Source organism: Accipiter gentilis, chromosome 21 (genome assembly GCF_929443795.1).
Source record: "Accipiter gentilis chromosome 21, bAccGen1.1, whole genome shotgun sequence".
NCBI lineage: Eukaryota > Metazoa > Chordata > Aves > Accipitriformes > Accipitridae > Astur > Astur gentilis.
In genome coordinates, this window is record NC_064900.1 from 12,553,433 (window position 1) to 12,838,466 (window position 285,034).

Genomic DNA, 285,034 nt, shown 5'->3' on the forward strand with positions numbered 1-285,034 from the left:
CGGTGTGGTGTCCTCCACGGGCTGCAGCATGGATCTCTGCTCTGGCACCTGGAGGACCTCCTCCTCCTCCATCATTTTATTTTTAGCTTCATTTATTTCATGCAAGCGGCCCATATACACCATCGGTATGTGAAAGGTGTATAATAACATTATTTACCTCGTCAAAGGAATGGAAGTAACTTCCACATCAGCCTTTCTGTGTAATCTAGAGAAAATAGCATATAATTTTCTTACCAGGTTTAAAGCACACATTTAATGCTGTACTTTTTGATTGACTCTTGTTGCTACTTCAATAACAAACACCATGGTTATTTTTACCTTCTCAGGAGAAAAATATGTGAAGTTAAACAGCTGAAGGTAAGTGAAATCTGGAGGTGATAACTGTGCTGCCTCAGAGCATAAAGGACTTATTGAATAAACATGCAAAAGGCTTTGATACAGACAAAGGGAAAGTATTTTTATGTACAGTGCTCTTAAACTATGGGCCAGCTTCTGAAATGCCGTTTGTATCCTAGTACCTCGCTGTCTACAGGATAGAGGAAGGCTTTGGGGAATTACATGGACACTTTAAAAGAACCACAGTAGTCCCCCCAAAATTAAGTATAATTAAAAAAAAAATGTGGGAGTTGGAAGCAATTATAAATAATAATATGAAATAAATGAATAGATTTTCCTATGCTACTAAAGCATTAATAAAGCGCAGAGCTTAAAGTATCACTTCATGTGATTAAAATATGTTGCAGGTTTAGAACAAATAACAATGACGGAGGACATAAATATTGTGCTTCAGGGCATCAGCCAAAGACTAACACACAGATAAGAAATATTTTAGTTTACAAGTTATCTAACTGTAGGATTTTTTGCCTTGTAGCCGAAGTCATCTATTGCTGGTTACTCAGATGGAGGATCAAACCTGGAGCCCACCTTTTATGAGGTCTGACTACCTCTTTTCTCTTCTATACATCTACACCACTATGTTGCTAAAGTTTTTATGAATGTTAGTCTAAGTTTTATATCTTCAAAGATAAATTAATAGAAGGGGTTTATTTTTTTAATAAAAAATTGGCATTTCTCCAGTGCCAGTTCTGAGGTCGACCCAAGAAAGGCACTGAGGTTGCTTATCACTTAAAAGTGAAGACAGGTCTATACTTAGCATCCATTGAGGAAAGTACTGGTTTACATCCTGTATAAATATTTAATTACCAAAGAAAATAGGATGGAACTGTTATGGTACAAGTGACTTCCTGCATCTGATTACAAAAAGGATTCTCGGTTTGAAGCCTGATCTGTTTTAACAATATGAAATATGTTGCCTAGAGCAGCTTATTTTTCCGTTACATTAAAATAATCAAATTTGAGTGTTCAAAAGGTATATTATGAAATTCTGGGAAAAAGTCAAAATACTGTTCTTGGTTTGCAATGGTTATCTGCTATTCTCAGCACTCTTACTCAATGTGCTTAAATTTATTTTCCTTCTTTAGTTGCATGATTTTGCTCTCATATTTACATTTTATTTGCTACTTTTCTTGTTTAGGGCAGCTAATTTTGTGAAGTTTTAATGATATATAGATTTAAGCACTGTGATTTTATTTTAACAAGTTGGAGTCTATTTCAGCTTAAAAAGACTATGAAAAGTCTATTTATTCAGTCCCACTTTGATGTCTAAAGTTACTTGATAGCATCCTTCTAATATTCACCAAAGAGCAACAGGGCAGATGAGATTACAATTGGAAACTCATCAAAGTAAATTGATGCCTCTCTTGGTCCTGGACATTGCTGTTAGCTGTCTTCAGCTTCAGAAGTAGGAGTAGTGCCTGGGAAACGGTGCAAGGCTTTTTCAGCTGGGACAAGCAATAAAATTAATTCTGCTGGAATGGATGAAAAAAACGATCACCCAGCAGCTAAACCTGAAGATGTACTAAGTGTAAGTAGGTGACTTAAGCGTTCTTGATTTCATACACTTCTTGACACTATTAGATCTCTTCTGATCTAATTCTCAAGTATTAAACTTAACATCCCAGTTGATTTGTTATAACTTTCTGGTTTATAACTCAATCTGAAATTGTCAACATATGTTTGCATATCTTCAGATTTGCTCGTAACAAGTATTTTCAGACAACTGAAATGATGGGAGTGTCAGTGTGATAATGCGAAAAGCTTTTATTGGTGTCATGGCAGCACATTTTTCCAAAAAGAAATCAATTTCTAGGCAAGAAAGGCAATGTTAAAGCAGGTAAAGTGTTTTGCTTTTCCCTGAGAAGATACAGAAGGGGATTACTGCATGAGTGTTAACTCTTGACAAAGAAGTAATTAAATAATTTAGTGCATGGTGACAGTCAAATTGCAGCTTTAGCTGGAAACCAATTCTAGAATACAAGAACGAAGTTGCAGTAGAAAGGAAAGCTGAATTAAGAGCTGTGATCCTTACCGAGGGAACGAAACCACTTTCCCCTTGTTTTTCATACTATAACGTGTTTATGGTAAACTAATGTAACCTTGGGAGATATTTAAAATGCAGAGCATAGCATTCAATATTCCTATGAATCCTGTGTAACAGACAGCTTTGCCATGCAAGCCTTGATTCATGAAGAGAGTTTTTTAAAAATAAGTTTAGAATTGCAGTAGATGCAATGAAAACGTTGTTTCAAGTGCATCCTTATAGTCCAGTGATGTCAATCTTGAGCAGCCTTTAACAATCCTTGATGGGAACTTGGTATTTAATTTTTAAGAATAAATCTGTCTGGTTAGATCTACAGCTACAAAAAGGAATGACATGGAAAAACTTAAATATAAAATACTCTTGGGGGAATATTGATGAAAGCGGCAACTGTTCCCATTGATCGATAGTGGCCCAAATCTCAGATGTCAGAACTGAGCATTCATTGGGCTCTCTTAAGCTGTCCTATTGAACGCCTGAGTATATAAGGGAACTTTACATGACAGATCAGAGCTTTAAACAAATAGGCAATTTTGTTTACATTCTTACATAGAATTGTACTCAATACATTTTTTAAAAATACAGAAGAGGGATAAATTGAATCTTTCTTGAGAATGTGCAAAACAAGTGCACTTAATTACCTAAGTAGAACACATGAGTTTGAGACCTTCCGGTTCAGTGTTTTCATGTTTTCTTTGAGGAAATTGTGAAGTGCACTATCGGGTACACAGAGCTCTTTTATTGAAGGCATTGTCCCACTGAGTTTTGAATATCTCCAGGGACGGAGGTTTCCTGACCTCTCTGGACATGGCTCGGGTGTATGGCTCTCATGGTTAAAATCCAATTTTCTTTTTGTTTTTCCTGTACCCCTCCCCTCCTCCAGCTGGAATTTCCCCTGCTGCCATGTGTAACTCTTGTGGCTGTGTGTGTCTCACTGTGCATCAGTGAGACAAGTGGGGGTCTGTCTTCTCCATAACCCACTTTAGGTAGGGAAATCTATAATTAGATTTACTCACTGACTATGCCTTCTTGTCAGCAGCTAAAGAACCATGGGGCTCTCAAGTTTTTGCTGTACATCATATCCTCCAGCCCCTTGCCTCCTGGTGGCCCTCTCCTGGAATTACTCCAGTTTATCAACATCTCTGTTATACTGATAGGCCCCAAACTGGATACAGTACTCCAGATACGGCTCTACTAGTGTTGGGCAGAAGGAAACAACCACTTATTGTAGATTATTTCACAGCACTGCTTTTGCTAATGGCTAGTAATTGAGTTTGGCATTTCCTTGGCATCAAGCTCCATCAGCGCACAGTTTTTGTAGCCTCTGTGTTAAACTTAGCATCCCATGTTGATAACTTGGAGCGCAGTTCTTAGCTGGGTACTTCCTGACTTTCATAGTCTTCTCCCTCCAAGTGAAATATAATTAATAGGGATGAAAACTGTGTCTTGTGTCCACACCTTTTAGTCTACATCAGGCCACAGGCTCTTGCAGTGTACCTTCTGAGAGGCTTCAAAGAATGAAATGATGGTAAATAGCCTGGCAGCTGGTTGCAGCCTTTCTCCTCGCTGCAGCTGTAGCTCTGCAGAGACTAAGGGTCTAGTATAGGGAGACCAGTATAGGGAACAGCCAGACCTGCCCAAGTCAAGGTCTGTGCTGTTGTACGTGCATCTCTTCTGGTTGTGAGCTCTCTGGTGTGTTTCTCTATGGGCACTGAAAGGGATAGGCGATGGGACAAGGGTATGACCCTCAGCAGAGCGAGGCTATGTGCACCTCAAGAAAATCATACACCAGTTATCATTGGTCTTTGTCAGAGATTCCTGACTTGCCTTGCTGAGAGATGACATACCTCTGAGTAGGTCCTAGCCCATAAGTGGCATAAAATCAGCTGGCTGGGGGGAGACCCACTTTGAAAATGCCCTTGAAAGGAGTTAAGCTATTCCAAAGACTAAGACCAAAACAAACAAAAAAGCTTTTTCCTTATGTTTGAGAGGGTGAAGTTCAGATTTATCCTTGTATATATGAGGTCCTGAGCCAGGTCGTTTTGTCTCAAAGTCTGTTTTGTGCTTCATGGAAGACTTTGCTCTAAAACTCTTGCTGCAGCTTGCTGGCTGGTGTTTGTCAACACCTCCAGTCATGGAGAAACCACAACATCCTAAGGCAGCCTCTTGAGAGCTTCCTTCTCACTAGCATCAACATGTTTTTGGAATATTGTTCCTCAGCATTCCATATTGATGTGGCAATATTATGTAACTTATGTTATAGTTGTGATATAAGGAGGAGAGTCAAGGGGTTTTTTTATAGTTCTAGTTCTGTTGCAGCTGGGTATCACAGCTATGCCTGTGTTCATACCCAGTGCACTTGGTCATTAATGCCCTGAGTGGTCCAGGAATTGGCCAGTTAACCTCTGCAGAGATGAAATAATGATTTAACTTGAGAAAAGGTGATTGAACCTTTAGCTGATCTCACAACAAAGTATTTGACTGTCATGGAAGATCTCCAAGAGGGAATTTTATGAAGTCCCAGAGATTTCCCCAGGCACCTCTTGCTGTGCCTGCAGCAACTGATAGATGTTATTTGTATGCTTAAATGCATGGATTATCTCCTGCAGAGGAAAATGCATGGGGGAGTGTCTGGTACAGACTTTCCAGAACAGACCAAAGTGTAGATAGATATGATACTTACAGGAAGGAGAAACTGCTGCTGCAAATACAGAAATGGCCACATAGTAGTCTTTTGTACCTGGTTAAGACGCTCAAGAGATACTTTGAATCTAGCATTAGAAAATCTGGCACTGTAGTTCAAAATAAACTGTCAAAGGGCTGGATAACCAGATGAAGACCTTGTCCTTGTCCCATCCCAGAAAGACTTGTGCTGTGTCCTCCTGTTCAATGGAGGGAACTTCCCCTGGGGAGCTGGACGTGCAGGAGGAGGCTGTCTGTACCCACTGCTCCTTGTCCTGAAAGGAAGTGGAACTTTTTTTTCTGAGAAATGAATGGATTGAACCCACTCATCTTGGGACAGTTCTGGTCTGACAAGAAAGTAGCTTTTTAAAAATTTGGGGCGGTGTGGGGGGGGAACAGCAGTGTCATGTTGAGCATGAGCTAGAAGGTGTACATGTACCTGTCTCCTGGTTCCTTAGCAGGGAAGGCACAAGCTGTGCTATTGGAACAAGGATTGACTATTTGAATATCGTGCTAATCCCTCCCTCCCACTTCACACAAAAGGAGGAATGAATGGGTGAATGTGTGTCTGCTTCTGCACCAAACTTGCATAAGCATAGCAAAAGTTTGGGTCATGAGACACCTTGTTAGGTGATGTTACCCAGCTGCCGTTCTACAGTACTTGTCTGTGTATACATCTTGGCTGCAGACAGTACAAGGTAACTCAACATTATCTACCCTCTGGTCTAAAGAGGGAGAATTTACTTTATACTAATGAGGTATGCACAAGGATATAGGCATTCATTCATATGGTTAATGGTGGGTAGCTGTTGCATGTTGAGCTGTTATCCTAGGGTATGTTGTGTTTTCGCATCCTTCTGCAATAGGGACTGACTCTGTTACATTTGCAAGTGTTTTGAAGAAAAGGACCTTACTTTCTGACTGGAGTTTTAAACAGCTACTAAGTTAATTATAGTTGTGTATATGCAGTAACAGACAGATTTATGTGGGAATCTCTTCTAGCTGTTGCTCAGTCAATTGCTCTTAGAAATGTTCCACATTTTTTGTTGTCTTTCACCTTATTTTAGGTAGTCAACATCTCAGTCCAAATGGTAGCTGCAGAAGATAAGTTGGCAAAGAGGATTCTGGCAAGGAAAAAACATGGCAAATTGAAAATGAAGAAAAAAGATAAGTTGCTGTGGAATTTTCAAAACAAAATAATTCTCTTTACCCTCATCCTATTCATTTTAGGAGTTGTAACCTGGACATTACTGTGGCTCTTCATTGGTGAGTTGCTGAAAGCTCATGCCAATTTCATACATCACTGTCCCCAATAGCACTTTCAGTCGGGTTTAGGATCTCACTTGTCCTGGAGGCTGTTTCTAAAATAAACACGGAACTTATTTAAATGGGGCCTGAAAGACTTTTGCGTGCCTTTGTTAAGACTTAACAAGCAATTATAAAAGCAGGCAGAGCTTCTGGCTTTAGGAAGTGTGACTTTTTTTTTTTAAGTGTTATGCAAAACATTTTTTTTTTATGTGCTAGCTAATTGCACAGACCTGACAGTTCCTATAAACTTGATTGCTCAGAAATTTTGACTTCCACTGTGTTTCTTGGCTTGTTGAAGGTCAGGTAAGTCATTTGTCTCTCATGCAGAATAGATTTAAAGGCATTAAAGGGGAGTAAAATACAGATGTGTCTAATTGGGCAGTAAAAGCTATGTTCTCCTCTTTAGAATCCTGATGCCAATACTGCCTAAGATTCCTTAGGGATGCTCCAGCACCTGGATGTTGATATTGCCTTCATTATGCTGGTTCATTTGTATGGTGATATCTTACCTTGTATGTGGGGAACAGGTGCTCAATTAACCATATTGTGGTACTCATCTAGAATGGTTTGGCTGTGAAAAAGTAGTGTTCTTTTGGTAGTTGTTTCCACTGTAAGGCCGAACAGGTTAATTTGGTTTAGAATTTAATCACAGAAAAATCTCATTGTTATTTTAATAAAAAGTTAAAAAAAAAGGGCTAACTGTCATCTTTGTTTCTTGCAGTTCAGGCAGAAAACAAAGATGCACTGTATTTTGTTGGACTGTTTCGTGTTGCCAACATAGAGTTTCTCCCAGAATATAGGCAGAAGGAGTCGAAAGAATTCCTCTCCATGGCACAGAATGTGCAGCATGTGGTAAGACGAGTGGGCTGCTTGGCTAGCAAAAAGATCAGGGCTGTGAACAAGAGGTGTGACTTCCAGGTGTTATTGAGTCTGCTGTGGTGTTCTGCTCCCCCTCGCCCTCTCTCTCCCCCCCCCCCCCCTTTCTTTTTTTGCCCCTCTGGAAGATTATGTACAAAGGGTGGCTATCTGGAGGTAGGAAGGACCTGACTGCTTACAGTTTGTTAATCACAAACTGAGTTTTGAAAAGGTCTGTTTGACTTTTACATTTACTGAGAATTGTACATATTTCCCCCCACAAATTGGGGTCTATGAATAGAACTCTACAAAAGCCCTTCAAAACTTAATTGCCACTTTTGAGACATTATACCAATGAAGTCTTTTGCATTTAAATTGGTATCTGCTGCCAGTCCTCTGCCTTAAAGCATCTATAATTACCCTAGAGCTCTCAAACGTATTTACATTTACACTTCCTTCTGATTCTAGGTATTCTAAAGACCATTATTATTCCCAAATGCCTTGCACCAGTCAAAGCAGTTAAGGCTGCTCTGCAGTGGGAAGAGAGGGGTGGGAATCTTGGTTAAAAGGGAATTTGACTTTAAAGACATTTGGTGTAAGGAGGAAAAGACATTAATGCCAGGAAATGCAGCGCTGTCCGCATAAGGATTCAAGCAATAGTACAGAAACTGCTAAACGAACAAAAAAATAACAACATCAGATACAACCAAGAGATTTTTGAATAGCCGCAAAGTTTTTGTCATTTTATAATATGAACTCACATTCCTGTTTTCCAGTTCTATCTTTTTCTCTCCCCCCTCTAAAAGCTGAAGCCCTCACAAAAGACCTGAAAGCAGACAGTTTAGTTTTCCTAGTCCTGCACGTTAACAGCTGAAGTGCTTTCAGGCAGGGGGGACAGACAACAAGCACAAGTAGTGCCCTTTTCCCACTCTTCATGGAGCACCTCTAACCTGCCCTGAGCCTTGTGCCTTGCTTTTGTCCCAGAGCATCCTGCCATTGTCACACATAGTGAAGAGAGGTGACAGACAGCAGGTGTGAACTGCTGGTGTCACCACCTCCTACTCGAACATAACTTGGAAATTGCTTTTTTTTGTCTGTAAACTTTGCCTGAAGTCACCAATGGATTTTGCATTGAAACTGAAACTGCACTTCTTGGTGACATGACTGTTGGCTAAAATTGCTAGCAGGGATGTGGGGGACTGGGGGTTTTGTTTGGTTTTCTCCTTGAAACCCTTTTGTTCATGGCTCCTGGCCCGGAGACCCCTTGAGTGGTAGTAGAAGAACCTCTGAAGATAGGCTCCTTTCCCCTTTGATAGTAACATTAATATATAAAATCCCTTGTAGCCTAATCTGGAGAAAGATTGAGCTCCACTCATTCTATTTAAGCCCTTAAAATAACCGTTCAAACTTTGTCAAACACTGAAAGTTAGGGAATAATATTAATGTGATTTTTTACAGCCTTTGCTTCAAAATAATCCATGTTACAGTCCCTTGGGCACTAATTTTAACCATTAAGGAGCAGGAGGAGGTCTGAACAGCTTGAGGTACATGCCACCTTGTGGCTTTAGAAGTGTGCCTCTTTGAACAAGAGGAGTGAAGGTTATTGTCACCATCACACACATACAAAAAACTGGTGGAACTGAGAGCTTGCTTTCCCCAAAGGCATGAAATGAACAGAGTTTTTCCTTTTCCACATACATTACACTGTGTATTGGAAATAAATATGTTAATATGAAGCTGTTAGTGAAGAAAATAGACACAGTCTGAATTGAAATGCAAGAAAATTCCATGTAAGCATTAGAAAAGCCATTTTGACTGTAAAGGTGATCAAACACTGGAGCAGATACTCAACTGGACGTGGCCCTGAGCAACCTGGTATAGTTGATCCTGCTTTGAGCAGAGGGGTTGGACTAGATGCTCTCCAGCAGTCCCTTCCAACCTCAGTCTTTCTGTGATTCTGCGGAAAAAGCTCTGATATGTGCTGTTAACTGCACCTTAGTACCAACACACAGAATGTTATGAGTATGTGCTTATTTCCTGAAGACTGGCCCTAAGTTTCAACATCAGGATAGAGAAGCCCTCTGTGTTTGGGATTTGCTGGGCAAAGAATGTGCACTCTTTTAAAAACTCATTTCTTTGGAAAAAGCATTGCTGTACACGTCAGTGGGCCATGGGCAGAAGATTTGATGTTTCCTGGGAGTACTGGACTTGTTATGTGCCCATTGCAGAGCTGGTCTGTTCTTGTCTGCTGCTCTGCCTATCTTGGCTGCTGTATTTCTGGAAATGTTTGCAGATTGCATATTCTTGGTAGAAAAGTTGATGTTCCTAGGAAGCCTAGGCATATAATATCTCTAGGTACGGCTGATTTTTCAGAAGTGCTAAATCTTCATTGGCTTAATACTTTCTCTTTCAGATGAACTTGGTCTACACGACTTCCTCTTTCTCCAAATTTTATAAGCAGTCTACAGTTTCAGAAGTCAGGTAAAACTGTAGTTAATGTAATTGTGTTTCTGTTGGGTAGTATATAATGTAATGAGCCCACAAGAGAAACCTATTTTTGGTGGTTATTTACTCTCTTTGCTATGCACTTGTACTAATAGCAAAATACATTTATAACCTGTACCAATTCATTTCACAAAAGTAAGGGCAAACTGAAGTCATATAAGCAGTTGCTTGTCTGCCAGGAGCATAATCTAAGGTAAACAGAAATAATGTCCCTAAAGAGGTTTTGTGATGCTTTGGCTGATAGGTCACAGAGAAGTTTAACCACTTAAATATGCAGAGCACAACTCTGTATTATTGACCAAGTTGCATGTATTTTATAAGTAACGTTTTTGGTAGAAAACTGTTTTCTACTGAGAGAAGAAGGGGAAAATCCCTATACTGCAATAAAGTACATTTACTCTAATATTATGTATGCAATTAATGCTAGAGGATTAGTTATTCCAATCCAGTAATCTTTAGAAGATAATCCAGCTCTAATTCAAGTAGATATGATGATTTCCATAAATCTCAAAAGCCAGGAGCCCTCAGGAAGTCAGCCTCGTGAAGGTGCTCAACTGGCTGTGAGGAGTGCATTTTGGGCTTGCTTTGTTTGGGTTTGTTTTTGGTTGGTTGGTGTTTTCTTATTTTTTTAGGAAAGAAAATACATTCAGGGTGTCAAAGCAACAAGGCAAGATGGAAATAAGCCATACTCTTCTAAATTTGTACTTCAGAAGTTTGTGTTGAGAGTCCAGCCTTAAGAAAACTTTCAACATGATGGTAATCCGTAGGACCTTTTTATTTCAGTAACAACAACAACGGAGGCCTCCTTATTCATTTCTGGATCGTATTTGTGGTACCACAGGCGAAAGGCCAAGCGTTGTGTGAGGATTGTGTGGCTGCCATTTTAAAGGATTCCATTCAGACAAGTGTCATTAACCGGACCTCGGTGGGAAGTCTTCAGGGCCTTGCGGTTGACATGGACTCCATTGTACTTAGTGGTTAGTATTAGCACATACCCATATCCTTGAGGAAACACTGTGTTAAGCAAACATTTTTTTCTTGGAGTAGCAAATTCTAAAAATAAACCAAAATCTTTACCCAGCATCTTTAGCTTCTAATACTAAAATCATTGGGGGTGGGGCGGGGAGGGGGATGGGGGGGGATAAAAAAAAAAAAGACAATGAAAACCAGATTTGAGGTCAAATGAAGGTACAACGTATCCCTGTGAACGCCAATTGCAAAACTTCCTTTACGTGGAGTGCTTCTGTTCCAACTCGGGAGCTAAGCCTGATACCTTGTAGCCAGCTCAGATTTGGGTTAGTCTGTGGCTTTATAAAAAAGATGAAGGGTTAAGGTTTCCACATGGACCAAACTTTTTAGCGCCTCCATTGAAAGTGAGATTCTTGTCACCCCTTTATTAAAGATTAAGAAACAGATTATAAAGCTGCCCATTCATTAAACAATTCCCATGCCACTCCTGTCTGGGGAAGAAATTAGTGATGTAGGATTCAAGTATTTTTTTTAATGTAATTAGCTACAAAATGTTATGTGATTTTTTTCAGCTGTGTGAACAAAGGACAGAACAGGCTTCATTTGAACAACTCTGTCCAATTGAAAGCTGAAAAAGACTGTGGTAAAGGATGAGAAAACAATCTCCTGGGTACCTCTGTCTCAGTCCTTCAATTAAACTTGACTGCTTAATTGACATGCAGTTTCTTCTTGCCTCAGGTGCTATGATGTCTGGGAACATGATACTTCCAAAGCTGCTTGCAGAATTTGCAGAAATTAAGGGGGCTTGGGCAGCCTCCCTCGTTGAGATAGCTGTTTTGTCCCGTGTGTTTAGTGTTATGATTAAAGGAGTGTGATTGATTTTACACTGTGAATTCTGGATTTTGGGTAAATGAGAAAACTCACACAACTGTCTTTCTGTGTAGCAGGTCTTCGGTCAGATTATTGGTCGACAACAGGAACAGGTAATTCACCATTTTAGCAGCTTCCTGGCAGAGGAGAGGTGGAGAACAAAGCTTTTAGTTCATGTCTTAGACTCAAAGATACTGTTCGGTGTTAATTTAAGAAGGTTGAATTCAGCCTTGGCATTTATGTCCTGAGTTGCTCTAAGAATGACCAAGAGTCTTGAGTGCGACAAATACAGACAGAAACTCTCTGCCTTTAGTCTGACTGGTAAATTTTTTAGGTGTACCTAGTGGCATGGTAGGAAATAAATATTGACATTAAGGCTTTTTTAGGGCTTTTATGGCATCTTTGACACAAAGGGAGAAGGATGACCTGCCATATTCTAGGTGTCTTTGAGAGACTTAGTGTAGTCAACCACAGGTAGCAGCTAGTATCTGAGAAGCACAGTGCTGGTATGCAGTGATGTTGCAGGGGAACAACAACATGGATTGCCACAGGAGTTGAGAAAGTCTTATATTTGTTGCGGTATCTTGAGTGTATCTGCGCAGGACCACAGAATATGGTGCAGAAGTGAAAGTGTTAATGCAGCAGCGTAGAAGGAAGGCGCATCGCCTGGTTGTATTTTGAGAGCAGTGGAGTTACTTTGGCATGAAGACGCACCTAGTTATTATTTCAGGTACAGCACTGGAGTGCAGATTTAGTGAAGACTGGGTTGGAGAAGGGATTGGTAGAGTTTCAGCTACTGTGAGTGACTGGCATTGCTATGGTATCTGGCTGTGCAGGGTCTGCTTGGGTAAAGACTATCCAGCTTTGGTTTCAAACTCGTATGCTTGCATTACTTCTAGTTCCAGAGCCAGCTCTAAAATCTCTGCACCATGCTCCTCACCAGCAGTGAGCTCGCCACGTTATTAACTACTTGGTAGAAATGATTGCAGTCACATAATTCTGAAGATTATGATCAAAGCCGGCTTTGTTAGAAGCAAGTAAATAAGCACAAATAACTATTATAAAGAAGAATGTTATTGGGAAGAGATAAGAACAAGAAGGAAGAACAATGGCTCAACCAAAGCTTTAAATAGTTATAACTGTAATTCAGTTGAATGGTACGTGACCCTTAGAGATTGTTCATGAACATTCATAACGTTAGTTTCAAGACTGCAAATTAGAAGTGGAAGTCAGACAAAGCCTGCCACTTCCTGCCTTGATTAACTGCTGGTTAAAAGGCCAACATTTACTTTGAGTCAACAATCGACAGTGAACTTTCACAGTGCTCTAATTGGTGTTCCATGATAGTAACTATTTCAGAGACTTGTCTTTTTAATAGGCAGAAATTAATGCAAATATTTACTTTGGATCTTATTACCCTAGTTTGCATTTTCTTCCTCCTCACCTTTCAAAGGGTTATGTTAAGAGTTTTAGATACGACCAAACAAAAAAATCCCTAAGCTCTTTGCTGAATGGGAGCTGCAACCTTGAATTGAAATAAAGACTTCAATACGTTTGACTTGAAAGCAACAATTGTTTCAGCTTAATTGGGAAAAAAAGTGGCTTGTAGATTAGGCTGTATTGCTTACATTTCATGGTACTTCCATTTCTAACAGTGACTTCTAGTGCTGCAAAAGTTTTCAAGACTTGACAGGACAAACTCCTGGCCTGAATTAATTTTGACCCTGCTTTGAGCAGGGCATTGAACAAGAAAGGTCCTAGCATCCCTTCCAACCTGACTGAATTGGTGAATCTGAATTTAGTGGTAGCACTTACAGCTCATTTCACAATAAAACATTGAGAAGCCTGATGACTGAAAAATGATCTAAAACACCCAGAGTGATAAAAAAACGTAGCTTGATTTTTATTTTGTTTTTCTTTTACTTAGTATAAATTTCCTAATCTCTGTAGGCGTGAGCAGTTGATTTCTGCCTTGACGCATGTTTCCCAGTGAACAATTATTTGATTTAAGTATTTTATCGTCTGGGGGCTCTGCAGATCTTTAACTGAGAATACTTGTACAAAATGGTGGTGCTTTTGTGCAGATACCCTACAAAGACTTATTTACAGCACTGTTTGCAATGTTCTGTAGTTATATGAATAGACTTTTCCTTGACCACAGACTTATAACTAAGATGCAAAAAAAGAGTGGCATACACTACTTTGTTTTAAAGTTTAGCTATGCTTTCATATGTTGCTTTAGTTTAAAATTATTTCTAGGTAGAGTTTTGGGGTGGTTTTTTTGGTTTGGGTTTTGGGTTTTTTTTTTTTCTACTCAATAAGGATTTATCAGTTTTGTAGTGAGTATCTAGTGTTGAAAATGTGACATTTCCACAGGAACAAATTGTATGTATGATCTGTATGCTGATCACCTACATGAACACTTTCCTCTGGATATCCACGCTAACTCAGGGGGAACGATCTGCTATTTTAAGCTGATTGCATCAGTGGGCCATCTTATTCGCCTTTCAATAGTATCCCTTCAGATTGAAGCGGACAACTGCATCACTGACTCGCTAACCATTTATGACTCTCTGATGCCAATCAAACATAAGATACTGTACCGGTGAGTATAATTTTTCATTGAGAATTCATTGACGATTATTTGGGTTTTTTTCCTGTAGATTTGTTGACCGTGTTTTTGGTGGGTTTTGGTTTGTTTTGTTAAAAATACTCTGCTTTTCATGAGTTATGCACACAACACCTGGCAAAACACTTTTTTTTTTTTTTAGAAATGGAAAAGTTGATCTTGCTGATAAAATAAACAAATATTCTTTAAATCCTCCTTTCTTCTTCAACTGCAGTTCATCTTCACCTAGCTGCAGAACTATAAGAAGTTCACACATTACTGGATGGAATTTTCTGTTTCTCATCAGGAAACAGGTGCTAACTAAAAGAAAATGTCAAAATTTCCTCCCCTAAGCAAACTCTACTTCCATATGAGGATTAGTGCTCTTCATACGAAGACTGAAGTTCTAAAACTAAGTCTTGTGATTCTTTGGATACTTACCACTACTTACCAGTTCAGTGTTTTTTTTTTTTAGCTGCTCTATTTGAGTAGCTTAAAGGGTTGTTAAAATCTAGAGTTGAAGCTCTGATGGGTTGAGGGATGTGGACTTTCTTTTAAAATTATTTTCTATTTTTTTTTTCCTCTCTTTTTAATGATCTAGTAGGCTTGTTTGGGGATTTTTTGTTTGAAATTCCTGGTAGCTAGTTCCATAGATCTTTGTCATACCAAAAGGTGAAGGCAGCATGTCCATAGAGTAGACGAAGAGCTCAGTGTTTTGACCCTGAAATCCTTTTCTCTGGCCTGTCAGTGTGTGTATAAGCCTCAAAAAAGAGCATTGGCTTTTCAGTCCTTTTCAAGAGCTGTCCTCTAGTAATCTGAATCACTCACTGACTTGTCTATAAAACAGCAGATGGTGTTGACTTACTTGTTAGTATTTGTAGAGGACTGAGGATATCTGCTAGGTAATGCATATGGAAAGTAACATTTTTTTTTTTTATGAGACTAGTTGATTGGTTGAGGTTCTTAATTTCTGACTTGAAGAATAACTTGCTTGTCTTTCCCAGTCTCCAACCTAAATCTATTGGTCTAATAAAATAAATTTTCTCTTTCTACAAGCCTTTCTTTACTATTGGCTTCATTCATTTTCGCTTGGAGTGAAGGCTGAAAGTCAGTATTATCTCCTAGAGCTACCCATCTTCCTTTTCGTGTTTGCAATTTTTCTTTTTTGTAAGAAGTGACTTTCCAATACTGTTTCTAACTGGCCTTGTAACAGGTACTCCTGTGTTTAAGAGCATAGAGCTTTTACTAGGCTTTGAAATAGGTAAGCTCTGCACCAGTGGAAAACTTATGCACAGAATGAGAGCAATGTGTTGGGGTTTTGGTTTTTTGTTTGTTTGTTTTTTTACTGATTGCTTATGTACGTACTCTCCTTTCTCAGAGCTTGTGAACCAGCCAATTCATTGGTGTCACTCGTGTCCACGAATAATCTCATGCTGGTAATGTTTAAGGCAGCACAAATAAAGGAATGGAAGGAATTCCATGGCTATTTTGAGGTCATTACACAAGAAAGTAGGTTTGTTCTGTGTTTGGAAATGTGTTTATTGTATTGTTTCTGTCTAAGACCCCAAAGTGGCTGTCATATTCCTGAGTACAGACAAATGACTCCTGTATCTCAGTTTCTGTTTTTTCTACATGCCTGTCTTTCCTTCATCTCTTCTGCATTACTGATGTCTGCCTTCCTCTTGAGTAATTGAATCTTTGCAAATTATCTGTCCTTAAGTGAAATATGAAGGTAGAAGGCTGAAACCAGCACTGACTGAATCCAGCTGGTCAGGACTGCAATGTGCCAGTAGATGGAGATGTTATTCTAGGTGTAGCACTGCTCTGGCCTCTCTCCTGGTTTGGGACTCACTGATGATGTTAAAGGTGGAAGGAGTTCAGCACTAAAAACTACTTTCAGAAAATAGAACTTCAGTAGCTTTGTCTGCATTTTCTATCGGTCCCTGCCGCCTCATTAAGACAAAGGAGTCAGTTAGTTATGTTTGTCTGTCAAGTCCATTATCTGTTTTTTATTGCTTTAAGAAGTGGTTAGATCATAATCACAAATAGTACAAGGGATATCACGCTAGTAGCACAAGGAGAAAAATCTAACACAATCCAATACAAGGAAATTCAAGCTGCTCTGAAAGATGCTGTATACTTTCCATGTTGAGAGTAATTATACATTAAAATACCATCATAAAAGCATGTGATATTCTTCGTCGTAAGTAGCTTTAAATTCAGGGCTGTTATTTTTGGTTGCTTGGTTTAAATTCAGGGCTGGAGTTTTGTCGTGGTTTAACCCCAGCCAGCAACTAAGCACCATGCAGCTGCTCACTCACTCCCCCCCATCCAGTGGGGTGGGGGAGAGAATTGGAGGGGGAAAAAAAAAAAAAAAAAAGTAAAAATCATGGGTTGAGATAAGAACAATTTAATAGAACAGAAAAGAAGAAACTAATAATGATAATAGTAACACTAATAAAATGACAATAGTAATAATAAAAGGATTGGAATATGCAAGTGATGCACAGTGCAATTGCTCACCACCCACTGACTGACACCCACTTAGTGCCCAAGCAGCAATCCCCCTGCCCCCACTCTTCCCAGTTTCTATACTAGGTGTGACGTCCCATGGTATGGAATACCCTGTTGGCCAGTTTGGATCAGCTGTCCTGGCTGTGTCCCCTTCTAACTCCTCCTGCCCTTCCACCCTTCTCGCTGGCTGGGCATCAGAAGCTGAAAAATTCTTGACTTTAGACTAAACATTACTTAGCAACAACTGAAAACATCAGTGTTATCAACATTCTTAATGCAAACTCAAAAACATACCAGCTACTAAAAAGACAATTAACTCTATCCCAGTTGAAACCAGAACAGTTTTCTTTGTTGGCTTTTGTGTGCGTGTGTTGTTTTTAATGAATTCTCTAAATCCATTGAGCAGTCATAAAAGAAAGTTTTGGCTTCCAGGAGGCTGATTAGATTAGCACATTGTCCATTTCTCTTCTAACTGGCTGCATTTTAGGACTAGAGATCTTGATGTACTACTGCAGCGTGGATGTGTTGATGTGCAACGCTGTTCACTGAGACTTGTTTGCAGAGCTGATTCAGTGAAATAACCAATATAATACTTCACAATGTTTTCTCCTGGTTCTGCACAGCCCAGCAAGCATTCCTAGTTTTTTTACATCCCTTGTCTGTCCGTGTGCATCATTGGGAAGGGTATCTTTTTACAACATGAACCCAGATAAATATAATTCCTAAGCTGCCCTGTTTTGCAGTAGAAGACTTTTGATAATTTGGATGCTTAGCCCACTGAGTAGCTTTGCTGGAAGCATACTAAGGTTTACTAACTTTTGCTTCCTTTTGTTCCCCTAGGGTGTGGAAAAGCAATAGTGACAAAAGAGAAGATTGGCTATGAAGGGAGAATCACAAGTCCCTATTACCCAAGCTATTATCCTCCAAAATGTCTTTGTGTATGGAACTTCCAGGTAACACGAATCTCTTTCTCTCTTAGGCACCCTTGCATGTTTTGGGCACACGGAGCCTGTAAGTATAGCAGACACAACTGTGTAGGGTGTAACCTGGACCCTTACACATGTGGCAGTTTATGGAAATGATATAGCTGAATAGCTGGCTGTGCTCAGGTTTTTTGTATTGGGTTTTTTCTTTTTTTTTCTGTGCTCTTATTTCTAACAAAGAGAACATAGTTCCTAAGCTGGCCTACTATAAAGGTGAAGAGCTGAGGTAAGTTCAGATGTTTAGCCTGCAGAAATACTTCACAGCAAAGAATGTAAGACTTTTCTGGTTTTCATTCCCCTCTTCCCACCCCCAAAAATTTGGAAAAAAATGATGTACAAAAGATTCCTCTAATCTAGTTATTACGGTCACTTCTCTGATATCTCTTTTCAGTCTATTTTGTTATGCTTAATAAACTGACTTTTTCTTCTAAGATGGTCTGTCCTATCAGCACAATCCCACAGACAGGTTTTTCTTGGTATCCTTTTTCTGCATCTGTTGAGGTACTTTCCCGAAAGCAAATGACTGAAAGTTTACATTGGTTTAAAATAGTTTTGTCATGCCTTGTCTGATGACGTTAGTGTTTTCTTATCGATGCTGCTAAAATGTGATCTTTAACTTATGGTTTGCCCTTCAGTGTTTTTCTCTCCAAAGAATATGGTAATGGATACGATGCAGTCCACTGTTTACCCATCTTTCTGCTTATGTCTGGTGAAGCTAGTGGTTGCCCACATTGAATCACACCAATCTGAATGGAGTCCAGCTAGTCATGACCTACAGCCTCTTCCTCTTCTAAAAAGCAAAGGCGATTACTTTTTTGCTAAACTTCAGGTCTTCAATTCACCCTGGACTTCTGAGGCAAAAGTTTCTGGACACTTAATATGGGCAACCCCCAAGACTTATTTCTCAAAACAGTTTAATTTCCCAGTAGTTCAATGCTGAAACTTCCCTTATTTCCCATATCATGTTTTCTGTAAGAGAGGAGGAGAAAAATGTCCATTTCTGGATTCTTGTCCTGAACCAGCCTTTGTTTTCAAAGGAATATTGCCTTGTCTTGCAAAAAGGTTCTGTTCCTTTTGATAAAGGAAACTCTAATTATGAACCCTCATGGTACTGCTGGGTTTAAAAATCTTTTGCAAAATGCTAAAGAAAGCTTGGCTGAGCAGGTGCTAGCAGAAGACTACGATATTGTGGTAGGAGTAACTCCTAACATTACAAAGGTGACACAGGTATTCAGTGCAGTGTCTTAGCTAACAATCCGCTGGGGCCGTGTGTCCCTGCACAAGTAAATTTGGATGCGTTTGAGTCCTTTGATCTTGATACAAAAGCTGCTTTCTATGGCCAGTGGCTTTTTGAAGGCGAAAGGGCTGTTGGCTAGAGGGGGAGAAAGCCTGCAGCTGTGGTGGGGCTTTGCCAACCTTTGCTTTTACTCAAGACTGAATAGTTGGCAGGTGCCTCAAGTGCTGGCTGTCGAGCTGGTGAAGTCAGCGCAGCTCCCAGAGCATGGCATTGCCAAGCACCGTAATTGCCGAGATAAGTTTAAAGACTTTGGTGTACTATGTCCACAAAAGGAAAAAGATGACTGCACTGTCTTTCTTGCTCACAACAGACTCCACAGAAGAGCCTTGGTATAGCTCTGAAGTTTCATAACTATACCATCAGTGAGAAGAATATTAAAGGCTGTGAGCGAGGATGGTGGAAAATTAATGAACACATGTAAGTACTTCTGCATGGGTTATTAAACTAACATTACCAAAATAAACCTTCCCATCACTACTGCAGCTCACTCAGAGTTTCCATGAAGACAGAGATACTTCACTGGTGTCTCTTACTGTTCTTTCGCTTTGATGATGTAACTGAGTCTTTGTTTTTTTATATATATATATATATATACACACACACACATATATAATTTCTATTGAGAAGTACAAGAGAGATGAAAACAAGAGCCTTTGGTACTCTCTGGAGATAAAGAAATGGGAAGGGATGGGTGAAGGCAGATGTCCTGTGAACCCTAAAATAATTCTGGGTTTTCTGGGATCATTGAACAAGGTCTGTTAAAAACCTTTTAAGTGTAACTTAATTCTATGATTGCTCATGAGGACACCGGACCTAATTAACTTCTCAGTGAAAGCTATTATAATGAGATTATTGGGAATAGAAGAGTAACTGCTTCCGCATTCCGGTCACTGGGTCTTGAAAGAGAAACCACACAGATTGGCTGCAAAGGTACCACTGTATTTCTTAAGTGTTTTTTATTAAAATATTGCTGCCTTTTTTTCTTTTTCTATTAAAATACTGCCGCTTTCCCATGCGCATAGTCCACCCACTTTTTCCTCAGTTTTTTAAGTAATCTTTTGATCATGAGATGATGAGGCAAGGTTAGATTTAGGATGTTGGAATTTTTTTTAATTTTTTTTTTTTTTAAAGCTGTTCAAATGGAAACCTCAGTAAGATCAGACTTGAAACTGAATTTCTGAACTTGCTAGTGAAACTGAGAAAAGTCAGTCAGGCCTTTAAGAGTGTAACTGAAATAATTCCAGACTGTAGAAAAAACATTCTGTATTCTTTGATACCATGTTGTACTTAAAGAAAATTCAGTTTTTCTGAAGCTCCTAAAATTGTGCCTTGATGGGAATTCATTGCTGGACTAGATGGGCACGTAAAAATACCAGTCAAAACAGACAGCATTTGGTGTGTTTGTGGGGATTTTTTGTGTTCTTTTTATGACACAGTTGGAAAGATCTGAGATATTAGGGATGGCTGAGGTATGAATCAAATAAAGGCAAAATCTGGAGAAAAAAATGTGGATGGGTTCATATGGTAAAGACTCTCTATATGAAAGAGCAGCTTTTAAACGAGCTTACCAATTATGCATTCCACAGGATCAAATGTCAGAGTATGACCCTTAGAAATGCACTCTGGGTTACTTTTGAAGTGCTGCGCAAGAACACATACTCCTGGTTTCTGTTGCAAGTTGCTGATGATATAAGTAGGCCAAGACAGGTTCTCCTTTTAAAGTGTCTTTTTCACCCAAAATAAGGCTTTTGATCCTCTCTGACTTTCTGTTCTATGTGTACTTTCCATGGAAGAAGTATGATTTAAAGCATGAAGCATTTTTATATTTGATTCCCCCTTCTCCAAATTTTAATGGTTAATGAAATGGGGGCAGAGGGGAAACCCACCTTTTCAGGTTTCTGCAATTGCAGCTTATAGCATGCATATTCTGCTATCTTAGGTAAAAGGGTTAAGAAGCTTCAGGAGACTGTTCTTGATAAATAAAGACTGCTACCGTGAAGATGGTGCAGATAATGTTCCTTCAAACCTCTAGGGAAAACTTTATCTAACCAGAGACACTGAATGAAACCATGCAGTTCTCCCTCGTCTTTCTTCCAGTGGACATGCAAATGCTCCTCTGCCTAGTTACAGGAGTCACAGCTGATGAACTGCTTTTGCTGAAATTCTCATAGGCAGAAATATCAATGGGTCTCTGTGAACAGACTGCTAGAAGTTTATGTGAGCAAAGAGGCTGCCAGTGTTTTATTTTCCTTAAAGCCATTGGTGCAACATCCCATTGTCTCTGCTACAGGATGCATGTATCTACTCATCCCCTGAAAAGGTATCCTACTCCCTGCTTCAACATATGGGACAGGATCCCCTTAATTATTTTCTTTCCGTAGCAATGGCACAGAATTACAGATGGTGCCTTGCAACCTCCATTTGTGGTGGAGAAATAGCTAGTAAAACATCAGTTGAAGGCTCCCAAGGATCTGTAGCTCTGTCTTACAAATCCCACAAGCATATGGTGTTTCTCACTCTGTACAGGAGATAGCTTCCTTGGCATAGCTGTCTCAGCTCTTCCACAGATGGACAGGAGCTTCCTCTACTTCTGGAGAGGTGAGGTTGTTTTATGTGGCTGAGAAGTGGTTAATGCAATTTTTTTTGAAATGGTGCTAAGGTTTGTTGGAGGGAACTTGTCTAAGTCACTGACAGAAGGAGAAATGTAGAAAATGTATGTGGGCTAACTGAAGGCAATCAGATGGTTAGGTGGCATTTTGTTACTCACTTTGGCAGGCTGTTTTAGGTTGGGAACATCGACAGAGACACTAAAATGAGTGAGAAGATGACTTTCTGCAGCAGGAAGTCTTCACTCTTAGCCCTGACAGATTTTTTTTTTTTTTTTTGACAGTTAACTTTACTATAGTAGAAAGCTGTAAACTAACTCTTTTTCTTTTTTTAGCTGTTTCCAGGATGTATAAGAGGAGTTTATTTTTTAAATTGTTTTCTTCATTTATTTTTCACATTGCTGGAACAGAATCTCCTAGGTCTGTTAAAAGGATGTTTCATTTTCATAGGATGAAACAAAGCACATACGGAAATGTATGAATGAGCATGGCCATTCCCTATGGCGTGCTTCAGTGGGGTGCACAGGACATCCAGACATGTCTATCCACAGGGAAATCACTGACCAATTTCCCTGCATTCATTGACATGAAGAGTAGTCCTGGTGCAATGCCTGGTGTTGTCAAAATAAATGAGGGAAACATTTACCTCTTGATAATAGTCCATTTAACAATACAGTAATCTATTTTCATGTTCTTCATTCTATCTGCAGCGTATGACCTTACACTGCTGGTCAAGCAAGGGTGTGTGCCAAGTGTGCTAAGAATCAATACAGCTGCTTCTGCTTTTAAATCTACTTAGACTGATAAGAACTTTTCTTGACAGGAGTCTTAAAGCCAGATGTTTTTCTCATAAGTGCCACATTTTTGGGGCATTTTAGTGGAACTGAGGAGGGGGTCCTTATTTCTACTTCTAGAGCAACCTGTACTGTCAATGTTCAGTGGTTTGCTACATTTAAAACCAACTCTAATTTTCAAAGCGCAATCCAGCAACCTTTCCTTGTTAAAGATTTGTGGTGGTTTGGGGGGGGGGGGGGAGGAGGGAGTGTTTTGGTGGGGTTTTTGGCGGTTTGTTTTGGTTGTGGGGTTCTGTTTTGCTTTGTTGCCCCCGCCCCCGCCCCAGCTAGAGTAACATCTAAATGCCATTTGCAACATCTTTGGCATCTTTGATGAAAGAGGCAATGGAAATGCATTAGCAATGGATGGATTAAATGTTTGCTGGCATCAAGGAGCATTTAGGTTTCTCTGAGTTAAGTGGCACCTAGGCAGAAGTCCAAGCTCTTTGCCAAAATGACAGCTTAAAGTAGAAGCATGGCCAAGGGTGTTTTTTTTTTTTTTTTTTTTTTTTTTTTTTTTTTTTTTTTTTAATCTAGACTAGTTATTTGAAGACATGACTTTCAAAGGTAAAATTCCAGAATGCTAAAGGTGGATGAAGGCTGTGTAACTACTTAGAAATATTTTCAGTTTCCCTAAATGTATTCCCCTCTGCCTCCAAAGTAGTTGGACCAATTTTATCCCAAAGCCTTTGTGCACTCTTCTTTAGGTGCAATCGTCAAAATCGGAGCAGCTAAATTTGCTCTCCACTGTGCTGACGGTTTCCCTTCCACCAAACTTAAGTCTTCCCCAAAATCCAAACCTTTTGAAAACAGATATCAGAAGTGGTGACAAGAGTACCCATGTTTGTCTTGATAAATTTCTTCATTACATCTCTATTCCTCTAGACTTTCTGGCAAAACGTTCTGTTTGCATGTGTGTGGTCACGAAGGATTATGACCAGCATTTTGGGGAATTTGTGTACCATTTCAGATTTTGGTTCTTCAAGTATGGCAGCTGACTGTATTGCTGAATTTCAGTGATGTTGACATTTAAATTGTACATAAGGCAATTTTGATTTGAAGGCTGCTCTAGAACTCCAATGAACACTTTTAGGTACTGCGGTTACTATGTTGATCACCAAACAGTCTTCCACATTGCAAGTTCTGCTGTCAACATCGAGCTTCAGTGCAGTTCGAAGGTCTCGGAGAAGCCACTTCTGGTGGAGTATGGCAGCTATAACATCAGCCAGCGTAAGATGGATTTTATCTTTTTCAACCCATCTTTGTATTTCAGACCTGCGAAGCAGCATTTTTGAGGTCTGGTAGGACTTAATTGGGTTCACGGAGGAAATTCTCTGTTGGGTTTTTGTTTCTTTTCTTTTCTAATCTTACCAAGTCAGGTAACTAGCAAACAAAGAGCCTTTTCTAGTTCCTCAAGGCTATGCAGCTAAAGTTTGTGGGCATGTGCAGCATGCTCTGGTTTCCTGTACGCACACAGCCTGCTCTCTTCTGCACGGTCCCTAAAGCTTCCTGCGTGGCTATGGCCACGGTGCAGTCAATTGAAGTCTGCTGTTCCTGGTTGTTTTCACGCTGAGGTATTGTTTGCAAGGTTTCTATTACTACAAAGGCTTCCACGTAACGAACAGAAGGTACAACTGCTTATTCCAGTATTTCTATCAATTTAAATACTTGGTGTGCAAGTAGAAATCTGAGCTGAAAAACTTCTTAAAAATTGATAAAACAGTCTACTGACTGCAAGTCTTTTCAAGTCCTGAAATAGTTTACAGATACTTTCCCCCCCGTTTTAATCTCATACGTTCATGTCGTTAAAGTAGTAGAGAGGCAATGTTTTCTAGTCATAGTTACTCATCACATTAGAGCAATTTTATGCATTACATATATGTGGAGTATACAAAAAGATGGTAACTTCATGATTTTATTTTAAAAGGCAAACATTTATGTCATTCGTAAGTCACCTCAATACAGGTGACTAACCAAAGTTGCAAAGTGCTGCAGATTTTGGTTATTGAAAGTGAGAGTGCCCTTTAAAAGAAGATGGCTGTCTTATGTGGCACCGTAAACACTGGCTGATTTGGTCCAGTCTTAGTGTAGAGTCTGCAGTACAAATTGCAGTAACAGCTGAATTGGAACATTGGAGATGTTTTTTCTTCTTTTTTTTTTTAAATCTCAGTTTTCAACATCTGAACTCAATTTAAGTGTTGGTAATGCATACAGACTATTAAATTTAGATCAACTTTATCATTCCTTGGAACAGTTTAGTGACTGTAAATTGAAATGAGCTGGCAATATTTGGGAAAAAGAAACTTTTCAGTTGTGTGGGTTGTTTTTTGTTGGGTTTTTTTTGTGGTTTTGTTTGGTGTGTTTTTTTTTTTTTTTTTTTACCTCCAGCATGTCCACCTGGACACTTCAAGTGTTCTACTGGCTTATGCATCCAGCAGATGCAGCGCTGTGATGGGATAAACAACTGCTTTGATGAAAGTGATGAGCTCTTTTGTGGTTTGTATTCACTTACTAGAGATCTTGACTGAAAAACCCAATGAATGTATTCTCTAGTCGTAGAAGGCAGCTGGAACAACATCGATTTCTTTTTTTTTGGGGGTGGGGTGGGGGGAGTGAAGTTTCCAGCTTCCTTTATATGTCAAGGTACAGACCATCAGTCAGTCTCTTGAGTGCTCAATTCAATTTAATTAAATAAATTTAATTACCAAGGGGAAAAACTGAGGATGAAGAAGGTATGTCACTAGAAAGCAGGAGGAAGAAAGTTAGATGTGCAAAAATAGCCATAATAGGCTATATTTTAGTTTTTCCTCATGTGATAAATGCTGGTAATTACAAAGTTTTGTTCTATTTTGAGATGAGTTATTTTATTTTCATGGGGAATGACAAATTGCAGTGAATAGAGTAGGTGAGAATGATAATAAATGTCCATGGTGAAAGAGGATTTGAAGTTGGACCACTTCACTTGGGGCAATTTGTGAACTGGGATAGGTCACTGAACTCCTTTGTGCTTTATTTTCTCCATGCATAATGTGGCACTCTTACTCATCCTTGTATTGTGCAGTGAAGGTATAAAAGTGGTACCTGGGCATAGTCGGAAGGGTAGTGTTAGCATTACAAGCACACTTCGGTAGCTGATTTGACTTATGTTTTTAAAGATGTCCCTGAGTGGAACTGTAACTCCAGCTTCATAACACAGGATAACCTGCTTGCCTGCAATGGAGTAAGTGACTGTGAGAATGGAAAAGATGAGCAGAACTGCACCCACAGTAAGGCTACTCTCTTGATTAATTTTTTTCACTCTTCTATCATCAGTCGAATCCTGACTTGAATACTGGATGCTGTATTCAAAGAGTTAAGAGGCGCTATCAGATCTAACTCAGGCTATACAATTCTGTTCAGTTTTCTGATATGATTATAAAGCAGTCATTACTGATTTTAAACTGTTTCTTTTTAACGAGCTCATGAACATCTGTTTTAGCAAAATACTGGCAGAAGAATTAAGTACTCTGGGTGCAGGATTGGGGATCTAGGGATTTAAAGCCTGAATCCTGGATTTTATCTCTTTAAAGCATATTCTGTGCAAATTATTTCCTGGATCTCTTTTACCATCTGTAAAATAACTATAAAAATGATAGTTTCTCTGGAGCAGTTTTCAGGATTATAAGGTTAATGTGTTTAAAATGCTAATGAAGCTATAAATTTAGTGTTAGGCACATGAAAGTTTTGAGTCAGCCATTTCATTAACTTTTTAGAATAAATGGACATCATGACATATGAAGGGGAGCACAACTAGGAAGTGCTACAAGTAACTTTTAAAAAGAAAAGTTATGGGTTTTGACCTGCTTGACTAAAGAGTCTGTGTAAATGGTTATAGGATACTTCTGTGTGTTGACAAAAAAAAAAAAAAGATTGGGTTTGAGTGGCCTCATTTGTTGTGAGCTACAGGGAAATAGGAAAATGCCAAGGTTGGGGGTTGCAGTTTAACTGAATACAGTTAGTAAGACTTCTTTCAGTATGATCTTTCAGTTCATATTTAATACTGAAATATAAAGGAGTGCTTTTCTCCAGAGTACTGGATGTTTTCTCTTTCTAGACTAGCACTTGCTTTACAGCAAAGTTTTTGCTACTATATTCATGTTCATTAGTGCTATGGGAAAGGATGGGAGGAAATCTTTGTTCAGACTCAGCCAACTTGATGCAAGCCTTAGTACAGGTGCAGTCCTACTTGAACAGTTTATTCTACTTGGAGATTGGTTTAAGCCATTCCAGCCAACATGCTCTTTTGCTATGTTCGCTCCTATCTATTAACACATGTATGAATCTTTCATCTGTGCAGGTATGTCTTCATGTGTTAAGCTGAGCCAAATAGTATTTTTTTTCCCCTCTCCCCTCCACAACTGTTTCAGGTATTCCTTGCACCAACCACACGTTTAAGTGCAGGAATAACATTTGCATTAGGAAACAAAACGCAAAGTGTGATGGGACTGTGGACTGTATTGATGGAAGTGATGAAAGCAGCTGCAGTAAGTCCCTCTCAAATGTTCATCTTTTTGAACTTTGAACTTTTTACACAATAAAGCCCTTTATTTCTTCCTTTTTGGAGTGGGTACAACTCAGGCAGCAGGTATTGAGTTTTTATTGCATACTTTCAGTGATAGTGGGGTAATGATCCACTATCACTTTACTTCAGGTCTGGTTGCAGAATGTCCTAATTTATTGTGGGAGGGCAAGTTTACTGTTATGGGGGGGTCTTAGTCAGCTGTAATGCTTACTGTAGCTATGTTAAAGAGCAGGGAAGCAGGGTTAATTGCAGAGTGAACTTGGCTTGCTGGTAAGGCAGCATTTTTGTTGCCTGTAGCAGTGTCAGGTACTTCTGTTGGAGTCGGACTGTATTTGGACTTCAGGAGTGACACAGCTGCAATGAGATAAAAGACACAAACTACTGACTTCTCTTCTGGGTGGTGAAGACCCCAGTATTTCATAGTACCAAGCTAGGTTCTTATCTCTAATCTTCCTAAAGTAACCTCTGTACAAGCTTTTCAGTTTGTTTTGCTGTAGTGAACAAGTGATGGTTACTGCAGTAGGGTTAGGATTAGTTGCTTAAACTGAATATTCTCAGGTATTTTTGTCTAGCCCTCAGCTGTTTCTGGTATGTTACCTGTATGTCAAACCTGCCAGCACCTGTCTCGGATCCAGTAGGACATCTTAAATGATTACCCATATGCCTACTTGTGTTTGGAAACATTAATGCTGCTTTTGACTCTTTGGCTGAGTGCTGGAAAGTGGCCAGAAGCATGACATCTGTGTGTGGGAGTGTGGGACTAAAACTCCTGAGCAGAGGCTTTATGTGCATGATGGGCACAAGGCCCTACAGAAGGGTCTTTCTTCCTTGCTTTTCAAATTACAGCATGCAGCTTTTTGTGCTGAGACATGAATTCTTCACCTGTGAGTTAGTAATATACAACATTTTCAGACTTTCAGTTGTTTCCATGCAAATTAATAATTGGGCCACCAGGTTTCTGAAATAATAACTGACCAAAGTCCACGTTTGTGGCTGTTACTATAAATGCTTTTCTGGTATCATTCCCATTCTTTTGGCAAGAAATAAGTGTCCTGATGATGCTGATCTTCCTTACTTCCTGATGGATTCCTTTCAGTTCAGGGCTGACAGTATTAAAAAGAGATGAGGGATTGTTTGTTTTTATATATTCATTTTGATGCTTATTAAATCAATGGCTCCTCTGACACTTCTGGCAAGAAATATTTAGAGGCCAATTTCTGCAGCAGAGCTAGAAAAGAAACTTAATGTGTTTCCCAGGCCAGTGCCTTTTCTTATGGAATCACCTCTAGTTTCAGGAATGCAGCAGCCAAATAGAGAAATTTTCTGATTAGAGCAGGGCAAGGAAATAGATTTCAAAACATTTCAAAGTGCAAGATTCTTTCATGCCCTATGTGGGAAGCACTCCCATTAAAGGAAAGCACTGGGGATGGGGATTATAACCTGAAATATCCCTTGCAGGTTGTGGCAGCAGCAAGAGCAGCAATCCCATCTCTCGGATCGTAGGCGGTACAAACACTGAGGAAGGTGAATGGCCCTGGCAGGTCAGCCTCCATTTTGTGGGAGCTGCTTACTGTGGGGCTTCAGTGATATCAAAAGAATGGCTTGTGTCTGCAGCTCACTGCTTTCAAGGGAGCAAGTAAGCAGTCTTCCCCCTAACTCCGTCCCAAACATCGCCAGCGTCCCCAGATGCCTTTAGCTTCCAGAGTTTGAACGGCACTGAGGTGGGACGCGTCCTCCTCTTTCGCCTGCCCTGCTGTTGACAGGCGTTTTGGGGTATGATTTTAAGAGATGTCTTGTCTGTTTGCTCCCAACCAGACTGGCTGACCCCAGAGCGTGGCGCGCTCACCTGGGGATGCAAATGCAAGGCCGTGCGAAGTTTGTGTCTGCGGTGAGACGGATCATAGTCCACGAATACTACAACAGCAGGAACTACGACTACGACATTGCACTGCTGCAGCTGAGCAAGCCGTGGCCGGACACAATGAGCCATGTCATCCAGCCGATCTGCATGCCTCCCTTTTCGCACAAAGTCCGCAGCGGTGACAAGTGCTGGATAACAGGTTGGGGCCAAAAGCAGGAAGCAGGTGAGTTTTACAGCTTCGGCTGAGCTAATTTTGTTCCCAGGCGAACAGCAGCCTTCACAGATGTGGGTGGGTGTGCAGGACACCTGCTCCTCTTGCGTGGCTGAGGTGTGCAGAAAATAATAATGTTTTGAATTTATTGTCCTATGGAAGTAGGTTCCTGCATGCACATACATTCATAGGCTAAGAAAAATTGGCTGCTGGCCCTGTGGGTCTCGAAGTCCTGTGTGCTCGTGTTGTTAGCTAAGACTTGCAGGGGAGCTACGCTCACTCCGAAATAACACGGTATTGTTTTTCCCCTTTGTTACTCTTGGAGGTGTGTTAGCATGCCCAAATGGACCCTCTGCTGCTTGCTGCAGGGAGATGAAACTGCTACATCTCCTTCCTCCTGCTGTCAGCCTCTGCAGGCCCGACCCTGGCTGTGAGGTGCCAGCTCTGTCCTCGGAGTGCAGCTTGACAAAATGGCCGCCCCATTAACAAAATGGTTGCCCCTGCAACGGCGGGCTGCCCCTTTCAGACGGAGAGGACCAAATTTTGAGATATGTCCAAGTTCTTTTTGCTGCCAAAAGAGCAATTTGCATTCCGTAACTCTGACTCATAATCTTAATTTTGGATCGCACGCCTTCAGAGGTACTGCCCTAATTGCAAATCTGTCTTGTCTATTTTACAAATACCTTTGTAAAATCTTGTTTCCTTTTAAAAATAAAAAGAGAACAGATTAAGAAGTCTTGAGACATTTTGCAAAAGGCATTAGAAAAAGCTTTTGGCCAGCCCTAGTGATTATGCCATTTTATTTGGTGTGGCCAAAGGACCAAGACCACATTACACGAATGCCCGATACTTAGAAGAGGCTTCCTGCATTATTGCAGTTATTTGTCTGGAACCTGGAATACCTTGGAGGTTAAAAGTATCTGTGGATGTTTTCTGAAAACTTCTTGTTTTGTATTTCAATAGGTGAGTAACACGCCAAGCTCTGTTGAATTATCCTTCTTTCAATTTGTTTTCCAGATGATGAAGGTTCAGCAATTCTTCAGAAAGCAGAGGTAGAAATTATTGATCAAACATTATGTCATTCCACATACGGGATTATCACAGCTAGGATGTTTTGTGCTGGACTAATGTCTGGGAAAAGAGATGGGTGCAAAGTATGTATCTTGGCACAGTTTGCATAGAGTTTATCTTGTCTTTCATTGTTGCACAATGAGATGTAAGAATTGACTGGCAGACCACTTTGTGGTCCAGACATTTCAGTTGTGAAAAACAGCAATGTAAGAGTTCTCTATCAGCAGGTCAGTCATCTGGGTGTTTACGCAGTTTTGCTGCTTTATGTGCACGAGTAACATCACTAAGTTTCAGTTGCAGGCCAAGGGTCAGTCGGTTTGCAAGTCCCAATAACAAGTTGAAGTCAGGCAATTTTTGGCACAAGAGTGTCTCAGTTCAAAGAAAAAACTGAGAAACTAGCTTGTCTCTTTTCACGATCCCTCCCTGCCATCTTGGAACTACAGGGCTATCTGATGAGATGCAGATAACTAGGCACAATTTTTCAAATATATAATGTTTCTGATTTGGAAATGCTAAAAGATAAACATGAAGTTCTGAATTTACTTCTAGTATGTAGTACTAAAGCTATGTATATACACACTATATACATTTAATATATCATAGTTTATATTATATACGATATATAATATATACTATATTAAATTATATAGAACTTATATAAAACATATATCTTTACTTCTAAAATAGTAGTACATTTACTGCTAAAATAATAGTAAAACTACTAAATTTTTTTTATGATAGAGATGATCTGGAATATCCAAGATGTTCTAGCATTCACTGGTCTACAGAAAAGTGAGAGACACCACAATGGCTCTCAGGGCAAGGAATGTCTGAGGGCTTTCTGAGGAAGTATAATGTACCAGCTGCTTTTTAAAGATTAGCGAGATCATTGACATTAACGACCATTTTCACTAACTGGAGAATTTGTTTCTGCAGTTATCTGTATGGCCACTCAAGATATGGCCAAGGAAAGGCATAATCTACAGGTCTTTTGGCTGCATTTCTGTAAGGGCAAATGACTTGTGACTACGTCTGGCAATTGCTGGAGCTGACCAAAATGTGGGGTTTCTGTTTTTTGAAAAATTTTGGTGTTCCACTTTTCTTTTGTCCCAGGAATTAAAGAAAAACTTGAAAATTTGACTCTCTAAATGCAAAATCTTAATTGTCAAGGAAGGAAAAAATTACCTTCCAAGATAAATCTTTAACAGTTTTGTGAGGCAATTCAGGATAATTCTACTTTGAGCAGCAGGTGGCTTTGCTAGATCATCTCCTGACATCCCTTCCAACCTGCATATCCTAACATCCTATAAAGCTAAAGCAAAATGCTTTGCTATATCTAACAAAATAAATGTGTAGAAGGAAGGAACTTCTCTTGCAAAATATTTAAATTTTACAAACTCACCTTTTGCTTTTGGAAGTTCTTTATTGCATCCAATGTTTTGGTAGATTGACTTGCTACTAGCTGTCCTTTTCAGAGATGTTGTGTGCACAGCAGAGTCTTACAGGAAAGTGTAAGATTTGTCCAAGAAACTTTCCCCAAATGGTGGCACTTTTTTTTTTCCCTGAACCTCTGCCAATGTATTTCTAGAAGAATACCCTATAAAGGAAGAGTACTATTTGCTTTGTCCTGTATTATGGAATTATGCCATCCTGTATAAAACTTTGAAGTCTTAAACAGACTTCATTTTAACTGCTCTAATTACAAAGACATTATGTGCTCCTAAACATTACATCTACTAGATGACAACATCAGGGTTTTTTTCTTCTGTAAAAAAAAACCACCCCCACCCCCCCCAAAAAAAAAAAAAAAAAAAAAAAAAAAACCACAAAAAAAACCACCAGGCAAAACAACACCAAACAAAAAAACCCAAACAAATCAGCAAATCAGTTGAGGGATTAAATCTGTTTCCATTTATCTTTAATTTGAAAGAAGTTATATCACTATTAAATATTGTATTTATTACATTTATTTTATTTTTATTTTTTTTTAAAAAAGCTTACTATTTTTTGGAGTTCTTAGGTTTATAACCTATAAATGAACAAATGTATTAAGCAGCAGATTTGGGGTTTAGCTATAAGTTTGAGGCTAGGAAACAAAATGTGAATTTCAAATCTAGTCCATTAAAAGTAATATCTTTATTAATGTCTTTAAAGCTTGAGAGCTAGCCCTCTTTCCTGTGAAAGAGCAAACTTTGGTACAACTGTGTAATCCCATCTACTCCAAGAAAAAAACGCCTGTTGACTATCTGATGGTTTGAACTATGTGAAAGGGAAAATATAATCACTGTTGGAATTACTCAGGCAAAATATCTCCTGTGGAATTTTGTCCCAGTTTTCATAATCTGTATTGTAAACACATACAACTCATATATTCTTTTTAGGGTGATTCCGGTGGACCGTTGTCATGCCAAAGCAACAGAGGTGGAAAATGGTTTTTGACTGGCATTGTTAGCTGGGGTTATGGATGTGGAAGACCAAATTTCCCAGGTGTCTACACAAGAGTGTCAAATTTTGCACCATGGATTCACAAATATGTGCCTTCAGTCTTGTAACTTGAAAACTGTTTTCCTGAAATGAAACATGTCCTGGATATCTTAATTAAAAATCGTATTTGGTAAAACTCTTCTGTGGTGGAATTTCTTTGCACGTCTTCCTGCTGATTCTGGAGTACACGTATGGAAGTAACAAATACTCTTCTTTCAAACCTTAGTGAAAGAGGAAGACACTGTTCTTTGTGGTGGTTGTTCTGTGCAGACATCTGGAAACACAGGAGGAGGTGCAATAATAAACTTCTGGCACGTTGTGTTCATTTTCCAGGCACCAGCTAAGTGTGTGTGCAATGAGCTGTCAGGAAGCTGAAGATACAGTTGACCACCTACAGACAGAGCTTAAGTCTTACTCGGTCATCTCCTCTGAGACATGTATGGCCCAATACAGTAATAACTGTGAAGTAGCAATTAACTGTTAGTACTCTTGCAAATACTACTCCCTACCTCCTCCACCAAGAAAAGCTGACAGAGAGAGAGGAAGAGGAGGGATTGCAAAAAGTGAAGTCAATCCTCTCAAATCCATAGGGCCCTCATTTTTGGAGATCAGTTCTACAGTTAAGCATGGAACAAAGCATTAGTCTTACTCCCTCTCCAACTTTCATTTTAATTAACTGCATGATTTGGAGCTACTACCTCTTTTATTTCCTCATATTTTAAGTTCATCCACTTGAGAATTTGAATTCTTTATCTTCAGGCAAACTTAACAAGATGAGTAAACACGGTGATGAGTGTTACTGCAATGATGTTGTCCTTGCCTAAGTAAAACTGATGCTTCTACCCTCTGAGAGGTACTGCTATGGAACTGGGTTCTCTTGAATGTATATAATTTTAAAAAATCCTGATACAATTTTTAGAGATGACACAAAAGATGTTTTATTTCCTCTAGGCTTTTTCTGTGGGTTTCTTTTCTATGAAGGAAGGGGCAAAGCATCAGTCAGCAGGTTGTGTGTGTAGCAGCAATAGGCTGTTGAAAAAAAGAGGACTTGAACAAAGCAGTCTGTCTACAGTTGTAGTTTGCGTTCCTGAGCTGTGAGGATTGACTTCCAGTTAATCCCTTTTGTAGTCTCTGTGTGATCTGTGTTGGGGTTGGTTTGTTCCCTTTTTTTTTGTTTTCTGGGGCTGAGGTTTCTTGGGCTTGTTTTGTTTTTTTCCCTAGGTTTTGTTCTTTGTGCGCGCTCTCTCTCTCAACATGTATAAAATACGGTATTTCCCAACATACATCCTTGATTTTCTTCTTTTACAAGCAGAATACCCCAAACTTGGTCTGCTGACCTAAAACTCTCTTTAATTTCAAACAGGAAACGTGAACATGAATTGCTTTGCAATTGCAAAAGCAAACCACGTTTATTCTGTGGTACCGGCCTGAGGCTGGAAAATTCCTGTGGTCTGTAGAATTGCACATTTCTTCTCTCTCATAAATATTTCTGTGGATTCCACCAGGTGTTTGTTAGAAGCTGCCTCATTTACCTTGCTGTGGGACTTTCTATGAGTGAATGGCTTGCATCTCCTTTGCATTGTGTCATAAATTATTTCCTACTCTTGTATTTCTGAAAGAAGCGAGTGATCTGTTTTCAAATGATGGGATCCATATCCTACTTAGAGAGTTAGGAAAACAAAGAGTTACAGTGATGGTAACTTTTCCTCCCCACCTTCTTTGATCACATATCAGCTGGCTCCAGCTTCAAGCAGTATGGCAAAGGTGAAATGAGAGAAGCCTGGTATGCGTGGCGGGGAGAGCACCATGCTGTTCTGGGTTGTGTTTAAGAAATTAGGTTCACTTAGGATTTTGTTATTAGGTTTGTCAAAAGGCATCTGTCAAGGCATCATGATACGGGCTTTCCCCTCCAGCCGGGTTTCTGTGTACAGCATACCAGCTCCATACGACTCTGAGCAGACCGCAGGGCAGGTAAGAGATACCAGCTAAGCTTTACAGTAGGAACACAGTAAATGATCTCTTTGCCCACTCTGGTGTGTATTGACCTCTATTCTTCATGTGCAAATTGTTCCTAACCAAAGGGATAACAATTCCCCCCCCTCCCCCCCAGTTACATAGTTGGAAATGCATGGTGCAAACAAGCAGCCGAGAAATACGTAGGTTTCACGTGTGACATAGTTGATAACATGGAAGATATTTTCTCAATTTAAACCTCTTTAAATCGAAAAGGGTAAATATACTAAAATATGGTACAATAGCTCTTCTTTTGTTGTCTTGCTAATTGATGCCTTCCCATGTCTTTCTCTAGGAAAGTCCGCATATTCGCTACTGCCCATCTTGCCGAGAAGGCTTGTGTCAGAAGTACTGTTTCTTCAAATGGATGAGGTTGTTTTTCTGGAGAAGATGGCTTCTAGGAACATTACCTATAGTTTCTTTAATAGTTACGGTAATCGTGCTAGTCCTGCGCTATTCATTCTGTAAGTGTTACTCCCCAGCACGGTCTGGATGGGATGAGTATTTTGCACTGTGTGAATGATTAGTATGAAAAGCTCTGTACTAAGCAGCTAAGCACGTAATGCTTGTATAAACTACTGACTTTCTCTTCTCCTTAACGTGTTTGCTAAAGCAACAAAATGCACAATAATTAGCAGTTGGTAGCTGCACGAGAATAATGAAGGTATGTATTTTATCTCTAATTTTTTTGTCTCTGCTTGTGAATACCATCATTATTATAACTGTCATCTTTCCCAAGATCCTATAGGAATTAACCATCTATCTTCTATTCACTTCCCCAAAATGGAATGGGTACCTAACTTTTGTATGTTCCTTCCCAGATCTCAACACAGCCATTAAAACTGTATCTCTTCAGGAGGATAGTGCTGCAAAAAATGGAAGTTTAGCAATTAAAGCTTCCTGGTAGAAATGCCTTTCTGAACCTGTACCTCATTCCTCTCTTTTCCTTCTGGGCATTATTCTGTCAATGGGACTGACTCAGCACTCTGGCTATTACTGCATGCTTCTCTTAAGAACTAATACCTCCAGATGCCAAGGACAAATACATGCTTCTGCAAGCCTCTTGTTCTGGAAACTTTTCTATGATGTTATTAGGTGTGCTATTTTTTTTATGGGTGTTTTTTTTTTTTTTTTTTTCCTCAGCTCCAGCTTTCTCCTATATTTATATTGGTGGAAGTGTAGAAATTCCTAATTTGACTTATACAAATGACCTCAATGATCCAAAGTCACAGAAATTCCTCCTGCAAGCAGAAGCAATCCAAAATTATGTAAGTTCCCACAAAAGTGTAGCAATAACTTAAAAAAAATATTTATTACAGAATGAGACTGGGAATGAGGAGAAGACTCCAGTTGGTCACAATTTTTTTTGCTTCAAAATAATAAATTTAAAACTAGTAAATGCCTCAGTGGTGTACAGCTTTAGCAATGTAGCTAAACAGCTGCAGCTGTGTGTCTCACGGTAAGGACAACATTTTCTAGGTAATAAACCTGGGGGCTTCAAGGTTATGGACAAATTATTGTTCTTAAAGGGATTAGGGGTATGTTTTTTGTTTTACTTTACTCAAATATTCTTCCTTGCTACATTTTTCTGTTTGATTTTTTTTTTTAAAAAATTATAGCTCCAATTCAATGCTTAACTTTTTGTTTTGTTTTCCCTTATTCCCCAAAACAATGCTTGCTTTCTTGCACTTCTTATGTGAGTTCCTATTTGTGAGATCAATACTGTTTCCTGGATACATGTGAACAGCAGTCTTAAACACAAAGCACTTCTCTGTTACCCTGTATTTCCCCAAAGAGCTAATCTAGTGTCTCAAAGCTGCTTTGTGCATAGCCAATACAAGTTGCTCATGTCCAGATTATATGCTGGAAATTTAAAGACTGAAATAAAAATATAAAGGTATTCATAAAGGTTTCTTTTTCATAGCTAATTATCAAGAGCTATCTCAGTGGTCTTGAAATGTGATGTGACTTAAAAATAATATAATTTTTTTTAGTGGAAATGAATGCACATTTATGATTCTTATTTGATACATTTTGTGAAAATGATGGATAGTGCTTGTAATACGGGAGGCGTGAAGAAGAGGAAAGGAAGAAAAATTCAAATACTTTATAGCATAAGAGTTTATATTGATACTAAAATCTAAGGCTTTGCATTTTCTTTTACCATTATTTAACTGTCAGTTTGCAGAAATATACGAGTCTTCCTCCCTGGGAAAGTACTACTTGAAGTCTGTAGTGGCCGCTTTCAGGTGCGTACTGTTCCAGCATATGGTATAAATTTGAGATATTCAGTTGTGTTTGTCTTATCTTTTTTTCCTGCATTTTAAATTAGTTATCTGGAAAAAGATGCAGAACTCTAACAAAGAATGAAAAGTGCAGAAATGCACGTAAGTATGTGAGCTAGCTAATAGTGTGACTAATGTCTTGCCCTATAGAATCCGTGAGAAAAATGAAGTCTGATTAATTGTTCCTTGGTTTATGGATTGCTTTGTAATCTATTCATCTACTTTTGAGTTTTGAAATCACAGTTCAGCAGGTTTTCCCTCTAGTGCTTGCAGAATCTTATTTTGGTTTTGTCTGTTTAAATGAGGTTCCTTTTTAACCTCTCAGAACAAAAAATAGAGTTATAATTTTGGGTGGGACGCTCTACTTGAGTTCCTCATGAGAAATGTAAATACATTGAGCAGATAGCTACTACTTTCCTGATAGGCTCTGAAATTTTCTGAAAGGTCAGTCCATAGTACATTTTGAAAGGAGGAGGGTGACGGACTGTCTCTTTGAATTACTTAAGTAATACTTTGTATATGTACACATATAGATTGTTTACTTCAACAAGAATGGCATAAAATTGAATTGTCATATGGTGCTAGCTCCAGACACGTTTTCCTTAATATTTTTTTAACTGAGGCTGTAATGTGATTATTGCAAGAATTTTCTGTGAGGTGTATTTTTCAGTCTCAGTGAGTACCTGTTTAAGCAGCATATTTTCAAAGTATTTCTACTGTATAGAAAAAACAATTGTTAAACAAGAGAGCTTTTTGCCACCATGTTCAGCTGCAACACTTTGCGCAGCAGTTCAACTGCCTATGAAACTGTGCAAGCCAAAAATGCAGACCAGTGGAAAGCATGTCCAAAATACTAAATAAAGAGATGCGGGCTTTTTCCCTCCACAGTGAAGGAGAGTCTGGACTTCGAGCTTACTACTGGAATACACTCTGGGCACCACAAGATATGGTTGCTTCTCTTAAAAAGTTAACCCCAGTGGAACAAAAAGAAATCAGTAGTAAACAAGCATCTCACATGTTCGGCTCTTCTGGGGAGGAAGATTTTGATCTTGTTGCAATGGAGCTTTTTGGTAACAATGTACCTGTCATTTAATACCTATTCTGTCTATTTGTCTTTCTCTGGTTTGTGTCTTTGTCTTGCGTGGCTGATAGTTATTAAATTTCAGTTTCAGATTCCACAGAATATGATGTGATGCTAAAATCAGGTAATTATGCTTCAATCTCAACTGTTACCACTTTGGAGGAAAAAAATCCTGTAACAGAAAAATGGCGGTTTCCCAGTTAATCTTATACCTGTAGGGCCTACAAACCAAACCAGACTAGGGATCTCCCTGGCCTGTGTTCCAAATAAAGCCTGGGATGAAAATACCTTACAGCTTTTATTCTGATGTTCTGACTAGAACGGTTGAAATTTAATAGTTCCTGCTGAATTGCAATGAGCTGTGGCTCCTTTTCTTGGTATCTTTTAAAAACCACTATACAAAATTATATGTAATTTATTTGCCTTGGGACTAGATAATTTGGGTTATTCATAGTTAGTGATCAGTCATATACTGTAGAGCTTTAATTTCCTTTGCCTGGTTTCTCCGTATCAAGCACACCTCAAAATTGACTTCATATACTTGGTGTTCTGGTTGCACAGAGGGGGTGAAGAGAAAACGGCAAAGGAAGCAGAAGGTTTCAGGCAGAGGTGGCAGCAGTTGCAGCCAAGTCCCCTCCTGCTCGCCGAGTGTGCGATGAGCCGGTGGTGATGAGGAGAGGGGTTGGGCTTCCTTGGCCAGAGCAGGAGGTGGTGATGCATCCTGGTAGGGAAAAGGGGATGGAGCTGGAAGGTAAGGGGAAAAAGAGACTAGAGCAGTCAAGAAGCGTGGGTAGGCAATTGTTGCCACCTCTTCTGAAATTTTACCCAATAACTTAATTTATCTTTCAACTTAGCAGTTTTTCAGTCACTGATCTAGCTTCTTTTGTATAGCAGTATCCTTTGACCTGTATGCCAAGCCAGGTAACAACAGGACTCTAACTCTGATGAATCCCAAAAAGTCTTTTTACCAATGGAGGCTGCGAGTTCCTTCTAACTGTGTGGTGAGACTGGTAGTTATCACTTTGCATGGTGTCACTCCAGAGAGCTGTGCATCACACCACTTATCAGCATATGATTTCCTTCTTCCTCTGCAGAACAAGATCATTACAAGGTATGATAGTACAGAACAAAGATGTTTTATTGAGCTGTACAGAAACTCTCTGAAACTGTAGCAATATCAAATTGATATTAAACAGGCTTCCAAAATGTAAGACTCCAAATACAATTTAATTAAAAATCTTGTATAAGGCAACAAAATATCTTCCATGTTATTCCCCCCACCCCCCAAATGAATTAGAATCATATTGTATCTTGAACTGGAAGGGACCAGTAAGGATCATCAAGTGCAATTCCCTGCTCCTCACGCAGGACTGCCTAAAACTAAATCATATGACTTAAGAGTGTCATCCAGACACTCCTTGAACTCTGACAGGCTTGGTGCCATGACCACTTCCCTGGGGAGCCTGTTGTAAATTCTTGTTGGTTTTAGTCTACATTATGACTAGTTTTTAATGGTTTTGATTTCATACAATTACTGTCACAGCTCAAAAAGATAGACTTTAGTATTTTTAGAGTACTGTATTCTATTACATTTAGTAAATACATGTTTTATAGCAGGCAAATCCCTGTTCATAACAGTGATGGTGTGTCTATGGAAGGCTCCATCCTCAGAGTCACTGTGTAGTCCATTTGCATAAGTGAGATCAGATGATATTTAACTTTCAGTGGCCACACTGCTTCCTCTTTCCAGAGTCAAATTTCACATATGGGCACATTATCCACCATGAACATCTCTTCATTAACAAAATAAATAAACAAGTTTTAGAACCTGAGGATGGATGGTTTCAAGGAGGGATTTTTTTTTTTTTTTTTTTTTTAATTAAGAACTTTCAGGAAGAGGCTAGCTGAGCATGCAGATTCAGTTAGCAGTGTCCGAAACACACTTATTTAGTGGTGCTTTAACTTACTTGAGTAGGTGGTCCTCTTCAGCTCTATTAAAAGACTTATTTCTCTCCTTATGCAACAAGATACAAGAACTTGCCATTGTTGGCAGACTGTCAGAAGGCCAGACATGAAGTGAACACAGGGGTTTTGTAAGGATTTAGTCTCAGGTTGTAGCATGGCATGGAGAATCCCGTTCCTGATGCTGGGCTGCGTCTGCTTTCCTGCTGGTTATGGGTTATTGCTGGGACTGTTACTAGATTGCATATTATTAGCAATGGCTCGGCTTTTTAGGAACCAGAAATGTAGAGTGGGCCACATGCATGAAAGCACCGAACAAAACTGACACAGGTGTATGATGTAACATGTCCAGAGAACATTGATGCAGTCAGCTGTAAGACAGAAAGTTCAAGAATGTGCATTGATGTCTGTCTGTCAAAGAACCGGAACAGAATTTGGTGACTGAAATTATGTTAAAGCCTGATGGCAGCTCAAAAAAAAATTGGCTTTTTTTGGGTTACTTTTACTGCCACCCTAGCAAATCTGTGTGCTTGCATATGCATATTAGTTTTCTACTTAAGCATGTCACTAGCAGCTTTTAGCTTAGGACAGATGAAGTAGAACTAATAATAATATCTCCAATAAGCATGACAGTCAGGAATTACTGTATTATAGCAGTTATTCCTTGACATTCAGGTCTAGGATCACAAATGGTGACTAAAACAGTAACACAGCTATTCAATGAAAAATACTAAAGAGTGAGCGAGCCGAGTTTTTGAGACGTACTGTAGAAGTAGGGGTCTCATGTGGACAACTCTTCTCATAAGTGTTTGCCTTGCTATTCTGATGATACTGTGACAAAAGTTACAGCTAGAAGATAAGCCAGGCTGTTAGCTGGGTAGAAGATCAAGATGCTGAAAGATTTCCACCTGTCACTGCAGAGGGGACTCAAACTGTTCATTTTATAAAGAATTTGACTGGAATGATGATAAAAAGAATTTAATAATGTCTGCAAAAGAGAGGTAAATCACAGATCTATTGTCTAGTGTCTCATATGGAATGGGAGCAGGGAATGACCTACTAAAGCAGAAGATGACTACTTTCAGTTTAAGGTTCACAAATTTGATTTTAATACTGCCACTCTGGATCTCAGTGACATCAAAGAACTTAATGCAGGGCTGTGATGGAAATACTCTGTTACTGTGAGATCTGATCTTAATTGCTTTTGTTTGCTGTGCATAGAAACAGAGAAAACTGTTAGAAATTTTTCACACACAGATCCGTCAGTCAATGAAAAGAAATCCAAAACATGCTGTGGATTTCAAAATGGTATAAATATAAGAGTGAATTTACAGATGCAAGAAACAACATCTCACATTACAAGTGGTAGTGAGTTTTCAAGCTTCAGGATATAAATTAACTCATTATTTAAACAAAAAAAGCACAATAAGAAGAAATAGTTGCCATGCATGGGGCTTCACATCTTGTGTGACAGCTTTTGTGACGTGAAACCAAGCTGAATGTTAATAGATTGCGGATGCTTTAGGCTTGTTGCATAGATGCTGCTCAACACTGCTGCGCTGGCACTTGTTGCCTTTTTGATGCTACCCACGACTTCTCAGTGTCACCATCACAACTTAGGTACCATAACCTGGCACTGCCGTTCTGATCCTTCTACAGGTCTGAGAACTCCAGGACACCTGTTAGGCAAGAACATCTGTGATGTTCACCCTGAGTGACTAAGCCTCAATGCTGGGGAAACTCTGGCATCTTGTGTCGTATCGACTGGGTGGAAGAATAAAAGGGAAGTGGTAGCCAGGGAAATACTTCTGAAATGCAGATGACAAGATCAGTGTTACTTCCGTGAAGTTTCTCAGCAAAGATGACTGGAATGTGGGAAATGTTTGGGTTTTTTTTTTTAATGCAATTTTTGTAATATTTCAGATGGTGTGGACCTGGGGCCTGGACTCCTCCTGTTGTACGTTTAACTTCATCAAGTAATGTCATGTTGCTCACCTTCTCACTGGACCGAAGAGAAGAAAGCAACATATTAAAAGCTCACTTTCAAGCTGTTCCTAAAATCAGTAAGTAATTAACAGAAACAAGCATCCGATGTAAGCACACTTACTCCTGCTGTTGCCTCTAAAAAAGTTGATATTGCCTGGACGTATCTGGGGGGAAAGAATGTTGGCATATAAGTCAGGGAATTGTCATTCTGATCCACATTTTTTTTTTTTTTTTTTTTTTTTTTTTAAAAGTCCAAGAACTGAACAAAGAATAGGGGAATATTCTTTGGTCTGGGAGACTTGTCTTCCTGATTACTACCCAAGGCATACTTCCCAGCCATTACTCTTACTACCTGGGTAATACTGAGCAATGGTAGCAGAGCAGTCAGCATAAATGTCTCCAAAGCTTAAACATTTCGCTTTATGTCTCTGAGGATGCTTCTTAGGCAAATACTCATCCCGTGCATGTTACAAATTAGAATTGCTTCATTGCTCTGAAAATGGGCATTCCAAATGACGTATAGCCCAGGTTTTGCTACAAAATAGTGCTGTTTTCAAAATTGTCTTAATTTCTGTTATATTCATGTCTGCATTTACTATGTTATCTAAAGGGAACCAAAAGCCCTAAGGACTGGATATCTAGAAGAATTCTTGGTGGAAAATAAAACCTCAAAGAGACTGTTCAAATGTGGCATGAATTTTCAGACTGAGAACTGACACACTTCCTGGTTTACATGAAATTAATCAGAGGTTTCACTTCATTGGGCTGATTGCTTTTTTAACTTTTGAAAATGTCTACAGGAAGGTCAGAAGTAAATTGGAGGAGGAAAGTCTGTTGTGTCCACATTTAATTGCTTCTTCCACTTACCATGAAAGAATGTTTTTTTTTTTAAAAAACTTTGGTCAGAGGTCTTTTTTACTTTCCCTTAATTGTAATTAGATCCAAAAATAAGAGAAATTCAGCATGCTGGGGAAGTGGAAGTTACGCGATTTCCTATCAATACAGGCAAAACCTGAGTTTAGTGCTGTCACAACACATTCTTCTAACTCTGTATGTAGAGAAGGGACCTAGCAAGTGAAGTAGGCTCTGTACTTTAGCCCGGTTGAGATAACTGTGTTCCTTGCTGATATATTTCTCTCCCAGTGTGTGGTGGTCATTATATTTCCTGGAATGGGACACTGAGTTCCCCCTATTACCCAAGTTACTACCCACCAAACATTGACTGCAGCTGGATCATCAGAGTAAGTGCTGGGAACTCTTCTGAGTCATGATGACTTTGCTTTATGATATAGACATAAAATTGGGAGAAATGACTTTCAATGTGGGTGAAACAGAGGGAAAACCTACTAAGACCACTGCACCTGACTTCTCAGGCAGAGAAGTCCTGTCCTATGTAGAAGTGCTAACTATGGGAGGGAAACATTGCCAGCTTCCAAAAGTTTGAGTATTATTCACAGCACAAATAGTGATGGATAAGATGACAACTCCTAGCAGCCAGAGAAAATTGCTAGTAGTCAGAGTTTTGCTTCAGTGTTAGAAAGAAAAAATGATCATGTAAATCATGCCTCATATGACAGATACCACACTGTGTTTCCCTGAACTCTGCAGAAACAGGACCTTCTCTGGCTCAGAAATTCAGCTCTGGATTTCCAGCAAGCTGTTTGGCAGGACTTTAGAATCTCATGGTTTATTAATCATGCTTATGATTTACACCAACTCCCTGGTGTGTTTATCTGTTGCTCTATTAAGCATTTAACTACTTCTTTTGCCTTTCCCTGCAAAAATACTCTTTTCATATCTATGAGTTAGTAACAGTCTCTACCTTTCACCTGCTCAATGAAAAGTATTAGTAGCTTGTAGCACAAAACACTCATCTATATGCAAGAAAGGGAAGAAAAGATCTTTCTAAACCAGAGAGGTCATAGCTAATGCAATCGAGTGACCAGCTTCCACAGGTATCTTAAATCTCTTGTTTGACCTACTGGAACACGTGGCAGTACAGACGTAGCATGAACCTCAGATACAGTTCTTTGTGCTGGCTGCAGGAAGGCTTACACTCCTTTATCTGACACAGTCTGGCCAAAGTTGGGTCTAAAAAGATTTCCATATATGTTTAAAACAGCAAAGTTTTTTTGGTCCTTCACAGGTGCCAATTTGCATGATAAAAAATGCAGTATTTTCAATCTGATGACAAGCAAAGCGAGATTTACCATCTTAGAAGCACGGGCTTTTTCATTTTGTGGATGTGTGTGTCAGGATATTTATCCTTTGATTTTTAGGCACCAATGCCTGACTACAAGCTCTCATTAAAAATCCTCATAATACAAATTCAAGAGAAGTCTCCAGGGTCCAGTAAATGTGATAAAGACTGGTTAGAAATTGATGGGGTTAGGTGAGTAAATACACCATGTTCTGACATACTAATTTGCACTTCAGTGTTCTGCGCAACATACTGTACTTAAGAAGAAACGTCTCACCACTTCCATGGTAGAAGGATACATTTCAGCAAAAATCGGCATACTTCAACTGACTTTCGGCAGAACAATATTCTTAATCCTGCTCTAGTACCAAATATTTGTCATTATGTTAACTTAAGCATCATGCCTTTTCTACGGTGATAGGCATTTACTTAATTTGTTGTTCCCCTTAAGAGCAATGACATAGAAAACCACAGGATTTTATGCAGCTGCAGTTGAACTGTAAATTCCTGGCAATGGTCTGAACATGGGTGAAGAGCTTGCGTCATCTGAAGCTTCATTTTTCTATACCACTTACTCTTCAGTGATTGTAATTGTTTTCTGTAATTAAGACAAATTGCAATGTGTGTGCTTAAAACAGACACCACCACCACCTCCCCCCAGAAAACCCCCCACCAACCCCAAAAAACAGTTTTCAGAGTAATTTGTCTCTTGGAAGGAGTGCATTGAAACCGGCAACAGCTGTTGGATTTGGCTGTATGATTCCATTACTGGATTTGTAGCCTTTGGGTTTGCAAAACTAAACGGGAAATCTGAACTCAAGCATGCTGAAAAGCGGTTTGTATTTATACAGTAGATTCTGACATTGATCACCTTGCTGTATTTTGTTTCAAAGCCTGCTAGGCCCAGAAAAGTTGTAGAGTGGAAGGCATTTGTAAATAGGCTTTCTAATGCTTCTGTTGGGCTGTTTTAACCCTAAAAAAAACAGCTGATCTTTATTATAAAGCTTTGTGGCATTGGTACCCTTTAGTAAAAGGAGAGGTAGCTGGGTGATAATGGTCGGTTTGGTTAGAAACTAATTATTCTCACTTTTGCCTTGTTAGATACTGTAAAGCTCTTTCAGAAAACAACAGACACAGAGAATATGGCTATTCTGTCACAATCAACTTCCATTCCGATGAACTGGTCACCCACAGAGGGTTTTATATTGAATACAAAGCCTTCAGTCATACAGACCGTAAGTGAATAAGCACGTAATTAAATTTTTAAGGAGAAACCATGCTTGACAGACCAACCATATACAAATCAACCTGCCTTTTTTTCTTAACCTAATTGTAAGAGGCAAATGTTTAAAATGTTGTTATGTATTTAATTCAACAAATAGATGTACAAAATTAGATAAAAGATGCCTTTAGAAGCATCTTTTAGTACTTATTTTCTAACTTTTAACAACACTTCTGTAAAATGGGAAGTAAAAGTAACATTTCTCAATTTCTGTAAATCTAATTATTTGGCATTTTGCTAACATCTTAAAATAGCCAAACTGCAACATGAAAACAGTATGGCAGAGAGCCTCTAAGCATGACTCATCTGCCAACAGAAGTTAACCATCAATAGTTAGTCTTCTCTTTAAAGTCACAAATCAACATGCCATGGATCAGCTTCCAGGTTTATACAAACTAAGGTTTCACTAAGAGTCAATGAGGACTCCCTGCTAGCAGCTGTTGCGCAAATATGGGTTTCTTATAGCCATTTCCTGACTCCCCAGTCTATGTACTTCTGGATCAGTGTTAGATTTTGGGTGGTGCTTCCAGAGGGTGGAACAGAGATTTTCAGGAGATACACTTATTTACTTGTGTTATTTCTTAGAGAAGATAGATCTGCAATATATTCTTTGTAAATATCTTCTCGTTCCTTTACCCAATTAATGTCTAGGTAGCTAAAGTTCCCTGTGATTTCAAGAGATCAGTTCAGTTTATGAAACCTCTTCAGATCCTCAGCTCGCTTGACCGAGTGTGGTTCTGGTCATTGCTGACTTAGCAGTATTTACGTATTAAGATCTCTGGTACAGAATCTTGCTTCATGCCTTTCTTTAGAAATAAGTGGCAGATTTTGTGGTCAGTCATACTATAGGACTCGGATATTTTCAGGGATTTCTTTTTCCACAAATGTATGTCTCTTTCTACTGGAAAAAGTTACAAACTATACTGTGTCCTACGGTGACTCTGGTTACTGCTCAAAAACAGTTCAGAGACGAGTCAAAGCGTAAGAATACCTTCTTTAACAGAGAAAATCCCCAGTCTTTATTGCGTGTGCAAGTCTTTAATTTCTGTGTGCTCTGCTCTCTTTCTAGCACTGAGCCAGCTATGAGCAGATGGCTCAAAGTCATGTAATCAATCCTTGGTCACAATCTTCGGGATCTGTATTAAGACTCACCAGGCGGGGTAGATTAGCTGTGATGTGTCAGTATCAAGTCTATCCAGTAAAGGTATTTGTCGAGGGCTATTGGAGAGCAGAATGTGTGTGCTGGTCTTCTATGACAGCCTTGCCTGTAGCAATAGTAAGGGAGGGGGGAATAATTATTTTCTCCCATGTCTTTAGTACCTGCAGTCACCCACCTCAGACTAACTTCTCCCCACTGTTGGGAGCCTGCCAAAGCACAGTTATTACAGATCGCAGGCACTGCTAGGAGTTGACCTCGAAAGCAAATGCTAGCCATCAGCTGAATAACTTCAGGGAGCGGTGAAGAGAACACAGAGAGACTCCTGCTTTGAGCTAGTGCCGGCTGCGCAGTGGGTGCTTTCCTCCCACCAGAGTCATGTGCAAGGCAGCAAAGAGGACTAAAAGACTCTAGATTGGAACTGATTAAATAAATGTGGGACAAATGTGTTTGATCCTTCAATCTGATTTAGCTGCTGATTTGCCTGTGGTGCTAGTGGGGAAAAAAGAAAGTTAAGTCATCTTGGCCTGGGCAGAAAGAGTTTTTGGCTACTTATTCTTCCACGGATTTTTTTTTTGTTTTTCTCCTTCTGTCTGAAAAAGTAGAAGAGAACAAACATCATTCATATATTGCAAAGAAACACCTTAGCATTGATACTAGTTGTTAGTTTAAGTGAAAGTTAAATAAATTCTTGGTGAAAGGCTGTTTCATAATGAAATTACTAGATTTGAAAAGTGTTTGATAAAGCACTTATTCACATCAGACATGAAATTGGAGTGTAGTAGCGCAGAGATTAATTTCTACAACATTTTAATGTCAGGAAATTTGTATTTCTAATACTACAGAGAATGCCTAGTTTTGCCCTTTTCTTTTCTTCTCCTTAGATGCTTCTGTGTAAAATACATTACTTTAACAATTTGAAGAGGTGTTAGCTATCGGTAGTAATTATGTATCTGTGCTGAATCGCTTTCAACCCTTAGAGTGAGGCAGTGAATGTGAATTTAATTCTCTAAGTCCATTTACGTGAATATTGATTCATTTAATACAGGCTGCTTTATAAAAATCTTTGGCAGATTATGCCAAGTAAGATAGCAATTCTTTTTTTTAACATGCAATTTAGTTTATAAATGACACTAGCTTTGGTTTTTAATAACCATTTTAATATTTCTTCATGGTACACTCCTGCATTAATGCATTTAGACTGTAACAGCATTTTTAGTGCCATTAATTTCTTATTTTTTCTAGCTTGTCCTTAGATGTGCAGATAGAACACACATTCCTTCAAGCAATCAGTCTGAAGGCTGGAAAGGCTGCTCAGAGGGTAGTGATGAAATAGATTGTGGTAGGGCAATTATTTCTTGTTTGTGTTCTCCTGTAAACTGTTTGTTCCAGGAAGTTTAGAGACTGGCTGAAATTATCTCGAAAATATTGGTGGCTATCTTTAAGATCACATGAAGGATGTGGGTGAAAATCTAAAAGTCTGGAGAAGAGGGTGTGTAATTAATCTCTTCAAAGAGTGGGAGAACAGAAAAAAATAAGAAGGGAATTTTACACCAATCTTTACAAGTTAAGCTTCCCCCCAAAAAAAAAAAAAAAAAAAAGGGCAACAAGTAGTCAAAGTGAACTATTTGTAAGCACTGAAAAAGGCAATAAAAATGAGCATGGAGTTTTTTATTTTGTTTTAGCTCTCCTCTGTGAGAGGATAAAGAGAGAAGTAGTTATACTTTGACATAGTCTCGTGTGACAAACTTATCAGTAGTAAGTAAAGAAAACATGGTGAGAAAAAAATACAGAAAACTGTTTCCAGAGAATGATTACCAATGACTCATTACCAAAATAGAAGGTTATTTTTATTGTCATTCTGCCAGTATCTGTTATTGGACATATTATAATTTTTTGTTAGTGATCTGAATGATGGATTAGAGAAGATGCTTATGAAATAGGAAACGTGCCACACAGCAGAAAAAGGGACATATTTAAGAGGGATGTATTTATAAAAGATGCTCACAAGCTGGAGAATGTATATGGAGAAAATGATATTCCATTCAATAAAGACAAGAACTGAACTTAGGTAATCAAATACACATGTGGATTGCCTAAGTTGCTTTTCTGCTGAAAAATGGCTGGGGGCGATAGTGGCTCAAAAGCTGACCTGAGAGTCACAAAGTCATACAATTTCCTCTGTGTGTTTTGCGTTTGTTTGGTGTTCTGCTGTTTGGGGGTTTTGTTTGTTTGTTTGGGGGTGTTTTGTTTTGTTGTTTTGTTTTTGGTTTTGTTGTTTGTTTGTTTGTTAAGTGTTACACTAGGATGTAAGACAGAAGTTTGAAAAGATCTTCCCAGTCACCAGCAGGAAGGTTTCAGCTAGAGTACTGTATCCAAGTTGGGCACTGCACATCAAAGAAGATAGGGAACAATGAAAAGATGTCAGAAAGAGTGACCAGAAGGTAATCCAAGGTCAGAGAGTGCAGCAGAAGTTAGGTAATGCAACAAGTCTCTCTGTCACTAGAGGCTATCAAAAGCAAGGTAGATGAATGTCTGGCAGACGTGACACAGTAACATCAAGGTGACATCTGGTAGGGAGCATAGCACATGGCTGCTAGCCAGCTATTTGGTTTATAAAGCATTTACAGACCTTTTTTCTTCAGGTTGTAATCCAGAACAGTTGAACTGTGGTGATGGGAAGTGTAAGCATCAGTATAAGACTTGTAAAGATGATGACAGCTGTGGGGAGGACAGTGATGAAAACAACTGCTGTAAGTATGTATTTTCAGCTATTTTCCAAAAGATGGTGGAAGACAGAAGCAAGAGTATGCTTATTTTAATGGATAAATGTAGTATTTATACATATTTTTTTATAGCACAAAGCACAAGTTTCATAATAGTGAAAACAAAACCTGCAGAGTATAACTAATTCTTGGGAGAGTCTAGACAAGAAATGAATGAAGCAAAATCCAAGATAACAGTGATTTTAGTTAGATGACCTAACCACAGCTTGCTGGCAATCCTGTTAGAAGAGCACTTCTTTTCCCAGCTGCTGCCAGATCAGTGCCAAATAATGTAAGGGAGAGCTATGTAATAGCTTTGGGACTTTTGCCTTTTGCCACATGCGTGGTCTCTTTACTGTAGATCCACCATGGTTACAGGCATTGCTGGTACTACTGTCTCCCTAGTGACTTGCTGCATTTTGCCTTTATGATTTTTGCCTTGCCTAAATCTTAGGTCCTTGAGGTAGCCAGGAGTATGTCCTTGTTTGTTGAAAAAAAGAAAAAAAAAATCCCTCCCACTGTTTAGAAGTCACTGTAAACAACTCATAATAAGAATAATAGTAATGGAAGCCTATTGCTGAAATCTGTCAAGATTCTCATATAGTAAACTGTGATAGCCCTTAGCCAAAAATTTATTAGAGGGAGGTGTAAAGGTCTTCCACAATTTTCTCAGCTTCCACTTAAAAACAAAAAGGTTGACTTCCAGATGGTATCTACTGTGAAGATTATAACTTGTAATGCCAGTAATGCTGGTGAAGGTAGAACAGATTTGACAAGCCTAGCTTGTTCAGTTTAGAGTGAAGTAAAATGAGAGTGAGGACAGCTGGAGGCTCTTCTATCTTTTTCCTCATGGACAGTGGAAACTGAAATTAACGTGATCATTAATCAGAGTGGAACCTTCCTCCTGTCCCCTCTCCACAGAGGGACCAGTTTACACTGTACAGACTACGACTTCAAGCAGACTGGAACGTGTAGCTTTGAACAATTTTGACCAAGTAAATTGAACGTGCAAGTTTTTTAATCATTTGAAACCATGGCTCCAAACACGTGACGCTATCTTCTCTCTCTTATTTCAGCCTACAAAAATTGCTCCCCTTATGCATACAAATGCCTCAATGGAAAATGCTTGCTGAAACCAAATCCTGAGTGTGATGGGAAAAGAGACTGTGCAGATGGATCTGATGAAATGAACTGTGGTGTGGTAACATTTATTTTAAAATTAGTTAATGACTTGGGAAACTGAGTCAGGAGTTTGTGCTATGGTAAAGCATTATTGGATTAAGAATTCATTAAATCAGATGTAAATTAAAAAAAAAAAAAAATCTCCTGGTAACATCTGTATGAAAATATCTGTCTTGAATTTTGCACAGTTTCATTTTAAATCCACTGATACATTCTGTCTATGATGACTTATGTCAAGCAATGCACACTTCCAGGATAAACTGGTAGGTCTTAGTGCTTGTTTAAGCTGAGTGAAATGCAGCCAAGGAGCTGTGTATGTAAGGAGGGAAAAGATATGAGATTTTATTCAAGTGAACTTTTGGAAACAACCCAGCTTAGAATTGTGCTTAAATGTCTTTTTGAGTTACTAACCTCTTTAGAAAGCTGTGAGGGAGGATAGGCAATGATTGCTTCATTCCTGACCTGCCCATTGAGTGCAAATGGACAAGTACCCTTACTATTTTACCAACTGCACAATAAGAAAGTACTTTTCTTCCAACAGCTTTGAGGTTCATGGATGAAAGTTTATGTATTAAACATAGCAAAGTGCAATGACCTTGTGGGTTTTGTTACTATTTTATTTAATTATTTCTATTAGCTTGTGGAAGACAGCAGCTTAAGAAAAACAGAATTGTTGGAGGTGAAGATGCAAGATCTGGGAAGTGGCCTTGGCAAGCAAGTTTACAGATGGGGGCACATGGCCATGTATGTGGCGCTTCTGTTATTTCCAATAGGTGGCTCATATCTGCTGCCCATTGCTTCCTGGATTCTGATTCTGTGAGGTATGAACAAGTTATACTGTCATAGAGTATTTGCAGTTTAATAACCTTACAGTGTTGCTTTCAAAAGTCTGCAGTAGCTATTCCTTGTCTAGGTAAGCTGATACAGGGTATAACTCTGTGACATGATATCACTACACGAACCCTCAATATTATATTCTGCTGGCTTCAAAAGTGCGAAGTATCTGAAGTAATTATTTTGCCTCCATTGCCAGTGATTCCTGCATGATAAAACACACTGTTTTGTTAGATTTAGGGTAAACACTTTTTTTTTTTTTTTTTTTTAGAAGGCAGGGATTTTATGAGTAGAAGCTATGGCCTCTTCTCCCAAGAAAAGGACTATTTATTGATAAGTGGAGTGTAAAACTCACCAATGTTCAGTTTAGGTAGTGTAAATTGAAAAGACACACCTTCTATGTGTGGCAAAGAGGAAATAGACTTTAATAAGACACTTTTCTGACTTTCAAAGCATGGTTCATTGCAAGGGATTGGTCTTATAGCATGAGGAAATTATTGTTTTCAAAATAGTAAGTAAAAACATTATGCAATGTTTTAGGAGACAGAGACTATAGTCCATCTATCTTCCTAAGTGGTATTCTACTCCATTCACTTTGGTTTTGATGAATCTCATTAAATACTGAAAAGTAGGTAAAATAAGTGAACTGACACTGCATTACTTTCCAATGGGACATTCTAAAAACATTCTCTTTTACAGATACTCCGTTCCTTCGGGATGGAAAGCATATATGGGCTTACATACAATTAATGAAAAGAACAATCGTGTAGCTATGAGATCAATCAAAAGGATTATTGTCCACCCACAGTATGACCAATCAATCTCAGACTATGACATTGCCCTGTTGGAAATGGAGACGTCTGTATTCTTCAGTGAGCTGGTACAGCCCATTTGTTTACCCAGCACCTCTAGAATATTTGTTTATGGAACTGTCTGCTATGTAACTGGCTGGGGAGCCATAAAAGAAAATAGTATGTTCATTTCCTGGATATACTTCTTGCAAGTTTGGATTAGTTTTAAACTCTAACACTGAAATACTTATAGTTGTAGAAAAACAAATACCTACAGTTTGCTTAGTAAGTCTATAAAAAGCTAGAAAATGTTCCCCTAGCTAGTCTGTGAACTCTGAACTTTTGCCTGGGTGGCAGGTGATAAGTGACAATATGCGTGCTCAGGTGTCACAGACCATTGAAAAGCAAATGACCATAGATTTACAAATCTGTGACCATTTTCATGCTCGTGGCTCATTTCAGAATAGGTCATAAGCAATCTTATAGGTGAAGAAAACAGCAACTTACAACTATTGCACAGAAAGTATTTGCCTTTAAGACTGTTTGACAATAGGAGGATGTGAAATTGCAAAAAATATTGTGAAGGATTTTTTTTGTCTGTCTTAACCAAAGGCGATTTAATGTATGCCCCATGAAGAGTTCTGTCCCCGTGCGGCTTGGAGGAGCATGCCGCAGGAGGAGGCAGGGAAAAAGCAAACAGGTGGAGAGGGGTGGTGGGGAAGCCCAAGGGATCTTGGCCCTGTCTCTGCATTAAATGGGAGCCATGTTTGAAACCCAGGCTTAGACAGCTCCTCAGCATTGCCGTGGTCCCCACAACTGCGCTGAGACCTGGTTCCTAGTGCTTGATCAGAAGTCATATGCTATGGTAATTCTCACTTTCTTAATATGCCTTTTTAAAAAAAGATTTAGATCTAAATGATTACATAATAGCCTAATGAAGTGCAAATGGCTTTACAGTTGATGTCTTCGTACAATGTCTTGCTTTTTAACAAAATGATGTAGGTAAAATTTAAAAGTTAATATAATGACATATGAAAAAACCATATTCTTCTATCTGACTTGTTTCATTCCCAACCCACCCTCAGAGTTGAATGAGCAAACAAACCAAAAACCAGTACTTCCTCCTGTCACCCAGGTATTGAAAAAGTTACGTTCGCTGTTGGGCCAAAACATGACTGAGGATATTTAGTTCACAATGACACCTTATGCCAATCCTATAGTACAGAATTAAGCTCTTAGCATCACTTGTGACCTACATGATTGACTTTTTTTTTTTAATTATTTATTTTCCCCCTCTCAGCTTCATTCCTCAGTTCCTTCCCAGATGTGAGAGGATGGAAAAGAACATAGAAATTTCATTTAGTAGGACTTGGACAATGTTTGGATTACAGCCATAGTGTAAATAACAACAAAAAGCTTTGGGTGTAATTTGAAATGGCATTCAAAATTAGTCACACTGTGTGGAATCTTGTATTATAGTCATAATTTGCATGGCTTTTTCACTATTTTCTGGCAGAACAAGTTCATAAGGATAAAGACCAAGGAAATAGAAAGGTGGTACATAGGGACCTCTATGTCTAGAGGGTAGTGTAGACAACAGCTTTCAAAAGCTGAGGGCAGGCAACAATTGAAGGGAGGGGAATTACTCTCCTGTCATCAGCTGGGTAGATTTTGAGTTTGGAGCAATTCTCTTTTGTTTTGACAAGTGGTATCTCTATTAGAAATTTGTACCACCATAACCTCTGTAATACCATTTGTATTTTTTCTAGGTCACCTTGCCAAAACACTGCAGGAAGCTCGAGTGAGAATAATTAACCAAAGTGTTTGCAACAAGCTGTATGACGATCTTATCACATCACGTATGTTGTGTGCTGGGAATCTTAATGGTGGTGTTGATGCGTGCCAGGTAATCTGGAACTTGTAGAAAAACTACAAAGTAATATTTACTTTCGTTGGAAAATGGTTCAGAGTTGTCTGTTGTTTGTGGGTTTTTTCTTTTTTTCTTAGTGAGATGTCTTGAGTGAATGGTTAATTTAACATGGCAATTAAAGGCTTTCCAAAATGAGGAAGGAAATTTGGCATAGATAATCTCTGAATCTCTTGAGAAATGTTGCTTTGCAAAGTCAAGGGGTAAAATGTGTTGAAAAGAATTCTTTTTCCTCTTCAACAGTTACGTTTCCTATAAAAGAACAGAGCAGAGATGTAACGATAAAGGAGTGAAGTTAGGGTCACCTTTGACTTTTGCTATTCAAATTGGGTTGTTTTTTTTTTTCCTTTTTTGATGTCTGGGTGTGGGATTAATAAAATACTGTGACAGCGTGATGAGTAATGTTAAAGGCAAAGGTAAGATAGGTTTGGTAAATGCAGTTGCAATGCTGCCTTTTGGTTTCAAATATTCGTTTATGTTATGTGTATAATTACCAGTCTAGATTACATCATGGTATCATAAGTTATATTACCTGGTTTATTTTCACACACATGGTCAGAAACTGCTCTTTGGATGTACTTCAAGTGTCTTGACTTTGCCGTCGTTCTCCTTCTCAGTTATTAGATTAGTTGTGTACTTTATCAATATTTAAACTTATTATGATGAATAACCACTTTCAAAATTACAAACATGGTTATTACACCAGTTACTGTGTAAAGGGAGAGAAACTTGTTACTAATTTTAGACTGTGGTAATTCGATAGAAATTTTGTGTAATACATAAATTCTACTATTTTAAGGTAATAGAGTAATTTTTGCAAGATCATAGCTCGTAATGGGTCAAACTTATTTATACACAATAAACTATTCACTGGATCTTTCTGCAGTCTCTAAGTTCTAATTCGATTAATTACTGTTTTTCTTAAATTTGTGCAGTTTGTCTGCACCATTCCACCTTAGACTGTGGAACTGTTTTGCTAAAACATGTTGGTTTAGAGGTTTGATGTTCTTCCAGAAAGTGTGTTGCTTAAGCGATGCCCTTGAGTTATTAGATGGACATTTTAACGAATTTGGCTATAGGCCATACCGGTCGTTGCAATGTCCAACATAATATGCAGTGTTTGAGTCCTAGCATGCCGGTCCTCTGGGCTCTTAAGTTCTTAGTCTAGGTAGCATCTTCGCTATTTCTTTCTCTTCTGTCACTAGTATCTTTCCTGTGCAGTGCTAGAGAGAGATGGTGTCGGCAGTTCAGGAAATTCCCCACAGCACCCTGAAACCCTTTTACTACACTTCCAGACTTGTGGGTATCCTGATTTGTTTCATTTTTTCACAGGCACATAAGCTGTGCATGTACTGCACAGGTTCTGCAAAGCTTCCAAACACCTTTCATCTTTAGAGGATGTGATACTTGCAATGAGAAATACAACATTTACTCTTTCAGACTCTGTTTTCTTATCACTCTAGGATGTACTTTGATCTCGGTTCCTCTTTTTAGAATCCTTCCTCTCTCCAGCAGCATACAGCCCCTTCGGTCTTTCAGAAGCGGCCGTGTAATTGGCTGGACTGTGTATCCTCCTTTCTCAAGCCACTCCGAGATCAGCCTCTCGCATTATCAAAACTGCCGGCGTGACAGCAGCCAGCGAGAGAGGAAGAACCGTTCTGGCTCCTTTACTTCTCTCTAGATAATTCTGTTTTGTTGGGTGATGAAGGCTTTCTATTGTTACTCTTTTTTCAGTACATGGCTTTCTTCTGACCTCTTCGATGTTTTACCTCCAACTAGGAGCAGCAAACAAACCCCAGGGTCAACCTGGAGGCTGCTGATTGCCTTGTATGCCTAAGGAACAGCTGCAGAAGATGAGCTGCATTCATAACTGCTTGGAGTTCTGTTCACAGAAGGCATACAACGTTAAAACGTGAAGGGCGCAAAGCATTTGTGAGCCCGAATGCGTTTTGATCCTGTGAACTGAACTAAATGAGAATTTTTACTTTTCCGCATTGCTGTACAGAGCTGCGTGCTCCCTTTGAGAAGCCAGTTCTTACTTGCACGTTCATTACTCTTTGTTCTTTCTTCTCCCTCTGTGAATGTAAACACAGACTTGATTATGAAACTGCTGATAATACTTAATAATGCTGGGTTTGGTTTTGGGTTGTTCTGGTTTTGGGGGTTTGGTTTGTTGTTTGGTTTGGGTTTGTTTTGGTTTGGGGTTTTTATTTTTTGTTGGGTTTGGTTTTTTTTGATTGGGGGTGTCTGGTATCTTTCTGTTCTTTTTTAATACACGGTATAAGAATTCTGCCTTCAACCTGTGAACAACTTACTGTCAAATGGTAGTAGAATTCCTATCCCTGTCTTCTCTTCTCCCCATTCAGCTTGTGATCAGTTGCTTCATGAATCCTCTAATGGGACATTAGCAATGAGTAATTTTTTAAGCTTCTTGCCATTGCTTTATATTGACTAGCGTGCTACTTCCGTAAGTTAAAATAAATTGAAAAACTATGACATCTAGCTGGGTACATTCTATCCAGAAGTAATATTCTAGTATTAAATTGTAATTTGAGAAAGAGAGGGGCAGGTATTTACTGTCCTTAAACAACTGAACTTTTGTTACAGTGCTCTGTGTGTGCGTGCGTGCGCACTAATGGCTGAACTCCCTTCATTTCAGGGAGATTCTGGAGGTCCCTTGGCCTGCACGGGAAAGGGAAATAGGTGGTACCTTGCTGGCATTGTGAGCTGGGGTGAAGGCTGTGCTCGGCGCAATCGTCCTGGTGTATACACTAAGGTGACGGCACTTTATGACTGGATTCGTCAGAATACAAACTGATGTGCCAAGGAGAAAATGCAGATCATCTCCCTTATGAAAGCTGCTTCCTACGGTAGTCTACCACATCCATCTCTGATGATGTAACGTGAAAGTGCCATTGACTGTTTCTTTGTGAAAGAATGCACTTTCTTAATGAAGAAACTATTATTTGTTTTGTTCACCTAGTAGTAACTGTTCAGATTCAGAGCAACTTCAGATTCCTTATGGATTCATCTTCCTTATCCCCAGCAGCAGAAACAGCACTGCCTTAAAAACAAAATAAAATGGGTTAGAACCTGTAACAGAAATCCAGCCAGACCTCTCTTTCGCAAATCTTCTTCCCTCCTTCCATCTCCCTTGCTATCTGTATATCCATATATGTTTCCACATACACATATCTGAATATTCATGGCCACATCCCATATATACACCTATATATTATCTTAGTGATGTTACAGGATTCTGAACACAATTATTTCAAGTTTCTTGAAAATACAAATACTATAATCAGTATAGTGTACAAAGCTGAGATTAATTCATTCTCTAGTTATGCTGCCTCTGCACGACTGTTCCTTTCTGGGCTGTAACTTTTGGGTTGTCTCCTGTGTTTTCCTAAAAACATCAGATATACAGATCACAAATGTTAGGATGCAAGCAATTTTCATTAAAGAACTGGAAGAGCATCATTTAGGCTCTTTGGGATGATGTTTAAATAAGAGGAAAGAAATACTCAGCTTTAGTTAATGAAACAAAAGGAAACTTTAGTGCTTCCTTACATTCTCTTTACAATTTGAACATGGCTGTAGGGTCTGATGTTTGCAATATGTTACAAGTGTATTTCCCCCGCTCTGGCTCCGGCACGCTTTGTGAATTTTTTAGCATGCTCCTGGTAGGTTTGCACTGCTTTTCCTGATGTCCTTGGTCTGCAGCAAGCAGAGTTTCAGGGTCAGGATTTTTGTTTTGTATCTTTTCCCGGGCTGTGCTCACGTGGCCACACGACATTGAAAGGAACACAAAAGGAAAAGGGGTTTATGTTGTTGGATGCATCCTTGGGGTCAAGGGGAATAGAAGAGGAGATGACAGCCACATTCCTTTAACTCTAGCAGTAAATCTAGCTTTGATAATTATAATCTCCTTATGAGCCAATCAGCCCAAATCTAGCTGATTTAAGGTTTCCAAAGCTGTTTATGGTACTTAAGAATGCTGGTATTCAGTTTAATAAAAGATATATCTAGATGGTCTTAAAATTGTGCTCAGTATTTGGAAGTGTTTAGCTTTCACCTTTAACGTATAAAAATAAAATCACGAAGCTAGCAATTTGAATACCAGTCATTGCTGTCCACACAGCACACTTTTATTCTAAAGTACACAAATATGCAATCCTTGTTTAGTTTTAGACCCACGTTGGCAGCATGTGGGGAAAACGTTGGAATGAGCTAGCACCGTAATCTGCATACAGTGAGATTCCTGTGTCTAACGCTGATACTGCTTTTCCTTCCTTTCTTGCACTAGTGTTGGGCATTTCCCTCCCCACAATGCTTGTGTCAAACTTACTACATAAGCTATACTCAAAGCTTATATTTGGGGCGGGGGGGGTGGTGGTAGTATCTTTAATGTCTAGTCATCATTCACACCTTCCTTTTCAATAAACACGTGTTAAAAATGCAAGTGGCTATGTTTTATTTGTTTGATTGTGCCTCTGAAGCTCTAATTCCCAGGTGCAATCAGAACTGCATTTGTACCTTGGAGTTTCCTCTTTTTGTAAAGCTGAGCCTAACTCGCCCATTTTACTAAAGTGCACATTTAAGGGCACAAGTTTCTTTTCCTTATATTGAAACCAGAGATGCCTTTGCTAGGGAAGAAAACGGTTTTCCTGCTGTTCTGTTTTAGATAAAAACCTACGCCAGAAAGTTCAGATCGGTTCTCAACTTCCCTTTTTTTTTTAATAAGAGTTTCTGAGCTCCATGTGTCAGAAGGGTCAGTTACTTCATGTGCAAGAAAGGCACCAAGTGTGGAAGTCGGATCACCAGACGAAAGAAACTTAAGACTTTGTAAGGAGCTCCTTCATACATGTAAATAAAAGGACTTTGGCTTTTGCAGGGCGAGATCCATAATCATTAACTCACTTGACTTAAAAAAAAAAAACAAAACACCTGTTTTTGTTTCAGAAAATTCAGTAGGAAGGTAAGGTCTTTTACTGTGAGTGGAAATGAAATAAATGAAGCTCATCTCAGCAGGAGTACTGAGAAACAGCAGGTAAAGGCTTTTCTCATGAAGATGTCCCAGGTAAAATTTTGTGGATCCAGACACACGTTTTGATCTTGATGACTGTTCAGCTTCATCTTCAGTCCTCCGGAGTTTTAAGGATTCTGCAGAACCAAAAGGTGGGGTATGCAATTTGTATTTCTTTTTATTTGCTGAATGAAACCAAGGCGTGTGCTCGGCTTCATGGAGTGCCTTTGCCTGGATGGCTGTGACGTGCCATGGGGAATCGGAAGCCCCGGGAGTGCTCCAGGCATCGGTAGCCAGATGAGTTGCACAAAGAGAAAATGGGGGGGGAAGCATTCTCAGCATTTGGCAGGAAAAAGGAGCAGTGCTGTGAGTGGATACTCAGCCAGCAGGGGAGGGAGCTGGAGGGAGAGGCTTTGTTTTCCTCTTAATGCATGATCTTCTCTGTGCTGGGACAAGAGAGTGAGCAAGAGTGCAGTTACTGGCTGCCTGCCCGACCCTTTTGATCCAGAGAGGGGAGAGACGCTCTGTGGGGAGGAAGGAGAAACACGAGGATGGAATCAGAACAGGCGAAATGAGAGGAGGTAGGATGAAGGATACTGGGGAGGTGGGGGGAGGAATCAGCCCCCAGCTGCGGTAAGTTGTTATGAGTGACTCTAAGTAGTGTGGGAGAGTTCATGCGGGGAAACTAGTGCAGACCAGACCTCAACTCACACCATGATTTGCTTCATAAAACCATGCCCTGTAGAGCACAGGCTGAAATTGAAGGCCAGCTTCCTCCTCTTTTCAGATCTGTCCTTCTGGGGTTTTTGCATGGAAGGAGCTTCTCAGGTTTAGGTTGGATAGTGTGTGAATAGACATAAGTGGTTCTTTAACACCAGATATGATTGTAGGCTGCATAACAGCTAGAGAGAGGACAATTCATGGCATAAAGGTCAGTAGTGTTTGTTTCTTTATTGGCTATATAGGGAAACTAAAATTAGAAGTGTTGGTGGATAAGTTCCCTTCACAGCCTAACCAAACCACAATCTATGTGATCCTTTACTCAATTTGTGCTGTTCAGAACCACATCTGTTTGTTTAGCTGTGCAGATAGCAGCAACAGTATTTTACAGGTTCTGCTGACAGCAGCGGGGAAAGCAATCCAGTTTCTCTCAAAATTGCCACAGCAAATGACAACATTGCTGAAGGTTTAGTCACCTGCTTGTCAAGGGCTGGTACAGTCAGGTAGACAAACTGGAAAACCTAGTATTGCATAGCTGAGCGCTGTAGTTCTGACAATTAAGCAAATCGATACTTCCTCTGCCTCCCCATTCTCTGTAGCTAGTGCAGATGATGTTATTTGTCCTTCCAAGTAATTCCCCTTATTTATCAGTGTTTTGAGATCACCGCTGTGAAAACTTATCCCGGCTCTCCCTGTTACCATCTCCAGCCTTATACCAGAACTGTTACTCACCATAACTGCAGCTGAAACCAGAAGGAAATGAGTTGCCTCCGTGCTTGCTTCAGAGACAGAGGTCCTCGCGCAGAGACAGAAGCTACGAAAAGGCAAAACTCTGGTCAGGAGCATGAGATTATTGAATTACAGCAAAGCAACATGGAGGAAAGTGAGGCTGAGCAAGACAAGCCTCTAAATGCTCAACCAAGAAAGGTAGGCATCTCACTTGCTCTCTTGATGCTTGCTGTTGGGGAAACTACCACGCAGCAAGAGAAATGACACTTTGCAGGAACATCTTGTAGGGGAGGTTTAATTTGTTGTTTGAGGGAGAGAGAAAGGTTATTGACTTCAAAGTAACAGCTGAAAACCTGTTAAATGTATTTATTTTCTTCTTCTCGGTGAAGTATTCTAATACTGGAGTGGGATTTTAAGCTTTTATTTTTTGTGCTTGGCTGTTTATGAACTTTAACTTAGGAAATAAAGTTGTAATTGGTGCTCCCAGTTTTGCTTTCTCTTCTCATGCGCTGTCAGTGGGATTGGGCTCAAAACCAGAAAGGAGAAAAGTTGAAACCCTTATTAAAAACAGGCTTCCTTTCAGAACAAATGAATCAGAAAACAGCACTGCCACAACAAAAATAGTTTGTCCTGCAACAGACCATGCTGGATTCTCTCTCTTTTTATCTTTAAGTAATCTGAAGTTGCTAACAATTTGAATTTCTATGAATAGAGTACCCCAAACCCTCAGTTAAGACCAGCATCTGAGTCCAGACAGACAGCTCCCAGCGTTCAGCTTAAAGCTGTGGAACAGACTAATGCTGGCAGAGGAGTAATATACGCTTACAGGCAACTGTTGTACAATGATTTTCATTACTTACTCCAGAGCAGAGGGACTATCTGTGGCAGAGCTAAAAAGTTTCCCACTTTTCCTTACGGATGGCCGAGCCCTCCTGAGAGCTCGTCCGTATTAGTCACGCCAGCCCTCCCTTCCCACTCCTGGCACAGCACCAGCTACTGCTTCCTTGGGTGACCCCAGCTGATACCTCCACGGGCCAATTCATTCCACTGGCTGGGCGAAAAAAATGCATTGACTCTGCTATATTGGGGGCCAGTTACTTCTCCTCCGGCCCGGTAAGCTGAATCAGCTTGCTGCAGGGTCAGACAAGTTCTAGGGAGGTGCAAAGAGGAACAGAAGAGGGTGGAGGAGAGGCAGGGGTGAGCTAGATCCACTTGGCTATCTTGAGAAACTTCACCCTTAAGTTTCTGTTTAGCCTTCCCCTTCCCAGGACTGAGCTTTCATTTGGACTGTATTTCTGCTGGTTCTGATAATTGGCTTCTTGTCCTATAGGGACTGCTGGAAAATTATCATGCTCTGCTTACTGCTCAGGTGGCAGGTTAACCAGCAAAACTGCCCTGCCCACTGGGGAGGGATTTTTTCTACTGCTACTCCCTCCCGGCAGTCTTATGATGTATATGGGTAACGGCCAGAGGGCACTGGGGTAGTTGGGGAGCTGAATGTTTACTTGAGATCAAGCCGGTTTGCTATGCGTGATTAAGAATTACACTTTTGTGATGGTCTAAATAATGTGGCTCAATCGAAACTTGGGCTTGAGAGCTGTCTGTCTCAACTGCTGTTACTATGGCTGATGTCATAGTTGTACTCTAGGCAGTAGTTAGTGGCTTTTTTCCTTTTTCAGATACAAAATGATATGTTGGTGTCAAGTATTAAACTAAAGCTTCATTCTTCTAATACATTTTAAAAAATAAATAAAAAATATGCATACGTAAACATGATCACACTTGAAAGCATGCTGTAAGTGAATCCGTATTCAGCCTTTGCCCTTCACTCCCCACCAAAGCAAAGCTCTGCATGCAGGGGTGTCTGCAGAGAGCGCTTCCCCTTTCTCTGCCCCCACTCCTGGAGAAATGACTCTTGCAAGATCTTTCTGTGGGAGTCTGTTTTCTCTCCCTGTTCATCTGCCACCCCCAAAGAAGCTTTAAATGAGCTGGTGGATGTCAGTTAAATTCAGCGAAAGGCTTTCTATTATGCTGGGTTCTTAGAAAGTTCAAAAAGTAAAAGAAGGTAACCTGGGTTAGTGCCTCCAGCCAGCAGCTGATTCCTGCCAACCTGCACGTGTGCGGCCCAGACAACCTACAGCGTGTGCTTTTCCTTGCCTGGTACTGATGTGAAAAAGGAGATGGAGCTTGCTGCTGGGTTTGTGGTGGATGGGGAGGAGGAGGAGGAATTAAAAAGACAGCATGATCTGCTTAGGAATTCATGCCCTTCCTTCAGTCTTCTGGCTGTGGAACAAAACAGTTGGAGGGCTTTTTTTTAATATTAGTATTGCTGGGGTACCTAATTAAGATACTAACTTCTGCCATGGTCTTAAATCTTATTAAAAAATTAAATGAAAGGCAACTATTGTCCTTTCTCTCCTATATGAATGTACATGCATGCACAATTGCTTTGAAGAGTTTCCTTGCGATCTCCTAGAACAGGTGAGATTTGTAATAAACTCTCTGTTAAATGTACTCAACAGCCTTCAAGTTTCCAATCTTCTGAAGAGACAGGGAGTCAGCTGTAAAAGTCCCAATTATTTTATGGTGTTTTTTAATGCAATAGTATCTAATTAATAGTGGTCCAATTCCTTTTGGTGCTGGCACCCAGGAGCTATGCAGATTGATATCATCAATGCAGAGTTGAATGATTCTGGAAATTCCTCCACAGACACCTTTTTGGTTGGGAGAGATGGCAAACGTTAAAAGGACAGTTTGTGGAACATGCAAATCAAATTGATGTAGTTTTAAAAAATTTGGAAGCTGTGAAAGCACCTTTGTAGCACCTTAACTTTATGGGCAATTCAGGAGTCGGAAATTCTGCACAAATGGGAAATGATATGTGTCTCTTTCCAGTAATAGCTTGTCTGTGAATGTCCCTTGCCTTCTGCAGGTCTATGTTCCCACCTGCAGCAGTAGTTAAGGGTGGGAACCCCTGCTGTAGGGCATTGCTTACCAGTGAGACTCTCCCATCTGTGTGGGGTTTTTGTTTCTAAGTGTGACAGGAGAGACATGCTTCAATATCTTTTCCTGCCTTATTTCATTAACCAATATACCCTTTCCTTTTATAACTAGGAGAGAGATCACTGGAAATCATGCAGGAATGTAGTTTTCTGGAAGTGTGAACTATGGATGGTTATAACTACAATTTTTCTAGTATTCTTCCTGGTCATTGTTATCAGCCTATTTCTTTATTCTAGTAAGTATTTCACTCTTGGTTCATCCTCTAATACAAATGTACAGGGTGTACTATCTAATATAGCACAAATTGAACAGTAGCATCCCTCAAACGCCTTCTGTAAACTGCTGAAGGGACTGGGATGCTGACTGCAGAGGGTGGTATGTTGAGCAGTGGATGTGAAGGCTTTTATTTTAGCAGGCAGCAAGCAATTTGTATACTAATCAGACGGCAATTCCAGTTTGTAGCTAAGTGAGAAAATGTTTTGAGAACGGAATCGGGGATGAGGATGGAAATGATGCTCATGACATTACAACAAGTGCAGCGGATCACTTGCATCCCCTTGTGTGGTGTCAGTGGCTGTCAGGCTCCCAAAGCAGCTGACTTTCACTAATGGGGCAGGTGATTGACCTCCACGTGCTGTCACTTTTATTCAGTCAACTTGCACTTTCTTTCTGTCACTTTGAATCAGTCATTACTTAGGAAACTTGTGAGAAAGCCACCCTGGAGAAAGCCAAGAGGGTTTTTTTTTTTCCCCAATACTTCTACTAACTGGAACTTTTTCCTCACCTTTCTATCTCCTGTTGAATATTAGATGTTTACACAGATGAAGATGACTATTGGGATGCTGATGCACTACTAGGTAGTGGAAATCGTTGCAATTTTTCAGGAACATTGGAGTTAATGTGTGGTCTCCCACACCTTTTCTCTGAAGACATTACTAAGAGGGTATGTGTTGATGTGGTTCTTGGCAAAGCTGATTCTGCTTGTGATGGAGATGCAGTGTTTTCCCTTACAAGAAGTTTCTGTTTCTCTGTGTAGCAACTCAGTCATTTGCAAGTCCACAAAAAATTCTGAGTTGTACTTTTTCTAGTATAATTTTAAGTTCTGATCTTGAAAAAAAGAATTGTCTACTTTTAAGCACATAGTTTAAATTGATTTAAAAAAAAAAAAAAAAGGCACCTGATTTTTCCCCCCCCCAAGTTTGAGTAATGGTTGGGACATAGTCTTCACCTTTTTCATGGAATCATTGAATAACTTAGGTTAGGAGGGGTCTGTGAAGGTCATCTAAACCCAATGCTGGCTAAAAATCCTGTGTGTTGCATTCTCCTGTAAGTACAAGATGGCAGCCTGGGTTTATAACTGCCATTTCTATTGAGCCATCACAGCTCTGAGTTATGGCTGAAATAAACTCAGCCAGCATGGCAGTACTGATTTAAGCTTATTGTGGAAAGGGAGTCTCAGCAGAGAGACCCTTTGCTCTATCAACTAAGAGTAGAAAGGCTTTTTGGTACCAATAAAAACCCAAGCCAAACAACATAAATTGGACATGACAACACAAGCACATACTTTTAATTCACCCTGAATGCCTCCATTGTGTTAAGGTAATATAGTAACTACTCAAACACACAGATTAACTTGTCTGTCAAGCTAAAAGGGATTGTGTACCTCTTCCAGGGCAGATACTCGCTGATATTAGACCTTCAGGACCTGTGTTTATGCCCCCTAAAACACCTTGTAAGAATGATTTCTTGTACTTTCTTTTATGGGGAAAAGAGACACTGAATGGAATTTTTTTTTCTTTTTCTCTTTCTTTTCTTTTTTCTCTCCAAGTTAACGGATGTCTACAGTTCATCTCCAGCTCTAGGACGCTACTTTAGGTCAGCTCAGGTGGTTTATTTCAGGTAAGCAATTTCTGTCACCAAAACTACCTGAAAATTCTGGGCTTTTGATAAGACATACATGTGCCTATGTAAATATGCATAACATTTAAATCTGTGAAAAATAGGTTGTTTGGGGGAAAGTTACACATATAGGTAGTGAAAACCTGCCAAAGGATCTTCTGGTGTAAATGGCAAGTGCTGTTAATAATATATAATGATAGTAACATTTTGTTGCTGTTATTATTGTCTCTGTTGTCTTTGGTCCCAAGTGCAGCCCTTAATAAACAAATTCAAGGATATTTATTAAAAGGAAAATGAGCTGCTGGAGCCGCTTGAGATTGACACGCCTTAAAGAAATAAAACAGGGTTCATGGGGAGGGGAGAACTGTTTTGTTTCCAAAAGAGCTAAAGGCAACAGGGACATAGAAGTCATGAGAGCCAAAACAGTAATATTGCATTGCTGGTTTGTTTGGACGGCTTTTCCCCCTTCCTTTATTTTGGATAACAGGAGCAAATCTCAAAGCAGCAGCAGCATGTTGGAGAGACTGGTGGAAGAGCAGTAAGAGGCAGAGCAGGTGGCAGAGTGGAGGCTAGGCTAGTCTGGGTGGGAGATGCTTCCACGTGAAGGAGAAACTCGGTCACCAAAGGCTGGTGGAGCCAGAGGAGTAGCAGTAGTTGGAAGAAGGAGAAAAGCATCCCGGCCTGCCTTGCAGAGGCAAGAGAAAGCCTCAAGCTGGAACAGAGGGAGGATCTTACTCTCAGCAGAAACTGGAGCTGGGGGAAGGCTAAGGAGTTTACTGTGTTTTGAGACTGTAAAGCTTTAATTTATGGAGATACCGCAGATTTACGACAGGAAGGAGGCTGAGCAGCGGAGGGAGAAGTGGGTTTGGAGAGGTCAGCTGCAGCGTGGTCCTGCCATGGAGAGATAGCAGAGAGGCAAGGGAAGGCGGTCAGAGAGCTTCCCCAAGGACTTCTGAAAAAGCACTGCTACAAAAGGGATTAGAAAGGCAGGAGGAAATCAAGGGAAGGAGATCTGCAAAGTCCCAAGGCCCTTGAGCGAGCAAGGACAGAGGGAGACCCCCCTCGGGCTGTGGCAAGGGGCAGTCCTGAGGGAACTTCAGGGAACGTGCTCCCCTGCACCGCCAGCCTTGGGCATGCCGGCTCTGTTCAGTGCGTGGGCTGTAGCTCCTTAGCCTGACGGGTAAAAATTATGATTTAGACCATCGAGTACAAAGCTGTAGTTCTGCATACGTATTGACTAGCTGATCCCTCCCCTGCTTTGTGTGTGTGTTTGCCTCTTTCTCTCTCTGTGTCTCCTTGTCTTTTACCTCATTCAACTACTTTTTTGATGTTTTGCATTCTGTGAGTGCAAAAGGTAACTGTCGAATCGTAGTCAGTGGATTTGGCAGACCACAAACAATGACACGTCCAGAGATGGACTCCAGTTTGGTGGCTTGCGTAACCCACTCCAGAGCTGAGTTAGGAGCACAGCTGGGTGGCCCCACGTACCGCTAGCAGGAAAGCAAATCTTTCTGCAGGTTCTCAGCTAACCTATGCATGAGGTATTGTAGGACCTCTTATCATTACGTACTTGCGAAGCACGAGCGCTGAAAACCTCACCCCATTAGGACACGTGTCCAATTGCCCTTTGTGCGTTTGAAAACGTCTCAGGTTGGCTTCAGGTATGTGCCCAATTTCTGTTAATGTCAAGAGCTGTTCTAAGAAGGGAGGGAGAGAAGGAAACCGGAATCTTTGACGGCAGTTTTCTTTTATAATGCTTTTCTGTAGAACAATCTTAAAAAAAATGCAGGCCAACACTGATATGAAAATTCAGTCTTCTCAAAAAAGAAAATATCCAGTGAGGACATGAAGGCACTCATACTTGACTTTGTTTGTTTTTCAGTAATGAAAGCTCCACTGTATTTTATCAGCTAGAATTTTCTGTACCACCATCAACAGAGGGGTTTATGGAAAACACAATGAACCCAGATTTTATAAGGAACGTTTTACGTCAAAATATTTATGATGAAGATGATACTTTTAATCCTGGGACATCCGAATGTAACAGATTAATGCTTGACCCGACTTCTCTCACATTAACATGTAAGTGCTGTATACTAGAGAGATTGTTTCTTTACAAAGAGCAGAATTATTTACGTGAAAGGAGGGAAACCTTTCTGGAAAGGTGTTGAGATTTGTTAGTAAATATATTTTGCACAACACTATTATGAAAATTGTAAAATATTCAGTCTTCAAGAAAATCTTGCTGTCCTTAGTTTATAATCTAGGATTCACTGTTTGGCCCTCTGTTGAGAAAGGGAGTAGTGGCAAGACTGGTTAGCTACAGACTCCAACCAAACTTTTCAGATCTCCTCTTGCATTTTGTGCATACAAAGAAAATCTCCTCATATGTGTGTGTACCATAATGGGGGGCCAAATAATTAAGAATGTGTCTCCTCATTCTATATTCATGTCTGAATGCTTATAAAACAAATTTTAATCCAAGTAAAACAGGATAAGTAGTCAGGGAGTGAATTTCTGTGGGTTTTGGTTAGTTTGTTTTGGTTTTTTTTTCTCATGGTCAAGGATGAAAAAGCCTCCAGATTTTTGTCTTTTCAGAGTTTTTTGGGAAAATTTATTATGCACAGAGAGACCTTTTAAAGGAACCAAATGTTCATTCTTCCAGGTTTTCTAGGTAGTGATTCCAATGACTACCAGTGACTAGGTAGTGATTCCAATGCATTTAGATTTTCCTTGATTGAAATGTCAGTATAAAAGTCCGATGCGCTTTGCAGTTTTACTGAAAACAATGCATGGAGCTGCTTCCCCCGACCCCCAACTTACTGAGGCACACCTACATGCTTTCAGAATAATTCTAGGCTAACAAATCACCATACAGTGTATATAAGTAAGATTTGTGATTAACTTATATTGACTTTTCTTGGTACTCTTATCAAGGGACAAGAGAGCAACAAGTCATGAGTTCCAATTCTCAGCATCATTTTGTTCCTTATATATTGACAGGATTCATAGAAAATGCATCGTGAAAGGGACAGGAAAAAATATGCTGAAAGTTCTAACTAAAGTTTCATTTTATTGCTAACAAAGTACTGTTTTATCTTTCAGAGAAATGATGGAAATACTCCTCATCTTCCTTACCACCTAGAAGAGATGGCTTCTCCTACCTATTAGTAATACTAGGGTAGGGAGTTATTTGTTCGGTAGAAACACTTCTAAAGATGTTGTCCTGTAAATACTGTCTGTGATGCAATATTGTAAATGGAAAATGTGGTATAACAGTGTTATGCTCCTATAACACCGCTACCTCCTTCTTTATTGTTGTCTTGATATCTCAATAACCCATTTCACTCTTGTGAAAATCACGTATCTTGTCTGATACATGCTTTGTTGACTTTGAAACCTCTGCTTTGTCTTGCCTTACGATTAAATCTGGATTCTCTGCACGAGCTTTAAAAGCAGTCTTGCACATGGGTCCTTTCTTCTTCTCTTGTCTTATCTAACATTATCTGCATAAGCTTCATCCTTAATGCTCACTTTCACCTATGCTCATGTCTGTTACTTTTTTCCCTGGTAACTTCACATGCCATGTTTCCCCGTTGTTCTTTTCTCATAAAACTGCCTGAAAAAAATTAAATATCCTCTCTATTTTCTTTAATTACGTGAAGACCTTTACACTAGCCTCTTAAGTGAGCTTCAACTCTCATCATTCCCTTGTTCATCCTACAGTCTTCCTGGATAAGGTGGTATCTCTTCTGTTTTTCTCTTCTGTAATGTGAAATGGATATGAAGGAAGAAACATCAGGAAGAAACATGTTTTGTTCACTAATGCATCTGAATGCCACAGGAATTCTTTCAAAGGTCAAATTAGCTGTTTGCTTTAAAAAATTAGCTACTGGTACTAGTGAATAGACAGCTATTTGACCCGCATTTGTAAATTCAAAGAGAATCTAGTCTATACCCTTAATTATACTCCCTGTCCCAGCAGTGGGGGTAAAAATGAACAGGTGCAAGATATTTGCCTTAATAAGGCAGCAAATAGTTGTTCTCATTGACAAGAGATCAGTTGAGACAGACCAATGCCAAGAGCAAGGTGCTGCAGCAGACGATGTAGGCCAACACGGCATGAGTTATAGCTATAACTGGCTATAACATGAAAATTAAAAATCAAGCATTAACTTTACGCAGAATGGAATGGGTTCACTACCATGTTAGTAAAGTGTAGCTTCTTGTCATTTGTTTATAGCCAGTGTAAATGTTAGTACTGTTGGATAAACAAATTTATTTGAAGAAAACTTTTGTATTGTGAGAAATATGTTATGGGAAATTGTGTTTTCCTTTTTCTAATATTACTAGTTTATTTAAAGAGTAATCGGACAATTTTACTGTGCATTAAATTATTTATTTTTACTCTTAAAGTGATTGTTTTCATTCTTCAGCAGCTCCAGTCTTTCAGCTGTTTGAGTTGGAAGACAACAGTCGGAGTTCTGAATGCTGAAAGCTGTATGAAGAATCTATCTGACACAGCCGTGCACTCAAACCCATATTTGTTGTTGCCTGAGTTTTAACTGAGCTTGGGAACCAGCCGGGACCAAATTAGTAGTTCACATGGTGCTCATATTTGTGGTTAATTCACGCCCTGTCTTGATTTGTAAGATGTAGCGCTGGCTGTGAGAACCATAATTTCTCTTGATGCAATATTCTATGCAGCACAGAATTCGATGAGATGTTCCTTCTGGTTCTTACATTGGGGAAGGATAAAATTCATGGTTTGTATTGTTTGTCCCAAAAGCAGCAGGCTATGAAACTACCAGCAGCAAAGAAATAATTTGCCATTGAGATGCTGCTTGATCTTACTGCTCTTACTAAGATGGCTGAACCTGCCCTTGGACACTTCTTTATCTTGATTCTGCTTCTAAGAACTGAAAAATAATACCACAATTATGCTTCTTTATAGCGATACCCCGTGTGCATTAAGAGTTGACAGAAAAAAGGAGCCAAGCATTCGGGTTTTTTTTCCAGCCACTCTCCTCTGCCCCAGTACCTTTACCCCAGCAATTCACAGGAAAGAAGGAGGTGGAGCTGTAGCAAGACACTGTGATATTCAACAGAAAATGTCTGACTTCACAGTTTACCTCCAGTCAAGCTTTGAACGCTATTGAAGGAAATGTCAAAAAGTGACCAAAAAGTGGTTTCTGGTTTTATATCTTTGAGGCAAATTGATCACGTAAAAGAAACCAACCAAGTGAATTAATTATGACTTCATCCATTAGGGACAGAGCAGTGTAAAAACACATTATTTCATCTAGTTAGATATTTTGTGTGAATGCTTAATGTTACTTTTTATAGGTGGAGTGTGGGTAATACTTTGATGACTGAGGCAACTGAGACACTGTTAAAAAGGAAGAGAAAAGATAGTTCTGACAATTCAGCTTGCGGAGTATACAACCAGCCCTTTAAAATCCAATGGCAGGTAGTCACCTGCACAAATTTTGGGCAGATTCAGCTGCCTGTCGCTGCAGCGGTGCCTGCGGAGCGCTGCCTGCACCGTGCCGGCAGTGTGTCTGTCCACTGCTGTGTGCAACCATTCCCCCGTGGGACTGCCCCCGGCACCGAAACTGCGGGTGGGAATCGCAGAGGCACTACACCGTAAAGCCAGGGCTGCGGCCAGCGATCACATGCAAAGGAAGATTTCAAATCAGGAAAAGCGTTCAACTGTTTCTTCCTAATTGCTTTATTACAAAAATGGAGGGAGCAAAAAAACATGCTTAAGCAAGAACACAGGCACATAATCACTTTATGAGCACTGGTGGTGAACAGTTGAATAACTGGTTTCAGTCCTACGCGCATGTCCAGAAATGCTGCTTGCAGAGGGATGGCGGGTGATGAGGAGGTTGTGTTCTGGCATAGCAGAGAGGCGATCCTGAGGCTCCAGCAGGAGTGAGCTGGAAGGGTTGTGTCACGGGCAGCACCTGGGAATCTTCTGGTGAGAGGTGTGCAGTTACCGCCTGTGCACCATCGGTTTTCACAGTCTTCTAAGGGGCTGGAATTTTTGGTTTGCATGCAGTTTGTTGCTTTTTTTTATTCAATTCCAACTTTGTTAAGACTTCACTCTAAGATAAGTAGTATTACATTAAAGCCAGGGGGGAGAGGGGGAGCAATTTGAGAAATGAGTTAGTTATCAAAATTATACATTGTATAGTGGTATATATAGGCCAGAGAAACTTTGGAAAAGAGTAAGTGCACCTAATGCAGGCTCTATGCTTTCATTTAAAAAACAAAAACACACGCACACCCCCAGCAAACAAAAAAAACCAACAACGAGAGGTGTTATTATTGCATTTTGGGGATTTCTATCAGTAGTTCTGTAAGACCCCTTTTTAAAAAAAAGAACTGTAAAAGTCCAGAAAAATGCGCACCCTCAGTTTCTTCTAGGAAGGAAGCACCTGAATTTCTAAAGTGAAACATTGTCTTACAATGGCAGTTGCTACTGATGCTGCCTGGTTTAATTGTCAAGTCCTGTACCCTGCCCGTGTCTCTCTCTGATCACCTTTTCACGCACAGATTTGTCTCATTGGAAATGACTGGCAGATGTGTCCTAACGAGTAAGCTTGGTAATGAGAGAGAGATGTTTGTTTGAAGACCTGGCAGCAGGGGTAGGATGGTTAGCAAAGCTGCACACATTCAAGTAAAAGGGTGCCTCGGGAGCAGAAGGTCTCCCTTTCTAAGTTATCAGAACATAATCGTATTCATGGTGCTCTTCAGCGCTGGCGATATTTTCCTTCTTCTTGGGCACTTTGATAGCCGCATATTCCGTCTGATTATCGCTGTTAATCACAGGGGCTTCACGTTTTACATCCTGGCTGACAGTAGAGTACCACAGTTCGCTGGAATTCATAAAATCTTTTTTGGCAAAATGTTCCTGAGGTGGGGGAGGGAGAGAGAGACGCTTCAACATGATTATACCCTGAAGAAGTTTGCAACGTGAAGAAATCTGGGATAGCCTGTGCGCTCATGTGGTCGTGTTGACCACTATACACAGTACCGAGAAGGGTTTGTAAATCCGCAGTCATTTCCCCGCTGTACGGGCGGTGGGTGGACACCAGGAGCACCCAACAACACGCCTGGTACGTGTGGAGGGTGGAGGCCTGACTCTTGTCCGTAGGGTGGCACTGCTTAGTGGTAGGCTACGTGATAAAAAAACTCGTCACCACGCACACGAGGGAGCACAGCAGCACAATTGCAGGTGGGGAGCCCAAATCATCCCCTGCCCTGGCTCCCCCCAGGGCTGTCCCAGGAGAGACAGCATCCGGGTGAGCTCAGGGTGATGTCCACCCAACGAGTGAATGGGATAAGCTGGGGCTGGAGGGGGAGTTACTAAAGGTGTGGGACATATTATCGATACATGTGAGGGAGGAGAATTTGAAGTTTGCACAGGACTTACCATGGGAACTAAAGGGATGGGTCGGGGTGATTTGCAGAGTACAAAGCAAAGGGGGGGAAAAAAAGGAATAAAGGGAGGGCCAGTACAGTCGCGGCCAGCTGCCAGAGAGACCGTAGATTCTGGGAATCAACTAAAACCCCAAGGTGTGTGCGTGCATGTGTGTCTGCGCATCAGACACGCTGTCCTGGACGGGGCCCTGGCCTCCGGGGAGATGCAGCGATGGCTAACCCCCACCCTGGTGGCCCTCATCTAATGCTCTCCTTGAAAACAGAGGGAGGAGAAGTAAGAGCCATTAATGAAGGAGGAGGTAAGACTGTGTGGGTAAATGCCTTCCCAACTCTGTTTAGACTTGTCTCTCCTTTTGCCTCTGAAGGTGTTTGCTAACGGGTTGAGGGTGATCGTGTATTTAAATAGCTAGCAGGATGACTCATTAAATCTAAAGGGGCAATCTGAACCGATTAAGTACTTGGAGCCAGGAGTTAAAAACTTGTTTGCCCTGGTGCTCTTGATTTGAACCCACTGAGTAATAAAGCCAGTAAGTACGGGCTTTATAGTGGTATCTGCTGTTGTCTGCAGCAGAAGCAGTATTTTAATTGGGTGTTACTGAGTTCATGCTGACGCTTGTAGCTACCTTTCATAAGCTCTCTAAGAGAAACAGAGGTCTCTGCTCCATGGCTTAATAAACCTAAAGGGTTCACTTTTTTTTTTTCAAGCCTAGAAGTGAGAAAGAGTTGTTAGAACATAATTCCTGCAGAATCTGTCTCAGATTTTCCCAGCTTATATAAATCACTTTGTCTGTTCAGATTCTGCTTGGTGTGAAAGATTTCCTGAGCTTGAGGACACTTCGCTGAAAATAATTCCTGAGTTTTCATTTGAAGGTATATAAAATTTTGAGATTTAGAAATTCCAGAAGTTTTAAGGAGCAGAGCAGTCAGGGTGGACTTCCTTAAGAAAAGGAATTGCCTACCTATCTGCGGGGGCATGGCACTCTCCTCCCATCATCGCTATTGCAAAGAAGTGGGAGGGCAACAGTATTTCTCCTAATGTGTCCGCGAAATGAGAACAGGTAGGCTCTTAATTTTCATGAGTGACTGGCTCCAAATCCACTGAGTGAAGTCTGGAGCACCTCTTGTCCCTTGCAACATGGCAGGTCTACCCAAGACTTGCTCACAGCCCCATTTTCCAGAATCCTTCCAGTCTACAGGTTTTGAAAGGCTGTTAGTATCAACCTTCTCTTACCAGTGAGGAGACTGAAGTGCACCAGTGGAATGATTAGCCCCACACCCTGATGGTGCACGACAAGCGAGCATGAAGACTCTTGAGCTTTTGTTCGAGTCCTTCATTGCTCACAGGCCAAGTTTAATAGTCCGAAGTGGCGTCTCTCCTATTGCACTAACAACTCTCCCAGGACTGTCTTCAAACCACACTCTGGGGTTTTTACTTGGGACTCCAAAAACTCTCAAAACTAGACAGCTACTTGGCAAGTTCCCCATTACAGTTCCACCCCCTCCCCTTCTCTTCCCCCACAGTCCACCCCACGCTCACATGTACAAATGATGAGCTCATTTAATCACACCCTTTTCTGTCACCTTGCCTACTTTCTTCAAAATTTTCTGCTAAACACCCACATATCTGCCGAGCATCAACTTTTGGTTTACTGATGTCGTCTTTATATATAAAAAAACTGAAAACGACCATGCCGGGCTGCTAACTGGCAGCGCTTTGTTCTGTGGTACACAGCGTTTCTGGTGATAGTTCATCACAGGTGACTCAAGAGGCAACTTAGCTTACTCTCTGTTGAAAGGAACTATTTACAAAGCAGAGGTAGCAAAACACAGGGACTCAGCTGCTGCGTCTCAGAGCTCAGTGTATTAACACAGCCAAAGAAGTACACAAGACTGTGAAGCGTATCACTTGAGAAGTGGCTGCTCCCCCACCCCTGCCTCCAGGACAATGAGTTTGGACAGGAGAGCAGGGCACACACCAAGTCATATAGTTATCTCTTAAATTACCGTGGGGTGCATTGCCAGGGCTCCTGAATCTAACCCCAAACAGGGAAGGAAGATGAACTGGTCAACGTGTTTATCGTGCCAGTTTTTCCTGGGTGTCCTCCCCTGCAGTGCAACTATTTGATCCATTCCGGTTTATAAGAAACTAAATGTTCAACCTGACAGTACATGTTTTTGGGGTTGTTTCCCCTTTTTTTCCTTCTAAAGGCAGTGGGACATTGCAAAGGGAAACCTTGTTCTGTTCCAACAGAGCCTTAGCCATTCATTGAGACATCAGCTATTTGTTCACAAAGGAAAGATTAACCAAAACCTTTTAAGCCTCCAAGTATTAAATCTCCCTTTGTCTTTCAGCTGAAGACTGCTTTTATTACTAGAGCTGGTTGGCAATAGTTCAATTAAATGGCTTTTTATTAGAAGATGTCATGCTGAAACTGAAACGTTTTGTGGGAACACGTCAGTTTTGATGAAACTGTACATAAGAGAGGTTACGCTGGCTACCAGAAAACTGAGGGGACAAGGGAAGCAGAAGGAAGACAGAAAAGTATCACGCAGCCGTAAGTTGCTCAGTGGCTGGGGACACTCATCTAGGATCACGATCACGAGGTTCAACCTCCAGAATTGCCTGATTTGCACCAGGCACCATTACACTCAGCCTCTGAAATGATGAGTGAATGCTGCGGTCCGTTTGGCCGCTAGCTGCCCAAGAGTGGGGCTGTGTATCACGGTTATACTTTTAGGTACACACATTTATTTCATACATAGGCTTAAACTGCTGGTTTTCTGCATCCCAAAGCAAATACCCTGATTACGGGCTTTTGTCCCTCTTGTGAGAATGTGACGGACACCTTGTCTTCCTGACATATGAATGCTTTGGACTCAGTTGCCCCAGAGAGCAGTAAAAAACATTCACTTTTAGCCATTACCTTGACAGTACTTGGTGGATAGGTGTAGGTCTGTGCTGTGGAAAGAGGAAGAAAACACATGGGGTTGTCATTCTTTGGTGCAGCAACAGGACACAAGGACATTCTGCAGCACAGGATTTGCTCAGACTTAGCTACACACTGAGCACAGGCTGTGCAAAAGTGTGAGGTAGTGTGACATTAGTTGGGGAAAGGGGTGAATCTCTGAGGGCTAAATAAATCTGATGGCTTTTTAAGATTTATCTTTTCTCTAGTTTATCACGCACTTCTGTCACGCAGCACTGCTCATTGACCTTAATAAAACCTAGATGCACAACCTTTTGGGTTTGTTTTGTTTGTTTTTTTTTGGTGGGTTGTTTTGTTTGCTTTTTTTTAACTTAACCAAAATCAGTTTTACATGTTTTTTTCTTGGAAATTGCTGTTCTTGCTTGCTTGTTCTCTGACTGTATTTCAGCTTTACGGTCAATGCAGCCTTAATTCTGCCTGGGATTGCTGGCTGGGCGCTGGGGTGCAGAAGCACTACGTGATGTGCTGCGTGCCTGGGTGTGCACTGGGTGCCTGGGCACATGGGTTTGGTGGGCTTGAGCTTTTCTGGAAATGAGTCTCTCTGTCCCATAAGCATCTAAATGGCAGAGGGTGGTTGTTTGTATCACCCTTTCCCACGGCTTTATTTTTATCTGCCTAGCTGGTTCTTGTTATGAGGTTGATTGAACTACTGATTGCTCCTGTAAAATTTCAGAGCTGAGCTTTCAGTTTTGCTTAAGATAACGGGTTTTTTTTAAACATACTTGTTTCTCAATTTGAAGGAAAGACATCAGCCTTTCAATATTGCGTTAAAGCTGCCATTTTAGAGACTTTGCAGTGTTTTCAAACGTTACTGCGCTGCCTTGACACTGCCGTGAAATTGCCGATGTACGCAACTAACGCACTGTTCCTCTCTAAGCAAATACTGCAGCTTGTGAACATGGTAAAAATATTATAACATCCCTACACGAATGGCTTTACCCACTGCTGGAAAAGGTAGCAGTCTGGTTCGAAACGAAGACCTCGCGATTCACGTGAACACATGTGATCCTGGCTGCTGTGCGAGTCTTCCCTTTTTGTGCTTCTAATCCGCAGAAACTACGTTATTAGGAGAATACCTCATACCGACGCCTGTTTAGAAAAAGTCCTAAACCGTGTCTGTCTATGGGGAATGGGGGCTGGCATGTGACCAAAGTCAGGGCGTGCTGTGCTGTCACCCCCTTCCTCCTGCAGCCCCCCCCGCCCCATTTGCAGGGAAGGAAGCAGGGGTGCAGCAGAGGTGCCCGGCTGAGCGGGTGCTCCCCTGCTGCGGTTGAGGGGTTTGCAAAGCCAGCGGGCCCAGCAGTGATGTGCAAAGGCCGAGTTCACCACCGCAGGAGGAAGCTGCCAGGCGGTGGCCGAGGCACGCGGGGTTTAGGAGGCTGGAAGGGACGGCCACCTCCTCGCTCTGCCTTCTCCAGAAACAAAAAACCCAAAGAGGCCCCAAACAATCCAGCGTGGTGGGGCAGCAAGAGAGCAGGTACCCCCCCACTGGATGCAAGGAGGTTTCCCCCGGCTGGGATGCAAAATCCCTTGCTCTGCCTGCTGCCCACGGCTTTTCCCGTGCCTGCTGGCTGCCTCGGCAGTGATGCTGGGTGCTGGCGGAGGGCTCCCCCACACCCCCACGCACGCCACACCACACCCGAGGTGCTCAGGGAGCTTCTTTACTTACTTTCCTTGTGGGAGTATCTTTTTCTCCTGATAGGGATGCGCACTTTCCACCTAGGGCATGGAAATAAGGGTGGGCAGGTCAGGTCCGGCGCTAGTTAGTTAGCCCTCGCTCCCCGCTGCCGACCCCTGCGCGCCTGCGGTCACGGAGGGAGATCCCCTCCACCAGCTTTTCAGACAAGTGGCTTTCTGCAGCTTCTCTGCCTCTGCCCTCTCAGCCTTTCCCCCCCCCGTCCTCCCCAGGGGCAGCCCCAGGCACCGAGCCCTGCCCCGGGAGCTGCGGGAGCAGGGGCTGCCCCAAGGTGAGGAGAGGCACAAATCGCAGGTCTGCGGATGGAGGGATGGCAGGGACAAGCCGGCACCTGATAGCAGGTGTTATGGCATTTAGCTGTTCCTGCAAAATACAGCCTCTGTCCCCCCGGGGAGCCCGGCAGTAGCTCAGCAAAGTTTGTGGTTTTGAGGAGCAATCAGCTTTTCTGGGCTTGTCCAGAGTAAATACTTCCAGCTGGGTGAGTGAGCAGTAAATATGGGGAAGAGATAGGAGAGGACCACTGCCCCACCCCACCCCCAATTATTCACGCCAGCCTGTCCTCCGGTGTGTCTCGGTGAAAAGCAAAAGGAAGAGGAACACGGCAGTTGTGTAACAAACTGTGAACCCGCGGGTGAGCGCAAGGCTAGCGGACAGGCCGGTTCCTGACAGACCTAATCTTCAGCAGTTGAAATAATATTTGCTATTTCAGGCAGAAGACTATACTTCCAGGTTTAAGTCCTGATAATGTCTGGCAAATTTAAGATCCTTTAAATTACGTCCGGGTTGCCGTTATCAAGCTTTTTGGTAATAAGAGCTAGGCTTGCTGGAGCGTGCACTATTGTTTATAGTTTACAGTTTTTGTGCACCTGTAATTTACAGACATTTTACAATGTGGTATTAATATTTATATGTTAGATCTACATATACAATAAAAATGCACTAAGGGAGTGGAAAGCTGCAACGTTGTATGACGTTGGGAAATGAGCCCAGCTTGCTGGTGGAGGTGCAGTATGAGTCAGTCTAATTGCATATGCTTTTTCTTTCCCAGGACTGAAGGTAAAAAGGTAGTGTCACCATTCTTTGTTGCTGTTGATACTTTCCTTGCCAAACATGTGCTCTTAGGTGTTATTTCTTTTATGTACTACCTAAGTTGGGCAACTCGCGTGAAATAATTTCTTTCTGCACATGTCCCTGGTGTTCCTGTGAGAGTAGCAGAAAGTCTTGCAAATACTAGTGAAGCTCCTGACTTCCTGTTTAGTAGGAGAATTTAGAGTGCTTTTACTACAGCCGGGTATAAAGATAAAGCTAATCCTACCTCATTCCTGGTGGCCCACCTGGTTTTCTTGGAATTGTATAAAGCGTTTTGCCTATACTGAGCATAAACTCCTCTGGCTTAGTTGGAGATCCCAGTGTGAATGTTTCATGCGATTTGGTGCTAGAAGTCCTACGAGATACGTTTAAAATGAAATATGTATGTATTTCTTATGTATATTTATAATACACATAATTCACATTAGGAGTATATAGTAACTGTCAGATATCATGAGTTTGATATAAGTATTTTTGTTTTCTGATCATCTATTTATTCCACGCTTCTTGTTTATATTCAGTTGGCTTCTGACTTTTTAGTCCCTCGCTTCGATGGAAAAGCTGTTGGGCTTGGATAGCTCTTCCCCTGGACTGTCAAAAGACAAATAGCATATGTTCCTGTAGCAAATTAGAGCTGTAAACTGCTGCACAACCCTTAGAGAAATTCTTCTTACTTAGTTGATAATGTGTAATCCTGTGGGAAAATATGTCACGTGGTCTGAGAATGGAAAGCATTTCTCAGCATCTGCATTCATATTACAGCCATGCTGGCTCCTTTGAGGCAGATGCGCAGCAGTTAGGGAGCCCCACCTGCCTGCGGTTGGAGGGCTCTTGGGTGGGGGTTGGCTCTTGTTGGGGTTTTTTGGAGGCAATTCTAAGTCCAGCTTTATCAGTGAAAATGCCGGGAAATAGTTCTGGCCAGCAGTCTCAAAAGCAGGGAAATGTGACTCAACTATTAAAATAAAAAAAAGGCAGAATTCATTTTCTTTGTTTCTATAGTTTCACTTTGGTGTTTGCAGAGCAGCTGTATGAGCTGTTGTACAGACTCCAGAGGCTCCGGGAAGTAGTCAAGCAAAATACAGAAGTGCCACTAAAAAGTAAGCTCTCCAAATAGAAGGGATGAAGTGGCAGACTTGGGGATGTACAGCAAGAAGGAAAGAGGGTCAAGAAATTAAATTCAGAGGAGGCAGCGGGGCCTGTGGATAAATGGTGGGGTCTGAAATCGTTCAGCTCCCGGTTGAAACATTTTCTCCCAGCAACTGCAGTATTAAGCCGCCTGCTATTAAGATCTCGAGTTTACGTTGGGTCTGCTTTGCACACCTGAAACTAAGGTTGCCTTCAGTCTGATTTTACTTCTGACCCAGCTGCCAAAGGGCCAAAAGGCAAGGCGGTGGATGCCCTTTCTGTCCCCAGAGGGGGACTTCCGAGGCAGAGGTAGCGGGACACTGCTGTTAAGGTGAAGCACACATCCACCGAGCCACCTTTATAAGGGGTGATGCCAGCCTCGCCTGCTTTCAGAAATATGACGCTCCTCTGGTCCACTGTGGGACACGACAGCACTATCCTTCAGGAGGGAGGACCTTAGTGGGGACCCGCTGCAGCTCTTGTCTCCACCTAACTCTCCACAAGAGATTACCAGTCCAGAAATACCTGGACTTTCCTCCAGAAATAGCTGGACCTCCAGAAACAGTCAGTTCCTACCTGGCTCCTTAAACCCACAACCTCTGACAAAAAACTGCCAAAAAATATCCCCATCCGACCAAGCAAAAGAAATACCATCCTTGCTCTGTGGCTGGCTGCTTGACAAAGCAAGCCCAACGCCCCATCGCTTCAATTCGTTGTAATTCCTGCTACCCCTGTAACTACCCCTGGGCCCTCCTCCCTAGGACCCTGCCAGCCACGGCTGGTCCTCACCTACACATGGGCTGATTCCCCTCAAGTTGATGAACTTTGCCTGCTAGCCTCACTTGAGCGATAATTTGGCGTTATTTCCTCCCCCTGACTGCCAATTTTCCCAAGCCTTGTAGTCACTTTTCCACCTGCAGGTGCCCATCTACTTTGATTTTTTTCCAGATCTGGGTAAAGCCACTCAGGAGAGATGCAGACAGCTGGATGGTGTGACTGCATGAGCCTCATTCCCTTAGGAACTTGGGTTTATAACAACATAAGCTGTGGATGCAGAACAAAACGCTTTGTGGAGGATTTTTGAAGGTGGGTATGTGCCTAGGGTCTAAGTCAAGAAGCAGGGGTGCTTTGGAGAACCTTAGTGCAATTGCTATGGAGTTGATCCCGCAGCAGTTCTAAGCACCTTCAGGAACACAGGATCAGGTTGGTGTGGATGGGTTGACTGCTATGAGATACTTATAGAGTTTTATGTCATAACATGAGCTTTTCCTTTAGCCTGACTGTCAGCCTGCCCTGTGCTGTGGAGCAGAGGAGCCCTTCGTAGCTGACCCTCAGTCTCTGCCTTTCACGCTGCTTGGTGAGCAGCGGTGGCTGGGGCTGGAGTTCCGCAGCACTGGGGCTTTGCAAGGATGCTGAATCACTGCACAGGAATGGCAGTTTTTTCAGAAAAAAAACCCAAAACAAAACAAAAAAACCCAAACCTCATCATTTCTCCATTCCTCAGAACTTCTGCAATGTCTATGATTTTTCAGAAAGTCACTGCTTTATCAGCAATCAGGCGGCTCTGACTGAAGAGTGACGTGCTACACAAAACTGACGGCGAGCTGCTGCTGCTTATCGACAGGAGCTGGAGTGAGATGGGCTGCACTTGCTCTCTGTCCTGCAAGGGCAGGTAGTGCTCTCCCTGTGTTACCTCTCCTGGCAGTGGTTTGTTACAGAAGAATTTTTGAAAGTGGAGGAAAACAGGATGCGGAGCTGCATGAGCACAGGCTGCGACACGGCACTATGCCGGTGATGTCTTTGATGGCAGTGGACCTCCTTCCCCTCCCCTCTGACGGGGGACATGGGCTTCACATCCCCGTCAGCAGCTAGCAGGAAAAAATCTGCTTTATGAAAAACTTGCTCGCAGTGTTCTGATTCCGTCTCCTAAAAAGCAGTCGGGAATGTTTTCAAAAGCAGGGGAAGTCCCAACTGTAAGCGTGACACAGGCGATTAAAGCGATGGGGATTCAGCAAGCGTAAAATGGTCACGCCTTAGATGTCTGCCCACAGACCTGCAGGGAGGCGAGGGATGCATTCGCTTCAGAAACAAGCACGACATTTAATTTTGGCAACAAAGTGCCTCATCTGAGCTCCTTAAGACCCAGTAAACAGTCAGGGTACAGTACTCAGAGGCTGCACGACTTTTTCTTTGATCTACCAAGACGACAATGGGAAAGAGAGGGAATTTTCCTCTCTGTGAGCCTTCAAGGAAATCATCTGTCCGCACAGTGGTTTTCTGGTTGCTCCTATGAGGAGACGTGTTACCGGGGAGCCCTGATGACCATCCCTTGGAAGTACAAAGGCACAGACCAAGAGCTAGGACAGTATTTAGCAAAAGCCAAGCTGTGACACGAATACCCAGCAAAGCAACGGCCAGAGGGGCCGGATGTTACTCCGAAGTGGTGTTGCCTTTTCCAGGTGTCTTTTCCTATGCCTGTGGCTCCCGAGCCCAGGCATAGCTGGAGGGCGAGAGAGCCCGGAGCAGCGGCGGTACGGTGGTGGGGTCCCCCAGCCCGGCTGGGCCAGCCCCGCACACCCCGCGCAGCACTGCCAGCTGCGGTGCCGGCTCTCACCCGCTTGCCTCTGTCTGGGGATCTGCCTCTCACCTTCCCCACTCTCATAGTGTTTAGGCACATGGGGTTAGGCACCCTCCTTGGAAATCCCACGCTGCTGTAAGATAGTACGTGTGTTGCCGTTTTCCCAGAGCAAACACCCTTGTGTTCGTGAGAGAGGTCATTGCTTGAGCCAGCCGGTTTTGGGTTGGGGGGTTCATTACTATTACTTAAAAATTTCCAGCTACGTGCTGTACCATATCCAGCTAACAAGGAAATTCCTAATATAATTCCAGGTAAAAGGGAAATTTCTAATATAATTTGCCCCCTGTCTATGAGTGATGGCAAGGAGTGCTGCACCGAACAGTGGTGAATCCCGCCCCAGGGAGAACAGCGAGGGCAGCCTGTTGGCCACAGCAGAGGGGCAGCCTGGCCGGTGCCCGGCGGTGCTCGGTGTCCCTGCACTGAGCATCTCCGGCACAGACGGTGCCGAAGGCAACCTGCCCGTCCTAGGTGGCTCATGCCGAGCATCCCCTTCCGTCTTCACAGCTCCTTAGGAGGCAATCTATTCCTAACCACTGTTGTACGTACCTAGCATACTTACATATCCCATGTACAGCATTTAAATATATTGTATAATTTAATCTATTTCTATATAGCGTATAAAAGGCTTGTCTTTATGAGACGCAGTGCCAACAGGTAAGAGATGACAAGGTGAACCTCTAAGAGTAGTTCTCCTGCCTCAAAACTCGGAGCAGATGACAAGTACGCTCTGCTTCTTGTGTTTCTCACCTGTAACACCCTTCAGCAGGCTCCCAGTGCTGGGAGCCTACAGATGAAGTCATGTCTCTCAAAATCATCCTGAGGCGATACTCTTTGACTTACTAAGAACCATATTGTTCATCTTAATTTGCTTGCTAAATTATCTTTGTTTAATCAAGAGGCTTCTCATGGTCCCTTAAGGCCGATTCATTATACACATCATTGCTCCTGTTTTTCATAAAATCACTCCCTCAGCCCTCTTGTTTAGTAATTAAGTATAAAATGGTATTGAACCTACCTCATTTTTGGTAGGCAGTTTCCCATCCTTCCACTGGCTCTCTGTACGCTTGGGTAGCCAATTTTGGTGTGGTTTCTCTGCTGGCTGAACTGTTTTCTGTACTGGCTGTGTTACAGAATGTGAAGCTCAGTGACCAAAGAGGCTCATTGTCTCCCACACAGTAAGTGTATGCAGCACCCAGATAATGTGCACCTAAAAAAACCCCAAACCCCAAACCTCCACCGCAGGCAAGCACTGACGAGTGGGGGTGGGAGAGGAAAGGGGGAGGAATGGATAAATGACGTGGCTTCCTGGCGTGCTTGGGCTGCCAATGGTGTGCTGGTGCTGGTGGCTTCCATGAAGAGGCTAATGGGTTGCAGCATGGCCTCCTTCTAGGATCCTTCAACTGAAATAGCAACTTGGAGTGCTCTCAGCGAGAGGAAACCACATGCCTGGTCATCTTGCTCTTCTGAGAAATGGTGCGACGAACAGAATAGTAAAAGCCAAACCTTTCAAACCCCAACAAGGCACAGCCTTTGCAACTGAAGCTTTCCAATGCAATCTGGTTTTGCTTCCTCCTCTCCCTTTTGCCTTTTTTTTTAATCCCTTTTTCTTCCTTCTGAGCAACAAGGAAGAGGAAAAATAGAAGAACCAGAAATACAATTTGCAGGGCTGATGGTTCAGGGCATAAGTATATTTTAATTCACGCATTGAAGTTGTGGTGTCTTGCTGGAAAAGAAAAAAAAAAAAAAAATCTCTGTAAGACTTCAGGTGTCTGCAGAAATTTCATCAAAACACAGAGGTGAAAAGTGACAGGTGGTTAACTGGACAGTGCCACGTGTGCTGTCCACCAGTAACATGTGGTTTTGCAGATAGATGTACATCACCGCAAGCTAGATCTCAGCGAAGCAGCCCAGCTCGCCTCCTTCATTTCTCTTTTGCAGTTTGCTAGGCAGTCCCACACCAGATTTCAGCACTGGCAGCTGTAATTCGCAGTCCTTTACTGCAGCCGACGGCAGTGTGGTAGCGGAGGGAGGGAGCCCAGCTTGGGAAGAGATCACAGATCAAATACCTCCAAGTCAAACACGAACAAGGATAAACAGCTGTGGCTGTGTACAAGCTACCCTTGTGCCATCTGATCTAAAACTTGTTCACAAACATGACACTTAGTCTGTAACCCTGCCCAAATGAGCATCACCTGGTCCTGCAGCAGCCTTTGGCTACTGACTGCAGGTCCTGCCACAGCCGGCCCCGATGCAGCGACGCAGGCTGGACTGTACTTCGGTAGATGCAGCTACTGCCTTTACCCCAGTGTAGTACAGCTCTCCAAATCTAGCCGCGATGCAGAGGGATTTGCTGTATGCCGGCATTATTTACAAACATGTTATAAAGTGCCAGGCTTGTTCAATTGCATTTGACAAGCTGCTTCCCTATAGTGATACCTACTACTAGTACTGATGGACCAACCTCCAAAAGTCATTACAATTCAGCAGCGGATGAAACCGTCTCCGTCTGTTTTGTTCTCTTTACAGGCATTACCTTGAGAGGTGGCGCTGAATCCTGCTGCCGAGGTAGGCAGCTACCTGGTTGTTACCCTGGGTTTGGATGGCTGAAAACCCAATGTTTTAGCTTGATGGTTGACAAGATAATGTTTTAGACTACAATTGTGCCTGAGTGGCTCCCGTCGGCAACGTTTTCCAGAAGTTCAAGTATGTGATTTATCAATATTATTAGTCACTTGGGCTCTGTGGAAATGTTGTCATTTAGTGACTGTGCAATTAATTCTTGTATCTCCTTTTTTTGTTTTACTGGGAACTAGAGAGACCATGCTAGTGCAGCAGAAAGGAAGGGAAGAATGTGAATCACTGGGCTTTTCAAGCAGTGATTGCAGAACTATCTTCTGCCTAATTTGTTCTCCAGCTTATACTGGCTTTGGAAAGTGCCTGAAGCTCAGGCATGGTGTGCAAATCTCAGAAGTGAAGCTGTTGTGCACCTGAAGCAGGCGAGCATGGGAACTGACTGACAAGCAAGGAGGAGGTCTGTAATCCACCAAAAGTCTGTGCAAAGACAAACAGACCAGGAACTGTCTGAATAAATGCACTTAAAGATGAACTCACAGAATAAAAATAAGTAGAGGGGTTAATGAGTGGACCTCACATTCCCGCCTGCCTTATGTTTTAGAGTAATGAATCAGCTGCTGACGTTGACTGGTACCTGGAGGAAGGGGGGAGGTCAGAAAAAGATGCTGCAGCAGTTGGATGTGCATGCAGACGCCCACGCACGTGGGCTGGGAGGGAGATCCCTTCATGCCCAGGGTCCCTGTGGTGTCAGGAGAGCGGCAGAGCCTGGAAGGAGCAGCCAACGTACGTGGCTCTTTTTATCAACAGGAAGGGGATGCTGTAAACAATTTAAAGTCAACGTGGTTTTCCAACTGCAACAGCCACCTCTATCCTTTGCTTGGATGTTGCTAAGGGTGAAGGATTGGTCTTTATTGAAAGGTGTTTGCTGTAGCAGCACCCAGGTTTTCAGGGCTGTTTGGAAGGACTTTTGGAAGATTAGAGCGTTTCTGGCAGAAAATAAAACGGTTACAGCTGACAAGAACATTTCCTATGACAGAAAAATACATCAACTGGGTTTGCAGTTCTTTTTTAAATCAAGTGCAGTTCCGTTTGTGGTCGCTAAGTGGTGAAGTTCAGCTATAAGGACTTCATCAACAGTGTCTGCAAGCTTGTGGGAAGTTCTATTAATCTTCTGTTTCAAAATTGTAGCAGGGCTAAGGTGAGGACACCAGCAAAGCTTGGAGTGAATCTCTGCGTAGGTCTTGTGCCCTGCTAGGAGGCTTTGGTGCAAAAGGACGTAGTTTCAGCAAATCTTCAATGTTTTTTTTCAGGTTTGGAAGTTCTGAGATGCTGACAAGCAGAAATTAAATGTTTGCTGGTGAATCTCCGTTTCAAGGTTGGCAGTTTTCTCTCTGACTTAGTCCAGAGCCTGTTGGAGTTATTTGCGTTGCTTAATAGCTGTAAAATGGTCTGGCAAACCCCACAGGAACTGTTTTTCATTGAGTTCACTTTTTGGTCAGGCCAGAATGCCCTTTGAGAAACCTTGCAGGAAAATGCAACTATGAAAATAACTCAAGGAAAGGAAAATGAGATGTGATACCTCGAAGGAAAAAGACAATAATATGAAGCAATCGCAGTTTGCAGAGTGACGGGAATGAATGATTGAACCTACTCAAAAGCACATCTGAAATGTTTCTTCAGAGGAATACTGACACTTGAGCTGTTTCTATTTTCAGATAATTAATTACCACTTGGTAGAAGAGAAGGAACTGCGTATGTGTAAGCATGTCTGAGAATGTGGGGGGTTTTTGTCACGTTATGATTTCGGCCTGTTGGCTTCCCCCAACCTATTTGCATGATTCAAGGTAAATCTGTGCAGCAATTCAACTAAAAGAAAACATTTTTAGTGCAATTATAGTCATTTGGAGCGGTAAGACTTTGCAAAAACGTAAGCCACCTAATCAGAAAGCTGAAACAAGAAACACAGTTTACCAGTACAAGTTTGATTAGCAAATGAGGTCTCGCTGCCTGGTTACCCCACCGCGCGGCGTGTGAGGGACCTGTGGGCTGAGGGCTTTGTTGGTTTCAGCAACGTGATCACAGCTGGCAGAAAAAGAGAAACACAGACCTAAAAATGAGAAAGCAAGAAGGCACAAAAACAATGACTCAAAATGGCCGCGTGATCTACTTTTATGTCGCTTCAGGTGAGGGCAGAGGGGAAGGGCGCGCTTGCGGGACGGCAGCCCTGTCTTTCCAAGGAGCAGGGCTGAGGAAGGAGCATGGGCCTGTGGAGATGGGGGCAGCTTCAATGGGGGAGAGGGGAGACCAAGGTTCTGCTTTTTCCCTGAGGTGACTTATGACCTAGGTCCTGGGTTGGGTGCTTGGTTTCCTCTGGTCTCCTTACCCGGAAAAAAACTTGTGTTACAGCAGCGTCAACAGCTCCTGGTTTACACATGGGGTGCAGATCCCCAACTGGGTCCTCTGAGTTCCATACTGGGGACATTTGTGCTACTCGTTACAGCGTGACTATTGACCTGGGCTTCTTTCCCTGAGCTCAGGTCAGGGCCCGGGTGGCCTCTCCTCCTGCCCCCCGCAGACGTTGGGTGCTCAGCCAGCTTAGAAATCTGGGCTTGTATTTAGGCACTCGCAAAAACCTAACCTTATGGAAAAGGCGCTTGTGAAAACCCCCGCCTCATAACCCGTTACCCCTGTCCATCTAGCAGCCCAGCTGGGAAATCTTCAGTTTCTGGCTCTGACATTTGTTGTCATGTCCCCTGAAATTTTTGTTATTCAGCTAAGTGCCAGAGGGGCAGGAGGTTTTTACGAGGTGCCTCTTACCGTACGCCTCACTGTAGGGGGAATGTCCCTACAGTAAGAGTGAAGTGTATAAAAAAGGGGAAGCCGCGCTCAATGGATCAGTCGCTCGCTCGTCTCACTGAGGACACAGCTAAGATGATGGTCGCTTGTCTGCTCCTCTTCAGTGTCTGGACCGTTGCGTCAGGTAACTCCCTTGTCTGTCTGTCTGTCTGTGTCGTTATCATAATGGCATGAGGGACCTCGGTGGCCCTGCCAGCCTGGTGCTGTGCTGCTGGGTGCTGGGGCTTCAGACGTGTCGCTGCTGGTTGCGTTGACAGCATCCTCTCCTTAATTTACCACTAGTGTATTTATAAGCTGCAGCCAGGTGTAGGAATTTATTGCAGTTTGCAGATCATAACCCAGGCGAATGTCCAAACGCTTCCAATGACCTGTATGACTGAGGTTTGATTTCATCTCCTGTTGTGGCTGGGATTTGGGTCAGAGTATGGCACTGATTTGCTTTAGCCAGGGCAGAGTTATTTGCAGTGATGGACACGGTGCTTGCAGGTCTCTGCTCAGGCCGCTAAAAGCGCAGGTGTGTTACATTTGGGTTTGTAATTAAAAATCATGTAGAAAAGCCTGAATTTGTTTCAAACTCGCTTCCATGGCCATAGTTTGTATTCTGACTATGGCACTACTGAGCTCTGAAAAGCGAAATGACTGGCACAGCTTCACAGCTGGCTTCTTGGTCTCCGGCAGAGATCTGTCTGGCCATGGCCACAGCCATGGAGGGGGCAGGACCTGGGAGAGCTTTGTCAGGCAGGTTATCCAGGTGTACCTTGGGGAACTGCAGACAGCCTCACTCCTCTTTAAAGCCTGCAAAGATACTTCCATTTCTTGTAAATTGAATTATACGTTTGCAGTGCTATAACTGTTCCTGCCGACATCTCCCTTCCTATGCTGATGTACACAAACTTTAAAAACTATTATCCTAAGAGGACTGTGGAGCTGAGCTGTCAAACCTGGGAGCATCCATTTTGCTTGCCTGTCCCCTTAATAGTTTTTCCACATGTGTCTGTGAATTGGAAGAGGAGACTGATTTTTTTTTTTTTTTTTCTTTTCCCAGGAGATCTTTAATACCAGGGCATTTATGCTATGAAAGTTTTCTGTCTGTGGACCTTCAGCAGGGTCTCAGCTGCTTCCCAGCTGCAAAGCCTCAAGCCTGAGATAGGAGGATGGATGCAGTTTGCCTCTGCTCCTCCCTGCCTTGCTTTTTCCTTCTGGTTTTCTCCTCTCTTGTCGGTCTCTGACAAGTGTGTGTGCATGATGTGTAGTGATACACGTAATAATTTTTAGCAGCTTTACTGATTTGCTTCTCTCTGCACCGGCAGGAGTACTCAGAGAGCCGTCTGGTTATTAGCATGGCTGAGCATTTTGGGAGCTTCTCCACGGGTGCCTATGGGATAACAGTCTTAGCAGACAGAAATCAATTTCTCCCGGCACCATAGCTGCCTTTCTTGGTGCTGCTCTCTGCAGCACAGATACCAGGCATGCAAGGTGCTTTGTGTGAGAGGTGTCGGGTCCAGCAAAAATCTCGGGGCAGTTCTCTGGAGCTGTGTTTTCACTTTTTCCCTGGATGGAGGGGCAGAGAGACCCTCCAGAGCTGCTCTGCTCGGGAGTGAGGGCAAAGGGCTGGGGGGCTTCTGAGGGGGGTGGGTTGCAGGAGGGTGGTGAGAAATGCTGAGTGTGGCACCTGCTTCTCCCCCAGGCTCTGTGCAGGTGATGCACACAACGGTCCCGTCGGTCCGGGTGGGAGGAAACGTTACTTTTTCATGCCGGTTGGTCACAAAAGAAGATGTGCTACAGGTGACCTGGCAGAAGGAGACAGACGGGGCTGAAGACAACATAGCGACTTATAGTATGATGAACGGCCAAAAGATAGCAAAGGGCTATGTCGGTCACGTGAGCTTTGCCCACACCGAGTTACAAGTCTCAGCCATCTCCCTTCATGCTGTCACCCTCCAAGATGAAGGATGCTACAAGTGCATCTTCAACACATTCCCCCTGGGGGCTGTCTCCGGCAGGATGTGTCTCAAGGTTTACGGTAAGGCATCTTAACTGCGTACGGGCTGTCACCTGAGGACCAAGTCATTTTCCCTGGGAAAAACCTTCCCTGACCACTGGTCATTGCTAAATTGCTGCAGGAAAGGTAGCTCAGCTTCCTCTCTAGCTCTCCCTCCCTCTCTGGTTTTACCTCTGATGGGAAACCAGCGTTCAACAGTTCTTCAATTTTCTTCCTCTTTAAATCAACAACAGCAAGATCCAAAAGCTGATGTGTAACCCAGGACTTCCTCCAAGTTTCCCTGGCCGTGTGCTGTGCTGACAGCTGGCCCGCCGCAACCATGAACACCATGCTCCTCTGCTTCCTTTCGCTGCTGCTTTTGCCTCCTAAGCCTAGAAATCAGGCACTTTTTTCTTACTCTGCCTTTGGTCTTAGAAAAATTCGAGGTATTCAAAAGGCAGAGAGGCATATGCATGACCAGAGTATCTGGAAGCTGATTTTGAAGCTATAGTAAAAATGACAATAGGTAGCCTGGGCTCAGGAAAGGGTTGAAAAAAAAAAAAAAAAAAGGCTGAAATACAGCACAGCTTGTGGGCTTTGCCGCATGAATATCTTGTGCAGGCCAGCATCAATTAGCTTCAAGAAGAGAGTTAAAACAAATCATGAGTTGAGGTAGCAATATTTGACACCTCCATACAAAATCATCAGCTAGCAAGTGCAAGCTGAAATATAGACAAATAGATGAACTCAAAAGGAGCAAGAGTGAAAAGCTGTTTATCTTCTGAGAGAGGTTCTTGGTTTTCTGCCAGTGAGAAAGCCGAGACATTAAACATGCCCTAAGGACACCCTGTGGGCTCCTGACTTTCTCATCAGTGACTCTGCTGTGGGGATGTTGGCCAAAGATCATGTCCCATGTGGAAAATATCAGTGTCTGGGACCTGCTGCTGGTGATATGATCCCTGCAGAGTATTTTGTTTATCCTTAGTACCTTCTGCTGACAAAGACACAGACGCATATGCCCACACACATACCCACATGCCAAGAGTCCTCTGCGTGGAAAACAAAATGTCCCTGGCTTATAGGGGAAAGACGACCTAAGCAATAGGGGAAGGAGGGGAGACGGAGGGCAGGAAATACAAGGGAAAACCAAGCCTGGAACAAGAGCTCTTTCTCCTCTTTCTTGGGAAAGCTTCCAGAGCAGAAAAGAGAAATTAGGAGAAATTCACTCAGTAGTTCAGATATGAAGAGGAAGGTAATCCTTCAGCCAGCCAGCCATTCAGAGGGTAAATACTGATTATACATTACAGAAAAACATGGAAGTGCCTTGTAGAGGGATCCCATTCTTGTTTATCATGAAAATCTAAACACGGAGTTAGATTCGTTTTGTTGTTTGGTTTGGTTTGGTTTTTTATTCAAGTGGGGAAAATACTTCCCAAAATCACCAACCTTGTGGCTATGATTCATCCTTTAGCAGAGCAGTACTTTAAAAAACAAATGGTTTTCTGCTGTTACACACATTCCCATTAGCATCTCTTCCTGCATCTCAGATGAAAAATACATCAGCTGAGAAGAGTTTCACTTCTCTCAGGTAGGCACGAGCCCACTGCTCCTGCTGCCCCAGCGTGGGCTTGTAGGCCACTGCCAGGGGCTGGCTCACCGCAGTCATGGTGGCTTCCCTGAAATATGCTTTATCGAACATGTCCTGGAGGGTCACCATGAATAAACTAAGCGTTTGGCACTGTGACAGAAGATTTCGGTTAACATGTGGTGTACTTCATCGAAGCTAATTTATGCAATGCTACTTAAAAGCCACAGTCTTACTCCTTTATTCCCCAACTCATAATGATGGGAACAACTTGTCTGAACAAGCCCAGAGGACTCCTGGGACGGAGTGTGAAGCCAGCAGGAATCTCCCAAGGCTCAGGGATTCAGGGCAAGGTGAGCAAGTCAGAGTCACCAGCTGAAAATGAAACGCTGCCATGTCTTTGCCCTCAAGTGGGGACTGCCAGGGAGTTTACAAGCTGGTAATTGCCCGATTACAACAGCCTTCGGGAGAGGGGCTGTTCCAGGACAGGCACCCTTGCTGCGTAATGAGGGGAAGTGAAACGCTGTAAGAACTGGGTACAACACTGTGAAAAAAGAAACAGGTATGACTGGAGGAATCTCAGTCCTGCCTGGCTGAAAACACCAAACCCAAGAAGCAGCAGAAATTTCCTACCCTGTAGCAAAACGCATTTTGGAACAGAATAGTTTCAAGTGTGCTCGGCAGGTCTCTTTTGAACAGCCTGCTCCCCTTCCCCCTCCATTTTGCTTTGGAAATGTTTTGCCGACCTTCAGCACCAAAGACGATGAGAATGAGACCCAGGAAGAGGATTGACTGAGCAGATACGGAGAAAGGGGATGTGCTACACGAGAATGGGCAAGACTTGCTGGGTCACAAAATTCCCCGGGCATTTGCTGGGCCCTCTTCAGAGACTTTCTGCCTTCATTGCGGATAGCACCATTCACCTGGAAGTCTCAAGCCCAGAGGAAAAATGCCATCACTATTTCTTAGGCAGGGAAACCGAGGCACAATATTGCTAGTGAACTCCCCTATGGCTGGAAAAGGCTTTCCGTCAGCACAAGGCATACTGTAATTCCTAACATTTTTTATCAGTCTCTCTGAGACCACTGTCAAGCCTTTAAATATAAAAAGCACATCATGACCTGACAGTCCCCCTTTAATTACAGAAGGTCATTACAGATAATCAAATCTGATGTACTTCTCCAGAAAGTCCCATTTTCAAATACCTAGGAACACTGCCACAGCTTGAATTCGGGAACATTTGCATTACTGCTCTGCAAGAGCTACTAAAGCAAGTACTTGCGCACAACATCCCTTGTAGGTACTTTTTCACTGGAAACAAATATTTTGACGAAAGGCAAAAGAAGCAGTTAATTTAAGTGTATGCATCAAACATCAACAGTGGGCACATGCTAACAAACAGTGTAGCAGGACTTTACTGCAAAAGCAAGCACTTAGAGGTTTTGACTGCATCTATTGCAGACGCTTGCAGAGGGGAAGCTCAACCCCACAGGGTTTTTTTCACATGATACGCATTCCTTGGGGTCCAATGTGAGAAGAGAGGACTGCTTAGTCAGAAGAAGAGCAGATGTGGAGAGTGTGTGTGTTTCTGCCAAGATACTAAGCAGTTTTTCTCATCCCTTCTGGAAACATCTGTGACAGCTTTCCTTTACTGCTTTTGGATGTTGCAACCTAATATTTGAAGTTAATGCTGGGGGTGGATATGTTATTTTTATGCATCCCGTGAGTGAAAGAAGAAGTTCAGAGATCATTTATTAATCAAAACATAAACTGCTTGTGACACTTGTCTTTTCATATATGGGAGATTTTGAGAAGTTCCAGCTGAAATCCCCCTACATGCTTTTCCTGTTGCTCTCAAAGCAACACTAGCAGCTTTCATCAACTCTGTGGGGTTTGAGTTTCTGCTCATGGGTGACACAAAAAATGAGAAATACCCACTTTTTTTTTTTTCTTCTAGGCAGGCACAACCATAGTAAATAAATAAGGTTCAACCATAAAAAAAAAAAAAAAAAAAAAAAAGAAAGAAAGAAAGAAAAGAAAAACTGATGGTATACAATTTCTTGTTTCCACCCTCTGGCAGTTATGGCTTGGAAGATCCAGACAACCTCGTGAGATGCATCTGGAATTGTACCAGGAGGTTATAGGCATTATGATGCATCTGGCACAAGTCTTTTCCCCCTTTCACAGGATCATTCGGTGTCCGCTATACCACGTTCACGTGCAAATATTCATTTACCTCCCAAAAGGAAAAAGAATCATTTTTTCCTAAGAAGACTAAACAGATTTTTTTTGTTGTTTAAAACTAGGATCAGTAAATGATAGTGATATGTTTGCTATTGTCGGGACAATAATTAATTTCAGCATCAATATTGTGCCCACCATTGTTATTTTTTCTATATAAATAGTAATATACACATGGAGTACCGCTAAATATAGTAATAGATACTTTTTTAATCAGAGGGCATTCATATTAACTCAGACTTGCATGAAACTCGAATTGCTACTGCACTTAAATGGTTTTTAAAAAGTAGTATTCTCAGAAACAAGGACCTAGAAGTAGAGTGTGGTTTGGACCCCTATACCACCAGCACATGTACTGAAGTAGAAGGCAGGCTGGTGAGCTGCTATACAGAAACCTGTGGATCGCACTCTTGGCCTGAGCAAACTGAACTAATTAGACTGGCTTTGAGCAGGTGTTTGGACTAGATGACCTCCAGAGGTCCTTTCTGACCTGAATTATGGTATGATTTTATGGCTGATACCCAGGTTGAAAACAGCTTCCTGCACTCCTCCCCTTTCTTTATTCATTGCAAATACTGTTTGTATAACTAGGAATCAACAAGCAGGCTTCATGCAAGTGAGTAAGCATGAATGAAGCCTGTAATTCATCCTTCTTGCTGACTAAGGCTAAATGTGATAGCATCCACAAATCTTCTAGGGTGAGAAGGAGTTCAGGAGAAATGATCTTTAGTGAAGGTTTTGAGGGATATTGTGAAACCCCCAAAACCCAACAGTAGAGGGAAGAAAGCTGTACAAGCCCAAAACCTCCACAGGTAAAATCCTGCGGCGTAACCACATACAAATTCACTCTTACTGTCTTGCATAAATAGATGCATTTAGTCCTTTGGTCCACAAGCCTACACATCTCAAACAGCAGTAAAGCTAATCCTGCAGATACGTGTAAGGGAAAAAACCAAGAATTTTGACTCATTGAAGCAGTTCAGCCCTTTCAGAGGAAGGAGGACGCGTGGTTTCATGGTTTGACTCCCTGTTGCTTTTTACTCGTTCACAACGACTTCTCAGTTGGGATGCTGCAGCGCTGCTGTTAATAACAGAATTAAAACACGGATGCTTCTACATTCTTGTCCTTTGTTTTTGCCAAGCTCTTCATTTCCAGACTGCTGCCCGATCACTTCCATGTTTATTTGTCACTGCTAGGGCTTTGGGGAGGGGGAGGCAAGATTAGATATCAAGGTCGTTCTCCAACATAACGGTAAATACAGATGCTTTTTGCTCAAATGTGAGCAGAAAGCAACAGATTTTGTCACTTTGTGTTTTACAGCCATCTCGGACCCCAAAGTGGAGGCTAAGCTCATACCCAGTCCAGACAAAGCTGAGGACTCTGAGAAAGTGGTGGGGATGAGCTGCTCAGCAACAGGGAAGCCAGCTCCAAAAATCACCTGGCACCTTCCCAGCATCCTGCAGCAGAAACCGAGGGAGTACCACATCAAGCTCGGCAACGAGACTGTGACCGTCATCAGCAATTTCACCCATGCCAACCCCAAAATCCTCCAGGAGCACCCCATTGCCTGTGTGATCCAACACCCCTCTCTAAACGTGACCCTGGTCCTGCCGACGGACAGCCTGGAGCAGGGTCAGTATGAAACCTTGCTCCTGTCCTGGAGTGGGGAGGACATGGCAAAACACCTCCTCGGGCAGATCAGGAAAATCCTCAGAGGGTTGGGGGCAGGTGGGGAAGGCACCTGGAAAAGCAGCCGGGGCTGGGCTTGGGAAGTGTGGAGGAGGTGCCGGGGAGCATCCAGACACCCGCGGGCAATGGCATACAATGTCTTACAGCTCATCATGTCCCCTTCACGCCGTGACGTGCCCCCACTTCCCCGCCTCTGCCAAGGACTCGCAGGGTTTCTCTGTCGCATAGCCCGACACGCCAACAAGACGTGCCGACTTTGGGTAGCTAGGAGGGACTGGGTGTCGCACGGCCAACCGCGGCATCAGACCCCACGCACCGGTCTGCTGGCAGTGCCGCTTGTGTGCGCCCTGGCACGCGCTCCCAGTGTCCCTGTTCACCCCGTCTCACCTCGGGGGACTGGCCAAGGGATGTCTGAAAGGGGTTAGGGGTTGTTTTATCTTCTTCATGCACAAACTGAGTACCCGCCGCTTTCCCCACAGGTCCAGACAGCAGCGTGGCACCGGCCATTGCCATTGCAGTGGGGGTGCTGGTCACCCTCACTTCCCTCCTCCTTCTCGCCTGCCTCCTCCGTCGCTGCCTCAGGCACCTGCGTGACCCAGAGAGAAACCCAGCCCGGCCGTGCTGGGTAGGTCTGCCTTTCCCCGGGGTGCTGCAGGGTTCTCCCCCACCGGTCACAGGGCTCCATGCTGGGACACGGCTCTGCCCGGCCACCCCAGGGCTGGCTGCGTGCTGCCCAGCCCCAGCTGCACCTGGGTGGGAGAGGGACAAAGACGTTAACCCCCAACCAGACGGCTGGGTAGCAGCACGCTGGGAAGGGGAAACCCGAACACGCTTAGCCAGGCCTCTAATTGCCCGGCAGTGATGACAGAAACCATTCCCAATGGCAAGGCGTGCTGCGGGGGCAGCGTCGCTCTCTTACTATATTTATCCACAAAATAGTTGTGCAAGCAGTGGCCATACCCTTGTGCCATTCTTCTGCATCTCTTAAAATAACCTCGCCCTGGCACAGCCAGTGCAGCTTGTGGAGGAAGCGGCTTCGAGGATGTGTCTCACACAAAACGGGGTGTTAGAGGAAAAGCGTGCCTCTGGGAGGAGAGCCTGGGGTGCCACATGGCAGCAGGGGCTGAGGTGCTGCTGGTTGTCCACTGAGGCCGTCCTGATGCAGGGGGTGAAGGTTGCAAGCTCGAGGCGGGGGTAAACCGAGCGAGGTAGCATCGTCTCAGAAAATCACAGCCCAGTTTTGTGCTGAAGGCACCGCAGCCTCCTTGCGGGATATGCCCAGAGCATGCACCCTGAATTCTGATGAGTGTTCTGGAGAAAAAGAAGCAGTGGAAAAAAATGCGATACATGTCTTCTGTGGGTGCCATGCCTCTAGGTCCAAGCTGGAGCCTGCTGGGGGATTGCGAGGGGAAAACTTTAGTCTCCCCTCACACAGAGAGACGCAAGGACCCATTCAGTAACACAAATAGCCCGTATCTTTACCCCCACACTTAAAACATCCATATATTTTGAAGAAGACAAAAAAATCCAACAACCTCTCTTTTGTTAGGTCCTTCCTGCCTGTACTAAGGCCAAGAAGTGCGGGCAGTATGGTGCTGCGGGCAGGCAGGCTCCCGCAATGCCCCCCAGCCCCGACCCGCTGCTGAACACCTGAGCACCTGCCTGCCCTACCCGTGCAAGAGAGAAACGTCTTACAACGGTACCTTGGGCTTCCAAGCAAACCTGCTGTGACTCACTCCAAGAGAAATACAAAAAAGGACGATTTATAATAGATGTTTATTTATTTTGTTACACTATAATATTCCGTTTTGTAGAAAAAAAGCTGTGAAGTATTTATTTGAGACTCAGGCTGACTGTGTGGGTCTGCATAATGAAACTGATGTTTTGTATTTTCTGGGGGTTTGAATGTTATGTTTATTCCTTTCCGATATTTTAACGTTGCAAGCTTAAAACTGGGTGGGGGATTGTCTGAAAGAGGGCAGCATTATGTAGGGGTGATGGCCTGGGTGGTGTCACTGATGGGCCAAAGGAGACCCTGGCCAGGAGCTGGGGTGCAGACAACCCATGGAGCAGCCTAGCACGCTGCGGTGAGCTTTGGGTGTCGAACCTGTTCCCCAAAGGGCACGAGAGATCAGGCCAAGGCTGCAGCCAGCCTGAACTTGTAACCCAGGAGCCAAGAGCAACAGGCTTCAAGCCAGGAGTCATCAGGCATGAGGAAGTTACCAACTCCAACTTTCACCAACCTTTCCTAGAAAGTAATAAAAAAAGCAACAGGCACGTAGCTGTTTCCTTCTCCTCTTTTCTGCTGTGGTTTCCACTGCTCCCTTCTTAATTTCCCTAATCCATCACAGCTGTCTGTGTGTTTCCAGGTTTCCCACCTGCCTGCTGGAGGCAGTAGGGAAATAAAAGGGCAGTTGGAGGGGCAGTAGGCTGTCTGGTGAATTCTGTGTATATCATGGTGTAGTGGCAGTTCAGTGCAGTCCAGTGCAGTGGGAAGAGGGAGGCTGGTAGGAGCAAGGAGGTGGGTGCTGCATGTGGGCAGATATACGCCAGCGCAGGGCAACAAGTGTTACCTATTGCTAAAATTCATTGCTTATAACCTGTAGGTCAGATCTGAGCAGTTCTCCTGTAATTCTCTGAAAACCACCCCATGCCCATGAAATCTTTCCTTGTAGACCCAGGGAAGGAGAAGTAAACCTACCTGGCTGGTGTGGTCTTGTGGGCAGCATGAAGACAGCCAGTCCCGGCTGTTTCTTCTCCTCCTGGCTTCCCAGACCGAGTGCATGTCGTCTGGTTTTTTTCCTTGCCCATCTATTCCAGATGAATTAGGCTGAGCTGTAGTCAAAAAGCCAAGTAACCTAAAATGAAAGCGAGTAGGTGAGTTGACAATTAATAAACCCAGTCCTTGCCATAAAATGCCTTTTTTTAGGCTCCTTAATGCTTAGTAATGCACAGCTGGTGAGAGTGGAGAAAGGGCAACTGGCTGCAACTGTCACAATCAGGAATTTTTCTCCTGAGCCCTATAATTGTCAAAGGCAGAAGCTGTGTTTTGTCCAAGCTTTCCCACCATTGCAGCACAATTTCCTCCTCCCCTGTGAGGGAAGGGGCTGGGGGTGAAGCAGGTTTTCCCCTGCGGTGGGTGGTTGGTGGGGGCAGGATGCGGGCAAGGCTCAGCCCCCGGCCCTCCTCCCGAACACGCTGTGCAGTGGCAGTCCTCGCCACTCCGCAAGGTCCACGCTTGCGCTTCAGGGGGGGTTTGGAGAGGATTTTTTTGAGTTTTAAGAGCAGGTTTCCACTAATGTTTAAAGTAACGGGTCTTTTTTTAAAAAGGAGAAATGAGTCTCTTGCAGAAACAGGGAGTCTGGACACAGGAAATGAAAAGGATTTTCTAGAGGGAAGAGAGAAAAGCACAAAGCTGGCAAGAAACCTTTATAAACCCAGGAAGGTTGCAGAGATTACCTATTGGTATTTTCTATAAGCTGATCACCTGGAGTAGGCGAAAGCAGAGTTTGGAGTCATGAAAGTATCTGTTTACGTGCAGGACTGTAATTTGTTTTACTATTTAGCTGAATGTTGAATCGTGAAAAGCTTTTGTAGGTTTCTGCTTACGAGCACGATAGGACTAGGACTAGAGACAGAGTGAGAGAGGAGGATGTGGTAGCTTACAAGCAAAATACTGTAAAAGAAAGGAAGACATTACCAATTTATTTGTCTTTTGCAGTACTGGAATGAGAATAGCAAATGACATCCAAAGGCAGAACGCTTAAAACCCATACATGTATTTGCCTTCATGCTATACAAAGCCAGCTACTGAATTGCAATGCCACAAAATGCTATATGCTAGTGCTGTGGAGTTTGGCTTCATATAGCAATGAAATGAGCGTAAGCTGACAGACTATCTACAATTAACTGGCTGTTAGCTGGAAAAAAAAGAGCACGAAATAGATATAAACCACCTTTCAGGGAACAAAGACGCGCATGACTGAGGGGATCCGAAGTTTTTACTGTGGGTGAATAACATCTTAACTGCTGTTCTGAGGTTTCTTTGTGATTATCTTGTGCTAGTCTGTCCAGTTACCTCTGTTAACACTTTGGCAGTAATTCTTTGGAGGTTATATTGCAGATGGGTTTAAACAGATAATTAGTATTTATTTTAATAAATAGTATCTAGGCTATGAAAAGTGGCAAATTTTGAATAGGTCTTGAGACCTAAAAAATAAAACTGGTAAGAAATTAAAGTGGAATGGACTGCTCTATTTTGCTGCTCCGATATGAATGTTATGAAGCAGGTTAACTTTGTCAGTAAACGGAAGCAGAGCACATTTTCAGAGTTTACTCTACAGGAATGTTCTGAGCTGCTATTGCTACCACCAAAAAAAAAAAAAGAAAAAGCAAACCACAAAAAAACTAGGTTTTTGCCTGTCTTGTGGCTGGGCAGTTGTTGGTCTGACCCAACCCTGCCTTCGGCCACCTCCTGTCCCTGCAACTTGTCCAGCCCAGGGCAACAGTGGTGTAAATGCAGGGCATCGTTTTTTCCTAATAGACAGAAAGAGGGCAAGCTGGGGATGCCACCTTCCTGCTTGCCTCTTACTTGGGTAAAACTGGCTCTGGGTAATGTGTTTCCCTCTGCAAAGCAAATGGGACTATTTAGCCTGTACCTCTTGGCTCTGGAATCCTTTGATCTTGACATTAGCCAGCTAGGGTTAAGTGTTTAACTCCTGTAGGACCTTAAGACAGTGTCCTTTCTGATGGTCTATTTTATATTTATATATATTGGTATATAACAAAGGGTCCTCAGGCTGTATAAAATGTCCAGGGTCCTGTTTTGGCATGCCAGGCTGTTTCAGAGATGTACTGTGTTGGTATTTTTCTCTGCCTGGGTACTAGGTTCCCGGTTCTAAGAGAGCAGTAAGGTGTAAAGGAATCGACCCGACAGCTCTGGCTGAAGATGTGACTTTGAAATGTAGCTGAAATGCTGCCCTTAGATGTTTTACAAGTCACTGACTGAGATAGGAAGAATATTCTTTTTCTGAAACCATTGTTGGCAGAGGCATAGACTAAATCCACACAGTGAAAAGGAACTTTGTTTTGGTGATAGAAGATTGAAAGCATCACTCATCATTCTCCCTTGTGTGACCCTGGGGGAATGATTCATCTACTAAATACCGCACCAGTAAATTTTGTTATGAACTCAGACATGGAAGAAAATATAAACTATTGTTTTTCATTCAGTTTTCAGCACTGAGCCCCTGCAAGTCAGCTGAAATAAGAGAATTGCACTAATTGAGTGCATTTTTCTCTTTCATAAATGAGACTACCAAACCAGGCAGATAAAAATCAAGCATATTCTTGTTTTCACTCTTAGTATACCAGAAATTACTCATATTCTGGAAGCCATACAAAGGGCCCTCTCATATCTCCGCTGCTTTCATCTTTGCTCATATAAAGCTGTGTGTGAAAGAAGCACTGAACTCTTGTCCAGGCTGTTTGTGGATGGACTCTGTTGTAGTCTGCTCAGCTTTGAAAAAGGCCACCTGAAATTTCTGGGAAGCCTGAGGGAATCCTCGGTCTGAGACCCACACACAATACAAACACAGTTTTGACTTCCCTAACTTGTCAGAAGCTGCAGTGCTTAATCATCCTAAGGAAAAACAAAGATAAGGCAGCTTGTGTAGTAAAAGAGCACTTGAAATTGTACACAAAAGACTAAGATGCAATGAAAACCTTGTAGAAAAAAAACCCTACACTTTCAGACTAAAAATTAGAGGTTTTTTTTAAATCAGAATATTTTATTTTATGCTATCCTTCAAATAAATTACAGAACATCCAGCATCTCATCATGAACACTGAGGGTTATATTTTAGGCTTAAAGAAACCAATTTGTCTTGAGCTTGCCTCGTCTACAGGAATGTAGCTATTTTCATAAGTGAGATCGTGGTGGTTTTTTAGCTGCCCTTCAGCTGAGTAAAAAGAAATATCCTTGCTACTGGTGTTTCTCAAAATACCAGAGCATATACGCGAAGAGGAGAAAAGGAGGAATGTCCTAGTATAGTTTTCTGAAGATCTTTGTATATCTATTTCAGAACAGTTTAATTTTAAGGGTATTAAATGTAGGCTGTGTCCTTTCTAGAAAGGATTTATTAATAGAAGCAAGGTGTCAGTTCTCTACTCAATGCTTCTGTATCTATTTATAATGTCAACAGTTCTTTCTGAAAATCTTTATTGTAAAGATTTCTGACCACGTCAAGACGATCAGAAAGCATTCCTTAGAGCCTAGATCTGGCTGCACAGGGAAAACAAGACCTCGCTGTGTCACCAACAAAGTGCTGAGCTCCCTGCAGGCTCCTCTGGGGTGGAAACCTTCTGACTAGGGTGCAAAAGAAGGGGGGCTGAATCCTGGGTCAGGTAATAACATCCCAGCCTGAAGCGGGGTAATGCACCAGACTCTCCAGTGGGCTCTGGCCCAGCAGAAGGAACTTGCGGTCATTATTCAGTTTTAACTCATCTAGTCTCAGGTTTGTGACTCTCTATCATTCTGCTGTGGAACTGGCAGACATGGATTTGGAGGCCAACTTGGAAAAACTGAAGCCAGAAGCTGCCAAGAAACAGCACCAGTCATCACTAGTGGGACAGATGCTTTTCCTGAAAGGTGAGCAAGAAGGTCTGTGGACCCTCTGCTTGATTCTCTACAGCTTCCTTCATTCCCTTAGCACATTTCTTCTTCCCTCACTCTTTTTCTTGTCTGTGGGATCCAGACCCGATATTGTACTATCAACCAGTGCAACACCTCTGCTACAAACAACAGAAAGTTTGTCCTTTGCTTTGCTGTTACCCATGTTACTATATGACCCAGCCATGTAGTTTGCCTCTCCTGATCTGAGGTTGTTTCCTTTCTCTGATGTTATTCCATCTCATCACACCTTTGAAGATGCTGTCCTTTTGCCCGGATCACCCCTCCCTGCTGGGCACTCCTTGCCTTTCCCCATCGAGGGTTGTCACAAGGGCTGAGCTGGGAAGTGGGAGTTTGGGAGGAAGGAGGGAAGGAGAAGGCACCAGGGCAAAAGGGAATACGCAGAGCCTGAGGGCAGTGGAAGGGGCTCTAAGCGGAGCCAAATGTGGGAATGATTTCCCCAGGAAATCTTTCAGGTTGGCAATTTGTTAGAAAACAAGTCGTTAGGACTTGGCTGCTTCCAGGAGAAATACTTCTCACAAGATTAGCTTTGCAATGAGAATGTTTTCTGGGATTTATACCGCTCTGTGGCCTCTTAGTTCCGCAGAGCATTAGCAGACTAATTGGCCTGAGAAGTTCGGTCAGTTTGACAACCGAGCCACAGAGAACACGTGCCAAGAGCCTGGGAAAAGGAATTTGAGGAGCGCTTGGAAAGCGTACCACTTAAGTGCATGAGCAAGTGTCCTGTTTTGCAAAGTCGGCACAGTTAATTAGCAATGGCTGGTCTCTTTTTGCCCCTGGATTGGTGCTGGCTGGTGTATGACATGAGACCAGCTAGGGCTAATGCAGCCAGGGAAGGAGAGGGCTGGGCACAGCAGGGAGCTGCTGCTCTGGAAGGCAGGTGGCACTGGGTATTGCACTCCACGGTCCCCAGTTGGTTTCTGATCAAAAGTGTAAAATCTCCAGAACTTCCTAACTCAAGCGAACATGCTACCAACAGGAGACAAGGCGGGGGGGAACCCTTTCAGTGATAGCCTTCTCTCAGAGTGTCTGCACGGCGTTTGCCAGGCTTATGTCTGCCCTTCTCAGCTCAGCAGCCAGTGTGTCTGGGCTTGCAGCCAGGAGTGAGCCAACATGTCCCTTCCTCCCCACCCTTTCATCTACAGGAGCAGGGTGCCCCTTGGTCTTCAGCAGAACTGAGAACAAGAAACGTGAACCAACAGAAAGGGGGAGAAAATACAGTGCTATAAAACCGCTGATGAACTGTCTTTCTTTTCATTAGTAATTCTCCTCTTTGGCATCGGTGGAAATAGCAAAACTAAAGCCTGAAAAAGAGAGTGGCCCCCAGAAAGTTGTCTTTTCAATTTAATCCTAGGGCAATTCTACAGACTTTATGGTGGGTTTTTTTCTTCAGAAAATAAGAATTAATTAAAGTCAGACTCTCCAGTACTTACAGTCCAAACATGGTGCTTTATCTGAAAAGTTGAAAGCATTGAGGTCTGTCTTGGATAGGCAGTCCTCCAGGATAGTTCTTTTTAAACAAACAACTGCATCTTCCAGGGCCTTTGATAAAATGCCTGAATAAAGAAAACCAGCCAGTTTCTTTCAGTGTGCAAAGTTCAGGAACCACATAAAGCAAAAGTTAGGGAGGAGGGATGTGGGAAACAATGTAAGAAGTTGAACAGATTCTGTTTTGATAATCTGACTTGTTACTAGGACCTTTTAAAGGTGCAAGTGCTATTTTTTCTGCTCTTTTTTTGTATGTGAGCAGGTGGGAGCATGTTTTGTCCCACAGTATGCAGTTGGCCAGTAGGATCCTTGCCTGGATAAAAAAGCAGTGAAATTCAGGAGGTAAAGGTTGTTGCTGTAGTAAAAATACACAAGCCCATTTTGCTGCCAGGATAATGAAGAGTTTCTATAGAAGGGGAGAATTGGGCACAATTTAAGATGATTGCATGAACCTCCCCTCTCACATAGGAAAGAAACTGAAGATATACCTCCACAAAACTCTTTATGCGTGTGACCCTCTACTGTTGCCTGCACGTGGGTCTGCTTTCCCATCTCCAACCAGGCTCCGGGGACCGACGAGAGAGGAGCAGATCTGCTCTGCTCTGTCTACTGTCCCTCGGGTGCAAGATCCACGTTGCAGCGATATCTGTGTTGGCTGCTTAGCATTAGCTAGGGCTGGCTGTTTCCTTGGGGCAGCGAGCTCGCATCCCCATGCAACCGCCCATGTGCATTGAGCGTATTCACTTCCACTTGCTCTTTGGCCCTCCTAACCCAGGAAAGTCCCCGTGTGACCTCCGCAGCATTAGCTGCATCCTCTCTTGTCCTTGCTCTCCCTTTCTTGTCTCGAGTTGCTTCTGCAAGAATCTCCAATGCTTGTTTTTGTTGAGTTTTTTTAGTTTGTCAATAGAGCGCCTGAATTCAGTTGGCAATTCTGACCCTGGGAAAGGCGACATAAGTGAGTTGCCATGGCTTTCTCTACTACGTGCCGTAGGGTTTGCTGTGGAGCACCACTCAGCAGGCCCCTGGGGGCTCCCTCCGAGTCACAGGGAGGTGGGTCCCAAATGCTCCTGCCTGGCTGCTCCCCTGGGGTAAGAGAGCCCCTTCTGCCCAGAGCAGAAGTCTGGGAAAGAGGAGACTGAGATGGGAGCTGGCATCAGAGGAGAGAGATGATAGAGCCAGGGAAGGGAAGAGAAGCTGAAAATCCCCAAGTGACTCTGTGGTAAGGTTCTGACACTGTGGTGCGCACTGGTTTCACTTCCCTGCTCTTTGCCTGTGGCGCAAGCTGGTGCTGTGAGGCTCAATGAGAGGCTGGACAGAGACCCTTCCCCTAACGGAGGTGCCAGGAGGGATGTTCTGGAGTCCATCGCACATTTTTATGAATTAATCTACAAGGTTTGTGGGGGGAGGGGGGAATGTAAACCCATGGGAACCTGAAAGAAATCTAAAACATTATGCTGCCCCTTCTGATGGAGGGAAGAGTCAAATTCATAAATAGCAGAGATGAACGCAGGCAGAAGATGTATCGTATTTGCTTCTCATATTTTGCTGTAAGACAGCCTTCTCCCCTCTTACAGAAAACCCTAGAAAAAATCGTATAGGGTATCGCGAGTATCCTTCTGTAAATACAACTAGAAACTTCACATGGTGCTTAATCTTACAACTGGATTACCATGTGGCCAGGAGCTGTGCTGCGTGGTTTTACAGGAGAACCCTTGCGCACCAAGATCTCATCCCTGAGCCCAGGAGCACTGTCGCACCACTGGCTTTTTCTTTCTGCAATCACATGAAATGCTGTCCTGGTTTCAGCTGGGATAGAGTTAATTGTCTTCCTAGTAGCTGGTACAGTGCTATGTTTTGGGTTCAGCATGAGAAGAATGTTGATAACACACTGATGTTTTCAGTTGTTGCTAAGTAATGTTTAGTCTAAAGTCAAGAATTTTTCAGCTTCTCAAGCTCAGCCAGCAAGAAGGCTGGAGGGGCACATGAAATTGGGAGGGGACGCAGCCAGGACAGCTGACCCGAACTGGCCAAAAGGGTATTCCAGACCATGTGACGTCATGTCTAGTATGTAAACTGGGAGGAGTGGGGCTGGGGGGATCGCTACTCGGGAATTAACTGGGTGTCAGTCGGCGGGTGGCGAGCAATTGCATTGTGCATCACTTGTATATTCCAATCCTTTGATTATTATTATTGTCATTTAGTTATTGTTATTATTATCATTATTAGTTTCTTCCTTTCTGTTCTATTAAACTGTTCTTATCTCAACCCATGAGGGTTTTTTCCACGATTTTCTCCCCTGTCCCACTGTGGGGCAGGGAGCGAGTGAGCAGCTGCGTGGTGCCTAGTTGCTGGCTGGTGTTAAACCCACAACAGGTGCAAACATATTTGGGGCAGAGAGACTTCGGCCAAACCTGCCTTCTGCAGAGACTCCTTTCTGAATCCAGTTTGTGGTTTTGGTTTGCTTGCCAGTTGGGGCAAAGCATTGGCATCTGCAGGTGTTTCCACGCTGCCCTCTTGGTGGAAAACCATCTCCTGCTCTTGCTTGTGAGTCCTCTGTGCCAGGTGTGGGGGAGAAAAGTGACCTCCCCAAGGAGCCCAGGATCAGTGCCTCAACATCCAAAGTAAGTTTTCCACTAACACCTTCTCACTTTCTGGCACTCGGCACAGGACTGATGTAGTCAGGAGGTGGGTAAGGCATTATCCCCTCCACCGCATGGAGACTGTCCATGCGGCAGCATCTCTTTGGTGGATAGTGTCCAGAATTGCCACACCTTTCCTCAGAGGAGGTGAAGGTAAATAAGCCAGGAGATGCTTTCAGATAAGAACCCCTGTACAGAGAAGTGACCCATCCAGCTTTGACCGAGAACTAACCACAAAGTGTAAAAAGCACCCTCTCTTTTCGCTCTCAGCCATTTCTGAGCTAACAGTGGAATAGGATTCCCACCTGCCCACTGAGGGTCTCCTCACTGCAGTTTGTTCAGCAACAGGAAAGCCTGCCCCCAGACTCACCTGGCTGGATGACAGAGACGTGGATGAGCCCCCTGAAATACACCACATCCAAAGCACAAACAGAACAGTAATGGTGGCAAACAGACTTACCTTCTCTGCCAACCACCTCCATGCCCTGGCCTGCCTCCTTGACCACCCGCAAGGAAGGAAAATGAAGGCAGTTTACCTCGAAAAAGGAAGGGAAGGTAGGCTACGTCTGCATGGAGAGGTGCAGCATGTAGTGGGAAGCGCTTAGGAAAGGATATGCAATCGTGGGAGCGCAGCTTGTACTTATGTAGGTCTCACTAGACATTTTTCCGGGAGTTCAGACCTCATGCTAGATGAAGATTTCAGGATTTGAAACCATCCAGAAGACCCTTCCCTGTGCTACCTTTGCATCTGTGTGGTGGTCGCATGAATATATGTATCTAATAAACGTGCAGATTTGTGTGTACATATGCATATATGTCTCTGTATGTTTATATTTCTACATAATCACTGATTTAGAGCAGATGTGATCAGCTCTCCAGCAGCGTCCACAGCTGGAGGGCATCAGCAGAGCAGTCCCCTGGCTGTTGAATGCTGGGGAACAACATTTTACATGGAAGATGTTGCAGGAGGGTATGTCTCAGGCAGGATGGGAGACCTTCCTCATGATAAAACTTCTTCACAGAAAGAGAAACACAAATAGATCAGGAATAAAAATGCCGGGTTTTGGTTCCCTCTATACTAGGGAAATGTGAGACATTATTGGTACTTATTTAAAAAATAAAATAATTCCTCAGCTACCACAGTGTTACATTGTTACACTGTTCCTTTCTCTTCTTCAAAGAATAAATGAGCACAAACTGATGAATGTTTCACTTCAGTCCCAGCCTCTGGAAGAGGACATGAGAAACACATTGACATCCCTCTACGTTCTGTGTGAACTTACTGGTTTGCTTTTTGTAGGTGTTCGGAAAAGCATAATCATCATGGCGATCTTAATAGCTGTGGGGTGTTCTTAACGGGCTTGAAGCATTGCATCATGAGACTAATCAACAGAAAAAGGAAAAAGTAAGAATAATTTCCATTTTCTTGCAAATGATATGGCTTGCCTGTGTTCACCTTGCAATTTGCTTTTCTGTTTCCTGTTGGTGTTTTTATATACCTGCCCTGGAAATTTATCCAAGTGGTAACAGCATCTTTAAAATACCAAGATTCACTCTAAATGCCACAAGGCTTCTAAGCACTATGTGACTAGTTAATGGGCTTTTTTTCAGACTGAAGAGACATAGTGCACCCAGGACACCTGCAAAGGAGAAAGGCTTGCACCAAGACCTCAGCGAGAAAGCCATGAGCCTGCACATGCTGAAGGACCAGCACGTTATCAAAAGGAGGTAATGCAAATGCCCAAGGCTTCAAGTAATTATTCACATTCTTCAAAAGACTTGGCAACACTTACCAGGAATGTGACAAAACCCTTCCATTGAGAGTTGGGATCTGCTCCTGCTGCCACATCTTTGCCGCACGGGACAGCCACACCAGGTAGATGACACCACATGTGCCCCACCTAACCTCCAGCAATGCTGGGGAAGGCCTGGAGCATGAAGGAGAAAAGTTAGACAACGGTTAGGTGGAAAGGCACGGAAGAGGTACGGGAAATGCCCAGGAGGGCAGATGGGATGTGCCTTCTGGACGAAGGCGAGGGAGCACTGCAGAGCTCAACTGCTGTAACCAGCAGCCTCATGCAGAAGTTTCCCTGGAAAAGTCCGCCCTGCCCTGCCCTGCCCTGCCCTGCAGCAAGACCCACAGAACTGTACCAAGACCGGTATTTCAAAAAAAGTTATGTTTTTAAGGGCTTGAGCTGGAAAGCTTCCCCTCCAGCTCTCTCTATCATTACACGAGGTGTGTTGGAAATGTCCTTCCAATGTATTTGCAAACGCTCTTCTAATACCTTGTGTCACTGTGCAGCCTTGGCGCAGAGCACTTTCTTTTGTAATAGCAGAGTACCCTCTAGTGGGAGAGATCATGAATGGAAGTGAAAACGTCTCCAGTGAGTCTTCCATTAAATTAGTAACTCACAAGTGCTAGTTTTTTTCTCTCTAGACTTTCAGATAGCCTTTTGGTATCCAGCAACCCTATCCCAGGTATCAAGAAATTACAACCACTGTATCAAAAGACATTCAGGAATAACACAACGAAATGATTTTATGAGGGTTGTCCAGCAGCAGATATTGTGGTTGCTGGAAAAGAAGGTACTGAAAGGGACTGGACAGAAGGAACGGGGCAGTCGGCTTCAGGCCTGCCTTGCTCTCCTGGAGAAAGACCTCTTGCAAAGGACCAGGGAAGGGAACGTGGAAATGTTCCCAAGTCTGCTCTCCAAGCTGCCAGGCTGGCCTGTGACAGATAAAAGAAGGTGTGCTAGAGGACAAGTGGGAATGACAGGCATTTGGCAGTACCTGGGAAAGCATCTAGGCTGCCCAAATCCCTCTGACAAGTTCTGCCCAGGGTTGCTCCCTGAGTGAGCTGGATTTTCTGCAGCTAGGCTTCTTGGTCAGTGGACCAAAGAAGTTGGATTGGAAAACAATCTCAGGCTTCTTGGCCGGGTGACCTTTAGAAGTCACTCTCGAGCGATGTTTTAACCAAGAGTTGCTCAGCGTTTAAAGGGCAACTGTGCCCTGCATTCTGAAAGTCATGTGCTGATACAGCTTGCTTCGAAGTTTGTCATGCTACATGACAATGTGGTTACAAGGGGGGGGGCTTCAACCTGGCATTCCTCAAATGAGAGTTTTCTGAGATTAAATGCTCATTAAATTTTTTTTGGTTTTGCAGAGAAATTATCTGTGTTTTATTCCATGATTGTAGTGGACACATATATGATCTTCAGTTGTGACTATGACTGGAAGCCATCGATATACGTGTATAAACACAACAACAAAAGAAGAGGCAAGTGAGTTTAACCACTGCTTTTCAAAGATAACTTTTTGTCAGGAAATGGAAATAGGCAATTTTTCCAGAATGTCTCGTTTGAGGGCTTTTTTAAAAATAGTCCAGTACTGGATGTCTACAGGGCAGATGACCTGTTTTTCACTGTTCTTCAGGTAGGCGTTTCAAAATGCTCTTTGATTCTTCCTGATGAAATGGAATTAATTGTTTCTTTCTGTCCTAGTAAATGTGGGTTTTCCCTTTCAGAAGAAAAACATTACCAGTTTTAGAAGCAAAACAAAACAAAAAGCTGAGACCACAGCTGTCCCAAAGGCAGCTGTTACCATAAGTCAGCACTTCAGAAACTCTCCAAGACTCAATTTTGGAGTTTTAGAAAGCAGCCATTCTTTATTGCAGTGCTGGGTACACAGGGGATCGCTCCACCTATCGTATACACCAATTCTGTCAACAGTTGAGATTATATACAAAATGGATATACATATTCATGATTTTTTAATTGGAATTAATTAACATATTCATCTAAATTCTGGGAACTCATTAATATATGTAAATGTCCTTGGCACAGGTACACTTGAGATCTTTGGTGGTCTTCAGGGGTCCTCTGGTGGTCTTCGATAGTCTTCCTCACTTGTCCGCTAGTTCACCCTCTTCTGGTGATTCTGCGCAATGGGACATTTTACAAGTTTTGATACAACTTATCCTAAAGAATGTTCATTAGTAACTCTAATACTTACCTTTTCTTGATTTTCACTCTTTTAACACAAGATACACTGATGCTTTTAAGCTAAACTATCTAAAAAGGCCTAAGGTTCTCATCTTCCCAGGGAATTGCAAGGTCGACCAAAAGCAATTTCCTCTGGTATTTTATACATTTTGCAACATACAGGTTTTCTTATCTACCACTAGTCAGCATAACAAGGCCACTCTGTTCTTCTTACAACACAAGATATAAAGCATCTTGTATCAAGCCTCACTAACCAGACCCAGATAACATGCCCAAGCTTGCTTTCTTTTTCGTGTCCTCGTCCCAAGAGCTGAAGAAGGCTCTGTGGGATGGCAGAAATGAATATTAAAAAATTTTAATGACTGCCTCACCTTTCTTTTATGAAATATCCTTCTTTCCTGGCTGTCAACCTGATTTTCTCCCAGGTACTTATCCCTAGGAAACTAGGATTTGCACTGTCTGGGGTGCAAGTATATTTATTAGTATGTGTAACATGCAGCACATTTCTGAGAGAGTCCACACAACCAGTGATATCCACAGCCCCTGGCTGCCAGGATGCTCAGGCGTCATGCAGAGAAAAGGCACATAAATGAAGATCAGTGAGAGAGACGTGAACAGTCATCAACACAAAACCCCAACAGATTTCACTGGAAAATGAGAGAAGGGAAGAGAATGTGAGCTTAGCATGGATATCTTCAAGGTACCAGAGACGCACGGCTGCGTGATGCCTGACAACCCCCACTCCTGTTAAGTCCATCTAATAACAAACCCTCTTGTACAGCAAAGTTTAAATTCAGGTGTCTTCCATTTTACACAGCTATTCTAGAGCTGGACAGCAAAGCAAAATGTAGAACATATCCAGCCTTTTCTTGCCACATAAAGGGACCCCAGAACTTTTCTGTGGTTTTATTCCCACCCCCATGGTTAACTTTATCTGCTGGGAATCACGGTGCAGTTTGTATTGGAGAAGTCAGCAGGATCTCAAACTTAGCATTTGCTTGTTTTACAGAAGTTTGAGAGAGAGAAAGACATGGTCACATGGTTGAATCACTAGCAAAATGACAGCTGGTGGCAGCTCCTCTAGACCAGGCTGGACCTCTTAGTAGACCTATTTGAGCATTCATTACTTGAGGAAGCATTGCTTGAATATGATGATTAAGGGTGATATGCCAATTTATATGACCAGAGCCAGAAGGGAGTTGAATCAGCAGAGCCTAAGAGCCCTGTTGTAAACTTCCAGCAGGCAATATGCTCTGTAAAACTTACTGGTTTTAGTTTCACTGGAATCTGTGTCACTGACTCCAGTCACCCTCTAAGGCTTCTTTTTTCTTTCCCTGTTAAATAATGGCAACTTGCATTAGCTGTATCATATACTTTTCCTTAAACCCATACAAGTTTCACTGGTTATTGGCTCAAATTGTTCTGCTTAAAAGAGGTCATTAGTCCAGAAACCAAGGGAAGAACCAAGAAATACGTTAACAGCAGAGTGTGTCCACCCAGAAGGCAGAGGGAAGAATAAAGAATAGACCTCATTTGTGACAGAAGGGATTTCAGATCGCCTCTTCCACCAGCACGGAGGGCATATTGCAGATAAAGAAATAAAAGGAGAGGAACAAAGAACTCTCTGGATTTTAGGACAAGAGGTCTCTAATTACTCTCTTTCTCACTAACTTCAAAGGCTTTGTCACACTAGAGAGTTGGAGTCAGCTTGGCCACCACCAGTTCCAGAGAAGGTGATGTACAAAGAACCTTGCAAAACTCGACAGAGATTGCTGAGCTGAGCCAGGTCCTTGTAAAAAGAAATGGTTGATATGAGAACACGGAATAGGGCAGAAAGGGATTTTTGTGTCTTGTTTTTCTATGAATGTAAAAAAGATTTTGAATTTTCTGCCATTGCTGGTCTGCCTGGAGTACTTTCCATTTGCCTCTGTCTGCCCTGAGCTTACCTCTGGTCTTCATCTACTACTTCAGAACTATCCTTTCCTTGCTCAGCTCTAGTTTCCTCCCTCTCTTCCAAAGAAGCAGCCCTCTTACTTTCCAGATCCTTTCATCATTTGCTTCTTTCTTCTCTAAGTTTCCTCAACCCATTGAAGGAGGAGTAAAATTTAGTAGAAGTTCTAAATATAGAACTTTTCCACATCAGTAGATGTGAGTTACAGGGTGCGCTAATATAAAATATCACTCAAGTCCCCTTTATTTTCATTAAATAAGGGCAGGAAGATGTCCCAGGGACTTCCCTGCTCTTGTCACTTTGATGGCAGAGGGCACTTCTGGATAAATTTATTTTAAGCTGTGTAGTCTGCATTTCTCTGGAGTTCCCTCTGAAATCCTCTCAACTATAGTGAAGGCAGGTGAGCACAGGAGACTCGCTAACACATTTTTTATCATAAAAAGAAAAACATGTGTGAAGGGTGTAGGTGCATCAGCCTCAAACAACAAGTAGTAGATTAGTTGCTGGAGACCTGACCTGCTTTAGAGGGAACCCATTCTCTAGTCAGAATAAAAAGAGGAAGCCTGGCAGAGGGAAATGTAAGTGGCTTGAGATCTACTCATCAGTGCCAGGAGACAGAAGAAAATGTTGAAAAAAAAGGTAGTGGTGGAGCTTGGGCTTTGCTTTCTTAGTTGGCAGAAGGGCTCCACTAAATCGAGCTTGGTGGTGGAGAAGATTTTTGGCCTCTTCAAGGCACTGGTTGAGAAAGTCCCCTGGGAAACAGTCCTGAAGGGCAAAAGGGTCCAGGAGGGATGGACATTCTTTGAGAAGGAAATCTTAATGGCTCAGGACCAGGCTATTCCCATGTGCTGCAAGTCAAACAGCCGAGGAAAATGACCGGCCTGGCTGAACAGAGAGCTTTTGCTAGGAATCAAGAAAAAACAGGAGAGTTTATCATCTCTGGAAGAAAAGGCAGGCAACTTGGGAGGAGTACAGGGATCTTGTTAGATCATACAGAGAGGAAATTAGAAAGGCAAAAGCTCAGCTGGCCACTTTTGTAAGGGACAACAAAAAATGTTTTTACAAATATGTTAACAGTAAAAAGAATCTGAAGGAGAATATCTATCCTTTAATGGATACAGAAAGGAACGTTGCCACCAGAGATGAGGAAAAGGCTGAGGTACTTAATGCCTTCTTTGCCTCAGTCTTTAATAGGGAGACCAGCTATCCTCAGGGCACTCCACGCCCTGAGCTGGAAGGTGAGTGTGAAGAGCAGAATATACCCCCCTTAATCCAGGAGGAAGTAGTGACCTACTACGCCATCTGGACACTCACAAATCTATGGGACCAGATGGGATCCATCCAAGAGTACTGAGGGAACTGGCAGAGGTCCTTGCCAAGCCACTCTCTATCATCTATCAGCGTTCCTGGTCAACAGGGGAGGTCCCAGAGGACTGGAGGCTTGCCAATGTGACTCCCATTTACAAAAAGGGTTGGAGGGAGGATCCGGGGAACTACAGGCCTGTCAGCCTGACCTTGGTACTGGGGAAGATTATGGAACGGTTTGTCTTGAGAGCACTCACATGGCAAGTCCAGGATAAGAAGGGGATCAGGCCCAGTCAGCATGGGTTTTCGAAAGGCAGGTCCTGCTTGACCAACCTGATCTCCTTCTATGACCAGGTGACCCGCCTAGTGGATGAGGGAAAGGCTGTGGATGTTATCTTCCTTGACTTCAGCAAGGCCTTTGACACTGTCTCTCATGGCATACTCCTTGAGAAGCTGGCGTCTCATGGCTTGGACAAGTGCACTCTTTGCTGGATGAAAAACTGGCTGGATGGACAAGCCCAGAGGGTTGTGGTGAATGGGGTGAAATCCAGTTGGCGGCGGGTCACAAGTGGTGTTCCCCAGGGCTCAGTGTTGGGCCCCGTTCTGTTTAATGTCTTTAACAATGATTTGGACAAGACAATTGAGTGCACCCTCAGCGAGTTTGCAGACAACACCAAGTTGGGAGGCAGGGTCAATCTGCTTAAGGGTAGGAAGGCTCTACAGAGAGATCTGGACAGGCTGGATCGATGGGCTGAGGCCAATCGTATGAAGTTCAATGAGGCCAAGTGCCGGGTCCTGCACTTGGGTCACAGCAACCCCATGCAGCGCTACAGGCTTGGGGAAGAGTGGCTGGAAAGCTGCCTGGCAGAGAAAGACCTGGGTGTGCTGGTTGACAGCCAGCTGAATATGAGGCAGCAGTGTGCCCAGGTGGCCAAGAAGGCCAACGGCATCCTGGCCTGTATCAGAAATAGTGTGGCCAGCAGGAGCAGGGAGGTGGTTGTCCCCCTCTACTCGGCACTGGTGAGGCCGCACCTCGAGTCCTGTGTTCAGTTTTGGGCCCCTCACTACAGGAAAGACATGGAGATGCTGGAGCATGTCCAGAGAAGGGCAACCAAGTTGGTGAGGGGCCTGGAGCACAAGTCTTATGAGGAGCGGCTGAGGGAACTGCGGTTGTTTAGCCTGGAGAAAAGGAGGCTGAGGGGAGACCTTATCGCTCTCTACAACTACCTGAAGGGGGGTTGTAGTGAGGTGGGTGCTGGTCTCTTCTGTCAGGTGGCTGGAGATAGGACGAGAGGAAATGGCCTCAAGTTGAGGCAAGGGAGATTTAGGTTGGATATTAGGAAAAAATTTCTTTACTGAGAGGGTTGCCAGACATTGGAATAGGCTGCCCAGGGAAGTGGTTGAGTCTCCATCCCTGGATGTATTCAAAAAGCGCGTAGACAAGGTACTCCAGAACATGGTTTAGTGGGCATGGATGATGGTTCGACTCGATGATCTTGAAGGTCTTTTCCAACCTAAATGATTCTATGATTCTATGATTCAAAGATGTGTCCAAGGACAGCTGTATCCAGCTGGAAGATCCACAGCCCTGACTCCTAGCCTCCAGAAACAGGTCAGAACTGATCTGGTGGGGGTGGTGTGTGTGTGTGTGTGTGTGCGCTTTCTTTTTTCGTAGATCAAAAGGCACTGCTTTGTGCACTGAGATATTGAGACCAGTAAAACAGGCACAGTTAACACAGCGGTGAGCCTGGGATGACTCAGGAAAGGTGCAAACACCACCCCATTCCTTAAGACAGTTTAATAGCAGTGCTCCAAACATTCTCACACATCTGTGTCTTAAATAAGAAAGGGTTTCTGGTTTTATGTGGGCTCTTGTCCACTATGTCAGCATCTTTGTTAATTAATTTTGGCAGGGGCTTGAAATGGCATCAAATCTGATATTTTTCCCCGTGAGCAATGGAGTTTTAAAAAAGGAGACCTTCTAGAGCCTTGCAAGAGAAATATTACAACTGGTACGAACGATGTATGAACACATGCATGTGCGTGTGCAAAAGCAGCTAAAGAAAGAGCAAACACCGAATGTCCTGTATTAACTACAAAGGATGCTGTTTCTAATTAAGCAAATTGAGAAATAGGTTGTTTCTATGAAGCCTGAGAGAAGCCTCATAAATCTACAACAAAGACAACTTGTCGGTGGAAGTTGGCAGATGGCAGTGAGATTGCCCTGTATCACTTGTGGTGCCCCTTTTCCTCTCAGCATAACAGGAAGGTAGCAGTGAAAACAAAAGACCACTCCTAGTGATATAAGAGAGATATCTCAAAATCTTTCTATTCTCAGAATGAAGAGGAACCCAGAAGATCCTGGCTAGACCGCTTGAATGCCTGCAGCTTGCGAATATGAAACTGGGCATAAAATCAACTTGCCTGGAGATTTTGTACAACAAAATGACCTTCCCTTTCCATAAGATCTTTCACTGAATTTTTTAATGCTAATTTCCTACAGCCTAACATCAGAAAAAAAGGTGGTGTTTGTTTATCTGGGCTGAGGATCCAGAAAAGAGGCCAAGCCTTGGTCTAATACTCAAAATTTTATTGCTGACTATTGCCAGGCTAGTGACCCACAGTTAATTATTGCGGTTAGTGGCAATTAAGAAAAAAACAATTACCAAGTTTAGCAAAACCTTGGTACATTTGTTGTGCAACACCCAGTGACACCTTACAATAAATAAGTTCAAGAAATTGACCTGGTCTGAAAAAAAACCCTAAATACTTTCTGGAACACTAAGTATTTGCATTTCAGCATCTGGACAGTGAATGCCACAGCTCTTGGCCATTATTGTAAATTGATTTATTATTATTACATTACGTTCCTGCCATTGCATTCTAGTTTTAGTGTTTTATGGTAGCACAGATAAAAATTAATAGTTGGTGCGACTGTCACTAGCCTTGAACTGAAATCGGGGAAGAACGCACTTTGAAGACAAAAGCGGTTTGCCCTGTCGCAGGCTGGAACGCAACCCGCAATTTCTCAGAAGGTAGTTGGGGTTCATGCCGCCGATTTCCAAAAGCAGCGCGATCATCCAGCCCGGAGACCTGCCACGACTAACTCCGTGCCGACGGCCTTGTGTTACCGAAACCTCGCCGCCTTTCACGGTTTACCGTGCTCTTGCTTGAAGCAGGTGGAGTTCATTTTTTTCACTTGTCCTTCCACGATCGATTTGTTAATTTGCTTGACGTTAATAACCCTAGAGGGAAAGAGAAAACGGGGGGAGGGGGAGAAGCAAGCCGGCCTGTCCTTTGCGGCCAGTTCCAGGGCTGAGGGGGGGCCGGGCGGTCATTACCGCCTCCGCAGCCTCCTCGCTGGCTGAGCGGCCCAGGCCGGCGGGTGCGCTCCTTCCAGGCGCTCGCTGCCTCACCGGTGCCCCGACCCCGGGGTAGGGGGGGAGGCCCAGCCCGCCGGGAGAGCAGCCGCGCCGGGCGGGCCGGCCACCTCCGGGGCCCGGGGGCCCGCGCTCATGCCCGGGGGGCGGCCCGGAGGGTGGGGCGGCGGCGGCGGCAGCGGGGCCTGGCCGCGCCGCTTCCGCGACCGAGGCCGTCGGGCGCCTTTTCTCCCTCTCTTCAAGGTACTCGGCCGCGGTAAGCCTCAGCCTTCCCTCCCGGGCGCCTCTACAGGTTTGAGGTGGGGGTTTTTGAGGGGAGGGGGGGCGCGGGGCAGCCTGCCGTCCGAGACGGGGCTGGGCGGAGAGGCCGGTGCTGCCCCCCCTCACCGGCGCCGAGCCCCTGCCCGGAGGCTGATCCCCCCCCGGGGGAGGTTTGGTCGCCGGGCGGGGAGGCGCGAAGCGGTGGCGGGCAGGTGTGGTGGCAGGGCGTGCCCGGGCCTCCGCCCGCCTTCCCTGGGCGGGAAGAGCTCTCCCTGAGGGGCCGGGTTCGGGCCGCAGTTCTCTTACGAAGGGGCGTGAGGCGGGGGAGGCAGCAGGGGCGGGTGGCGCCGGGTGGTTGCCGGGGCCGGCGGCCGGTGGGGCTGAAAAGGTTCTTAGCAGCCGGAGGGGCTTGGCGGAAGGCGGCGGGGGACTGGCGAATCCAGCAGCGCTGGGCCACGCTCGGTGGCCGAGGGGAGCTCCGAGGCGCGGTTTGGGAAGGTATGGCGCGGCGAAGGCTTTGCTCTTTGCTTGCCCTAGTCTCAGGCGTCGCTCTCTACCCGCCGCTAATGTGGTAGAGTGGGGGCTTGTGACCCGGAGGGACTTTTGGTGGGGGGGGGGAACCGGTATAGCTACATCATGGCCTGGTTCCTCGTTGTATGAAATCTTGTAGCTACGCCGGGTGCGAGCAATGGTGTGTTAAGGACTTTAACGGGTATTAAAGCAGTGATTATAACGGGTATATAAAGCAGTTATGGAAACCTGTGCTTTCCTGCAGGCGTGGCACATCTTTCACTGGTTCGTAAACACGTCTATAACTCGAAATTTCTCGTTCACTTGCTATGCTGGCCCTTGGTTTTTGCATGTTTGTAGGAACGTCTATCTGAATTTCTTAAATCTGCTCCCAAGCATCTGGCTACACTGTATTGTCTGGGAAATTCATTGTTCGTTGGACTTGTTGCTGATGGATTCTTGTTTCCTGATTTTTACACATAAGAACTCGGTCTGTATTCATGCTCGGTAACTGCAAAGTTGTATCAGGAGTTTTAGCACAGTGCCTTTAAAATTTAAAGGCAGGTTACTGGTTGTGTGTGTGTGCGTTGTGTGCACAAATTTGCAGGGAATTTGGTTCTTAAATAGATATTTTTTTTCTCCATGTATTGCACTTATTCATTAGCCCTCCTTTTTTAAGCTGTAAAATAACACAGAAAATGCTTTACCGTTGACTCTTTCTTTTGTTTTTTGCATGTTGTGAAAATCTGTAAAAAGTTGGGCTTTGCTTATGTTCATGACAGAAGACACTCCCAAGACACATCAGCTAGTTTTGAAGACAGTGGCAAAAAGCTCAGATGTAGGTGATATGTGTTACGGAGGTATTTTATGCAAAATAATGTTTCCACTTAAATATGACACCAGCTTCTGTTCCAAGCAGCTCTACAATTCAGTTGTATTGTTGCAATATTAACTGGTTAAGGGAACAGGAAGCAGGTGAAGTTCACTCGGGAAAACAGCAACTCGAGCATATTTTTGCCCCTTTCCCACCTCGGAGATATATTTTTATGTAGCAGGTGCAGTATGCCCCAAAAGTTCCCTGATTCATGCAATTTCAGATGGATGGGGAGTCCTGAAATCCTCAGAGAAGCTGTTTTCAATTTATCCCTTGATCTCAGAAGCTAACCCTACCTCTCCCAGTGCCACAGCTAGTCCGGACAACCAGTATGTCATGCTTCTGGTGGATTAATGCCTAACTTCTGTCATGCAGTTTTTTTCCCACCTTGACCAGAGCACTTTCTGTGTTGAGTAATGAGACCTGTCAAAATGCACCGTCTGCCCCCAGAACTATGTTTTTCTCCCATGACAAAGCTACCGTTAATGTTTGCACCCTGGAGATGTGATATCACTGGAAGATGGTCTGTCATTGAGTCACCCATCTCTTCTCATCTTTCTTCAGGTGAAGCGGATTTTCCCTTCCAAAATGACTTTTCGAGCTCTGTTTTTTTGTCTGGCTTGTGCTGGGCTTGGAAAGGGAAATGGTAAGTTGAATTTCCTAGAATCTGCCTGAAAATGGTTGGGGAACTGGTTTCTGATGCCTGAGGCTTCAACAGTCAGAGTAAGAGGCAAAAATAGGTGAAATACAGATTGTTCGTGCCATTTGACATACATTAGATGGCTGAGGCATAGACGTGGAGTTGGCAGATGTGACACAAGACCTCCTGGGGCAGCATTTGGACATGGGAGGGGCATGCAGCATCCTGTATCTACAATGACACTGGACACTGTTGCTCACCTGAGTTCGCAACTTCCCATAGCAGATCCTCCCCTTATGAACAAACCTCTCTTTTTCTTTCCCTCCCTATCAAATGCACTGCAAACTCTGAAGCTATGTGGTCCAGAAATTCTCTTCAGCTCATTTTGCTGCTCAATTCTCTGAGGATGGCTTGGTGTGCACTTCCCTTGTGCATTCAATCTTCCTCTAGCTTTTAGGAGATGAAAATTGAGTCTTTGCTGAGAACGGGAAGCCATGAGCTGATTTAATAAAAGTGAAGTGGGGAGTCTGCAGGGATGGGTACAGAAGTATAGTATGTCTTTTTCTTTTAAACATGTAGAAGAAAGCCAGAGCCTCAGCCAATGTAAATCAACATAACTTCACTGATTTCTAGGAGGATGCAGAAGGACGTTTTGGTGGGGCAAAACCATAGAAACAATATGTAATTGATGAAATTATTCTGTCTGTGGGTAATCCAGGCCTTAGAATCAGTATTAAGCTTCTGAATATGTGTTGTATCTGCCCATTTCACTATTTCATCTCATTGCAGTGGTTTCACAGGCTGAACACAGAAATGTGAAGGTGGGTGACAGCGTGACTCTCAGCTGTGCCCTGACAGAACCCAAGGATGTTCTGCAAGTGACGTGGCAAAAGGACTCTGAAAAATCACACAATAACATAGCTACGTACAGTACCATAAAAGGATTAAAGATTCATGAGCCCTACCAAGACCGAATGAATTTCACGAGCCTGGTGCTCAATGAGACAAGCATCACTTTTTGGGACACTAGAATGGATGATTCAGGGTGTTACACGTGTCTCTTCAATGCTTTCCCTTTCGGCTCCTTCTCGGGACGTACCTGCCTGAGTGTTTCTGGTGAGGTTCTCTGCAGGGATGTGTCACTAGTGGAAAAAGAGGTGTTTTCTCACCCACAGCATTTCCTCGAGCAGACTCAGGAACTGCAGTGGTAAAAAGCAAGGAGTGGGATCTTTGCTTGTAAGCCCCCGAGCAGTCCCAGCTGGAACTTGGGCAAACCACCATTGCCTGTTGCAGTTTCCTCTTGGTACCAGTGCTGTGAGCTGCTGTGCTGAACCCTGCCGTTGATAGGGAATTAGCAGGTAGGAGAACAGCATGGACCAAGAAATGGGTTTACTTTAACAGATTATTTTAAAACCTGGGATTTCAGGTTGAGTGAAACATTTGGGGTGTATAATGTCAGTATAAGGGAAGGAGTATTGAATCATGGGGGGGGACGTGACCCAGTGAACTCCTCTTGCATTCCTATGCCGTGGGGCTCAGTGCAAATCCAGAAAGCTTTGCTCTGATTGATAATGGCTAAACTGCTATTATTGGTTATGACCAGGTACTCGTTGTGGTGATGGATTGTCTCATTTGTGTGTTGGAAGGTCTCAATGCATCTGTCCATTACAACATTTCTGAAGGTCATTTGATAGCCACCTGTAATGCTGTTGGCCTCCCAGAGCCCACCGTCACCTGGAACAACTTGTTCAATTCTACTCCTACACAGGAGACAGTCAGGTACACCAACGGGGTGGTGTCCATCACCAGTAAACTGGAGATCAACAACACTCGGAGCATCAGTGTGCAGGACTTGACCTGCAGAGTGAACAATGTGAATGAAAAAATAGAATTGCCTGTGAAAATTAAAGGAGGTGGGTGAACTATACAAGCTACTTGGTAGCATTCTCTTGGCCTCCGTGTTTTGCAATAGCATGTTTGGATAGGAATGTGCTGGGAAGAGGAGGGAGTGAAATGTTTATGTGCCAAGTAACAAGAAAGGAAATCCTACTTTGTTTTCATTGCTGTCTTTGAGACAATAACATATTGAGGTCCTCTCTAAGAGGGGAAAAAAGCCAAACTAGTCAGCTAGGGAGGTAGTGAGTTTTAGAGGCACCATGTATTTTGCAGCAAGTCGGACTTCAGTTTTCACGCAGGCCTTCATAGTTTCTTTGACAGTCCAAAGATAGGTATAAATATTTGTCACCTGGTATCTATCTAGATGAAGTAAAAATTCTGTGGGTCACTTAATGAACATTGGGGTGGAAGTTTTGAAATTAACAGTAAACTATCTCTGAAAAAACAATTAACCAAACATTTCAGTTAAACTTACTACATGTTTTGGTACAGTTAACCTGTGTGTTATGTTTTAGTTTCTCTGACACTTGCTAAGACAGACGTGCGTTGCAGTAATGGTCAGGGAGGAATAGTACTTTCAAGCAGACACGAAGGTGATCAGTTGAAGATACTCACGTTGGTTTTATGGGGAAATCTTAAATACATCAGCATAACATCTGAATACCCTGTAGTGCTAATTTATTTCTTCCACTATTCTGTTCTGCTGGAAAGACTTTCACCCCAGCTCTATAGTTGAGAAATAGAAACATTGGAAGCTGAAGTACCATTCTCAGTTCACACAGGAGCATTGACTTAGGTGATTTAAAATTCTCATGTCTCCAAATCCAGAGCCTTAAAAGGAGGACCACTTCAAAATTAGGAAGACAAGAAAAGTAGCTTGGGATTGTGGGTTAATTCCCAAATTATGTGCTCAAGAAGTGATTATTGTAGGAATAGTAGTAAAGAGTAAGATCTGACTTTTAGTATCTTCTCTCTAGAAGTTCAAAAGCAAATTAATTCTTAATTCTGAATGACACTAATTGAAAAGCATAATAAATCTTTTTGTCCTGTCTCAAATGCAATATTCTTTTGGGTTGGCCTTTTAAAAAGGAAATGTGTGTCTCAGCAGGAAACTAAGACTTGTTATTTCTTGCTAGGAGAATGAAAAATCAGCTAATAGCTTGTTGTTTTAACAATCATATTTTAGAGAAAGAGAAATTCAAATTAATAGTTCAACCAAGCCTTGTTAAAGGACATGATAGCTTTGGCTTGATTCAAATAAATTTTAATTCGGAAAGCTTTCCAGCTAACATCAGTGAGCATTGAAATGAGCCTTCATATTATCATTTTGATTAATGGCAGTCAAATGAAGTGGCTAGTGTCTAACTAGGGAGGGACGTTATGCTCAGAAGTCGGATAGAGTTACTTGCAGGCATCAAAAAACGGCCTGTTGTCTTTTCTGAAAGTTAATCACTGCCTTTGCAACAGTGATAAGTGTTTAATAGTAAAAGGAATAACTATTATTTTACAAACAAAAACCTCAAATTCTGGATGAACAAAAAAACTCTTCAGAAAGGGTGAAGACTCGTATAAAGTTCTGCTTACATATGTATGCCAACTACCGTATCAGGTATGGGAATGACAGTTTTCTTTGCCATGGGTGAACACGAGCACATCTTTTCTTCACAAAGCATTTTCTGTAGGCACGTAAGTTTGTTTTTTAAAGTACATATGTTCACTCTCTCTTTTGAGCAATTGCTGCTTTCATGTAGCTTAGCAATAACTTTCACAATCTTGATGAGGAACAATTGTTGTTAATCAGACATCCTCTTGGCTCTTTTTCCTATATAAACTAGCTTAGTTTGGTGTATTTTTTGTTGTTTTATTTTCACAGAGGAGGGGTCCTCGTTGCTTTTGCTGATGATTACTGTGCCTCTCTTAATTCTCATCACAGTTATAATTCTGATTATGCTGTGCCGGAGGAAGAGGATATGCAGGAGGGGTTGAAGTGGTGAGTCACTGATGCATGGAAACCAATGGTTTTCATAGAGCCATAATAAGAGAGAAGAGTTGAGACTTTGTTGAGATACCGTTAGGGGGTATGAGACTCTTATTGGATAAGTAAACTTTATAATAACATGTTTACAGTTATTAAAGGTTGCCTCAGTTGCATGTAATTTTAAGAGCTGTTCTCCCACTGCTACAATACAGGACTACAAATTGCGAGGGGAGAATCCAAGTAGGGTACGACATGCTGCTCATGGTTTGCTTTCAGGCAGAACTGTCAGCAGAAGCAATTTGCTGGTCTTTTGCATTTTCCTGGAGGGCCACGAAAGTGTTGAGTGTAAGCATGCTCAGAGAAATTTTGGCAGAAAAGGTATGGTGGAGAGAAACCCATTCATGCAGAGTGACATGCCCTCAAGGGAACGCTTTCTTCTGGTCACAGCACCTTCTTTGTATTTTTAAGACAAACGGTATAATATGATGGAGAAGTGCGTTCAAACTCACCATATGAGTCTGCTTCCTAATGATGGGTGCTTTTATTCTGCTTAACTAGGTCAAAGTGCTGTGTCTGGCTTTAAATTCTACTATATGTTCAGAAACACCAGCACACATCAACTCAGTTCCTGAATATTTAGATTCTTGCTTCATGATGATAGTGTGATATAAGGTAAGGAAGCGTTTCCAGAAGTATAAGACCTATCTATTGTGAACTTAGACCTACAGCATCTACTGTTAAGAGGGGTTCATCTCGTAAATCTCCTACTGCCAGAGACATAAAGTCTTTACTGAGAAGAAGGAGAACTGAACACTTCTTACAGCCCAAATACAACTTCTTAATTGTAAAATGTATGTGAGCTTTCCATTGATCCTATAAACAATTCAGAAGAGAAAATTTCTGTTGAATTTTCAGGCCAACCTGGAAGTTAAAGGGCAAGAACTTGGTTCTTAATTGGTTTTGTTTTTTTCTTTTTTCTTTAAAGGATCAGAAGGAAAAGGTGAAATGCTCAAAAGAAAGATGCGTCTTTATTCTAGAACAGCCATTCCAAACACAAATGAGCTTGTACTAAGCAATCCTGAAGGAGAGACCTTGAGGCAGAGGTGATCTAGCAGAGGCCTGGGATCACTCGCTAGAGCAGATCAGAGGGTGAGCAGGCAAAGAGAGTGCTGAAAAGTGCAGGTGCTGCCTTGCAGAGTTTTGAAGCCCCTTCATTGCATCCCAGATGAGGAGAACCACACTGGGATGCTGTGACTGCACTAGTGCCTGAAGCAGGAGCAGGGTCAGTCTGTGAAACATTGCTTGACAAGACTAGGTTGTTCATGTTTAGACTAGGCTGAGGATGTTACCGTATCTCTTGGCATGGTTCTTGCCCTTGGATATTAGCAGTTACTGAGGAAATGCCTGCATATGTTTCCAGAGGTAGCTTCCAACAGGACCATCCCCAGCAGGCAGTACAGTTAGCTTCACACCGGGTTTCCTGTGCCCTATACCACCCGCTAGGTATCAAGCTTGGAACCCTCAAGCCATTTCATGCATCCTTGTGCCGTGTCGTGAGTCATGCAGGACATGATTTCTTGCTGCAGAGGCACTCCTGTGATGTACAACAACAGAACTTACACATTAGTTTGGACACTTTGAACAGAGCCCCCTTCCCCTGCTTTGTACGTAAAGCATAAGACACAGAAAAGCATGATATATTTAAACTGAAAGCACTGTGCCCCTTCTTCCTTAGCTAATGGCTCAGAGCTTGAAGCCCCTCTATGTCAGCAAGAGAAGTGGCGTCTCGTGCCCCACTGCCTGGGACGACATCTGGATTCCCAGCCCCACGCATGTGCTGGTGTGTCACAGGGTCGAGACTTCAAGTAAATACCTGTTCAGCAGGGCAGAAGGGCTAAATTAGATGAGCAGTGTTTAGCAGTGGGTGTAAGTTGGTTGTATTAGAGTATATTAACAAAAGCAGGATTTGAGGGACTTTATGTTTCTTCCCATTTGTTGTGGGTTTTGATTAACTGTGATGCCAGGATGTGACTTCTGCAGAGGACTTGGAAGTCGCTCAGTCTCTGTTCTTTTAATGTAGTCTGGTTTTTATCAGTCTTAGTCTGTATCTTTTCAGTTGCTTTTCGGTCTTCAGTTTTGAAAATGTAATGTGCTGACCTGGATCCTTTTCACATAAAGGCAGCATTATTTTATCCAGAGTAATTTTGACCAGCTCATCCTATTCCTTCATACAGTGAACAGCTTAGGAAAATGTGTTTTTCCATCTTCCTAATGCACATCTGTTTTTCTGAAGGCCTCATTAGTTAGTTTGTTGTAAAATTCCAGTACTGGTGCAGTTTGATCGCTCTGTCACCATCTGATTTCCACCACCCACCCCGGATGCTCTGCCTGTTGCTGAAAGTTACTAACAATTTTCCACTGTCACTTTCCTGGCCAAATCCTTAGAATGCCAAAAACGCTTGTGGAGCTACAGTTATTTTTAACACTATGTTTAGAGTGCATTACCAGTCCACAAATACCATGTTGTAAAGAGGAAATCCCCTATACTTCCTTAGCTCCCATCTGAGCAGCACACTGTGGACCCTAGTCTGATTTTGTGGTGACTTGTTTTTTCCCCAATCATCTGTGAAATCTCTTTACACTCTTTAAGGCATTGGTTGCAGTTGATTCACCCAAAAGAGAATAACATCTTGCCGAAAGCCCTTTTCTGGTTTTATCTTCTATTATCCTCCAATTGTGTTGGAACGAGGAGCAGCACCTACGTACATATTTCTGGATGTGCTTTTTATAACAGCTCATTAGAGAGCTAATGGTGCTGGCTGGAGGATACTAATGTCTGTCTGAGGTCATTATCTTGGGCTTCAATACTTCTTTTCATTCTGCACTAGATAACAAGCAAAGCCTTTCCAGTCTTGTCAAGATGCCTGGTTTTTAAAGTAAAACAACAGCTTTTTATCTGGGTGGCTGGGGACCCTTCTCTGTCAAAGTTTCTTCTCTTCTGCTGTCGAGAGGATGGTTGGTTTTTGCTTTGCTTTTATTTTTGTTGTTTCCCTCCTCTCTGTGGTAGCTGCTTGGGAATCAGGTGAAGAGCTGGGGCTCAAAGTTGATGTCCCATCCCTCAGGCATTTGCCTTGTGTACCAGTTACAGAGCATATGTACGTTTTGGTTCTCCATGAAAACATCCAAAGTGAAAGGTCTTCACAATGTTTGGCAAAAAGTCACTTGTTTGGAAACAAACCGAGCAGCCTTTGTAGCAAGAGCTGATGCAAAAGCTTTGGAAAACTCACAACTTCATCCTCTGCCAAGCAGAGGCAAACCTAGCCGTGCCTATCACTCTATTTAAGTGCAATGAGCAGGCTGCAATGATTCGCCAGACATAACTTCATCTATGCTGGAGGTTTCTCAGTGCTACTCTTGTGGTAAAAAGTTACATTTCCTGCCTCGGTCAGCTAGCAGAGCTTAACTGTAGACTACACCAATGTAAAACAGTCCAGTTAACAAGCCTGGATTGAAGCAAATTAAAGGCTATTATTTTGAATAAATTCCTGTGACTTACCTATTGCATACATGTATCAACCTGAATGCTTTCGACAGCATCAGTTGTTTGTTTCAAGCCTTGCAGGATACTCACATTTCAGCTTGGCCAGTTAGAAAGCTTTATAGTCAGTTCTTAGGACTTAGCAGTCTGCAGCGTGATAAAATTACACGCAAACAGTTTTCTGGAGGCTTGTGGTGGTCTGTGAGGAAGGGCTATTTCACAAATGGATATAAAGGCCAGCATGATATTTTTTTTTCCTTTTTAAAGCATTGGTATGTTGATCTCTCTTGGGTAGCTTATGCATGTTTTCCTATGTGGAAAGTTTAGAAATGGTCAAATAGTATATTTGTGTTTAAAAAGCTGTAACAACTGGACAAAAAAATTCTTGGAGCTTGTTATTGAACAGATACCTAAGAAAGCTTGAGTGTATTAGGTAAACCTGGAAGAGGAAAACTTGAAAGAGTCATAGAACAGACTAGGACAGATCAAAAAATCCATTCCACAGAAAGCGCCAACATAGCAATGGGTGTTTCCTGTTTGGAAATTGAAACATTCAGGTTTTCCTGCAAGTGGAAATTTTACAGAACTTAGATTAAGCAGCATTAAAGTCTTCGTTTCAAGATGTTTGTGTCTGAATACAGCCAACTAACTGTATTTCAAAGAGATGCTGAACCTCAGTGTACCTCAAATGTTACACAAGTGCTATAAAATACATTGAAAATACCTCTTTGTTACCAGCTAGAGATCATTTAATACCCTGAATAGGAATTTAAGACACCCTGATTATTTTTTTGAAGTTTGGAAGTTGCTACAAATAATATAGATTCAGGTCTGTTAAGCTGTTATAGCAGCTTGGCTGATAGGCTATAATACGTGGGTATCATAAACCTAAATTTTTGTGGCCAAAGATGTCCTGAAACGTTGGGAAATATGTAAGTCCTGTACAGGAGATTCCAGGTATTTGGGAAACTTTACAAGAACAAGTACTTGCACGCACTTTCCATTGCTTTGTTAAGTTCGGAATTATTTCTGGAAGAGCATTATAACAGTATTCTCTAGTGTTTATTCAGTTTGGGGAAGGCTGTGTTTCTAAAATTTGGCTTAAAAACTGTGACCATTCTTCTTTTATCTGTATGACTTGGCTTGTTTTTTCAGTGTATTTGCTTTGACATGCAGCTGTTTTTCTTAATAGTGAGAGACTAGGTAGTTGAGAACAACATAATAGATGCTTGGTTTTAGGAGACTTTTTAGAATAATTTTTCCTGAAGTGACAGCTAAATACCAGCCTTTCAGATGATAAACTGAGGACATAACTCCCTCTTTCATAAGGCAGATGGATATAATGCACCCTGCTCACAGAGGAATGGGTCTCTGGTTGTCGTGTCCCAGCTGGGGAAGCTCGTTTTAGAATTGTCCTGGTTTCCTCTCAAGTGTGGCTTTGTTGTGAGCAGGAGATTATATTTGTCCTATTTTGGATTCCCCAAAATAGCAAAAATATGCAGTGGTGTAAGTGAAAGTTGTTTTGGTTACAACAGCCTCATTCCTTTACCCTTTTTAACACTACACTGAAAAAACCCCCAACCCAAACCCAAAAAACCACAGCATAAAAACATTGTAGCCAAACAGACCTAAACAGAGCTAATGAGTGGAGAAAGAAAAAAAAAAAAAAGAAAACCCACCAAAACAACCCCTTACAAAAATGTCAGCAGAGGAGTAATTCTGCTGTTAGGCTGCCCATCAAGTTTCCCGCAGACATAAATATTTTGTAACCCAAATGAAAATGTTTTCTGGGTTTAATCACACACTGCTTCCAGACAACTCCGGTTGCCTAGTAAGTCACTTAATTTTCTCTTCACAGAAACGTGCCTGGCAGTATCCTCCAGTCTACATCATATAGAGAGCAAGCATGGGCACTCTTTCCAAGCTTTCCACCATTTAGTGCTACCTGTTTTCATTGCGAAGGACAGGGACGGCTGGTGCTTTGTTCATTTTCCCAGCATGTTTTTTCCCCCAGCATATTTTGCTGGGGCAAGCATGCTCCTCATCCTGCTTTCCATTTTGGAGAAGAGCTGGGAGAAGGAGTAGCAGAGGAGGAAGGAGGGGAAGGCATGTAGATGAATTCAGGTCTCCTGGGGCATGGTCAGGGGTTTTGACTAGAAGGATGAAATAAATCCTGTTTGCTACCAACAGGGTGATGGTAGCAGTGTAGAAAACATCTCAGAGCTTGGCCTCCCCATCTAAAGGAGAGGTGTCGAAGTGTAGCCTACTAAAAATGAAGCCCTTTCTTTGCAAACAGGGAGGCCTTTACTGTGTGTCATTAACACGATTTCTATCCTGTTCATATTTCATTATGAAGTAATTTTCCAGTCCTTCATTCTCTTTTTCATTCCAACAACAGGGCTTTGTAGATAACCAGAAAATAAAATGGCTGGCAGCTGAAAGGGAGGAAAAATAGCACTTCTGTGATATACGAATAGTTGCTGCGTTGTTTCAATTGCTCGTTTACTTCCTTGGTTAGAATCATTTGTGTGCTCAATTCCAGAATGTATTTCCTTTGCAAAATACTTTGGCTGTATGTAGGGTTATTAGATAAGGAGATGGAAACTTTTTTCTTTCTCTTCTACGTGAAAAGTAAGGATGCTGTATATTTTATTATTCTTTTCAAAGCCACATAAAGGTTGTGTCATAAATTGGGTCTCAAATATTAGAATGACATTCTGAAATATCAAAGTATGTATATAGTCAACAAATAACCTTATTTATGTGTTACTAACCAGGAAAGTTGGTTTGCTTTTCACAGTTTATAAATCCATTGAGGGTTTTGTATAGTCCTTATCTCACTGTTATATTCTGAATTCTGCAGTGTGTGTGGTTTCCAGAATTAAAAAAAGTATTTGGTTTAGTAGTAGGTATGTAGTAAGTTGTTTGGTTGTTTGTTGTTTTTTGTTTTTTTTAAATCACGTAATCTTGTCTTCAGATCAATTTTTTTAAAAATCTGAAATATTGCTTGAACAAGTGTTGATAGCCTTAGTTTAATGAAAACAATGTGTAATAACTTTTATAATTCATTTGGTATTGTATTAGTAGGAAGTGGTGAATGCCTTTTTTTCTTTTCTTTTTTTCTTTTTCTTCAGTAAATCATTCTTATTATAGGCAAATAGATTAATATTAATTTGGAAAATTTGTCATGCCATATTCTGTGTCTCTTGTTTGGAAATGCCTTCTTTTTTTTTTTTTCTACTGTTTCAATCTGCAGTAAGGCTTTGCACTCAGCTGCCAATTTCTACATTGAAAAAAGGACGTTAGAATTATCTGGTTACTTTCAAGGTACCTTACTAAATTTTCAGGAGATGCAAGCGAGTGAATCTCAAGCCATACTTACTGTGGGGCAGAGGGCGAGGTGATGGGGTGTGCTGTGTTAGCAGTAGTTCAGATGGCTGCGGTCAGGTTAAGGGCTAGCTGACGGTGCTGTGCAGCACGAGCAGTGCCACGACATGCTTGCTGCTCCAGCGTTTACCTGAAGGCAGGAACGGCTTTTAAGCTGATCTGTCCAAATTTCCACCATATGGGTTATGGTAAGACACGCAAACTTCATCCTGATGTGTGTGTAGATCTTCTCCAGGTTTCTGAGGAGGGCTGGCTGCTATTTAAAGCATCAGGAAAGTGAAGGGCAGAATAACCAGCAAGCTGGCTGAAGGCATGCCACTGCCCGTCCCCGGGGAGTGCTCCAAATGCCAGTAAGGCAAGAGCTAGGAGTCTTTTTTAGCCGCATCTCTTCGGCCCATTGTCTCTAGGAGCTGTAAGTCAGAGCTGTGAAGTGATTTAGGATAATTTTAGGGTGGGAAGACAATCTTTGGGAAGGAGGAGACTAAAAAATCTAGCAGTTGTCTTTTATAGAATACTGTAAGCTGGACTGATTTTTAAATCTTGGTGACTGAAATCACCAGGCAAGAAGCTTTGATTTAGATCTTCCAATGTAATTCTGTTTTCACCTTCTCAGTTTTCATTAGTTTACTTAAAAATACATGTTTGTTGTTGTGGTTGTACTGTAATAACTGCAGGTTTTACTTCAGTGGTCATAAACCAAAATTGACATGTAAATTGGTATCTTGTGTAATAGAAACTACCTGGGTTTTAAAACACCTTTTTCAATAGTGTACTTTCTATCACACTTGTAATGTCTTTCGGCAGCTACTGCTGAGCAGGATCACTTGGCTTCCTCCCATGGTAAAACGGTTTGTAAGCCAGCTCCTGCCCTTCTGCTGGTAATGAATGGGTTTGAGTGGGGTGTCGCCAAGCTGGGTAGTTTTTCCTCACCCAAGGAGAAACCGCTGTTGCGGTGCATAGCATGGCATTTTCATAACTGTTGTTTTCAGGCTTTCTCATAAATATGCTCTCAAAGGAATTTCTGTTGCTTAAGGACAAAAGGGGAGAAGAAAAAATCCTTTTTTTTTTTTTTTTTTTTTCCCCACCAGTTTAAGGCTATTCCTTTTTGGAGCATAACGAAGTAATGAGGGAGCTGAACGTTCCTCAGAGTATCCCTTTTGAGAAGTGGGGGGGGGGGGATGTTGTCAGTGTGGGGCAAGCTGGATGGCGTGAGCGCTGACCGCTGGGAGGGGTGCCGCCTGTGGCTCTGCCGGTATCTCCCACGGTGCTCCAGGCAAGTGGTACTGGGATCGGGTATTCTGGGTTTAGGCACAGACCTTTCTATGTAATGACACTTTGTGTGGCAGGTGTGCTTCTGTGCTGCTAAAGATAAGGTAGCTTCTTAAATTTAAGGTAAGATATCTATAGTGAAGAAAGGAAGCAAGGGGGAACACAGGCTGAAGCCTGGTTTTGTTGTGTTTTAGGCAGATGTGCTGCTTGTTGTACAGCAGGGAAGGTCCTATGGTTGTTCACCAAAGGGCAGTTTTATGACTGTTCATCCTCACTTTCCTCACTGTGCATTTCTCCCCCGCCACCCCAGTGGCAACCATATCGCTCAGCAAGACCCAAGGCAGCAACACAATGGCCACCATTCATCCTTTAGCCTGTTTTTTTCTTTGTTTTCTAGGATCCTAGAGGATTTCTGTTCACCTACCAAATCATTACAGCCCAGCAGCCTGAAGTCAACATTACAAGCAGTGACTTGACTGGCTGGAAAGAAACAGCAATAAAAGGGAAATATATCACATACACTACTCTATCTAGACGCCGAGTTGATTGCTGAAAAGACTAGCACGATGTTTGTTATCCGGTCTAGACGCTTAATCATAAAAAGTAGGTCCAGAGGGACCACTTAGTCCACTCCTCTGCTGCCAGCCAAAATCTATATTGCTTGTGCCACTCTTGGTACTGCCAGTGTGCAAAATGCATTTGCCTTCTTCCAGCTGAGTTTTGAAAACGTCCATAGATGGAGGCTCTGCAAGCTCTCTGGGGATCCTCTTCCAGTGCCTAATTGCTCTCGCAGTAAAGAGGGATTTAATTTTTACCAACATCTGTCTGCAATTTCACTTGCAGCAACTCTGCATTCATCGCCCTCTTCCTGTCATCTGGTTTTCCTTCTTTTATCCAGCTGATCCAACTCCTTTTTCTCAGCAAATGTGTGAATGTGTCAACGACTGTATTGCTTGACTCTTTCTGGAGAGACCTACTGGACTCAAAACCACAGGACTCAAACCACACCAAATCTGCCAAAATTATTGGGGAAGAGCAATAGGGCTCCAAGCAGGTGACAGATTAGAGGCAGTGGCAGCCACAGTTGGGAAAGAAGAATTATAAGTAATTTATTTTAGTAGGCTTTTCTTACTAACCCTGGGGTGATGGCCTTTTTTTTTTTTTTTTTTTTTTAAATATATAAGCAAGGAGGAAATGGAAGCAAAGTCCTGTGTTTTTTCTGAAACAACTCTGTTAATACCCCAGCCTGCTCCTTACTTAGCTGTCAAAATGCGTGGACTAGGTTTGTCAATAGCTCTTCTCATGGTCATCTTATGCGCTGTTCGGAATAGTCTCCCCTTTCTTCATCCTTTTTTGTTGTGTCTTTTTAAACACAGACAGATACCTCTGCTGGCCAAAAGCCATACTCGGACCTTGTGTGGGATGTTACACCCTGACCTAACTATTGTGTGTCACTACTGCAGATGTAATGGTATCAGTGGGGAGTCTTGCAGAGGCTGAATTTACTGCTTTGCTGTGATTTTGGTAGCAGATAATGACACTGCTGCTCTCATGAGCTGGGACCTAACTCTGCTCCTGCCCCAGGTAGGGTTGGAGCTCTCCTCCCCCCTGCCACCCCCAGTTGCTCCTTGCTGCCTGCCCAAGCCTGTTCATCTGGCTGTTTCCAGGCTTAATGCTCCAGTTGCCTGTCCCCACTTCTTGCTGTGCGGGAGCAGGCTGCTTTTGAGAGCAGAGAACTGCTGGGCATTAGCTTGCAGCTCATATTTGTGAGGGGTCAGAGCCTCGGTGTGCCCTCTGCCTCCCGGTGCCTCGGCAGGGCTCTGTGCCTGCTTCATGGGGCAAAGGTTGCTAAAAACAAGCCTACCTCTGGGCACACCAACTTTGTGGCCTGTTTAACCAACAAAATAGACAGGCAGGAGGACTGTGGGGGTCTTTGGTGATTTTTGTTCTGCTGACAAATGCTAATGTTTAAGGTGTTTCTCAGTCTTCCTTCTGACCAAATATTTGTCACTATATTGGCATCACTACCAGTATCCTCTTGTCTTTTGGGTTTGATTAGCATTTGTTTGTGCATCTGAAATATTCCATCTTACTAAGTGCGTAGCATTTTGGATTGTGCTTTTTATGTCATATGTTTACCAAGAGTACAAACTGTCAATTTAAAAAGAAAAAAGGAACAGAGAAGATTTAGTAGATGCAAGACTTATGATTAAGTGTTCAGAACCAGTATTTTGTTGGTTCTAGAGCAGTGGCCTCTCTAGAGTCTGGCAAAAAGGGGGGTGTGTGTGTGTGTGTATTAGTGAGGATGTGAGGGACGACATTTGCTGTTGTTATTGTGGGTACAATATGAATTATTTATTTATATATTTTCACTTTTTCTAATTTAATAAAAAAAATACATCTGATCCGGCCCAAACACCAAATGGTCCCTATTTTATTTTTCTTTTTCTGCTTGTTTGGGATACCAGAAACGCTTCATTGCAAGTTGGGCTTTTTTGTAGTTTTGATTTACACTTTGCTTCCTTTCTGTACAGAAAGTGGGACTTCAGGGGGTTTTTAAGGTGTTTTGGTTTTGCGTTTCTTTTTGGTTTTGGGTGGGGGTTTTTTTTTTCCCAAAAAAATTTTGAGCAAAACAACTTTCAAGATAAATTTACAGAAGTATTTTTGACCACAGCAGCTGTGCTTTACTTCAGATTTGAAAATAACTTCAGTCAATCAAAAAATTGTATTTTATATTTTTTAGAGGTATTGTGTGTGCGTGTGTGTGATGTTCATTGGTTAATTATTCTTTATCTGAAGTTACATGCTCTACTGATGTATTAACTGTCCTGTTTTTTGTATTTGCCTTTGCTGAAAAGAAGCTAAATAAAGCAACTTTGAACATAAGGCCACATGATTCCTTTCATTTGTAGCATGCTACTTGTGAGCTTTTATAAATTGATGAGAGAAGCATCACACATGAGCTCTAAGGGCATAAGTAATTCCTTTGGGAAAGGCAGTAGTGACCTGCTGTATTCTTTATGACATATGACCTTTTGAGGTGAATTGTGAAACCACGGTAATTTTTGTCATGGCATCAGCTTGCACTTTTAAGATGTGATAGTGAGGAACTTGGATTAGTTAAAAGGACATGGCAACCCTGCCATCTTCCTAAAGGATCTGAGTGTTTTAGGATTATGTCCTAGGTCTTGCAGTACCAGTGAAAGGCAGCAGTTTATTGCTGTTTGAGCTCTATCTGTTGGTAGAATAGAATAGAACAGGCAGTGATTTCCAGAGGTTTTGAGATTGCAACATAAACTCCCACTCTTGATTTTTTTCAGGAAAACAAATGGTTGCTACTGATGGTTTCTGAAGACCTTTCTTCTAGATGCTGGCCAGAAGTGCAAGTCTCATTGCCAACATAACCTCACCCTGAGTGATGGGAGTTAGTAGTTTCTTCTCCTGGGAATTTGATGCTCTGAGATCAGCCAGGTCATCTCTCCATGCACAAAGGGAAGGTAGTGAGCCAGCAGCATTGCTGCCTTGAGCACGGTGCAGGGCAAGCTGTGGTTTTCTCAGGCAGAAGAGGAATTTTTACTGTGCAGAAGAGCAAAAGGGCTGCCTACTGTGGCCCAGGAGCTCCCAGCAGAGCTGGGTCAAGTGGGGCTTGGCCCACCAGTTGCGAGGTGAGTTGTGCTGGCAGAGCAGGGCTGGGGCAGTTCAGGCTGGGGCTGAGGTACCATAGCAGGGTTGAATGACCTGAGAGAAAGTAGATTGGCCACCTTTAACTTTACAAAAGGTAAACAAGTGCACAATGGCAGGTTTCCTCAGGGAAACCTCAAGGTTGCTGTAAAACCTGTAAAAGGTTGCTTTTTTGGCTGACAGCCTGCTCCTCAGAACCAAGCCAAGATGTTTGCTTTTGTTTTCGAGTCACAGTGAATTGTTTGGTTCCTAGAGCTGTGTCCTCTCTTTGCTTTTGTCCCTGGCATGCTCAAGGATGCCATTATTCTTAGTCTTCAATTGTGCTGACATACAGGACAGGAAGGTGAAGTGTCTGCTAGAGATAACAACTTCCATGCATGGTGATGGAAGGAGAGGGTCTTCAAAACCCCAGCAGGCAGGGCTCCCTTTCTAGGAAAGGGGGAGTTTGCAAAAAAAAAAAAAAAAAATAATATCACTTCTGATGGCAGTATGAGGAGGACTTCTTTTTGCCTCGGGTATTTTCTCATTGCCTCACCACACTGTCCACCCAGCTGGAGGTTGGGGCAGCTGCTCCAACTGCGTCTGAAGAAGTGGCGAATGCGTGCTTGGGTTTTCTCTTGCACCTTTTCCTCATCCTTCACCAATCCATGAATTTTGCCTCTGCATGACATATTTCCAGTTTCCAAGTCTGAGAAGTAGACTTTCTGGATGCTTCTGGGTGACTTTTTCCATTGTGTCATCCTATGTGCCTGCCTGCTTCACTCCTGTGTTTGCCTGGCTGCTGCCCTGCTAACTAAAATGCTGTTTGCTTTGAAAGCGTGGCACCAGCTGTTCTCAAAGTCTGCTGCATAACAAGATGTCAAGGAAGGAAGTGCAGGATAATTTTAGAAGCTAAGGTTGTGTGGTGGGGGGGGGGTGTCTGGATTTGTTTTGCCTTTTTTTTTTTTTTTTTCCTTTAAGATGGGCTGAAGTTAGCAGCACAATCAGCACTGGACAAGAATTTGCATGTTGATGACCAGTATTTATCACCTAGAAAGGTTTAAAAAGCCTTAAAGTTGAAGGCATTTAAATGTGTTTTTCTGAGACCATGTGCAGTGAGCAACATTCACTTCCCGTATATAGGTATCGCCTGCTGCCTTCTCTCCAGGACCACATGCCATTTTTTCATTCTGGATAGGGTGTTTTTATTTCTGTGGCCTTAATCCTATGACATCTAGCTGGAAACCTCCACAGCCTTCTGCAGGTCTGTTTCTGCACAGTTAGCTGCTTAATGCTGTGCTGATCACTTTGTGTGCCAGAAGAAACTTGCTTCGCAGTGTTTCCAGCGCGTCTGAAAGCTCTTCAGTGCTAGTGCTGGCGTGGCGAGTGTGCCTTCTGATATTCAGCAGCTTTCATGTGTCATCTTCAAAAAAATCTGCCTGGATGGAGTCTGAGGCAGGCTGTCTGCCCTGTCTTAGTAGGAAAATGTGTGGGTAGTGAGTTTCTTAGTCAGCCCCCTCAACTGCTGAAGCCCTCATGCTGAAGCAAGAGAGGCAATCTGCAGCTTCCACATGCCAAAGAGATCGGTATCTCCCCTGGGGACCGAAGGTCCTTTTGCCATGGGATATGTAGGGATGGCTTGAAGGAGATGGGAACGACAGGAGCTCAGTGCTTTGAGTCACTCTACAAGAGGGAAGTGTGGCTGCCCGGATGGACAGAACTGGGCAGTAAAGAACAGGATTGCCGCCCTGGCCTTGCTAACCTGGGTTTCCTTAAGGAAACGGAGGAGATGGATTTACTTACTAATTGCAGCCTAGTAAATCACTTCTGGAAGACAATGTAGCTGAGTGTAGTAGGGTGACAGGAGGAAGCGGGGTGTTTTCCACTGCTTACTTGAAACAGGGTTTAAGCAGATCACTCCTTGGCTGATGAAGTATGTATCACACAGATTGCCTGTTTTGGCAATAGTTAAAGTATTTTTTTAAGCAAACATATTGTGAGAGAATGATGGATTTATGTTTGATTTCACCCACTCTTAAAGTGTTTCTGATTTCAACTGCTTTCTTCCTGATGATGTCCTTCCCCGTTTGGGCTTCCCTGACCTTTTGTTCTTCTTGGTCCTGGACAAGTCCCTTCCTGGTCACTTCTTTGTCCTTTGCAAAGGATTTTGCCTAAAGAGTGCTATTTTCTTGTTTATCTGGACACACCCTCCCTCTGACTGCTGCCTTTCCCTCTCTGATACCCAAGAGTTCACAGCGGTCACTCCATCACGTGAAGGTGTTATCTCCCTGGGTCACAGTAACCACACAGGGAAAGTAGCTCTGGTGAAAGGTTGTCCTTGTTTCCAAACCAGAAGGCAGCCCCTCTGGGAGAGGCAAATAACCTGGACACCAGTAGACAGACCTGGGAAAAATGGATGCGACTGTCTGTCTGCAGGAGCTCCACAGAGCCCCGATCCTGGGCACACACTGCCTGAACCTCACGTGGAGCCCAATGACATGTCTTCTGCTCCGTTGCTAGGCTGCATGCTTGTCCCATCGGGATGCATGGAAAAAAGAATGTGCAACCATGGGCCTGACTGAGTAATGTGATTGGTGTTTCACCGTGGAGCAAAAGGGAAGTGTACCCTCACCACTGTTGCACTAGTATTAAGTTTGATTTATATTAAGTAGCTGGGGATTTCAGCTAACTGACCTTTATGTAGGGGTGATAAATATTGGCATTGTTCTGCCTCCTTTATCACAGTACAATCTAGGATAAGAAATCAAAAGTTAACTATGAAATCCACTTGGTAAGGCTTGTTCTCTTGCTGGACCAACCAGCCTGGAAGCAAGCACTCGGTGGTGATCAGAGCAGCTCTAGGAAAATGCACAAGGCTTTGATGGAAACACTGGAGAATGTTTGCTTGGACAGCATGGAAGGCATAGTGATGGGAATGAGAGATGGGATGTCTCGGGGTGAGAGAAACCTGCCTTGTTTCCCTGCCAGCCTTGAGCATCCCAGCAGGAACCTGCATGAGACTAGTTGCACTGGAAGAGGTAAGAGAGAGCTTGTGTGTCCGACTCTGCCTCCGAATCACGTGCCTGGAGTCAAGTAGCTGCTTATGTGTCCTCAGCTGTGCTTTCCTCTTGTCCTGACTGCCAAGGGTGCAAGCCTGCACGTGTTGGGCAGCAGCCCAAAGGACTGCCTGGTGGCCACCATGCTGCTGCAGCACGTGCTCTGCCTTTCCACCTCCAGGCAAGCCCAGTGCCCTCCCCTGGTGTTCCTAATTCTTCCTTAAACCGCTATGTTTCTCTACAGATAGGGAGATGTGAGAAGCGATATATGAAACATTTTCTGGTCTATGTGGAAGAACAGGATAGGAAGTCAGAGTTAAACGAAGGTAAATTCATCCTGCTTGATCTGGAGTGATGGTAGGAACTCAGACGAACTCTTCAGGAATACTTTCGCACTGAGCTGCATAGAGTTTACAGGGAGCTGAGAGCAATATTTTAATTTTAGGATTTTTAGGGAATTTGTTGCAGTATTACCACTGATGGGGCAAGAGTGCTGTTGACCAGGGTTGTTCTGTAGTGAACAGCTCTTCTGTTCCCCTGCCCCCATCACTCCCACCTCAGTGAAGCCCTTCCTAATTTGCAGCTGAGAATCCTACCTTCTAAACTGATTTGGGCACCCAAGGGGCTAAATCTTATTGCAACTTGCAGTAGTTACTAGGACCTGAGATCCTTTTCCCATCTGCTTCACTGGAAAGAGAAATTGTTAACTCTGCCCGCGTTGACCAGCCATGTTTTGGTTTGGCTGCCTGGCAGAACTGCAGTGTTTGAGAAGGGGCAGACTGGCCACTTAAGAAACTGGAAAATTGGAATTGGAGAAATTGGTATTCTTGAGTAGGCTGGCTGCCTCCTAAGCAAAAGTTTTGTTTTCACTGGAAGAGCAGAAATCCCAGTGTCAGAGAAGATTAACAACACAAGTTCATGGGGTGCATGTAGGAGATGGTTGGCAGTCTACCAAGAATGAGAAATGCGGAGGGGGAGCCCCTCTGGTGTTGTCCCGTCCCCTCCAAATCGGTGAGGGAGTGGAGGCGGTGTGAAGCCCTGTGACTGACCTACAGCAGCAGGCTGCAGGAGTTACTCAGCATGGCCTTGCTTAACACCCGAGGTTGAGGGTTTTGCAGCAGTCTCCCAGTTGCGTTTCCTACAAAATGTTTTTTGGGACTGTGAAGAATTTATTTTTCGAGTGCTCAGCTGGCCTCAGCTGTTCAGGTTCACTCAAGATCTGGACTCTTGAGTCTTCAGACACATTTCTGTTAGTGCTGTGCAGGCCAGATTTGGGTGAGAAACTTTAATCTGATGTTGGATTTGTAAAAGATAAAACTCTCTGCTATGGGATAAACATGGTGCAGTGAATATAAAGAGCTCATTATGTCTTTATCTTTTGGCATGTAAGCAGCACTCCCATCTATGGAAAAATCTCTCCATTCCCACAGGAGTAGGAACTGTATCTCTGCTAGCCAACCCAGATATTTTCCCTCTCCCTTCTGATACAGCTCTGCATGTTAATCTCACCAATGTAAACAATCTAGGGGTAAAATTAGCCCTAGAAAGCAGTATGGGCACCCTAGCATCTAGCAAAATTTTTATACTAAAAGCAGGGAAGAAGGAGCCATTGCAAAAGATCAGACGTGGAAACCTCAAATGGTGTAAGCAGCTAACTGGACTAACTAGAACAGATTTCTGGTTTCCTGGAAGCACTCCTCAGGACATTTTCCCCTTGTGTTTGAAGTGAGGTTTCTGCTATGAGGTCTTCCTTCCTCGAGCTTTTCTATATTAGCTGAAAGGTCTGTATTTTAATATAAGAGGGCAGATATTCCCAGAAACTGCACAATTGTTTCTTCTCATCTTTATGACTTTTTTATAAGTCTGAAATTTGAGGGGATAAGTGGTAAACAATAGGCATGAACTCATTTGCTATCAGCCTAATTTGTATTATGTGGATAATAGGACAAACTATTCAACACGAGCTGTAAATCCTCTGCTCAGTGGTTTTACACCACTCTTAGGATAGTGCAAGCAGACTTAATTTAATATCCTTGTTTCGTTTGCTTGCACTGTGTACAGAACAGCTGTTTTGATGACATGTGTGCAATCCATTCCAATACAGAGTGGGTTTGGGCAGGTACAGCTTTCACATAGTTGCATGTTTCATATGTGTACCTGATTGTATGCATTTGTTAGACGTCTCTGCTGAAATATTTGAGAGAGAGTTTTGAGCTATGTTTAGATTTTACAGCCTTTTATACCCTTTAGAGAAAATAATTAGCGTGGGGCTGTTTCTCAAAGAGGAAGTGCCCCTGAATGGGCGTTTATGAGAAATGGGGCTGTTGATACAGCTCTATCCCAAAACACTGTCTGTCTTAGTTCAGATACTGTATGATTTAGATGCTTACAAATCATCCTTCTCTGCTAGCATGCACATATATGGTGTATTATATTTTTAAAATAAAGCGTTTTTATTCATCTTGTCACAGTATAAATAGTGTTAAGTCAAAAAAGAAAATATTACTTCACTGTCTTTACTGCCAGAAGTTTTGCTTCCAAAAATAGGGTAAATATAAACAGTTGCTTTTTTTGCCTTTCCCACTGAAATGGTGGAAGCTACCTTCAGTGGAATAAATTAATATTTTCTAAGAGAAGTATTTCAAGGTTTAATAAGTCTTTAACTTAAAATGTTCCATAATGTTTTATTTTACCTTTATAAGTTACTATGAAAATGTTTTATGTTAAGGAATAGATAGCTTGTGAACAACACTAATTAATGTAAAATTCTACACCACCTGACTCTGATTTCCTGCTCTGGTTGAAGGTAAGAGACTACAGCAGAGGGGAAAAAAAAGAGAGCAGTGATTAGGATGCACAACAAACCAAATAAGCTGTGCTGAGACTTCAGGTAGAAGTTGGTTTTTTTTATGAATCTCCTTTCTCAGTGGCCTTTCCAAACCAGTAGCAATTTGTAAATGGAGTTGCCTCAGTTTCTGTTACCTTGTGTGAAGAGGAATTCTCTTAAAAGGAGTTGCTGAGAACGACCTCCACGCTACTCTGTGTCTTTGTCTTCAGAGCACTGAAAGGCAGACGATGGTGGAGCCAATCCCCTCGAGCAGAGGAAAGATCCTGAACCTGCTCTGTATGACATGGGATGCCATCAACACTGGGCTATAGGGTAGAAGAGGAACTACAGCAAGAAGCAGACACAATTGCAGGAATTATGGAGGATTATAGGTGAGAGTTTAACTTTGTGAAGAGGAACTTAAGGAGGCCACTTCTTTGTGTGATGGACTGGGTTTTGAGGGGAGTGCAAGTCAGAAGCCAGCTGCACTTTGAGGTGCAATAGGGGAGCCCCCTCTTTCTGGAGAGCCTGTGCTTGCAGAAACCTGACATGGGGCTTCTTCAGATTTTTGCTGCCTGTATGAACTCACCTGTTTCCAGGAGAACTGCTCTAATACCTAATGCTGGTGGTTTTGTTGATTGGCTTTTGTGCTAAAAAAACCCCAAGACCCATGCAAATTCTTACGTTTACATGATGATCTCTGTTGATATAACTTTGGTTCTAGGTATTACTTTATTTCTAGGTAATGGGGTCAAATAGAAATATGTGGAAATACACGTGTTAGTTTTCATTCTTGCAGAAAACCTTGAAAACCTGCTCCAGGTTCCTCATTAGGGCATATGTAGTCATATTTTATTCTCTGTTTTAAGATGAACATGCATACGTATGTACAACTAGTACTTAACTCTCTGTGCAATTTTCTGACTTCTGTGATGTGATCCCAAGATGATTCCAGCTTTGAGGTTACTCTGAGTAGCCCTTCTCCCTAGACAAGATCTTCCACTGAAAAACAGAATGACTGACTTTTAAATTCGAAAATGTATGTTTGGTTAGTATCTAAACAAGGAGCCTTCACCTTCTAGAAAGAGAAAATTGAGGTGACAGACAGAAGTAAAGGGCCTGTGTACATCTCGTTCCCATCTTGTGGTGTCCTTGCTGGCAGATCCTTGCTTCCAGGTTTCATTTCAGACAACTCTTTGTTTTTCTGCCTTGCATCAGATTTTGCACAGTGCCTTCTAATCGTTCCTCGTCTGCTCTCAGCTCCTCATGGTGCTTTCTTTAGGGGATGCAGGTCCTGGGCTCTTCACTGGGACTCTCCTTCTATGTAACAACTTCAAGGCTGGAGCTTTCTTTTCTAGAACAGATGTAGTTACTTCCAAGAAAAAAGAGTACTTCTTTACAAGTATTAACTTGAACCAGTCACTCTCTTTCTAAAGACATACGCTGCCCAAATTGAAAAAAAGGAAGGCCCAGACCCCCAAAAGGCACATCAGGAACTTCACTTCTCTAAGAAGGCAAGTATTTAGACCCAGTGGAAGACACATCTGCATGGCCTGGGACCATCTTAAAGGACACCCAATAAGCAGCTACTGGAGTACAGCTACCCCTGTGCTGCACAGCAGCTCTCTGTGTATGCAGTGACTCCAGCTTGTGTAGGATATTGTGACTTCCAGGAGGGAAATGTCTGATTTTGCTACATACTGGAGACTTTAATCTTTCCTTGCAGGCAGTAGGGAAAGCTTCAGTCCACTGATTCTTCTGGGAGGAAAAGATTTGAATGTAGAAGATGCAATACTAAAAGTACTGTCGGTCTCCCTATGGAAGAGGGAAATGTGACATAACCCAGGTGTGTAAACTCGGTGGGTTTAGGCTGGAAAAAAATCTCTGCGTATTAATACGGAGATCTAGCTCTTCTTTCTCAACTTACATGTGCTATATATGATAGAAGCAGTGTAGTGCAGAAAAGAAAAAGTACTAAGAATGACACTTCTCTGCCCTAACTTGGAAGAAAAATTGTTTTGTCCCATGGGGGCAGGAATGAAAACTTTTCACTGGATCCTAATTCTGAGTGTATATTTTCTTTCTGCTCCATAATCTCCAGAGAATGAGCTGCCTTGGCTTTCCCACATCCTGAGAAAGTTCAGACTACTTTCTTCACAGCGTGTCTTTTTCCCTTCCTAAGCAGTTGGGCAGGAAGAGGTGAGACCCACCAGTTTGTCTTGCTGCCTGTGAGCAATGTTCTTGATACGATGACCCAGTCCAGGGTGGGAGGGGGAGGGGAAGGGCTGAACTCTTTTGGTCTTGTAGCAAAACTTTCAAAATGGTTAACTCCCATCCTTTGTTTTTTCTAAAGGTTTCTGGTGGCTACCACTGATTTCCTACAAACAGAGCGCTGCGGAAGGGAGGACAAGATATGTGCGTGTCGGGGCGGGTTGGTTGCTGTGTCATTTTCTTATTTTGTAGCATTTACTGCTTGAATCCAGGGAATGTGTCTGAAAATCACCAGGGAGGAACAGAATGTGCAGGTGTGAGTTTTAGCTTGCAAGAAGTGATTAGGAGGGGAAGGGGAGCGAGAGCCACAGCAAGTTGGTTGGCATAGGTAGCATAGGAACGTGTACAGTGACCTTAATGGTGCAGGTTCACAGAGAGGTTTTCGCTATCTTCCCCATCTTGTATCTCCTCTGTTCTTGTGTACTGTTCTCACGACCCACGTGCTTTTTTTTTCCCCACCTCATATTTTGTTTGCCCTTTCAGCTGTTCATTTGCTATCGCCGTTCTAACGTGTCATCCTGTATTGGGTTTGGGTGGCAAGGTTTTGGCAGCTGGGGGGCTACAGGGGTGGCTTCTGTGAGAAGCTGCTGGAAGCTTTCCCCATGTCCCATGGAGCCAATGCCAGATGGCTCCAAGACAGACCTGCCACTGGCCAAGGCCGAGCCCATCAGCGACAGTGGTAGCGCCTCTGAGATAACATATTTCAGAAGGGAAAAAAACTGCTGTGCAACAGCAATTGCAGCCAGAGAGAGGGGTGAGACCATGTGAGAGAACCAACCCTGCAGACCCCCAGGTCAGTGCAGAAGGAGGGGGAGGAGATGCTCCAGGTGCCGGAGCAGACATTCCCCTGCAGCCTGTGGGGAAGACCCTGGTGAGGCAGGCTGTCCCCCTGTGGCCCAGGGAGCTCCACGGTGGAGCAGATCTCCACCTGCAGCCCGGGGAGAGAGGACCCCACGCTGGAGCAGGTGGGTTCCCGAAGGAGGCTGTGACCCCGTGGGAACCCCGCGCTGGAGCAGGCTCCTGGCAGGACCTGCGGATCTGTGGAGAGAGGAGCCCAGGCTGGAGCAGGTTTTCTGGCAGGACTTGTGACCCCGCGGGGGACCCACGCTGGAGCAGTGCACTCCTGAAGGACTGCACGTCATGGAAGGGACCCATGCTGGAGCAGTTCGTGAAGAACTGCAGCCTGTGGGAAGGACCCACGTTGGAGAAGTTTGTGGAGGACTGTCACCCATGGGAGGGACCTCACGCTGGAGCAGGGGAAGAGTGTGATGAGTCCTGCCCCTGAGGAGGAGGAAGTGGCAGAGACAACGTGTGATGAACTGGCTGTAACCCCCATTCCCCGTCCCCCTGTGCTGCTGAGTGGGGGTAGGTAGAGAATCCAGGAGTGAAGTTGTGCCTGGGAAGAAGGGAGGGGTGGAGGGAAGGTTTTTTTAAGATTTGGTTTTATTCGTCATTACCCTACTCTGCTTTGATTGGCAATAAATTGAGTTAATTTTCCCCAAGTCGAGTCTGTTTTGCCCATGACGGTAATTGGTGAGTGATCTCTCCTGTCCTTATCTCGACCTGCGAGCCCTTTGTTGTATTTTCTCTCCCTTGTCCAGCTGAGGGGGGGGAGTGACAGAGCCGCTGTGTGGTGCTTGGTTGCTGGCTGGCGTTAAACCACAACAAAGGTTATACAAAGTGCAGTGGAAACAACTGAATGATGTATATTTTGGCTCCCAGTTGATTGCATACGTTGTGGCACTCCTGGTGGGATGTCTGTAGATCTTTATGGGCAGATTTCATGCTGGTGAGACATGGAAAGGTTTGCTTTGGGCTGAAGAAGGGTATAGAGACACGGGTCAAAGGAAGGCCTTATGCCATTTATTTTCAGCCGTGGACAAACATGCTGTGAGGGTGTGGTTAGTCCAGTATGTGCCATCAATTTTGTTAAGTTATCGGCTCATCCTTTAGATGAGGATTTATTAAAAAAAAAAGTAGGTCGAAAAATATTTTCACAATTAAAAGGCCTAAAAGTGTGACAGAGTCCCATTTTTGCAGAACTTGTTACTATAAACATGATTCAAAGATAATTATAAAGGAAACTAGTGCAGACTGTACATCCTGGTATTTCACAAGTCACTTATCTGAGTGACTCACTCCCCATTAGAGAAAAAAACATGGCACCGCTTATTCTTTCCACTGTTAGTAACTTAAAGTATTCCACTTCCAGATCTGAGAAGCTCTGATTAAATGTCATAACTGTAACTTTCCTTGTTATTTTTTCCAGTGGGTTTTTTTTGGTTATATTTATGTGTTTTCTCATTTTCTTTTTTAACTGAGAAAAAAACTGAAAAGCTGTGAAGAAGGAAACATTTTGTGCCAGTACTTATTGAGGTTCATTCTGGGAAATAAGTAATTATAGAAAAACAATTAATTTTTTGAAAGATAATGGAAATATTTTCAGAGGCCTAGTATAGTATCACATTCTGCTTTTGCTTATGTAAATACAGCTATGCTGAGCTCCTGGAGCAGCAGTGATGCAGTGCATACTCCTTAATTTACGTCATTTCGTATATGGCCGGAGATGCCTCTGAACAGTGACTGTGTATTAGAAACCAACAGCAAACCCCTCTTTCCAGGGATTATGAATCTGATAAGCATTAGTCCCTTCCCTATCATCACACAAAGCTCCTGCGCAGAGGCAGGCTGAGGTATTCTTAGACTTTCGGAAAGTCTTTTGAAGGGTAAATTTGATGGCACATTATTAGGGCCCACAAGGGAGGGAGAGATGCAAAAAGGGAGCCTTAGGTATATGGTGTCTATGTCATGACATGACAACGCACAGTTGCCAGTCAAGGCTAAATGGTCATCCACCTTGGTCAGTGGTACCCTCCTGGCATGTTTTTGATGAGAGCTAACGCTGAACTAAGCACACTGCTCACCTTTACTTGTTGGTATAAAATATGGGGTGGTTTATGCATTTACGTGAAACGCTATTATCATATTATTAACGGGCACATTGTGAGATTTGAATTCTGCCTAGTCAGCCTACAGGAAGTTCTTTTTTTACAATAGTTGATTAAAACACGAGTCCTTTAGGTTTTGTGCTCCTGTTCACCAAAACACTTATTCGTCTGAAATGCTTGTACACCAACATAAGCAGTTTGAGAAACAAACAGGATGAACTGGAAGCACTGGTCTGTTCCCAGAGCTATGATGTCTTCCGTATTAGTGAGATGTGGTGGGATGAGTCCCACGATTGGAGTGCTGGGATGGAGGGCTACAGGCTGTTTAGGAGGGACAGGCAGGGCAGGTGAGGTGGACTTGCACTGTATGTAAGGGAGAGATTTGACTGTACAGCCCTTACACTTAGGGAGCATGTGCTTGAGAGCTTCTGGGTGAGGATTAGGGGCTTGGGAAACAAAGCAGATGTAGTGGGTGTCTACTATTGATAGGCCAGCCAGGATGATAGCACTGATGAGTTATTCTATAGGCAATCAGGAGAAATCTCTGGATTGGTAGCCCTTTGTCCTTATGGGAGATTTCAACCTCCCAGACATCAACTGGGAATACCGTACTGCTGTGACGAGCAAGTCTGGGAAAATCCAGTAGTTTGTTGGAGATAACTTCTTGTCACAAGTAGTCAGTGAGCCAGCTAGGAAAGATGCCCTCCTAGACTTGTTATTTGTAAATAGAGAAGGTCTCGCGAGAGATGTGATGGTAGGTGGCTGTCTCGGGCACAGTGATCACGAAATGGTTGCCTTTAAAATTGTTGGTGTAATGAGAAAAAACGACAGCCAGGTTGCTACTCTCGACTTCAGGAGAATGAACTAAGCTATTAAGGGAGCTGTTTAGCAGGGTACCCTGGGAACCTGCTTTTGAGGGCTTAAGGGCCTATGAGTGCTGGTCATTTTTTAAGAACCACCTTTTAGAAACAGGAACAGGCAATTCCACTGTCTCGTCAGTCAAGCAAGCAGGGCAGGAGACCAGCCTAGCTGAACAGGGAACTCCTCATGGAGCTCAAGAGGAAAAAGAAATTGTACGATCTCTGGAAGCAAGGTCAGGCTTCGCAGGAAGATTAGAGAGCTGTGGTTCGCATATGCAAGGAGAAGACATGTAAGGCCAAAGCTAAACTAGAGTTGAAACTGGCCAGTGTTGCCTCAGACAACAAGAAAGGGTTTTTAAAGTACCTTAATAGAAAGAGGAGGTCTAAGGAAAACGTTGGACCGCTACTTGTTGAAGATGGTCACCTGACAAAATAGGGATGAAGAAAAAGTGGAGCTATTCAATGCCTTTTTTGCTTCAGTCTTTTAATAATACTGATAGTCCTTGGGTTTCCCAGTCCTCTGAGTTGGAGGACCATGACTGTGGGAACAGCGACTTTCCATTTGTGCACACTGAAATTGTAAGGGACCAGTTACATCAGTTGAATGTTCTTAAATCCATGGCACCTGATGGGATTCATCCCAGAGTACTGAAGGAGCTAGCAGATGTTACAGCAGAATCCCTCTCAGTCATCTACCCAAGGTCTTGGGAGTCTGGGGAGGTCCCTGCTGCCTGGAAGCTAGCCAGTGTTATTCCAATTTACAAGAAGGGTGTGAGCGAAGACACGGGAAACTAAGACCTGTTAGTCTAACCTCAGTACCTGGAAATATTATTGAGAAGACCGTACTGGGTACTATTGAAAGACATTTAAAGAACAATGCAATCATCAGGCACAGTCGACATGACTTCACAAAGGGAAAGTCCTGTTGAACTAATTTGATATCTTTCTATGATAAGGTCAACCCGCCTAGCTGGAGGAAGGGCAAGGTGGTGGATGTCATTTTTTCTGGATTTTAGTAAGGCTTTTGAGACTGTCCCTCGCAGCATCCTTCTGGACAAGCTGTCCAACTGTGAGATGAGCAGGTACATGGTGCCCTGGGTGAAGATCTGGCTGAGCAGCAGGGCTCAAAGGGTTGTGGTAAATGGGGCTACATCTGGCTGGTGACTGGTCACCAACAGTGTTCCTAAGGGCTCAATCCTAGGGCGAGTTCTGTTAAATATATTTATCAGTGATGTAGATGCAGGAGTCGAATGCAGAATTAGAAGTTTGCTGATGGTACCAAACTGGGAGGTGCTGTTGACTCTCTTGAGGGACGAGACACCTTGCAGAGGGATCTAGATAAACTGGAGCATTGGGGAATGATTAATGGGATGAAATTTAGTAAGTCCATCCAAATGCCAGATTCTGCACCTGGGACAGAGTAATGCTGGGCACAGGTATAAATTGGGAGAGGAGTGGCTGGGGAGCAGCCGTGCAGGAAGGGATCTGCAGGTGGTGGTGAGTCAGCAGTGTGCCCTGGCAACCAAGAGGGCAAGCCACATCCTGGCGTGCATCAAACACAGTATAACAGTCAAAAGAGGTGATTATTCTGCTGTATTTATAGCGTCGGTGCGGCCTCACCTTGTGTATTGTATGCAGTTCTGGGCCCCACAATTTAAGAAGGATATTCAGGTACTTGAATGTGTCCAGAAGAGGGCATCAAAGCTGGTGGAAGGGCCAGAAGGCATGTCCTATGAGGAATGGCTGAGGACTTTGGGCTTGTCTAGTTTGGAGAAAGGAGGCTGAAGGGGAAACCTCATTGCTCTCCACGGCTTCCTGAGGAGGGGAAGTGGAGAGGGAGGTGCTGAGCTCTTCTGCCTGTGATCCAGTGGTAGGACATGTGGGAATGGTTCAAAGCTGCGCCAGGGGAGGTTTAGGCTGGACATGAGGAAGCATTTCTTTATCAAGAGGGTGGTCAAACACCAGAACAGGCTTCCTGGAGAGGTGGTCGATGCCCCAAGCCTGTCAGTGTTTAAGAGGCATTTGGGCAGTGCCCTTGATAATATGCTTTACCTTTTGATCAGCCCTGAAGTGGTCAGGCAGTTGGACTAGATGATTGTTGTAGGTCCCTTCCAACTGAATTATTCTATTCAATTCTTTTCTGTCCAGGAAGTTATTTCATATTCATAACCCCAAAGGAGGTCAGCATCTAATTTGGGCAGTTGCATTCAATTCTCCTCCAGTAAAAATGACAGCCTCCATGAATATCAGGCTGATATTAAACTGATATTCTAGTAAAGATTGTCAAATTCATGGATTACAGGAAAGTCCAGTGAAAGTGTGCATTTAACGAGGTCCCAAGGAGGAGACAGATTCATGAATCCCAGTGTTTTGCCAAAGTTAGCTACAGGGCTGTACCTGTCTCTAAAACCGGTATCTGTTTTCCTGTTACTGTGCATTGTCATAAAATATTTACTTAGTCAAAATGTAAAACATCCTGTCCTAATCAGCCACAGCACAGAGAGAGAAGCAGAGGCTATTTCCGTGTTTGCTGAAAGATGTTATCTTACCCTGTAAGCCAGCCTGCAGAGGCATCTGGAGCTCCTGTGGGAGTGGGAGTATGTGCACAACACATGTCGCCAATTAATGTCTTAGGTCAAGGGATAAGGGCTTGCGGTGAGGATTCATGCTATAGCCTTCTTGGTAGCCCATGTTGTGTAGAGCTTGTGGTTGCAGGGCATTAGACCACCTTTTTTTGTTCAGTGAGATTTCTGGGGCTTTCAATGTAGAGTAAATTTTTCTACTATGAAGTAAACTCATTAATTACTGGCATGCAAAACAGCTGCATATATTCCATTTTGTGGATTTATGTTGCTTGGATTTAGTGTTCAGCTCATACAAAGATGGGTGGCAGGCGCCAATTAATGTAATACTGTAGTATTGCTCAATAGATGAGCAATGTGGTTTAGACTAGGCTTCAAACGTACTGAGCTGATCCTACACAACCGTATTCATGAATTTGCCCAAGATAAATAATTTTAGAAGATTTTTGCTGTTAGCGACAATCTTGGAGGAATGCCTCCTGGAGATTTAATCTTTCATAAGCAAATAAATAATACACAACCTGGATCTGCTTGCAGCAAACATTGTAGTAGAAGGTCTTCCACCTAGAGGCTTAACATTCTGTGAAGGGCAAACAGGCTGAATGTCAATTCTTGATTCTGTCTCCGGTCCGTTTGTTACTTGTGCAAAATTACTTGCATGGAGTTTGTTTACTGTATTACTGAAGCTGAAGCTGAAAGTTGGGAAATTAATCTAATGCGTGGGAGGGAAAAGTGCAAAAGAAGTTAACTCATTTTAAGTTACAGGATTCTTACATAGTCTTGGCTTCTGTTTAAAATGAATCTAAATTCAAACATCCACTTCAGTTAGAGGCCCCAAGCAGCACAGAACATTTACAACCATTACACAATCTTTCAGCAAACTGTGGAAATTTTTAAGAATCTTCCGTGGGAAAAAAATGCATGTGTGCCTATTGAGATGAAGCAAAAACTCTTTCTGTACTGAAATGTGAAGATGTAAGACAGACAGACCTATTTCTTCATCCTTGCTTCAACTCAGCTACCCAGGAGAAGAATTTTCTTGCCTGTTAGCTAGAAACATGTCCACCTGAGACATTTAAGGTATTAAAATATTATTTGTATGATGCTCAGATGAGATTGGTGATATGTTCAGTCTTAAAGGGCCACAAAGAGCGTCTTTTTTTGTATGGGAATGCATACTTCAGCTGCCCCATGCAACACCCACTACATTGACATGGTAAGAGGCCATCCAATCCTACAGAGGTCACGTTCATAGTAAAGATGACCAACAAAGTGTGTGAGAACTGAACAGCACCACTCTTCATGAAGATAGAAAAGCCTCACTAAAACTAAATGAAACGTATGTATCAACACTTTCTGAACTGTCCTGCAAGCCTTTATGTCCTTTTCTTTGATGAATTAGTAGAGTCCAGGATGAACTGTACATTTCTATTTACTTTAACATATTTAGCAAAACCCCTCCTAGTTGTCCCTAACTCTTCGTTTGCCAGGTGGCATCCTTTTAAGGCCAAAAGTAATGCATTATATGGGTGGTGTTTCCTGGCTGGTCTAATCTGAAGTTGAGTGAAATCAGCAAGATCCCCTCTTCTATACCCTACTTGAAGCAGTGGGTGTTTTAAAGGCAAAACCCCCTTGTCTTCTTAAAAGCGTGTCAGTAATTAGATGACCTGGGAAGGGGGGACTTTCTGAAAGCTGTGCTCAAAATGTCCAAGCCCGGCTGCTAGGCAGCAAGTAACTGCATTTACTTTTGGCTGTGGTTTACTTAGTTTCCCGGACTTGCCTGGACCGGAATTTGTCTGCTGGTGCCACAAAATACTCGGTGAGGCCCAAAATATGGTTTTGGGAGCCGAGGGGGAAGTCTGTTGCCCTCAGGGTGCTGTCGCAAAGTAGTTCACAGAGGGCAACAGGAAAGACAGTGTTTGTCCCAAATGGATGAACCATGATTTCGGTTACCTTATTGGTGAGACTAACGGGAATGGCCAACAAGGGTCCACCGATGAACGGGTGGTAAGTAATGTACGGGAAAAGGGTGTGTGAATTCCTCTTCTTCATTGAGCATTTGAAGCTAATTGCATGAAGAATGGAAAAGGTGAAGGCATGGCCAGAGGCAGCATCAGCATCTGCCCTTGAAATTAAAAAGCGGAAAGGAGATCCTAAAAAAAGTACCTTGCCCAGATAACAGGATGAATAATAGGAAAGCCAGCATTATATCCTTATGTAAATGGAAATTACAGAATGCAAAGCTTCTGTATGTAATCTTAATTTAGCCTCCTTGAGTGTGTCAATGAGCATAGTCTCAACCTACATTTTCCCCATGGGGCTCTCCCTCATTTGGCGACTAGAACAGACAGCGCTCATCTATTTTGGTTGTTCAAGATGCGGTTTTCAGTGATTTTCACTGCTCTGAGTGCTCTGTGTCAGTGCTTCAGAGGCCCATAGCTTCCTGTCCCCTCCTCCTCCTTCCTCCTGAGGAAGAGGAGAGCATGGGCATGCAGAGCCCTCAGGAGCTACAGGGGGGTGGGCATTGTGCCTCGGCGGAGGGTCTGATGCTGAGGGCTCAGGAAATGAATAATGTGCTATCAGGTTGAAACGGCTTCCTCCCTTTGTCTTCTCTTTCTTTAAGGAACGTGAGTCATCGTGGAGTAAGACAAAGATTTTTACTGTGATGCAGACATAAAGATGGCAGAAGATTTATTTGCCTACCATAAAAGCCCTATTTGCCCTATCCTTTCAAGGTCTCATTCGTTTCTTAACCAAGGCAACCACTTCTAAAATAGCAGCTGATATGGTAACAGGCTAGCTGATTTCCAGTAGATCTAAAAGAAAGCTGCACATGAATTAAAACAGCATTTTCAAATGAAATAATAAAACGCCTATTCAGATAGAGAGGAAATGAAATCTTGCAGTCTTGCAGAAATGATTTTTTTATTCTTTTTAAATCAAAACAGCCTATCTGAAAAAGTGGTATTATTCATCAGAAATTATTTTCTTCTGAACCTTTCTGTCAACTTTTTAGGAGAACTTACGAGCAGACAAATTCTGTAAAGCTTTCCTGTGGAAAAAAGTCAAGGGATCATTTATGACAACTGCATTAAACATTACGGGTACGTACCGCTGACCTGAGCAGCAGTGTAAACATCCCCCTCCTCTGGGGTATCCCAGAGGGCACGATTTTCTGGACAGAGCTGCCAAATACATTTTATGTTTCTTCAGACAAAAATGCTGTTTTCATACACCTGAAATTCCTGGAGATTTTTCAAACTTTTTTTTTTTTTTTCCCCTCCCCAAAGTGGTTGGACCCAGTTTGGCGTATTGTCAGCCCAAACCCCGGTATTTAATTCCAGGGGGTTGTGCGTGGCTGTGCCCTGGCTGTGCCCAGCTCAACCCCTGGCTGCCTTGCCGGGGCCAGTTGCCCTTCTGCACCCCCCCGCCTCCTCTTTTGGTGGCTGTTGACAGAGACTGAGCCTGTGGCTTAGACATAGTAAAGCAATTACAAGGTGACACGGACACCTACGTGTCCGTGAAAATTATAGGGTATCGCTCTGTGTGCGTCACACCCTGACTACAGTCCTTCATCTGTTACACATATAACCTTCCTGCTGGGAACAAAATTACCTTTGCAATAAATTCAGGGAAAACAAAGATAAGGTGGTAGGAGAAAAATATTTTTTGGAAAGGAAGTACGTTAAAACTTCTATTTGGCACCTGAAAAATCTGTGCTATGCCTGCTCAATATTTCAAAAGCTTTTGCAAGCTCTGGACTGTCTCAGGAGAAACTAATGATGTTTATTTCTCCTTATCACAGTCTTTCCGCTCTGTGGAGGGTCACAGCGCAGTCACCATTTGTAAGAGGAAAACCAGAACTTCATCATTCAGATTGTTTTCCTTGGAAGACCTGCCAGGGGCCCATTGCTCCCATCACCCGTGGTCTGCTCTGACGCTGCCCAAAGGGTATTGTCAATGTAGGCAGCTTCACTTGTTTCTGTGGGTTTCATGACCCCTGAGTGAATTTGGATGAAATCAAAAACTGGCACCAGAGCTTTGTGCCAGATCAGATAATCTGATGAGACGTCTTGAGAGTCTTCCTCTGAGCTTTCACTGTTGTTAGTCCAAGGGCCACTGTCTGAAGCAGCCACATAGAACACTACTGCTTTTGCTTTCTAACAGCCAGCAAACCTCAGCTAGAGGAGCCCAAATTTTGCATGTGTGGATGGGGGATGAGTATTTTTAGCTTGGCTGATTGCAAATGTCATCTCTACGTGAATTTTTCTGACTGTCTGCCACCTTTGGGGATGTGGATGCCTCAGTTGCCTTCACCAGTGACTGAAGCTGTATAAGAAAGAAAATACTAAAAGGTCACAGTATCCTCTCAGTATATGCAATTTGTTCCATGGCGTCAAATGGTTCCTATAATGGAAGTGTTGCTGTACTAGCGGTGTTGAAGTGATGATGGGTGTACAGGTAGGAATTTATGTTCTGTGTACTTCAAAAGTAGGAGCTGTCTCAAAACACTGCCTGTGATAATACACAATTTTTAAACCGAGTCTATCTGCGTTTAAGTAACAGACTAACCTACTAGAGAGTGTATCTAGCACTTCAGAATGTCAAAGCCGAAGCAAGAACGATTAAAACTTAAAAGTAATTAATCCCATGCAACTAGTAATCAAAGTTGCATGTGCTGGTAATATAGCTCTTATTCTGGAAAGACAGTAGCTAGCAAACGGATTTTTATTTATGGAAAAAGAACCGTGAGAATGCTAGGGAGATTAATTTTAGACGTCTCGTTAAAATTTTCTTGATTGAATGAATAGTCTCCCTCCCCCATATATGGGCAAATTACAGTTCTCTGGGGTCCTGTAATAGGTTATGTTTGTTTTCTATTCTTTGGGACATAAGTGATAGTTAAGCACGATAACTATATTTTCTGGCTATGGAAAGCTGTACTTTGTGTGCCTTGCTGGGACAGTCCTTTGGGTAAGGCATTTTACACGGATCAGAATGGTAAACGCAGGGAGGAAATTTTCACACTGCAGTCCTTCTCAGCTCCACTACTGATCCCAAGTGCGCACTGTCGGCCACAGGCTTGGCTGCTCTTCCCCTGCTTGTGTTAGTGTGCAGGGTGGACCTGGAGTAAATCCCGTTTCTTTCTTCTCCCCACCTCCTCCATTTCTGTAATGCATGAAAGAGTGGTTACGCTAAGTAGAAGGGGAGAAGCAGTAGTTCAGGATTTAGTCTTTGGTTTTCCTTTACTCTCTACACTGATGCTTGATGAGTGTTTCTAAGAGTTATCTTTCAATGATTTTAATAGAGCTGTTCTAACAGTAAATCACGCCAGGGAATTTAACTTCTCTGCCCCCACATAGTGTAAAGGAGTTGTCCTCTTCCGTGATGGAAAGAGGTTAACTGTGGCTGCAACATCTTGCATGGTATGCCTGTTCCCCTCAAATGCTCTCTGCTTAGACAAACGTGAAACTATAAAAATACTCTTTTCTTTTATTATTAAATTTCTTTTTTCTGGTTCATTTACCAGGAGCCCCCAGAAGGTGTTTATCCCAGAATATGATTGGGGCAAGCTGTAACCAAATTCTTTTACTGTGTGGTAGAAGAGAAAGCTGGGATTCAATCTCTCATCCCCACTAACCTTAGTACTCCCTGTATCTGATACGAAAACTGTAACATCAGACCCACTCTACTTTTCTGTCTTTACCTAAAAATCTGTACTCTCTCTTCAGGTGCTACAGGGATCAGAGGAAACCTATGGGCTGGCCTGAAGTTTTTTTACTCATACAAATCTTTTGACTTCCCTTTGCTGCCACCTTCATGTTAGGAGGGAAGAAGGCAACTCTGTTGTCCTGCACTGCGGAGAGGTGTGCTCCAGCTCTCCCACTGGGACCTTCTTCGTGTTGTCCATCAGTCATGCTCACTGCTCTGACCTCCTGGGAACAACCCCGTAGCTTGAGTTGCTTCCGCTCCTTTGTGTCCGAAGGGCTGAGACTGGTACTTTCTGCCATGGTTTGTGGTAGCTTTGCTTCCTGCTCAGTTTTTATCCATTGTTGTAGCAGGAGCCCTACAAATGAACATGGATTGAGGCTCTTCAGTCCTGGATCGAGACCCAGTGGATCAAACTCGGACCCAGCATACAGATCAGGTGAGCAGATCTCGTTCTTAGACCTGCCTTAGCCGATCCGGGCAGATGTACTTTACTGCAGTTGGAAAGGAGGCTTGCGGATGGATGATGGAAAGTAAGTGTATGTGACAGCAGACCAAAGGAAGTCGTGTTCTCCTTGGAAAAGGACGTAGTGAGGTCAGGGGGTCCCTACTCTGTACGTGGGAAGGCTTTCTTCACAATCAAGGAGTGAACCAGCCTGTTTATGGTGATTCATCCAATGTCCACTTAACTATAATGTGCCCAAATTGTGAGATACAATTCTTTTTTTTTCCCCATGAGTCTTAAGGGAGCCTGGTGGGGGTTAGCTCAGATGCAGCATTCCACTAGCTGTCTGCAGTGGGTGGGATGAATCCACACCGGAGTTGGGGTCCAGAGGGAAGATGACAAGGCCATCTTGATTATATCCTGTGTGGCAAATAAGGTTTTATTTTATGTTTGGATTAGTTACTTCCTGAAGGGGAAAGAAACTCTGAGGAAAGGTGAGCACGTTTTGAAATACTATATCTGTCAGAGACAGAGCTGGATAGGAGTAGAAAATGCAGGAAATTAAATTAAAAAGAGATATGTTATTTTAAGAAAATCAAAAGAAGTCATTTATTTTAGCAGTTAATTTGGGACAGCCAAGTAGAAGCAAGCCTTGCAGATGAGGCAGCCTGTTAGCAGGTTTGGGGTAGGGATTGGGACCTGTGGCAAGCGGAGAGTCACCAAAACAAAAGACTTTCAGCTCCCTGCCTTGACTTCACGTGGCTAGGGACAGCCAGGGCTCAAGGCAAGGATGGGACAGGGGGCAGCTTTTGTCCTTGTAGGAAATTCCTCTGGGTCAAGAAAGGTAGGAGGTGGCAGAGCTATTGTTAAGAAGGATATTGCTCTGTTTCTGTTTGGAACATAACTTTTTGGACGATACGGTCTTTCACTGACAGCAGAGTAGTTAAAGAGCATAGACTTAGAGGAAAGACTTGAAATTGAATAAATAATGTAAAATGGGTTTGGTGTTCTTTGGTTAAGCTAGTGAGAGTTGTCCTGGCCAAAAATGCAAATAAAAATGATACCCCAGCTGGTAGTGCTGAAAACTGCTCCGCGTAAACCTTTTTAGCCCTGAAGTTTCAACAGTTTAGCTCTCTGGACACATACGACTTCAGGAGAAGGAGCAAAAGGGTAAGCAATTAAGGCTATAATTTAAGCTGTCAGGCTTCTGTTTTGTTCTTAATCAATGAAAACCACTTTTGGCTGGTGGCATGTCTTCCTGTCTTCCAAAGAACTGCAGAAAAGCACCCGCTCTTCCCTAAAACAGGGTCTGTTCAGTCACTGCCACCGTGCCACAGCTCAGGGGCACCTCCAAACGGGTGCGTGTCATCTTTCAGCGCTGGAAGAAGCCAAAGCAATACCAAAGAACCCCCAAAATATCACACACACACACACACACACCCCCAAAAAAAAGAAGAAAAAGAGGAAGTTACCCTGAGGTTGGTTGGGTGTAGAGGGGTTGTGCCTGTGCTCTGATGCGCTCCTTGAATTTAGGAGGGCCGGTCTGCAGGCTTGGCTCGCAGCTGGGGGGGGGGGGGCGGCGGTGAATAAGGGGCCGTGCTCTCCGTGGAGGACGAGGCCACGGGTGCTCAATCCCTGCCTTTTCCTGCCATCTAGTGGTGCACCGAAGGAGTGGGCTTCTGCCCAAGGGCAGGGGGAGCGGCGGGCGCTGGGTGGGCACCGCTCCCGCCCCTCCGCCCCTGCCCCCAGCCTTGCTATCCCATTTGCATTCCCTCTCAGCAACACACGGGCAAAATACTGGCAGATGCTGGGAACAAAATTCCCCGGTGTAGGCAAACCCCGCTGTGGCCTTCCTTGATATTTGACGCGTATTCCCTCAGTAGCATCCGCTCTTTTTTTTTTTTTTTTTTTTTTTTTTTGAGGCTTTACCCTCACGTAACTCTTTGGGAATAACTATGAGAATAGGATAGTGAACTCAGATGCTGATGTCTCTTGTAAGAGGAAACGTGACTTGTTAAATGCCAGCGAATGGGTTGGTTTGACAGTTTGGTTACTCCTATTCACCCACTCAGGGGAACCATAAAACTTGATCTCTGTGTACACTTTTGGTATGTTGAAGAGATTTCAAGTGTATTATTTTTTCCCTGGAAGGACTTTGAGCTGCATTCAGCTTTTTACGCAGGCAGTGGCTCTGTACTTGTGACTCACTAGACATTTTATAGAAAGTAATCCTGACCAGATCTAACCTTCAGGGTATTGTTTTTGCAAGCAGGGTCAGATTATCTGGGGCTTTAAGTAAAAACAGGTCCTAGAGGAAGTAGGATGCTTTGACATATTTGTCCAAAATTTCCATGTATGTAGAAAATGAAAGACAACAGCATGCTTTTACAAGTCTGGTACTTTCCACCTTACCCTTTGCAGTAATGAGATAAAGTAAAAAGAGGAGACTGCTTTTGTCTTTTTTTTTTTATTTATATCCTTTCCCACCCCCCACTCTAAAGAAATCGGAACGTATCTAACAGCAGGGGAGTGGGATGGCGGGTGATTTCCCTACCCGTGTCGAGGCACAGCGGGGCCCTGGGCTCCCTGGAGCAGCAGGACAGGGTCTGGCAGCCAGGACCTGTCTCACCCCCCCGGCCAGGAGCAGGGTGACTGGGGACACCGGGGCAGCCCCAGCCCCGGGCATTTGGCACCTCCCTGGGGACGGGGATAGAACATCAACCCTCGAGTGGGGTCTCCTCCCTAACTGTTCAAGCCACAGGCGATGGACGCACCCTCCAGGACACGGAGAGGACACGCGTTATTGTGGCCAGAACGAGGGCTTCTTGGCTGTGGTCCCAGCAGTGGGTGGTCTTGATGGGTTAGACGCTATGCTCCTCGCCTTTTTTTTTTTTTTGCAGAGGTGCTCTTTCTGCTGGCGGTGGTCATTTTGGACCAAGGGGACAAGAGCCATCTCCCTCTTGCCTACCAAGCGGCCGTGGTGGCTGTGGCTGCTGCACTGTCCAGCCAGGCAGTGCAGCCTCCCCAGCACGTGTGACCCTCTCCTAACTATGCTTCTGTGGTGAGGATGCTCACCCTGTATATCTAGGAGCATGTTTGCCAGATAGCTTTTACAGATTTTAGCTAAGTTTTCAAACGATCTAAACCAACTTCTCTTTCCAGTCTGTCTGCAGGCCTCATCCCATGTAAGTGAGATGTCAAAGCAGGTGACTCGATCACCTTCAGTCAGGATGGGGTTTGCAAAGAATTCTTGTGGTCCGCAACGGCAGATCAACAAGCTGAGCTATTTGCATGCCAACTTACCACCGAAAGAGCTCAGTTATCTATTTGGCCTAGTAAGTATGCATTTCGCTGGTTTCTAAGGTAAAAGGGTATTATGTCATCTCTGCAGGGGAACGAAGGAAGATGTTCCGAGCTCCTCTTTCCACAGTCTTTGCAGTAGGTGTTGGCAGATGTGTCCAGGCTCAGGACTCTCACAATTCTTGACAAAATAAATGCATATAATTTGAAAATTCATTTTTAGCTGTATAAAGAGTTTTCACAATCCATGCTTCCCTTGACATTATGACCTTAAGATTGTTTTAATAATATTAGGGTGCAAGTTTGTTATGTAGTACCTGTCTGTTTTCTGGAACAAGAATGGTGTTTCCAGATCTGTAAGTTCACAATTTTTATCTAGCACGGGGCATTGCCTCATTTTCTTCTCCCCTGTAAAGCAACTAAGGAATTATCTGAGAACTGTATTTGCTGATTCAGAGAAATAGGATCTTAGAAGGCAGCGAGTCTTATTTTTTAGGCATTGTGCTTCAAGAAAGATGTCAACCAGTTTGAGAGAGCAGAGAGGGCAGCAGCAAGACTGCTAGCTGAATGACTTGGGGCCGTTTAGCCTACTGCGAGGTGTGATGTTTTCAAATACATAAATGCAAACCTGTAAAGAGGGTAAGAGTAAAAGTTCTCCGTGTCTACTTCAAATAGAATACGAAGTAATGGCTTTAAGTTTGTGAAAGGATTTTCAGGCTAAATGTTAGGAAGAGCCTCTATTGTTAGTGATTATAAGATGTCTGAGTGACCAAGGCCATCGCTAAAGGTCTTTAGAAAGAAGTTAGAGAAAGGCCTGTTTGGGATGGCTTCAGTATTGTGATCTTGTCCTGGGTCATATTGTCCTTCCCAGCCTTCTTTCTCTTGCCTTTTACTCTGCAATTGTAATGCCATTTCATCCATTGTATAGCTAGGAAAGATGGAGTGTTGAAAAGCACCCAGCCCTGGGAAACCTAGTGTACCTTCAATGTTGACCCTAGTTAAAGTGCAGGCTGGATAAAGGGGTGGCCAGAGTGCCCCATCCAAGTGAGATCTGCTGTGATCTTAAGCATAGCCCTAGGTGGCTTTACCAAGAGCAGATGCATGATGTTTAGCCAAAAATATGGGCATACGGCTTTCAGGAAGGCAGTTCCGTTTCATTATTGGAACTGATAGCCAGAAACTGTCTGATTTCCAAGCAGTTAGCACTCACATTTCCTAGATTTGAAATGGGTGCATTTTTGCAAAACATGTTGAGAAATGTGTTACAAAAGCTACTTCAGGGATGACTTACATTTCTTCTCTTTTTTACTAGGGAAAAAATTTCCCAGGGCCTTCTGTGCTGGTGACAGATGCTACAGTGCTAATTCTGATACCAGATATCCTCTTGCCAACAGACAGGTGCTGCAAACCTTGAGAAGATGAGGAAATGAAGCCTTGTACATCCACCTGACCCAGTTAAAATCTCTCTCTGAGCTTTCGTCAGCATGCACGTCTCGGTGGAAATCTGCACTTCAGCGAGGGAGGGCTACACCCCTGGAGGACTATTGCAAAGAAACATGAGGCTCTCCAGGATCCCGGGGAGAGCTTTTGCTCTTGTTTTGTTCACTTGTACTTTGAGCTTGTTTCCTGGCACCCACTCCTGTAATTTGACGTCAGCCGGAGTACTTCAACACTTCTGATGTGTCTCTGGTTTGCCTTTCATTTCTCTTTTGTAGGCTTAGAGCTCTGAAGCCCCTCCAAGAAAAAACCAGAAACCACACTGGAAGATGAGAGCCCTGCATGGGTATCGAAAGACGTTTACGCTCAACCTTTGTTTCATTATGACAAGTCAGTGTCCAAAATCAAAGCGTGCTTATTACTCCCCATCACTTGCTTATAATGCGAGACCACTGTTTTAGTAAAGTCTGTTCCCAGACTGCAGAGAAGAGGAAGCTGATAGATCACAGGGGTTTTCAGCCTCTGAGCGAGGTAGTCGACCGTCCTGTGCATCTGTGAGGTCCCCAGCTGGGGAGCTGGTAGTGATGCTATAATCACAAATTACATAAGTTGAGTTTTTGTGTCTGGCTTTCTTACCACGACAGAGGTTGCCACTGTAGTTAACCTTTTAAATACAACTTTCTTGTGAAAATGGAGGGTCTACTGAAGCTACCACTTCTTCCAGAAAACCACGACTGCCAATGACTAAGGCATGGACAAAGGGAGCTGCAAGTCATTTTATTCATTTTTTTGATTAAATGCAATCGAAATGGCATTTCCCAAAAGTTCTGGGCCTTTGCAGAATTTGTGAAAATGCAGCAAAATGAGGCTAATTCCCTGATGTAGAGTTTAGGTAGTAGACTTCTGGGCATTAACAACTTGAAAAAGGAAGAAAGAAATTCAGCAGAAGCTACCCCTGCTTCACCATCCTTCCCATAATCTAGAAACACTAGAAAATAGGCAAGTTTCTCAGTGCACACTAAAATTCAACAATCCCATCTCTTTTACTGGGGCAGGTGGTGTTTTAGAACAGGTTACATGAGAGAAAATGAATGTAGCCTCTGAGACTGTAGCCACAAATCTGTGAATAGTGACTTCATGGATTACCTTGAGCTCTGAAGATCTGTTGTCTGTGAAACGTAAACACCTACACACCAGCTGGTGTGAGGTGAAGTAGCTCCATAGATTTTGATGATGCTGAATCCCTTTGTGTCAGGTGAAAATCTGGCTCTTTGTGACCACAAAGCGAACAGTGCCGAGACCTGAAGAGTCATGGTCTCGGTTCCAGGTCTCGATCAAGACACGTGCCAGTGCATCTGGCTACATGCAGAAATGCTGCGTATGCAGTAGGTGTGCCTTTTTCTAGATACTACCCCACCTGAGGGGTAAGTGGTCCACAGAAAACATTATTAGCCCAATTTCAGATGGAAAGATATAGACAGATGGTTAATAATAAGTTTAAAAGATGCGTATTAGCCAAGGCAGTCTGATTTTAGGAAATGTTGAGTCCCGGTGCACCCGTCTTGCTGAGATGGACTGGAGAGATGGTCTGTTAGTTACTGTTGGTTTCTAACTGCAGTATTATAAAGTTCCTTTCTGTATGCTGGTAGTGTGCTTGTCGAATATGCCTGCCTGTGAATGCCTTTCCCCTTTCCAAAGCTGCAGTGTGAAAACTGAGTGCGTGTGATTCACTACCAGATGACAGGTTTGTGTCTCGGCAGCAGAGGTGGCTGAGCTGCAGCAAACACCACAGCACTGCTGTTGAGCTGAGTCTCGGTAATGCCACGTGCAGACGTGTGATAACTAGAAAGTAATGCATATGCACTAGCTCATCTAGAAAATCTCATCTGAAAAGAGAACTCAAGTTGGTTTACCCGAGAATAAATGCCCCTTGGATAAAAACTCAGCTGCCATATGGCTAGCTTAAAGCCAGCAAAGTTTTACTCTTCAGTTGTGCAAAATGATCACTCCCATGTTCTTAGTTCTAAGTCTGGTTACACCTCATGCCAGGCGTATTCTTTACTCCAAACTTCAGTTGATCAAGCACGTCTCCTGACTAAAATCAGTTATACAGGATGCATAATTAACTATACAAGTCCATTATAACATGAACTCCTCTGTCTCATAGGGCAAGATTCATAATAGTTAGAAGCTCGGCCTCTTAACAGTCTTTCCAATACTGATTATCCCCTGTTGCTTTGGTTGTATTACAGTAACCACGGCAGTAGTGTTCCATCCATGGGTCCCCGGAGGTGTGTATGTACATACGAGAAGGCAGAGGGAGGAATAGCAGTTTGAAATTTGACTTCAGGCTAGATCTGTAACTGCGGTGGTTAGGAGTGTAAAGGGCACGATAAGATCATCTGTGTGAAACTGAGAGTATGACTGCAGTTGATTTATGCGGCTGACATATGCCACTGACCTGTGTGGATGGAAATGTGAGCTTACGTGGTTCTTGGGCATTTTACTTTTCATTAGGTGAGCAGGAATTGTGCATGAGCAGGCCTGGCCCAGTGTAGGCTTTTTTTAATGGAAAATAGTAGCTGCCACTTAAAACTCACAGAAAAACAAGATTTCTTTATTTTGTCTGCATTGAGGGACATGGGCTTGTTTTCATCTCAAGTTTTGTAGCTAACTCTGCTGCCCTCTAAGCTCTGATGGTCTTCCTGGGGGATCCTTTTCTGGGTGCCTGTTCAGGTCTCCTTCTCCTGCTCTCTGCCTCCCCCTGAAATCTGCTCCTCTCTCTTCCCTGGCCACCGTCCGCGTCTCTGTTCCCGTCTCTGGTTCCCATTTGCCTGGGCTGACGTTTGTTGGTATGAAATGGGGTAGGGAGGCAGAGCCACGGAGACTGCGGAATGAGGAACTTTGTGCAAGAAGCAAGACGGGGAACAGCCTAGTCAGGGAAATGGGTGTTTGCCTCTTCCCTCGACCTGCCTGTGCGCCCGGGCCAGTGCTGCGGTGTGGTCCCAGGGCTCAGCTCCGGGCTTGCATCCTCTGTCCCCTGGTGAGGACGTGGGATGTAGGGAGACCTAGAGGTTGGAAAGATCCAAGCTGGCAGCACGGGGAACGGCTGGGGTGCAGGGAGCAAGGCTTTGGCGTGGAGCTTGGCTGCGGAGTCCCGAACCATCCTATCTTTCCGTCTGTCTGTGCTGCCCCTTTCTGCTCCCGAGGGCACCGCCTTAACGGTGCGGGTAATGCAGGTACAGCAGGACTAGGTGGAGCAGCAGCTCAGGCGAACTGAGGAGCAAACATGGTCTGTACACCCTATTTCTCTGGTTTTGGGAGCACTCGTAAAATTTACAGCCCTGGCCGCTCTCTTAGGAGGAAAGCAGCAGGAAACTTAGCAATGTAAGATGATGCTTTTTTCTTGGAGGTGCAAGCTCCACTTCTCACCTACTTTTAGCTGTAGCACTCCCTTCTGTGCTCTCCTCACTGCTTGTGAGCCTTATGGGCTAAAATGGGGTTCAGGTTATTGTGGGGATGTGGGGAAAAGTATCACAAGACAGGTAGGTGGAGGAGCAAGGCTTGGCAAGCTTTTGCTTGATCTATCAGTCTGAAAAAGTTCGTGGTTTGCCAGAAGCAGTCCCCGACATTTGGGGCCCGAGAGTTGGCAAATGAATAAACCTCACGCTCTTCTAATTTTTTTATGTCTTTATAAGGAAGCACACTTTTTGTGGGGGGGAATAACTGGATAAAGTGAAATTAGGGTGATTGGTGTGTTTTACTAAGAGCCCGCTCATCCCATCTAATCTTGTAAGAGGCTTGTGTGCTGTGCAAGTCGCTCGGGAGGGAGTAAGCAGTTACATGTCCCTCCCTTGCAAGAAGAGATAGCAATGAAGAGCAATAACATGCTTCTCTGGCATTAACAGACCTTCAGCTCCACAGACCTTGCTATTTTCCTTCCCTGTGGGTTTGTGGGTGTAACTGAGAGCTGTACAGCCTTGTTTCTGTTCTTCGGACTTCCTGTGTGACTATACCTGTACAGCATATTTGGTGCAAAAATAGCAAAGGAAAGATAAGAAGTAGAAAATTACGTAACACAAATCAGTGGCCCTCAGACCATGTCTTAGGGAGGCTGTACAGGTGCTGTACATCTCCCGCAGAATCGGGTCCCAAGTCTATTTTCCTCCTTTAGCACGCTGTCGTGATTGTGTGGTTTCACTGCACGGCTCAACCCGGTACTGGCTCCTTGCAGTGGCGCGCTGAGCGCGCCGGGTGAACCGTGAGATGCTCTGCTCCCGCTGGTGTCCTGCCCCTCCAGCAGGATGCTGCTCTGTAAAATCTGGAGGCATCCACCGAGCCTTAACGTAACGGTCGTTGGGTGCGAGGTCCCACATGTCACGTTATGTTGTTGAGAGCTGCGCTAGGCGATTGAGATGAGCATGTAGCACCTTAAGTGACATCCTACGGTCCTTCCGGTCACTGGCCAGTTTTACAGCCAGTGGGTGGTGGAAGTAACAACTTTTTTTCTTTTCTTTCAAAAGGCTGTTAAAACTGAGCGATGCTGTGCTTTATCTGAATGGATTATCTGTACCCTAAGAGGCAGATGGTTTCAGTCAGCGCCTTTTGTTTCCCTGCTTCAAAAGGCACACTCTTTCAAATTGTTTGCTTAAAAAAAATGAACCTACTGCAGGCTCCCGTGCTTCGCTTTTCTACGCTAGCATGTCTGATGGTAAGGTGGTAAGGTACTTCCTGTTTATCTACAAGAATCTCATCTTCCAAATCAAACTTGGCTCTTGGGGGACCTCATTAAGCCAAGGCTCAGCCTTGCTGTAGGGGTGAAACGAACCACGTCAAGATTTCACTAGCCTTTGAATCTCTTGGTGGTGCAATACTTCTTCCACGTCTGTTCAGCCTTGTTCTGGGTCCCAGTTGCCAGGCGTCATTCTGGGGCGGCTCTGAACGGACCTGCTGGTGCTTTCAGCTCGCAGGGGTGACAGAGGGAAAGCTGCACGTGCCCAGATGAACGCACTGCAGAGCTGGTTAGAAACTCAAACAGGTAACCTGCCTGTCCCCAGCACCCCACCTCACCTTCCTGAGGGTCTTTGGTCTCTTCCCTATATGTACTGTGGTACGGGCAGGGTATTGCAAAGCATCTTGGAGAACCGTATTGCTTCACATGTACTTGTTCTCTGGAAGAATGGCCTTTTTGCTCTTTCCCTTCTGCCTGCAAGGCCTGTATCCAGGTCATGGAAAGGAATTAAAGGAGCTTCATGCCTTTTGTTCAAATCCATTTAGGCTCTCCGTTGAATGGTTGTCCTTGTTTTTCAGCTTAAGACCACTGAGGTAGAATCTATTTCAGAGAAACTTTATTTTCTTATTCTGAAAGCTACTTGAGGTCTATGGAGATAATTGTACCTTTATCAGTTGAGCAATACATGCAATTAACGGCCTATTTCTGGGCCTATTCATACCTAACTTGGTCCAAGTTTCCCACTCCTTCACCTAAAATAATTAGTCTCTAGCCATACAAAGACTGGCCCACTGAAACAAAAAGAGCAAACTAAATTTTTCTAGAAGATGGTTTTCTACTACTTTTTTTTTAATGAGGATTATCAATGATTTACTGGATAATTAATGATAATTTATATATTTAAAAAAATAACCCAAAATATCAACATATCTAATGGCCTGAACTAACAACTTAGTGCAGAAACAATGACCATGGGTTTTTATCCACACAGATACTGTGACTGACTTCAAAGGTGGGGGGGGGGGGGGGGGGGGGTGTGGAGCACAAGTGCACCATAAGCATTATAAACCATCTAGCTTACCAAAATAGTGGGGAGACTATGTACATGCTTAACAGCTCTGGTGTTAGCTGGAATGATGCCAAGATGAAATACAAAGATAGAAAAGCCTTACTTTCTTCCATTAACTTGAGCGCAAATCATCCGGTGTGTTACATGCAGCCCGAGACCTAGCACATCCTTCCTTTTCAACCGGGTGCAAATTTTTAACCAAGTTAAAGACTCTCTGCTTGCTGCTCTAAACCTCTGGGGCAAATATTGCTATGAGTAATTTTTAAGAGCATTATTTTGCAAGAGCAGATGCTTGGTATCCAAGCTAGAGCTGAATAAGTGGTGCAGAAGAAGGGCATGAGTGTTCTTTTCAAACTTCAAAAGGCACCTTGGTCTTTACCTCCTTTTTATCTTCTTTCCCGCAAACCTGAGCATGAAGCATAATCACTTTTTTGTGCCAGCGTTGGGAGGAAAACTTAGCATGACAGACTTATACGCAGTTATTTGTGAACAAAAATTTTTGATTTTGATTGGGTTGGTCACTGTTGATCATTTGTTATTTCCATTGATTAATCATGGACAAAAGCAATATGCAGTAACTTGGCTAACCAATCATCCCACCAAAAGAAAAACAGTGTGTGCTGTATTTCAATATTTTCTCACACATTATTTGTGAGAATTCTTTGTAAAAGGAAAACAGCCCTCTCCTTCTGTCTTCCACAAAAACCAAACACACGCACACAAGTATTCACTTGATTTTGGTTAATAATAGCTTTAGACATTAATGGTGCTCAAAGAACTTTGCAAGGAGATAGAGTGAACTGGAATGAAAAACTGAATCCTTGGAAGGATATTCTTAGAAACTCAGGGAAAACTTCTCCCACAAACATTCTTAGCTTTTACCTGGGAGAAATTAACCTGACTCGGTATTATCTTCCTAACAAACAGATTCATTTTACATGTTTCTATCCTAGGAAAACCTTCCTCTTCTCCTCTTTGTTTAGATTCAAACTGTAATTAAATCAAAGTCAGGCTAGAAGCAGAATCCTGGGAAAAGGAAAAATAAGAGAGCTGATTGTTTGGTTTTATTCCCCCATTTAAGAGACAAACACCCAGTGCACATACCCGTCCATTGATACGGGCTGTGTTTTGAATTCTGGCATTACAGGGGAGCATCCATAGTTTCTTCTTAACAAAAGGGAGGGTTTCCTGAAAGAAAAAGGAACAACATCCCAGAGGGAAGCTAGAACTGGGACTGCATGCAAAATGGCTGTCTGGAGAAGTCCTTGCCATGTTTATTTATTTACATTAATGGAGGCATATTCTGTAAATTTGTTTTCTACAGTTAGTGCCTTTCTCTGGCATCTTTCTGCAGAAGCAGAATGATTTAGTGCAGCATACGTGAGGACATCTGGGCTTTCAAGTAAAACTGGGATGGAAGGAGTAACAGGATCATGGCGAGGTGCGTTAGGTGCTGTCCTCTGAGCGTTCCAGGGAGGGACATCGTTGTCATAAACTGTGTTGCCGTGCAAGGCCTGCATTGGGCTCGCCACGGAGCAATAGTAAGGTGAGCAGCTTTCTTCCGAAGCTTCAGTTGTCCCAGCAGCTGCTGGACTTCTGACCTGCAGAGAACAGAACAGGGTACAGCTCTGTGCGTATCTGGCTGTTGCCAGTGCTCCTGCTAAATAAGAGGCGTGTAAGATTTTGTCGAAGCTGTTTTATCCTCTTAAAACTGCTTTTGAGTACAGATGAATTGGATTCACCTGGTCACTGGATTTTATATTGATCTTTGAAATAAAGTTAGAAACCATTCTTGTATCTCATGCCTTTCCCCATTTCCCTTCCCAAACTCTCACATCTTCTCTTACAAGATGCCAGCTTAACACAAAACTGATTCATCATTTTGTGAGAGCTCTCCTATGCCACTCATTCAAGGTTTTCCCTTCTCAGTTTATGAAATCTTTCTCATTTTTCACCTCCAAACCCCAGATCGCCTTTTCCTCATTGCCCCCATTTTCCCATTTCCTGATCTCTTGCTTGTTATCCTCTTTGTCTTATTATTTTCCAAATAAATCTTTCTCCTTCTCTAAAATCTGTAAGTTCGTCTATAAATTCATCTCTCTCTATTGAAGCCCTCTTTTGACATTCATTTTTCTAGGAACTTAGAATGTACTGCTTTTAATTTTCTTGCCTCCAGCTTGCCTCTTGGGTGCTCTGCAACCTGTTTGGTGCCCTTTGATTCCTGCCAACACTACCCCTGTGACTGATAGCTGTCAGCTCTAGTCACGTCTTTTGTGTGCTGCCTTCTGCCCATCTAATTTCTCTGAAACTGATTGCAAGACCCGTGTGAATTCATGCTAACCACATATGAAAGCCTTTCTTTTAAATTATTTTCCTTACTCTTTGGGTCACTTTTTCTCTTACGCAGACAGCCCGAACCAGATCAACGAGCTCTTACTGGAATGGTACTTACAAATTAATACGTTTTAACAGGAATTTAGATGCCTGAAGTACCTTTGTGTTCCTTCCCTCAGCTCAGCCACGGTGATATCTCACACCAGGCAAGCCGTGCTGTTCGGGCACCAAGAGGGTCACTAAATCTGTCTCTGATTCTGTGCCACATTTCGTACTACACAGAGATTTGTTCTCAGTGCGTGGTTATGCAGGATGTGGTCAGGTTTTGATGATGAAAAATTTAAACATACCAGGCTTTCTTTTCTCTGTTGGGTTAATGGAGCTCTCTTTTGCTTTGCTGTGAAAAAGAAAGGGGGAAAAAAAAAAGTTTCAATAAATCAGCATTGAGAAGGTGCCTTTCTGCTTATGGAGGGAGTATTAATTACTATAGGAATCCTTGCCTTGCTGAGTGGACCTCAAAGAATAAAAATCTATTTCCAAACTGGATTTGGGAATAGCTATTCTGGTAAAAGCTAACCAACACAGAATGATACATTTCTAGAATAAGTTTCTGTGTTCCGCAGAGCTCTTCTGAACAGGAGCAGAAAAATTCTTAGTGTACTTATGGCCAGTTTTCTCTGTGTCCAGTGAACTGGGTGGGGAGGAAAAGGCAAGGAAAATCCTAAAGCCATCCTATGAGCAAACATGTTAAATTGTATTGGAAGATAAAATAATTTCATTTTCCTAAATATAAAAAAACCCCATGCAATTATAATAGGCAAATGCGAGATCACTTAAATTAAGATATGGGTAACTGCAAGTTCCATTCTTGATTTAGGAAATGGCGGCTGTGTAAGTGTTCCTGTAAAGCAGGAGAGATTGCTATTGTAATTATTCAATAATTTAGAGGGAAAACTAGGAATATAAAACATAACTGGATAGGGCTTGACTGCATTTGCATGGCTAAAACTCTTATTTGTTTCTAACTTGATTATTTGCAAAACAGGAGAAAAATTTCCAACTGTTATAAAGTCTGAGATTTTTATTTGTTCTTACTTTACTTCCATCCCTTTGTCTCTGGAAGGGAACAATACATGGGGCAAATGAACTTTTTAAAGATTCAGTATCCTAACTGGCACAACTCAGCAATCACTTGGGGTAATTATTAGGGGATTTTCACAGAGCTTTGAATGCAATTTCTGTGAAGCTGTGAAAAGGAGTGGAATCAAATGCATACTAGGCAAAAGTTAGATGGTAAAACTACTTACCATGGTGCCTCCTTAGACACCAAAACATGCATACAACAATGAATGGACAACATAGACCCACGGATGCTGAAGCGTAAACAATGTGCAATATCTTGTAGTTTCCAGATCCTTGGGATTCTTCTGAGATGCTAGTGGTATCTAAAATTGCATTAGCATGTATTAGCGTAGAGAAATGTTTGACTGGTTTTTTGGTGGTGTTTTGGTTTGGGTTTTTTTTTTTTTAGCATTAGGTCTTTCTGATGCAACTGCCTTCTTAATGGACTTAAACATTCTGTAACTTGGTATAGCATGTCATGAGATAACCCTATCTCCATATCTCCATGGGCATTCTATGACGTGTGAAGATACTGGAAGAAAAAGTGCATGGGAAAATGTACTTGATGAACGATGCATGGCAGAAGGCTGGCAGAAGCAAAGAGAGGGTCAGAATTAGAGCACTGCTCTGAACTTCCAATATATTTTTGCAATTTTAATTGTGAACACTAACCAACTGTGAGTAAAAACCGTATTTCAGGTTGTGTTAAAGTGATGGTATAGCATGATTCCTAACGCTTCGTAAGTATAAGCCAGGCATTACTGGAATATTAAAGAGCATGTCGGAAGCGTAGAGTGTACCACCAGGAGGTAATTTGATTGGCTTTGGCCCTTTTATGCTGAATGCTGGACAGTCCTAGCCTTGAAAACTGTGACCCTTGAGAGACTGTATTTGGTTCGAGTGGGAAGAAAGCAACTGTAGTTTAGCAATGAGTTTAAATTTGTCTTGACTGCACGAAACACTATAACCAGAAATTCATAGCAATACAGATTAGTTCCTTTCTCTTAAAGAGGAAATAAGAATCAGAACTTACTTTCTGGTGAAATTGTGATAATGTTTGCAGACTTTTCTGAAAGAGAAAAGCACGACAGGGAAGTGAAACAGCAACCTGACATTTTACACAGTAGTAGTGTTCTCTGCACCACGTACTCACGTCTTCACACGGTTCCCCTTCAATCTGATGACAGAAGAAGGAACAAAATGCAACAAGCAAAGGGTAGGGTGTTTTGGGGGGAGGGGGAATGATGTGCTGGTCTCCTACTGCCGACAGAGTAATTCTATCTTTCAGACTTCTTTGGCATTCGAACAAAAGATCATCAGAACATATTTCAAAGGAAACTTGCATCATGAGCTGGGCATATACTGTGTCTGCTAGCACATTACAGCCATAAATTTTGATGTTGCTCCCTCTGTTGCAGCATTTCGTGTGGCAATAAACAAGGTTTTAAAGTTCATTAACTTACCAGGAGAGGAACTGGCCACAGAACGTTACAACTCAGTTGCCTGCCGGGGGTCAGTGGGACACTAAGGCCACACAGATCGCTTTCTAGCTGCAGAGCAACATTGAGGAGCGCAGACATGGCTCGTCGTAAGCTAAACTTGGCATCCCAACTGCCTAAGTCAATGTGAAGGCCTCACTTGCGCTTAAGATCGTTTAAAGCTATTGTAATCTTTCCTGCTCCTGAACTTCTTGGGGTACAAAATTATCCTTCCTTTCTGTTTGTTGCAAGAGAGATCATTCGCAACAAGGCACTTGAATTGCTTTGTCCTCTTTACTGTCGTGTGGCCTCATCCACTGCTATTACCCAACCATTTGCATACTGTCTAGTCCACGTGATGTATAGCCAGGCTGTCCTCCCACCATCTTTTTTTGCTCCAATTGATATTTTTTAATTATCAAATAGTCCACTAACGGCTGTTTGGTGTTGGCAGCTTTGCTTTTCTCTTCCGGATCCTCCTGTTATTTATGTTGTTCTTTCCTTTTGTTTCTATCCTACCAAGAGGCAGGATAGAGGCATTAAGAAGGTGGGAAGTACCAGCATAACTGTGCTACCAGTCAAGCATGTCGGGAGAAGCCATTGTCCAGCATGCATGAGCTTTTCTGTACGTGGCATCCTTTTGTTTAAAAGGGCTCTTTCATAATATAGGGGCCTCACCTTCAACAATAACCTGTATTCCATGGCTCTCACTGGACAAATTGTTCGCTGTTGCTCGACAACGATAAAGTCCACTGTCATTCTGATGAATTGAGAGAACCTCCAGAGTAAACACGTTGGACTTCCATTCTGTTTTGCCCACCTCCAGCTGCACACACCTCTCCACCTCCATCTTGCACCACTGCATGACTGGCTTTTCCTTGCAGTAACGAACTGGGCAGCTTATAGTCAAAGAGTTCCCGACTTGAATTTTGTACTGGGAGTGTCTTTTAACTTGAATTTCAACTGCACAATTGGTGGCATCAAATCCTGGAAGAGAACAAAACCATAACAAAAATTAGGGGCGCAGGGGGGGCGGGTCTGCTATATACTCCCCGTAACACTAGTAACGATTTCTCTTCTCTCTCATTACTTAAGACTTCCCTTGTCTACTTGCAGCAGATCTGATCTCTATATGGGACAGTGACAGCAGATAACATCAAGACTATTGGTTCTTTCATTTTTAGGAGGATTGTTAAAATGCACTTTCTCCCTCTGATATGATTTTTGCCCCCCTTTTTTCTATATCTCAGTCAAGTTAGAAATTTAATAATTTGGAAAGAAAATATGTAAAATACACATAGCAAGTTTTCCCGTGTCGTCCTTCTCACAGACCTTTTCTGTTACTTTTAAATTTACTTCAGATTATTGTTTGCTTCACAATTCTTGTTAACTTGCAGAAGTAAAGGCTTTTCTTTGGTAGAGGTTTTTTTATAATTGTAATATTGAATAGAATTATATTTAATGCAAATATACCTTGTCTCTTTTTATTTTTGTTACATTTTGTTAAACAACTCAGTGTTCAAGCTATGTTAAGTCACCTTAACTCTGGGTCTTGGTATTGAATGTCCTGACCTTTTATTAAAGATTCATGTTTCTCGTGGTGCTTTATTTCTCTGGCTACATCGAAGTAACAAAAACCTCTGATACGTATGTGCTCTCTACTTCCCTGCCCTGTCTTACAGTAGAGTGCTTCTGCACTGAAGAGCGTGATTGCTCACAAGTCCAGAGAAAGAAATCTTAAATAGATCTGTACCTTCTCGGTGATAGAGGGAAGTAGAAAAGATGGTAAAGTACGTTGAAGGCAAGTTTTGTAGGGAGGAGAAATGCGCAGGGGAGGAAAGAGCGGTGTGAGGAGCAGAGGGGTCTGTCCGTCAGCAGCCGGTGCTGTTTCAAGGGATGAAGCCTCTGGGCCCCAGGGCACATAGTGGCAGCACCAAACGTCTCCCCTCCACCGTCAGCCGGGATTTCTTATGCATGTGACATAGCAATCCTTGTGAATGCCTGGATAGTATATTCAAGAGCTTGGGATGACCAGATTAACAGTTTTCATTTATGACCTCTAGTTTGCAAGTCTATTCTCTACAAATCTCAGACTACTGCACACCATAAATAAATTGTAGAGCATTCAGTAATACTGGGTTTTGAGCGTGTGTTCATAGCCTTCTTTACAGCAGAGCTAACGCTTTGCTGCTGTTGATTTTTTCGGTTTGCTTTCTTTAAGGTGGCTTTGGGAATGGGCGTCTAAAAATTAGGTGGCTCTCATCTGCCTCTAAACCTAAATCTCTAATATTGTTCTCATTTTGCCCTATCAAATGTGCCTGATCTTGCTTGATAATGAGGAAGATGCTATTTACTGTAAGGCTGTTATTTGCAGCGACTGCAAGAAATTGTGGTCTCTGAGATACCTCTGCCATGTGCGATAGAGAAACTCATTTGCTCACAGGACTTGGTATCCTCAGAAGCTTCCGCTTTGAGGGGTCCAAATCTGAAATCATCCTTATATACCAACTTTCCCTTAGTCAGGACGGCTTTAAATGAGGCTTGAAGTGGGGTGAGTAGGGTGGCAAAAGCACACAGGTAAGCAGCTTGGATAAGGACTTTAAATTTGGTCCTTGCAGAAGGGGCAAGTGGAAGAAATTCAGATAATTTGGATGGAGATGAGAAAATGAACAGGAGGACAATAGCTCTGGGTACAAACAATGTCTTTTTACTAATGAAAAAAGTCTGGATAAAACCCAAGGGGAACTAGAAGCCTTAATTCATTCAATATCCCTAAGAAGACAAGGAAGGAGAGCAGCAGAATAAAAATAGTTGGGTTTGGCAAAGAAGGCTTTAGTAAGTTTGGAGACATGGGAGATAAGAACTCATCAGATGTGAATACAAATGAAAAGGACATAAACTGAGTGGGTGGTCCATCCAATAAATTATGAGATTACAAGCACCAAACATCTGCGCTACAGCAGTGCAGTAAACTACTATCTCGGCTAAGTCACGAGCAAGCTTTTCCCTGAGAGAAGAAGGAGGCCTCCAAAAGCATAAAGAAGGTCAGGTTGTTAAGGAGGGGCATAAAAGAACAGAGCAATCGTTGCAGAAGTCATGGCAGAGAATGAGATGCACTTAGGAAAACATATCAAGTGTAAGTGTATTGATGGTAAAACTAAGAAAACATTAGTTCACTAGGTCGTGGCAAGAGAAAGCTATCAATAGGTTGCCAGCAGTAAATTAAATTTACCAGATAAATTAGATAAATTATTTGTAAAAAGGCAGGCTCAGTTCAAGAAGACATCCAGGGGACATGCGGTAACCTTTGTGGTCTGCCAAGGACTGGTAAGTGTGGCCAGGTCTTGTCATGTCTTTTGCACTGTTCTTCAAGAAAGAAAGGGGGCAATGCTTGGAGTCTCTCCAAGTTGGAAAGAAGCCAGCAAATACAATGAACGCGATAAGGAGGCCATAAAGGAAAGCTTGAAATTCTTGGGGTTGTTTCATTTAAAGAAAAGCAATGAGAGGAAAGCAGATAACAAAATCACATAAAGACAAAAAAGAAGAATGAAATAATCTGGATTTTCATGTTTCTGTTAGGCATGGGGAGAAATAATGGGCTACAAGTGACGTAAGGAGGGTTGATTACATAGTTTGAAAGACTTCCTAACTGTGAAAACAGAAATACTGGAACTGGTTTCTGTGGAAGCTTGTAGACACTGAATCACTGAGCGCCCTGAGGACTAGCCTACGCTGACATCTGTCAGGGTAACATAGCTGAATTTACCTTCCAACCTACCAGCGTATGCAGTCACGTCGACAAGTTCATGGACATCAGACCCGTAACGGATACTGAAAGGACACGGGAAAGATGTACATGCTGACGTCCCCAGTGCAGCTGTTCCATCGCAGGGGGGACAGGAGGAGAAGGGACCACAGAAAGTGGCTGTGCTCGCGTGCCCTCCCTGAACAGCCTTACTTCTTCTTGCTGCCAGAGTCAGAGCACTGGTCTGCGTAGGCAGTACAGCATTTCTCACGTGGTCTCCACTGACACACAAGATCCACTCTCTGCCACAGCATTGCCTCAATAGTAGGTCCTGGTTATAAATAAAGATGCGGTGTACAGGAAGAGATATTCTCCCAGGGACCATCCATCTGGATGCAGTAGCAATGGCAATATATTTAATATATTTATTATAACATGTAACATATTGTATGATATTTAATGTGAATAAAATAATTAAATGTAGTACTTATTATATTATACATCATATATATTTTTTTACTGCAATGGATATGATGTGGCAATTATATTGTGATAGCCGCAGCTCTAACAGGTAGAGCTTGACCATGTTCACAAGGTAGTATTTAGGTGTTAGGTCAGCATGTCCTGCCCAGTCATCTAGTCCCTTTTCTGCTCCCTTCAGTAGGTTCATTCTGAAAGACATATTTTTTGTTGTGAAGTAGGATCACTTTCATTTAGACTCTTCCATCTCTGATTAAAAGCATGATTTGGTTTCAGGCAAGAAGGTCATAGCTACTTTGGTCATACTGCAGTAGCAGCACATGGTTATCGATAGTCTGAAAATGGAAACTAAAAGCTCAAATTAGAAAGTAGAGGTTTCAATTATTTCAGCAACGATTGCCATGGAAGATAATGCTTCAGAAAGTATCTATAAAGCTCGGATTATGCCCTGATAGCAGTCTTCTTTCTGATAGAGTCTTATGTAACAGGTATTTCCAGAAAGTTGTGCAGGTCTCTGCAGAAGAGATATTTTCTGATATCTTTCATCTAATTATTTTATCATATAGTTTTATCTTTTTCAAAATCTCTTTTTTTGGGACAAAAAAAAACCCCAAAACCAAACACCAAAAAACCAACACCCCCCCGAGCCCCCAAAACAAACCCCAAAACTTTTCTAGAAGGTCCAAAAAGTCCAACTTCTCTCAAAGCTTTAAAAGAGATTTCAGTGACACTCTCTCATTCAGCATCATTATTAACCAGGGAGAGGGGCAGGAATTGTTGTACCTCTTTCATTCTTATCTTTTTCCAGTGCAGGGATGTCATGTTTTCCTTGATTTTGAATCAACTGGTGCTTTTACAACAAAGTATACATCACTGCCTACTGTCACTTTTGGAAGAATGACCTGATCAGCGTTGAGCAAATTTTGTTCATCCAGCAGCATTCGCTTGGGACAGGGTACAATTACAACCCTCATGAATTCCGATGAACTTTAATTGTGTAAGCAGTTGGAAGGGAAAATGTCTTCTCAATGTTAAATATTGCTCTAAAGAAATGATTGCCTTGTACCGGTCAGTGAAACCTAGAGTAACACTCAGTGGCAGAACCTCCCAGAGAGAGGGAACAGGGGTGATACTGGGTGCACAGAAAGTTTTGAATTACTCTCTGGCCACATCCTGAGGGGGAATACAGAAATTGCCTGAGTAGAAGCCTTACTGCGGTCTGGATATACTTCTAGAGTAGTCTTTTGCGCAGCCCTTGCTCTGCAGGTGAGCTATAGGTATAAGCAGTTCAAGTGCTATATGCATCCACTGATACCACGACGAGAAACTTCCCTCCATACCACTTCCCGCACCACTACCAATTAAGCCATAAGGAGCTATTCCACTGCCAACAAAGGATTTACTCGGTTACAGTTTGTTTTAAAAAGAAAAGTTCCTCTGACATTCATATGACTTGTTTTACTTTTGGTCATATAGTATATTTTTAAGAGAGTTCAAATAAAATGTGCTAGTACACCTCTCAGCCAGGTGAGCTTGAACAGTGTTTCTCCTTTCCCCCCAAGCACCTATGGCAACATGTGCCGCAGTTTCGCTCCTTCATCTTCTGGTGGTGACCATTCACTTCTGGTGGTGGCCATTCATTTTTGGTGGTGGCCACTCACTTACTTACTAGTATAATTCCAATATAATCAGGTCTGGTTAAATTATGTTTCCAGAGCAAAATTCCCTGCCATTGAGCAGGCCTGATTCCAACACCCTTGCTTTCTCCAAAAGGTTACCTATGGAATGTACCACCGAGCTTTGGGAACTCCACGTGGGAAAACTTGTCCTGCGCTTGCCGCCCAGCGCGGCAGCGTCGCCGCCTGCCCGCGATTTCCGAGCGGAGGAGCCCCTCCTGTCCCACGGCCCCTCAGAGGCACTTTTGGGTGGAGGTTTGCGTGGTGCGGGTCCACACACACCTGCTGGTGCTTGGCCTCCGTTCCTGGCTGCTGATGCAAGTGTAAGTGATTGACAGCCTGCTGTCAATTAACCCCAGCATGTAAATCCTCTTGTTCTTTTCTCTTCAAATAAGTGGGGGTTGAGGCTACTGGTCTTCAGTTTCCTCTAGTTTGTAAAGCCTTTTTTTTTTTTTTTTTTTTTTTTTTTCTTTCTTCCAGTGTAGCTATGGACTTGATAGTAGAAGTTTAGCTTACTGAAAAATGATTTAATTTTCTTAGTTCTCATTTGTGGATCCCTTGGAAGAAGCCTGTGGGTACTAGGTAAACATTGCTATTTTATTCAGTAATTTTTTTTAATTTTTTTTTTCTCCTGTCAGTCAAATAGACCAATCTTTTGAACTTCCTAACCAGGAGCTATACGAGCTACTGCTTGCTTTTCAGTGTGTATGAGAATTTGTAGACCATCTTCAGAGCCTGCAAAAGGGCCCTCCTTTCCGAGGCTTAAAACAATTGGACTTTGGGCTGCCTTTTAATTATTATTATTTTTTTTAATAGCTACAAGACAATGCTTGGAGCATGAAAAATAATCACAATTGCTTTTGTATGTTTCTGTGACTTGTTAATGACTGATGGCTGACTGACTCGAGCTTTAGTTTTTTCAAATTTTTGCTAGGAAGAAACCCAGTCCTTGGTAAATGTTATTAATTGTCTATTTGGGGACTTTCTAGAACAGAAGAGATGAGTGAATAAGAGTTAAACATTTTTCTCAGGCTTTGGGAAATTCTTAGTTTGAATTATTTTGAACTTCAATAACTAAAAATCTGGGCTAGAGAAAGCCTTTTCCTATAATCTGGCCTTTTATTCTCTGGCACCTCACCTGGCAAGAAACTTTAAGTAGATAAAAAGCAGTGGAGAAAATCCTTTTAAAAACAAAAATATTTGGGAACTTTTTTATATAGAATAAAATATTTAAGGCAATCTTTTAGAATATCTTTCACAGATTTCCTGTAAGGGCCATTTGGCAAGAATAGGGGTCAGTGGAGATTTGGGATTAAATAACAATATAAACCATAACATCCTAGAGAAGGAGGGATTTTTTTTTTTTTTTTTAACAGGGAAAAAAAGATCAACACACCTGATAATGAGAGAGAACCTTGTCTTTTCATTGGTTGTCATTACAAAGACAAACACAAACTTCAGTTAACGAACGAGCACAAACGTAGCTTGGTGTACTTTTCCTGTGACAGTGTATCTTCTTTCTATCTGCTGCCTCCTGTGGCTTATAGAATCATTTAGGTTGGAAAGGACCTTTAAGATCGAGTCCAACCATCAACCACGCTCACTAAACCATGTCTCTGAGCACCACATCTACGCGTCCTCTTAAAGACCTCCAGGGATGGTGACTCTGCCACGTCCCTGGGCAGCCTGTTCCAGTGCTGGACAACCCTTTCAGTAAAGAAATTTTTTCCTAATATCCAGCCTAAATCTCCCCTGCTGCAACTTGAGGCCATTTCGTCTCATCCTATCTCCAGCCACCTGACAGAAGAGACCAGCACCCACCTCACTACAACCCCCTTCAGGTGGTTGTAGAGAGCGACAAGGTCTCCCCTCAGCCTCCTCTTCTCTAGACTAAACAGGCACAGTTCCCTCAGCCGCTCCTCATAAGACTTGTGCTCCAGGCCCCTCACCAACTTGGTTGCCCTTCTCTGGACACGCTCCAGAACCTCCATGTCTTTCCCGTAGCGAGGGGCCCAGAGTCAACGGTAGAGACACTGTCTGTCAATTATATTCTGTATGTGCAAGTGCTTCCCAAGATAAATTTAACTACCCTTTCTTTAACACTGTTATGAGCTGAGACCTGAAACCAGTTACAAGGTCTTATACTGAGTCTTCAGTTTTCAGTGTCACATATATGGGTGGTCATGATGAAAATCTGAATGTGCAGTTTTCGAGAGGGTAGAAGAATCTGTAACATACAGAAGCTTTATACATCAGCTTCAAACCTGCACCCCTTGGTAAGATTCAGATTGACTAGACGTGCATTTTCTTTTAGATCACTTGAGAGTGTGTTCCTGAACAGGCTGTGGCAAGCCAGGCTCTATTGCACCAAGAATTAATCTGCACAGGTAAGGAAAATCTTCTGTACGTTGTACAGCCAGGACAAGGATTTCAAATGAAACCATGTATTCCGTAATTTGTACAATAGGGAAATACCCATGACGATACTTTTTTTTACAAAAAATTATTTTATTTTTTTTTCTTATTCTTATTTTCTAGAAAACATAGTCATGACATGACTCATTAAGCAAACAAAAGAGGTTTAATGGAGATGGCTTTCCATTTACCTAACTCAACCCATTAGGAGAAAAATAATAGCTAAAAACTGAGTCTTCCAGTCTTGGAATTATAAATGGTGTCCTTCACACCTGGTCATCTAAGAACTTGGAGCAACTCCAGCAAACCAGGGCTTTATTAATTGAAATTTTAGAGGCATTTGTTTTCAAAGGGATTTACCTTTACTTTGTTTTTCCCTCTCTCCTCCCTTCAAAAAAAAAAAAAAAAAAAAAAAAAAAAAAAGGGGATGGGATAGAATACAAGTCGTATGTATCATTCTCTGAGGCAGATAATGGCTGAGGTATAAAATGTCAATTATTCCCCCAAAATAAATGTCTACGGTTAGTTTTGAATCCTATGTTTGGGTCTGTCTGTGAACACAGTGAAGCACTGGTAACAGTTTTAACCCGGGTCCAATGTTCTGGGAAGTTTCTGACTAGGGCCATAGCACAAAAGCTACACCAGAAAGGGCATTGAGTTGTTGGAGTTTCACGTTTAACGCTGAGATCTTCATGACTTTGTTAATTTTAACAGTGAAAAAGGAAATGGGCTGTGAGGAGGACTCATGGAAAAATATGCTCCCTTCTTGAATTTACGTAAGGTGTATTTGGAAAGAGAAGTGCTTCAGAAGACCTATTAAGTGATACCTGGATAGGCCTTTTTCAGACTTCTCCGAGCTTTAGAGAAGGCTTTTCAAGGAATTATGTCAATTTTTATTTTAGTTATTTTACATATTTATATCACAATTTGGATTTTTCGAAAATGTCATTTTGCTAACAGAAATTTAATTTTTGTTCTTTGCCACTCAATTTTTCCCACATCACCTGAGAGATACAGGAAGGTACTTTTTCTATTTACTTGGTGTACAGTGAAGGATTTTCTGGGTTTCTCGTTGTTTTTCTGTGGTTTTTTTGTTTGTTTTTTTTTTCTGACAATGGTAATATCTGTAAAGCTGACCTGCTTGCTGAGGTAGCTGACAGAGAGTTGCGTCATTTTTTTAACTATTTCTTGACGAAAGCTGTGTAAGTCCAGAAAACATGCCTTTATAGTTTGATGACTGAAAGTTGAAGACGGAACGTTTCTGTTTAGCCGAACGTTAGCACGTGCAGGCCGTCCCACAGAAGGTCTAACAGCAGGGCGTTATCGGAGCCGAGCACCGTGCCCACCATCCGTGGGCACCTGCCCGCGTGCTCAGGTTCTGGCTGGGGCTTCTCGGAGCGAGGGCGGGTTTGCTGGGTTTCACTTTCATCGGGACGAAATGCCTTGTTCACTTCGCATATGCTGTCCAGGCAGCAAGGACCACTCTTTGTGAGACTGGATGGGAACAAACCGTTCTTTGGTGTTACGAAGGAGACACAATTCGTCTAACTGGACTAAAATTACTGGGGTGAGGTGGGGAGAAGGTCCTCCTGCTTGTGACTTATCAGAAACAAGCTCACTTCTCCTTCCCTAATTTAGAAAAGATTTGCTGGTTATTGTCTTTGTATATGAAATCCAAATGGTCGACTTTGTTTCTGTTAGGAGTAAGGGAAACTTTGGAGAGATTTCCAACATACAGAGCTTAAATAATTTGCCTTCGATTTTCAGCTTACTTCAAAATAAAAAACAAACAAGCTTGGAAAACTTATGGCTAAAATGTAATTACATTAAAAAAACATTTGCATCATGGTTCTGTAGAGATCGACTTGCGAAAGTTTTCTCTCTGTAATCCTCCTATAAACGTGATTCTGATATTTGTAGTAATATAGGTATATAGAAAGAAATAGCATTGCTCTCGGAGGAACCCAAGTAGTTTTGATGTAGATCAAAAAAATAAAACCTACTAAAATAAATTCTGTGTAAACAAGATACATGCTGTTAGTAGCACAACAGAAATTACTTTCTGTTTTAAAAACAGTATCTAGGAACCTGGCAGATGAGTATGGAGGGTACGTCTGTGTATTAACTACACAGGAAGATGCAGAGAGGTGATTGTGTGAGGGACTAATAGCACGGGCAGACATAAAGAAGTGAATAGAAACAATAGCTAACTCTTACAAGAAAAGAAGATACTTCCATTTAGGGTACAAAGGAGGTTATCAGCTCTAGATACACCCCCTTCAGAAGCATGTTAGTTTATTCATTTGAAAATTAAACGTAAAGCAGTTCAGTAGCTGCCCCGAGCTGAGATCACACCCTGATTAAGAAACAGCTGCATCTAACTGACCTGGTAATTCATGTTTTTAAGCTAAATGTTTGGGTTTCCCTTCCCAGGCAGATGCTCTGAATGCTTGTTTAACCTTTCCTATTGGTATTAATAATGTGCTTTATTCATAAAAACAAGGAGCGTCAAAAGATGCTATATATTTGCAGAGTTAGTCATGCATGTCAACTAAGCTTCACACAGCCAATTCAATTTGTTTGTGTAATTTTAGCAGTGCCTTGTAACAAATGTTATTTTGATCAATTTATCAGTTGATGTCGGAAATGTGTCGACAGCAACTGAGCGCATCCATTACAGTAGAGTATATCCTTTCTGTATGACTGCCTTCCTTTCAATACTAAGATTTGTGTCTCCTATATGATATTAGCAGGGCAGAACTTGAAATGAAATAATCTCTAGTAAAAAAATTTAGGAATATACTGGGCACTCTGTAGTTCTCACATCAGTCTAAATTAGGAGAATCTCTCTAGTTAAAAACTGTGGAGTTCAAAGTTGAAATGGAGAAGAAAATTAGATGGAGTTAAGGTAAATAATTGAAGGTACACTTATCTGGTAAGGACAATTTGCTGGATCCAGCTCAGAACTAGTAGGATTCCTGGATTTCAAGCAGAGGCTTGAATGCTGCCAAACCCCTCGAAGGCAGAGCCTTTGGCCACAAAGCAGGACGTATTTGGTCCCCAAGTGCTAGAGTTCTGGTCTAGACCATTACCTAATATTTCTCAGTTATTATGATCATCGTCTTTAGTCGAATTAGAAGTCTCTGATATGGTAATAAAATAAGACACAGATTATATACAAGGTACACTAAGCACTGCTTTGGTTTCCGTTCTCCTCCCACAATGTTTAATAACTACAGACAGGTTAAATTGTAAGACCACATCTTACCGTAAACTTGATGGTTGCTCTCAGCCAGCATTACTAGAAGGATGTACAGTAAGATCCTTTTTATCAACATGAGTGGAGGAGCCTTCATTCTCTGGGGATGGTAGAGAGAAGAGGTTCCACGGGTTTAAAAAGCGCAGTTCAGACAGCCTGTTAGGTTTACCCTGGGTATATACCCTGGGTCTGAGCCAATTCCCTTTTCTAGTTCTTCTGTCAAGACAGTGCAGAAAGGGGCGGGGAAGCATTGTATTTGCAAAAATCTGACAGGTTACCCGGTTGTCTTTTTTTTGTGTGGTTGAAATGTGAACTGCTTGATCATTTCACATCATCTCAGAACTCCTCTGAGATTCAAGGCGAAACATCTTTCACCCTTCTCTGGCTCACCTTAAAGTGTAACAAACATAGCTGCAGATGCTCCTTTTTTTTTTTTTTTTTTGAAAGATGCTTCTGCAATTGAGGCTTTGATTTTATAAGCAGTGATGTAGCAGAGAGAAAGGATGCACAACAGTATCTTAAACTTGCTCAGTTCTTGTGTATTACTCTAATTCAACATTAACAAATTAAGAAGCTGAACAAATTTGCTATTCACAAGCGGGTAGATGTCAGAAACACGTCTGAATAGTCTCAGTTTGCATTAGATTATTTTACAGCAATAGGCACTATAAGAGACGATTGCTTCTACTATTTAGTCTTAGCATCCTCATAACAAGGCCAAGTAATCTGGGTTTGGATTTTGTGGTTTCTTTTTCAGCGTGTCCTCGACACCTTTTTCCCTTAAATATTTCTAAAACCCTGAACCATTTAGCTGAACCTTCCCCAAAAATTCTGCCAATGCAGAGTTTCTTCATAAAGTTAGAGCCAAACTAAGTTTGAAGAGGGATTTTTGTATATAGCAATTATCACTTTTGCTTATAATGCAAGCACAAAAACCACAAATAGAAACCAGGGAAGAAATTAATGCAGTTATGAAATCCTACATTAAAATGGGGAGGTTTAGGCTTGAAATTAGGAAACATTTCTTTACCAAGACAGTAGTCAAACACTGGAACAAGCTTCCTAGAGAAGGGGTCGATGCCCCAAGCCTGTCAGTGTTGAAGAGGCATTTGGACAATGCCCTTAATAACATGCTCTAACTTGTGGTCTGCCAGTTGGACTAGATGATTGTTGTAGGTACCTTCCAGCTGAACTATTCTATTCTAAATATTTCAAGCTTTCTAGACAAAAATAGATGCATATTATTCTCTAACAAAATCCATCAGGATTTTTTCAAAGTAATGTTTTGGAGAAAATAATTGAACAGCTTTCCAAAATTTCATGGTTGGAAGTGTCTGGCTAAGTACATGATGATCAGGAGAATCATGATGATGTTTGTGAGAAACCGAAATAGCCTTACAAAAATTACAATCCAGCCTAAATGGAAAATATTTATGAAAGAAAACTCCTTGAGTATAACTGCACACGCAGCATGCTTCCACCTGAGACTACATACTAGTACCGCGGATTGCATTTCTGTGTGGGGAAGACATCTAGTGGCTGAATCCACAGCTAGCTTAGATAGTAAAATTGGTCATTAAGGGATGCATTTCCCAGCTGTATAACTTCTGCTTGCGTCGATGTTGAGTTATCCAAAGTTTATGCTAGGAATGTAATATTAGTAGTTGGTGCTTAATCTCTGTATTCTTATTAGAAGAACTGTTTTGGGCTGAGTCCTTTGCTACTGACTGAAGCTTTTTAATAATACAGGGTTTTGTCTGTTCTCTATGGTGTTTTGAGATTGGCTTTGTGGGTGGATGATTCCTTGTTGGGAACTTTGTGGAAGTATTCTGAACTGTAAGACGGGTACAGTTGTACATTAGCCTTTTGGGAGAGGTCAGGTGGGTCAGAGTGGCATGAAGGCGCGTGGGTTCCCTGTACTTCATACTGTATATGGCTTGTGAGGATTCTTTACTTTGTGGTTTTTAATAGTAAATATCTTGGACGCTCACCTATATTTTGGAGCATCTTTCTGAGAAAGGCTTTGGCAAATGTGACTTCTACTATCACTGCTGACGCTTCATTACTTCCTTTATGTCCTTTCTGCTTAGGAGTAATGTTGTTGTGGGATTTTTTGGGGTGGGATTTTTTTTTGAGAATCTGCCTGAAGATGGCAAAGAATCTGAATTTTTCATGTTTTCTTGTTAAGAACTTATTACCTCCTTGAGACATTCCTGGGAGATTTTTTATTTTTGTGGTATTATTAAGAGATCTTAAATGAGATCTTTTAGATCTCCAAATAGTACCTTATATTCTAATTTTTTGAGAAAATCAGTCCCTGAATTTGAGACACTGAACTATTCCAGTTTTCCTTTAAAAGCATGTTTCAAGGGAGAGTAAATACTAAGTAAATATAAAATATCTGTTTACTAAGGGAAGGAATGAGAGTCCTAATCTAAAACCATATAACTAGGAGAGGGAGGAGCATATGCATTTAATCCAAGATGAGATACCATTTGAAGATGGCAGAAAGAGATGTCACTAGATGGCACTGATTTCCACTGTCTGCAGTAACTCAGTAACATCTTTGCTATAGGCAAATCAGACCTCAGCTGAATCCTAACAGACACCAAGTAGTTAAAGAACTAAGAGAATTCAATGCAATTCAAATGCAACAATTAGCTCAGTTCTCTGTGTGTTGGATACTATTTTCAGGAAGAGGCTCCAAAAATATGGAGTAAAATTTGGACCTGAGGATTGCTATCAGTAGAAATTGCCTTCAACTGATTCAGTCCACCTTGTCATGCCTGCTGATTCTTTACTGAATGCAAGGGGGAGGGGGAGAAAATCTATGCAAAGTTCCTTCTGTTCCATCTCAGTTTTTCTTCTGACAAGACCAAGGTTGTGTTTTGGAGTTGCATTTTCCCTGTTAGCAGATGGTTAGGCATTGGCCTGTAACCACATAGAGAAACACAGCATTTAGATAGTGGGCTCCAGTAAGCCTATGGAAAATTACCTTCATAACACTACATGAAGAAGCTTTAGTATCTTAATGGAACAGCAATAATTTAGCTCCTTGCCCGTCACTAGTGATCACGCAGGTTGTGGTAGTATGTGCTGCCGCACGAGCTATGGGTGGCTCCTGCAGCCTGTTCTCATGCCTTACTACTGCAACTCCATCAGCTACTTCATTACTATGCAAGTCCTTTCCTTTTTCTCTGTATGAGATTCTCTGCATCTCCCTGCTTTTTCCTGAGCAATTTCAGTTTAATGAGATGAGCTAAGCTTTGTTAAATCAAAGAACACATCTTGAACCAGGTTCTAAAGCGCAGACTGGGCATGGGCCTGGATGATCTCACAAGGGGTGTCAGTTCATTCCATATAGAGTGGCTTAAGAATCTGCCCAGGGTTTTGCTGTATGTAAAACACTTCACTAACTGTAAGCATTGGTATTCTAGTTATTGGATTTGTCTTATGGTAATGACAGGCTTCAGAAATGAGGGGAGGGAAGAAGCATTTTAAAACTAATTACAAAAGAATTGAGGTAAGGAGGTCTCATTTACTGCAGTGAAATCTAATACTGAATTTGGGAGCTATTCTGTACACCAAAGAACAGATTAAAAAAACACTTGAGGCAAAGCAGTATACAACCCCCCCTAAGAACCTCTAAAGCTCCTAATTATTTTTCTTCCAGCTTTTAACAGAACTGCCGAGTGATACCCACTCTCCACTGCATTGATGTAAGCTGCTCTATGTTAGAAGCAAATGCAAGATTTCCTTATTTTCCTCAGAGACACAGTAGTTCTCACTGAACAAAAGGATCAGATAGGAGGAAAAAGTAGAAGTATCCACTGAAAGACAGTAGAAACTTCCTAACGAATGTGTACTCTTATTTTAGTGTATTCATGGAGCACATATCATATGAGAGTACTGGTCATTTCACTGCACTTAAGTAATCCTCCGCATTTACTTCCCCTTCCTGTGCACTACTAGACAGGAGAAGACACATAAAGAGAGCTAAGTACTTAGATACACCTAAAACATGAATAATTTTACACTGCTTGTGGTTGTTCGGCTCAGCTGAACACAGGCTTTGCATACCAACTGAAACCAGTGATCTTCCTCATGTCCTCCTCTAGGTCTAGCAAAGATCTAGCAAAATAGATGTTATTTTGCAAGACTAAATCTTCAGAAGTTTCTGGCTTCTGAAACCTAAAGTGAGCATGGAATTGGGACACTCAAAAGCTAAACTCGGACTGAAATAGCTATTCAGCAATTACAATTTCTATTTTTTACTTAATTTCCTATTTTACAGACTAGAACTGCATTAAGTATACCTAATACATAGGCATTTAGCTTCAAGGGCAACACCAGTCTTGAGGCTGCCCTCTGTCAAGCCTGGGTGACAGTTGTGGTAGCTCTCTGTATCCTATCTCAGAGCCTGCTCCTTGTGTTTTCACTTGTTAGATATGCTATCTGCTTTTGAATATAAAAGAAGTGGCCTCTACCACCAGAAGACCCACAAATTCCAAACCACTTGTAGAGAAAGAGAAAAGTGGTGGGATGAGGGAAAAAAAAAAAAAAAAAAAAAATAATCCTTACCTGACTTAAGCAGAACTGCTACAGATTGCCTATCCTCCAGTCTCTGCTGTCCAGCCTATGTAAATGACAAATGTCAAACCTAATTATCAGTGTAAATGTGCCCTAAAAGCAGTTATGTATACTTCATCCTACTGCATCTTGGATATGGATATTTTCCATTAGGAAAGTAAAATGTCATCGTAAGAATTTAGCATGGCTTAATTACTAAACTTTTTAAATACATACTTCACTTGATTCTGCATCAGCTTCCACACAAATACTTACTGCTACATTGATTTTGCAAGTATACATATGCTGTTTCAAAGAGGAATTGTCCACACAAGAAAACTTTACAAAACTGTTATGTTTATTTCTATTCTGCTTTTCCATTTGATATAAGGGCAACAAAAAGCAACTTGATCTTAACGTGCAGTGACCTGAAAATGAAAAATGACTGAAAATGAGAAAGTAATGATTAATAAATTCATGAGTCAAGAAGTTGCACAAATTTATCACTGATCCATCATAAGATGTCAAGTCAGATAAGACTTCAGGAAAAGGAATGTGTAAACAATCAAACCTACAGTTGATAATTCTGATGGGCTGATATTATTTGCTCAATTTTTATGACATCCCTAAGGGAGACAGAGATCAAACTGTGACCTTTTTGCAGATAGTCTGGAAAGACCTGATTCTTCCACAGTGCAGAAGCCCTTCCTGAAAAGACCTGAAGTATTAGGCAGCTGCAAGATGCTATACCAACAAATTGTTTACTGCAGTGTCAAAATGCATGACAATTATTTCACTTGGTGTCCACTTGGAACAGAAGGCATAATTGGGGAATTTCTGTCACAATGAAGAGAAAGTCACACAGTTGACAGGAAACAGGGGTTCTGTATAACCAGTCCTGAAATAGACTTCAGTGATTGTACAGATAAATCAACAAACTGCTTCAACATAATAGTTTGATATTACCTTAAGCTACAACAACAGAATGTAGAGTCTTTAATTTTTCCTGTCACCATCCATTTCTACTACCTTACATTACCATTGTATGTGAACTACCACGTTCTTTACCCGCTTTCTTGGCAAAATAAGAGATCGTGCATAAATTCTATAAAAAAGGAATTCCTTTATTTTTTTAAAAAGGACCATTTTTCCATTACCAAGTGAAAACTTTACAAAGTAAAGTATTTCTCTTCCAATAATATTTTAATATAAAAACTTAAATCACTTACTCTGGCCTTGCTGTTCTAACAGGAAGTCTTGTGGTACTGCAGGACCCAGATACTTTCAGCCTCACCCTAGCATCTAATCAAAAGTTCATCACTTGCTTAAATAAAACCACTTCTGTGGCCACTTACCATCAGCAAAACATCCCTACCACCAAGCCAAAAATAAAGCATCTTCACTAGCCCAAAAGAGACTAAACTCTAATAGCATTATTACGGTGAGAAGCTTTTTTAAAAAAAATTTATTTTGAAAGTTAGACACAACCTTAAAATTGTACAAAGACAACAAGCACTCAAATTACACAGAGTTAGCAGTGAGTACAATGTGAACACAACAACAGTGAGACTCGCCTCTCTTTATATGCAAATATAAATAGAGAATATCCTTGCCAAACTTCCAGCTCTCTTTTTTTTTCTTTTTTTTTTTTTTTTTTCCCCTCCACCCCCATCCCCACCCCCCCCCCCCCCCCCACCCCCCCCCTCAAACCAGCTCATTATGCTGCAAAACCTAGCAGGGAGCATTTCACTGTTCAGTTCAACAGAATTGCTAAAATTGCTAAAAGGGGCTCTGGCTAAAAATAATCCTTCTATCATGAGAATATCCCATACTTTGCAGAACCAAGTTTCTCTCTCAATTGAAAAACAGCTTTCCCTTTTATTACGTTGAATGTTTCACCTCCTCTAGGGATCTGCCAAATTACAGGCTTCAAAATGCTTAAAAATATTAGAACTTACTCACATTTTTTCAAGAACATGCAAGCTGAAACTAACATGGTGCATACATGTAAGTAGTCACAAAACAGAGAATGTTCCTGTTTGTATTTTATTCTTTGAAATTGTTGTTCCAAGAAAAGCACTTTGGAGTAATTTTAGCTGTGAGTTGGCTAAACTAATAAAAGTACATGGTCAGAGAAGAAAAGACTTTTTTTTTTTTTTTTTAATATTAGAGCTTCAAATATATTAAAAAAACCACCTGGCAAAAAGTATCCCTTATAGCTTGTCCCTATATATGTATGTAAAATGAAAAGCAGACGTTGCTACCACCCTCTCTTTAATTCTGAGAGTACTCTTTACAGGAAATACATGGAAAAATAATGCAGTGTTCTTGCAGAAAAAAGGAAAACCCCATGGAGACTGTTAAACAACTTAACCACAGCCTCTGTTCTAGGAATTAGTTATTACTTAGGTTTAGATATACCAGAAAACTTCTGCTGTAAATCTTCCCTAAGATCAACAGCAATTAAACCAAGGTTATGTTTTATCCAACTATAGCCACACTGGCAAAATTATGCTCTGAACTTGAGTGTTTGCAGAAAACTGTTCCAAGACTGACTGGAACCGTTTTTACTTTTAAAGCAAATAAGTGTAACTGTCTTGTTGATGATCCAGGTTATGTCCATGAATATAAACTTACTTAGTCATTGTTCTTTCTAGATTACCTGGAAGCGCTTTATTTTTCATTGTTTTACTACCTTTTGAATGTTTGTTGCAATAGATCAGTATCTTGATTTTCATAAAGCTTGAAAACTGTTGTGTGGTGTTTGGTTTTTTGTTTTGTTTTGGTTTTTTTTTAACAAAAACATCCTATTATTAAGACACCAGTGTCCTACAGATTGCTGTGCATTGGAATTAAGTCAGTTCCATTCAAAATCCTGATAACCAATTTTTGCTTCCAAATTGTTACGAGTTGGTAGCCTATGGCTACACTGAAAAAGTTCCTCACCAGGCTCATACCCTCTGCAGTAATTCTGCATAAAAAATAAATTGGTACTAGAATAATAACTGAAAATAGTACACAGACTGCTTTACTGTAGAGTAAGCTTTTGAGAAACTAAGTGTTCTAATATTGCTTTGCCTTACTGAAAATGACTCGTTTTCTTTTTTAACAAAAGCTGTTGATGTTGCTAACTTTTATTTTTATGTAAAACTGTACAAGTGAAAGTAACTTGATTTTTTTTTTCTCATTTGTGCAAGAGCCTATTTAATGTCACCATTGAGCTTTTCAAAATGTCTGTCAGTTTGCCAGTCAAGGGAAAAACATACAGCATTGAATCCTATATAAAATGGTTACGGGGTGCAGCCAGTGAAATTCCATGTTAGCAGGAACTGAGCTAACTAGTCCAAATTCATACCTTTTAATCATACGGTCTTCCCTAGATGCTTTCATTTAATGGAAGCCTGTTTCCTCAATACTCCACTGTTTTCTATTTGCTTCAATTCTAAGATAGCATTCATAAGGTAAAAAAAAAAAAAAAAAAAAAAAAAAATTAAAGCAAGGATGTTGTTTCACTGTAATGAAACAGCAGCTGTAAAAGAACATTTTCAATCATTGTCAGGACAGAAAAGGCTATTGGCAGTGTACCTTTCACTTGGCTTAAGAAGATTTATAAAACAGTTCTAGCCCAAGGCAGTTCATGATGTTAAGCTAAACCCAAGCTTGTGCAATAGCAAATGATATTTTGGAAGGCATATTTTGATATCTAAGATTAGAGTAAAAAATTACTACTGTTATTTCTGTCTGAAGTTCTAAACCAGCAACCAGTATCATTGACAGGATTGCTATGACTGCATGGAGTCCTGCTAGCTTCAACTGGGACCAAAGGTGCAGCAGTGTACCGAGTACCCGTGTACTGGTACACATGGATAGGCAGCCTTCTGCTTTTTAGTTCTGTCCATTTACTCAAACAGGTCTCATAGCAGAAGGCTTCAAGACATGGTTATAATGTAACACAAGTGCATTTCTGTAGAAGCTAATTGCACAAAAACCAGTTGTTACTAGGTCTGTGAGTCTCTCTCAATCCAGCAAAAGAGACTGCTCTAGAAAAAGCTAGGGAAATCGCTACAGAAACTAAATAAGCAGGTTATTTTGTCTCTTTTTAGCAATTACTGAGTATTGCTGTAAATATCTGGAATAAAAGAAATACTGAGAAACAGATACCGTGAAACTCTACAGGGGAAAGGAAGCTGGACAGAACAACTGGCTCCACCTGAGGGAGTTAAAGCACGCTTACACCATTGTATCCACTGAGCAGAGGATTTCTGTGCTGCTAGAATATGCTTAGCGCATCCCTGAACCCAGAGCATCTCAAGGAAATCTAGAGCAGGCAGGAGTTGGTCGTATTCCAACACTGCACAGTGCTCCCTCATTGCATTCAAAAACTTTATAGAGCACTTACACCGAGCGGACTATTTGGCATAATAATGTGGAATAGCTCAGTAATAGTTTACTAGATTTGGGAGAGGGTAACATGATTGAAATTCTTCAATTTCGCATTTTACTTTGTGCCAGTCCAATAGATGCGGCCTTGGCACAGAGTAAGAAATACAGCCCAGGTCTGTAATTCCAGTAGAGCTTCAAAGTATACATGTTTTCCTATTTGCGCTTACAGGTATTGAACAGCCACTGCAGTAACTATTTTGAAAACTGTTTTAATCACTTTACCTCCTTTGACTAAAAGGCTGAGGACAAGGCCAGAGATGTAGAGGACCTTCAGGGAAAGATGGAGGAGCCTCTTCTCCTGTGCACTGTAAAAAAGTTTTCTCAGCTCCACAGTTTAGTGCCTCCCCCACCCCCAACTCAGATTTAGCAGCCTTTGTCCTGCTAGTAAGAGAAAGGCATTAATCATCTCTACTAAGATCTTGGTCCAGTACGAGTTTCACTTGCCAGCTGCTGCACTGCAAACCACACTCAGTTACTGGTTTGTCTACTCAACTTTCAAAGATTGGCACTGAAACTGAAGGGGACACATTAAACCGAGACGATGAAACAGTGATTTTAAGAAAGCGGGCACGGTAAACCTGCAGAACTCTTAGCTTTATGAGAACAGTGGAGTTCAGAGATCAATACAAGAGACTGACTATTTAAGCTAGATAATGAATACATCCACAGTCGCACCAAATAGGGTAAGGGAGTATTCTAGAAGAAAAATGTTTCCCGTTTTTGAACGTAAACCAAACTTGAATAGGAATTTGCAATAATCCTCCCCCCACAGAGCAGTTATATTTTAACTAACCATTCTACAGCTTCTTGCATTTCAAATGTGCAGCGCTTCTTCTTGGTCACTCATGGACAGGATACTGGACAAAGCAATCCACTGACATGATTAACAATCCCTATCGCATCATCTTCCTCGTATACGTAGATGCACAGTTTAGGTAAGTGAGGTGCTCCATCCAAGTGCCTTTTTCTTAGCGCCAGTTACAGCTGGACTGAACACAGATAAGGTGTATGCCAGGTATGTTCCCTACATTCATCGTGAGTTCTACATCAACGTAGCTCTGAAGTCTACAGCAGGGTTAGCAACAGTCTGCGGCATACCACTAAGTTCACAAATAGATTGTCGTTTCTACAATAATACAAAATAGCTTGTAAAACCAATATGTAACACTGTATATATGCATGAATATAAAAATAAACCACACCATCAATATGTAAAACTTCACAACGATGATGAAAACAGTTTTCTTCTCAACGGTCTTCAGTATTGATGAGTTGGTTCTCATTGTCATACCCGTCAGGCAGGTATGCTTTCCTTAGCTGGTCTGACTTAGGTATCGAACTGCCGTTCTTGACATAGCGGGACAGGAAGGCTCGCACAGATGGATGATCAGCCTTCTCAAGTGGAATATTTGCTTCCAGGCACATTTTCACAAAGTCCTGGATGACACTGGTTTTCTCTGTCTGGGCAGTACTGTTGCACTGAAGGGAGGCAGTCAGAGTCCTTTGCTTCTTCCTGACATTCTGTTCTTCAAACTCTGCCTTTCGCTTTGTGTGTGTTTTAGACTTGAGGTGGTCATTGATCGCAGACTTGCGAACATGATTCAGAACCACATTGCAGGAAGTGCAGAAGAGTTTTCCTCCATCTTCGTGCAGCTCACTGCCAAACTCAGTTACACGATCCTGAGGAGTTACATACAAAGCAGTCTTCGAGCGGTTACGTGACGGAGCGGACTTCACTCCAAATCGTTCCATTGCTGCCTTCAACAAACTTTACCTGAGAGCTGGAAAAAGAAAAATAAAAAATTGCTGTTAAACTAATGATTTCAACCAAGTAATTCTGGATGCAGTCTATTCAATATCCAATATAGTGCTTACTGACATCTAAAAGGTAACTACATGTAAGATGCACGAGTGAAACTATTATTGAAAGGTTCATCATCTTGAAGTCCAAAGAACTTAGGAAACTGACGTTCCTCTTGAGTCAGAGTAAAGCACGTTTTAGTTTCTACAACTACAAAAGCTCAACAGAACCCTCAAAACTCAATCCGTTCATCACTGAAAGTCAAATGGAAAAGCTTATTGCTTTTTCTTGAAGACAGTTTTTATCCTTTACTCTTTAGCTAAAGGGTGCTTTCTTCTTCGCATTTTCAACATATTTGACAGTTTCTTAGTAATGTCGAGTCCATATTTTTCTGTTTACTTCCTGAAAATGTGTATTAATTCTGTTAGCAAATCCTAGTTGTCCAAATATCAGGCAAGAAGGCCATTACTATCACCTGTAAAAGCCAGTAAAAAAAAACCCTCCAAAACAACCAACAACCAAAAAACCCCAAACCAAAACAAAAAAGCCAAACCTGAGCTTTGACAGCACTCATTTGGGAACACCCCTCACTTCCGCCCCAGCTCAAACCAAAACTATTAGACCGAACCTTAACTCAGAGTCAACAGCAAATAATTTTGTCACTGTAACTAGAGACGGCTGGAACAGCCTAATGTGAACAGAAAATCGCATACATTTCAGTGCAAAATAAGAACCTGTATTTTCAAAGATGACAGCTTCTCTGGGGATGGTAACTGACCGATAACTAAGAGAGGTGGACGCTTTCTAACATCACTCTAAATTATACTATGTTATTCCAAAGCAGGCAATAACCTAGTCAATTGTACTAAAATCAAACCAGACCGATGCCTTTTTTTGGTGTTGAGAAATTGAGTAGCTGGTGTAAATCTCAGCCAAGGTAACTTAAGTCCTTTTCAAAGTACAGTTGAAGTTCAGAAACAGCTCTGTTCAGGTTTGAGGTTTTCTGAGCAAAACGAATGGTCATTACATTAACTACTCACTTTCTTAACAAAAAGAGGGCAACAGGCGTTTCTTAAAAAATATATTTTGGCAAATACTTTGAGGAAATATAATAGGTTGCCTGGGGAATTCACTTATGGGCGTGAATGACTTTGAAGAATTTTGTACTGCCTGTGCTTACAAGGCAGACGGAGAGATCGGAATATCTCTAGACGTATTCTCCTCTGTACTTACTTCATTACACACATAGATTTTGCTGTTGCAACATTTTAAAAGATCTGCCATTAAAAGACCAGAACTTCCAAACTAACTGTAAGTTGAGCTTGTCCAGCTCTAAGGACTGAATGGAGTTTCTGCTGTCCACAATGCCTTTCGCTTGCTCTGGAAATAAAGGAACAGAGAATTCAGTCTTCAATATTGTCTTTTTTTCTTAAACTATTCCTCCACTGAGAGACGACGACCTTTTGGAAAAAAAATCTTGCTATTAGCTACTTTCCTAGTTAATTTTTTGCACTATCTGCTGCTTTCCAGAACTGTTAAGTCTCGACTGATACTGCACAAACCTGCAGACTAAGATAAACAATGCTTTTTCAGCATGGATGGAACTTTCTTCATTCTTTTTGTTGCTTTATGCAATTTATCCCTGTGAGTTTCCAAAGCAACTGTTTCCTGAAATCGAGCGGAAACCAAGCCTTAACCTAACATAACCTTGTCGCTCAGGCTTCCGAAGCCTCAAAACACATCCCCCACCAAACTAGGTGTTCGCACTTATGCTATGTCAAAATCCCCAGGAATTCCGTGAACAGGACAAGTACGGAAACGCAGGATTTTCGGTGGCTTGTGTTTTTTGTTTTGGTTTGGGTTTTTTTGCCTCAAGTTTTGACGCGGATTCTTCCATGCCTACTGACGCCTGAACTACTGCTGGGTTCCCAAGCAGGGGGGGGCCGGCGTCGGTACAGAGGAGCCCCCCCGGGACAGACACCCGACCCGCCGCCCCCCTCGCCGGTTTTCCGAGGAGGGAAGCTCTTCCGCAGCGGCGGGAGCCCTGGGGCCGGGGGGGGTGAGCACGCCTCGGCTACGATCGGTGTCACCGGAGAGGGGACGGCGCCGCGTCCGCCGCGCCCCTCGGCGAGCCCGCGGGCTGTCTCAGGCGAGGAGGAGAAACGCCTGCCGGATTTCCAAGCCCCCAAACCGGTGTCGCCGTCCCCCCCGCCGTGACCGGGGGGCCCAGGACTCCAGGCGGTTTATTCCCCGGGGTCCGGTCACCCGATCGACGGCGCCATGGAACCCGTGAGGGGCCTCTCAGGAGCGGCGGGGTCCGCACTCCGCCTCCCTCCCCCCAACGGACCGGGCGGGGGGGGGGGGGGGGGGGGGGGGGAAATGAGGGCCCGGCCCGGCCCGGCCCGCGGCGGCGCGCGCACCCCAGCCCCCCCGCCCGGCGGCGGCGGCAGACAGGTGCGGCCCCTCCCGCCCCGGCCCCGCCCCGGCCCGCTCCTTCCCCCGCCCGGTACGGCGGGTGTTTCTACGGCAGAGACGGGAGGCGGCCCCGCAGCCCTTCCTCTCTCCCCCTCTCCCCTCGCCGACCGGCGCCGGGACCCCGCAGGCGGTGGAGAGCGGCCCCCGCCAAGGCGGCGGCGGCGGCGGCGGCCACACCGCCCGCCCCGCCGCGCCGCACCGCGCCGCACCCCGCCGCGCCGGCCCCCACCCGCCCCCTGCCGGGCGCCGTTACCCGCTCCGGCCGCGCGGCCTCCCCACGCCCCACCGGCGGTGCGCCGCGCCGTCGCCGCCGCCGCCGCCGCCGCTCCTCCGCTGGGCCCCGCTGGGCCGCGGGCCGGACGCGCCCCTCCGCCGACGGGCGCCGCGCCGCAGCCAGACGGACCTACCCACCCTGGCGGCCGCGGTAGGCGGGACCTAGCAACCCGCCTGGCAACCGCCGCGCGCCTCTCGCCCGCCCCTCTCGCTCTCTCTCTCTGTCTCGGCCGCCGCCACAGCGCGGCCGAGCGGCAGCAGCCCCTCGGCGGTTGGCTCCCCCCCCCCCGGCCCGGGCGCGCGGAGATGGACGGCCCGTCTGCCCGATGAGGAGCGGGGGGGGGCGGGGCCGAGCGCCGTGATGGAGGCGCGCCCGGGCCAGTCGGAGCGCGCGAGGGCGACGGCGGCGCCTAGCGGACGGGGGCTGCGGCCAGTCGCCGGCGGGAGGCCGCGGAGGGAGCCGCGACGGACGGGATGAGCGGCCAATGGCGACGGCGGGGGGAGGGACGAAGCAGAGAAGGGGCTTTCGCTCCAATCGAAGGCGGCCTCGGCGGGGCCGGGCGGGCGGGAGGGAGGAGCCGCGGGTCAGGGGTCGCCGGCGAGCCCTCTCGCCGCGGGCCGTTGATGGGCACGGCGGCCGGCCCAATCGGAGCGCGGCGGGGGGGCGTGGCCGGACGTGAGGCGGCGGGGAGGGGGGGCGCTCCTTCCGGCGTGGCGGGGCGGGGGCAGGGGGGGGGGCGCTCGGTACGCGCAGGGCGGCCGGAGCAGCATGGCGGAAGACGAGAGCGATCAGGAGTCGGAGCGGCTCAGCGAGGAGCTGGAGGCGCTGGTGACGCCGGGACCCCCCGCCGGCCTGCCGGCCCTCCTTAACAGCCAGTATTACTGCCGCCGCTTCTGCCAGGTGAGCGCCGCCCCGCCCCCCCGGCCCGCTGCTCGCCCCTCCCCCCCGCGGGCGGGCGCGGGGCGCGGCGGCGACCGGGACCCCCCGCTCCCCCCAACCCCCCGCAACCCCCCGCCCCGGGCTGCCGCGGCCGCCGCCCCGCCGCTCCCCGGCGGCCCCGGGGTCAGCGCCGGGGCAGGGCTGGGGGGCCAGCGGGGGAGGGGTCCGGCCCGGCCCGCCCCGCTCCGCTCCGGTCGGCGCCCGGCTCTCGGGGCCGGGAAGGGGAGCGCAGGCGACGCCTCTCGGTCGGCGGGGGGCGGCCGGGCTGCGGGCGCTGAGGGGAGGCCGGGCGGCCTGCGTGGGGGAGGGGAGGGGAGGGAAGGCGCCTGACCGGCGGGGGGGCGGGCGAGCGAGGAAGGGCGGGGGGCGGCGGAGTTGGGGGGGGGGGGCGGTGGCGACCGGCCCGGCCCGGCCCGGTCTGGTCTGGCCCGGCCGGTGCTGGGAGGTTCGGCCGGTTCTGGGCCTGGCGGACGCGGACACGTGCGGTGGCGGCGGTGCGGGGGGCAAACTGGTTGCGGGAGGCTTTGCCCGGGCTGGGGAGTTGGGCGGGGGGCGGAGGGGAGGGGGGAGGGGGAAGGAAGAAGGGCCTCGGAAACAGGTCCCATAACGGTGGCTAAATTAGACCGGGGTAGTAGTATTGGGTTTTGGGTTTGGTTTTTTTTTCCTCCTCCCCCTCTCTTTGGAAAGCAGCGTTTCCTCAGGCGGCTCTGGAATTTTTGTGCTCTTCGCAACCTCTTTCTGTACGCCTTGCGAAGTAACAAGCAACAACAGGTTGCTTTTGCGAGTTGCTTTCATCAGCAGGTGTTGATGAAACATTAGTTAGGCTGGGTAGATTTCAGACGTGCTGCTTGCTCTTTTCCAAAAGACAGTCTAGAGGGTTTTTGTGTGGAATTACTTCACTTCATCCACTTCTTGGCTGCGCACCTCTCCACTGCGATTGTTTTCTTCCATTTAAATAAATGCCTTACTGTGTCCTTATTTTGTTCTTCCTGTTTAAACATCCAGCGAAACACCTGTTTGAAATATTATTTACTCTAATACGTGTTTAAAATCATCTCAGGTAGCATACTGCTCAACAAGTCCACGGGTTGCTGCTTGGTTTCATCGATCCTTTTATGTTTTCTTCTGCTTAGTGATCTCTCTAAACTTAGTACGTGTGAAAAAAATTGCAAAGCCATTAAAAGGAGAAGTGAATGGTTTTGGAAGTGTGGCATAAACTACAGTTGTAAGAAATCACAACCGTATTTGATTACGCTGGCAGGTTGGAAAGACATTTGCCTCTGCTGAATGCTGAGAGTTTTTAAATTTTTCTAGCTGCACTTGCTCTGTGTGTGTTGAATTCCTTGTGTTAAGGAGGAAGTGTGGGCAGTGATAGCTTCATCTACTAATGCCAATCCTGTTTCCCAGGCAAAGCTAGGACTTAGTAGTGAACAGAAGAGGACGAGACCAGGGAAGGAATTTTCCTATAAAATAGTTGTATCGCAGTTATTACTGGTAGAGTATCTAAATCACTTGACCTTGACTTCTGCAGGTTTTTTTTGTGTAGGAAGATTGCCAAGCCCTCTCCCCTACTTTGTTTTGCTTCGAGTTTGTGAACTCTCCACATGGGCAGCCAGTGCTCTCAGTATATATAGCGCTTTGTTTCTTTTCTCTTAAATTTTATTTTTAACAGTGCATAGCTGAAATAATCCTGATGAAAGTGAGTTAGTATATTAACACTTTGTTGCCAGCGATATTTTTTGTTGTTGTTTTAATTTGGCCTGGTGTGTGATCTGCAGTCGTGTGCTCACTCAGAATATAATCTCCTGTGTTTTGTTTAAGCATGTTTTTTAGTAATGGATTCTTCTGCTGATTTAACTATATAAATACAATCTCTTCACTGGTGTTAGTGTACTGGTGTGAAGAGCTAGTAGCTGTGTGACGTTTGTGGTTTGACAACAAATGAAGCTGTGCGTGCTTCACATTAGCTCCTTTACCCTCGTGAGATTGACAGTGCTGTAATTTTACTGGTCTATATATACCTGTACATACAGAGGGCTGATAGGCCCTCAGCCTATTTAATAAGTGATGCAGTGTATTTATATTTCTTCTTCAGAAAGTATTATGAAGTTTAGGCCATCTCTTTCTCATAACACTTGTTGTAAAACAAAACTTCTCAGTTAAATACTGTCTTGCTTTATTAGATTTGGCTTCTCCTCCCCTCCCCCCCCCCCCCCCCCCCCCCCATATGTCTTCTTTTTTAGTGCAGTTTTTTCCTTTGGCTCTAGTTTTTGTCAGAGCCTGTTGCTTTGTACTTTTCTATCCAGATCTTCTGAAGGTCATATTGGGCTGTTCTGCAGATCAAGCCTCTCCACCTTATTCCACTCTGCACTGATAACACAATTTTGCTTGTCTTAATGGTTATTTGGCACTTCTAAATGTCCTAATTTGCCTCCTCCTATGTTCCTGGTTTTGTGTCAAAAGTTGAACAGCAGTTGAAGTAGTTGCTTAGCAATAAATAATAGCATGAGTTTGAACTACCCAAAAGAAACATTTTTATTTTCAGAATAACAACCTATTAAAATATGTGCCTGTGCTTCAATCATGGTGATGAAGCTTCATGTCAGCTGAAAAGAATACTGTTTAGGTTGCTTATAGTTACGCTACTGTGTGAAGTATGCGCACATCCACATCTCGCAGTAAGAACTACAGGAAAAGTGAAGCAAGGTGTAAAGCCTTTTCGGTCTCTAGAGCCATTTTCTGTAGAGAGAAGCAAAGACCTCTTCACTGATCTTAAAGAGAGTGCCGTATACCTTGAAAAGCATTGGTATGCACATGTCTTTCATCCTTGAAATATGTTAGAAAGGTAAAATATTGCTGTAAACAGCCAGATTCAGTACTCTTGAGGCCTGGAGTATTGCAGCTGAACTTCACTTTCAAGTAGTAGATTAAGGAACAGTTACAAAAGATGACCGGATTATCAGAGCGTTTTCCTTAAACGTACGTGTAATCACAGTTTAATGATACAAATTGAAGTCAGAATGTGGAGTCTCTAAACCCTTGTGTAGCTTCTGGGATCTCTTTTTTTGTTTTCTAGGTGTGCATGGTCATACAGAGTCATTACAGCCTAAATCTTCCAAGGAAAAGCGGAATAAAGTGTTTTCTTAGATTGTTACTTGAGATTGATGACATGGGGAAAAACAAAAACCAAGATTTCTGTAGTTGGGAATGAAAAGAGACAGTTGGAAGATAAGTGGCCAGCTTATGCATCTCACCAGCTGCTTCTGTGTTACTTTCTAAAAATTGCTGATCTGGCATTTCTTATTTGTGAAGTTTGTCGTGTTTTGAAACTACTTAGACGCTGGGAAAAGCAAGTCTACTGTTCCCAGCTTTGCCAAGCAAAAGAACAAGGCGCCTGTAACTACTTTGTAGGTTTAAAGAAATTTGAAAGGTGGTACCTGGCAGGAAACCCCCTCAGTCTAAACGTTTGGAGGAGCTTCATGACTTTCAACTTGTTATGTTATATGCAGAACTTGAAATTCTTTCTTGAGATTCCTCTGGGACCAGAGCCATTGAGAGGTTCCTGTGTGAGTGAAATACAAGTGATGAAGGGCAGAGAAAATAGTGTAGATGGTTACGTTTTTTGGTATGAGTGTGGAGGGAGTACTTCTATAATTAGAAGGCTGCATTTCCACATTTACTTGATTTGAAAACAGACCTTAACAGCGAGCTGGAAAATGAATATAGCTTACTTCGTTGCACTTGAGGTGGGTATAGTTTTTATCGCTGGCTTGGAATTGCATTTTCTCTTCCAAATCTTTTCTTATAACATTAAGTGCTATCAAAATACTACAAGTTACTCCCAGCATTTCTGTAGTTGTCCACATGGCTGCATAACTGTACTAGATGTTATTTTATGTTGTTCTGTACTGACTAAAATAAACACAAGGTGAGTCTGATCTAAAGTAACAGGGTAATACTGTGAAGTGTAAACACTACTCGATCTGCTCTTACCATGGCATCAGCTTACGGCCTTCCAGTAGGATCCAACTTCCTGAAATAAAGATTACCTGGTTTGCTTATGTTAATTGGTGTTATCTTGAGTCACGGCTGGAGAAATAATTCTTGGGTTTATAAAATCAAAAGCTAAGAAATAGAATTTAGTAACGCGCTAGAGAAGATAGTGTTTCTTGGATTTATTTTAGTAGACAAAAAAAATACAGGGGTATATGACTCAGCTGTTGTCTGTCTTGCTTTGTGGGGATGAAGGCAGAAAAATATACATGTCTTGAATGTTTATTCTTCTGAATTTGGGATTAATAAATTTTCACACTTTTTGTGATGTGCTTAAATTTGAAAGTACTTGCTTTTGACGTGTACTTTGAACTTTGAATGAATAGTTGTTAAGCTGCTTTTATATTTTCTAAAAAACAAGCAACAGAAAACCAAAACCAAACCTTTAAGTTATGCTAGACTTCTATTTTATTTTGTTTTGGACCTTTGGGATCCATATTTGATCTCCATACACTATTTTAAAGTTTAGCTACAGAAATCTTGCTCACATGAGTAGTAGTAGTAGTAGTGCAAAGTGGTCTCTTCTGTTTCTTTGAAGTTTATTTCTTTGAGAAGGTAGAATTTGTAATCTTTAACCACCTGATTTCTCTTGTAATGATTTGTGGTGTTCTAGGGGTTTTTTTGTATCTTTCTGAATAAATATGCTTTATACTTGTTAACGGCTCAAATTTTGAGAGCGCAGTTAAAAGTCACATTTGACTTATTTGACTGACATTTTTCGGGTTGTTTTTAATGTGTGACATTGCTAGTTATGTGAAAGCTTGTAAAGGGCATACCATACATTGCAGTAACTAAATTTACCTGTGTATCAAAGAATAACGTAACTACTTGAAATGGTTTAAATTTAAAAATTAACTTGTCATTTTGTTCTCTGTTTACTGGATCTTTTTTCCATGTTTGGCTGGTGAAAACAAGCATATTCAATTTGCTACTAAGCAGTTTAGTATTACACTGCTCAAGATTCAAGTGAAGTTTGGGTTTAAAAGGAAATCCTTACAACACATCTGGGGTGAGCACTGGGTTGTGTTTACTCCCAAGCTGAATGCCAAGTGTGAGCATTCAGTTCTGCTGACGATTACCTGTGTGCAAGGAAGGGTGTCCTGGGTTAGGTGTTTGCACTCTTTTCTCTGATGCTTGATGGGAAATCTGATACGCCACTATCGTGCAAGACTTGGTTGTTGGTATATGTAGTGCACATGGCTGTTTTCAGTCAGCTTCTTGGGAGAATTCACAATAGTAGTTGATTTGCAACCTCTTTATTTGCAGATGGGTGTGCCGAAGGACTCGGTCTTCAGTGCTCTTGTTTTGTCATTAACGTTATATAGTCTTTTCTTATTCACGTACTGGCTTCTCCTCAGCTTTTGTGCCTGTTCTCCTTTTAGCTGTACCCTGAGAAATTATCTCCCTGTTTGAAAAGTAGGATTACCAAGTTAGTATTTTTAAAAAGGAAACATGCACAAATGTACAAATACGTTGTATACTTCTCTTGATCTTTGTAACATTTTTCTCCTTCCAATTTGGAACTTTTCTGTTTCACGCTCTCAAACTTCTTTGTATTGCTACTTCTCCAATTTTTAATGCCTTGTCTCAAAGTTTAGCTTTGTATGAAAATTAGCTTTTGAGTTTTGTTTGGAAAAGATACATCAAGATTGTAACTTGGAAAGGAGTTGCAGAGATTTATACCTAAAAAGAAGGATCTCCATTGAATGATGCTTGTGAAGCATAGTTTGTCTGATAGCCTTGCTAAGTGGGCTTCTTTAAGTTAGAAGCAGCACACTTATTGCAGTAGGTAATGCAAAAATCAAAAAGTTAAGTCCTTTTTGGTAGTAGTTGTTCAGATGAGGGAAAGAAGTAATTGTACTTTTTACTTTAAATGCATCTTAAATCGTATTTTACTAATATCACTGGTGATGTGGACATATGCATTCATGTGAGTGTTCACAAGATTGTCAGTTCTCTCTATGATCAAAACAATTCTTTAAATTAGTTGACTCACTCTGGGGGGAACTAATCAAAAGGTGAGGAGGGATATTACTACTTTCAATATAAATGTTTATCTTTCAGTCATAAAAGTCTTACACAGGCACTTTTACTACAATGCTACAAGTAGCCCAATACTGCTTTTCTAGGATTAATACAGTTTTCATTGTGGCGCAAGCGGCAGACTGTCACCCAGTCTTAGATATTGTTCTTGCCTCAAACAGGCTGAGGAAATGGATGAGATTTCGGTAATTAAGGGTGGGGGGAAGCATTTAGCTTTAAGAGTAGAGCTTTGGCAGAAACTTGTCTCATAGGATGTGTCATGCTGTTGCTGGGTGATGTTTTTTCTTTTGCCAGAAGTGTGATTATGTTTGGTTACTCCTTATGTAATATTCACATGTGAATTGCAGCAAAGCCATTGCTAACATCCTTTATTTTTATTTTTTTTTGTAGTTAGCACCATATAAAACCTTTTTAAACTTGTATCTATTAAGTAGTGTTTTGTGTCATCTTAAAATCTTCTACTCTCTAATTAGATAATGGAATCCTTTTTTGTAAGGACACAGTTAGCTCGTTTATATGCGGAAACAGAACAAAATGCTCCTCATCCACTCAATAGGATAAAAAGACAGTAAAAAAGGTGTGATTTTTTTTTCTGGTGTTTCCAGGTAGAATACATTTAGTGTTACTCAAGTTCTCTTCTAGAACTGAAATTTGGTATCCGAACTGTTCTGGTACTTCTACTGAACAGGCAACTATGGTAGGTGTTGCTTTTAATTATGGTGTTTAATTTTCAGGAAACTTCTTTTTTTTTTTTTTAACATGCCCCTTTTTTGCTTGGCATTTTAAATCCTTTTTGGTTTGGTCTATTCTGTGACAACCACTATATTTGCTTATTATGATAAATGTCAACCACTATATTTGCCAACTAGCTTTCTTTTTCTAAGAACTATGAACAGAAGTACTCACAGAACTGTTGTGTTTTTAATCCTGTGGTGACTTCCTTTACTGTTAAATCTCACAAAAAGTTATGGGAGTAACTTAATTTAAAATCCTAGTCATGACAAAACTTTAAAATTGGTGGGATTTGTTTCTTTTCAGTTTCTTTTTTTGTTGTGGGGAGGGACGTGAAAACCTGTAGCAACCTCAGGCCTAGCACTGCATAAAACATTTGTTTCTTGTGTCCTACATATTTGTAAATCCAGTTATTTGCAATGTTATTTCTCTTAAGTGTTACTTCCTTCATGTTTTCGGGGTCAGTTGCTTTAGCTGTGTGCTTAGAAACTGCTTGTAGGAGACTGATAAGTCTGGTCTTGATTTTGCACTTAACAGGACACACCTGAATCATGGATTTTCCTCTGAGTTACTCAGACATACTAAAGAAGGGGAGGTAGTGTATTGGTGTGGGAGAAAGGGGGGGTTGAACTTGGGCATCGGTTCAGAAAGGTGCTCCAGCCTCCCTTTCAGTATTTGTATCTGCACTGAATGAGAAAGGGCAGACAAAAGGCCCCCCAGTCTCCTCATGAATGGTAGTAATTTAAAAGGTAAAGACAAACTGGGGAATGATGCATGGAGAGTCTTTAAGTGTATTAAAATTGCACCCTAACATAATTCTTGAAGGGAATTGTTGCAAAGTCACATAAAAATGTCACCTCCCTTCTGGTTTTCTGCACTGTGTATTGGACAAGGAACAGGCTGCTTTGTTTTGACAATGTTATGTGCTTCGTATTTGGCTGACTTCATTATATTGAAATTAATGTGCTTGTTAAAAATGTGCTGATAAACGTAAACTTTAAATAAAGCATTTAGGACTCAAGCAGCATAATCTGTCTGATTTTCTGAAGTGCTCTGATGACACAACTTAAGAACATGAGGGTGAACATATGCGTGTCCCTTTGACTTTTGTTTTCCTTGAAAAATGTCAGAAGTGGTAAAGTTTTGGGGGTTCTTTTTGGTATAAACCTTTACCTGTGTTCTTGTTTACAGACTTGTTTCAGAGCATGGCATATTGAGTATTTTGAACAAAAAGAAGGTGTTAGTTTCTATTAGAGAAAAAGCTATTCCGTGAGATCGCTTAAAAACAGACATTGAAGTATACATAGAATTGTAAACCAAACATACGTTATTTCCACCTGTAGCCTCCCGACCCCCCAATATAGAATATGTGTGTGGAGTGTGGTTTGGAATTTATTTCGTACTTAGCTTAGCTTTTTCTCCCCAACCCCCTTATTGATAATTTTTGCAAGTCTGCTGAGAATTGACCAATTTTAGACTACTTTTTTTTTTTTCCTGGGACTGACAAATGCATGGTTTCAGGTACCCATACTCAGAAAAAAAAAAGTATGCTATTCATATTCTTTCTGACCAGTTTGGGGTGGGGGGAGCTATTGCTGTGAGTCTTTTGTGGATACATCTGAGTTGCAGACTAACTGCCTGACAAAGGCGATGTTGCTGTTGTGGTGTCTTCCTTTCTGTGCTGCCTCTGGTACTTCTGTGGTGGGGTGGCAAGCCGGTTCAGAGAGCTGATGCAGACAGTGACTGTTGGCCTTTTGGGGGAGAGGAGGCTATTCTCTGTCACTTAGGTCCTGAACTAGCTTGCTTTGGGTTCAGATGAACACTGTAGGTGCAGCAAGGGCAACTAATAGGATTGTATAGGACTTTATAAAGTGTGGGCAGTAGGACTGCACCTTTCAGAGAGTACAATGTCTAACTCTTATTGTCAGCGTGAGTCTTTGTTGTATTGCTCTTGAATGCTGATTATTTGCAGAAGCAATACACTGACATTAGGACCAGAATCTTACCAAAAGTTCATATATGCCTAACCAAAGAATGACACAAGCAAATAGAGTAACTTTCCCCTCTCTAACTATTTTCAGTTCAGCTAAGTTACTGCAGTTAGTAACTTTTGGTGGATCTCTTTATCAGCTCATGCAGCCTCTTTCAACTCATGTAGCCATTCAGCATCCACAGCATCCTTTTAGTAAGGAGCTCCACAGCTTAACTGCACACTGTGTGAAGAACTACGTCCTGTAATTTATTTTGATCCTGCTTGCCAACCTTGTTTGGTGTGTCCCCCTGCACTTGTCATTTCTTTACAACCTAAAGTGTCTCAGTTAGCTGCATTGATCCTTATGTGAAATTTATTTTGCTACTTACCATTTCTTGCTTTCTGACAAAGCTTTTGTTAAGCCTTCTGTATTCTCTTTTGAGATAGGATTGGGCAGATAGCAAACCAGCATGCAGTTTTATACATGTGGGGCTGTGCTATGGTTTTGAGCAGTTAACACTCTGCTTAGTTTTATCTTAATACTCTCCTAATACTTAATTTGCTTTCTTGGCCATTGTGATGGGCATTGAGGTGATGTGTCATTAAAACGTCTACCATACGAACACAGTCTTGTTCTTGGGTGGTAATTGTCAGTGTGAAGGCCATCATATTACATGTTTGGATTGTTTTGTTCCCCAAGTACAGTGGCACACTTGTCTATGCTGAATTTCATCACTCACTGTCATAATTCCTTTCTACAGTTCTTTACGGTTAGCACTTTATGCTACCAAGAAAAAAAACCAAACATAGTATCACCACAAAATGTTGTCTTATTGCTTGAAATCCTTTATGAATGTATCTGTACTGTGCCTCTTGGGTCAAAGTGTTGTGAAACATCATAGTGGGAACTGACGTGTTCCCATGGCTGTTTTATTTCTACCTTTGACCATTTGGAGGCTAAAACCACTGAAAGACGTTCATTCTCTCCATCTGCTGTGTTTCTCCTAAGGCTTTTGTATTTTCCTATGCAAGGGACCTTGTTAAACGTATTTCAGAGAACTCACAATAGATGTGTGAGGCAGTACTGTTTTATAAAGTGTGTGTTCTTCCTTGTAAGAGGAAGAGTGTTTATCTACAAGTCTGCTAATTCTCTTCCAGTTGACCTAGGTGTTTGCTGCATTAAGCTAACAGATTTTCAAACAGGAATTATGAAAATAAATTTGGTGGAAAGTCAAAATCTACTTACCAAATATAAATCAGTCTCAGCTGTTGTTGGTGAGGAGAAAAAGTTACTGGTCCCATTATCAGTTACTGCTTTGCTTTGGAGCAGCTATAACCAAACTGTCAGAAATGGGACACCGGCCTGTTCACGTTGCAGAGCCTTAAACAAAGTTAGGCATGTAGCTTTGGAACTACAAATGTCGGCCGCTTAACCTGATTTATAAGCCCTTTAGTTAGTTCATGGGGAATTAGACAAATCTGAGTGGGATTCACAGACTTTTAAGTCAAAAAGAAGTCCTGAAGAGGGATAGATCTGACTTTTGGTTTAGTCTATGCTTTGTTGGCCAGCCTGGCTCTTGAGACAGGTGGCCAGGTGTAACTAGGTTTGGCACTTCATAGCTTTCTTGAAGCCAGTTAGTTACTTGTCTCTTCCATATGCTATGGAGTGCTTTAGCTTTCTCTTTTCAACATGGCTGATGACACCGTGTTTCCCCACCTGCTTCTCACTTTTCTCGGGGTGTAGATGATGTCAGTTAGGTTTCCTCAGCTGGAGAAGAGTGCCCTAGGCCCTGAAGTGCAGCTAGTCCACCCATCTGCTTATACAGAAGCTGTGCTGTTATGATGAAAAAATAAGGCAAGTGAGCAAAGGGATCCTGGCTGTAGTGCAGTGAGATAAGCTATGAGCCAGAGCATGGAAGAAATGCGGTTTTCAGTCTCGTGACTTATATGCAGTATTCTAAGCTGTCATAGCTGTTGATTAAAGGAGACACGACCCAAAGCCCTTGGCCTTCTACTTGCTGGGGGACTGCAGCATAACGACTAGACTGTCACAGAATTGGTGGGTGCCTTTACGGACATCTGTTTTATTGCTATGCTTTGTGCTGAACTCAGTGCTCTGTGTTTTATATATGGAGTGCTCTAAATGGACTGGGCCTTTCAGAGGACTTCAGTGTAGGGATATCTGTGTAGAAATATCAGATGGCGCTGGTTTATTGAGCCTCCCAATGTGGGCATAGGCAGTGCCAGAAATTTGCATTTATTAATGCAAACAAGATTGACTAGATGACCAGGCCAGGATTTTTCTCCATTTTCTCCATCAAAACACCTATTTTTCACCTTCATGTTTCTCTAAATAGTGTTGCAGTTCCGTAACTATGGATCTGGGCATAACTGGCCTTGGTTCCATCATACGGATAAAAAAGGTCAAACTTACGTATTTGATCAGAAAAGAAAGGGTGACTGGTATGTTTGTGCCTTTCTCTGCTGACATAAAGGCTAGAAGAGCACAATCTAGTCGTTCCCCTCTTTGAAACTTTTAGAATGGAATCTCTGGATATTGTTTTAGACTCTCTAATTTGTATCCTCTTGCAAAAGAAAAACTTGGATTTAAATGCAGAGTGTAGTATCTACTGTGATACTATGTAAAAATAAAGTATTTCCTGCCTTACCCTATGCAGAGAATAGTTGAAGGTCCTTTGTGGTCTATCTTTTATAATTTAGGTCATAAAGTTTCTATTTATTTTTTTGGTTTGATAACATAAAATGGTCAGGTTTTTTGGTTACAAATCCTACTTCTGAGGGAGAAGGAGGGGAGATAAAGCAGGTATTGTATTAACTACTACTTATTTCTGACTAAAGAGAGTGTTTTCCATTGTAATACATATATTTCAATATTTTTGTCGTTAGGTTGTTGAAGACTATGCTGGAAGATGGCAGGTTCCTTTGCCTCAGCTTCAGGTGCTTCAGACGGCACTCTGTTGTTTCACGTCTGCCTGTGTATCATTCCCAGCTGAATGTGAGCATGTACAATACGTATTGAGTAGCCTAGCTTTGTAAGTACATTTTTTTTTATTACTTCCTTTACATAGACTATCTGTGTTACTTATTATAATAGCAATAGGGTCTCAGAGATCCTCAGAGCTTTTAAGAGTGGTTTTACCAGTGATGTAGCTACATGGAACCAAGAATTACTAACTGAGGATACAAAAGCTAGAATTTAGCTTAGTCTTTTTATGTTCTTATTGAATATTCAAGTTGGGTATTACAATGTTGTGTCATAAGGGCTTCTGACAAAATGAATAATCTAAAGAAATAAGTGATCACCATGCAGACTTCTTTTTGGAAAATCTTTCTTGGAGTATTTGAAGACCAACCTTTCACAGTACATAATTGTAAATAATTTATCTAAAGTTTTTACTGTTCTGCCTCTAGCGATGTGATAAAGTATTTAAGATAAATTCCTTGTACTGTTTAAGAAATCAGTAAATTTTAAAATGGATTTTTATGTTTGAGTTATCAAAATGCTTATGGGATGACCTGTTATACAGTTAACTGACCAAAATTTGTATTCAACTTAAAGAACTGCAGAACACTATGTCATAAATCTTGCTTGCATTGGTGGTTTTCCCACGTGAAGGCTGAAAGTGTCAGGGTAATGATCAGTACATAAGTAGAAGTCCCATTTTTTTCTTGTTCTAAACCCCTACTTTTCAAAATGTCAATGTCAAATGGAAGTAAAAAAAAAAAAACCTTTAAGTGAGTTAGATATACGTAGCCGTGGTGCAACATAATTGATCTTCTCTCAGCAGATGGGGACAAAAACCTAAAAGCTAGCTTTATTGTGATTTTGGTTTGAGTAAATCAGATTTATTTGTCCAGCTGCTTAAACCGCTTTCTTGTTGAGCAGTGCTTTCAAATACAACTTGGTATCTCAGTTCAGAACGCTGTGTGGAAATGTTTTGCTCCCGCCTCATCTAGTCATCAGAAGTGAATATTCTCCTAGTCCTCCTCTCTTAGTTTACTTGGTCAGGAGGACTGGGTTTCTTATCCTTTCCACTGTACTTGAGCTATTGGTACTAATTATGTAGCAGTCAAGGCTTTATTCTGTACACTCACAGAGTGTATGCTATCTTTAAGTGTTGGTGAAACTTCACCAAAGAGATTTACTGGTTTATGTGTGCATGAAACTGTTTGACATGAGACTATTTATGGAATCATAAGACAACAATTTTTAAAACTGGAATGGTCAGGTATCAGAGAATGACTAGCAGTTGCATCAAAACATGGTGACCTCTGTGTTTTTTTTCCCACTAGCTTTAAGAAAAAACCCTCAAAGTTCAAACCACACTTTTATATACTTTTAAGTATCAAAGCTTGGGAGAAGAAAAGGTAGGAATACTCAGGTATTTGTTTTATGTAGGGTGGTCACTTACTGATAATCTAGAAGTGAGTTGGTCAATGAGTTCCTGTCTCCCTTGGTTTTTGGAGCTGGGTTTACTCACTGAGATTTTCTTCCATTCTAGAATGCCAGCTTACTGTTTGTTCTGGTGTAGTTTTGCACATGGTATCATAAAGGGATCCTGGGGCTTAGTAGTTGCAGTTACCTGGGAAACCTTGCTCAAATCTCTTTTGAAAATTTGGTGTATATTAAGTCTTACTTCTTTGAGAGCGAAAATCTGCCCGACTGTGTTGCCATACTCGATAAGATTTCCTTGGTAACCAGACAATAAACTATTAACAATAATGACTGTTGCATTTCTTATACTTACTAGCCTTGCTATTCATCACAAATGAAGCAGCATCTGTATTGCCATTAATACAGGGAGTTTTAATAATGGTGCCAGCATACTAGTACTAGTGTTCTTGGGCAATCTTCTGATGCCAGTAATATCAAAGTAGTGATGCAAGAAATCTAGGAGCACCAGTATTATAAATGGATGGATGTCAATGTGGCTGTGCAATGCTGCAGACTGGTTTAAGATAACAGTGCCAAGCTGGAATTGACTATAGTAATTTTAACTGAATGGAGACTGGTGATGAGGAAATAGAAATATTTTGATAGCTTCCTTTATTAGTCTGATAAGAGTGTGGAGCAGGTGCATTGATGGGGAAGAAAACTGTAGTTTATACTTGTTCACTATTAATTTTCAGATTTTTTTTTTTCAAGATCCTATTCTCTTCAAAACAGTCAAAGCAAACAAAAATGGATGCATGCATCATTTGCTTTAACTGGTTTGTCTTATTATTTAAGTTCCAGTTTGGTTGCTTTTCAGATCATGACATGACTCATGCCTGACCTTTCCTGAGAGTCAAGTATGCTGCAAAATTTTGTTTATCAACATGAAATAAGATGATGTTTTTCAGAACAAACTACTTATTTTGGTACTGGTGGTTTTTTCATTCTATATTTGAGTTGAGATTCAAGGACCTAATCTGGAGAAAAATTCTGTCATTGAATGTAATGAATGTGTATCTTAAATTTTCTAGGTCTGTGTTTGGCATAGTTTATCACTGGTTAGGAAAAAAAATACCGCAGCATAGTCTAAAGGAAACCTAATTTTTTTATACTTTTGCATTATTGCCATACAAAATTTCATTTTGTTTTTGTGACCATTAAGATTTTTTAATGCACAGTATCTCTGAAAACATTACTGAGAGGAAGAATTGTCCCAAGTCTGCTTTTTAACTTCTTTTGAATTAGTTTTATTAAAAAGGAAACATTTTGTTCTGTAGGAATACTTTGGGTGTTAACTTCAAATATATTGGAGTTTGACTTTAAATTTGGGAATAAGTGCGGTGAACTTAATTGTTCTGCAAAAGAGTTCCTTGTCCAGCTGTTCATGAAAAGCTGCCTTTTGTTTTAAGAGCTGTTGCAATGAAAGACTAAATTGCCATCAGCAAGATGTTCACTCAAAAACCTGTAGGTTGGAAGAATGCTGGAACCTCTTCCAGGAGTCATCTTCCACCTTCTCCTTCTCTGCCTCCTTATTCTCCCTGTTCATTCGGAAAAAATGTCTAGAATAATCTTAAAGAAAATTATTCATATTTTTTTCTGTTACAAGGTCAAAGCCTTTGCTGTTCAGTTCTGTTTCTAAAATGCCTTGGATGCACAATTTTTCTTTCAGTACTCCTTCAGTACTGTCTTTATCTTTGAGAGTCGCTCAGTTATTGCCTGCTGCTCATGACTTTCTCAGCCAGCAATTGCAGATTATGTTAGTGCAGTACTTGGTAGTTGCCTTTCCAAATAGAAATTAAATTTTTCAGAATCTTAAGGCAGTGCAATAGCAGGTGCGCTGGAGCTGTCTGCAGATCTATGAGATCCTACTACCTAGTTTTTGATTGAATTGACTGAGTTGCAACTATTATCTGGAAGTATGCTTCTGTAAGTGAAGACCTAAATTGATTTGAGCTCTGGAAATCTGCTTTTTACCAACCTCTCTGATACTGCTATCAGGATTGTTCATCTTGGTCACTATTAAAAATAAATAAAATGCTCAACAAGTATTTTAAGATGATGGAAAACATAGAGGTCACAGGTCAGTTTGAATCTAGGCTGCTGTTGAAAGGATCAGTCCTGCCTTCTCCCTGATCTGCCACCTCTTTTGAGGTAACACTTATGAATTCATGTTGCTGCACATAGACCTGATTTGCTTAAAAACTTGTTGGTGGTAAAATTGAGGTTTTATCAATTTGTTTGAATGCCACACAGAAGATGAATGTAGTTACATTTGCATATTTGCGCAAAAGCTGTCCCTTTGAAAATAATCTTCAAAGACTTTTTTTGGAAATATGAAATTTATAGCAAAAGACTTTTATTTGGAAATAGGAAGTGAATAGCACCTTTAAACCTGCATCTTCATAGAGAGACTTCAATAGGCATTACAGCAAGACCGGCTGAAAGGGAATAAAATGTGTTAGTAAAAAGTGCTTATACTTGAAAATATGAATTGTTGGGTATCTGCATTCATGTGAAATTACTATTCCTTGAATGTAACTCTTTATACACTGTGCGTACTATAGTAGTTTTACAGTTGTCCTCTTACTTCCTCAAAATTGCTGCATATCTGACAAATACTTTGGCTTTTGAGGAAGGTTCACTTTTGTAATGGTGAATGGGGAGCAGCAGTATGGAGGACATAAGAGTTCCTGAGGGAGAAGATGAGGCAGGTACTGTGAGTCTAAATGTCCTGAACTGATGAAAAAGGTGCAGCAGAAGGGATTTTAAGTTGTGCTTAAATATAATCTGTTTTATTACTGATTTGGTCTTGTTAGCTTATCTATGGCTGTATTGTATTTGCGACTTGATGCCTGATGAAAAATGTGTTTGAGGGGTGTGTGTGGACGTCTAACTGCCAAAATCCAGCACAAAATATCAGACCAACATAAAATTTTTGCAGTATGAGTTGCGTTCAGAGAGTGCGGGGATTGGCCAAACTTTTTAGAGTGACTCTGGCATGGGCATGGGTCTAGAACTTATGACAATCCCTATTTTGTTTTTAGTGCTGTGAAAACTAATAGCCTTACTGTAGTTTCATTTTTTGAATTAACATTTTTAGTTTGGTTGACTTGTCACTACTTCTGTTTTTTAGGAGTTTTTTTGAATTGCTGCTGTTCTTTGGAAAGGATGAGTTCTATGAAGATCCTTTGAAAGATATTTTAGGTTCAATCCAGGTAGTGTTGCCTACTTTCATATAAGTCTTTAATATTATTTTAGTACATGTAAAGACAGTTTTTGTGGATATATAACCTGGAGGAAACATGCCATTATAGTGAAAGAATGTAGCTGCTTTACTTACACTTATACCCAAAGGAAAAGCAAAAAAAAAAAAAAAAAAAAAAAAAAGCATGATGTTTGAGGGGAAAGCCATTTATTGTTACATTTATAATCAATATTGGTATTTGAATTTACTTGGACCAAGTAAAATGCACTTCTCTGTTTGTAATACTAATCCTGTTAAAGACATATTTTGTGCGTTTCCCGTATAGAAGAGGGAAGCTTTGCTTGTTTATATCCAATTAGAACTTAATGTCATCCAGTGTTGCGTACCAGTTCATGACATGAAACCTCAAGTTTCCTTCTGTGGTTTTAAACAGTAAATTTGAAATTGAAACTCTATCTTGATGAACTCTTCATGTCAGCATAAACTCTCATTGTTTAAAACTGTTGTACTCTTGGCTAGACTGGGACAAGGTTTTGTATGGCTATATACAACTGCATAAGATAAATGATCCTGGATTTAAAAACTTACCTTTTTTTTGCTAGATACGTCTTTTTGACCTGAATTGATTTTTGAGAGTTGAGTTCACTGCGTGGGAACCCGAGCACTTGTGCCACCATGAGAGGAAACTTGTTGTAGGGAAAGAAGGGATGAAAAACAGGGTTGTTTCTCCTGTTAATACTGATCATGGAACTGCAGTTTGAGAAATAGCTATCCCTTAGTTATTTTTATGTTGATACCTGTTTGTTACTGCTGCTACAAATTAATGTGTCAGCACTACTTAATTATCAAACCAGCAGCAATTACATGCTTGATTAGAATTGGTGGAAGAATGGGATCAAGGAGAGGCTTAGCAGCCTCAGGAATGGGTAGTGGTCTCTTGCATAAGAGTAATGGGACATTTTGGCAGTCCTGCAATAAGTGCTTTTCAAAACAGTCTATGAACAAGAAAGAATTTAGGAAAAAGTGTGATGTATAATACTTCTCTCTGCTTTTGTATTACAATTTTCAATTACCTTGATTTTTAAACAATGTATGTATTAAAATAAATCTTAACATAATCTTGTAGATAAAGAATTTCTGAATCTCTTGTGTAATCACACTGTTAGTGAAAACCATTGTTTCAGTTACTTAACCATTTTTTACCATCAAACATACTCATCTGAACATAAAAGAAAAAAATTGGGTTGAAACTAAAAGAATTTACAGCAGAAAAGCATATGTGAAGGAGTTAATTGTATGTGCATAGAAGCCATTCTTCAGCTACATCTTTTTGTTTCAAAATTAGATACCCTTTTCTTGTGATTAAAATTCTACTGTTGATTAACATTAACACTTTTACCAGCAAATAATGGGGGGGAGGGGAGGGGGGAGAGGGGAGACGGGGAACTTGGCTTACGTGAAAATCATGGGTGGCTAAAACATTCCAGATTATTTTAGGCAAGCATATAATTTCTGTTATGTAGAGATTTGGAGAAAAATGGTTGCTTGAGGGCTGGTGACTCATATGGCTTAATTCAGTTTTTCCTTCGTAGAATTCAGACACCATCACTGGATCACAAATCCAGTGTCAGCATGTCTAAATCTGTGCAGACTAGCATGAGGTGAAGACTTCTCCCACAGCATATGCCAGTAATATTTCTAAATCAAGGAAAGGTGGTTTTGCACTGTTAGGCAAATGCAGGCTCATGCTATGTGCTTATAGAAGACATGAGCATTCTGGCTTCCACAGTTCTGTATTACTGTTTATAGAGAATATAAGTTGTTGCTTTAGGGCTTTGTGTAGGCCTGGTCGATGAAAGAGTTTAGCTTGAATTGTTGACTGAAGAAATACCTAAACATGGGTGGGTTTTCTTGTTTCTTATCTTTTGGATGGCCTAACTTTATTTTTAGACAACTTTTTTTTTTTCTTTTTTCTAATTGTTTTTCTTTTTACATGTAGGAATGTCAGAACCTTCTAAATAGATACAGAAATATGAACCTGGAACTAGTGACTCGCATCATACGAGATGGTGGACCATGGGAGGATCCAGTATTACAAGCAATTCTTAAAGCAAAGCCTGTATCACAGGAATTAGGTATTTCATTTACCATGTTAATTTTTTAGAGTACTGAAAAATGTGTTAAATTTTGCTTTTTTGATATTGGGGTCAGGCGTTGTCAGCTGGCATTGCACACAATTTTAACTATTTTTCTGTACTAAAATGTACTGTCCCCTTTTTTATTTGAAAGAAAACTAAATTTCTTTGCTAGTAGTTTAAGTCTACTTTTATAGTATAGAAATCAGATTATTAAGATACAAGAGGCTACTGAGGAGTTACTTATAAAATTAATTTATCAAATCCAGGTGTTCAACCCCTGAAAGAGCATGGAGGGTGACTTGACTTCAATTAGGCTACTGAAGTAACATGGTCAGGGGAGGACCTGATGTGTAATTCTGTCTCATGGTACTCTGACTCATTTAATTTTTCTTTTAAATTGTAAATATTAGGGCTTGTTGTTTTTCTTGGTTCTGTTTAGAATGAGGCCTGTGGCTACACCTGATAGCTCCTTTATGTGTGTGTAATTCCTAGAGTTGGGAGTAGGGGAATGATTTCTCTTCAAGCTGAGAAGTAAACCAGCATTTTTAACATTGCGTGGAAACAAACATTACCAGAATGTTAATGAAAGTTCATGAGGGGAAAATATCCAATCTACAGTAAAGTCTTTACTAACATCTTATGTGACGTATTTGCTAGCAGTGTTCACAGAGGATCTCTTAAAAGCTGTTTTTATTTGATAGTGATAGGAAATACTAGTTCTTCTCTAGTTGCTATAGTGTAATGCACGATTCAAATTCATTACTGTGTTTATGACAGTGTGTTCTGTAGAGGGAGGAAGAGGACTATGAAGTTGAACAGCTTAGTGAGCTGCCTCCTTAACCAGAGAAAGTATTCTGATAGCAAATTAACATGATTAAGTGGGTAGCCGTCATTGTTTTGTGTCTCCTGTGAAGCAAGCACTTGAGCAACATAGTTTACCCAGGATTTTTATTACATAACTGATAAACTTCTAGTCAAATACTGACTAGAAATGGAATGAAAACAGAGATTATTCCTGTTTTGTTTTGTATCGAATGACAAACTCTAGAAGTTTGGTGGTTATGATCTGAAGTTAGGTCTCAGTCTCCATCTCTCCAGCAAAGAATTAGTTGAGTCCTTTGCCTTAATGATTCACTTGATCATCATGAAGCCTCTCTATGATGGGTAACAGTTTGAGGATTTTTGCTTATTTTTAACCTGGCAGAGTGGGAATGAGACTGCTTGTTGTCACTAGATGATAATTTTGTTTCTTTTTGTTGCAGGCCATATCTCCTTCCCCTCTGCTGAGGTATTCTGCCTCCTTTTATCTTCTGATATCCCCCCACACACCCTTGACATATCTCATCTGTGATGACAAAGATTTTATTTTAGATAATACCTTTTGGAAGCTTTTTCTTTCTTGTCTCACTTCCTCTAAAATCTGATTCTTGTGAAGTCTTGCACAAAGCCAACATTCTGTGCTGCTTTATAGGCTGGCAGTGTTTGGTGTATACTTTGAAACTTGGCCATATAGTTCCCTTGGGGATCACTATTTTAAATGAGAAAAACTGCCTGTTATTGCTGAATCACCAGCCATTACTTGCAAAAGTCAATCTGATAAATACGTACTGTGTGAACTATGTAATCCAGTCCTAGATTCATTAATTACATGGAGAAGCTTATGCGAAGACAAACCTTGCTGTGTCTGTCTTTACATGAATTGTAGTATACTTTGAGATGTTGCAGTCTATTTTGAGATGGCTGGAAAGGAAGGCAGTCTTCAGGTTTAAAGAAAAATAGCAGGGTTGAAACATAGGAGCAATACACTTCTAGTAGATCAGGGAGAATAAGGCAGTTCCCTGTGAACATCTAGAATAGTATTGCAGGCAGAGGTACACTCAGATGTAAGCAGTTAAGTCTCTAAGCTGATGGTTGGCATCTATCACTCTAAAGCAAAGCACTGCACATGCTGTCTGGACAAGAATAGATGTTGTTTTCCCCAAGCCATTTTTTATGTATCACAGACTTGGCTAAATGCTACTATAGTAGTTAGCAGTTGTCTTTTGCTTGGGGGGTTAGAAGAGCTGTAAATGCTGCCTTGGGAAACGAGGGCATTCGACTACAGGGAGGGAGAACAATCCTGGCAGTGGCGTAGCTGGAACCTGCAGTCTATTTAAAAACAGCGTTGGAGGGTGTAGAGCCCTGTCCCTGGAAGCTCGTGCTGTCAGTGTTGGAGGGTGTAGGAGACACCCTTCCCTGGGAGCTTGTGCTGTCAGAAGTGGGATTCTCATTTATGGAGCAGAGGGGTGTACTCAGAGTTGCCCACACAGAAAGTGGGAATGATATAACAAGTTAACCTGTATTGTGGACTGCAGCCTTCCCTTCTTTGAGGGAAAAGGACGTTCCAGCCAGCTGTTAACATGTGCAGCATTTTTTTAACGTTATCATGTAACAAAAGCTAGGTATTTCTGGCCTAATTTTTCAATGTGGATATTCAGTAATCTGTTGGGTAATGTTTGCATATGAAACTGATGGTTGGATTTATTATCATAAGTATGTTAATTCAAAAAAGGAGAGGCCTTTACTTGGCTGTAAGGATTGCTCTGTGCGATCCTTTTTATTGCAGTTAATGACCAGTGTTAGACACTGGCTTTTCTTTCAATTGTCGTCTTTACTAAATTTGTACCCAGAAGTGCTAATGCATAGTGGGAATGAGATCTTCTCTTATGGTGGACCTTATGGTACATCTATTAACAAAAATAATCTAAAACCTTGTATCACCTTTAATAATATTCCTTAAGTGTTCATTAGCATATAATACCATTAGCTTGCATAAAAATAAAGATGCTAGAGAAATCCTGGTTTTGAGCATAAGGAATGTCTTTCAAACAGGCATCCTTTAAAAAAAAACACGTTTAAGTGAAAGCTTGTTATACAAGTAGTCTTTTTCTTTTGGCAAAAAAAATTCTCTTAGCTGTTCAGATTATGGTTTTCAGTAACCGCTTCTATTATTTTTAATCATTTTAAGTGTCACTTTAAGTTGTTTGTAACTTTCTTGATACAGGTTCCTTCTAAGATATATATTTCCCATGCTCACTTCTAGCCTTTATTGACTTTAAATTGACAATCTCTGTTGTGTTTTTCTTTTTTAAAATATGAAACACTGTACAAGTACTACAGGGCATGCACTGGAAATTGTGGGGGTTTAAGTCTTTCTCTTAAGGTTGCTGTTGAGAATATAAAAGGAAGATCAGGCCATATTGTCCAATACATTACATAAATGTTAACACACTATTAACACCTCAGTGTGTGTTTACTTGACAAGATGCAAATAATTCTCAAAATAAAAGCAGCATTGCTGCATTTTGTACTCTTGAGTGATATTTTAACTTTTAATCCTAAGAGACACTAGGATCAGTGTGATCTTTTATAATAGAGATCTAAAGCGTGTCTGCTATGTATTTCATAATTTCTCAATTACTTAAATGTTAGTAAGTAATAGTTATGTTCATGTTTAATACTTAAACATTAGTATTTTGAGTATCTCAGTTGAAACAATTTCATTCAAGCATTAGCTTTAAGATTAGCTTTTAGATCTGAAACACAGATTTCCAGAAATCAGGGCCTAGAATTTAAAGGTATTTAGGGATTTAGAATTGTGCCCAGTAGCACTTTAAGAGGAAGAAAAAGTATATTTTCCACTTCTCCAAGCAAAATGAAGGTATTCAAAACTACTTAAAGCAACAGCATGTGAATTGTTGTTAACTTTTTCACCACTCCTAGCTCTTCCATTTCAATGGGTAATGAGTATCCTGAGTTGTTTTAAATATTTATAATTATAGCATTGGAAGTGATGTTGATCTTATACTTCTGACAATCACCCAGATTCCAGTGCTGAGAAAAAAGGGAATTTTTTTTTCTCGAAAATGTTCGTATCTGCTTCTATGTAGTGTATATTTTACTAATCCTTTGCAGCATCTTGTGTTGATCTGTTAGAAACAAAATACTGAATTAGATTACTGGTGTAAGAAAATAACAATTTCTGTTTCCAAGCAGAAGGACAGAATCCTGATGGTATTTAATTTTATATATGATAGCTTCTTTAGCAGAGCCTTTTTTATATTATTTGTTGACATTGCACTATTAAAAACAACATTACATTTAAATTCATTTGTTGTTTGGACTTCATATTCTAATTGCCTTTAAATCTTTCTTTTCTGTACAGTTAACAAATATTTAAGCTCTGAAAATCCACTGTTCTTTGAACTACGTGCCAGATACCTTATTGCCTGTGAACGCATCCCTGAGGCAATGGCTCTTATCAAATCTTGCATAAATCATCCAGATATCAGTAAAGATCTGTATTTCCATCAAGCTCTTTTCACCTGTCTTTATATGTCACCATTAGAAGATCAGCTATTCCAGGAGGTATTGTTTGTCAGTATACATTTTTTTAAAATGAAGTGGTACATTATACTTACTGTATACAAGTTGTCAAGAGGAGCATATGGAACTCTGTTTTTGTAGAACCAAATGTCATAAAATCAGGCAACTACACCGGTGTTGCTTAACTCAGTGCTGGCTTAAGCTTTGAAAAGTTAAATGTTAAGTGCCTAGAAATCTCGTTGACCTAAATGCAATTTTTTTGGTCAAGTTTACTTGTAGATATATTCCCTAAATAACTTGAGTCATTAATATTCTGTAACTTCAGTGTATTGACTATTTTATTATTGACTACTATTTTAGCAAAAGCACTTGAGCCTGATTGATGTCAGTCCAGTGTTTTGTACATTATATAGTTTTGTTAGCCTTGAAGTTTTTTTAATGATGCCCCGGTATGTAAAATTACACTGTAGCTGAATGTGGCCCTACTTTTACCACTGAGTACTTACTGGATAACTGCTTTTCTTAACCTTGTTTTAGGAACAAGCTACCATCGCGCAAAAAAGTGCTTTTGTGTAATCTTTTAATTTCTCAGACAATTATTCTGACTGTCATTACTCTAAGAAATATGAAGGAGCTCTAAATATCTCCAAAATCTCTATTTACAGACCTACACAAAAGCTGTTCCAAAGAAATCCTATGTTAATAGCAATTCCTGAAGTTTTCAGTAGCTGCTTTAATATAGCACAGTCTGATAGGTTTTTGTTTCATGTTAGCAAATTTATCTAAATTGATTTTATTTTAATTGTATAGCACTTGTTGAGGACTGATTGCAAGAGTGGAATTGAGATCATCTGCAACACTGAAAAAGAAGGGAAGACTACCTTAGCCTTACAGCTGTGTGAATCGTTCCTAGTCCCACAGCTTCAAAATGGGGACATGTATTGTATATGGTAAATACTTTATTTCTGGTGAAGCAGCTTAGCAGATAATAAATGCTTATTGCCAAAATGAAACTCATCTAATTTTGAGATGTAGCTCAAGTTTAAAATAGCAGATAAAAACGTTCTAACATGATTTTTAAACACTCCTAGTACATCTGTTATGCCTGTTGCCTTTTTACACACAATCATGTACAGTGGTAGCCTACATAGTACGTAACACTAACTGTTTCAAAGTAACAGAAGGGTGAGGCTTTACATACTTTATGCTGTAAATACCTATAAATATGGCATTTATTATTAGCAATATGTAACAATATGCAGTTTGTAGACTCTGGCAATGCAGATATTTTGCTGTTCTAGTTAAATTACACTGCTTATAATCAAACTGTAGTATGTCACCAATGTGTCTAAAAAGAGAATATATGGTTCTGAAAATGCGCTATGAATTACGCAAACTTTTACTTCATAAACAGAGCCATAACATAAATGGTGGTCTTCTAGAAAACATTTAAGTAAGAATGTCTTCATACACACTGAATCAGCTTGATAGTTGGACATTTTTATGGCTAAGAAGTGTTTTCTAAAGAGTTGTCAAAACAAATTTCACCTTTCTGAGGACTGAAAGATGGCTAAGGAAGATAATCCTTCTGTTTAGCCTGTATAATTTCTGTGCCTAAAGTAACATCTGTATTCCTTGGTAAAGTATGCTTAATTGTTCGATTATGTAGTTAAAGCAAAAAGGCTTAGTCAGCAAGGATTTGAAATTTTTTCAGTCAATAGAGATTAAATTATTAATCTGCATAACTAATTTTAATATGGAGTTTAGAAGCTATATAGGATTTCCCTGTTCCCAGATTTCAGACAATTGAAAAGTAAGATGTGTCTACTTTTTTTTTCTTGAGCAAGTAATGAAGGTTAGACATGATAGTGCTTTTTCCTTAACTATTGGATGAGTAATTGATTGTGTTGAATAAAAACCTTTCGAACTATGATTATGACATACATTTATAATACAATGTATTGGCAATACCTTGTGGGATTTTTCGTTCAGTCTCTCCAGAAAAAGGTGGGGATGACTGTCCCCATAGGACAGATGAAGAAGTTCAACCAGAAAGGTACATAGTGTGTGTGAGCCCAGCGACCAACTTTGGGATAGAATCCAACTTTGCTGATTCCTGCCCAAATGCTGCATCTCCTGACTTCTTATTTATCAGGAAATTCACAGATGTAACTTATACGTATTGGTTACATGGCTAGTGCTTTCTGTTTGGGGGATTCAGTCTTTTATGGAAGGCATTTTAAATATTGGAATTAAACCTACCTTTTAGACCTTTTGCTGTAGTAACATGTTAATGTTGCACTTACCCCATTGATGATTAAAACTGTTATTCAAAACAAGATGTCTGTCCTCACGTTCTGGCAAAGTGGATGTCAAAAATGAAATTTCAGAAGAGACTAAAGTACTGTTTGAGACCTGTTTATGAAGGAAACCATTTTGGTATCTTAGTATTTTAATCTTCTGTTCAGAATATAGAAATTGAGGATCTTTGAAAGAGTTCAGAGCAGTTATGTCTGTGCAGCTAGAATAGCTGTTTTGTTCTTTACAGATGCTGAGCCTTAATAATTGTGTACCCAACAAGAGAAGTCTGCATAATACTTAATAGATAATGTAAATTGGAACAAAGTTTGTGAAGGCATGACTATACTGTGATTCAAATTATTGAAGAAGTAGGAGACAGGTTAAATTAACACACATTGTGTGGTTTTCCGTAGAGAAGATTTTAATGTCTTCAGCACAGCATAAATCATCTTACCTTGTCTGGAATTCAGGACCTTGCAGATATAGCAGGGATCTAGCAGCAAACACTACTAGCAAAGATAAGATACCAGAATAGATTAGAAAGCTGTAAATAGCAGATATTTGCTATTGCTTGATGTGAAGCAGCTTTTATATGAAATCTTCATGCTGAAACCATTAGTTCTCATATTATCTCAGAGGAAGGTACACTTTAAGCAGCTCTGTCACAAAACTCTTACTGTTTTCATTGACATTAAGAATAAATTCTAGATTCAGATGATCTGAATTATTTTTCTGAAGTGAAAGCCCACTTACAAATTAATCACAAAGCAAGCTGTGCTTGGTCTTACTAGAAATATTTGTATACAAGGTATTGGTGAGAGAACAGTCTGTAATGATGTGATTAATGACCATCTAGTATCAAAAAGTGATGTCTCTTTAGAAAGACAGCCAAAATTTTGATGGAACAAGTGTAGCAGAATGGCTTGCCTTTTCTGTCAAGCAATTGTAAGGTGCTATTTTGGCTGGTTTCAAGTGATTCCTATGCAGTAAATTCAGGAAATCAGGGATTTTTTTCCTACAGGTTCAATCAGTCTTTGGCCTTTAGGTAATTTTTGTGAACTGGATAACATTTTGGTAAAGTGTGCTATCTATGCCTGAGGAAAGATAGACTTTCTACTTATCAACAATAGCTAGATCTAAAACCTTTGCGAAGGTAGGATGGGTTTAACCATTCTCTTACGTTGCTGATGGAGGCATGCAAAGGGTTTGGTATTTTGTGGAGGGTTAACAGACTGGAATACCTGGTTGCCTCTGGTAAAGAGGTACCAAGTTCTGTGATCTCACAGTGACAATTTAAATTGCCCCAATGTGTGTCCATAATAGTTGAAGCACAGGCCTCAGTGTGAACCAAGTTCTACTATCCAAGAAGTAAATGTCATTAAGTACTGTACTACTATGCCATAATAATTAAGCAAATAGAAATCTACTCCTGCCTGCATTATCTCAAGTTTATCATCTGTGTTGTGGTCAGTGACACAGAAATATCTCAAGTGCTGCTGATTTCAGCATTAAAGTTGGTATCCAAAGCATTTAAGTGATTGGAATAGAGTCCAATCAGCTCTTCAAGAATGCTTTAAACCTTAATGATTATCAAAGTCAGAAGTGTGCTTGAGAAGGAGAAGCCTCCATGTCTACGTGGAGGAATAAGACTTAAAATATTATTTCGCATCAGGGTCTAGTCAAATGATTTAAATGATTTAAACTGATTTAACAGCTTGCTCTTCACCAATGGAGCTGCTTCTTCTACTTTCAGTTTTCTTCATTCCTTTTTCAGCTCTTTCCTTGTGCCAGCCGTCACAGTTGTCTGAACACGTGGCAAGCCACTTTAACCACTAATCTCTCAGAAGAATAATTAGTGTTGAAATGGGTTGCTCTGAGATGGTGTGAGACAAAGCAGAGAATAAGTTGTATTATTTAACGGCTGTAACATTTAACAGCAATAATGTGCAGTTCTTTCTTTTGTACTTCAGGTTGAGACTTTTACTGAATTTTTATGAATGTTTTGGTGCGTGAAGACACTAGGTAGTTTCAAACTCGTATGTGAAGTTTGCAAAGACTTTCAGGAATTTAGATTTCCAGCCTGGTAAAGGCAGAGGTGAACAGCTTGTATCTTTAGAAAACCTGTAAGACTAATTTTTTTTGTGAGTAGAGCTGCTTGTAGAATTCCTTTTTCACAGTTTCCCCATATAAGCTTGATCTTTCTTTCAACTTCAGTTTTCTTGGGTTCTGAATGAAAGAAAACAATCAAGCTCTCTTGTCTAGCTCTTAAAATATCAAGCTGAATTGTAGAGCTGTCCTAAATTGAAAAGTGAAGTTGGTGTTTTGTCACTTCCTTTCATGCAGGCACTGACCTCACTTAAGACGAGCTTAATCTCAAAAGCTTTGCCTGATTTGTATCTGGCACAGACTAGAGACTCTGGAAGATTAGCCAAATATTTGGTCAGTAACTGGGTTTGTGTTTTCTGAGGGAGGAGTCTGGTGGAATAAAAAAGTGTCTTCCTTCAGAAAATGAAATTTGATTGGTCCCTTGTTTTCATTGTAATGTTAGAGTGGGATTTCTACTTAGTCCTGACTATATCTACTCCTGGGTAAAATACTTGTGCTGGAAAATTTTCGTACAATTAAAAGTTAAGTCTAATTGCCTTTCCAACTCTCTGAATTAAAGTGCATAGAACTTACAGACTGTAAATTTCAATTAGCTTTATTTTATAGACTAAACACATTACCTGTGTAGGAGCTCTGTTGCAGAGTCTAGCAATCTATTCTTATGTTTCCTTGTATCAGTCAGAAGTGTTATTTGACTGAGGATCATAGAGATGTATGAAGAGCTGTAGAGCCTGATACTTTCATGTAACTGCTATTGGCTAGAAAGACCAGTGATGACAGCAGTAAAAAAAAAAAAAAAATCGTGTTGTAATATGCATAAGTGGAGAACATCAAGATTTCCTGTCAACGGACTGTAGCAGAAGCTAGCTTTCCACAATGCTCCCATTTTCCACATTCAGACACTTCTTTTCCTGAAGGACTCCCCATCCATGCACTGAAAGTATCCAAAGAGCACACAGAGCTTGCTGCTCAGCCTGATGTTTGTTGCTGGCGGTGTTAAGGGCTAGATGCTGTAACATCTGATTTTATTATGCAGTTCTCTGATACTAAGCTGAATACATTAATATTTTGTTGAATATTTAATTGGCTCAGTGATAGGAGATACCGTGAATGCTTTCACAAAGTAATTAAGTTGCATTTTCCATTGTACATATTATGTACAGTTGTGGTGTTAATTAGATTGGTATTATGCCCTCAAATATGATTTTACTTACAGAATATCCAAATAGTTTTTCTTAGTAATGCATCATGCTTAGCGATAGAGTTCTAAAATTCAACCTAATCAAAATACTTCGTTCTGTACTTATAGGGACCTGATCTTCATTTGGAGTAAACTGCAGCTTAAATCTAACCCATCAAAACAAGTGTTTGTCGACCAGTGCTACCAGCTTTTAAGAATTGCTACAAATGTCAGAGTAATTTTCCCTTTCATGAAAGTCATTAAGGATGAAGTAAGTTTTGTTTATTTGTTTTACCCTGCCCCCTCCATTCTTTTTGTAAGTGAAGAGAAATGATTTTTATATTGTGTAATGGCAACTTTTTGTGGAAAGTTAAGAGGGGGTAAGGAACGACACAGTATTAACTTAAAAATTTTGTCAAGTTCCAGAATGTGCTCCAATATTGTGATTGCTCTTGGTCTGTTGTGTGTTTTTAAGATTTTTTGTTTGTTTGTTTTTAATTGACTGAATTCTGACTTTTTCTTTCTACCTGCAGTAAGTTTGGGAAAATTAATAAATATGAGGAGTAGATGTGAAAGATGCATTGGTTGGGGTTTTTTTTTAGCTTGGCTCCTTAAGGAAGTAGGACTTGTGTAATGCCAATATATCTGCCTTTCACCCTTGTTAAGTTCTGAATCCTTTCACCAGTTCTGTTCAAGTCTGCAGAAGTGCTTAATGTAACATAAAGGAAACGCTAGACTAAGATAGGGGAAGACATAATTTTGCTTCAGAAAAGTGCACGGTTTTTCACGCTTCAGATGTTAGTCTTATACTGTCCCGTACATCTGCAAAAGATGTAATGTGCAACACTTTGCTCACAGGAGTGCAAGTTGTTTCCAAACAAAGGTCGTTTTTTACCATTAACCTGACTAAACAGAGCTCCTTCATATTCTATGCCCTAAATGAATTATAAATTATTTTGTCACGGGTGATGCTGTACAGTTCTAATTGTAATGATTTGTTGCTGTTCAAGATTTTAATCTCAGTATGTATTCTAAGATACTTGTGGTGACATGAATAACTTGTTTGTATTTGCATCTGAATCATCATATCTTTTAATAACCCACTACGTATGGAGCATTGTATGTATTTGTTAACATGCATTTAAATATAGGTAGGTATTAATTGTTTCTAAACTTCCTGAAACTCTTTTTACTTTAATCTGCTACCTGTTCGGCAGTATGTTTCTCATCATCCCTCTGAATTACATGTTCAGGGCAGGGCCTCCAGCCTAAAGTGTGGAATAGGAATTCTGCTCATTGGAAGGATACTTTGTCAATTCTGAAAATTCAAGCCTTTTAGAATGCTTGGCCATGGGTTGTTATGGTTTCCCTGGTGGTTGTTGTTCAAAATTGAGGGCAGTATTTTATAGCTTGTATTTTTATGCAACACAAGCTAAATAAGTTAGAACAGGGGCAAAATACAGAGTAACTGTCCAACTGTAGTGTGAAACAGCCTAGGTAGTGAAGATGCAGACAGAAGATACTGCTAGGTCAGGTATGATTTGCTGCAGTCTTGTTCTATATGCCCAAATAATTAATTGTGTTTCACTACAGAACTGCGCATGGCAAAAGTATCCGAAGCGTTGTTGACAGTAGCTGTGTAGCTTTCAGTGCAGACCAGATGTTATTTTTGAGCATTTTTTATCTGTATTTTATAGTCTGATTTGAGCATTACTTTAATATGTACAGGCCTTCAGGTAAAGGTTACTAGTAGGATGCTTTCTGAACTCCTAACTATTATGCAAGAGAATTAGTATATGGGATGTTGATGTTTGGGCATTGTGTATACTAGTTCTTTTTCTTCTGTGGGTCTCATTTTTTTTATTTTACTTTCAAGCTATAGACTTCTGTAAGCCCATAAGGAAAATACCATTATGCATACTCTATAATTATGTATGCTGTAATTTCCTTTGTGCAGGTTGGTGAAGATGGTCTTCAGATATGTGTTGAGATATGTGGATGTGCCCTACAGTTGGACCTCCGTGAAGATCCCAACATGAAAAGTCTTATTTATAAAGCAATTGCTCATTTTCTACCAAATGACTTGGAGATCCTCAGAATTTGTGCTCTTTCAATCTTTTTTCTTGAGCGCACCTTGGAATCTTACTACACTGTTGAACATTTATATAAATGTGCGGATGAAGAATACAATGAGTGCACTAGTTCTGTTCAAAACCGTGTACGTTTTGAATTGCTTCCCATTTTGAAAAAAGGTTTGTTTTTTGATCCTGAGTTTTGGAATTTCTTGATGATCAAGCAGAATTGTTTAGCGTTATTGGGGGATAAAGCCTTCGCTGGCCTAAGTGAAAGTACACTGGAAAACTCTACTGCAAATACAGAGAAGATAACAGAGTATAGGGCTCTGAATGAGGAACGTGTCTGTTCAACAGATGTAAGCAATGGGGAGCTTGACCCTGAAGACCTCTCTGAAGCCCAGTCCAAAGGTAATGCCAAAAAGAACCATGAAGCTCTTGAGGCATCTAAAATGTTAGATCAAACCGTACCAAGGCACCGCTGTGTGATATGCAACAAGGAATTTCTTGGTGGTCACATTGTGAAACATGCACAAGCTCACCAAAAAAAGGGCAGTTTTTCCTGTGTACTTTGCACCAGAAAGTTCAGGCAAAGAGGACTTATGCTGAAGCACTTAAAGAATCATGTCAGGAAGATAGAAAGGCAACATCTTGCTGCAGTTCTTGAGGCTGGTCAGCAGGCTTCTGCTGTTAATGAACTAGAATGTTCTGATGTTTCTTTGTCTCTTGAAAATGGGAATTCTGATGGTTCCAAAGATAATGAACCAGAGACTGCAATAGCTCCAACTGCTGACCAGGTGGTCCAAGTGGAGGAGGAGACTGCAGAACAGGTATTTGATGTGGTGGAAAACCATCTAAGTGACCAGGATGATGCTACAGAAAATAGTAGTGACAGCTGTTTTAATAATGTTCCTGAAGCTTTAAGTACAGAAAGTTTGCCTGAAGATGATGAGAGCTCCAGTAAAGAGTCACCTATTCTGCACAAAATGAATGGAGCTTTTTGCTCTCAAAAAGACATTGATGCTATGGATGAGGAAGGAAGCTTTAAGTGCCCTGCTAATGGTTGTGCTAGAGTGTTTAAAAAGATAAGATTCCTCAATAAACATGCAAGAAAAGCTCATCCAACTGATTTGAAAGTGCAGCAGCATATAATGAAATGGAATAAAGGAAAATGTCGGTTCTGCCAGAGAAAATTCGCTGATTCCCAACATTTTATAGACCACCTGAAGAGACATGTGTATCCAAATGTTTACTTTTGTTTACACTTTAATTGTAATCAGAGATTTAAGCTGTCAACTGAGCTTGCAGAACATACAAAAAGTCATAGTGTTTTTAAAGCTCAATGCAATTTTGCAGAGTGCTGTGAGCTATTTGAGGAGCTCCCTTTGCTGTATGAACATGAGGCTCAGCATTATTTAAATAAAACACCAGAATGTTCAGAAGATGCAAGTGAAAAAGATTCTTCAGATGATCCTTCAGAACTTTGTAGTTACCAGGATGACGATGAATCTATTAATGAAAAAGAAACTGTAGATTTACCAATTCCAACTTGGAAGTCAAGGAAGGATTCTACAGAACCAAAGACATATATTCAAAGTGTTGAAAAGAAAGCAAATAATGTAATTCACAATGGAAATGAAAGTTCGTCTGAGGGTAGCGCTACAGTTTTAAGTTTGATAGACCAAAAGACACCAGTGTTACAGCCAAATTCTGAAAACTGTAATGTTGTTAGTGACCAACTAGTCAATGGGCACAGCGACCTAGATCAGACATCATCAAAGTCTTCAGAAATATCTTCCGATAGAGTGGCAGATGAAACAAGGACAGAAAATGGGTCAGTGTTACCAGTTTTACAGAATTGTCATGATACACCACAAAATAATGCTGCTGCCTCGCAATTACCTTCTAAACCAAATCAGACAACAGAGAATACTTCATATGGTGTCATCTTAACAAAACCGTATTTTAGACCATTGCCTCCAAGTTATCTTGATGAACGATACATTAGCATGCCAAAACGTAGAAAAATTTTGACTGATGAAGTAGATGCTCATTCTGAACAAGATACATTTTGTAGCAAAACAACAGAAAGATTTAGATGTGGCAACTGCTTGACCATCTACTGTAATTCAGAAGCACTTGAGGCTCACCTTGCACAAAAGAAGTGTCAGACGCTCTTTGGATTCGATTCAGATGATGAAAGTAAGTCTTACAGTCCTTGTGGGTTGGTTTGTTTGGAGGTAAATACCAACCAGAAAACCGTATTTGAAAACAGGCAACCTGATGGAATAGATAAGACAGACAGGACTTCTAAGCAGTTGCAGTATCCTAGAGCTTAGACAATTAAATCACAATGCTGTGCTAAATTGGAAGTTCAACTTGGACATGCTGTTTAGATTAAGAAAGAGGTGGTGAGAATTGGTAGGCAGCTCTAATGGAAAAGACTTCTCATAGAACAGAAGGGGGTAATTCAATCTGTCTTTCCTTGCATGTTTGAAACTAAACATGTTGAAAAACATAAGCAGTGTTCTAGATTAAAGAATGATTTACATTGGTTAGTCTTCATTTTAATCCCAATGCATTCTCTTTTACAGGTGCCTGATTCAATGTTGTGGGAAAATGTATCAAATAAGGAGTGGTGTAAGAAAACACTACGTGAAGAAGCATCAGTTTGTTTCCCAGTTGGCCTTAATCATAAAGCAGTCTCAAATTACTAAACAAAAACATGACCTTGATAAAGACAAAGCACATTTTCTAGACAAAACTCACAGAGGAGTAATAGGAGCTCTGCAGATCTTGAGTCCAGAAAGGTTGCTACAAAATCCCCAAAGTACCAGTTATCCAAAAAGCCACATTCATTCCAAATGTGTGATTGAAGCTTAGCGGCACAGTCTTTCTAGCATGAAGGTTTAAGGAAAATAAGGCATACAGTTGAGCAAGCAGAGGTGTTAATTGCCTTATGGAAATAAAACCAACCAATTCTGAAAGCTGCTTTAGTTGGAAAATGTGTGGTTAAAGGATATCCATCCACACAGCTGGGAAGGAATCATTCAAGAAGGTGTTACATTATTGTAATATGGATAAGAAATGCATAGAGGAACCATGCATTCTTTTTTCAGAGTTTGAGTATGTGATTCCATTATCTGCTAAAAAGCATGGAGCTCACTTAATAAAATTATACTCAGAATCCAAAAGAGGAATGTAGAAAGAAAGCCAAGATGGGTGGAATGCTCAAATAGCCAAAAACTTCAAGCACAGAGCATGCAAGGAAAAATGAGTTGATGTGATATTAAGGGTGAAAGTTATGCACAGTAGAAATCAGATGCATGCAAGAGAAGCCCTTTTCAAGGCTATGGTAAACGTGTATGTTAAGTGTCCTGTAAAACATCTGTTGTAGGTGCAGGAAGACTAATACAAGCAGTATGTGCACAGATTGTGTGGCTATTAACAGCAGCCAATTGAAACAAATACAGAATGTGAAGGGGGTTAAGCTTGCATTAAGGGCAGAGTTAAAGTAATTTTATGCAAATACAGAGGTCCTTCAGCTGTTGATATGACTGAAAAGAAATTGAGATGGCTTCCTGTTTAAAAAAATTAAAAAAAAAAAAAGGCAGGCAAAAGCAGACCACATGTCAAATAGGAAAAAAAAATCAGGAGGAGCCTGTTTCACATATGTGATATTTCTTAAAGGTGGTGGGTCACAACTCAGTACATTACTTACTGTCTAGAGGAAGGAAGAAAATATGTATTGACTCAACATTAAGACACATTACAACCCTATCTACTAGTGTCTCTTGAAAAGATAGCCTTTCCCAGAAGTTAGTGAAGGAGTTAGACTTAAATGTTAAGCACTTTATCCAAAATTCACTGTTCATAGAAACAATCAGAATGTGAAGACAAGAAAGTTGAGTCATTCAGCTCTGTATGTAACATCGAAATACTGGACACTTGGAAACCAAAAAGATGATGTTGTAGTTTTTGATGTTCCCACCCCAAACAGAGGTGTGGCAAACATTCATGTTTAATTACTGTGCTAACTTATCCTCTAATTTATCTTATACTGTCTTGCCACCTAAAAATACTTTATTTGGGATCCTGTTCTATGCGGGTAGCTGAAAATTTTAATGTGGTTGTAGGTACGGAAGGTATAGTGGTGAAAATTGGCGTGTACAGATGGAGTCATTACAGAAATGTAGGATAGCAAAGACCAACTGTTCCTGCTCAGCTAGCTTGCTTACTGAATAAATAGTTCATCACAATGCCTGTATGGCATAAGATGATGATCAACTTCCTTAAATCAACAGCTATGTAAAAACTAATGAGTAAAAAAATCAAGAGGTACATAAAAGATCTGTTCATTGTAGCAATGGCTCACACTTGCAAACCTAAGGGTTTCATTGTAAAATAGGCTGTTAAGTAGTTCTGGAACTTAAACTTAATAGTTCAGTAATGCCTCTGCTAATAATCCTCTGTGAAATGATCAGATATTTGCATTAATTCTGCTTCCTTTTCCCGTCCTGGGAGGTAAAAAGAACGCAAATTCAAAATCATACTCTTGAATTCTAGACAATTTTTGCCTTAACTTTGAGTTGGATTAACATAAAAGGTTATAAAATTATGATCACAGGTATGTGTGCATTACATTAATACCGATGACTGGCCTGCTTTCAGAGATTCGTATGACATTTGAGGCACCAAAGAGGTTTTTTTGCAGTTGCAAAAGAACTGAATTAAATGCATCATTCATTATATATACATATGTACACACACTATATATATATTTACTTATATAAATACATTGAAAGATTTTAAACATAAAATTAATGGGGACCTTATCAGCCAAATGCACTTTTACATTTTTTGTTTTCAAGTTACCAACTAATTTTTAAGGACCCAGTTACCACCTTGTATGTTCTCAGGCTCCCCTTTCTTTGCTTAACATTGTTAATCTAGTTAATTTGCTTAAATATATTTGGGGGAAAAGAAGGTTAATTTTAAAGTATTACAGTTTTAAAAATCTGAAACTCGGTCAAATAGATACGACAAAAATATTTGTGTAAAGTCTTTTTAAATGTACCTTTAATCTTTGGTGCTTTTTTGCCTTTTCCTGGAGCTCCATGTGTTTGAAGATGCTTTAAAAACATGGTTGAGACTTGTATTTTCTTTTGTTTAAAGTGTGTAGATAAATGCATCTATGTACATGCATAAACTGTGACCATAATTTTTTGTACCTGCATTAAACTCATTTTTGTTCAAAGATGCTTTTCTTGGACACCACCATTTGTTTATACCATGTGTTCAGTATATACACTTTGGAGAATGGAAAACTGAATTCTTGCATAGGTGAACATTAGCATCACCTAACACCTATCAGAAATATACTAAATTGACTTAAAGTGGATGGTAACATTTTTGTTTAAGTAATGATTTTTACTTCAAAAGAGATTGCATTTTCCTTAAAATACTTTCTGATATCTGTTGGTATTTTCAGAAAGTTGCAGTATTAAACAACTGTAATTAGGAGCAAAAAGATACTTGTAACATGTAGGGGATAATTCTACATGCTTTTTAAGGATTCCTTAGTATGTTGAATATTACCCTATACTAAGCCTGCAACTTCTAGGGCTGAAAAAGGTTCCAAATCTAGAATTGAAAGTGGTTTTTTTTCCCCCAGGCATTAAGCATTGTATGATATAATTGGAAGTACTTCTTCAAGATGTATCACTTTGATTCAATAAATACTGAAGCACATGTGTAATGTAAGCATGCAAACATCTTAAAGCTGCCTGAAGTTATACATGAGCTTAAGAGCTTTGTTGGATCAAAGTTTGTGCATTTCATTACTGATAATCGTATTCTAATAACATTCCTCCAGGTGGCTATAACTTGGATTTAGACTTTCCTTTTAAGACTGTCTACTCTAACCCGATCACCGTTCGCTGTAAAGGTCATGTAAATTCTAATTTTCAAAGAGTTGCCGCTTGGCACCTTTCACAAAAAAAGAAATCCTGAAAGTAGGTTGAAAGTGGTCATATCTGTGGGGAAAGGTCACTGGTACTTTGGTTATTTAGCCATATTCATTAAAACTATATAAATTGTATAGTTTGGATAATTTATAACATTAAACTTTGTGATTTTAATATCACATTGAAGGTTCAGCTGTACTCATTTCTTTTATTGTTTAACACCAGTGCTATGGACAAAAGACTCAAAGGGGGTGGTAGTGTTACTATTTTTCTTAATTTATTTGGTACTGTATAACACCTTTCTGATTAAATGCAGTGTATGCATTTTGGGACTCTTAATTTGTAAAAGCTGTTACAGGTTCAGCAAGAAAGGAAATTTGTGCTTCCTTGTTGAATGTTAAATTATTTTACTTTGCATTTTATATAAGAGTACAAATTAAAACTGAGCCATCAAACTGCAATAAATCAACAGTAGTGTTTCATTTTAAAAACTTTTTTGTACTGTACATAGATTTGTTCAATAAAACATTGTCTTTGTTGTTGATAGAAATTGATCTTGTCTTTTGGGGAATTACTCTGAAAACACTGCTGCAATGTTTTTAGTTACTGTGTTACGTGTGGTGTATGATTGTTGCACAGCACCTGTTGCCAGGTCTTGATGTTCCAGGTATGTGGTTATCTGGATTTGAATAGACTAAATCTATTGAAGTATATCCAAGAATACGCAGGATTACCAAGGAAATTAAAACAACTCTCATCTCTCCTCCTGCCCCCTTTTTCTGCTTCTAGTAATTAACTACCTGCTCTGGTAAATTTGGGACCTCTTAGTTAAATACGTCTTCAAAAAGTCATGGTATTATTACAGTTTCTTTACAAATAACAAACAGATAACTGCTGAAGAGAGAGGCATGTCTCTGTGAGGGAGAGGAATAGCTTTTTTTAGTCATCGGTCTGAGATACGTGAAGAACACACCTGCAGAAAAAGCTTCCATCAGCATTTGAACTTTAGACACCAGGCAATCCACTCCTCAGGTTTGACTGACCCTAGCCATCTTCAAAACACTGGCAACTTTTAAGAACATTTATTTAAATAGTCAGCTACGTGCACTGGGAACCAGCCTTCATAATTAGTGCACGTATCCAAGTCATATACAAACCGTGTATTGTTCAGATGATGCGCTCCCTGGTAAAGGGAATCCATCAGAACACAAGGGGAAAGGGGAATCTGCTCAGTGATCACCCAGGATCTCTGGACAGGACAGGCGTGTGAGGATTCTGACCTGGTGAGAAAGGGCTCGTGCAGTGGTTTTTGACATGCATATGGAGAATGGCCTAAGTCTGGCAGGGCAGAGATGGAGGCAGTAGGGCTTGGGAGGAATAAAGCTTGCAAGGAAAAGTTTTATGTGGTGTTTAAAGAAGTCGGCAGAGCCAGCAGACAAGGGCTTGTATGGTGTTCACTCCTGGAGGGCAATGGCTTCAAAATGTGGGGGAGGTTAACCACTCTGAAACTATTCTGTAGGGCCTGAAAGCTGAACTTGGGGCCACAAACAAGTCTGGATGCAGCAGTTTCAAGATACCTCTGCTTCAAGTTGTTTGTTTTCCTCCATCAAAAAATTGTTCTTCAGTGGCGCCGAGTTACAAGTACCAAATCCTGGCCTAAACCTCGTAGGAAGATTGGTTGACAGTAACACGTAGAGCTGAGCCTCAGTTGTTGCGCTTCATGAGCTTATGTTTGTTTCTGATAACGCCGTTAATAGACGTAGTAATCTCTAGTGTGATACACTTGTTTTCCATTGCTTTGTTTAGTCCCCTTGATTGAATGCTGTAGTCCAGAGATAACGACAGTGTAATTGCTTTTTTCTTTTGCTTCAAAAAGTTCAATACTGTCATCTGAAAGTGCTGAATTATTCCGATTTATTATTCACAGTCCTGTAAATTCTTAATGGTTTTCGATCACAGATTGTGACCGTCTTCTGCAAAATTCTGAATGGTGATTTTTGTGTGTGTGTAACTTCAAACTTACCTTTTTTTTCTACTTTGTATAATTTTGACAAGGTCCTTGCCTAAGAAAGTTACTATGTTTGGGCATAAGGGTAAGGGCTCTCAAATCTGTGGTACTATGGCATATGCTAGTTGCAGGCAAAATATTTATTGAAATGGCAATGTGTACATAAGCCATCAGATAAATTGAATGCAAAATATATTAACATACCAAATGTAAACTTTTATGCCCTAGATATTGTTTTAATTCCTTTGACGTGCTAACATTGCAGGCAGAAGTAACGATTTCTCGGTAGAACTGTACCTTAAGTTGGTAGCCCAATGCTGCATTGTTAAGTTTTCTCATCAGCGGCCCGCTTGACAACAGGTTAGTGTGGCCGGTAAACAGGGCAGGAGAAGTTTGGTGTCCAGTGTTAACAGCTGGATTGTGAGGACTAAATATTGAGCTTTGAGCCCAAAGGGAGGTTGAGGTTCCTGGATAAGTGAAGCACCTAACAATTAGAAGCAGCTTGATAGACAAAAAGGTGCTCAAGGGTGCTTGAAATAGTTTAAGACAAATACCAACTTTGAGGTTGTTGAGTATACAGATAACTTTGTACGTACTTGAATTTTGTATGTTTAAAGCTGAGAAGGTCATATTGGAGCTATTTTTTTCTGACTTTTAGAATTATGTAAGAAAAAATATCAATGAGAGCAGGTGGGAGGTATAAAATATCAGTTCAAGGTTATGAAATGTAATTGGGAGGTACAATTAAACAATATGCTTCATACGGTAACTAGCTACTGTTGTCCATTTTTATATTCTTTCAGGCTGTACATATCTTTGTCTATCAGCATAATCATCATTATAAGTTAACTTTTTGGAAAATTTAGCATAGGGTGGCAGCGGTAAAATGCGTTAATGCGATGGCCAGTGTCATTTAAGTAAGTAAATATCCTTAAGTTATTGTAGTTAATGGCTGTGCCCACCTATAAAAGGGCTACTTCTACAGATGACACTAGAATTTGTGTTTGCTTGTGTTGGAGTCGGTATTTTCTCGTTTATTTTGCTTAGCTCTCAGATGAAGAAGGAAGATGAAAACAGCAAAAAAAACCCCACCTGTAACTGGTGTTTCAGCTAAGTTCAGTCCCTGCCAATCCAAATAGCCTCGGATATATCTGTGCTGCCTTGTTGGTGTCGGAGCAGTGTCTATGTGACTAGGAGCAGTATCAAGCACTGCCTGAAGCTATATTCCTATCTATCAGTATCATTAAATCCAGTACTTCCTGTCTCAGTGCCTGACTTCTGCACTGTGCTCATAGATGTAAGATGACGGTTGACATTTTAGGGATATAATTTGCAGTAAATAAAATTCCGAATGAGGGAGGCGGGGAGGGAGAGGATCGCTTGTAGTGACTCCTTGAATTACAACAGCAGTTTAATGATACAAGAGTTCTATTCACCTTTTACTTATCTAGGCTAATAATTTTCCTGTTTCTTCCCCTTTAGGAAAGCCAGTTTACGTGCCTGGTCAATGATGAAAGTCAACTGAAAAGTTTGAATAAAAACTCTATAGGGAATTGTGAGTTATGGGAAAGAAAAAAAAATGAAACCTACTTCTGAGATTCCACACCCCCCTACCCCCCCAACCCCCCCCAAAGAAAAAAAAGGGGGGGAGAAGCACTTACAAGGTATAGGTATAATGCTACTAAAAGGGCTGGCCTTGGTTTAAAATAAGAAGGGGGGGGGGGGGGAACATCAGTTCTGAATATTAAAAGGTCTCTCCAATCTCTGTGCTGACAATGCATTTTTCTCTCAGGATTAATGGGGAATTCTAAGGCAGCCTGCCCCCCCGCCCCCCTCAAAAATATTAATTGAAAACAGTGAACATTTTAAAAATGGCATATCTCTTTTCCCCCCTGAATTCTAGAATATTCAGTTAGATATTATTCCCCTGAAGGCTGCAAATCTAAATAGGTTTATTGAAACAAGCAAAATGAAGGAAAGGTAATTTATATTTCTCAGATTCATTTTCTAATTTTAAAGCTTGCAGGATTAATTTTAAGAATTCAAAATTTCAGCAGCAAAATTAACGTGGTGGCATGTAGGTAGTGCCATTTTTTATGAAGCAATTTTGTAAACTCGGATATGCAGAATGCTGCACTGCATATTGTGGTGGGAGGTCTTTCTCTTGCATGAAGAGCGTGCAAGTAACTGGTCTTACAGAATGTGTAATAGCTCTATGGCAAAGCCACGCATATTATACATGAGGCTGATCTTGTCAACAGAAGCTGTTACATATTGATCTAACTGTATAAAGAATATTAAATCCATGTACATGTGAGGGGAAATTTGGCATAGCAGACAGTAAGCATTATTGTGTTGAATCTTTCCAGATGCTTTAGGACTTGAATTTTTATCCGCAAGCTGGACTTAAAATTCATGGGCAAAATGAGTTCAGCTGTTTCTGGTTTATTTTGAATTCATTGCTGTAGCTCAAGAGAATGGCTGTTCCTCTAGCTGAACGTGTGTTGGTTTTCCTTCTGACAAATGTGGGAGATCTGCATGGACAGTTTTTTGAACCTCGGAGGGGAGACAATCATCTAAAACATATGCGTAGTATAGGGGGTATCTACTCTTCATCTTAAGTTTCCAAGATCTTGAGGGCAGGCATTCGTTACTACAGATCTGAACAGAGCCTACCATAAAGAAATGTTGTTTGTGCAAAAGCATCACCAGTGATGTTCATTCCTGTCTTCAACTGACAGTCTGTGTATCCTTACAGAATCTGCGTCTTCCTGGTTTTGAAGCCACAGGCAGCTTTAACACCAAAAGGTGGCCTCCTTGTGCCGCCCCTATTAAAGCATGGGCTTGATGAGAGTGCCTGTTTTTTCTGCCACAATGAGGTTGAGCGCTTGTGCACCTAGATTTTTCTCAGTGCCAGCCCTCACATAGCTTATGGTCTTTGGCCGAACTGAAGCTTCTGCTGTCTTCTTTTTCCTTTTTCGTTCATCTTTCCTCCTTTTCTTTTCCTGACCCATAAAGACCATCACTGGTTGTTCTGCCCATGACAGAGAAAATACTGCCAAGTGGAGGAGCAGCACGAGGTTCAATCCTTGCATGTAGTGGAAAAGCAGCTTTGGCTTATAGAACTTCATTTCCTTGGGCCGCTGCTGTGCTGTCAGATTTCCCACTCTTGCAGATTCCTATGCCTGGCTTGGCGTTTGTTCCCAAGGTGTCCAACAGCTGCCTCAGTCAAGAAGACTTACTCGATGCCACAGGGGCTGCATCTCAGATACCTGAAGATTGGTCAGTCCAGCTGAAGTGACCACTATAGACGTTACCATGGGCTGAGGCCCATCAGTTGGCTTCCAAAGGCTGTTTCTGCGGAGAGCATCTGCCTGGACCTCAGCAAGAGCACTGAGCCATTCCCGAGGATCTGACAGTGACCGCTGCACACAGCTGGATCCTGCTAGGAGCCTCGTTTGTATGAGGCCTCCATCTCCGGGCAGGCTGTGTGTACTGGGTTTGTGTGGCAAGGTTTTGGTAGGGGGGGGGGGACTACAGGGGTGGCTTCTGTAATAAGCTGCTGGAAGCTTCCCCCATGTCCCATGGAGCCAATGCCAGCCAGCTCCAAGATGGACCTGCCACCAGCCAAGGCCGAGCCCATCAGCAATGGTGGTGATAATGCCTCTGGGAGAACATTTCAGAAGGGAATAAAAAGCTGCTGTGCAACAGCAATTGCAGCCAGAGAGAGGAGTGTGAATATGTGAGAGGAACAACCCTGCAGACCCCCAGGTCAGTGCAGAAGGACGGGGAGGAGATGCTCCAGGTGCCGGAGCAGAGATTCCCCTGCAGCCCGTGGGGAAGACCCTGGTGAGGCAGGCTGTGCCCCTGCAGCCCAGGGAGGTCCACGGTGGAGCAGATCTCCACCTGCAGCCCGGGGAGGACCCCATGCAGGAGCAGGTGGGTTCCCGAAGGAGGCTGTGACCCCGTGGGAAGCCTGCGCTGGAGCAGGCTCCTGGCAGGACTTGTGGATCTGTGGAGAGAGGAACCCACACTAGAGAAGGTCTTCTGGCAGGACTTGTGACCCCGTGGAGGACCCACGCTGGAGCACTGTGCTCCTGATGAAGGGACCCCCGTGCTGGAGTGGTTCATGAAGAACTGCAGCCCGTGGGAAGGACCCACGTTGGAGAAGTTTGTGGAGGACTGTCTCCCGTGGGAGGGTCCCCACACTGGAGCAGGGGAAGAGTGTGATGAATCCTGACCCTAAAAAGGATGAAGCGGCAGAGACAATGTGTGATGAACTGATTGTAACCCCCATTCCCTGTCCCCCCCGTGCTGCTGGGGGAGGGGGGGGGGTGGTAGAGAATCCAGGATTGAAGTTGTGCCTGGGAAGAAGGGAGGGGTGGAGGGAAGGTTTTTTTAAGATTTGGTTTTATTTGTCATTACCCTACTCTGCTTTGATTGGCAATAAATTGAGTTAATTTTCCCCAAGTCGAGTCTGTTTTGCCCATGACGGTAATTGGTGAGTGATCTCTCCTGTCCTTATCTCGATCCAGGAGCCCTTTGTTGTATGTTCTCTCCCCTGTCCAGCTGAGGCGGGGGGGCAGTGATAGAACGGCTTTGGTGGGCACCTGGCGTCCAGCCAGGGTCAACCCTCCACCCTGTGACAAGGCTGTATGCGTGGGCTTTGCATCAACGATGGAGAAGGGCCATTAAGGGAAACGCTCGCGGGGGGTTTCCTTTCTGTCCTCCGTCCATCCTCTGCTGGGCTTGCAGGTGACAAGGAGGGGAAGCCGGCCCAGGGCCCAGGCCCAGGCCTTGGGCCCAGGCCCAGGCCCCTCGGGCAGGCAGGGTCGGGGCGCCTCCTGGCAGTACTCGGGGGAGTGGAGTTAGCGTGACAGCTTCACGATCTGCTGGGAGGGAGGGGTGACACTTAGTTATAAACTCTTCATATACATAATATACGCATTTAGGTTCGCTTTTTTTGCGGCTTTCCGCCACCCGCGGGCCGGGCTGCGGCTGTCGCGTCCTCCCCTGCCCGGGCCTCGCTCCCCACGGACAGCTGCGGGCTGGCCTCGGCCGGGACCGGGACACGCAGCGCGGGGGCGGTTTCTCCCGGGGCCGCCGGCCCGGCGCGGCCCGGCTCGGCCGCCCTCGGCAGCTGCGGCGCCGGCCGGCGGGCGGAACCTCGGTGGCAGCCGCCGTTTCCACCCGGCGCCTGTGGCCCCGCGGCGCGGCAGCACCGGGGGCCGGTTAGAGCGCCGCACGGGAAGCCGCCGTTGCTAGGGCTTCGCTCGGGGAAGCGGCGGCGGCCGTTTTTCCCCGGGCCGGGCCCGGCGATGGCGTCGCTGGGGCTGAGCGAGCGGGAGCGAGCCGGGTGCCGCGACCTCCTGGAGTTTCTCGAGACCGAGGAGCTGATGGCGCTGACGGACACCATCACCAACCGCCTGGTGCACCCGGAGAGCCGCCAAGGTGCGCGGAGGCCGGGGCGGGAAGGCTGACTGCTGCGGAGCCCGGCCCGGGCCGGACGGGGCTGCGGGGCCGGGGGCTGCGGGGGCTAGGCCGGTGTGCTGGGGCTGCCCAGGGCCTCTCTGGGCGGCCCGGAGAGCCGGCAGCGCCGCGCCCCGGTGCGGGGGTCGGCTCGGCTGCAGCCGTTGGGAGCCTTTTCTCGCAGCGGGCCTGGGGGATTCGGCTGCTGGGAGGCGGGGGTTTGTTTTGGCCGGGGAACCGGCGGCTGGCAGTGGCTCGTAGCAGATTTCCACATCTCGAGCACCTCTTTTTCTCTCTTAGGCGCCGCTGCGCCCGTGCTACGCCCTGTCAGCGTTTAAAAACGTATTTAAATGTCGCGTGTCTCTTGCTGGTTGTGTTAATGGCGTTTGCTTTCAGGTTTGGAAAGGGTAAGACGCAAATCAAGCGCCGAACTTAGTTCTTTGCAGAACAGAGCACTCTCAGCTGTGACCACCCCCCATCACTTTGTAGATGTTGAGCTCTGTTTTGTAAAACTTAATTTTGCACGTCAGTTACCCGAGGCCTCTCAGTATGTTGCCCTGAAATGAACTCGTCCAAGAACCTTGAACGTGTTTCACATGATATAACTCAGGCCTGTAAGATTTGCCAAGCGCATTTCTTCAAAAGTTCTTATGCCTGCAGTTTTTTCTTCTTGCCTTTTACCTACTTTTTGTGGTGGCTGTAGGTTAAATTAAAAGGGTTTTTTGTTTGTTTTGGTTTTTTAACTTCAGGCATTAGTCTTTTTTTGTTTAAACTTACAGTTCTTATAGGTCACATGTTAAGTACCCAGCCTCGGCTCAGGTGAGAACTGGCTACCACAACTACTTTAAAAGTGAATTTCAGTTGTGTTGTGATTTGCCACAGAGCCCTGTAGCTGAATTTTTTTGAATGTTACATTTCAATGCACTGTCATTGTGCTGTGATGCATGGTGTTTTCTTACCAACCTGGGAGGAGTAATTTTATTAGCATGGAAATAAAATAGATTTTATTCCCTTTCCATCAGTCTTCAGGAACCTACATGGAACCTCACTTTCACAAACTACTGTGCATTGTCTGAAAAACTGCAAAATTCTGGTACTAGTATTCTTGTTCAACGTACAAGGAATCAGAGATTACCTTAGTTATCTCACTGTCTGCATTTCTGTCAATTTTCTGTTCATGGGGAAACATTTGAAAGCTTGCATAGTCTTCAAAATAACAATGTGTTCTCTGACCAAATTGTGTGAACTACCCATTTGATGCAGAAATTGAGATTCACATTCCATATTCAGAAGAACCATAAAAGATTTGTCTGGTTCTTCTTTCTCTGTGTAATCTTCCTTCCAAGAAGACGGGTGGATGGCTAACTTTGAAATGTCCCAGAGCTTTTCAAAAGGTGAATGAAACCAAGCTCAGCTTTTGATAAGTGAAGGTGCCGTATGGTGACACGAAGCAGGAAGCCCTAAATGATTTCATGTTAAATGAACTTACTTTGAAGTTAAGGCTAGCCACATCTCAGGAAGTATAGGTGAAATGCATTGTGTGCAAGAAACTTTGTATTTCTTGAAGCACTTAGACTTCCTAAACATCTTGAAGGTACTTGAACAATATTAATAATTTCATTTGGAGGAAGAAGATGCATCCTTTTCATCAAGCTCAAATAATTTATACTAAGTTCCAAGCAGTCATCAATACTGAAAGTAGGGATTACAAGGTAGCAAGGTCCTCGTTAAAAACAGCACTGTTTTTTCAATATGTTCCCAAGTCTTTGAGTATCTTCCATGTCTAATATGATTAGGTCAGATTTCAGCCTGCAAACAAACTTTTAAGTCTTTGCATTTCAATTAGGTTTGTCTTGTACTGTATTTGGAGGTGCTGGTCAAGAGTTTAAGAAAGGGCATAGATTTGGGTTTTAATTGTGAGAAGCAACTGCTAATTTAAATTTCTTTACTTCCAGAAGCTATTCATGCCATTTTGGTTTACAGCCAAAATGTAGAAGAACTTCTGAAACGCAGAAAAGTCTATCGAGAAATAATTTTTAAGTATTTGGCAGCACAAGGAATTCCAATGCCTCCTTCCTCTGAGAAACATCTACTCATTGACCGTGTAAAGCAGTACTGGAGTGGGCAGCTCACAACACATGCTTCAGAGTCAGGGGACAGAAAACCGCACGCACAGGTGAGTGCTGTTTGCTGTAAGACCTGAGGACGCTTAGCGTTGCTTTTGCAGGGTAACCAGTGTAAATGTCCTAATGTACATCCAAAATGTGGCTCTTCACCTGTATTTAGGAAGGTCCTGAATCTCTTTAACTCTTGGTTTGTTTGGTTTCGATTGGATTTTTTAATTAAAATTACATCATTGAAAGGTGTCTGTGCCAATGTATCACTTGCAGAGCATAGTCTTCTGCTCTGTCTTGCAAAGTATATTAGTGCATTTGAACTCTAATGTGTGGGGTCTTCTCTATGCTTTTAATTTTTAAGTTGTACTGTAAGCTAAAATAGAGGGTATTCACAAATAATTCTGTGGATTCAAGGACAACTGAAAACAGTGTTAATGGTACAGGAACCCTGCATAGTCCCTTGACATTTTTTAATGTGGTGGTTCTTCTTAAAGTTTTGGTACAGATCTTGGGTTTCCAGTCATTCTCCAGCCACACCAGGCACTAGAGATACCATTGGTAGGGCACATCCTACAGCACAGCACAGAGATGCTGTCGACAGTAGATCATAGGGTGAAAACGTCTGTCAGACTGTGGTCTAAAATGTTGCAGGGGAGGGAGGGAATTGAGAGAAAACTGTCTTTTTCTAAGTGGCCTTGATCTCCTTCTAGAGACAGTGCAATCAAAGTAGCACTGTCTGTAAGCTGCTTATCCTTCTTACCTCTTGCAGTTAGAGTGCAGAATGGATTTTAGCGAATTTTTATACCATTGAAATGTAAAGTTTATAGCAGTGCCAAGTCCGTGTCATTTTTATCCCTTGATATTAGTAACACTTAATACAGTGTAACTAAATATGTTTTGGCAATTACAGGTTATTTTGAAGTTCAGAATCTTGTCATTTAGCAAATCCTCATGGTGTAATGAACTTTCAGTTGTTTATTTGTCTTGGATCTTTACCATGTAGTTCTAAATAGCCACCTTGCTCTTTCAAGTGTTGCACTTCGGAGACCTCGCGGGCAACAGCCCCACCAGCTGGACTGTTAGAGCTCTGTAGCTGTCGATAGGCTACTGCATTGAGCTTTCTTTCAGGGATTGACTGATGAGAATTATGATTTAGCTGAGAATGGTTTTCAAAACAATTTTTTGTGTGCATACTTTGGGAAAAAGAAAAAATGTTGCTTTTGCAAGAATACTTCCCATGTATTACCCCATAGTGAAGTTTTATGATTGAAGGTAAGTAAATTAAATTCTCCAAAGTACTTGAAACACATTCACAAGGAATGAGAAATTCAGCTGGTTTATTTATGACATACATCTTTCTTTGCCTTTGTTTTCTCTTAATTCTTGTGGACCTCACCATTTTGAAGTAATGGATAACATGAACCTACGTAACAGAATTAACTTAATTACAGTTTATTGTGAAACAAATGCAGCGTTTCTATATAGAAGTCTTCAAACTTTTCATACTTAATTACTTAACACTTACTTAAAATCTATTTAATTTAATACTTACTAGACTTTGATGTTAGCAAGCTTGACATTTGATTTATTTCTAGAAGTCTTGCTGTCAAGTTGCAAATACTGAGAAGCCCCACAAAGTAACAGTACGTTTAGTTCTTGTTCAAAAAAACACATCACCTGACAGTTGGAAGTCATGTATCTTTACATTGGAAAGTTTGGATGATTTTTCTTATGTTAAAAATCTTACCTATTGTAAGAGAAACCAGAGGATAAATAAACTACATATGTACAAATTACATAGGCTCACAGGACTGTTACTTGAGCATCTGACTGTTGCCTTTTACAGTGATGCTTCCTTTAGAAAGAAGTGTCCTCTAAACCAAAATGTGTTTTTATAATCAACTTAAAAACATGTCTTAAATATCTAATTGCTAAGCAACTTGTTTCCTAAATGTTTGTGCTTAAATTTTGCTATTCTTTTACACATAGTTGTAGACATGCCAAGAATTCAAATACAAGGAATAGATTTTTTTTTTCTTAGCTTGACCCATAATAGTATCTAAAGAAATCTTACTGCATACTTTGTTGCACTACATATTTAGTGATACAACACTTGGAGTGGTTTGTCACCCTCTTCTGATGTGGTTTTAATAACATGACCATTGGTTGCTCACTGATACTTGCTTTTGCTGCTTACTGTGAATTTGGCTTCAAAACATTATACCCACCACTCTGTTGTCAGCCTCAGCAACGCATCATTAAACTTAAATATTGTTTAGAAGTCTTTCTTATCCCTCTACATCTTAGATGTATTTTAGGAGTGTGTGTGTGTCATTTTCTGTGAAACGATAAAAAAAGGGCACAAGTGGCTTGTCCCATAACCTATGGGGAGCTAGTGGAAGATGTGTTTTGAGTAGTGTCATGCTCTCTTTAACTGGCCCATTCTTCTCTCAGGCTTCTAGACAAGACAAGAATCTTTGACCAAGCCTTTTCAAATTATTCTTTGAAGGTTTGGCTGTCAGCTAGGAATGTTTACTTTGTGTCACTACTTAAAAATACTTTCTCAGCAAGACTGTGTTGAACAAAGGATTTTGTGACAGTCTGAAGGAAGGGTTTTATGACAGACTGAACGAAGAGGTCTTTATTGCCAGAGTAAGCCTATGCTGCTGTGTGAAAATCCCTGCAGCCCTCCTATCCCAATGTCACGTTGTGTCAGTTGATAAGTGATCAGTTGTACAGTCAGAAAGGTAACTGAGATTTCTCAAGACTTTTGTCTATTTTGGAGGAGCAAAGGTAACATATGTTACGGTTTTCTTTGATTTGGACTCTTTTCCTATTAGAAATATGCTGAAGACTACAAACATCACTCATGAAAGTGACCAAGCGTCTTTTGGATGATTTTTGTCAGTCTTGCTGCCAAACAGGGCTAAATTTAGACGCGTGATCTGGTGGAGAATAAGTTCTGGAACACATTAACTCTTTGAGTGTCAGTTCTTCCTGTGTTAGTTGTGCATTTTGTTAGCGTATTCCACTGACATAGGTAAAATAACCCCATAAATCAGAAGTGTTCTGTTGATGTCAGGTATTAGGATGTGCATATTCAAAATGTGACTTCCTGATAAGTACTATTTGTTCTTGTCAGCTAAATGAAGATGCAGAAATCAACACAGTTCACAGAATTAAAAGGTACCAAAAAGAAGAGACTGAAGGCAACATGAAACAGGAAGAACATGTCAACATAATTGCTTATTTATAAGCACTTTTTAGTAAATTGATACGCCTTAATATGAAATTAGCTTTTCAGGTTGGGTCTGTATCCTTCTTGTTTTTCTGTAACCTTCTTTTGGAAATGTAAAGGCCAGTGAAAATTTACTAACCCAGGCACTTTTTACTCAACAGAAATTTTGTCTCTCAGTGTGACAATCTTGGTCTTATAGAAGTCTTTCAAAAATCCTTGCCTTGCTCTTTCAGTAGAACCAGGATTTTCCTCTTTGTTTATAAATTGTAGACCAAGACAAAACTGAAGGACTATTCTAACTGTAATTCAAAGAACCTGCCCTGTTTCTCTAGTTAAGATAATCATGATCTTAAAAATAAATGAGATTTTACTTTGTTGTTTTTCTATAGGCTCTCTGTCTCAGAACACTTTAGGAAGACTTAGAATGTTTAAAATAAGTATTTACATGATTTTATGTTGTTCTAAGTGGTAATCTCGCATGTTAAAGCTAAATAGTTCTAAGAAAAAAAAAAATGTGCTTGATTGCAGAGTCATGGAGAGAGAGAAAAGTCACTGCAAGATGACATTCACGATCTAGGAGAAGAATTCTGTCAATGGTTCTTTGCACTCCTGAATTCTCAACATCCCTTGGGAGTAAAATCTGAAGAAAGATGGGGACCAGAGCATTTTTGGGAGGATGCCAAAATGAAGTTCTGTTACGACACATTGGAAAAAAACATGGAAGAATATGTTGGTTCAGAAATGGTGAGCCTTCGTCTGCTCTCATTGGTTAAAGAAGAGTATCTTCTATTCAACCCTAATTTGCGTGCCAATGGACTGAAATGTGCCATGTCTCGGCATGGGTTAGTACTGGTAGCAGTGGCTGGCACGGTACATAGAGACAACACTTGTTTGGGCATCTTTGAACAAATTTTTGGACTCATTAACTGTCCCATTAGGGAGAATACCTGGAAAATAAAAGTTGTGAATCTTAAAATAGTTGGACAGAATGCTCTGGAGCCGGGGGTGCAAATTGAAAAACCCTCCATAAAATATGAGCCAAACCAACTGCAAGAGTTGTATGATGGGAAAGAACTGACTGTGTTTGAACCTCAGAAATTCTGAGCAATTTTTTTACAACTGAGTAACTGGGTGAGGGGGAGAATATACAGCACTTGTAGTACATAATTGAATATTGAAATGATTGTGACCATGTGATGCTGTCTCTTTTTTGAGTCAGATTTGCTGGACGACAAACTGAGGTACAGAGTCTGAAGTATAAATACAGGTGATGCTTTTGGGCACCTTTCCAAGAGCTAACAAATGTTTCAGAGTATTACTTTAGATTTTGTACTGCAGTTAGGAATGGAGTTAGTTTGGTTATTCTTGGTAACAAAACATGGTTATGTTTAAATACGGGTTGGCAGCAGTATGTAATGAGCTAGATAACTTGGGGTTCACAAACTGCAGGTTGTTTCTCTTCAGGCCACCAGTTTAAACTCTCACCCTGAGTTGTAACAGGAAGTCATTGCATCAGACTTTCTGAAAATGGGATTGGTGAGTGTCTAAATGGACATCTAATTCCCAAGAAAACCATCTGCCGTTTCTGGAGTTTTTGGAGAGAACAGACAACGTGAATGGAGACAGCTGCCATTTATGTTCTAAATGTGGTTCCGTCACTGAGCAATAGCAGTAGTTTAATGGGACAATGCAGGGAGATTCGCATTGTTAAAGTCTTTTTTTTCTTTGGGTTGATAGCTTCCTTTCCTTTTACCTTATGGTTCCAACTTTGTAATGAATACAGACAAACTCTGTTGTTCTGTCTGTGTCCCCAAGCAGACAAATTTGAGATGGTTGCCCAGGCATCCATTTCTAGCACTGACTCTCTTGGATCAAGTAGTTGATTTCATGACTTAGAGCAGCACTGTATGAACCAAATGCTTTGATAATTATTTTGTGTATACTTACAACAGAGTTTTTAATATAATAGTTGTGATTTTTCTATGTTTTCTCAAAATAAGAATTTTATCTACTCTGAGCTGCTTTATTACATAGACTAGAAGTCAATTTGTTAACAATGGGCAGTTACAAGTGATATTAAATAATCCAATTACTGCTTAAGAACTGAAATGATTGCCATTGTAGGACTTGATTTTTTTTTTACTGTTTTTTAAATTTATGAGGGATTAGAGGTGAATTTTTTCCACAGCTTGTGCAGATTGTTTGCGAGTTATAGCTTCAATACAAGCTGTGAAAATGGAAACGTTCCCTGTGGCATGGGAACAGTTCTTTTGGCTTTGATGTGTTTGTCAAAGACAACAAATGGTAAAATTATGGGTGGGTGAGGGGAAACAAGAAGATTCAGGTGTGCACAGAACTGGTTCTTATGAACAGTCTGAATCTTGACTTCTCTTAAAAAATTTCTAAAATAATTTATTTTCTAAGCAAAAGTTCAAATACTGTGTTGGAATGTTCTTTCCCGATAAACAGTTAGTTTGTGGCTTCTTCAGGTACTGCTGTATAATAAATAAAAATCAACCCAAATTTAAAATTTGGAAGAAGCAGTTTCCTCGTATGTGTCGAGAATTACATTCCTCTTCAGGTGAGGACAAAAGCCTACCTAAAGGCCTAAATGGGTACCTTTTCAGCATTCAGTATGACAGTCTGTAATTCAGTTAAATATTTTGTCATTTGCAGAACTGTACTTTGTAACTGGCAGCGTAGCTATTACTTTAGTCAGCGTGTTAAATAAATACAAACGTGACTGTAGCTTTCATTACTGCTTTAAGCTGATGTGGTGCGGGCAGTCCCCTTCCTCCACTCAGGTACGCGTCCTTGCTTCCTCCTTGTATCGGCATTAAGGCTTGTACTAACTCTGAACAAGAGGGAGTGGGGGCTGATCCCAGTGAAAACTAGCTCATTGTCGGAAACCCTTCAGGCTGATCAGCTCTGTAAGAAGGCTCACCGCACAAGTGCTAGTGTAAGCTTGAGGAACAGAGATGAGAATGTGCCTTTTTTGGTGACAACCTGAGTTTCTGTGGGAATGATCAAATAGCAGTCTTTTTAGTCTTACATTCCAAATGTTTGGCGTATGCTTGATAACTTCAAAATACTGAAGGAGCGTTGTGGTAAATCAGCTCTTTACTAAGGCTGGTACCTAATGAACTTGTCCTTACTCCTTCAGTTCTCCTACTCAAAGTATGCAAGAAAATGTTAAATTGTGACCTCTGTGTAAATCCCTATTCTGTTGCAGGGTGGAGTAGGTGCTGTATGATTTACTGATGACCTGTTGGTGCAGTTGCTGCTCTTGCATTGTTGATCAGGCTGTTAAGAATCTGCATGCATTAGTCTGTGCTCATTAGCTGCTGAATGATAACTGATTTTTGCAGCAGCTAATTTTGTTGTATGCTTATGGGTAACTTCAAATTGTAGTTACCAAGAAGCAGCTGGTATTGGCAGTGGATGGCTGCTGCTGAGCAGCAGTTACCCAGGCTGCCGCTGCAAAATGCAGGAAATGGTACAGTATCTGCTCTTTGCAATTGCACCACCTGAATATTTGGTAGGCACTGGCAGTCAGCCGATGCTGAGTAACTGTGGTTTTGCAGTTATTAACTGTTATGACCTTTTATCCTGTGATACACCTGCCTCTTTTTCTCCAAGGCCTGCATTCCCTCTTTCAAAAACATACTTATTGCTTCTAAATGCATTTTATTTCCACTCGGATAAAAGGATTCCAGTTTTATAATGGTTCTTCAGGCTCTCCATCTTGCAAGGAGGCAGAACTGGGTTTTGAAAGCTGCTGTCCGACCCAGCTGACCTGTTTGCATTCAGGTTGTAGGGGAGGCAGAGAGGTGGCAGTGCCTCTGCTCCTTGACATTTCCTGTGCGTAGAAGCTTGTTCATTTTGTGCCACGTGAGAGTTGTGAGGTTGTAGCTGAAGTACTGTACCATAGGATATCACAGATATTTTTCCGGTGTTCTGATTATTGTTTATAATAAGTATCCTTACTGGGAGTTCAGAATTCAATTTTCAAATCATTGTCACATTCAGAATTTTTTTTTTAAGAGTAGAAAAACGCTAACTGCAGGGTAAGTTTGAGAAGGTACTTTTAGCTTAACCTTGACTTTAAGGAAAAAGTTAGGACTTGTTTAAATGGAGTACAGCCAAAAAACTTGAAATATTTATGGAAGTGATTTCATCACTCCCTCTAGCTGCTGCTGTTCAGAGCTGAAGTAACTTTTAGTTGGCTTACCTATGGAAACAATGGCCATTTTAGTTGCGTTTAGGAGATACAAAAAAATTACATAAAACTTTCAAAAACCTGTTTTCATCAATTGTCTTCTGTATCAGTATTTAGTCAAGGCTCAAGACAAATATTTTCAGTAACAATTTCTTATGTCTATCACTACTACTTAAGCTGAAATGCTAAATTTCTATTTCCTAGGTCTGTCTCTGGAAAGCAATTTGATAGTAAGCAAAATACTGGCTTGCAACAAAGCAGGCAGAACTTTCTGAATTGAATAAACGTTAAAACAGTGGAAATCGTAACCCTCTTCTAATCAGACACACCAGACATCTAATTTTTTTTGCCTCTGAACTAGGAAGCTTGAATGTCTTAAAGCAATATATAAGCAGAACCTCTGTGATCACGCAGGCCAACAACCTTACTGCAGGTTATGCTGTATTGCTTTGGCTGTGCTTTGTTGTCTTATGCAGAAGAAGAAAAGTAATCACAAGGAGACCTTACAGAGAGCATTAAACGAGTTCTGACTTGTGTCTGTGGTCTAAATATCCAGCAGTGCTCAATTGCATGTTATTTTATCAAACTTGTAATGAAAGAAATGTCTTTTCTTTGGATGCTCATTTCCTCCATGAAATTAAGTTTTTAAGTGTATTTAGGAATTTGTAAAAGGTGTCATACTCTTCATCTGTGTCCTGCTTGGTTAGTAATCTGAGGAGGAAATCTTAAGGTTGATGACTAGTTTTCATCAAAATACTTGCCAGGTTGTGTTTTTTCCCCTCGTAAATTGCAAAGGTAGATGAACATTGGCTTTGCAGACTTCACTGTTTTTTGTAATGTTTCATAATGTACCATTAAGCGAGCTGTCAGTTTGAGTGTTTCCTATATCCAGTTCCCTGAACTTAAAACCCCCAATGCTTATTTCAGGTATTATTTCAAAAGGTGTGGATTCTTCATTGCTGCTGGAAAGACTATTTCACATCTCAGATTAGCTTTAGTTTATTAGTTCACAAATTTATTGTAATATACTCTGGTGGTGGCTGCAGAAGTAGCTCGGTTATTAAACCATTGGATTGAGGAAAACAATTTGTTTGGAACTGTGATAGTTTTCTCACCTGAAATGTTTGCAAGCAATAGCATTTCTCGCAGTGGCTGCAAAGTACCTACAGTCCTCTTCACATATCTTAATCGAAATTAGGCAGGATGGAAATGACAAAGTTTCCCTGCTAAGTACTCTGTGAAAGTGCAGGCTCTTAACTCTGCTGGGGGTCTGGATGCCTTCAGAAGCATATGGATCTCCTAATTAGTAGTTGTTATTTTGAAATGTGAAGCCAACAGTATGTCGGACGCTAAATGCTGCTAAGGATGTTTCTTCCAGCTAAGGGCCGTACTGGGTTTGGAGATGAGAAGCAAATCCTGCTGCAGGAGGTGGGGGCAGGCAGCTGTCTGCAGGAGAATCAGCTGCACTAACCCATCTTCTGCTCCGTTGTTTGAACAGATGCTCGTGCTGTGTTCTTTCAGAAGAGGCTCTCAGACACTATCTTAATGCAGTACACCTTGTAGGCATGGATTTGATGCTTTTCAAATAGTATGAATTTGACTTTATTTGTAAAGTCTTTACTAACTGTTTTTTGGCAGTTGAAGTAATTTGCGTAAAACAAATGCTTTTTGTGGCCTGTAGCTGAAAACCAATTTAGTATGAATTGTGTTTAAAGAGAGCAACAGATCTAAAGATGGTAATGGAAGCTGTGGAGTAAGTTCATCCTACAGAGTGGTGCCCGGCAGTAACTGGTGGCAGAAGAAATCTTACCGTTAGAAAACGTGAAAGGTGATTGCAGCAGCAAGACTGTATCATTGCAGAGTACTCTATCTTTTCCCTCTCTGTATATTTTATTAAATGTGAAGATCTAAGATTACATATAACGTGCAAATGCAGCTACTTTGCCAGCATGACATTCCTAGGAACTGCAGTGTTTTCCTGAATCAGTCTTCAAGCATCACCTGCTGCAATACTTTATTTTTAGTTTGTGACTGATTTCTTGATCACTTCAAACTAAACTGAGAGAACTCGACAGCTATAACTGTTACATATGAAGAACTGGAGGAGAAGAATGTTTGCTTGAAATATTGTTTTTTCTCCAACTCTCAGTTATTTTGTACAAATTGGTTTTTGACAAGTACTTTTGACAATTTCGTTTTAAAGAGTCACAGATATTGATTAGAATGGAATCTAAAGATGGATAAGTAATGCCACATTCTTGTTAGTTGTTTCCTCTAATGCATGCTCATACTTGAAATTCAGTGTTGAGGCACTTAAAAGACCATGAATGACCTAAGCAGCTAAATAAGGCATTCCAGGTGATGAACCTTAGCATTTCTTTATTGTTCTGCTTTTTTTTCCTGTTCTAATTGTCTTCATTCTGGCAGGAAATTTTCCATGTTCCCTTGTCATGAGACATTTCTGCTGCTTTTTGCATTGCTTGCTGTTTCTTGCAATCCCTTATCTATCTTGATAGCTTGTTCTTTTTCCCTCAAGTGTTTGAGAAAGGTAATTCTGCAAGGTGATCAAGTTCTGTAAAAAGAGAAATACAAGCCTTCAGGAAAGAGAGCAAAAGTCATAGGATTTGCCCTTTAGCTCATGCAGTGTACTTCACTGTTCAAAGGATTTTGGTTTTGAAGACTTAACTGCAGATGGAAAGTTTGTTTTTTCAGGAAACAAAGTAGAAATCCTAAGTTAAATGCAGTTTTTCTTCCCCGGCTTGGAATTAACAGGAACTGCTGTCAACATCTATTTTTCCAGATGTATTTCACTCTGAACTGTCAGGCTCTGGTTTCGAGTCTGATGTATTCACCAACACAGAACATAGGGCTCTCCTTCCTTCTGTACGGTGACGACATGCTTACAGTGCAGTTGGCAATTCAAATACTACTAATAGGAGGGACCATAGTAGCCAGAGACAGGAAAGAGAGAAACTCGTTTAGTCCACCCATCAGTAAAGACTGGTAAAAGATGCGTAAGTAAGGCAATTTCTGTGGGCCCGTGTGCAGGAAGGTTGGAGGACGAGGAGCTGGCAACTGATGGCCGTGACCAGAGCAGTGCTTGCTGGAGTGCCTCGTTAATCCAGGAGGAGATGATGTTAAAGGGCAGAATTTTATGCATACTGACACCATTTCCACCGGTGTTAAAATCTTTACTCTGAGATTCTGAGTTTCAGTTTGCGACTGATGTGAAGTTAAGCCTCTCTCGGGAAAGGTTAATTAGCCGGTATGCCATGTAAGTAAACCTGGAATGTGCAGTGCTGCCAGTCGATTGCAAGGAATCCTCTTTTTTTTGAACTCGTTTTCAGCTGTTAGCAGTAGCAAAGAAGGACCTGGCCTAACTGGGGGGGTCGGCCCAGTGCCGTGGTGCTCCCTGCCCTGTCCGCAGGAGATGCGGTTAGGCTGGGTTTAGGCTCAGCAGCCACGGTGGCCTTTCGGAGTTGTACCTTGCTCAAACCGTGCCCCGGTGCAGGCACAAGCACTCCGGGCTTGCTCTGGAGATGGAGGGGGAAGGAATTGCCTGCTTCATCCCTTCCCTTGCTGGCAAGGAAACGGCCTGGCGTTGCCGGTGGCTCCCTCGCCTTGATCTAAGGGAAGGCTTGAAGGCAATCCCTCAGCCCTTGGTGGGGATCTGAAGGACGCTTGAAAGATTTCAGCCCATCGGCAGCGTCAAGCTGTGATATTCAAGGAACCTGTTGTTCTAGGGTTGTAGAGGGTAACGTTATGGTGATAAGGCAGCTTGCTGGCAATAAAATTTCAGCCGACCTGTTAACAAATGCATTTCTTCTGGGATCTGCTTCCCTATTTTTTTTCCAGAATGCCTAGCTCGAGTGGCTGGGATCCTGAAGGCGGCACAGTTGCTGTTTCTCAGGATTGTTTGTAACTGCAAATCTTAATCACCTCTCGGGCCCAGCGAGAGGAGGGTCACCCTTGTTCAGAGATAGTCCATAGCCCTCTGTGTCATGCTGTGTTCAAACTGTTCCTCCCCTTTTTTTTCCCTCCACTCCCCACCCGCCACCCCTGATTCCCCAGCCCTTATTGAAAACACCAAGGAAACAGACAAATTAAATATACTCTTGCTTTGATAAACTTATAGAGAGAACAAAAATATAAAATTAATTGAGCTTGTTGCCAGCAGTAATTACCCTTACAGGGGCTCTTCAGAGACATGGATTAGAACAAAGCAGAGCTTTCTGCGATAGCCTAATTTGTGCAGAGAGGCAGTGGTTCAAGCTGTACTGGCTTCAGTTGTAAAATTGCAGTAAAAAGCATCCAGAAAGTCATTAGCTGTCAAAGCAGCTGTAGTTGTTTTTAATATAGGTAGTTGCGGAGCTTGCCAGGCAGGTTTATGCAGTTAGAAAGGAGAAGGGGAACGGCACGCAGCCTGACGGTTCCTCTGTTCTGCTCTTTGGTCTGGTTGGCCCCTGCTCTGAAGAGGCAGGCATCTGCTGGAAGGAGCAGGGGACATGTAATTCCTGCACACCCGCCTCTTCTCTGCACTCTGAGAGCATACTTGCAAGGGGAATAACGTCATGGTGTACGTGTCACCATAAATCACTTGTTTTAAAACCAGTAAAAGCCAAAGCTTCTCATCTAGATGAGATTTTGGTGCCTTGCCAGCGTTTTCCTGCATGAGACTATTGAGAGAAAGGAAGCGGTGATTTTTTTAATAACTTGACCATGATTTAACAAAACAAAAGAGAGGCTCATCTTTGATCTTGGAGCTTTCTCCCTCCTGAGCTGCTGAAGTCTGCCACAAGCTTGGTGGCTTGTGTCTGAGAACTTCAAAAGAAGAAAAAGAGTAGTTACTGTCCCTAATAATTGGCAGGAGCAGCTTTCAGGCAAGGAATGAGTGAATAGACTAGGGCTCCTCCACCGGGACAGGCGGCAGCAGGGAATAGTAACTCCCCACCTCCTCCCCTGTAAGAATTGGGGAATTGAGTAAAACTTGCAGGTGGCAGGTAGAAAAGAGAAGATGCTTCTTTCCACTTCGTTAAGTGTCAGGGAAGAGTTTTCAATCTCTGTATTTTTCCTTTTCTTTTAATGTATCTTCTACGCTTTTCCCACTCATTTTCTTTGCCTCATATCTAGTCGGATCGCAGTATCTCAGCTCTCTGGACAGGCCTTTTCAGTCTTCAGATGTATTGTGACTTGTTTGAGGAGACTTAAGTACTCTACATCCTTTCAACTACACAAACGAATGGGCGTGGTGGTGGGAGGAAGCAGCTCCTGTGGCAAAAATAATAATAGAGAATTGGCCTATTTATGACAACTGTCTTTTGCATGTTGGCATTTCCAGCTTCTTCCTCTCTCTCTCAAGTTATTCCTCAAAGATAACAGGGTGTGACCAGGTCTTCTCTTGTAACGTACAAAGCTTTAATCCCCTGTGAAGAAGCACGTCCTGTGGCCAGTGCAGATGCCATCGTGACGTGAATCTGCTCTTTGTATCACAACTGAGGCACCAGGAATTCCCTTCAGTGAAATGCCAGTGAAATGAAGGAGCAGTCGACATAGAGGTATTGGTGGAATTTGTCTCAGTCTGCATTGGAAGCCTATAGAAAATTATTGCAAGTGTCCGTTGAAGCAGCCTGGCTGACTTTTAAGTGAGCTATTTGCATAGCCATATTATAATTCCAAAATACCAAACCAAGTGTTTGATTTTTCCTCTCAGCAAATTGCAGAAGCTCACAAGCATATGGAAAAACATGTTTTTACATTCTGGCTTGACAGCTATCATAGCCCATTGGTACCGAAAGGGCTATTTTAGATACTCCTCATTGTCATTGGATCATCTAGGTAATGTGGGTGAGTGTTGCACTTAGATTTCTGCTGTGTCTAGCTGGTTTTGTCCGAGAATGAACCATCTACAGCGTCCTGAGTGCTTCCGCTGTAGGAAACATTTTACTGCAAGTCAGGAGGCTGTTTTCGAAGAAAATTTCATGTTTGCTGCCACACACGCAATCAATGTGTTTTGATTCACGTTACAAAGCACCCTTGGAGCGTGCACTCTGAGTTCCCTTCGGACAAAACCAAACTAGAGAGATCCTCCAGCCCTGCCCCTGAGGCACCCTGCTCGCTGTGAGGCAGCCAGTCCTCAGGACCAGCCTGGAGCTAGCTGGCAGTAACGCCCCTCAACATATGTATAGTTTGTGTGCTGGCAGCATCTCGGCAACAGCTGTTTCATGCTCCTGTTGCACGGCACTGTTTGCTAATGTAAACACAGCTTAAGGGTGTTGAAAATGGTATTATAGCCTCCTTAGGACTAAATTAAATCAGTTTTCATCATAATACATTTTTAAAATGTGTGTATAGATGTACATACATATTTTTAACAAGTCTTTCTCTCACTTTCTAGCATTTCCCTTACTGGAATTACATTTCAAACGGAGCAATTGTCAGTTCCTCTTTAACAGCAATAAGCATAAGACATCATGTCAGTACTTGTTCATCTATTCCTTTTTCTCAGTTCATTAGTATTATTTATTGCACTGCTGGATTTTGAGTATTAATGAATTCTTCTCAAAGTTTGCATTTTTTATTGAAATAAATTGATCCTTTTAATATCTCTTCAGTAATTATGGGTTTAGATATATTTGCACAGTGCCCGAACTCTAACAAGATTAGTGGCGAGAAAATCCCATTCTGAAGATTAATGTGATGTATTGAGTTGAACTTTAGGATTTTACTCTGGTGTTTTCATTATGGAAGTTTATTACAGAAAAACACTTTGTCTTCAATTACTTGCTAGCTGACGTGCATCTGACCTGCTCAGATGAATAGCCTTTTTTTTTCTGAAATTAGAAGCTTTAGCTTACGAGCCGCAAACACTTTAAACATTGTTATTAGAAATAGTTGTTATGGCACTAAAAGGATCGCAGTGTTTTCAATTTCCAATTCAATTTTCAATTTCATCTGTGGCACGCGTTATCACATCTGGGACAGACTGACAGTGGCCAAACTATAAGCTCTCTGTACTGGCCTGTCGCAAAGGGAGATAGTGGTGTATGCATCCTCATCGGCTACAATTTCGGCAAAGACCGCGAAACGTACGCACCCTTTATGCCTCAGCTAGAGGGGTCATGAGGACTGAACTTACCTGTTGCACCTTAGCCACTGACTACTAAGGGTAATGTAAAGGAATGTGAAGTTGAAATACTTTACGCACCTGCCTTGCTGATGCCTGATGTTGTTGTGTAGTTCTTTGTGTGCTTTAGATTTGCACCTCTGTAAAAGATTTGTATGCAATAGGATAAAATAAGCTGGAAGCCTTCTAAGGTAAGGGCAAGTTTAATTTGGGATTATCTGTCATGGTCAAAACTGTCTTGACTTGAGGAATTTTTGCGCGACTGCATTTGCTGCCGATTAACACGAAGTTTGAATTGCCGATTTGAGGGTTGAGAAGAAGGAAAACAAATGAAAAAAACCCACTTAAGGAAACTCCTTCCTCCTCCTTCCCCAGGGTCGGCTTCAGTCGAACACCTTCCTGGCCTCCCCTTCCCTTGCTTTTGCAGCGCGCTTCCCTGAGGGGTGCCCCTGCCCTTGCGTGGGTGGCCAGCGAGCCGCGGTCCCTCAAGGATGTCTCTACCCCAGCGTGGGGGGCTGGCTGCGGGCCCTGCCCCAGCGGGTTCCCTCAGCTGTGCCCCCCTTTTGGCACGGAGCACCTCCTGCCAAACGTGTCCCAGCTGGGACCCCAACAACGTCCCCTTCCACGGGTGTCCTGCGTCCCCCCGGGTGTTGCCAGCCCCTTGCGGCCGCCACTCTCTGAACTGTGTCTGAGCTGGGGTGCCGTGGGTTCCCCTGCCTGCCCGCGGACCTATTTTTACGGTAAAACCGGTGTCGGAGCGGCTGAGGCTGTGACAGAAACCGATGGATACCTAACGGAGTGTTTCCGTGGGGCATGTGACTTTGCAGCTACTATAATAATCATAAAAGTCTCTTTTTGGCCGTCTTCAACAACTGCTTTCCCCAGACATAAAGGGGAGTAGGAGAAAAATATACAATTTACTTTGATGTCAGTGAAGGGTTAGTAGTGAGGACAAGGGCTTTTGGAAGAACAGAAGGGCAAATTCTTCCCCAGGTGAGCTGAATTTCAGTGCTAGTCGGTCTTCCATATTATTAGCCCAAACTGGGATTTTCTTGTGAATCTGTCAGGTTTTTACGACCAGAGCCCAGGGTGCCCGGCTTGTGAGCTCGCCGAGCGCTGCAGCACAGGTGAGAAGAAAGTGAGCGACAAGACGGTACTTGCTTCAGCCCAGCGTGCCACCCGTGTGTTTACAGCTGGCTGGTAAACAAGGTCCTGCGTGTGTAAGCAGCGTCACTGGTGTACTGAGCAGTGACAATCAAACACTTGGATCGTAAAAGTATTCTGTTAAAGCATTCTAATTAAAGCAACGTTGGAGGTTTTTGCATCGGGGAAAACCAACCGCAGGCAATTTTGCACTGGGAGTGCGAACACCATGTTTGCCCTAATGCTTTTACATACAAAACTGAGGGCTTTGATTCAAGCCTAAAGAAAGTTGGATGCTCACAAGCTATAGCTGAAAAACTTTGGCAGCCAACTGACACTGCTGAGTATGATGTATATAATTTTTTTTAAACCCTGTCATGGAAAATATCTGGCTGCGGGCTCCAAGTAATCGAAGGCTCCACGGGGAGAAACTGGTCTGTAGATGACCGCTTTTGGTGGTCCCGTGACACAAGAGACGGCTGTGCAGCTCCTTGGAAAAGAGCACCGACCCTGTCCTCCAACAGCCCTGGCAGAGGTAAGAGTCTCTTGTCATCCTGAAACGTGTTTCTTGGATGTGTGACTCCACACGAAGATAGTTGCTAAGCAAAAGCATCCTGCAGCTTGCTTGTAAAGTACCGGTTCCTTCTGCACGAAGAAATAAGCTGTGATTTCTCATGTCCTGGAAGGCAGAAGCATTCTATACATTTGGAAGTTTAATTAGTAACTATGCCATGTTGCAATTGCAAGGAGGTGGTGCAGTTACCTAGGCGGTGTTTTGGGACAGCTACGTGAGTCTGACTAACTTGCTTGTACACAGAGTGCCCGAAATCTGGGCTTGGTATCAGAAAGCACGTGGTATATCCCACGGTGTGCTTCCCGTGGCTTCATGCACCCTGTGGAAGGCTGGAGAGAATTAGAGGCCTTGTATTTTCCTATCTGCTTACCGTAACTAAAGCATTAAAAATTAGGCTTAAAAGAAAATTATTTTTACTTCCATTATCTTCTAGTTCTCACCCCTTTAACTGGCACACTGGATACATTTCCAGGTTGTTTCCCTTACTATGTAGTTTTGTTTTTTTTTCTCCTCAACACAAGAGAAAGATTTAGCTACAAAAGGAAGACAGATTAACCCTTTCACCTTGTAATGCTGAGCTCTTTGCTTCACTTCCAGATTCCTTCTGCTCCCAGTGTCCCCACAAGCTAGTAATACATTCCATGCTGACAAATCCCTAACATTTTCAGTGTGTAAAAGGGAAATGGTAGTCCTGGAAGGTTGTTCCTCTTTTCCCAGTCCCAGTGGTTTTTAAAAGAAAGTTTCTGCTTCTCTGAGCCAGTTTTCTGTTCCCTCAAGAGCGAAGATGTCTCTGCATTTCCTCCCACTGTGTGTGGGGTGCTTAGTGCAGCATCATTAACATGGAGTCTTCTGTTGCACTGTGGACCGTGGTTCACTCCAGTAAGAAAATGGCTTCCATATCTGTCCTGGATCCATTGGAAAAAAAATTCCGTCACCTAAAGGGAATATTCTTTTGTGGGGGAGATGGTGGTTTGCTCGAGTCCCTTGCCACACTTCAAATCTTTAATGTCTATTTTTAATCTGGCAAGTCCTAACTAGGTTAGGTAGACTTGCCAGGTACAACAGTGAGTACTATATGTACTACTGTCTGTAGAGATACGCTTTTTGTAGTATTACAGTTTTTGAACAGAAGTAAAATTGGGCCAGACAAGTACAGCTTCCCATCCCCAGCCAAAAGCAAAGGGCTGCTAGATTGAATTTCTATTTGTAACCGCTTGTTTTGTGGTGTAGTTTGTTCTCTGCAGATGGAAGTTATCAGACGAACTTTGTGCTCCTGAATGTATGGTATTTACTATGTTTTAATTTGAAATTCTCATTTCTTGAGTTCGTTCTTTTCTTTGGATGTATACGCGGCCTTCTCTCTGGTTTACTCGTTGACTCGCATATTGCCCACTCTCCTATGCTCTAGCTCTGGTGCTCTGTGGAATATCTCAGCTGCTAAGTGCACACCAGGCAATGTCCTCAAGGAACAGTGCCAGTTTGAACATTGCAAGCTCATTAGGGTTTTTTGTAGTTTGGGGTTTTTTTGTGTGGCTTCCCCCCCACCCCCCCTACTTCTTTTCATATTAAATCCAGAGGTGTATTACAAAACCTGAGGTGAGTAGAAGGGGAAGTAAATTGTCTCTTGCGGTAGCTCTGGTGATTGCTGTCTTGGTTGTTAAGTCAAATGTGGTGTCTGAATGCATTTGTTCTCACATTTAATGTACAGACAGAAGTGACCCTTTTTCTTCTCAACCGAAATAACATTTCGCATTGATTAAGTCACTTTCTTTTTCTAATTTCATGATATCCCTGAAGAGTTATTCGCACAACTCCTTGCCTGACCTTTTTCTCAGGGTTGGCGATACATCTCTGACAGCACTGTTCCCCCCGTAATTCCTTGATGGGTGGGTTTGAGAGCAAACCAGCCCCTCCGTTCCTGTCCTTCAGCAGCCCGTGGGTGAGTTAGGTATGTCTTCTGTGTGCGCCCGGGGCAGGAAACACTCTCACAGCATTTGTAATGGTTCTGCAAGACCCTTCTCGCTAAGGTGAAGCTGCTTTGTGAAGGATGTCTGTTGATCTGAAAAACAGCGGTTTGAATGCTGGAGTGAACCTGACTTCAGGTGACCTGGGCAGTATAGAGAAGTTTATATGCCTGTAATTGTAATATTCACCTAACAGTATTACTGTGTGTGCAGATAATGCCTTAACGGAGAGAGGCACGGCCAGGAAAGCAACTTTTCAGCTTGAACTAGGTGGCTTTCCCTCAAGTCCCTGGTGTGTCCGTAGGAGAGAACTGCCAACGGCTGTCCCAAAAGTATCATCAGGCTTTGACATGCAAATGGCATGCTAATGCTGTCAGCAGCTGTTGCAGGAAGTCCTCCAAAGCAATCCACGTGTGCTTTCCTGGTGATGCTGGGGTACAAAGGAAACCAAGGCTTTGCTTGGTCAAGGTGTTCTTCTCTCCAAATATCTTGAAGGAAACGAAGTGGCAGCATAATCGTAAGGGGGCCGTGACCCACCGTGGGCCTCAGGGTCAGGGGGTGGTCGCCTCTGCTCTGAGCTTTGGGGAACCACAGGGGCCAGGGAGGTCTGTCCACTTGCAACATACACCTGAGAAGAAAATGCAATAATATGAAAATATAATACCAAAAACTTCAGTAAGCACTAGGGACCTTGATTTTGAGAAGTCAGGGAAAAGAATATTTTCCAGCACTTCCTTCTGTGTGGCTTTTTTCATACTTTCTAATTGATATATGAGCCAAGATTTGGAAGCCATAGCAACAGGTTAGGGGGGTAGGGGGAGTTTTCTTCTTTTTGTAGGCTTTGTTTCATGTCAAGACTTCGAACACTCTGTAGAGACACAGCTCAAACCTGGCAAAGTTGTGCTGATGGCTTTGGCTGGTTCTGTTAGCTCCAGCCGGTGGGTGGGAAAGGGTTGAACTGTTTTCCGAGGAAACAGATTTTTCAGACAAAGTCCTGTAGGAAGAGCTGTGAGTTAGGAGTGCTAAGCTAAAATGTTTTGTTCTGTTTCAATTGGCAAAATCCAGCCAGAGGAAGGTGATACCTTCCAGTGCTGTTGATGTGTGGGAGCAGAGAAGAAATACTCAGTCGTCTTCTCTTCCACCTCCAAGTAAAGATGGGATCAGAGGGAGAAAAACTGGCTTGTTCTGTAGCTCTTAACAGCAAAGCAGTTTGGCTTTTGCTGTGCTCCAACCTGCATTCATGTTTGTGCAGATAAAAAAAAAATAAAAAAAAAAATTGGAATGTTTTAATTTGCTGTTGCATTGTAGATGCAAACTTGCAACCCTATCCTATTAGGATGATAGAAAGCGTGTGGCTTTTGTTGTGAGGGAAGCTTTTATGAAAATCTCGCATGTCTGAAAAATGTCACTTTGAAAATCAAACCGCAATCCAGTGCAAGGGACTAAATAACGTAGCTGTAACTCATCATGAAAAAAATCAGTCAATAGGGTTATTAGCTGGTACTAAACCATATCTCATAATTGGACATGTTTCCCTTGTGTTGTATTTGCCTAGTACTGGAGATGACTGCATTCTCGTGTGATCAAAGACCTTGCTCAAAATTTATGCTGTAAACTGCTGTACAGCATAAATGTTCCTCAAGTTGGCTTGCTTTGTCAGTAGGTGGTAATGTTGACAAAGGATATAAAAAAATAATTTAGTCATTTGCCTGGCAATGTTAGGCTTTTCTGCTCCTTGAAATTCATTCGAATGGCCGTGGCATCAACAGCACTGAATGCGGCTCTTTGGGCCAAAGTAATGTCGGTGTAGAAGCAGCAGCACAGGAGGTTGGTGCTGAGGGACTGGAAGGAGGAGAGCAGGGAAAGATGGCGATGGAGCTGGGAAGAGTCAGGTGTGAAAAAATGGCTGCTTCTCATCACCCTGAAATGTGGTCGGTATCAGTGATCACAGCCACGGTAGGCAAAAGTGATGGTTTTCTCAAACTGGGCAGCTTCCAAAAGATGGTTGGAAAAATATTCAGAGGTAAAAATCAGAATTCCGGCCAACATTCAGCTACATACTTATTCAGAGCTGAACTTCACAACAGCTGCAGTTATAATACTGTTTTGCAGATCTAACACTTCCAAGATGTGGAAAATAAAAGTCAGGATGAATTTTAAGAACGTAATAGAAATAACTAGTGTGGCAGATGTAGATTTAGGGTATTCTGCACATTCTGAAGGATTTGTTTTTAATGTGAGGCATGTACCTTCACACTCTGTAACATGTGCTCTGATTCACTGACAGATTCGTTTGCACAGTCCCTCTGGAATATTGGCACTCACGCTGTCTATAAACAGACAGTCAAGGTTTGTGTCTGTCAGGACTGTACTTCATTTTATTTACCGCACGGTCTTTGGGGGTGGGAAGAAAGGGAATTAATCAAAAGAAGCATGCAATTCTCCCTCCCTCCTTCCCTTTTACTTATTTAATTTTGAACTCGAAATCTTTCTGAACTCTTTATTATTCCCGGAGTTCATTTTTTATTCTTTTTTCCCACTACGAGAGCAGCTGATCTCAGCAGGTGAGGGGCAGAGCGATTAGCTGTTGGAGACAAAAAGCAGTTCAAGAGATCATCACAGAGAAAAGGAGCCCTCCGGTGATTCCCTTGGCTGATAGGGTGAAGGGAATAGGGTGCAGAGGAGCTAGAAGGGTGAGGAGTAGCTGGTTATCTGCCAGCGGGGGGAGGAGGGTGGAAGTAGGTGCCATGCTGAGCTGGGCTGGGTGCTGGAATGAAGAGGCACAGGGCATGGGCTTCCACAGGGGTCACAGTGGGGAAATTTCCCTTTGTATGTGTCACCTGTTAGACCTGAGCGGGGCGCGTGTGTTTGTACGTGATGGCCTTCTGGCTGGCAAATTTCACGAAGACGGAAACCGTGGTGTGTGTGATGTACTAGCAGCATTCCTGTACGGGATACTTCTTCGGCGCTAGCTTGTCAGTAAGAAAAAGCCCTACAAGCACGAGTCCCTTAGCGCAAGTGGTAGGAGACAGCATCGAAGTCTTGATGCAAGTGCTTATACGTACTAAAGGTAATCGACAACCTCTTTCAGGGCCAGTGAACTAACATCCATCCACCGGCACAGAACGGTGCCATGCCACGCAGCAGAAGTTCGCTTTGAGGATGGGCCAAGCAACCGCCCGCAGAAAGCCTGCAATTACCAGATTTCCTCTGCGGAAAGGAATCTCTTTCCAGGAAAAAGCCCTTCAACTGCAATTTGCAATAAACCAAGTGGGACTACAAAACTACAGTGGAAGCAGTACGGTTAGGAAAAGAAGTGCCCCCTTGCAGCGAGGGCTAGTGGAGAGCCCCGTTTTCAACAGGCAGCCGGTTAGAAAGAGGGAAGTTCACCCCCCGCCGGCTGGCGCCTGTTCACGGTTTGCCGAAGTTTTTCCCGTACAACCGGAGCCCGCGGCGGTTTCGCCGCACCCAGAGCTGCCACCCCCGGACAACCCAGACCTCTGCTACTTCCAGGGCCAGCAAAGGGGCCGGAACTAGCGGTGCCCGCAGCGGCCGGGCGGGTTTCGGCGGGGCGGGCTGCGCCCCGCGTCCCCTGCCGCCGGCGCAGTGCGGGCGGCGGCCGCGGCGCGGCGCTGTTGCCCCGCGGTGGCGGCGGCCGACCCGGCGTCTCCCTTCCCGGCGTCGTTTCCCGGCTTTTCCCTTCCCGCCGCCTAGCCGCGGGGAGGTGGCTCCGGCCTCCCGTGCCCCCGCAGCACCTGCGGGGTTGAAGCCGGCAGAGCCGGGCCCTTAAGAAGGCGGCGGCGGTGGCCCTCCCCCTGCGTCCTACGGGGGGGGGGGGGCGGGGGGGAAAAGGGGGTTTATTGCAATTAGCGTACGGAACGATACGCCTCCGCCGGCAGGTGAAACGGTAGGAATTACTGTCCCCAAATCTGGGGACAAACTTAGGGATGAGAGCTGCCTGGGGCACAGCTGCGGGGCTAGCGGAGCAACAGGCAGGTATCGGTGGCAGAAAAGCTGGCGGTGACGCTGGTGGCAGGCTCACGGCGAAAGCCAAGAGAGGAGCTTTGCTGCTGAGGGGACTGGGAAGGGCTTTGGCTCGCCAGTAAAGTCACCGCCTGCTTTTGCGCGATTCCTCCCGCGCTCGGGGACGAGCCGTGTGAAACCTTTCGCGACTCCGTCGCCTGCTTCCCCTCCGGAGGGACGTTGCTGGCAAGACTCCGAACGCTACTAATGGCTCAAGCTGAAAGAGCAGTGGTACCGGTACTGGTAATTTCTAATATTCCCGCTGAAACCCGGACTCTACAAAGCTTCATTCGTTCGCAGTACTCGCCCCACGCAAGGATATTTGCAACTCAACAAGTCCTGCTCGGGTCCGCTTTTCTTCCAAGCGCAATAACTTCTGACGCAGCGAAGGGCATCTAGTCTTGATCTAAGAAATTGAAGCAAAACAAATAAAAAAATGCCCAGCTTCGCCCCCTGGCAGTTCATTTCAATGGGTAACTGTTAAAAATATGTACCTCGCTTCTCATTTTAAGTCACCTGGATTTAGCTTCCAGCTGCTGCCTGTGATTATACGTCTCCCCGCTAGGCCAAGTCACCCTTCGCTACCTGGCATTTCCTCCCCTTGACGGCTCTTTATATACTGTAGAGCAAAGTGACTGAGGGCTGTTTGCATTAGAGAGCTGTTGCTGGCCGAAACCTCGGACCGAAGTTTGGTTTTGCTCACGAAGAAACAATGTTCGTGCTGTTGGCGATCCCCATCCCGCTGTAAAACCCTCATCCTGCTCCTGCTGTGAAGATGACAGGCTCCAACCTGGGGCAAGTCCATGGGAACAGCGGTTCGGAGGGCAGTGGCTCACGCTTTCATGCTGGAAAAGCAGCATTTGCTAGAGGGAGCGAGGAGCTTTTACCTTGGCTCTGGCCCACAGGCTTTCTTCAAAATATTCCTTTCACATGGAAATTCCTGCCAAGTGAAGATTGCTAGCTCTGGCTGGCATGTCAGCCATGGCAAGAGACACAAAGGTTTTGTATCATTGGATATACGTGACACAAAGAAAAGGAAAGAGCTTTGTTTTGTGCTGACTACTGTAATCGGCCAGCAGCGTGCAGGGAGTCTTTGTGGAAGGGGTGGAAGAAGGGGGAGTAAGTATAGGAAAAGAAAGCTAGATTTATTAACATTAATTCCAAATAATCAGTTTTCTGCTGAAGGCAGAACCACTAATCTCAAATTTCCCTGCCTCAGAGTCACTACTTGAGTCCCTTGCCTGCTCCACGTAAAGCCCCAGCCAAGAAAGCACACCTGCGTTAACTCTGCTGCACATAATTTATTGAGCCGGTTTTACCACAATACTTTTTTTGTTTCCCATCACCAGCAACACAGAAGTCATTCCTAGCGTGACCATCCCACACGTTGGTTTTTAATCAGCATTCCACTGTGCAAACAAGGCAGATGCTGCTCCCTGGTACAGTCCCCGCCTGCACCGTGGGTATCTTTGGAGCTATTCTCCAGCCAGAAGACCCGCGCAGAAGAGCAGGAAGGTCTCGGATGCTCTGCCCTGATGCCAGGAGGCAGCAGGTTACCTCCTCGTTGAACCCCGTCTGTGGACCTCCAGGCGGCTGGGTGGGATATGTGGGATGCCTGCAGAGCCAGCCAGCTGCTGCAAGCACCGTTGCAGAAGTCGCCTGGGAAGGCAGGGGACGAGAACAGCGTAGTGGGCTGGGGGGGTCTCAGTGTCACCCGGGGGAGCCCTTTGAAAAGGCGACAAGTGAGTGGGATCTGCACAGAGTTGAATACACTGCAGGCTCAAAGCACATCGCCCTGCTGCCTAGGAAGAATGGATGGCAATCAATTTGCAAAGTTTCTTTTTTCCCTTTACAAATTTTAGTCCCTCTTATTTTTTCCCTGTTCTGTGTCTGCAGAACATCTTCACGAGCTCCGAGGCGTTTTCCAAAATGCTGTAACAACGCATGCAAAACCTCATAGGAAAGACCAACAGCTACAGCTGCCTTCTGCCACAGCAGAGAAGGGGGATGTCATCAACTAATATCATGGGTCCCTGGGAAAATGGGAGGTTTCTTATGTCAAATTCCCAGATTATCCTAGGAAATCAAATCGTACCGTACCTCATGGAAGCAAGTTAAAACCAAAATGGCCCCGCTCAGTCTGACCTTTGGGAAGACTCCTTACCTCAAACTGACAATCAGCCACTATCAAAAGCACGTAGTATAAGCATGAGCAAATTCCCACCTTAGGTGTCTAGTCAGTCTTCAACTCCTCACAGGAACCCTGAAATTGTCTAGAAAAAGTTATGTATCAAGGGAAGAAGTACAGTCTGTGCCGGACCCTGCGTATGACCACAGCGCACCTGGAAGTGTGGAACCATTGCAGCATGAACAAGGGGGAAACTAAGAGTGATCCACTTCTGAACCTCCTTTCTCTATGATCTCTATTTTGTTGTATAATTGCTTCCATCGGGTTATCAGACTTGAGCTGATGCAGCAGAGGTTCCTCATCATCTTGCTTGAAAGGCTTTTTGAGAACTTCACTTTTCTGATTCTTAGAAACTTTCAAATAGTTACTTCAAAACTTATTCATAAATAAGTTAAAACAATCTGATGTTGTGCATGTATTGCCTTCAAATTAAATGATTCTCATCTGTACTTGAAATTTTTATTGTAATTTTTCAAAGTCATACTGAATAGAAAAAAAAAAAAGACTTATTTTGAATCTTTGGTATTTATTTTACAATTTCCTTTTCCTCTTTCTTGAATGCAAAGTGAATTTTATCCACATCTCGCTTAAATTCTGTGGATGTCTGGAAACTGATAGAGAATGAAACCTGAGCTATTGAATTTGCATGCATTTTAAATGTCTGTCAGCATCAGCTTCTGGTTTTTGCTACAGGCTCACATGGTGCTGTGGCTCCGTGGGCAGCTTGCAACAAGAGAGCTCACCACACCTGAAACATGCTTGATAAGAAAAGGCAAACATTCTTTTCCTCTTTTCTCCTAACTCTTTCTTTTCCATAGCTCTCTGCTGTCCTTGCTTTTAGGCAAACATGCCTTACCCTATTTTCTATCATTCATATTTCCTTTCTTCTCTGTTGCTCACCTCATTGTAAAGCCATAAATACCTCTTTTGCTACATCTCATGTTCATTAGGGTATTTAGGCCCCTTCCAGCTGCTCCAGCTGGGTTTTTTAATTGGAACAAGGATGCCTGAGGGTAAAAAGAAGAAAAGAGAAGAGGAGTGAGCGAGTAGGGGAGAAAGGTGTGGTTTTAAAGGGCAGAATGCAGATTTTTTACAGCTGGGAGAGGAAAGAGCTTCCCTGCAAGCAAGCAAAGAGCTCAACAAGAGAGGAGGGGAAATGGAAAGGAGAGAGCTAGGTGAGAGACAGGTGAAAGGAGTTTAAGAAACCCTGATTAGTTAATGTTTGTAAAGTGTTTCTGAGAGCGCAAAGTTATATGTATATGCTAATCTACTAATTATTATTTTGTGGAGTGTCTTGGTTTGTGCAATCATGTATGATTAATCACAGCTGACTTGTCAATAGCAATGAATGATGGGAGTGTAATACAAAAATTAAGCAGCAATTAAGGTCAAGCTCTTTCTCTCTTCCAGAGTAGAAGGGGATTTTCTTGAGGTGTACTTTGAATTTTTTTAGAAGATGCCCTGTTTGAGCAGAGTGAGCTCTTCTCCCAGCAGAAGGACCCCCCGGTTGTTCCCTGGTGTGCCCCCCCCCTCCCCCATGGCACAGAGAAGGTTAGTGAAAGCGAGCGAGAGGCCCTTGTGAAGAGGGGTGCAAGGGTTATTTCTGTAATGTTTTATACCAATACTGGATGGCGTAGATTAAAATATCAGAGTAAAGAATAACCATTGCCTGAACTTTCAGACAATCCTGTCCCATGGCACATGTCTCGCTTCAGGTGGTATAAAATCTCATCTCGCATGGTTTATGTGAATTGAATATAGATTGGGGAAAAAGCAGTGGGTGGTAAGAACGCCTCTGTGTGGCCCAACAGCCACCACCGCAGTCCGTGTGAGCTGACCACCTTGCACTTCTTCCTGCTCAGTGGTCTTTCAGGTGTCCAGTGGGTCTGGTTACCAGAATTGACAGGATGACAGCAATAATGGCCAGGGAAAGAGATTGTTGCTAGAGGGAGCCTGTCTGGTCATTTTTAGAGGTAGACATTAAAACTAATTGAAGGTCTTTTGTGGTGAGGTGTTGGAGGAAAACTTCAGGTGTAGCTCAACAAGCTGGTGACTGTACTGGATGGAGGGATGAACTCACTCCTTGCTGACACGGTCTTCAGTGTCATGGTGAAGGTTCTTCCTGAAGAGAAGAGGTCTGACGATCAGCAGCTGTGGCAGCTTTTGTTCACCCTCCATCTGCAGAAAAAAAGGGAGTTGAACAGTGGCTAGCAGCACCGCGCTAAGGTATTCTGAAATCAGTCAGAAACTACAGAAATGAAACTTGGTCTTGCAGTCTTAATTCTGGTGTATTCTAAACACAAAATACTGTGTTTTACAGTGCTCTGAATTTGACAGGTCTGAGGACGTGCTGTGAGAGATACCTGCCTCCCAGTAATGAAAGTAAAGGCTGCTACGGTGCTTTTGAATGCAATAAAGTTCTGTGTTTGTTAGCTAGTGGCTGCTGAGTTTTCTACTATTGTCATGGTATTGCTGAGTATGAGGCATTTTTGATTATGTGATTTGTTTGGAAACGAATATAGCCTCTGTTTCTGTTATTGCTTTTACACAGCTGCTGACCTTTCTGAAAAACCTTAATGCCTCTTATGTGTGGTCTATGATAAGTCCCTTCATAAAGTCTTGGCGCTCTCTTTCTCTCTCCTGCTCCCATCCCTTAGTTTATCTAGTCTCTTTGTAACTTTAATTACAAGCGGTATTGTTCAAGATCAAAATAATGTCCATTTTAAACATAAAAGGGACAGAGAATCACTTCTTGTAAGAGAAAGGTGAGAGGAACAGAGTTGAAACTTGCATGCTAACAGGATAGTTAGAAACCATGCTGACCTTCATCTACTGCTTTTCTGTTGAAAGCACAAGCTGTGAAAACAGAGGCCAAAATACACATATCTTTACAACAGATGGAATATAAGTCTTTGTAGTTATGCCTGAAAGTTGCAAAAATGTTCATCAGAGTAGAAGTTGCTCATGAGAGTTTTGGGGCCTTTTGCCTTAGCCAGGTTCTGGGTGTTTTTATTGATATAACATCATGCTAGTAGCCTGGAAAGGTGAATTTAGTAGTGTAAGGTAGAAATCGGGACAAGAGTGGCGTACAAGTGGTAATACGAAAACTGTCTTCTGTTTGTAGCAAACACGGGTTTAAACAAAGCCATTTATGGAAGGTTCATTGTAAAGATGTAACTGGGACACCCGAGTTTGAAAGATGTACTAGAGTAGCTGAGTCAGTGTAGAGGAAGGTGGTCATGACATGCAACTTCATCGACACTTCGATGGTAACAAGGTGAAGGGGCGGGGGGTGGGGGAAACAAACCCTTGCTACTGCCTGTAACTTTCCATTAAGACTTTCTTCACGCTTGTAAATGCCTGTGATGCTAGCAGCACTGCTTCCTTGCATGTTTCCAAGGAGCTGTGAAAGGAAAGCTGTGTGCTTTGGATATCGTGGTGACTGAGGTTCTCCCCCTGCCCCTGAAGAAAACTTACTTCTCTGGGGAAAAATCCTAAATATGTCAAAAGAAAGCAATGAACTGTGGATAACAGTTTTCAGACTTGCAGTGCTGAAGGGAACTGGCAGAGCTGTTTTTCCTTTGGGGGGGGAAAGGTGAATGATTGACATAATTTCCAGGGAGGGGAGGCGGAGAATGAAATATTCCTCTTTGGAAATGTCAGATGCAACGCTCCTGAATGATGACCAGAGCAAGGACGCTTGGAGCGTCTTAAGCCTCCTTGCTGGGGAACAGCACCCTTCCCGCAGGCTCCCGAGGTCTCCGTGTTCACTGGCAAAGAAGGGCACGTGAGGAGTCAGACCAAAAGCCCAAGGTAGCCTGTTGCACCAGAAACCCTTACCCTGCTGCAGCTCCTGCTCAGCAAATAAAGAGCATCTGCAGAGAAACAGTCACCGGTATCTTGCTAATCTGCCTAGTCAGGCACCGCAGCGGTGAGCCCTCAGCTGTGAGTCTGTCAAATAAACATTGGCTGAACTAAGTATCTTCATCTTCTTTGGCTGTGAAATGTAATTGTTAAGCCTCCAGTGGGTTTCTCTGACGGTGGTGCAGTGGAAATGCTCACTGATGCTTTTGTCCTAGTGAAGTGGCAATGTGGTAAAATGCAAACACCATATACCTGTACTATTCTTATCCTGTGATACAAGGCTCTGTGGGTTTAGTAGTAGTATTTTGAGCTGCTTTTTTTTTTTTTTTTTTTTCTCCAGGAGAAAAAAAAAATTGCAAGATCCCTGTCCTAGCTGGTATTGATGGGAAGGCTGCTAAAGGTCACTAGGTCAGGCCTTGTAGTTTCTATGGCTGATATCCAAGCCCAAGATAGAAGAGAGCACGCTAATTGAAAATCACTATTATTGTATTTGAAAGTCGCTATTTTCTTTTAGCTCCATAGCAAAGACAATATAGGGCAAGGAGGAAGATGAGGAGGCAAGGCTGGTGGGAAATAGGGAGCCTTTCTACACTGATGCCCGACCATGTATATTAACGTGAGATGGAGTACAGGGGTTTAACCTAAGCAATCTATCAGATAAACCTTTGGGATGGGTTCGCTGTTGGAAAAACGAATTACCGCAGGTAGACGGCCTAGTAGTACCTCTGGTGTCACGGTGATCTGGCTCACAAGTTACTTGCCCTACATAATATGACCTATATAGTAAAAGCTAAACCAACTTAATTATACACACTTGTACATATAATGTGGAAAACCAGATTCTTCAATAAGTTCTGTTTATCTGGAAAACCTGAAGTGTTTCTGTTCTGTTAAGATTATTTTGGGGAAGGGAAAAGATCTTAGAGGAACAACTTAAAAACCAAAAAATAAGAGTTTGGATTGCATTTGCTGTTATAGTAAACGCACTGACTGAAGATCGATTGAAGGAAGATGCACTCTATTCCAATATATAAGGCTTCATTCTCTTTGCTTCCTGCGTCTTCTCTCTTCCTAGCTCTTCCAGCTCTGCCTGGGCTTCTTGCTTGGGGAGGCTGGTGCCAAGCAGGGCTCTGCTGTGAGTCCCAGGGCAGGACCTGCTGAGGTCTTGCAGCTTGCTTGTACCAGTTCCTGGAGCTGAAGTTTGGCTGACTACTGACCTTGGGCAGCCCCTTCAAGCCTCTCCTAGTGGGTGGGGACTTAGGTGTTTTAAGATAATGTGTTCACAAAGGTAGGTGTCAGCCAAGTGCTGATAAACGTGCAACTTATTCCCTCTGACCATGCTCCTATCCTTTCTCCCGCTGTTTCTTATGAAAGCTAGATTCTGAAATAATAGCGGAATCTGTAAGATTTGACTTTGAAGGTGGCATGGATACTGTGCTTGGGAATAACACCTTTTGGCTTGCGTTCTTTCTGCAGTTTTCTAGAAAATTGTTCTCATCTCCATCTCAAAATATGTATTTATTAATAAAATACTCATCCTGATAAATTTCTAAAGTGGAAATAAATGTCATCAGAATTTGGCCACCTGAAAGTATGCACATGTGCATTTGTAACCATTGCTTTACTTTCTCGTGATATTTTGGGGGAAATATTTAAAATGCGTGTGGGTTTGTGCTTTTGTCTTTTGGGGTGGTTGTGGTGTTTTTGTTTTACAGAAGTACTTCAGGTTTTTTGTTTTAACTATTTTTTATGCTTGGTTACTTAGAAATGTGGGAAGGAGTACGAGAAAGCAGAAAGGGCATATCTATAGACTTCTTGTGAGTTTCACTACTATCTTATTTGGGACCAGGATTTCATCTCAAATAAGCATTGAGGTTTTTCTCCTAACCTCACAGATTGTTCTCCAGCTTTAAAAAAAAGTTAGTGAATTTCCACTTGGATGTATGGATTCTTCCTTCAAGTTCCTCCTTGCCATATGCCACTGTGGGAAGAAGGGAGCAGAATTATTTTGTTTTTAGTGGCAATCTAACAATTTCAGGACCAAAAAAAAGTGCATGAATATCACTCATCTGTTTCTTTTTCTCCAGTATTTCACAGGGAAATATCCCTGGAATGCATTTTTCTATGAAAAAATAATTTAAACATAGGTCTTTTGTAGTGTCTGTAAGCAATCCAAGGAGCTGATTTTTTTTGTCTGTCTGTACTGCCAACAACCTTGGTTAGCTCAGACATGCACTTTCACTTATTTCAGGTGATCTGCATAGCCTGCCTTATAACTCATTCTATTTCCTCCACACAAGACAGCAAAAAAGTTAATAAGTCTCAGCACAATTGGACTGGCGCAGAATAAATAAAATAGTGCCAGCAATTGCTGCTTGTGAAGCATTTAGTGGATTACTTGGACTCATTCTTTCGGCTTAACTTTTTGCTGTGGATTTCATGTACTTATTCTAGATTCAGTGGTAGCAGGGTGTACGAGTTGGCCTCTGCTTGGGTTTTAAAGCATTGTTTGGATGATGCAGCCTCAAGCCTCTTCCAAAAATTTGTTGCAGGATTAGGGCTGTTTGATTTTGTAGTAGTAAATTTTTGGGGGATTTGGTATAGGTAGATTTCTGGGACCAACAAATAGTGCTAAGAGACAAATGTCTAGGCAAACTTCAGGAACTTGGAACGTATTTTAACAGCTCATGGATATGAATGTTCAGCTGCTCATCAGTAATTTTGCATGACTTACTACGCATAATTACTTCTAACTCTTTGCTCCTGTATGCTGCTCTTTCCTAAACCATTCTTGATTTGCCATCTTGTATGTTTGACCTTTTTTTTTTCTTGTGGCCTTATTGCATAGATAGCTCCTGTGTAATTTGCTGTCTGCCTTAATCTTCGGACACCAGCCATGCAATAAAGCACAAAAGAAAAATGCGAACTTGCCTTCAGTTTCGTAATGATACGACTTTTTGACCTTCCTAGTGTTTAACGTCTGTCTTTTCCCGCAGGTTTCTCTAGCGTGAAAGCTATTTTCTTCTGGGGGGCGAAAGAGAGAAGGGGAAATCTTGGAATTAAGACCAAAAAACCGCCAAACCTGTGTGTATCAAATGCTAAAACAAAATTAATGAATTGGCAAAAGATAAAATTGGTCTTTGACTGAAAACATATGTATCATACACTGCTTAAGTCACCAGAGCATCATCTAGTGATGCTAAATGATGAACGCCAAGATTACTCAGTGCGGACTTGATCATGAGATTGTAATTTTATTAATGGTTGCAGAACGTTATTACTGTTTTGCAGAACGTGAAAAGTAGGCAGGATGCCTGTGAATGTGAGTGATAGATAGCTCGCTAAGCTTTCATATAATTTGCTTAAATTCAGTAGTTTTTGCACAGTAGACTTCAGTGTTGGCTGCACAGGGATGTGAACCTCTGAGCTTTGTACTAGGAAAACAAAAATATTATTATTGGCCATTCCTATTTGGCAACTGCAAAAAAAATCTATCAGGAATAGCATAGAAATGCCAGTAACTGAAAAAAGCACATCCATTTTGTGACTTTTGAGCTATAAAATAACATAATCTCTAAAGCCTTAAGTCCCAAAGCATAATATTAAAAAAGGGGAGGTTGCCTAATGGGAAGGAAAAAACCATAAAATAATCATGCTCTGCCACAGATTAGATCAGAGGCAAATGCTGAAGAGGGATCTCATCATTATTCTCTCCTCTAAAAGAACAGAAAATTGAGGGACGGCAGCCTTGATCTTATTGAGAAGAAGATTGAAGTGAAAGACAAGGTTGGTTGTTCTCACTTCAGAAGGGTCTGAAAGCTGAAATTGCAAAATCAATTTACTATCGTTACTGTAACAATTAAATTGACATGATGAAAAGATGGAGGAGGAGGATGGATCAGATAATCCACCCCCACAAAATATCTGTGTGTGCAGGTGGCAAGTGTTATTGCTGCCAAGGGTAGAGCTGCCATGACTGTCTCTCCTCTAACGTGACAGGCAGCTGCCTCCTCCCCTTCTCCATCTCCTCCCCAGGTCTGTGCTGGCTTCTCTGAGCACCTCCACTCGGCTTGGCAGAATTTCCTCCCGTGGCAGTTCGTGGGGTTTTTTTAACCCCCCAGATCTGTTTCTTGGGTGTCCCTCAAACCCGAGCGTTTTCGCCGGTTTAGGCTGCCATACCGCTTGTGTTTGTACGATATAATAAGACATCTGCTGCCCACCAGCACTCATCTGTGCCCCGGCGGAGCGCTGCAGTTGACTGCTATCCTATTTATATTAATTGAACATGCTGTATTCTGCATACGCCGCTGATTACCCTCATTTATTTCGTCTCCTAAAGACCCAAGGATTTCTGCTGCTCGCCCTTACAGCATTGTTTTACTCATTTGGCTCCAATTAGCCTCAGCTAATGAAAATACATTATACTGAACCTCTTGTTACCCGTTGCTGTTTCTAATGACATAATTTGTGAGTTTTGAGCCTTTTCAAGTAGAGACATTAGGAATTATGTTACAGTTTCTTCGGTGGGGTGGAGAAATATTAATTGCAGGCATCTGGGCTCCTTCCTTTAAAGAAGACTGGTGATTTTTACTTAACTAATAAATGTTGACATAATCAGGGAGCTATCAGCACCATATGTTGGCCTTTTGTGAGATGCAGATCTTATCCCTGCCCGGCTGGGTAAGGAAATGCTTCAGTGTTAGCACTATGTCTTGGTATATTTTTAAAGCATCACTCAGCACAGGCAGATTGCTGTGAGAAAGAGATGAAACCTATTTTTAAAAACAGGTGGGCTGTTTCCCCAGCCATTCAGGTGAGGTTATCTTTAATGATAAACAGATGCCAAAAGCCGCGTATGCAACTGTGCTTATCTAGCATGGTATTTGCAAAGCCCCATTTTGTTAGCAGAGCTCTGCCCTGGGGACTTCTACGGTGGGGGTGGAGGGGAGCCAGATCGAGCAGTCAGCCGTCTGTTCGTGGGGGTGCGCTCGTCTCTTCTCCCTCCCTTCCCTTTTCGGGGACGTCATGTGCAAACATTGGGCCCTAAGGACGCTGTTGCAATTAATGAGATTTGAGGGTCAAATCTGAAGGAGAGGTGTGCTTCTGTCCTTTGCGGAGGGATTGATGCAACTCTCTTGCCCAGCCACGCCAAGGAATTAAATAAAGAGTTTCTGTTAATTCAGGGAAACGTATCAAGATAAAAAAAATAAATTTCATAGATGTGACGTGTACTGCCAAAAGGCAACAGGCAACGATAATACTTCATTGTGTCTAGTCCAAGCTAGGTTTTGGCATAGAACGCTTCAGCCCTGAAAGCTGTGCCTATCCTCCCTCCTAGCTCCTTTGTTACCTGTTGACTAAATTTATTTCACAGGGAAGCTCCACAAGGCCTCCCTCCATCTTTATTCTTTGGAGGAGTTTCTTTGGCGTAGACTCCCTTGATTTTTCTGAAAATATTTTATGGCCTTGCTTCTGAGAGAAAGTGGGATGTGATCTGGGGGGAGTTGGGTGGATTAGGCTGCCGTGCCTCAAGGATGTTTTTCTGCTGTCAGTCTTCGAAGCGCGTAGAGAAGGAGGTTGTTTAGTGCGTAAGTAGCTGTTAAAAAGGAAGGGTGGACTTAAGTGGGGGAATGTGTGGGGAGGCATTGTAAGCTGTGGCATGATTTGAGTGACTGCCTGGTAGGGTTACACATAGACCTCTTTGTTTAAGGCAGCAGTTGGCCGCCTGACAAGGACTGGGTGGATCAATTCTTCTCCATTAATCACTCCGCTTGCCTTAGCATCGGCACTGCTCTGGGTAGGGCCTCTACTGCCACTGGGAAGGATCGGTTTCCCCCAACGTGAGGTGTCCTGTTTCCCCCATTAATGCGATCAATCAACCCTCCCTGGCTCTCTGGGCATGAGGAAGCTGTTCGGGCTGGCAATGGCTGGCTGGCTGAGCCTCCTCCAGCCGAGCACGGCCACTGTAAAGCAGCACGGGCTCAGCAGCACCGCCTCGTTCTTGCCCCAAGGAGCTACGGCTGGCACAGCTTCCAGGGGGATGCTGACGTGGTGGGAAGGACGAGTGGTGCTGCTGAAGCAAGTGCTCATGAAGTGGACTGCCTTCTTGTCACCACCTTTGGTTTCAGTTGTTCGCATCTTCTTGCTGAATTTATCACAATAGGTTTTATGGAACAGAGAAGCCTAATGCTTTGCTCTTGACTCCCTTTAAATCACGGTGGGTGCTCGGAAGAGGTAAGATAGGTTGCTTCTGCATATATCCTTCTTCTGGTTTTGCACCCGCAAAACCAAGAATTATTTAGGAAGCCATTATCTTGATGCACTCCAAAAGCACACAAGAAGATGTGTTTACTTGATTTGTTGGTTAATATTCTTTATTTCTTGCCTGAAGGCAACATGGTAGCTGACACGTCAAGAAGACAAGCTGCAGAGCTGGCTGTGAAAATTTTTTTTATAAAATGGTGCCCCCTCCAGTAGCTAGTCCCATTTTTGCATTAACTGCTGGTACTTCCTCCACATGCATCAGAAACTCAGGGAAATTAAGCCTATAGTGTCCCTGGAGGTAATAAAATAACAACATTTCTCAGTGGATGAGAAGTCTGTTTAGGGAACAGTCCTAACTCTAATCCCTTATGTGGCATGTCTCTTCTTTTCAAAAAGAACTGCCAAAGAGAATTAGGTGGCATAAAAGTAACTTTTTACCTAAAGAAGCTTTTAGGAGGAAGAAGCATCAACAGAAGCTTCATAAAAATCCTGTAATACAATACAGCACCAAAATACTGAGCATATGATGACAACTCTCCATGTCTTTCTTAGGTTTTCACTAGGTTGTAGTTACGGCCCTCACTGTCCTGCAAGTTTATCTAGTTTGTTATGCAATTTGCATTTTGTTAATATTCCGTCAATACACACTCGGTGAGAGCTTTAGACTTGTAATCTGCACAGCCCTTCAGCTCCCGCTCTGGGTAACCACGATTTACTGCTTTCCCCATAGGGCTTGTATTAAAAAGGCTGCTAAACTGCTGTATTAAAAAGGCTGCTAAATTGCTCGGAGTATTTTTTCTTCTAATCGCCACCTCCACCCGCAGCCGCTGAGCATGGCAGGGCGCAGGAGTGGGGTGCAGGGAGCTCTCCTGTGGATTCCAGCCTCCCTCTCTGCTGGTCTGCAGGGGACACCCCGACCTGTCGTGGCCTGTGGTGGGTCTGGCCTTCAATTCGGTCATTACGTCTCTGTGAGCGGCCACCTCCATTGGCTTTATGGTGCATTTAAGTGTGTGCTTGAGGAAAATGCCCAGAAGTGTGTTCCTGCATGCTGATGTCTGCTTTTGTCTGGTGGTAGTCCAGAGCACCTTCGGGCTCCTGGATCTAATGGGTAAACTTGCGTTTTCCTGAGGGTTAGAGGAAAGAGCGATGTCGCTCGCCCATTTTGGGCAGCGAGATGGGCTGGTGGTTTGAGGGCTAATGGTAAATTTTGTTGTCTTTTGTGGCTGGGGTTGTCCCCCGGCTGAGGTGGATTGGTGTCTCGGCAGCCGGGTTTGAAGGTGGTGACGTGCTGGGGGGTTCTCGGTGGCAGGTCTAGCTTTGGAGCTGGGGATGCTTTTTGCTCTTCTGGATTTGCCAGTGGGTTTGCAGAGCGGTAAGGGACTGGTGCCACGTGAAGGAGGAAAAGAAGAAGGTGGTAGAGGTACCACTGGAGGAGATTTGGCATGTGGAAGGGGGACAGGCAGCCAGGAGGTCTTGTTCTCCTCTGCTGGCAACGTGACTCTGAGCACATGGAGCGAAAAAATCTACCTGAAAAATGACTTTTTAGATGAGCAGTGTCATTTAAGTAAGAAAGCAGTATGTGACTGCTCTTCTCTGTTAAGATATGACACAGGCATTATCCTACAAACACATTTTGGGGTGTCCAGAGCACCATGACCCAGTGTATTCTTGATTCTTCCCCCCCCTCCTCCCCCTTTTTTTTAAAGGTGGGAGACATAGTGGTAGAGTACAAGAGGAGAATAGAAATTGGGCAGTCTTCAGTTAATGTATACCATACCTTTAAATAAATCCACCCGGCCACAGAGTGGAAGTTAAGTGGGGCAAGAAAAAAAGAGCCTGTAAGAGGACAGGCTTATTGATCATGTAATGAATAGTCTCGCGTTAATCTTGCTGAGGCAATATCTAAAGACTTATGGCATTTGGCTGGAGGTAAAAGACATGTGCGTGTAAATTCATGTTTCAGTGAATTGTTCTAGCCAAGTTTTGATGTGCTGGCTAAAACGTTACAGCTAGGTTAAATCCAAACTGACTGTGTTGATTTGCCGTCTCAAATCCCACCACCCAGCTCCATGTGTTTTTGGGGACAACAGGAGATTCTTCTTAGGGGCATTTGCTTGTCCCTTTTTGACAACAGAAGGGCATGGAAAATGATTATGGTAACTCCGTTTGAATAAGGTGGCTGAAGAAACAGATTTAAAGTGAACCTGAATAAAAGGCTTAGCCAGCAACTGCTTCTTCGGCTGGCTACCCTGGAGCCTACGTTTTGATGACAGCCTGTCTGTGCATATGGGCCAAGACCTGATCTCTGTGCAATATCCCACATGACAGCTGGTAATTCGGAGTGCGAATCTAAGACGGTCCCCTCTCTGCTCTTTATTAAGGATGATGGCAAAATCCTTTCTGTATTCATGAGCCAAAATTTGTATCCAGTGTAATTGGAGGGAAATCCAGGAATATGGTGGAATATCTGCTTAGTCAAGGTTAAAATCTGGCCTAATGGCCTTGATTGGAATGGAGATTGAGTAATGCCACCAACAAGCTTCAGCGCAAATGTCCTGGGTTGCCTCCTTGATTAGATGTTGCATTATCTCTCCCTATTTTTAATTGAGGGTCTCTCTGTCTGGGCACACTTTACATCCTTCAGTGTAGGAATAAAAAAGTTTTGAAGAGTTTATTTTTCAGAGGTTTAGTGTCACTGTTCTTGCTGGATTGATAATCTTAATGGGATATGTTTGGAATGGTTCCAAATTCTAATTTTGGAAATTGAATTGTTTTAGTGATTAAACAAAGTAACTGAGGGCATCACCCTATTAAATAAGATATTTCATGCATGTGATTAATTGTAATCTCAATATAAATCCTTTTGATTTAGAGATTAATGTTGATTCTTTGCTTCAAATTTACTGTCCATTTGTTTTCTTAATTAAAATTAAAGGTAGAAGACAGATAGCAGAGGAACCTCTTCAGGATGTTGATGTTCACTTTGTTAAATAGAACATTTTTCATTAGGAGGCTCAGAAGTAATAGGCTTCGTATAACTATATTAACCCTCAGACAACAGAGGATAGATTGTATGGGTTTTCTATTGCTAGCTAAGCTTGTCATGCTTCAGATCACTTACAAAATATTGGTAGCCGATCTTCTAGCTTGAATGAGGTCTTTTTCAAAATTAAAAGGTAGCATTTGAAAAATAGCTTCCTGCTTTTTAGAGAGGAAATTTCTCCATTATGCTGCTTGGAGAGTGTGTATTTCAAATTATATCATGTTCCCAAGTCAAAATAAAACAGTGTATAGGGGTAGAGGGAACGTCTCCTATTCTCCATCACTTACTTACACATGGGGCATCTATACCTGGTCTTGGTCCAAACGGATCCAATATCATATCAAGTTTTATAAAAGCTTATCTTTTCATTACTCAGCTGTTAACCTAAATCCACTGGAGTACGTTAATGCACTGTGTTATCTCTGGGTATGAAAGACAGAAACAGTACAAAGGTAGTATTAATGCAATACTTGTCCTTCCACTATATATTAAGCAAAATGTTGCCTCTGTGTACATGTAATACTTTATAATACACAAAGAAGCCATAGAAAGGATTTGTCGTGCTCCTGTGTAGAAAATATAGAATAGCTAACTTAACAGTACAAATTTTTTAGGACAAGGACGTTGGGCTTTTTGAAAATGCATATTACTGATAAAGTTACAAAGCTGCTTTGTATTAATGAGGTGCGTCATGATACATGATGATCTTAATTCATCTTAATAAGAATGCAAATTATTGCGACAGCAAAGCATTATTGAAAATCATTTGAGATCAAATAATGACAAGCAATTCCCATATGTCACCACTCTCATGCCTAATTGTGGCTTGCAACCGCTACATCTCATGCTTGATTTCTAGAAGATCTTGAGGTAGATTAATAGAAGTACAAAGATGGAGGAAACCTGAAAAAATAGTAGTCCACCAGAGTGCAATCAAGTATACTGAAGTCATCCTTGATGGGTGTCTGATTGATCTGATCCTTAGCTGCTTCTTGGTTTTTAACCTAAGATCTAGTTTGTATGTCTTTTGATGCAAACGAAAGCTTCCCCTTGGACGTGTAGACCACGTGCCCTATAGCATGGTAGAAATCACCTGGCTAATGTCTACTGCATCTTGCATTGTACCAAAATCCTTTGGTCTGCCTTCTACTGCTGTCGAGGTGATACTGATGAGAGATCCTCTCCTTGCATAACTACTAGTGACCAGACGATATCAAGCCATTTTGCAATTGTAAGATTTTGGAGCTGGTGTTTGTGAGCTACAGCTTTAATGAAATAGTTTTTTTCTAAGAAATGGAAAATTACAGTAAGTATAAAGAGACTACAGTTACCTTTTCAATAACAATAGTTTAAAATGTAAAATTTATTAAACTGTGAATGGTTAAAATGCCAGTTCTGATGTACTCCTGACATTACTCATGGAGTGAACATTAAGCGTGCTTAAAGCATAAACTCAGTCCAATGTTGTCTACCTACTATCATGAAAGTGTATTTCTCCTATGAAAATTGATTTAAGCTAATGTTTTCAAACAAGAAATATTGTGAAATCTTCCATCATTTTAATTTGCCAAAGAGTTTAGTGTTTGTTTAAAATTTAAGGAGCATTTTCAGAAATCCCTCCATAATGTTCACTAGACGTGCGATGCATTAACATAACACATAACTGTGCATCAGTGAGATTCAACATTAAAAGCAGCTTCTACTGTCTCAAAATGTGCTTTCTCACGTGTCCCATATGACTATAATTTTCTTAAAGATCTGTTACTGGTTGTAGTTTACCTCCCAACGCTGTTTAAAATTTTCTTCTTTGTTTTCCAGATGTGCATATACTGTGTGTTTACGAGGCAAGTAGGGTCGGGGCTCCGGTCCTGAGTGCAGCCAGGAGACTGCGTTGGGTCCTGTTCAGTTGTGCAAACACAGCTGGATTAGAGATGGCAGTTAAATGTTTCCTCTCTGTGATTTGGTTTCCCAGAGAAGTTGAAGATAATGATAGGGGAATGCTGTCCTAATTTAGGTTTTATTGGCGCAAACCTACCACTTCCTAACCGCTACAGAAAGAGATGTGTGCTCTTACAGGTCCAAGCAGCATGAAATTTCCTAATTATCCTATATCAATGGAGAACTTCCCATGGAGATCAAGTAGACACTGAAGAACTGCAGAGAAGTACCTGTCTATTTAGCCTTTCAAAGGCCTTGTATAGGAGGAAAAGGAGGAGAGCGGGAGCAAAGACTGGAAATGAGACTTTTATCCTATTGTCGGGATTAATTTAGGAATGTAATTTCTGCAAAGCTACCCAGCTTTTCAAGGGTTGGACCCTGCCAAATGAGTCAATCTGTTTTATCCAAGTGAGGTGTCTCCCTAACAGACCAGAGGTTTGTCTGCCAGTGGAAACCCGACCCCTTTGATCACATCAGGCACCAGGTACCGAGAGTCTCGGGTTTTGATAGAGCTACGGCCGTTCTTGCAGTGGCATTAGGCTGGGTGGTGGACTGTCCCCATACAAACGGTGGGTGCTCTTTCCTCAGCACAAGTTGGTGCTGTGTTTGCCTGTCTCCAGCCCTCTGGTGTCTCTCTGTGCCCTGTTGGCTTGTAAGGGTGCTCCCACCCGCTTTGGAGGTAACTTCTTGGAGCTTCTGACATCTTCCAGGGGAACCTTGTCCATGTCTGACAGCGTGCGTGAAACTCGCCTGTCCAGCCCTCGGTCTGCTCTCCCATGAGGCTGAGGACACTTGCCCTTTCGGTGAAGTCTGTGGCACAGGGGAGTAAATGCTTCACCATCTTCTCTTTAGGAAGAAGGTCTTGCTTTCCTTTGTTTCCTCTTATTGTATGCCAACAAGGTTGTTCCTGATGCGTTTCGTCCCTTTCTAGTTAGCTTTGTGTCTTGTCTTTAATGCACTTTGATTGATGTTGGTTCTTTTGTATTCCTTAGTCATGTATACTTGTTTTTGACATATGATTTATGTTTCTTTCTGTTTTCAAGCGCCTTAAATAATTTCTGGCATGGCCTCGATGGTCTTGCTATACATCCTCTTCCACTACATCAGAAGAAAAGCTCTTTTGTTTAAGATAATTATGTATGTATATACACATACTTTTTTGATTGCTTGAATCCAAAGTGTTATTTGTTAGCCCCATATGTCAAGTTCTCAATTGGTACTCTCCTGTGAGGACTGGAGCTGAAATAGCTCCCCTCTAGTTCTTCCTCTGCATGTTTTTTGTTTTTTTTTTTTTTTTTTTGCAGGGGGAGGGGAGGTTATCCCATTGAATTCCAATTCATCAATGTGGCGCTGGGCTGCTTTACCAACATACCTAGCTGAAGTTCTCTGCCCTATGCATCAGGGAATAGGTGGCAGCTTTTCTGATGTGCTTTTGATCTAGCCATGGTAAGACTCCTATAATGACATCACTCTTGCATTTCTTTTCCTTTTCCTCATTTCATTTTTTATATGGGCTCTTGAAATGTAAAGTAATAAATTCCTGCCTTCTTCCTACAAAGCAAGTTATGCTCAGCTTTTGCCCAAGAATATCTCTTCTAGTACCGGCTCAAATATTAGAGCTTCTAATTCTTCCCTTTCTCTTTTCCATGCTCGTAGGGTTACTATACAGACATCTAAGTAAGTTTCCCAAAGTGTCTCACTGCTGCTTCTTCTGATAGACTCTATTACAGTTTTTTATCACTTCCCCAGATTTCAGCCCTCTGGGCCAGATCGTTGCTTTTAGAATTTTGTTATCTGCCGCTATTCAATCTGGCTTAAAATCTTTCCCACTTGATAGGCAAGCTGATACTTCCTACCCTGCTCTTCTTATCTCTGTTCAGAGACACTTCTTCGTGGGATAACATCCCCTAGTTAAAGAAGCCAAAGATCTCTTGCTGGTGCCATCTGTACAGCTACGCGCTTGTTTCCGAGAGGCATCTGTCTCTGTCACTACCAACCCGTGGGCTTCGCGCCTGGGCTTCACGCCTGGCCCCCACCCAGCCACCATCAGTCGTAGGTGAGCGGGTGACTGGTACCATCCAGCTCCGCTGCTGTGAAGCGGTGGTGGGCTGGTTTGAAAGAAGTGCAGAGCCGGGGGGGGGGGAAA

The 285,034-nt window shown here is 42.2% G+C and overlaps 10 protein-coding genes across 19 annotated transcripts; 8 read left to right on the top strand and 2 right to left on the bottom strand.

Annotated features, from left to right (window-relative positions):
• The first annotated feature begins 1,838 nt into the window (after positions 1-1,838).
• On the top strand, positions 1,839-32,863 carry TMPRSS7 (transmembrane serine protease 7). Its single transcript, XM_049824318.1, has 18 exons — positions 1,839-1,924; positions 6,187-6,385; positions 7,149-7,279; positions 9,696-9,763; positions 10,571-10,764; positions 11,701-11,739; positions 14,003-14,231; positions 15,613-15,743; positions 17,589-17,701; positions 19,339-19,445; positions 23,561-23,697; positions 24,856-24,963; positions 25,623-25,733; positions 26,874-26,990; positions 28,487-28,664; positions 28,844-29,112; positions 30,118-30,254; positions 32,553-32,863. Exons 1-18 carry the CDS (start codon positions 1,874-1,876, stop codon positions 32,721-32,723), a joined length of 2,490 nt encoding a protein of 829 aa, XP_049680275.1. The 5' UTR covers positions 1,839-1,873; the 3' UTR covers positions 32,724-32,863.
• Positions 32,864-34,456: 1,593 nt separating this feature from the next.
• Positions 34,457-56,937, top strand: LOC126048852 (suppressor of tumorigenicity 14 protein-like). Its single transcript, XM_049824319.1, has 17 exons — positions 34,457-34,626; positions 34,964-35,132; positions 35,812-35,936; positions 36,850-36,917; positions 37,842-38,023; positions 38,120-38,158; positions 38,926-39,145; positions 41,920-42,059; positions 43,126-43,223; positions 44,262-44,374; positions 45,284-45,417; positions 49,266-49,373; positions 50,462-50,581; positions 51,205-51,388; positions 52,101-52,372; positions 53,962-54,098; positions 56,779-56,937. Exons 1-17 carry the CDS (start codon positions 34,462-34,464, stop codon positions 56,935-56,937), a joined length of 2,433 nt encoding a protein of 810 aa, XP_049680276.1. The 5' UTR covers positions 34,457-34,461.
• A 3,690-nt stretch (positions 56,938-60,627) lies between these two features.
• On the top strand, positions 60,628-69,877 carry C21H3orf52 (chromosome 21 C3orf52 homolog). The gene is made up of 6 exons (XM_049824298.1): positions 60,628-60,795; positions 63,712-63,835; positions 64,410-64,543; positions 65,429-65,499; positions 67,382-67,581; positions 68,605-69,877. Coding segments are annotated over exons 1-6 (699 nt in total). The 3' UTR covers positions 68,607-69,877.
• Positions 69,878-87,652: 17,775 nt separating this feature from the next.
• Positions 87,653-97,153, top strand: LOC126048854 (OX-2 membrane glycoprotein-like). The gene is made up of 5 exons (XM_049824321.1): positions 87,653-88,037; positions 89,601-89,936; positions 95,042-95,353; positions 95,890-96,035; positions 96,960-97,153. Exons 1-5 carry the CDS (start codon positions 87,947-87,949, stop codon positions 97,062-97,064), a joined length of 990 nt encoding a protein of 329 aa, XP_049680278.1. The 5' UTR covers positions 87,653-87,946; the 3' UTR covers positions 97,065-97,153.
• A 20,399-nt stretch (positions 97,154-117,552) lies between these two features.
• LOC126048840 (OX-2 membrane glycoprotein-like) lies at positions 117,553-143,479 on the top strand. 5 transcript variants are annotated; one of them, XR_007508987.1, is made up of 7 exons: positions 118,318-118,474; positions 119,075-119,156; positions 119,940-120,266; positions 120,797-121,063; positions 122,920-123,036; positions 140,992-142,960; positions 143,115-143,479. XR_007508987.1 is itself a non-coding variant. In XM_049824296.1 (6 exons), exons 2-5 carry the CDS (start codon positions 119,099-119,101, stop codon positions 123,030-123,032), a joined length of 765 nt encoding a protein of 254 aa, XP_049680253.1. In that variant the 5' UTR covers positions 117,553-117,624; positions 119,075-119,098; the 3' UTR covers positions 123,033-123,036; positions 140,992-143,479. The 5 variants fall into 5 exon arrangements, 3 of the variants coding, with proteins under 3 accessions (XP_049680253.1, XP_049680251.1, XP_049680252.1); XR_007508988.1 differs by having other exon boundaries at positions 140,992-141,153; positions 142,863-143,479; XM_049824296.1 differs by lacking the exon at positions 118,318-118,474 and adding an exon at positions 117,553-117,624 and having other exon boundaries at positions 140,992-143,479.
• Positions 143,480-150,724: 7,245 nt separating this feature from the next.
• Positions 150,725-161,020, top strand: LOC126048842 (uncharacterized). The gene is made up of 4 exons (XM_049824299.1): positions 150,725-150,761; positions 155,155-155,570; positions 158,739-158,911; positions 160,189-161,020. The coding sequence occupies exons 2-4, from the start codon at positions 155,243-155,245 to the stop codon at positions 160,288-160,290; spliced, it is 603 nt and encodes a 200-aa protein (XP_049680256.1). The 5' UTR covers positions 150,725-150,761; positions 155,155-155,242; the 3' UTR covers positions 160,291-161,020.
• Positions 161,021-167,372: 6,352 nt separating this feature from the next.
• Positions 167,373-187,284, bottom strand: BTLA (B and T lymphocyte associated). The gene is made up of 7 exons (XM_049824289.1): positions 187,205-187,284; positions 182,633-182,723; positions 171,727-172,035; positions 170,604-170,639; positions 169,756-169,893; positions 168,799-168,845; positions 167,373-167,715 (listed from the first exon to the last, which is right to left on the bottom strand). The coding sequence occupies exons 2-7, from the start codon at positions 182,718-182,720 to the stop codon at positions 167,389-167,391; spliced, it is 945 nt and encodes a 314-aa protein (XP_049680246.1). The 5' UTR covers positions 182,721-182,723; positions 187,205-187,284; the 3' UTR covers positions 167,373-167,388.
• A 1,616-nt stretch (positions 187,285-188,900) lies between these two features.
• CGGBP1 (CGG triplet repeat binding protein 1) lies at positions 188,901-196,470 on the bottom strand. 6 transcript variants are annotated; one of them, XR_007508989.1, is made up of 3 exons: positions 196,165-196,283; positions 192,429-193,416; positions 188,901-190,634 (listed from the first exon to the last, which is right to left on the bottom strand). XR_007508989.1 is itself a non-coding variant. In XM_049824308.1 (2 exons), the coding sequence occupies exon 2, from the start codon at positions 193,385-193,387 to the stop codon at positions 192,884-192,886; it is 504 nt and encodes a 167-aa protein (XP_049680265.1). In that variant the 5' UTR covers positions 193,388-193,416; positions 196,323-196,470; the 3' UTR covers positions 188,901-192,883. The 6 variants fall into 6 exon arrangements, 5 of the variants coding, with proteins under 5 accessions (XP_049680265.1, XP_049680264.1, XP_049680268.1 ...); XM_049824308.1 differs by lacking the exon at positions 196,165-196,283 and adding an exon at positions 196,323-196,470 and having other exon boundaries at positions 188,901-193,416; XM_049824307.1 differs by lacking the exon at positions 196,165-196,283 and adding an exon at positions 196,319-196,470 and having other exon boundaries at positions 188,901-193,416.
• A 449-nt stretch (positions 196,471-196,919) lies between these two features.
• On the top strand, positions 196,920-234,214 carry ZNF654 (zinc finger protein 654). The gene is made up of 9 exons (XM_049824273.1): positions 196,920-197,085; positions 208,832-208,977; positions 213,514-213,595; positions 215,585-215,720; positions 219,928-220,130; positions 220,899-221,038; positions 225,805-225,946; positions 227,633-229,949; positions 230,342-234,214. Exons 1-9 carry the CDS (start codon positions 196,954-196,956, stop codon positions 230,347-230,349), a joined length of 3,306 nt encoding a protein of 1,101 aa, XP_049680230.1. The 5' UTR covers positions 196,920-196,953; the 3' UTR covers positions 230,350-234,214.
• A 6,758-nt stretch (positions 234,215-240,972) lies between these two features.
• C21H3orf38 (chromosome 21 C3orf38 homolog) lies at positions 240,973-249,512 on the top strand. Its single transcript, XM_049824290.1, has 3 exons — positions 240,973-241,172; positions 243,146-243,366; positions 247,074-249,512. Exons 1-3 carry the CDS (start codon positions 241,040-241,042, stop codon positions 247,647-247,649), a joined length of 930 nt encoding a protein of 309 aa, XP_049680247.1. The 5' UTR covers positions 240,973-241,039; the 3' UTR covers positions 247,650-249,512.
• Positions 249,513-285,034: the final 35,522 nt, after the last annotated feature.

Excerpts from the sequence above, each read along its gene's own strand:
- TMPRSS7 (XM_049824318.1), top strand. The coding sequence starts at position 1,874 with ATGGATGAAAAAAACGATCACCCAGCAGCTAAACCTGAAGATGTACTA. Across the intron at positions 7,280-9,695 it reads CACAGAATGTGCAGCATGTG|ATGAACTTGGTCTACACGAC; the intron begins GTAAGACGAGTG and ends TTTCTCTTTCAG. Across the intron at positions 15,744-17,588 it reads TGAGGTCATTACACAAGAAA|GGTGTGGAAAAGCAATAGTG; the intron begins GTAGGTTTGTTC and ends TTGTTCCCCTAG.
- LOC126048852 (XM_049824319.1), top strand. The coding sequence starts at position 34,462 with ATGCTGTTCTGGGTTGTGTTTAAGAAATTAGGTTCACTTAGGATTTTG. Across the intron at positions 34,627-34,963 it reads CTGAGCAGACCGCAGGGCAG|GAAAGTCCGCATATTCGCTA; the intron begins GTAAGAGATACC and ends GTCTTTCTCTAG. Across the intron at positions 43,224-44,261 it reads ACTGCAGCTGGATCATCAGA|GCACCAATGCCTGACTACAA; the intron begins GTAAGTGCTGGG and ends TTTGATTTTTAG.
- C21H3orf52 (XM_049824298.1), top strand. The coding sequence starts at position 60,628 with ATGAGTTGCCTCCGTGCTTGCTTCAGAGACAGAGGTCCTCGCGCAGAG. Across the intron at positions 64,544-65,428 it reads CTGAAGACATTACTAAGAGG|TTAACGGATGTCTACAGTTC; the intron begins GTATGTGTTGAT and ends TTTCTCTCCAAG. Across the intron at positions 65,500-67,381 it reads GCTCAGGTGGTTTATTTCAG|TAATGAAAGCTCCACTGTAT; the intron begins GTAAGCAATTTC and ends TTTGTTTTTCAG.
- LOC126048854 (XM_049824321.1), top strand. The coding sequence starts at position 87,947 with ATGGATCAGTCGCTCGCTCGTCTCACTGAGGACACAGCTAAGATGATG. Across the intron at positions 95,354-95,889 it reads GACGGACAGCCTGGAGCAGG|GTCCAGACAGCAGCGTGGCA; the intron begins GTCAGTATGAAA and ends CTTTCCCCACAG. Across the intron at positions 96,036-96,959 it reads ACCCAGCCCGGCCGTGCTGG|GTCCTTCCTGCCTGTACTAA; the intron begins GTAGGTCTGCCT and ends CTCTTTTGTTAG.
- LOC126048840 (XM_049824294.1), top strand. The coding sequence starts at position 118,406 with ATGTTCATGACAGAAGACACTCCCAAGACACATCAGCTAGTTTTGAAG. Across the intron at positions 119,157-119,939 it reads TGGGCTTGGAAAGGGAAATG|TGGTTTCACAGGCTGAACAC; the intron begins GTAAGTTGAATT and ends ATCTCATTGCAG. Across the intron at positions 120,267-120,796 it reads TACCTGCCTGAGTGTTTCTG|GTCTCAATGCATCTGTCCAT; the intron begins GTGAGGTTCTCT and ends GTGTGTTGGAAG.
- LOC126048842 (XM_049824299.1), top strand. The coding sequence starts at position 155,243 with ATGTTAGGAGGGAAGAAGGCAACTCTGTTGTCCTGCACTGCGGAGAGG. Across the intron at positions 155,571-158,738 it reads GGACCCAGCATACAGATCAG|TCTGTCTGCAGGCCTCATCC; the intron begins GTGAGCAGATCT and ends TTCTCTTTCCAG. Across the intron at positions 158,912-160,188 it reads TCAGTTATCTATTTGGCCTA|GGAAAAAATTTCCCAGGGCC; the intron begins GTAAGTATGCAT and ends CTTTTTTACTAG.
- BTLA (XM_049824289.1), bottom strand. The coding sequence starts at position 182,720 with ATGAAGGCTCCTCCACTCATGTTGATAAAAAGGATCTTACTGTACATC. Across the intron at positions 172,036-182,632 it reads GAGCAACCATCAAGTTTACG|GATTTGATGCCACCAATTGT; the intron begins GTAAGATGTGGT and ends GTTCTCTTCCAG. Across the intron at positions 169,894-170,603 it reads TATCACAATTTCACCAGAAA|ATACCACTAGCATCTCAGAA; the intron begins GTAAGTTCTGAT and ends ATGCAATTTTAG.
- CGGBP1 (XM_049824308.1), bottom strand. The coding sequence starts at position 193,387 with ATGGAACGATTTGGAGTGAAGTCCGCTCCGTCACGTAACCGCTCGAAG.
- ZNF654 (XM_049824273.1), top strand. The coding sequence starts at position 196,954 with ATGGCGGAAGACGAGAGCGATCAGGAGTCGGAGCGGCTCAGCGAGGAG. Across the intron at positions 208,978-213,513 it reads GTATTGAGTAGCCTAGCTTT|GAGTTTTTTTGAATTGCTGC; the intron begins GTAAGTACATTT and ends TCTGTTTTTTAG. Across the intron at positions 215,721-219,927 it reads GCCTGTATCACAGGAATTAG|TTAACAAATATTTAAGCTCT; the intron begins GTATTTCATTTA and ends TTTTCTGTACAG.
- C21H3orf38 (XM_049824290.1), top strand. The coding sequence starts at position 241,040 with ATGGCGTCGCTGGGGCTGAGCGAGCGGGAGCGAGCCGGGTGCCGCGAC. Across the intron at positions 241,173-243,145 it reads GCACCCGGAGAGCCGCCAAG|AAGCTATTCATGCCATTTTG; the intron begins GTGCGCGGAGGC and ends CTTTACTTCCAG. Across the intron at positions 243,367-247,073 it reads ACAGAAAACCGCACGCACAG|AGTCATGGAGAGAGAGAAAA; the intron begins GTGAGTGCTGTT and ends GCTTGATTGCAG.